This window comes from Podarcis tiliguerta (assembly GCF_965153285.1).
Source record: "Podarcis tiliguerta genome assembly, chromosome: 4".
Taxonomy (NCBI): domain Eukaryota; kingdom Metazoa; phylum Chordata; class Lepidosauria; order Squamata; family Lacertidae; genus Podarcis; species Podarcis tiliguerta.
Window position 1 is genome coordinate 9,108,118 of NC_139537.1, and position 272,404 is coordinate 9,380,521.

The 272,404-nt window shown below is 46.7% G+C and overlaps 12 protein-coding genes and 3 long non-coding RNA genes across 32 annotated transcripts in view; 5 read left to right on the forward strand and 10 right to left on the reverse strand.

Annotated features, from left to right (window-relative positions):
- Nucleotides 1-12,901, reverse strand: part of PAK1 (p21 (RAC1) activated kinase 1) — a 103,144-nt gene extending 90,243 nt beyond the window's left edge. For both annotated transcript variants that reach the window (XM_083436543.1, XM_083436544.1), the window contains exon 1: nt 12,215-12,901. The gene's annotated coding sequence lies outside the window, so the exon portion shown is untranslated. The remainder of the gene's footprint in view (nt 1-12,214) is intronic.
- Nucleotides 12,902-44,080: 31,179 nt separating this feature from the next.
- AQP11 (aquaporin 11) lies at nt 44,081-58,466 on the forward strand. Of its 2 annotated transcripts, none has more exons than XM_083436853.1 (3): nt 44,081-45,830; nt 55,451-55,573; nt 56,504-58,466. In XM_083436853.1, the coding sequence occupies exons 1-3, from the start codon at nt 45,239-45,241 to the stop codon at nt 56,563-56,565; spliced, it is 777 nt and encodes a 258-aa protein (XP_083292979.1). In that variant the 5' UTR covers nt 44,081-45,238; the 3' UTR covers nt 56,566-58,466. The 2 variants fall into 2 exon arrangements, with proteins under 2 accessions (XP_083292979.1, XP_083292980.1); XM_083436854.1 differs by lacking the exon at nt 44,081-45,830 and adding an exon at nt 47,909-51,893.
- Nucleotides 58,467-60,443: 1,977 nt separating this feature from the next.
- Nucleotides 60,444-69,938, reverse strand: CLNS1A (chloride nucleotide-sensitive channel 1A). Of its 4 annotated transcripts, none has more exons than XM_083436865.1 (7): nt 69,689-69,938; nt 67,081-67,217; nt 66,091-66,219; nt 64,987-65,097; nt 64,174-64,347; nt 62,599-62,683; nt 60,444-61,042 (listed from the first exon to the last, which is right to left on the reverse strand). In XM_083436865.1, the coding sequence occupies exons 1-6, from the start codon at nt 69,805-69,807 to the stop codon at nt 62,616-62,618; spliced, it is 738 nt and encodes a 245-aa protein (XP_083292991.1). In that variant the 5' UTR covers nt 69,808-69,938; the 3' UTR covers nt 60,444-61,042; nt 62,599-62,615. The 4 variants fall into 4 exon arrangements, with proteins under 4 accessions (XP_083292991.1, XP_083292992.1, XP_083292993.1 ...); XM_083436866.1 differs by having other exon boundaries at nt 62,594-62,683; nt 69,689-69,933; XM_083436867.1 differs by having other exon boundaries at nt 66,091-66,216; nt 69,689-69,903.
- A 9,495-nt stretch (nt 69,939-79,433) lies between these two features.
- Nucleotides 79,434-123,956, reverse strand: RSF1 (remodeling and spacing factor 1). Of its 2 annotated transcripts, XM_083436098.1 has the most exons (16): nt 123,704-123,956; nt 107,435-107,526; nt 105,818-105,910; nt 105,014-105,219; nt 103,220-103,371; nt 100,855-102,551; nt 98,073-98,276; nt 96,298-96,402; nt 94,493-94,572; nt 94,060-94,114; nt 93,272-93,381; nt 90,394-90,461; nt 89,212-89,419; nt 87,432-87,661; nt 83,354-83,545; nt 79,434-82,073 (listed from the first exon to the last, which is right to left on the reverse strand). In XM_083436098.1, exons 1-16 carry the CDS (start codon nt 123,921-123,923, stop codon nt 81,505-81,507), a joined length of 4,281 nt encoding a protein of 1,426 aa, XP_083292224.1. In that variant the 5' UTR covers nt 123,924-123,956; the 3' UTR covers nt 79,434-81,504. The 2 variants fall into 2 exon arrangements, with proteins under 2 accessions (XP_083292224.1, XP_083292225.1); XM_083436099.1 differs by lacking the exons at nt 79,434-82,073; nt 83,354-83,545 and adding an exon at nt 86,017-87,284.
- A 240-nt stretch (nt 123,957-124,196) lies between these two features.
- AAMDC (adipogenesis associated Mth938 domain containing) lies at nt 124,197-140,989 on the forward strand. Of its 5 annotated transcripts, none has more exons than XM_083436942.1 (4): nt 124,197-124,281; nt 133,807-133,959; nt 138,043-138,138; nt 140,674-140,989. In XM_083436942.1, exons 2-4 carry the CDS (start codon nt 133,828-133,830, stop codon nt 140,812-140,814), a joined length of 369 nt encoding a protein of 122 aa, XP_083293068.1. In that variant the 5' UTR covers nt 124,197-124,281; nt 133,807-133,827; the 3' UTR covers nt 140,815-140,989. The 5 variants fall into 5 exon arrangements, with proteins under 5 accessions (XP_083293068.1, XP_083293065.1, XP_083293067.1 ...); XM_083436939.1 differs by lacking the exon at nt 124,197-124,281 and adding an exon at nt 124,332-124,466; XM_083436941.1 differs by lacking the exon at nt 124,197-124,281 and adding an exon at nt 124,386-124,510.
- Nucleotides 140,990-143,205: 2,216 nt separating this feature from the next.
- On the reverse strand, nt 143,206-188,834 carry INTS4 (integrator complex subunit 4). The gene is made up of 23 exons (XM_083436249.1): nt 188,682-188,834; nt 185,720-185,917; nt 184,740-184,857; nt 183,276-183,382; nt 181,691-181,876; nt 180,115-180,165; nt 175,970-176,058; nt 174,297-174,417; nt 171,428-171,499; nt 169,382-169,556; nt 168,979-169,184; nt 166,613-166,755; nt 165,175-165,290; nt 163,827-163,960; nt 160,317-160,474; nt 158,182-158,275; nt 154,275-154,355; nt 153,340-153,470; nt 151,956-152,015; nt 150,890-151,049; nt 148,706-148,849; nt 145,592-145,712; nt 143,206-143,968 (listed from the first exon to the last, which is right to left on the reverse strand). Exons 1-23 carry the CDS (start codon nt 188,736-188,738, stop codon nt 143,775-143,777), a joined length of 2,916 nt encoding a protein of 971 aa, XP_083292375.1. The 5' UTR covers nt 188,739-188,834; the 3' UTR covers nt 143,206-143,774.
- On the forward strand, nt 143,968-147,186 carry LOC310675864. Its single transcript, XR_014510256.1, has 3 exons — nt 143,968-144,182; nt 144,552-145,801; nt 146,152-147,186. It is a non-coding gene; the product is annotated as an uncharacterized lncRNA (long non-coding RNA).
- On the forward strand, nt 147,864-148,508 carry LOC310676886. The gene is made up of 2 exons (XR_014510769.1): nt 147,864-148,022; nt 148,410-148,508. It is a non-coding gene; the product is annotated as an uncharacterized lncRNA (long non-coding RNA).
- KCTD14 (potassium channel tetramerization domain containing 14) lies at nt 168,359-202,420 on the reverse strand. 6 transcript variants are annotated; one of them, XR_014510201.1, is made up of 3 exons: nt 202,277-202,420; nt 196,911-197,912; nt 168,359-168,412 (listed from the first exon to the last, which is right to left on the reverse strand). XR_014510201.1 is itself a non-coding variant. In XM_083436871.1 (2 exons), the coding sequence occupies exons 1-2, from the start codon at nt 202,334-202,336 to the stop codon at nt 197,238-197,240; spliced, it is 732 nt and encodes a 243-aa protein (XP_083292997.1). In that variant the 5' UTR covers nt 202,337-202,420; the 3' UTR covers nt 194,870-197,237. The 6 variants fall into 6 exon arrangements, 2 of the variants coding, with proteins under 2 accessions (XP_083292997.1, XP_083292996.1); XR_014510202.1 differs by lacking the exon at nt 168,359-168,412 and adding an exon at nt 172,891-173,380; XR_014510203.1 differs by lacking the exon at nt 168,359-168,412 and adding an exon at nt 178,353-178,418.
- An 8,251-nt stretch (nt 202,421-210,671) lies between these two features.
- LOC310675808 (thyroid hormone-inducible hepatic protein-like) lies at nt 210,672-211,324 on the reverse strand. Its single transcript, XM_083436921.1, has one exon. It carries the CDS (start codon nt 211,307-211,309, stop codon nt 210,752-210,754), a length of 558 nt encoding a protein of 185 aa, XP_083293047.1. The 5' UTR covers nt 211,310-211,324; the 3' UTR covers nt 210,672-210,751.
- Nucleotides 211,325-215,975: 4,651 nt separating this feature from the next.
- LOC310676567 (mid1-interacting protein 1-B-like) lies at nt 215,976-217,625 on the reverse strand. Its single transcript, XM_083438553.1, has 2 exons — nt 217,054-217,625; nt 215,976-216,315 (listed from the first exon to the last, which is right to left on the reverse strand). Exon 1 carries the CDS (start codon nt 217,470-217,472, stop codon nt 217,077-217,079), a length of 396 nt encoding a protein of 131 aa, XP_083294679.1. The 5' UTR covers nt 217,473-217,625; the 3' UTR covers nt 215,976-216,315; nt 217,054-217,076.
- Nucleotides 217,626-227,647: 10,022 nt separating this feature from the next.
- Nucleotides 227,648-229,254, forward strand: LOC310676761 (mid1-interacting protein 1-B-like). Its single transcript, XM_083438878.1, has 2 exons — nt 227,648-228,165; nt 228,911-229,254. The coding sequence occupies exon 1, from the start codon at nt 227,747-227,749 to the stop codon at nt 228,140-228,142; it is 396 nt and encodes a 131-aa protein (XP_083295004.1). The 5' UTR covers nt 227,648-227,746; the 3' UTR covers nt 228,143-228,165; nt 228,911-229,254.
- An 8,248-nt stretch (nt 229,255-237,502) lies between these two features.
- On the reverse strand, nt 237,503-242,111 carry NDUFC2 (NADH:ubiquinone oxidoreductase subunit C2). Its single transcript, XM_083436953.1, has 3 exons — nt 241,750-242,111; nt 240,432-240,575; nt 237,503-237,713 (listed from the first exon to the last, which is right to left on the reverse strand). The coding sequence occupies exons 1-3, from the start codon at nt 241,901-241,903 to the stop codon at nt 237,664-237,666; spliced, it is 348 nt and encodes a 115-aa protein (XP_083293079.1). The 5' UTR covers nt 241,904-242,111; the 3' UTR covers nt 237,503-237,663.
- A 1,255-nt stretch (nt 242,112-243,366) lies between these two features.
- LOC310676722 lies at nt 243,367-244,413 on the reverse strand. Its single transcript, XR_014510699.1, has 2 exons — nt 243,973-244,413; nt 243,367-243,491 (listed from the first exon to the last, which is right to left on the reverse strand). It is a non-coding gene; the product is annotated as an uncharacterized lncRNA (long non-coding RNA).
- Nucleotides 244,414-250,246: 5,833 nt separating this feature from the next.
- On the reverse strand, nt 250,247-265,601 carry ALG8 (ALG8 alpha-1,3-glucosyltransferase). Of its 3 annotated transcripts, none has more exons than XM_083436545.1 (13): nt 265,387-265,601; nt 260,463-260,530; nt 259,828-260,021; nt 258,965-259,074; nt 258,652-258,719; nt 258,371-258,497; nt 257,998-258,101; nt 256,608-256,728; nt 254,822-254,961; nt 253,665-253,804; nt 252,974-253,071; nt 251,591-251,663; nt 250,247-251,045 (listed from the first exon to the last, which is right to left on the reverse strand). In XM_083436545.1, the coding sequence occupies exons 1-13, from the start codon at nt 265,532-265,534 to the stop codon at nt 250,814-250,816; spliced, it is 1,623 nt and encodes a 540-aa protein (XP_083292671.1). In that variant the 5' UTR covers nt 265,535-265,601; the 3' UTR covers nt 250,247-250,813. The 3 variants fall into 3 exon arrangements, with proteins under 3 accessions (XP_083292671.1, XP_083292673.1, XP_083292672.1); XM_083436547.1 differs by having other exon boundaries at nt 260,463-260,541; nt 265,387-265,543; XM_083436546.1 differs by having other exon boundaries at nt 257,998-258,079; nt 258,367-258,497; nt 265,387-265,459.
- Nucleotides 265,602-272,404: the final 6,803 nt, after the last annotated feature.

The following is a 272,404-nucleotide window of genomic DNA, read 5'->3' on the forward strand; positions in this document are numbered from 1 at the left end:
AGCGTACAGCTTCCGGGTCATGTGGCCAGCATGATTAAGACACTTCTGGCAAACCAAAGCAGCGCACGGAAACGCCGTTTACCTTCCCGCCGGAGAGGTACCTATTTATCTACTTGCACTTCGTGCTTTTGAACTGCTAGGTTGTCAGGAGCAGGGACCGAGCAATGGGAGCTCACCCCGTCGCGGGGATTCAAACCGCCGACCTTCTGATCAGCAAGTCCTAGGCTCCGTGGTTTAACCCACAGCGCCACCTGCGTCCCCAATGGGGGAATAGGTGAAGGCTTTTTAGATTGTAAGGTCCTGTGGGCAAGTTCCTACCCCCACTCCGCCCTCCACCTCCTAAAGTTTTGTGAGCACTGACAGAGGAGCGTCGCTAGAGGAGGAGCCTCAGAATTCATCTAGCTCAACTCCCCGCAGATGCAGAAAAAATCAGCTGCCAGGAAAACCGGACCTCAAAGTCACTCTGTAAAAGTAAAGAGCAATCCTAATTAAGGCTATCGATAGGAAGCAGCAAGCCAAAGCTGCAGTCTTTGATCCACACTGAGCATCCCGCCAGTGGCGTAGCGTGGGTTGTCAGCACCCGGGGCAAGGCAAGTAATTTGCGCCCCCCCCCCTGCACTGTCCCTCCCCCAGATAGTCCCTCGCTCTCTCTCCGCACCCCACCACACGCCTGGCACCCTCCCCTCCACAGTGGGCGGCGACCCGGCGGCTCGGATCGGATTCGCACAGCCAGCACTGCAGTGAGAGAGAGTGAGTGAGCCAGGTAGGGGCAGAGAGCTGCGAGTGCGAGCGCGCCCCCCCCCCAGATGTTGCGGCCGGTGCGGCCGGCCCCCCCTGCACCCCCCACGCTACGCCACTGCATCCCGCATGAACTGATCTTGCAGAACCAGAGTGAAGCATCTTTGATGGAAACGGGCACATTTGCTACAGCGCTGAGAAGGGGAAGGAATGTCACAAAGAGCCACTCAAGTGGGTGATATCCAAGGCTCCCTAGTGCGGCCTGCTCCCACCAGAGTGCTTCTGTCTACAGCCTTAAGAGTTGGACAATCCTCTTTTCGCAGTGGAATTGCAACTCACAGGCACCGGGGAAGAAGAGGGGCTCAGACCACCCACAGGGAAGCTGCTGCAACTTATGTCAAGCGCTCCAGCAGTCTTGACTTGCAAGGGATACCCCCTGTTTAGTCTGCGCCCCTACTCCCCTTCCTTTCGAAAAATTGTTTCGCTTATACAAACTTACCCTAGAATTCTTCAGATTTCTACAGGAGCCCTTGCCAGGTATGTACAGAATGTGTGGGTAGGCAAACTAAGGCCCGGGGGCCGGATCCGGCCAAATCGCGTTCTAAATCTGGCCCGCGTACAATCAGCGTATTTTTACATGAGTAGAATGTGTCCTTTTATTTAAAATGCATCTCTGGGTAATTTCTGCGGCCTGCCTGGTGTTTCTACATGAATAGAATGTGTGCTTTTATTTAAAATGCATCTATGGGTTATTTGTGGGCCTAGGAATTCAGTCATATTTCCCCCCCCCCCAAAATACAGTCCGGTCCCCCACAAGTTCTGAGGGACAGTGGACCGGCCCCCTGCTGAAAACGTTTGCTGACCCCTGGCTTACAGAAAACAGAAAGTGGGGCAGGGCAGGCGGGAAACATGTTGGTTGGGGCATCTGTAGGGAGCCCCTACTGCAGTGTTCCTGGCCATGTACAGAGTGCTTTCCACACACATACATTATAATGACCATGCGTACATTGAGAGTTAAGTCAGCTGCTCAACCTCCCCATGCATACTTAGAATCTGGACATCTAAAAAGGATATATAAATGTATCTGGGCGGTGGATTGGATCAGGACATTGTATACAGCCTTTGCTAAGAAATCAGGTCTGATCTCTGGAAAGAATACTCTGTCCGTTCCATGGCAGCTGGGGGGGGCAGGGGGGCAGAAAATGAGACACCCCCCCCTTTGGCTTCTGGCCAACCCAATGCCAACATGTGGGAATTCAGCCAACGGAATCAGTCTATCCGTGAATTAGATTCATCTTGGCTGCACAACATATACACAAGCAAATACACATGGAGTCATAGAATCATAGAGTTGGAAGAGACCACAAGGGCCATCGAGTCCAACCCCCTGCCAAGCAGGAAACACCATCAGAGCACTCCTGACATATGGTTGTCAAGCCTCTGCTTAAAGACCTCCAAAGAAGGAGACTCCACCACACTCCTTGGCAGCAAATTCCACTGTCGAACAGCTCTTACTGTCAGGAAGTTCTTCCTAATGTTTAGGTGGAATCTTCTTTCTTGTAGTTTGGATCCATTGCTCCATGTCCGCTTCACTGGAGCAGCAGAAAACAACCTTTCTCCCTCCTCTATGTGACATCCTTTTATATATTTGAACATGGCTATCATATCACCCCTTAACCTCCTCTTCTCCAGGCTAAACATGCCCAGCTCCCTTAGCCGTTCCTCATAAGGCATCGTTTCCAGGCCTTTGACCATTTTGGTTGCCCTCCTCTGGACACGTTCTTGAAACACATGCATGAAACCCAAATGCTACTGTGCTTATTTTGCACCGATGGCCCTCCAAAAACTGCCAGCCCAAATCTACTAGTTGTTATGCATTTGGACACCTCTGAGGGTGTCGTAACCAAATTTTGCAAGACAGTTCATGAGATCCGCTGTTGCCCACGTCTGGATAAAACTGGACATCATTTTGAATCAAGATGGTGGGACGGACTTTTCAAAGCTGATATGGGTGTTCATAAGAATCCCTGAGCAACGGCAGATATGAAAGAAGAAGACTTTGGATTTGATATCCCGCTTTATCACTACCCGAAGGAGTCTCAAAGCGGCTAACATTCTCCTTTCCCTTCCTCCCCCACAACAAACACTCTGTGAGGTGAGTGAGGCTGAGAGACTTCAGAGAAGTGTGACTGGCCCAAGGTCACCCAGCAGCTGCATGTGGAGGAGCGGGGAAACGAACCCGGTTCACCAGATTACGAATCTGCTGCTCTTAACCACTACACCACACTGGCTGATATTTCCACAGAACTTTCCTTCTAGATCTCAGCCTTGCCTCACATGAACACATGAACACAGCACTGCAGGAAAGGTTTGGCAGCAGCAGTAGACAGACTTTGTCCATCATTACTGGTCTTAGCATTTCAAGAATTTAATAAAACAATAATATCCCTAGGTGGCTCACAACAAAATCAAGCAGATCAAACAATGGTTGTTGCTGGCATCCCTCTGTCTCAGGAGACAATGAAGGAGGGCACCTTTTGGGGGTGAAGTCATACTGTCGGGAGACAGCTGTGCTTGCTGTGACTAGCCCAAGGTCACCCAGCAGCTGCATGTGGAGGAGCGGGGACGCGAACCCGGTTCACCAGATTACGAGTCTACCGCTCTTAACCACTACACCACACTGGTCATATGAAACCAGCCAATGCCTCTGCTTATTTCAGACATCGTGATATATTGGTATATCCCAAAGTTTAGGCGGTGGTATATCTAGATGTTGAAAACCAGATGTTGCCCAGCCTAGCAGGGAATCTCTCCTAACTCTTCCTGGAGAAGCTGGGGATTGAACCTGGGAACTTCGGTTTGCAAAGCAGATGTTGTGCCATTGAGCTGTGGCCTTTCCCCCAAAGAACCTTGGAAAGTACCTTGGACGTCACCCAGTCCAACCACATGCAGATTGCAGGATCTGCAGCTCAAGAAGCAAACTCCAGAATCCCTGGCAGATGGCCACCTGGCTTTCACCTTAAGTACTTACCGCGAAGAAGAGCTCACCCACTCCTGGGACAACCTGTTCCACTATCAAGAAGCTCCTAATATCAATAATACTAATACTAATACTTTATTATTTATACCCAGCCCATCTGGCTGGGTTTCCCCAGCCACTCTGGCAGCTTCCAACAAAACACTAAAATACAATAACCTATAAACATTAAAAGCTTCCCTAAACAGGGCTGCCTTCAGATGTCTTCTAAAAGTCTGGTAGTTGTTGTTCTCTTTGACATCTGATGGGAGGGCGTTCCACAGGGCGGGCGCCACCACCGAGAAGGCCCTCTGCCTGGTTCCCTGTAGCTTTGCTTCTCGCAGTGAGGGAACCACCAGAAGGCCCTCGGCGCTGAACCTCAGCAGAACGATGGGGGTGGAGACGCTCCTTCAGGTCTACTGGACCGAGGCCATTTAGGGCTTTCAAGGTCAGCACCAACACTTTGAATTGTGCTCAGAAACGTACTTGGAGCCAGTGTAGGTCTTTCAAGACCGGTGTTATATGGTCTTGGCGGCCGCTCTCAATCACCATTCTACCTGCCGCATTCTGGAAAGACCTTCCAACGTTTTGCCAAAATCCGCTTGGCAGCAATTTCCACGCACTGGATCTTGTGCTGCTCGCTTGGAGCAAGAGGACAGGCCTGCTTCATCTTCTGAGCGGCAGCCCTTCAAAAATTTGAGGGCAGCCAATCAGGTCCGCCTTAATCTCCCACTCCTCCCAGGAGCATTTTTGCACCTGGCTACCAGCCACTTGCAACCAAGCGAAGATGCCTGGGTGCCAGGATGGCGCCTGATGTCTCCACCATCTGGAGGTACATGCCTGAAGAGCCTCCTACCCAGCTCTTTCAGTTGCTCCTCTTAGGACTTAGTGCTTTAAATGTATTGTATGGATGTGACTATCATGGCTTCTGGGAAGAGAAATGGAATGCTAAACCAGTATGGGGATTCTAGCTGTGGGAGGCAAATACAGCGGTACCTCTGGTTAAGAACTTAATTCATTCTGGAGGTCCGTTCTTAACCTGAAACTTTTCTTAACCTGAAGCACCACTTTAGCTAATGGGGCCACCCGCTGCCGCTGCACGATTTCTGTTCTCATCCTGAAGCAAAGTTCTTAACCCAAGGTACTATTTCTGGGTTAGCGGAGTCTGTAACCTGAAGCATCTGTAACCCAAGGTACCACTGTAGAGGTCTCCTAATAACTCTCAGCCTGATGCAGGTGGCGCTGTGGGTTAAACCACAGAGCCTAGGGCTTGCCGATCAGAAAATCAGCGGTTTGAATCCCCGCGATGGGATGAGCTCCCGTTGCTCGGTCCCTGCTCCTGCCAACCTAGCAGTTTGAAAGCCCGTCAAGGTGCAGGTAGATAAATAGGTAGGTACCGCTCCAGCGGGAAGGTAAACGGCGTTTCCATGTGCTGCTCTGGTTCGCTGAAGCGGCTTAGTCATGCTGGCCACGTGACCCGGAAACTGTACGCCGGCTCCCTCGGCCAGTAAAGCAAGATGAGCGCCGCAACCCCAGAGTCGTCCACGACTGGACCTAATGGTCAGGGGTCCCTTTACCTTTACCTAATAACTCTCAGCACCCATAACAAACTACACAGTGTTCAAAATTTGCACCTGCCTATCTGCCACTTGCAACCAAGTGAATATGCCCGGGTGCCAGAATGGCGCCTGATGTCTACCTGGGGATCCTTGGATCGGGACTGTTTTCACACATGAGTAAAACATCCTGTAGAATTCTATTCATCATCATCATCATCATCATCATTTATTATTTGTACCCCACCCATCTGGCTGCGTTTCCCCAGCCACTCTGGGCGGCTTCCAACAAAGACAAAAATACACGAAAATGTCAAACATTAATAACTTCCCTGAACAGGGCTGCCTTCAGATGTCTTCTGAATGTCAGGTAATTGTTTATCTCTTTGACATCTGATGGGAGGGCGTTTCACCAGGCGGGTGCCACCACCGAGAAGGCCCTCTGCCTGGTTCCCTGTAACCTCACTTCTCGCAATGAGGGAACCCCCAGAAGGCCCTCGGCGCTGGACCTCAGTGTCCGGGCAGAACAATGGGGGTGGAGACGCTCCTTCTGGTATACTGGGCCGAGGCCGTTTATATTATATTATATTCATTTAATCAGAAGGAATTTCAAGAACCAAGAAGTCGTATTGGCATATCAGCTAGAAGGGCAGTAGCCTAGCTTTCTCCCAGACAAGCTACTTTTCTCTGTGTGGGGAAAACCTCTGCGAGGAGACGCAGTCAGTCTTGTGATATCCCACCCACAGCCTGAAGCTGCACAGCCCAGGCGCTGATCTACTGATACCAGATCTCCAGCTGGGTTTCAGACTGCAGTGCACAAACACAGGTGTGCAAGAGGCCTGGATCCCGAACCCACAGGGGCCTATCACATCTCGCCTTTCAGTTGCTCAAAGCTGCAAAAAAGGGCTTTTGCTTTCCTTAAGCATCGATAGTCTGTCATTCTGGCCCGGGTCATTGGGCAGGGTGGGGCAAGTTAAACGTTAACCCCTGCTGTATACAGGTTCCTCAGGGAAGCAAAACAGCCTGCGCAGTGAGTTTGTGTACTTCCAACCCTAGCCGTTGTGTAATCCATTTCAGACAAAGGAGGTGTTGCAAAGAAGAAGAAGAGTTTGGATTTGATATCCCGCCTTTCACTCCCTTTAAGGAGTCTCAAAGCAGCTAACATTCTCCTTTCCCTTCCTCCCCCACAACAAACACTCTGTGAGGTGAGTGGAGCTGAGAGACTTCAGAGAAGTGTGACTGGCCCAAGGTCACCCAGCAGCTGCATGTGGAGGAGCGGAGACGCGAACCCGGTTCCCCAGATTACGAGACTACCGCTCTTAACCACTACACCACACTGGCTCTCGGTTGCAGCATCACTTTTTTAAAAAAAATCCTGCAAAGTAAGGAGGAAGCAAAAGGCTTCCCAAAATGGACCAGTCTCAAATATTTAGGTGTTTGGAATCATGCGAGACCTTCATTTGGCACACGGGTTTTCGAGATGGTGTGTGGGCCGGCATTAGTCAGGGGGTGGCGGCATGAGGAGCGGGCGGACGAAAAAGAACAGAGGAGCGTGGCTCGTTTGGGGTTATTCTGGCATGTTTTCAAATCACACATGGTTCTTGTTAAAACACATCATTAGAAATCGTACACTCACAATCGGGATCCTTGTGTCCAACAGAGCAACCGGCTAGCCTCCCATTAGGTCTTTAAGGGCTTTCAGAATAAAGGCCGTTTATTTCATTCACGGCTTTAACAACCTACCAGGCACCCCTGTGATTAACTCCCTTTCGCTGAAAAGGAAGTAGCTTGAAGCTTTTTTTTAAAAAAAAAAAGTGCCCTGTATAGCATAGAGACTCATTTCTGGAACGAGGCGAGATTTGAACTCGGGGTATGACACACGAGGTGAGGTTTAAAGCAGCGTAAGAAGCTGAAGATATATTAGCTAGGTACCAAATGGCCCCTTAAACCAAAGTTGCAGTCGCCGGAACGGAATGTCTAGTTGCCATTTTTGATAAGATGGCTCTGAAATCTTGTTTTTCAAATGATGGTCTGGCTGTGATAGCCTACAGGAAACTCAGGCCATGTGCTGAAACGGCCTTCTGCTCCTTTTTATCTTAGTGCAAACCAATTCCCCATAAAAGCTCAGTTGAACCCAGAGGAAATGCGTGGGCTGCAGCTCTGTTTTGCCAGCACCGAAGACGCTGGCATTATCGGACGGTTGCAGGGGCCATTAACGGGAGCAAAGATCACGTCCCGACACTTTGCATTGACGGATGGCGAACAATGCCTTCAATAGAGAAGGAGCCTCTTGGTGAGGCTCCCTTTCTGAAAGTGAATGCCCTCTATAGAGTTCTGCCCGGCAGAAAGGGCACGATCCATCTCTGCACTCCCAACCCCCCCATCCTTCTCCGCAGCAGCAGTGGGGGAAACTGACCCAGGGCATTTAGGCAAGATGACCCCAACCGGATAAAACAATGCACACACAAACCCTTCCCAGGAATCATGCGCTGCCACAGACGGTTGGTCACAAGCCACCCGCAAAGGCTGAGCTACTGAAATTTGAAGAGAATCCAGGGCTTCTCCTGAAAGTATTTCCACTAACTAAGTACAGAGAGAGAGAGAGAGAGAGAGAGAGAGAGAGGGGGGGGGGAGAGAGAGAGAGAGAGAGAGAGAGAGAGAGAGAGATGAAGAGGAATGCTGGGGGAAATCATTACTGATCTGATGCTCAGAAATTATCCATTTCTTGCCTTTCCTAACGGAAGCTGTTCAACTTCCAAAACGTTTGGAAACCAAGGCGCGGCTTCCGATTGGCTGCAAGAAGCTCCTGCAGCCAATCGGAAGCCATGGAAGCAGTGCCGGAATTTTGGGTTCCAAAGAACGTTCACAAAGCGGAACACTTTGCGGCATTCGGGAGCCAAAGTGTTCAACTCTCAAGACATTCGTCAACCAAGGTACGGCAATATAGTCACACCTCAGGTTACAGAGGCTTCAAGTTGCGTTTTTTCGGGTTACAGACCCGCCAAAACCCAGAAGTACTGGAACGGGTTACTTCTAGGTTTTGGCGGTCGTGCATGTGCAGAAGCGCTAAATCACACTTTGCACATGCGCAGAAGCACCCAATCGTTTGCAACCAGAGCGTCCACTGTATCCTGTTCATAGCAGAGGCAGGAGGGAGTAGTCCTCTAACAGAGCAAGAGCAGGGAACATTTTTCACCCCGAGATCCATTTTTCCTTCTAAGCAACCTTCAGAGGGCCACATGCTAGCGACGAGCAGGGTTAGGAGGTGCAGCAAATGCTAATCTACTGGTGCACCCTCTCTATTCCCCATCTAGACAAGCAAGAACCACCAGCAGAATTCAAAGACACGTTCTAGCCAGGCAAAAAACACTCATGGAAGATGAAGAGCCAGTGAAGGATGTGGCCTGCAAGAAAGGAGAGTGGCCTGGTTGAAAGTTCCCAACAGCCAGAGAGAGAGTCCTGGGGGGACACATTTGGCCCCAGGGTCTGACGTGCCCCGTTCCTTCAGGCTTACTTCCTGCATTCACAGCAAGAGCCCAAGAAAACATATACAGAATTGAAGAGTTGGAAGGGGCCACGAGGGTCATCTAGTCCCACTCCCTGCAATGCATGAATCTTTTGTCCAACGTGGGGCTCGAACCCACAACCCTTTAAGCCACCTTAAACTGGGTCAGGGCAGATGGGGCTCGTCCACTTGAGAAGGCAGCCCATCTAGCAGAAGGAAAACTCTGCTGCTTTGCGGCTATACAGTGGTACCTCGGAAGTTGAATGGAATCCATTCCGCAAGTCCGTTCGACTTCCAAAACGTTCAGAAACCAAGGCACGGCTTCCGATTTTGCTTCAGGAAGCTCCTGCAGCCAACTGGAAGCCGCGTCGGACGTTCAGGTTCCAAAGAATGTTCGCAAACCGGAACATTCCCTTCCAGGTTTGCGGCGTCCGGGAGCCAAAATGTTTGACTCGCAAGGCTTTCGGGATCCAAGGTACTTATTCCTGTAAAAGGCTTTTTCTGGCTAATTAAAGGCTATGCTAATCCAGTGCAGTCCCTAAGACAGTTGGATGGCACCTTCTATGCCTCCTCCTGGCACTTCCTGCAGCGAAACTGGTGCCAAACATCTTGCCTGGCTTTTCTTTGGACCATATCAATGAGACCGAAAGAGGGGTCTTGTTGTCTGGGCCGCCGTACACACTGCCCCAGGGAGATCATTTCTGTGCTGAAAAGGCAGTGGTTTGGCTTCAACCCCGGAGACGTCTCGAGACATACGGTGCCAACGAGAACGACAAAAAGTGGGTCAGGCCACTGCCCCATCTAACCCAGGCTCAGTTTATTCTAACTGGCAGCAGCTCTTCAAAGTCTCAACAGTCTTTCGCACCACCTACCTGATTCTTCTGCCTCTACCTGGGGATACCAGGAAATGAGCAGGAGACCTTCTGAATGCAAAGAACCTCCTCTACCACTCAGCTATGGAAGTGGAAGCACCAGCCTACATAGTGTTGTGTTGGCGCATCCTATTCAATTTGGGAGGGGACACGGGTGGCGCTGTGGTCTAAACCACAGAGCCTAGGGCTTGCAGATCAGGAGGTCGGTGGTTCAAATCCCCGCGACGGGGTGAGCTCCCGTTGCTCAGTCCCTGCTCCTGCCAACCTAGCAGTTCGAAAGCACCTCAAAGTGCAAGTAAAGAAATAGGTACCGCTCCGGCGGGAAGGTAAACGGTGTTTCCGTGTGTTGCTCTGGTTCGCCAGAAGCGGCTTAGTCATGCTGGCCACATGACCCAGAAGCTGTACGCCGGCTCCCTCGGGCAATAAAGCGAGATGAGCGCCGCAACCCCAGAGTCGGCCATGACTGGACCTAATGGTCAGGGGTCCCTTTACTTTACCTTTTATTCAATATAGGCTTTCATTCTCCACAACTAGCAAAGATCTGTGCCTCCAGTCTCATGTGCTGCAGGTGAACACTCAATGCCGTTGTGCTCCCCTCCCATGTCACATACATCAAGTCTAGTTCACATGTGAAATGTACATCGCTCAGATGTGTGAACTGTCTCCACTGAGAAACACAACGGTTGGCCAGTACAGTATAAAAGTCTGCTCTGTGATGCCTCATTCCCCCATGCGAGTCATCATGTTGCAGTCATCAAGCGATCTGCAGGCAGATCTGAATCAATACCTCCAAAGGGCAAAGCAATGCATTAAAAAAAACCAACCCACCATACCAGTGATTTTGTGGTCAACAAAAAGATTAAGGCATACTAAAGGTAAAGGACCATTAGGTCCAGTCGTGGCCGACTCTGGGATTGCAGCGCTCATCTCGCTTTGTTGGCCAAGGGAGCCGGCGTACAGCTTCCGGGTCACGTGGCCAGCATGACTAAGCCACTTCTGGCGAACCAGAGCAGCGCACGGAAATGCCGTTTACCTTCCCGCTGGAGCGGTACCTATTTCTTTACTTGCACTTTGACGTGCTTTCGAACTGCTACGTTGGCAGGAGCAGGGACAGAGCAACGGGAGCTCACCCCGTCACGGCAAGCCCTAGGCTCTGTGGTTTAACTCACAGCGCCACCCGCGTCCCTTAAGGCATACTAAGTCGCAATTAATTTGCATTAAGCAATATTGAGTATGCAATCCCACCAGAACCAGAAATACCCCAGGGTACACAGGGGCAATTAGAAAATAAGAGCCTTGGTTTGTTATTTGGAAAAGATTCCCCCCCCCCAAAAAAAGGCTAGGCTGGGAAATTTCACACACACCTACCCACCCCCCTAATACTTTAGAGGTTTGGATCAACTTTTGTTTCATCTTGTTCCCTGAGATGCTAGGGAAATTTAACTCTGACCCTCTTCTTCCAGTGTCCAAAGCACATTGCAATTATACCAAAGCAAAGCAAAACTGATTTTTTTTTTTAAGGGGGAACTAAACATTTCAGCAGTTCTGCAAAAATTGCATTTACGTCACACACGGACCTTTGCTGAGCACGCCACCCCAAAGACACTTCCCAGGGACTAAGTCCCAATGAACCTAATTGTGTTGGGAGCGGTGGACATACTTCTGAGAATTGTACTGTTAAGCCTCCCAAACAATTTTAAAAGCCTTTGTTGGGAAGGGGGCCTGTTAAATTCCTCAAGCGGGTGGCGGATAAAAGGAGCCAGGTGCTTCACACCCGGCGGCCCCCATCCTCCCACCGGAGGCAAGGAGTCCTCAACTCAGCCTGGGAAAAGAGGAGGGGCGCCGGCAGACTGGGTCGAGTCCATTTGTTAAATGGCCCGTCGAAGGAGCGGAGATTCTTTTGAATGAAAGGGACACGGAGGCGGCCCATCACCATCCACTTGGGGGGCGGGCGATCTTCTTCTTCTTTGCTTATTTGGGGAAGGGGGCGTGGAGAGAGGTGGGCAAACAAAACCTGCAGCTTTGCATTCTGACAACGAAGCATCTGCCGAGTGGCTTTTCTAATTCCATAGGTGCCTTTTTCGCGTGGGGGCGTGTGTGAAAATCAATTTCATGCGCGCACACACCCCCACACCTGGGGGGGCGGGGAAACCTGGGATTCTATGAAATGAAGAACGAGAACCGGGCGGCCCTTTCAGGAAGGGCGATACAGTCGTGTCCTTCTTGTTTTGGTGCGGCAGATGCACCACGCAACGGCCCCCCCCCCAAAAAAAATAATCGGACCCCCCCCCCCCCAAAAAAAATAAAACTTCACCAGGAGGATCCCTTTCGTCCTCGCCCTTCCAGCTGCGAAAAAGAGCGAGCGAGAGAGAAAGAACTCTTGCCGGCGAAGGCGCAAACTTGGCAGCGCCCGGAGCGCAGCGCCGGCGCGCGCCTGGGAATTTGGAGACGCGGCTGGTCGGAGCAGCGCTGGCTCTGCGGCTGCTTCCGCGTGTGCGGCCGGTGGCATCGCGCTAAGGGGACTTACCGGCTTCTCCCCGCCTCCTCCTCCTCCTGCTGCTGCTGCTACTGCAAGCCGGCCAGGCAGGCGCGCAGCCGGGATGGCTTTCCTCTCCTCCGCCTTCCTCTCCGCGGCTCCTCCGGCTGGCGATCCTTCGGCCGGCGCTCCACAGCGAGGCGAGGCCGCCCGCCCAGCCGCGTCGTGCCCTCGGCCCGCCCCTATTGTCAGAGCGGCCGGCCAGCCTCCGCCTGCTCCTACCTTGCCCACCCGAGGACTGCGGCAGCGCCCGCCCCCGTGGCCACCTACCCCCGCCTCGCCCATTGGCTCGCCTCCCTCGGCCCCGCCTCTCTCCGATGGCTGCGGGGGGTGTCCTGCTCGGCGCCGTCGCCTTTTTTCAGGAGGTAGGGAGGCTGGACGGGGAGGTGGGGTCGGAAGCGGGCAGAGAAGGAGGGGAGCTCGTAGCCAAAAGGGCTGCGCCGGCCGGCAGAGCGCCGGGGAAAGTTTGGAGAGGAGAAACGCACCGTCATGATCTCCCGGTGGAAGCGGCAGCGTCAGCGATGGCGAAGCGTAATTACGCACGGCGGGGGATTTCGCTGGGAGAGAGCTTCGGGGATCGATCGGCGGAAATGGGAATCAATTGGAATATGAGAAAGAGAAAGAGAGGGACCATCACTCATAGGCATAGATTTGTAGGGTTGGAAGGGACCCTGCGGTCATCTAGTCCAACCCCCTGAAATGCAGGAATCTCAACATACAACGCCTCCAATTCTCAGCAAGATTAACGCTGCCTCCTTATAGGCACGCGAACACGACTGGGGAAGGTCACACGGTCATTCTACTATCATGCAGGCACAAGCGTTCACTAAGGAATTAAACAGGGGAAAGGGAAATGCCCAGTTTCATTCAGAACCCTTTAAACAGGTCTTAAGATCTAGGGCGGGCAGTTCATCTCTCAGGCTACAAAGTCTATGTGCTCATACAGGAAGGGGGGGGGATCGTTACTCAGCCACCAGAAGAACAAATACATGGGTAGCTCAAGAACTTAAACAGCCAAACACAGGGGAAAATAAGAAGTGAGTACCTTTCACACAAAATGCAGTTCCTAAGAAATACTGACCAGCCAGGTTGCGCTTTTCTTATTAAAGAAAGTTTACTTGAGAGTAAAAAAAGAGAGCTTAGGACTCTGCCTGTTGGATCAGCCAGTACCCCATCTAGTCCAGCAGTGTGCATGCACACGAAAGCTTATACAGTACCCAGAACATACCGGTATTTAGTTGGTCTCTAAGGTGCTACTATAGGGACACGGGTGGCGCTGTGGGTTAAACCACAGAGCCTAGGACTTGCCGATCAGAAGGTCGGTGGTTCAAATCCCCGCGACAGGGTGAGCTCCAGTTGCTCGGTCCCTGCTCCTGCCAACCTAGCTGTTCGAAAGTATGTCAAAGTGCAAGTAGATAAATAGGTGCCGCTCTGGCAGGAAGGTAAATGGCGTTTCCATGTGCTGCTCTTGTTTGCCAGAAGCGGCTTAGTCATGCTGGCCACATGACCCAGAAGCTGTATGCCGGCTCCCTCGGCCAATAAAGCGAGATGAGCACCGCAACCCCAGAGTCAGTCACGACATGACCTAATGGTCAGGGGTCCCTTTACCTTTTTAAGGTGCTACTGGACAATTTTTTAATTTAGTCCAGCATCTGTTTTCACAAGCGCCAAGCAGAGGCCTACATGAGTCCAGCCTAATGTGTGTGATCTGTCAGGACCGGTCCACCCATGAAGAGAAAGCGCCTCAGGCGGCAGGATTCCCAGGATCCTGCTGTCCATCTTTCTTACACCCTTGTTCCTGATACAGCTCTTCACTTGCTACATACGTTGCCTCGCCCAGCAATGGAGAGGGCCTGGGGCCGACCGATGTCAGCACCCATGGCATGCGCACCTGACATCAGCACTCCCCTGCAGCATGCACACATGACATTAGCATGTCTCGCGGCATGCTGGTGTCACTTGGCCACAACGGAACTGTTACAGCTTAGTCCTCGACTTCTTTTCCCACTATTCCTACCCACCCCAGCAGAGCAAGCCCCAATACCTGACATGGGATCCAGAGAGGTTTGGGGTTCACTCAGCTGGGGGGCCCAAGCAGTTTAAAGCTCAGCTGGGGGGGCAGAAGCTTTCCCGCCCCCCAGCTGAGAAGAAGAGTTTGGATTTGATATCCCGCTTTATCACTCCTCTATGGAGCCTCAAAGGGACGCAGATGATGCTGTGGGTTAAAGCACAGAGCCTAGAACTTGTCAATCAGAAGGTCGGCGGTTCGAATCCCCGCGACGGTATGAGCTCCCGTTGCTCGGTCCCTGCTCCTGCCAACCTAGCAGTTCGAAAGCACGTCAAAGTGCAAGTAGATAAATAGGTACCGCCCCGGCGGGAAGGTAAGCGGCGTTTCCATGCGCTGCTCTGCTTCACCAGAAGTGGCTTAGTCATGCTGGCCACATGACCCAGAAGCTGTACACCGGCTCCCTCGGCCAATAAAGCAAGATGAGTGCCGCAACCCCAGAGTCAGTCACGACTGAACCTAATGGTCAGGGGTCCCTTTACCTTACCTTTAAGGAGTCTCAAAGTGGCTAACATTCTCCTTTCCCTTCCTCCCCCACAACAGACACTCTGTGAGGTGAGTGAGGCTGAGAGACTTCAGAGAAGTGTGACTGGCCCAAGGTCACCCAGCAGCTGCATGTGGAGGAGCGGAGACGCGAACCTGGTTCACCAGATTATAAGTCTACTACTCCTAACCGCTACACCACAGGGGCTGCACAAAGGAGCCCCAATGCTTCTACGCGCAAGCATGGTGGGAGCACCGGGGCTGGCTCAGCTGGGGATCGAGAGCCCTCCTGCGCCCAGTTGAGCCATGCAAACAAGCTGCATTGTTCCAGCCCATGAGGCGCTAAGGTGAAACCACATCAGCTCCCATGGTGAGAGCTGTGGCAATTTCACCTAGCACCTTGTGGGGTGAGGCCAACACAGCTTGTTTTTTCAACATTGTGGTATATCGCCAGACCACAATGTTTGGCTGGTGATACTTCTTCTTCTTCTTTAGCAATCACTCATAGCCGAGTCAGATTGTCTTCCATAAACACGGTCTTAACAGTGAGTCCCTAAGTGACTGTGGAGGCCAATTCTGGATCCACACGTCCTTCCGCAGTGGCGACATAGGTTTCTGGGCGGGAGATGATCATGGTGAGTGTCAAATGTGCCTTCGTAATGCCCTGTGGACTGTCCTTCTGAAAACTGGCTGCCCAGGTAAATTTGTGAACACCATTCGGCTCCTCCATGATAATATGACAGCTACAATCGCAGATAACAATGGCTCTCAAAGTGAACCATTCACAGTGGGATCAGGTGTTAAATAGGGTTGCGTTATCGCCCCAACTCTATTCATTATTTTCATTGCTATGATCCTACACTTTGTCTAAGGGAAACTCCCCTCCGAAGTAGAAATCATATATTGAACAGATGGAAAGCTCTTTTATCTGAGCAGGCTGAAAGCAAAGAGTAAGGTTACCGTAACCTCCATAACACATCCATTCTGAAGGAAATCAGCCCTGAGTGCTCATTGGAAGGACAGATTGTGAAGCTGAGACTCCAAGACTTTGGCCACCTCATGAGAAGAGAAGACTCCCTGGAAAAGACCCTGATGTTGGGAAAGATGGAGGGCACAAGGAGAAGGGGACGACAGAGGACGAGATGGTTAGACAGTGTTCTCGAAGCTACAAACATGAGTCTGACCAAACTGCGGGTGGCAGTGGAAGACAGGAGTGCCTGGTGTGCTCTGGTCCATGGGGTCACGAAGAGTCAGACACGACTGAACGACTAAACAACAACAACCTCCATCATAGAGCTTCAGTACGCTAATGACAACATAGTGTGTGCACACTCAGAGGATGACCGCCAAACCATGCTAAATATCTCACTCGCAGGCCAGTGTTCCCCGTTGTCAGTGTTTATACTACATTTTTTTAGATTTCTCTTGAGAGAGTCTTTAAACCTCTTTTGTTGACCACCAGCATTATGCTTTCCATTTTTAAGTTCGGAATAGAGTAGTTGCTTTGGAAGATGATGATCAGGCATCCGCACAACGTGACCAGTCCAACGAAGTTGATGTTGAATAATCATTGCTTCAACACTGGTGATCTTTGCTTCTTCCAGTACACTGGCATTCGTTCACCTGTCTTCCCCAGTGATGTGTAAACATTTTGGAGACACTGTTGATGGAATCTTTCGAGGAGCTGGAGATGGCATATATAAGTGGTCCATGTTTCACAGGCATACAGTAAGATTGGTAGTACTATAGCTTTGTAAAAAAGCATTTTGGTTTCCCTGCGAATGTCCCGGTCCTCAAACACTCCACACTTCAATTGGGGAAAAGCCACACTCACAGAGCTCAGGCGATGCTGGATTTTGGCATCAATATTGGCCCTTGTGGAAAGATAACTGCCTAGGTAGGAGAAGTGATCGATCTCTAAGGTACTGCTAGCCTCACAAGTGTGTGTGTGTGTTGCTGCAACAGCAGGTTATCACGCCACCGCTCCCTCTGAAATTGTCCTCCCTTTCTATAGCTTTTGCTTTCTGCACATCAGCAAAGTGGCCTTCTGGAAAAGTACAAGAGTTTGTCTCTTTTCTAAAGTGGAAGGGAGAGAGGACTTCCTTTGTGATGTGGGGGGCTTCAGTGCGGCATGTGGTTCCCTGCTGCTGCTTACTGACCCTGTATATCCCCCCCCCCCCATCCTCTTCTTCAGCTACTACTTGGAAGCAAACCTTTTGTGACAACCTCTAAATCACCCCCCAGGCTTGAGGAAGGTGGAGGCCACAGCCCTGCTGAGAATGTTGATTCATCACCTAAGCACAGCAGTCCACGGCTTCTGACAGCTTCCCTTGCTAATACGCCTCCAGGGGTCATTGCATTATTTCCTAAACAGCTGTTTTTCTCCTTGGCTGGGGTTATGCAAGAAACCGGCTGGCTTCCTTGGAATGCTTGCCCATTTGCGATTCCGAAGGAGTGCTTGGGATTTCATTGCCAGCTTTTTGTCTTGGGTGGAACACCTGGAGATCCGCTCCAAAGGCTGTCTTAGAGAAGCAGGGGGCAGCAAGCATGCCACATAGAGACAGAACGCCCCTCCCCTTGTTTGCAATTCCTTTGTTGCTTTCCAAGTCATAAAGCAGGCACTGGGATCCGCAGCTGCATCAGCTGGTTTTCAGAAATTCTCTTCTAGTAAACTGTATGCATGGCTTATTCATTCTGCAAGTGAACAGAGGGCTGGCCCAGGCATTAGGCAGAGTATGACAGCTGCCTCAGGCAGCAGAGTTGCATTAGTTGATTAATGAAATAGTGCGTGTTTAATAATATAATTTTTATTTTTATTTTTATGTTTATTATGTTTATCTCCCGCCCATCTGGCTGGGTTTCCCCAGTCTTCTGGGTGGCTGACAGCATACATAAAAACATAATAAAACACCAGACATTAAGAAACAGAATACAGTCATACCTCGGGTTGCGAACGCTGCAGGTTGCGTGTTTTCAGGTTGCAGACCCGGAATGGGTTACTTCCAGGTTTCGGCACTCGCACATGCGTAGAATCACAAAATGATGTCATGCGCATGTGCAGAAGCACCGAATCGCATCACGCATGTGCGCAGACGCAGCACTGCAGGTTGCAATTGTGCCTCTCACAGGGATCATGTTCGCAACCCGAGGTATGACTGTATCTTTTACAGACATTAAATAAATGAATGAATGAAGAAGAAGAAGTTTAAAGTTATGGCCAAATTAAAATAAACACCAGCCCCAACTAAACATTTATCCAACCCCAACCAACCAAAAATATAACAGAGGAACCAAAATTAAAACCATTTAAAACATTTTAGTCAGTTGCCCAACCCAAGAGTTGTTCCAGCAACGTTTATTGCCAAGGAGGCAGAGAAGTGCTTCTGAGATGTTTTAAACAGCCTTGGGTTTTATGTGTTGCTGTTGTTTAGTCGTTCAGTCGTGTCCGACTCTTCGTGACCCCATGGACCAGAGCACACCAGGCATTCCTGTCTTCCACTGCCTCCTGCAGTTTGGTCAGATTCATGTTTGTAGCTTCGAGAACACTGTCTAACCATCTTGTCCTCTGTCGTCCCCTTCTCCTTGTGCCCTCCATCTTTCCCAACATCAGGGTCTTTTCCAGTGAGTCTTCTCTTCTCATGAGGTGGCCAAAGTATTGGAGCCTCAGCTTCACGATCTGTCCTTCCAGTGAGCACTCAGATTTCCTTCAGAATGGATGCGTTTGATCTTCTTGCAGTCCATGGGACTCTCAAGAGTCTCCTCCAGCACCATAATTCAAAAGCATCAATTCTTCAGCGATCAGCCTTCTTTATAGTCCAGCTCTCACTTCCATGCATCACTACTGGGAAAACCATAGCTTTTACTATACGGACCTTTGTTGGCAAGGTGATGTCTCTACTTTTTAAAATGCTGTCTAGGTTTGTCATTGCTTTCCTCCCAAGAAGCAGGCGTCTCTTAATTTCGTGGCTGCTGTCACCATCTGCAGTGATCGGGTTTTATGTACCTTGACCTTTTAGCAGTGGCAAGAGGGTAAGCTGATGGTGCCCATGGAAAACCTTAAGAAGGAAAATCTTAAGTGCTACAGGGAATAGGTACTGGCTCATAATTTTTGACACTAATGTGTTTGAGGGAAGCACCTTTATAAGGCCTACCTGGAAATGCCAAGGATTGAACCAAAGACCTCCTACGTGTTAGCTAATCCCCTACCACTAAGCTGCAATCCTTTCAAATATACACCGATATACCTCTTTCTAATTAATTAGAAGACAGCTATGATGGGGTTAGACTTCCTTTGGATTCTAAAATGGCACCGGTGCCCATCATCTGCCAACCGTGTCCTTTGGAATATTATGTTAACCACTCGGGGTGTTCACATTCTGAATAACAGAACACACAGGCATAAATCTGATATTTAAAAGTGGGGCATGTATGTAGGCAGGTTTTGCTCTCCAAACTGGACCCACCCCTACCTTTCGCTTTATACTTGCTAGGAGTGGACTGGGAGTGTCTCAGAGGCCAGGTAAAGAGAACTAGAAGGCCGCATTTGGACCCTGAGCAGCACCTTCGTAAAGAGACTTAGCAGGTGATGTTTTCCTCGCAAGGAGAAAATTGCTGGCAGAAGTGTCACCTGCTCCCTTCCTTCTTTTGAAACTGTTGCTCAAAGTTCAGGAATTGAACTGGGGGGGGGGGGAGTGGCAAGCCTATGTGGGGTGGGTGTTCATTTCACAGGACAAAATGAGCATGTGGGACACACTGTGATGGCCTGGGATTCGGACTCGGAGGCTGAACCTGAGGAATCTCAGCCTGCACAGGATTCCCCGCCTCCAGAACCAGCTGAGCCGGGGCTGGGGCATGAGCCTGAAGGGTCCTCACCTGTGCTGGACCCTCAGGTGCAGGCACCAGCTGAGTCTGCTCTGGCTCCTGAGGTGATGGAGGACCCACTGCCTGCAGGTGCTCCACTCTCAGCCCCGTCAGGGGAAGCTGAGGTTGCCTCTGGGTCCGGTAACCCTCCAGCCTCTCCTGAGCTGCAGAGGCTCAGGGCAGAGAGGCAGAGGGAACTAAGTTCCTGCAGGAGGAGTGCTCGCCTCCAGGCCAGGAGAGACGAGTCACCTGTGGACCGGGGTCGCCCTATGCCTCGGGACAGATAAAAGCCAGCCAGCCCCAGTCCCAAGTTGCAGGAGCAACATTGTTGGTTGTCGGTTCCAGCCTGATCCCTGACCTGCTTCCCTGCCGGAGCTCCTGACCTCATCCAACACCCTGCCTTGCACCCAGCTTCGACTTCTACGGACTGCCTTCATATTGCACCATCAACCTTGGACTGGACTTGGACCTCACCTCTCGGTTAGCCCCCGGGACCAGCACACACACACAAGTGGCTGGTGGCTCAGCTGGTTTGTTAAACTCTTGCACAATAGCTCTAGTAAGTGTTTCCCCCTTATACAGTGGTACCTTGGTTTACGAACTTAATCCATTCCAGAAGTCCGTTCTTAAGCCAAAGCGTTCATAAACCAAGGCATGCTTTCCCATAGCACCGGGGGCCTCAATTTACACTCAACAGGAAGCGGAACATGTTCTGCTTCCAAGGCAAAGTTCACAAACCAAAACAACTGCTTCCGGGTTTGCAGCGTTCTTCATCCAAGTTGTTCATATACTAAGCTGTTATTAAACCAAGGTTCCACTGTACTGTGCAGAACAAGCTTCCTGATAAGATGGTGTTTGCAAGAGGCCCTCCCCTACAGACCTGAGAGGTGCCGGAACTGAGTTCCGGCGAATTGTGGCTGAAAAGAAGCCCTGTGAATGTCTATATACAAACCTGGATTTACCAAGTCTAGTGGGCAATATTTTGTTCCAAGCAGGGGTGCCAACTGGAATAAAATATTGTGAAGGCCCAGGTAAGCCCCGCCCTACATAATTGGTCACATGATGTAATGCACACACAAATGCCCATCAACTTTGTGGGGGCCCAGCCCCCTCAAATACCGTATTTTTCGCTCTATAAGACGCACCAGACCACAAGACGCACCTAGTTTTTGGAGGAGGGAAACAAGAAAAAAAATATTCTGAATCTCAGAAGCCAGAACAGGAAGAGGGATCGCTGCGCAGTGAAAGCAGCAATCCCTCTTGCTGTTCTGGCTTCTGGGATAGCTGTGCAGCCTGCATTCGCTCCATAAGACGCACACACATTTCCCCTTACTTTTTAGGAGGGAAAAAGTGAGTCTTATAGAGCAAAAAATACGGTATTTTATTTTATTGCTGAGGCCCCCACAGCCCCTAGGAGTTCGCGCCTATGATTCCAAGGAAGTTTAAAAAAATGAAAACGATAAGGTATTCATTCTCCTAATATCGCTGATATTTGCAGATGTTCACAGACAGATATTCCTGTGCTGTTCCAGCACCTGTTGCTGTTTTTAAGCTGGCAAACATATATTTGTGCCATAAAAACAAATCATATTATGCAGACATTTCTCAACTCCCTTGTCCCTGGGAGAGCTAATCGTGAGATACTTGGAAGAATAACTTAACAACGGCACATTAGTGACAAGAGGAAGAACACCTAACAACACCCGGGACTCGCACATATACAGATCTGCCTCACAAGAAAAGCTCAAATATAGCACATCGCCTCCAAACCTATCTCGGTTTTCACCCTTGGTGAGGTCAACCAAAGATATGGCACCCAGTGGAAAAGCAACTGGTTCGAACTGTTCCAAACTAAGACAATGGAACTGGTGCTGAAGGGGAGCTTGTAGTCCTCTGTCTCTACCCCTTGCACCATAAAGGGAATCCAGAACTAGAGCTTGCCAAAGAGATAGCTATCTGCTTGGCCTCTGGTTGAAGGCCTCCAACAAGGGAGAAGCTACCCCTCTCCCAAGTCCCATTGCTTGATCTGCTCTTGGGATCAAGATAAGAGAGGAGAGGAGGTCATGTCAAAATGACCCAGCTGTTTGGGAGGAGACCAAACATATGGCTTTTGGAGAGAGACCATCATGGTTCATTGAGAAACCTGGTGGTTTCCAAGTGGCCACGCTTTGTGTGACTGGTGGGGCTTGTAGCTCAACACAGCAGCCGGCTGGGGAAGGTTGATCAAGGCATTTCTCCCAATGGTCAACCAAAATCTGCCAGTGTGGTGTAGTGGTTAAGAGCGGTGGACTCGTAATCTGGTGAACCGGGTTCGCTTCCCCGCTCCTCCACATGCTGCTGCTGGGTGACCTTGGGCTAGTCACACTTCTCTGAAGTCTCTCAGCCCCACTCACCTCACAGAGTGTTTGTTGTGGGAGAGGAAGGGAAAGGAGAATGTTAGCCGCTTTGAGACTCCTTCGGGTAGTGATAAAGTGGGATATCAAATCCAAACTCTTCTTCTTCTTCTTCTCTAAGTCCATAGGTGATTGCTTTTCCTCCAGAGAGTCAGAATTAAGACAGGCACATTGTATGGTGCTCATGCTCATTCTGCCATCACCACTGGGTTTTCTAACCCTTCTAAATCTGCAAAGCCTGTTTGATGAGAGAATTTGTGACAATAACTTTTGTCACAACACCTTCCTCTCTCTCTCTCTCTCTCTCTCACTCACAGAAAAAAATATTGTCTCCAGCCTCCGGCAATTTTACCTGATGACCTCTGGAGAGGTATCGCTTTTCCGTCAACAAGATTCTGTTGTGCTTGTATCTGTTTGGAGCTCGTGGCTAAAGTATAGATTGCGTCATAGAACTAAAATGCAGGCAAATTAATGTCTGGTTTCGGCAAGGTACAAAGGAACTCCCCTTCGCCTTCAAGGGAACAAAACACCCCTGAAGCATTCAGATTTCTACAGCACACTGAGCTACTTAGTCCCCCTCCCTTCAGCTCCTCTGTTCTCAGGGGTATCCAGTTGCAAAGCTGTTGCGTTAAACAGAATCTTCCTGGTGGGAAAGGTAGCTGCCTCAAACAGGACTCTTCTGTTTTTAAAACGCTGCGCCAGAAGCTTCTAAGTGCCAGCAGAACCGCGTGAGGTTTGCTGTTAAGAATCCACAAACAACACTCTCAGGGAAGAGATGTACCAAATGCCTGGAGGTACCTAACTGGCCGAAGGTATCCTTGTTAAACAGAAGGGACCTGAAAATCTGAACACCTAGGATTCGTAGTGCATCTCTAATTAGCAAAACAATTAGTGTTTCTAATCCTCATAGATATACAGTCATGCCCCAGAAGTCAAACAGAATCCGTTCGACTTCTGAAACATTCAACTCCCAAAGCACAGCTTCCAATTGGCTGCAGGAAGCTTCTGCAGCCAATCAGAAGCCGCAGAAGCCCCGTCGAATGTTCGGCTTCCAAAAAAAGTTCGAAAACTGGAACACTCACTTCTGGTTTTCGATCGTTCGGGAGTCGGAACGTTCAACTCCCAAGGTGTTTGTGAGCTAAGGTATGACTTTATAGATAAAGCTGAATGATATTTTTCTCAGGCTTAATCCATCTAGCCTAGTACCATCTACTCAGAAGAACAGCAGCTCTCCAGACCCAGAGTGGCAGGGAAGCGTTTTCCATCACCTGCTTTCTCAATGAACCATGATGGTCTCCCTCCAAAAGCCATATGTTTGGTCTCCTCCCAAACAGCTGGGTCATTTTGACCTCCTTTCCTCTCTTATCTTGATCCCAAGAGCAGATCAAGCAATGGGACTTGGGAGAGGGGTAGCTTCTCCATTGTTGGAGGCCTTCAAGCAGAGGCCAAGCAGATAGCCATCTCTTTGGCAAGCTCTAGTTCTGGATTCCCTCTATAGTGCAAGGGGTAGAGACAGAGGACTACAAGCTCCCCTTCAGCACCAGTTCCATTGTCTTAGTTTGGAACAGTTCGAACCAGTTGCTTTCCCACTGGGTGCCATATCTTTGGTTGACCTCACCAAGGGTGAAAACCGAGATGGGTTTGGGAGGCCATGTGCTATATTTGAGCTTTTCTTGTGAGGCAGTTCTGTATATGTGTGTGTCCCAGGTGTTGTTAGTGTTAGGATATTTCCGTTCCACCTTAAAAGCAAGCAGGATGTTTGTGTCACAGTCTGCGTATTTCCTGTTTCTCAGGATGTTTATGTTGTGTCTTTGCCTTCGTTTCTCTCTCTCTGCCAGAACTCTGAAGCAGGCAGTCATGTTTTTCTATGTTCTGATCAACGCAGAAATAAACTTGTAAATAATGCTCTCCTGGGTGCATCTTTCGCTGTGTGCTTTATCTGCTGATAGAGCGTGCACGGCTCTGGAATGTGGCAAGCTATTTCTGGAGCTCGTGTTGCTAATTGCTGATACTGCGTGTCTACGGGAGATCGATGGACGTCCGGAGACGACATGGAGTCATGATGGACTTTGTCTCCCTGGCAGTATCCCAACAGTTAGGTGTTCTTCTTCTTGTCACTAATGTGCCGTTGTTAAGTTATTCTTCCAAGTATCTCACGACTAGCTCTCCCAGGGACAAGGGAGTTGAGACGTCACTGGTGGAAAAGACCTTCCAGGTGGCTATGGTAACATCATCCTTGAGAATTGACAGTGCTGGCTGATGGGACTGATGGGAGTTTATGTCCAGCAACAGCATCTGGCAGCAGTTTGCTGGCTATCCTTGTCCAAAGGGGTTCTTAGCCATGGTGTGAGTGTCTGAAGAAGTTATCCTTCCACATTCTCAGTGCTAGGCATTTTGCCAAATATTATAGGAGAAAAGAAAATGGAGGGCGGCGGGGTGAGAAACCCCACGGTTGTTGTTGGGTTGCTGTTGTCTCTTTTTTTGCATCTAACAAAGGGCAGGCTGAAATTCCAGGACAATGCAGTTATAATCCTTAAAGTGGCAAAATGGATTCCCATAAAGGCATCAGACAGCCAGAGGAAAGGCTTTTCAGGGGATCAGCCACTATGAATAGCGAAGTCCAGACAAGCAGAATATTAAGAGATGCAAATAGATGCTTCTTTCGTTTTTGCCAAGCAGCCTGGAAGCCTTGTGGGGAACAGGGTGGGGGTTGGGGATATAATTAATAGGCTGCATTTCAAATTAAGTAATACACTTCCTCAATCAAACCTACAGGGGGTCAGTGGGGAAAAGAGAGCAGAGGGGAAACTGAGACTGCAGTTCTGCGCATGCACTTACCTGAGAGTAAGCCTCATTGAAATCATTGGAGGTTTTATGCAATGAAATACAGAGATGATTAAGGCCTGAGAAATCTACAGAGAGCACTGCCTGTGGCCCATGCGCTCATTTTTCTTCATTGATATAGGCGCTATTTTCATGCGGTTTCTTCCCGTGCCGATCCAGTAATGTCAGATTTGGGATGATCAGGTGGATGTGGCTAGCATGCTTTCTTCCACACCATTGCCATTCCTCTAGGGCATTCTGAATTATGGGCACCACCACTGAGAAGACCCTGCACTGCCCCTTCCCCTAGCACAAGGGTGGGAGATGTCGGTCAGCTTGAAGGCCACATGGCGGGGTTATAGGATAAAGTAGGTGGGATACTGGTCATGCTTAACTTCACATACCGTATTTTTCGCTCTATAACACGCAGCAGACCATAACACGCACGTAGTTTTTAGAGGAGGAAAACAAGAAAAAAAATATTCTAAACGAAATAGTGGATATATGATTTTTGTGGTTCATGCTGTGGCCACAGACATGTGATCTGACAGTGAGTTTGGAGTAGCCCAATGCAAAAATCTTGAGGATTCATGTGGATCCATGCTTTGTAACCACGGAGGAGGGAAGGAAGGGGAACCATGGATCCTCTGCTCACGACTGCAGCAGATCCCCCCCCGCCACCCGCAGGCATTCGCTCCATAACACGCACAGACATTTCCCCTTACTTTCTAGGAGGAAAAAAGTGAGTGTTATGGTGCAAAAAATACGGTAGTTATCTGGAAACCCTTTGTCTGATAGACTCTCGTTAAAAGCAAAGCCACAAAATTCCCAGCAAGTAGAAGTTTACAAATGATGTTCAAGGGCAGCCTTCAAATTCTTAACCTTCACTCCCTGAGAACAATGGCTGAGGTGAAGGTCTCTCTCAGACACCCTCTGCAGAAAAGACCAGTGCGAATAATTTCTTTATCTTTCTCGTCTGAGTTTTTAGGGATATGTGTAATTCCAAATTGGGCCCAAGTTGTCACTTGCTGCTTTAGAGTCCTTATAGAATAACAGTGTCTCTGAAAAATTTGACATGTCGCTTCGAAAGACAGGCGAACTAATGCCAGTGTACTGGAAGAAGCAAAGATCACCAGTGTCAAAGCAATGATTATTCAACATCAGCTTCGATGAACTGGTCGTGTTGTGCGGATGCCTGCTTATTGTCTTCCAGAGCAACTACTCTATTCCGAACTTTAAAATGGAAAGCATAATGCTGGTGGTCAAGAAAAGAGGTTTAAAGATTCTCTCAAGGCAAATCTTTAAAAAATGTAGTATAACACTGACAATTGGGAAACACTGGCCTGTGAGCGCTCCAGTTGGAGAACAGTCTTTACCAAAGGTGTCATGGGCTTTGAAGACCCTCAAACTCAGGACACAAGGGAGAAATGTGCTAAGAGGAAGGCACGCTTGGCAAACCTTCACCGTGATCAACTCCTACCCAGGAACCTATGTCCCCACTGTGGAAGGACGTGTGGATCCAGAATTGGCCTCCACAGTCACTTATGGACTCAATGTTAAAACCATGCTTATGGAAAACAATCTTACTCGGTTATGAGTGATCACCAAAGAAGACAACTTGAAGGTTGTGAGAATCACTGGTTCTTCCCAATGGGGTGTGGCTCAATTACCTTTTCTCTTAGTCCCCAAAATCTGCAGCCTCTGTGCTTGCATCCATTAGCACTTCTCCAAATGCTCCTAAAAATACCATGGTAACAGCTGCCTAGAGAAAGATAAAATTGATGCCACCTTCTGCTTTAGCTCTTTTCCTATCCTGCAGAAAAACTCCAGCTCAAGGAAATCCAAAAGTAGGCCAACCATTTAATGTATGGTTCTTGGCACTGTGCTGGATTCAGTAAATCGTACAGGTTTCCAAGAGTTCCAACTTTGCTTGATGTCCTTGTTGTTGCGAAGATAAGCATTAAAAATGAAGGCCAAGCCTACCTAAAGCTGACTCTAACAGAGGACAATGGGTCCTTGACACCTTGAAGACCAATGGGTTTATTGCAGAATGAGCTTCTAGTAGGCAGGAGTCCATTGCAGGAGTCTTCTGGGATCTGGGGGTGAGACAAACAGCCAAAGGCTAGAAGTAGGGTAGCAGAATTCCTGCCTGCAGAAAGGAAAGCAATGCCATTGAGAGTTCCTAGCATGAGAACTGTAGGATGCAGACCAGGAGTAATATGGATGTCAATATATTAAGGATCAACATGGGGTAACCAAAAGGATTTGATGTAACTGAACACTAAAGGGCTCTGGCAAATGGACTCCCCAGTTAAATCTGTTTCTGAGTCTGTCTTCAGACAAAATATGTTCTCAATGGTGTGTTTTCCTGGCCTGAGCATAGCACAGAATCATAGAATTATAAAGTTGGAAGGGACCCTGTGTCATCTAGTCCAACCCCCCACAATGCAGGAATCTCGTTTTTATAAGATATTTATTAAAGTTTTCAATATATTACAAAAATTAGAGAAGAAAAAGAAAAATAAAAAAGAGAAAAAAGAAGAAGAAAAACCAAAATAAAAACCTTTAAAAACAAATCAGTCTTTCCGTTTCATATTTTTCATTTACTTGTTTCCCCGACCTCCCCACACCTCCCATTCTTGCATTCCAATTCAATTGGTTAATTCAGCAAATCCTTTCCCTCTTTAATTTTGTCTTAATCTTTTATCTTAATATATTATAGCTTTAAATTATCACCGTTAACAGTCCATTTTTACATATTCCTTAACATTGTTGCTAAAAAATCCCGCTTAACTTCAATCCAGCGTCATTCTAGCATTCATTAATTTTACAATGTTTCTGTAAGTAGTTTTTAAATTTCTTCCAATCTTCTTCCACTGACTCTTCTCCCTGGTCTCGGATTCTGCCGGTCATTTCCGCCAATTCCATATAGTCCATCACCTTCATCTGCCATCCACAATGCAGGAATCTCAACTAGATCCTACATGACAGATCATCCAATCTCTGCTTAAAATCCTCCAAGGAAGAAGAGTCCACCACTTGACAACCATATGTCAGAGGCTTGACAACCATATGTCAGGAGTGCTCTGATGGTGTTTCCTGCTTGGCAGGGGGTTGGACTCGATGGCCCTTGTGGTCTCTTCCAACTCTATGATTCTATGATTCTATGAAGGAGACCATTCCACTGTCGGACAGCTCTTACCACCAGAAAGTTCTTCCTGATGTTTAGTCGGAATCTCCTTTCTTGTAGCTGCTAGCCATTGGTTCAGGTCGTAGCCTCCGGAGTAGCAGAAAAGAATCTTGCTCCATCTTCCCTGTGACAGCCCTTTAGATATATTTGAACAATAGTCTCTGGGAAACCAGCACGCAGGATAAGAGGGCACAAGAGCCCTCTTAACTCCTGCAGTTTTCAGCAACTAGCATTTGGAAGCATTGCTGGTATTTAAGAGCATAGGCATCATGGCTGGTTAAAGCAAGTTAGTCACAGGAATTGGCGTGTGTGTTTGTGTGTGTGTGTGTGTTCCTGGAAACACACATGTCAGTTGTCTAAAGCCAGGGCAAGGAGGTGCATAGATGGGTAGGAATAGGGTGTTCATGGATAAAAAGGTTAAAAAGGTAAAGGAGCCCTGGACTGTTAAGTCCAGTCAAAGCCGACTATGGGGTTGCGCCGCTCATCTCGCTTTCAGGCCGAGGGAGCAAGCCTTTGTTCACAGACAGCTTTCTGGGTCATGTGGCCAGCATGACTAAACCGCTTTAGGCGCGTCGGAAAACCATTATGGAAACCAGAGCGCACGGAAACGGCGTTTACCTTCCCACCGCAGCGGTACCTATTTATCTACTTGCCCTGGCATGCTTTTGAACTGCTAGGTTGGCAGGAGCTGGGACAGAGCAACGGGAGCTCACCCCATCACGGGGATCGAACCACGACCTTCTGTTCGGCAAGCCCAAGAGGCTCAGTGGTCTTGGGCATGGACCCTACTGATTGCTGACATGTCTCCACCCTCACATGGTTTCCCACAGAGGAATGCAGCACTTCAGGGCTGAAAAGGGCACCCCAACCCCGACATGTAAGTCGTTTTGCTACCTTGCTGGGTGAGGCAAGAGACCCAACAAGTCCAGCATCCTGCTGTCACAGTGGCCAGACATATACCAGTGGGCAGCGTTCTCCCCAACTGAGATTCCCAGCAACTCAGACTTGTTGGCACACTGCCTCCAACAGTGGAGGTAAAACTTAGCCGCCCTGGTCAGTAGTCATTGTTAGCCTTATCTTCCATGGATTTGTCTAATCCTCTTTTAAAGCCACTCTGTAGTTTAACTATGAGATGTTGTGTCATCGAATGCCTTCTGAATCTTCTTCATAGAATCATAGAATCATAGAGTTGGAAGAGACCACAAGGGCCATCGAGTCCAACCCCCCTGCCAAGCAGGAAGCACCATCAGAGCACTCCTGACATATGGTTGTCAAGCCTCTGCTTAAAGACCTCCAAAGAAGGAGACTCCACCACACTCCTTGGCAGCAAATTCCACTGTCGAACAGCTCTTACTGTCAGGAAGTTCTTCCTAATGTTTAGGTGGAATCTTTTTTCTTGTAGTTTGGATCCATTGCTCCGTGTCTGCTTCTCTGGAGCAGCAGAAAACAACCTTTCTCCCTCCTCTATGTGACATCCTTTTATATATTTGAACATGGCTATCATATCACCCCTTAACCTCCTCTTCTCCAGGCTAAACATGCCCAGCTCCCTTAGCCGTTCCTCATAAGGCATCGTTTCCAGGCCTTTGACCATTTTGGTTGCCCTCCTCTGGACACGTTCCAGTTTGTCAGTGTCCTTCTTGAACTGTGGTGCCCAGAACTGGACACAGTACTCCAGGTGAGGTCTGACCAGAGCAGAATACAGTGGCACTATTACTTCCCTTGATCTAGATGCTATACTCCTATTGATGCAGCCCAGAATTGCATTGGCTTTTTTAGCTGCCGCGTCACACTGTTGGCTCATGTCAAGTTTGTGGTCAACCAAGACTCCTAGATCCTTTTCACATGTACTGCTCTCAAGCCAGGTGTCACCCATCTTGTATTTGTGCCTCTCATTTTTTTTGCCCAAGTGCAATACTTTACATTTCTCCCTGTTAAAGTTCATCTTGTTTGTTTTGGCCCAGTTCTCTAATCTGTCTAATCTTCCATCACAGGGGTAGGCAACCTAAGGCCTGTGGGCCGGATGCGGCCCAATCACCTTCTCAATCCGGCCCATGGACGGTCTGGGAATCAGCATGTTTTCACATTAGTAGAATGCATCCTTTTATTTAAAATGCATCTCTGGGTTATTTGTGGGGCATAGGAATTCATTCAGTTCACACACACACCCACCCAAAAAATATAGTCCAGTCCACCACATGGTCTGAGGGACGGTGGACCGGCCCACGGCTGAAAAAGGTTGCTGACTCCTGTTCCATCATTCAGCTTCATTAAATAGTCCTGATTGAGTGGCAGTGTACCAGGGCCGGATTTAGGTTTGATGAGGCCCTAAGCTACTGAAGGTAATGGGGCCCTTCATATATCCAGCTGCCCTTTGTCAACAACAAATTGCCACTGTTTTTTGTGTTGAATATATGCTATATGGTAAGTTATGGACCTAACAGGTATTTAATGCCATTTGCACATGCGGAATGTAGGCACCCTATATATAGAAATGAGCAAACCAGTGATATTTTACGGAGCAGGATAGCAGGCAGAGCCCATGACTTACAGGATAGGAGCCTACACAACACAAAACACTGTTGCTGTATGTAGGTTTTGTTTTATTTGTTTTTATCTTATATTTTGGAAATTTACATTTTAAAAAAAAATCATTAAATTTTTTGGGGGGCCACCAAGAGAGTGGGGCCCTAAGCTATAGCTTGTTTAAAGGTAAAGGGACCCATTAGGGCCATTAGGTCCAGTCGTGACCGAGTCTGGGGTTGCAGCGCTCATCTCGCTTTATTGGCCGAGGGAGCCGGCGTACAGCTTCCGGGTCATGTGGCCAGCATGACTAAGCCGCTTCTGGCGAACTAGAGCAGCACATAGAAATGCCGTTTACCTTCCCGCCGGAGTGGTACCTATTTATCTACTTGCACTTTGACGTGCTTTCAAACTGCTAGATGGGCAGGAGCAGGGACCGAGCAACGGGAGCTCACCCCGTCGCGGGGATTTGAACCGCCGGCCTTCTGATCGGCAAGTACTAGGCTCTGTAGTTTAACCCACAGCGCCACCCGCGTCCCTATAGCTTGTTTAGTTTATACGTAAATCCAGCACTGCAGTGTACCCTCCCACTTTCAGGATTATGCAAGTATAGGATTCCTCCATCCATCCGTATCTATGCTGTTTTTTTAAATGGGGGTGGGTGGGTTCCCCCCCCCCGCCGCCGCCGCCCATTTACCTTTGTTGCAGCTTTGTTCCTGACCAAGCCAGCCTCTTTGTTTGCCAAGCTCTCCTTGCCGGAGCTTGACTCAGCAGTGAGTCATCCAAAGTGTGATTTAACACTGTGGTTGTGAAAGGAGCACTTTGTTTGCTCAGCCCGCTATTTTTACATGAGGTGGAAGAATTTCTCATGGCCTTCCTCCCTTCAGAAATTGTCAGCTGCTCACACGGGGCCTTACATAACAAAGCTGTGATGTGAAGTGTTATATGAAGTGCAGAGCGAGTGGGCAGACTGGGGGGAATAAGTTTGTCTGCGAGTGAGAGGGAACGTGATTTGTCTCTTCATTTGCAGCAAAAAAGTTTCTCTCCCAGCAATTGATAGGTCTCAGGCGTGTGACTCTTGCTTGGCTGCAGCAATAATGTTGTTGATCTGCAGGTGCTTTCTTTTTTAAAATTAAACAACTGCAAGAAGGGTTTACGTGACCAGTTGCCACAGCCATTGGTTAAGGTCACAGTGGAAAATATTCCTTCTTCTTTGCTTTGCTTTTTTTGGGTCACTTCTGGTCTCCATGGAGTGGTCACCAGTGACCGGAGAATATTGCTTTGGGACCAGGCTGGCGGCTGGCCATGTCAGCAATAAGTCCTGGCGGTTGTCTTTAATAACACATCCCCTAAAATATTAAAAATACAGGGTGTGTTTTTTTAAAAAAAAGATGGGTTTTTTGGGGAGAAATGTGTAAGTTCAAAAGATCCCTTTTAAAAATGTACTTAAAAGACGTCTGTATCACTTTTTAGGACACAATAAATAATATCAATTTTTGTTGTTGTTGTTTAGTCGTTTAGTCATGTCCGGCTCTTCGTGACCCCCTGGACCAGAGCACGCCAGGCACCCCTGTCTTCCACTGCTTCTCGCAGTTTGGTCAAACTCATGCTGGTAGCTTCAAGAACACTGTCCAGCCATCTCATCCTCTGTTGTCCCCTTATCCTTGTGCCCTCCATCTTTCCCAACATCAGGGTCTTTTCCAGGGAGTCTTCTCTTCTCATGAGGTGGCCAAAGTATTGGAGCCTCAGCTTCACGATCTGTCCTTCCAGTGGGCACTCAGGTCTGATTTCCTTCAGAATGGATAGGTTTGATCTTCTTGCAGTTCATGGGACTCTCAAGAGTCTCCTCCAGCACCATAATTCAAAAGCATCCATTCTTTGGCGATCAGCCTTCCTTATGGTCCAGCTCTCACTTCCATACATCACTACTGGGAAAACCATAGCTGTAACTATATAGACCTTTGTTGGCAAGGTGATGTCTCTGCTTTTTAAGATGCTGTCTAGGTTTGTCATTGCTTTTCTCCCAAGAAGCAGGCGTATTTCTTTTACGGGATTCTTGCCCACAGTAGTAGATATGATGGTCACCCGAACTGAATTCGCCCATTCCCGTCCATTTTAGTTCACTGATGCCCAGGATGTCAATATTTATTCTTGCCATCTCATTTTTGACCACATCCAACTTACCCAGGTTCATGGTTCTTACATTCCAGGTTTCTATGCAATATTTTTCTTTACAGCATTGGACTTTCCTTTCGCTTCACAGATTTTAGAACTGGGGGTGATGTCATGAGCCCTGCAGCCTCATCAGGTCTGGGCATGGCTTGACAGAAGGCTTAGGAGGTAGCAGAAGAGGGAACGGGGGGGGGTGAGAATGTAGCTTCCCCCCTGAATTCAAGGCACCACCTCCGTAGATGGGAACAGACTCGCCCACCCATATGGAGTATGTGTCTACAAACCCGACATTCCTGCAAGGCAAGAGGTAGTATCACAAGTAAGCTCACCACACCTTGTATTCAAAAATTTGGTATGCCATACTTCTGGGAACCCTGAATTTTCTCTCGCAACCCAGGACTCAGCTATACAGCTGCAAATAAAATGTTTGAAGTGTGTTTTAAGTGCAATATACAATGTGACACTAGATGGCGATGCTGAGCCTTATGGAAAAGTCAATGTTTTTAAAAAAAGGATTTTCAAAATGGTTTTTATATGTGTGTAGATTCCACCTCAATTACGGTTATGTTGCTGTGTTGCCCTTGATGGAACTGGGTGAATAAGCTGGTTATTTAATGCCAGTGTTGTTTTTTTAATACCTCAGAATTTGCTTTGCAACAAATGGTTAGCTGATTTGGTTGGTGGGAAAGTTTGAGACTGAGGTTTGTACACAGATTATTAAGGATGAGTTTGGGAGATGCTAGTGTGGTGGTGGAGGAGTGTGGGTGAAGCTTCTGTCAGTTCTTTTTTCAGTTGCTAATGATGCTTTGTATGTGGAACTTTTTTTTTTGCTATATATATGTAGGGAGAGAGAGAATATTTTGTTTTTCTGTTAATTACGCTTCCTTAAATATGGGTCCTTGTTGTACTTTATATTGGAGTTCCATCTGTAATGTTTTATTTTGCTGTTTTGTAATGTTCTATTTTATGTTTTAAGGAAGGTTGTAAATAGCTTAAAGCTTTTTCTGGAAATGCAAAGAAGTACAGAAAGCAACAAATAAATAAACAACCCTTTGACCAACTAAGGGAGAAATCCTAAGGTGAGATCTGCTGGGGTGAGCAGTAGGATACAACAGATTTTCAGCTGATTCCTGGCGCAGCCAGGTTGGCAGGAGCAGGGACCGAGCAACGGGAGCTCACCCCATCATGGGGATTCGAACCACCAACCTTCTGATCAGCAAGTCCTAGGCTAGGCTCTGTGGTTTAACCCACAGCGCCACCCGCGTCCCTTGTGGTGTAACATTACAGCAGCTTAATTTACAGGAGCTTGCTTTATGTGCATAGGGTTTCTCCCTAAATTATTCTGGAAGAGTCAAGTCCTGCTTCACTGTTGTTTATTACACAGAGTTTAAGGGAAATGTAATTTCTATTCCAGAGCCCAAGTCCAATTCATATGCTCCATTCTTCCTGAGAAAGTACAAGACCATTTTTTTTCTCTTCCGCTTTGACATGTTGCTTGTCATTTTCTATCAGCCAGAAACCCCACAGGCACAGAAAAGAGCAATGAATATGATTTTCTACTGAACCATGGGGGAATATTGCTGGAACCAAAACCATTGTGTGATGTAGACCTCTGTTACTTAAATAGTCTGAAGTGATGGATATTCTGGAGGCTGGTACATTGACATGTTCAGAGTTTTAAAAGTGTTTTCAGATATTTTGCCCACAGATGCCTTTGCACAAAATTTTTATCATGTATATATATTTTTCAATTTACAGTGCAAGTAGGAGGAAAGACACATGGGCTGGTTCACACAGAACTGTTCATTGCTTCATGGCTGCATCAGTAAGTGGTTATGTCAGCGTGTGACTCAGACATCTCAAATCCCACACCGAGTCAGTTTCTCAGTGGTGCTGCCGGGGCAAATCTTGAAGTCCAGGGTCCCAATTCAGCAGAATAAGGGGGGCAGGAGCATGGGGTGTGGGGGGTGCGGTCCACCCCAGGTGTCATCCCTGAGGGGTCAAAAAATGGCACACCGCGGGGGGCGGCACTTACCATGGGGCCTGGCCTGCAGCACACCAGAGCCACACGTATCTCCTGGGAGTGACGCAGTGGCTCGGGGCCCCGCGTTGCCCGACATGGCAGCATGGGGCTTGCGTCTGCCAGGACTTGCACCCTCCGTGGTGCGGGGTAATGCTTACCCCACATTGAAGAGAAAGAAAACATGTTAGCATGCAAAGCGGGTTCCCATAAAACCATTAACTCCACAATCTAGAATTACCTGGCTGTGTCACTGCAGTCTTTCCACATCTATCTGTGAGTTATCAAGCGGCAAGAATTGACTCCCACATTGACACACGTGCGTGAACAGCGCTTAGACACACACAGTTGCCACCTTTGAACCTACCAAATGATGGACAGGCCAGCCAATGACCACCTCCATGGGATAAAAGAACAAAACAAGAGCCCTTCCGAATCAGGCCAATGGCCCGCCATCTTGCCCTGCATCCTGATCTCCTTATCATAGAATCATAGAGTTGGAAGAGACCACAAGGGCCATCGAGTCCAACCCCCTGCCAAGCAGGAAACACCATCAGAGCACTCCTGACATATGGTTGTCAAGCCTCTGCTTAAAGACCTCCAAAGAAGGAGACTTCACCACACTTCTTGGCAGCAAATTCCACTGTGGGCAACCAAGTGAGGTACCTGTGGGAAGCTCAGAAGCAGAATCTGAGCAAATGACTCCACTTCCTCTCCTGCAATTTCCAGACCTTCAGCATGCAGAGAAGATGCTCTACCACTGAGCTGTAGTCCTGCCATAGCGTGGGCTTTTACTTGCTGGAGATCTTCAAACAGAGTTGCTTGATAGCCATATGCCAGGAGATGTCTAACTCTGGATTTCCTGCATCGAACAGCAGGTTAGACCAGATGGCTTTCCAGGCCTGTTCCAGCTCTATGATTATGTAAGGAGCATATTTCTCCTAGCATGCTACTTTCCCATGTCCAGGATTTTGGGGTTGGGTTTTTTGTTTTTTTGTTTTGGTATGGCAAAGCATTCAAATGTGCAAAAACCAACCCAGCAGCTTGAAGTCTTAGAAGACTTTTACCACTTGATTCTGCTGAAAACATAAAGTCGTTATTTCTCATGCTGACATATTCACATCTTTGAAATGACTGTTGTTTCTGCTGTGATTCTATCCTTAGCAGGCAGAAAAGGTTATTCTTCAGGTTTGGACAAGGCAGTCAAAAACATAGAGAAACATCCATCAACATTCTTGAATCTTTAGCACCCTCTTGTGGAAAAGTATTTGCATGACATTAGCTAGCAATGAACATGTGTAGAATTACGTATATATTGCAAGCTCCTTGGAGCTTGTCCATCTCCTTCTGTGTGAGTGATGGCATCATCTAAACCAGGGTTTCCCAAAGTTGGGTCTACAGCTCGGGGTTTTTTTATACTACAAATCCCATCATCCCTAGCTAGCAGGACCAGAGATGATGCAAATTGTAGTCCAAAGTTTCTCCTTCCTTTGGTCTTCTTTGTGGGTGGAAAGAAAACGCTTTTCCTGCTAAGCATGCTAAGTGTTCCTCCAGACTGTCAGTATTTTGCAGGAGGGGGCCTTCAAAATACAGGAACTTTAGGTTTATGCCATTAAAAGTGGGTTAAAGCATTCTGTGTTCTTAGCACAACACATCCACTTTGTTTTTCCCCCTTATGGTTTGCATTCAGAAGTGTGGGCTGATTAACACGAAGAAACACCCTGCAAGTAAATCAGGATTAATGATAGATGTTGTATTAATTCATAGAATCATAGAATCATAGAGTTGGAATAGACCACAAGGGCCATCGAGTCCAACCCCCTGCCAAGCAGGAAACACCATCAGAGCACTCCTGACATATGGTTGTCAAGCCTCTGCTTAAAGACCTCCAAAGAAGGAGACTCCACCACACTCCTTGGCAGCAAATTCCACTGTCAAACAGCTCTTACTGTCAGGAAGTTCTTCCTAATGTTTAGGTGGAATCTTCTTTCTTGTAGTTTGGATCCATTGCTCCGTGTCCGCTTCTCTGGAGCAGCAGAAAACAACCTTTCTCCCTCCTCTATGTGACATCCTTTTATATATTTGAACATGGCTATCATATCACCCCTTAACCTCCTCTTCTCCAGGCTAAACATGCCCAGCTCCCTTAGCCGTTCCTCATAAGGCATCGTTTCCAGGCCTTTGACCATTTTGGTTGCCCTCCTCTGGACACCTTCCAGTTTGTCAGTGTCCTTCTTGAACTGTGGTGCCCAGAACTGGACACAGTACTCCAGGTGAGGTCTGACTGAAGGGGTACAGTTAGGGTTACCCCAGAAAGCCCTAAAAAACTGTTTGCGAATTCCCCCCCCCCCAGCCAGGCCTCGGCGTACGCATTTTAAAAACTGCAATTTCCTCTAAGACAAAAAGCACAAGCTAAGCAGTCCTCTTTGTAACAAAAACGCTGTAACAAACCCAGAGCTGAGAACAGAAAACCTTTCGCTTCCCAGATAGAAGCAACCTTGTCCTGGTACATTGATTTGCAACATACTTCCGGGAACAGAACCAGGGAACGAAAAAGCAACATTCTATGTAAGAATGTGTGAAGGGGGAGAGGGGAAAAGGGGTTTGAAAAAAGGATAAAACCTGCTTGTAAAATGTTTTCGGCGCGGCCTGTCTTTTGTGAACTGAATCACACAGGTGCCTCTGCCCCTCCGGATGGCAGAATAAAACACTCTTTCTCTGGATTAACCCCTTGGTGTCGTTTGGCTCCTTTTGTCTCTGCTCGGGTGCAACAATTATTCCTACCCGTGGATTAAAAAGGCTACATATTTCTGGTGCATCGGCCGGGAAAAAGCACGTTCCCCGAGATCGAGGGACAAAGAGGTCCAGGGCGTCACTGCAAGGCGAGCAGCTCAGGATCCTGGGTCAACAGTTCCAGCGCGCATCCTGCCAACTTCGTGGGAGGGACTGGCCACCCGTTCCTGAGTGGACACGCGACAAGTGACGGAGAGAAAGAGCAACGGCCGTGCAGAAAGAAGGTACCTCGAGGAACAAGGTAAGCTCCACAGGGATAGGTGGGAGCAATAAGAGAGTCTGATCAACTCCGCCAGCAGGGTAGAAGAAGTGCCACTGGTTTTGGTATTGCCCAGAAAAGCAGCAAAAAGGGTGCTGCAGGGCGCCGGTCGAAGTCTAAGCGCTGCTGGTTATGGTTGGTTTTGTGCCCAAAAGAGCAGTAGAGTGCTCTTGGGCCCCGGTCGAAGTCTAAGCGCTGCCGGTTATGGTTCTTTTTTGTGTCCAAAAGAAGCAGTAGAGTGCTCTTGGGCCCCGGTCGAAGTCTAAGCGCTGCCGGTTATGGTTCTTTTTTGTGTCCAAAAGAAGCAGTAGAGTGCTCTTGGGCCCCGGTCGAAGTCTAAGCGCTGCCGGTTATGGTTCTTTTTTGTGTCCAAAAGAAGCAGTAGAGTGCTCTTGGGCCCCGGTCGAAGTCTAAGCGCTGCCGGTTATGGTTCTTTTTTGTGTCCAAAAGAAGCAGTAGAGTGCTCTTGGGCCCCGGTCGAAGTCTAAGCGCTGCCGGTTATGGTTCTTTTTGTGTCCAAAAGAAGCAGTAGAGTGCTCTTGGGCCCCGGTCGAAGTCTAAACGCTGCTGGTTGTGGTTATTTTTTGGGGGAAAGGGATTGGGGGAGGTGCATGGGTTTTTTGTTTTTTTCTGAATGTGCGTGTGGGGACACTCCAGTGAATGTTTTGAGTGTGTGAGACGTTGAAAGCAACGTCTGGCCTGTGACTGAGTGAGAGAAAATAACGTTAGGAGGGCTGAGTGTCCCAGTGTCCCCAGGATCCCAGAGTCATGGGAAATAAAAAGCAGTAAAACAATTCTTGAGACACCACTACAGAGCTTTCTGGAAAACTGGAAAAGTGCCATGAAAGCAGAAGAGTGGGGATGTAAACTCAAACAAAACAGACTCCAACATTTATGTGAAGTTGACTGGCCTTCGTATTTACCATAATGGCCTCCTGGAGGATCCTTTGATCCAAACTTGGTCAACATTTTATGGAGTAACATTTTCAAGGCCCACACAGATCAGATTCCCTATATTTCTATCTGGAAAGCCAATGTGGATCAAAATCCCTCATGGCTTCGGAAAAATAGAATTGTGACTGCCCAAGTCAAACTGTGTTCAGTACAATTACAAGTTAAAAAGCTGCCAGTTTTGCCAGTCCTGGAAGAGGTGATAATTACCCCACCACCACCATATGCAGCAACTGCACCAGGGCTAAATGAGGTTTCCCCTACCCAACCCCCTTTTGATGCAAGCAAGGAAGGTGAAGAGGAAGGTGATGATGATGGTGGTGATGATGACTTCAGAAGAACTCTAGATAAAGAGATAAGATGGACTAGTAAGCAGTCTGACAGAGTGTTCCAGTATGTAGAACCGTTTAAAACAGTGAGCTGGATGTGGCTTCTTGGTTCTAGAAGCAGCACAATGCAAGGATGTGAATTGGCAGACAGAAAGAAACAGAGCAGAAGGCTTTGAGAGCCGCATAGGACAGAACTGTTAAAAAAGAGACAATTAAACCCAAGGGATTGAAAACCCTAGGATTACAATATTGACCATTGAGGAAATCCGCAAGATATATGCCCTCAGGGCAGCAGACAATACTGATGTTGCAATTGAAGCAGCTAAAACTCCACTTTGATGGCCCCACCCCACCGAGTGTACGACCCCCTGGAGTCATCCGACGCCCAGGACCACAGACTTCCACAGACCTTAAATCAGAATCCTTCTTTCGAAGAGGACCCAGCCAAAATAATTAGGGGTTTGTCTTCAAGCAGCCAGAAAGCCAAAAATGCAAGAAGGTGTCCACGGGAGGGAAAGAAGACGCCTAGGGAAGAAGCCAGTGCGCTATCTGCAGGCAAGAGGGTCATTGGGAAATGGAATGCCCATAGCCCCACGCCCGACACACCCCACCCCCACAGGCTGGGAACAATAAGATTTCTAAAAAAAAAATATGATTTCTTCTCATCTCTGTTCTTGCTAAAAGACTGTTGCAGCTAGAAGCGAGTGAACTAACTGTTTCTAACATTCATTCATGCAAGTAACAGGACATCAGCTTATTTTTTCCCCCCTTGTGCCAGGCGCTTGGAGGTAGCTTCAGAGCGTTATCTCTTGGCTGCTATCCCAAGAGGAAAATGCTGCATTTTCACCAACCAGCTACCCTGAGCCCCACACTGTCTGGATTTACGGTTCAGCCACAAAAAACCCAGAAGGCCAAGGGTTACCCACCCCCCTTGCCCCAAGCACTAACCTGAGGAAAGTGACTTTCTTAAAAGCAAGTGAATGCTTTCTGTGAACTTTGTCAAGTTTTACTTTTTAAGGTGCAATTTTATTCTGAAAAACAAGCTGCAGCATAACATAGGAATTTTGAAACTTTGATATTTTGCCAGAAGCAAGGGAACACATTGGACACTAGCAAACTTGGCAGATGAAAACTGAAATTTGCAACATGGCTTACAGGCCACGAGAGCTCTGAAATTTAGAGCACATGAATGAGACTTTAAAAAAAAAAAAAATCTCAGCTGGCAAAACTAAACCCAAGGAACAGAACTGTTAACCCCTTGCGAAGTTTCCTGCCAAGCATACCCTTTTGAATTAATGTTTGCTAGGCCTATACCTTAGGTGCAAATGCTATCTGTCAATGTACAGTCGTTCTGCCGTGTGTTTCTTTTTCTCTTCTCTTGACAGGTAAACCGGCCAGAGGCTGTCCTGTTTCTCTACAGCTGTTAAAGTCACCAGCATCTGTGACACTGCACTGGCCCCTTCGACTCACCCCAGACGCCCAGACATCGCTCCAGCCTTGTTGGAAGGGATCCAAGACGTCCAACGCCCACAAGACGCCCCGACGCCCCCAGACTACAGCCCTGCTCACGTCACTCTGGAAGCTGACGTTTTGCACGGCTCAAGAATCCAGCATGGATTGAAAGAGGACATTTTCACATTTTCTTTCCTTTCCTTTTGCATAACTGAACTTTATTGAAGGTACCTGGGCCTGCTTTGCTTTACGCCACCCCTGCAGAGGAGGGTGTCTAGTGGGTCTCTTCTTTCAGCGTAATTACACCCCAGCCCACTCTCTAGCACTTACCTAAACCCCTCCACGTGCATACAATGGCTCAAATACGACTGTGGGTCCCCGTGCTGGTATTTCTGCTGCCTTTGACCTTTGATATGCCAATACCACTCACAGTGACCAGACAACTGCTGCAATCGTGGGGGGCCCACCACACATATAATAAGTGGATTCAGGTTGCTGAGATGGTTGCGTTCTCTGCAAATCGGACCAATTGTGCCGTTTGCACTCTGGCCCCTGTAGATGCTCTGGGAGGAATGCCACTCCTCCCTGTGCCTTGGAATGAATCCTTGGTTACAGCTCCACTTGTTGCCTTCCAGCCTCTGGGCAACCATTCTTCTTTATGGAATCATTCCGTCCCTTTCCAGGTTCACAGGATCACTGGCTGCCTTTGTGTCAACAAATCAAATGACGCCAGTGACGCTCAGACCTATGTGGGCACTTCCCACTGTGATCGTACCTTCCCAGCCCCAACTAACATGCCTGAGTCCAAGACAGGAACTTTTTCTGGTTCCAAATTGACTGCATGCCCGGCCCGCTTGCTGACAGGCACCATATCTGCCCATGGTCAGGACGTTTACTGGGTGTGTGGCAGATACCCCCCATGTGGATTCCTGACCAAATACCCTCTGTACCCCCTAGAAGGAGGCGTTCGGCTGACCTGGCAACACTTGCAGGTGGCAGCTCCCAGGATTGGGGCCAAAATCAGTGGCCTCCGGAAAGGATATTGGCCCATTATGCTCCAGCCTCTTGGAATCGGGGAGAGAAAATCTCTGGGGCAAGGGGGCCAATCTATAACTTGAACCGCATAATCAGACTCCAGGCAGTGGTAGAGATTGTTGCTAACACGACAGCCACGGCCCTTAGACTAATTGCCACGCAATTGGATGAGACACGCAATGCGTTTCTCTCAGTCCGATTAGCGTTGGACTTTCTCCTGGCGCAACATGGCGGCTTTTGTGCAGCGTTAAATCTCACCGGTGGGGCCTGTTGCTTTAACATCTCTGATCATGGTGAGGCCATTCGCAATTTGGCAGCAGGACTTGAAACAGTGGCCCATATTCCTACCCAAACCTGGGAGGGATGGGACATGTCATGGCTTGACTGGTTGCCAAAACTAGGATGGGTAAAAGGCCTGTTTTTGCTGCTGCTTGGCCCACTTTTCATTTTGCTAATTTTTTGCTTTTCTGTACCTTGCTTGCTGCAATGCTTGCATACAATGACACGCAATATGATTTCTCGCATGCTTCGCCCCCAGATTATAGCTCTGACCCGAGAATATCAGCCTGTGCCTTCCTGGGACGAGCCTTTTGAGAAAAAGGCTGTCCAAAATTGAGAGGTATGGAATGAAGGGGTACAGTTAGGGTTACCCCAGAAAGCCCTAAAAAACTGTTTGCGAATTCCCCCCCCCCCCAGCCAGGCCTCGGCGTACGCATTTTAAAAACTGCAATTTCCTCTAAGACAAAAAGCACAAGCTAAGCAGTCCTCTTTGTAACAAAAACGCTGTAACAAACCCAGAGCTGAGAACAGAAAACCTTTCGCTTCCCAGATAGAAGCAACCTTGTCCTGGTACATTGATTTGCAACATACTTCCGGGAACAGAACCAGGGAACGAAAAAGCAACATTCTATGTAAGAATGTGTGAAGGGGGAGAGGGGAAAAGGGGTTTGAAAAAAGGATAAAACCTGCTTGTAAAATGTTTTCGGCGCGGCCTGTCTTTTGTGAACTGAATCACACAGGTGCCTCTGCCCCTCCGGATGGCAGAATAAAACACTCTTTCTCTGGATTAACCCCTTGGTGTCGTTTGGCTCCTTTTGTCTCTGCTCGGGTGCAACAATTATTCCTACCCGTGGATTAAAAAGGCTACATGACCAGAGCAGAATACAGTGGCACTATTACTTCCCTTGATCTAGAGTTGGAAGAGACCACAAGGGCCATCGAGTCCAACCCCTTGCCAAGCAGGAAACACCATCAGAGCACTCCTGACATATGGTTGTCAAGCCTGTCAACAGATCAAAAAGAATGTTCAGCGAAGACTGGATCTAACCTCTGCATAAGGCTTGTGAAAGCAAATCAGGATGATCCGTTTGTCGTTTTTACCTCTGCATTATGCTTTTAGGAAGCTGGGCAGAAAGAAGGTGTTCAGCAAATGTAGCTTTCTCCAACAGGGCAATTCTGTTGGATTTCCACTCCTCCTGATGCTATTAAGGTTTCATTAGGAGCCTTGCCAGAAATTACACTAACCAAGGGCCAGACCAAGGCATTGTGGCGCCTGAGGTCAGTGGCGTAGCGTGGGTTGTCAGCACCCGGGGCAAGGCAAGTAATTTGCGCCCCCTAACCCGTGGATTTGCGCCCCTAACCTGTGGATTTGCGCCCCCTAACCCTAACCCCCAGATGTTGCGCCCGGTGCGGCCGGCCCCCCCTGCACCCCCCACGCTACGCCACTGCCTGAGGTGAAACACAAAATGGTGCCCCCAACCCGGTCACCCGCCTGGGAAGATCTACATCAGGAGGAAAGGCGGAATAGAAATCTGGATTGGGATCTACATCTCCGTGTGGATCCTGCTGGCGGAGCCATTTGCCTCATGGACCCTGGTCTGGGACTAATGCATTTGAGCAACTGCCACCTCATGACAGGCCGCTCACTGGGCCTTTACTAGCCCATAGGACAGGCAGAAATGCAACAGGTGAAGCTTGCTCCACCACAGAATTTTCTCCACGCTAGAAAAAAAAAATCCCTGCCAAACTGCTGCATATCAGGCAAATTTTAAAAAGCACAGCGGCGTCTATTTCATTTATTTCATAAAATTTATATACTGCTTGATTGTAGATGGGGGGGGGAAGCTCTAAGCAGCTTCTATTTATCTTATGATTTGCTTTCTTTTCTTTTTAAAAATGCTGTGTTTTGTACTAAAATGTTTCCATACAGTATTTTTTTTAGGGGGAACTACTGGCAAGTTCAAGTGTGGTAAAAAAAAAAAGAGGGGGGATGCCAAACAGCGACGATACTTCCCCCCTATTTTTCTAATGGTAACGTCTTTGCTCTGAGAAGGACACATCAGTGGACGCTTCCATGAGAATGCTGAACGGGGGGGAGGGAGAAAGAGATGCCGGCAACTTCTCCCTATTTGAAAAGGGCATCGGCGGCGCCGCTCAGCTCCCTACCACGTGACTTGGCTTTCCAACGGTCTTCGGCTGGCGGCGTGCGCGTGCGCGCGCGCTCGGAACGCTCGGGAAGAAACCGTCCCCCTTTTAAATGTTTGAACTCGGGGCGCGAGGACAGAGCTGGGCTGCGCCTGCGCGTCCTTGGCTTTGCCTCAGTCCCCATCAGAAACTGCTTTTTTCACAGCCTCCTTTATTTGGGCGGCTTTGTTTTGTGGTTTGGGTCTGAGGCGGGGAAAGTGCGTGGAGGAATTTTCGGGCGAGGGGCAGCCAGAGCAGGGCTTGGTACCCTCGTAGAGACCTGAGGAAGTTGGGGGGTCGACTTCTGAGAGAAAAGGGGTGCTTTAGGTCCCCCTTCAAAATACATGGGGTGCTTTTGACCCCTTCCTAACACAAAAAGCAGCTTTTTTTGTTTTACTGACAATGAGAAGAAGAAATTAACCAACCTGCTTATCCCATCAAGAGAAGGAGAGGGATGCTTAAACTCTCTGTTTAAGAAGCGACTCGTTGACACAAAGGGATGTGGGTGGGTTGTGCTAGAATAATTTGCTGAGCCCTTCTGAAAATAAAAAGACCCACAAAAAAGAAGGAAGGAAGGAAAGAAGGAAAAGAAAGAAAAAGAAAGAAAGAAAGAAAGAAAGAAAGAAAGAAAGAAGCCTGAGGGAAAGGATACTTCATTTTCTACTCTGGTCACATCCCCAAAGGAAGAGGGGCCCTGGGCAGAAGTTTGGATGGTAATATCCAGAAGATAAGAGCAAGAGTTAAAGCGGAGAGCCATTGCTCACACACCCCACACAAGAAGTACTCTGACCCCCATATCAGGAGGGGAATAAAAATTGTGATCCGTTTATTAGAATAGGACAGAGTTTTCTGTGAGGAGAGGGCGAGCACAGATTATGGGTCCCATGACATGAAGATGCAGCTGTGGTCCTTTTATAAGAGTGGAGTTCATAGGGGAAAGTTTGGCCACGGACACACATGACCAAGAACAGCACAAAACAGGCCTCCTGATGAAAGAAAGCCACAGATACAGATGGATAGGCCATTTGACCCAACCCATGCCAAGAGGGAGAGAGCTGTAAAAAAACCCATGATAACTGGGACTAATATGACTACATGAGAAGCAAAGGATAATAAAGAGGGAATCTGGCCACAAGAGAAGCCCAGCGTTAAAAGAGGGCCTCAGTGAATATACAATACTCCCTGGAGACAGTGGTGTTTCATCATGGAGTATGACCACACCACCATGCTGTTTTTGATTATGGGAGGTGGCACCTTGTTGCTGGCAACGGAGGTCAGGGCAGTGACTCGCAGCCTTGTGGGCCATCTAGAGCTGCAGCTCTTCCTGCTGGAGATGTTGGCCACTTTCCAGTTGTGTGCTTGCTTTGGTATGCTGCATCCTCTGGCTCAGATGGAGAACCATGCCCAGCTCTATCTTGGCCACCTTTATTCTTTCCTCACTATGCATTTCCTCTTGACCTTAAGTGAGAGCGTAAGCAATCCCACCTGCATCCTGCTAGACATCTTGCAGAAGGGCATCTCAATGAAGCAAGGCGGGCTGAAGATTGTGGCCCAGTTCATTGGGGCCTTTCTAGCCAAACTGTACCAAAATGCTGTCTGGTTTGTAGGGATCAGCAATTTATTCCCTCATCCCCAGGAATGTAGCAATCCTCTCAAGACATATTTTTTAAAGGCCCTTTGCACAGAACTTGTAACCTCCATCACATTCCAGTTTACTGTGCTGGAGTCGCAATCGCAAGAGATCCGTGTCAGAGCTAATGTGCTTTCCCTCGCCATCACCTCGCTGGTGTATGCAGGTCTGTTGCTCCTTCTGTCTCTTGTCTGCAAGAACAGCTGGCAAGGTTATATGTGTGAAACATATACAATGTTGTTGTTGTTGTTTAGTCGTGTCCGACTCCCTGGACCAGAGCACGCCAGGCACTCCTGTCTTCTACTGCCTCCCGCAGTTTGGTCAAACTCATGCTGGTAGCTTCGAGAACACTATCCAACCATCTCGTCCTCTGTCATCCCCTTCTCCTTGTGCCCTCCATCTTTCCCAACATCAGGGTCTTTTCCAGGGAGTTTTCTCTTCTCATGAGGTGGCCAAAGTATTGGAGTCTCAGCTTCAGGATCTGTCCTTCCAGCGAGCACTCAGGGCTGATTTCCTTCAGAATGGTGAGGTTTGATCTTCTTGCAGTCCAAACCTCATCATTCTTAAGGAAATCAGCCCTTAGTGCTCACTGGAAGGACAGATCGTGAAGCTGAGACTCCAATACTTTGGCCACTTACCAACTAATGAGTTGTCAAGGTGGGAATATGTCTGAACAATCACCATAAAAAGTTGGCCTGTGGCAAGTGCTACCCCTAATCTTCCTTCACATGTCCCCTGCTGATTGTCTCTGTCCCTGCTTCCTCAAACCATATAATCTTAGAGTTGGAAGGGACCAAGAGTCATCTAGTCCAACCCTAGTCCCATACAGCCACTCTGTTGTGTGTTTGTTGTTCTCCTCTATATGCTCACATGATCATGGGGTTGAAGCAATTGCCCTATGGAGAAAAGTTACAACATTTAGGGGCCTGGGGGAAGCAATTAAGGGCAGACATGATAGACATGTAAATAATGAGGCAAGGTGTGGAAAAAGTGGACAGAGATGCTTTTCTCCCTCTCATAATATTGGAACCTGTGGTCATCTGAGAAAACTGAATCCCACTTTAAAGTTACCCACCCATCACTACATCTTATGGTAGTGAATTTCATAGTTTGTGCTGTATGAAGAAGTATTCCTTTCTCCCGAATCTTCCAGCATTCAGCTTGATTGGATGTTCCTGAGTTCTAGCATTATGAGAGCATGAGAAACACTTTTTATATCCACTTTCTCCATGCCATGTATAATTTTATACACCTCTTATCAAGGGACCATTTAGTCATTTTTTTCTAAACTAAAAAGACCCAAGCGTTGTAACCTTTTATCACAAGTGAGCTGTTCCAGCAGCCTCCTGATAATTTGAGAGGCTCTCTCCTACATGTTTTTCCGTGTTCTCCTGTTTCCATAGTGGTTTGCACATGTCTCTGGGAAAGTGTCATAGATTGAATCTAGCTAGGCATGGAAAATCATATATAGAGATGGGAAACCCCACACACTTTCAAAGTGGCTTGGCTTCATTTAGCTTTTATATTTTGAATGTTGAAAAAACTGACATATTGTATCTTTTTGCAATTTTGGCAGCAAGAGCTACAGATGTTTTTATCATGGTTCTTGAAGAATCTGATTTCTTTTAACAGGTCAGAAGGCTGATAGAAACATACTGGTATTAGATTAAATGAAGGGACCAATTCATACAACATATTTTCTGTTGGTGTGAACAATCCTAATTGTCTTCAAGATCATGACACAATTTAATGAATGAACTGGGGAAGCATTAATATGTTCAGAAAAATTGTCACTGAGACATTTCTCCTAGCCACTATAATTAAGGGAATTGTCCATATCTGTGATTGCTAGTTCATACATGGTCTAAACCACTGAGCCTCTTGGGCTTGCCGATGAGAAGGTCGGCGGTTCGAATCCCCACGATAGGGTGAGCACCCATTGCTCAGTCCCAGCTCCTGCCAACCTAGCAGTTCAAAAGCACACCAAAAAAAGAAAAGAAAAAAGTGCAAGTAGATAAATAGTTACTGCTCTGGCGGGAAGGTAAACAACGTTTCCGTGTGCTGCTCTGGTTTCAGAAGCGGCTTAGTCATGCTGACCACATGACCCAGAAAAACTGTCTGCGGACAAACTCCGGCTCCCTCAGCCAGTAAGCAAGATGAGTGCCGCAACCCCAGAGTCATTCGTGACTGAACTTAACTGTCAGGGGTCCGTTACCTTTTTTATGATGTATGAATTGAATACCTAGTGATGGTGGAGACCTCTCGTCATCAAAAATGTATCATGAAAACATGAAGTCTCTGTCACTTTGATGGAAAATCCTGTAAATGGTGAAATGGGTAAATCTCAAAAGGTCAGAAATTGTATGAAAAAACTTACGTCACAATTATTGTTAATTTTACTGGGGCAGGGAAGGAAATACAAAGCTGATTGATTTATTAGGGACTGAGGCCGCAATCTTATACTGTATCTGCTTAATGGGGAGTAAGCTCCATTTAACTCAATGGGATGAAACCCTATGCCAGCAGCCAGCCAGTTCAGGCACTGGCCGAGTGCCCCAGGGACTTGGAAGGGTCTCTCATTGTCCTGAACCAACCACAATGCCATTCACCACCTTTCACCAGGCATCCAATGCTTTTCAGTGGTGCCACTTTTGAATGGGAGCCAAGTGCAATTTCATTTCATTTATTTTCATTTACTAGACCCATTAGTCACTTATCACCCAAAAGTGGTCTCCAAGCACCTTACAGCATAAAAAACATATGCAGTACATAAGAACATAGGGAAAAACCAGGGGTGGGGATCATATAATACCTTAGTATTTCATATAACATCGGGGGGGGGGGGGACACCACCAGCTGCATAAATAGAGGTGAACAACATTACCAATACTCAAATAATAAAGCAATACTCTAACCCACTGATTAGCAAATAAATAAAATCTTAACCTCCCCCTTCTCCAAAAAGCATTCACATTGAAGCAACATTCCCTGCCCCATTTAACCTCCAGCTGTTACATATCCATGGTGAGTGGGTCCATTGTCCCCCAAGAATGGTCCAGCATCTCTCCCCTCCCTCTAGGGGAGAGGAGCAGCAAAGCAAGAAGATGGTAACAAAAGTTTTGCCTGCTTTGCAGTTGACCCTCTGCTGTTGGTGGGGATGCTGTTTCCATCTGCAGTGGCTGTCCACCAATTTAAGTTATCCAAAATGCCATGCCCAGGCTTCGTGGGCGTAGCTTTGGGGAGGCAGGAGAGGCAGCTGCTCCCCCAATCAAGTAAATAAATAAAAATACCTAACTAAGTGACCAATTGCATTGCAGATAACTCAGTTCTGCCCCTCCCCAAAAGCTTTCCCCGCTAAAATAAATCCTGGCTACGCCCATGCCTGGTTCTCAGTAAGATGGCAGGTGATCAGTGGTCACTGACCACCATGGAAAGGAGCCAGGCATGATCTGCACTGGCTACCAATTAGTTTCCGGGCCCAATTCAAAGTGCTGGTTTTGACCTATAACGCCTTAAACGGCTCAGGACCACAGTACTTCAAGGACTGTCTCTTTTAACATGAACCTCTCCAGACCCTGAGATCATCTTCTGAGGCCCTTCTTCATGTGCCTCCTCTTTGAGAGGTCCAGAGGGTGGCAACACAAGAACGGGCCTTCTCTCCAGTGGCTCCCCGTCCATGGAATGCTCTCCTCAGGAAAGCTCACCTGGAGCCTTCATTATACACTTTTGGGTACCAGGCAAAAACATTCCTTTTTAACTTGGCCTTTGGTTGACCTGATTGGCATCCTATGCCCTTTTAAAATGTGGGGTTTCTTGGGGGGGTGTTATTGAGTTGTTGTTTTGATTATATATTTTGTAGTTTTATATTTTGATTTTGTTATGTGAACTGCCGTGAGATCTCCGGGTATAGAAATTCTATTATTATTATTATTATTATTATTATTATTATTATTATTATTAAACCTCCCATTCAAAAGCGCCACGGCTGAAGCCTATCCAGCGACCAGGTGGCAGAGGAAGAATGCCAGTGCTACCACTCTGTGGCCCAACCAGGGCAAAGAACCAGCCCTCCTTGTGGGGCTGGAAGGCCCATCACTGGCACTATGCCCAGGAATGCAAAACTAGCCCTGAGCGTTTGCTCAGAACATAGAACACCTCTGAGGTCATCTAGCCTAGTCATATGTAATATCTGGATAGAAGGAAACATAATAATGACAGAAATTTCGTTTTGCTATCTGAAAAAGGGACATATTCTAGGATTTATAGGGCAGTGCTGTTCTGAAGTGAGGAGGAGCAGGAAAGGCAAATAAGAGATGGGATTTTAACGCCCGATCCACAGAGGCGCATTTCCGATGTTTCTAAAACAAGCGCCGCAATACACTCTCGTGTTTCTGCTGCAACCGACTAACAAGGCTTCCCCTCTGGGATTTATGTACTAAACTGAGCTTCTAGTCGGCCTTGCTTGTTTCTATGTTAGCCCATGCAGGTTAATTGTATTAGATCGCGCAAGGTGTTCACCCCGAGGGGTCAGAGGAAGCCCAGCCCGGCTCCTCCGCCCGGAGGATCCCGCGACGCGTCGTCCCTATATGGGGAAGGCTACGAGCGCGGACGGGCCCGGGCCACCTGTTGCCCCTCCTTCTCGGGGAGACGGGTCCACCTCCTCCCCCAGCCTTCCCGCGACCCTATAGGGGACCAGAGTCTCACGCACGCCTGGCCTGACCCTGCCCATCCCGCCAGGAGGCGGCGGCTAGGCTTCGAGCGAGCCGCTTTGCAGACACAATCCGGCCTTCTCAGCAGCGGCTGCTGCTGCTCTTGCAAAGCTGGAAGCTGCTGTTTCACTCGGCTGGTGCTGACTGCGGAGCGGCGTCGGCGGTGCTCCATCTGTCGCCCCAGCTGCGGCGACCCGGGAGAAGCTTGTGGGCAGGTAGCAGCAGAACGCAGCCCTCTGGCAGCGGGCTGGGGAAAAGCTGAGCGGAGTGCCACGGCATGAGAGGTGCTACGGAGAAGTGGCATGGGACTAACGTGCCCTTGGACCAGTTCAGTTGCCTGGGGATCATGAGCACAAAAGAGAAGAATTGGGGGAAATAGAGCTGGGAGCTCTGAGATTCATAGAGAAGGAATGTGATTTAGAATATGTTATCAGCATTGAAGGAGCTGTGGGGCCCGTCCCTGTCCATTTAGGACTCCAGCAAAGCAGGACAAGGAGCCAAATTCTCCCCTACCCCTGCAATCAAACTTGGAATCACAACGATTTTTGCCTAGAGTCAGAGAGAGTGGGAAAATGAAGCACTGGAAATGAAACCAGTGATGGTGGCAGAAGAATTGGGTTGGCAACAGCAAGACTGGGCAGTCAATGGAGAAATCTTGGCAAGGCTAGGAGAAAGTTGACCCTGCTGTGGGGACAGGCAAAGGGGAGCACTGGTATCTGCTGACATTTTATGGATATCTGCAGGGGAACTGAAATCCCCTAACAGGGCTGAGGAGGCAGGAGGCACTGGCAAGTCCTCAGAGAGCAAAAGGGAGTTGAAGTGAGGAGAGTTGAGTGGGACAGAAAGCTGTGGCTGTCCCTAAGGAGGTGGAACAGAACAGGGAGAAGTGAGATTATTGATTTCTGCTGCAGGAACTTCAGATCTTTTTATCATGGATGTCAGTGAAGCCTGCATCTCACTGTTTGTGATGGCAGTTACAATGATGGTCACGGCTGGCTGCAGGCGACTGGTCAGGCAGTCTCATAAGTCAAATATCCTCTGCTTCTTCCTTGAGTTAACCGGCATCTTCCAGATCTGTGCCTGTACCCATGAGGTTTGTCTACTGGCTGATTTGCCACCCAAACCTCATGTGGCACTTGCCCTCACTTACGTTATCACTGCTCTTCATGGTTTGACTTTGCCTGGCAGCGTCAACAACCCCTCCAGCAGCTTTCAACTTTTCTGCAAGGGTAGGATCACGGCCAAGACTTGGTGGCTACAGACTTCAGCTCAGTTCACTGGAGCAGTATTGGCTCATCTTTACATCAAATTAATCTGGATGTTGGGGATGACATCAGTGCACTTAAAGACAGCAGCGGAGAATTGTAGTACCCCGATTCAAACTACCTTAGCAAAAGCTTTTGTCCTAGAACTCCTATTCTCTTTATTGCTGCATCTGACCTTACAGACCTTTGAATCAATGAATCCCAACACAAAGGTCCATCTAATCGCCATGCTGATTACCATTATGGTATATGAAGGTTTGTTATCCTCTTCCCTCTTTTGTTATTATCTCAGGCTGTAAATAGACTTTGAATGTTAAGTATTGCCTTACACAATTGGTTTTATACTGCTTATCTACATTAGACTTTATTGCCTCTAATAATCTCTACTAAGGCTTTGTGCCCACCTAAAGTAGTTCTATATCTAATTTAAAAACTTTTGTCTCCCTTGTGGGAATGTTGTCTAAATTGAACCACAGAATGTCTGCACATTGCATAGAACCAGAAGGATATTCTTGGAATACATTCTTACTATATACCAGGGTGCTAGTTAAGCCTGTTGGGCTTCATGGGTGCTAAGTGTGAACTGAGCTTATGATGCAAAACACATATAGGACTTTCCTGAACAGTGCATGGAAGGTTCAGTAGTGGTGCACAAGCTGTCTTTCTGGTCAGTTTGCCTGCCATTACTAATACTGTCATTTAATATGTTTAAATCACAGCCTAGGACCCTCGTACCTACGGGACCGCCTCTCCTGGTATGCCCCACGGAGAGCCTCAAGGTCCATAAATAACAACACCCTAGTGGTCCCAGGCCCTAAGGAAGTGAGATTGGCTTCAACCAGAGCCAGGGCCTTTTCAACACTGGCTCCGGCCTGATGAAACGCTCTGCCTCTTGAGACCAGGGCCCTGCAGGATCTGATTTCTTTCCGCAGGGCCTGTAAGACAGAGTTGTTCCGCCTGGCCTTTGGCTTGGAGCCAATTTGATTCCCTCCCTCCCTCTGTTTCTTTTTTCTTTTCCTTCTCCTCCTGCGATGAGGCTACATTTTAATATTTTAATGTTCCATTATTTTCATGTTGTATTTTACTTTTGTTTTTAAGTTGTAATCATTCATCTTGTTTTTATTATTGCTTGTAAGCCGCTCTGAGCCCGGCCTTGGCTGGGGAGGGCGGGGTATAAATAAAAAATTATTATTATTATTATTAAAGCACATTCTTTTCCTTGAAGAATTCTGAGCACTGTAGTTTTACCCTTCAGAGTTACAACTCCCAGCAACCCTTAAACTACGGTGCCCACAATTCTTGGGAAGAGAAATGTGCTTCAAATGTGTTTTAAAGGTATAGTGTGCACGTAGACTTTTATATTTTGTATGAATCCGGAGTTGCTAGGAATGTGCTTCAAAATCTACAGTGTGCACTTGGAAGACTGATGGGCTACTAACTAGACAGTCACAGGAGCGAACTCCTAGGAACCAATGACTCTTGCCCCCCCCCCATAAAATATTTGAGGCCTCCCAAAGTTGATGGGCATTGCTATTCAAATGGTGTGTTGTGCTGAGTCATGTGATTATGTGGGGCAGGTAAGCCCCACATATTTTATTCAAGTGGACAGTTGTATGCCGAGAGGCCAGGTGTTTTGCTGCATTGCTTCCTGTGTGCTTGCACATTTCCCCTAAAATAAGGACAGAGATCTCTTACCTCAGGAGAATGGAGTTTAGCCTATGACTGTAATGCTTCCAAGTTAACTGTACATTTTTCTCCTTCTCCTTGCTTTCATGCTATTATTTCCTTGCATGAAGCAGACAGTACATTCTCTTTGGTTGCTTTAGCATTATTATTTGGTTTCAGGTTCTGTTCTTGGCTAGCAGCCTCTTCCCTAACAGGAGAATGGAGTTTTGGCTTTGGTTGTGACTTTCCCGTTAAAGTTACTTCAATGGGAATCTAAATTTAATCTATTTCACCAAGATTCCAATTTTATTTATAAATACAACACTTCATTAAGAATAGTTTATAGTATTGGAGTACAATGTGTTTCATCTAGTCCAGCATTGTCTACTGAATAGACTGACTGGCAGTAACCTTACAGTCTGAATTGTAGGTTGGGGTTCTGACCCAAGCCTTTCGGGAAACAGGCATACAAAAAAGAGCCGAGGCAAAACACATCAGCAACACATTCAGGTGCATGGTCCTGTGAAAGACCCAAGAACAATACAAATTACAGTGACATTCTCAAGGAATTGATCCAAACTCCTTATTTATACCCTGGGAGACTGCCACTGCTCTGTGCAGCACATGCATTTTAATGTGACAAAGCATTAATTGAAGACTGTCATCTCTCACAACAGACACAAAGCTGTTTTCTTTCTGGCAGCCACTTTTGCTGAATCGTTCAGTTTGCCAGAGCCTTTTTCTCTCTGTTATGCAATGAATATGGCAAAATGATAGAAGTAATGATCTATGCACTACACAGCTGACTCAGGAGCAGCTGGAAACAATTTTGTGATGTACTAGAGATCAGAAATAAAGGTGGCTCCAGATTTTATATAACAAAAATGACTCCAGATCTTCCCTGGATTGGGGCCAATATCATGAGAGAGCAATATTCTAGTTTCAATACCGGCTTTGAAATTTTCTTACTGAGCACTTACAAGTGTTTAACATCCATTATTTCAGTAGCTCTTGCAACCGTCTTGCGAGAAAGGCCAGTATATCAGTCTCATGTTGCATGCATGTATATTAGCAGCATGGAGTGGGTTAAAGCTGAGTCTGAGCAATAGAGGTTTGCCTTAGGCATTCCCAACCAAAACAAAGTTTGGACCGGTAACTGTCTAGCTTCATTCTTTGGAGTGTTGGCTTTGGACCTGGGAAACCATAGGTCAAATCCCATATTAACTGAGTGGTCTTTATTAAGGTAGTTTCTAAGGTCAATTTCCCATTTATAATACAGCGGTACCTCGGGTTACATACGCGTCATGTTACATACGCTTCAGGTTACAGACTCCGCTAACCCAGAAATATTACCTCGGGTTAAGAACTTTGCTTCAGGATGAGAACAGAAATTGTGCAGCAGCGGCGCAGCGGCAGCAGGAGGCCCCATTAGCTAAAGTGGTGCTTCAGGTTAAGAACAGTTTCAGGTTAAGAACAGACCTCCAGAATGAATTAAGTACTTAACCCGAGGTACCACTGTACAGGTAAAGCAACTCCATATCTCACACAGATACTAAGGGTTAATGAGAGGATTTGTACAGCATAGAAGTATTCTCATTTATTATTAACCTTCCCCATACAAAGTTCAGAAGTCAAAAAAAAGCAAACGTTACTGAGGATATTGTTAGCAAAACAAAAAGCCAACCTTTGGAATTTCAGAGGCTCTGCTTCTTTCAGGAGATGGTTCAGAAACCTCATGGTAGCTAATGTATGCAAGAACTACTGTCCTGATCTTGAGGTACTGATCTGGTTTTGCAGCATCAGTTTAGTTTAGGCTACTGAACATTGAAATACTTTTACCACCCATGGAAGGTCCTAGGTTCAACTCACAGTTCATCCAGTTAAGATAAACAAGGCTGGAGAGACCACATAATACTGGGCTGGAATGAATAAATAAATAAATAAATGATTGTTTGGACCAGATATTGAGTAATGAGGAATATTAGTGTGATCAGCTACTGTTAATAGTACTATCAGGAATTTAATTTTATCTGACATATCATGAGTAGAAAGATATCCCTTACTCTCAATTCTAACACTAGACACTAAAAGTTACAGGAAACAAATCTTTACAGGAAGGAAATAACTTTCTGCTTTTTCTTTCACAGGAGGACATCTCACAGGAGCCATATTTAACCCAGCTCTGGCTTTTTCTTTGCACATAAGTTGTTTCGCTGAGCCTGAGAAATTTTGGAATTATTTATTGGTATACTGGGTTGCACCGTGCATAGGTAAGTATCTTTATCTTTTATTTTATTAGGATGAACTAGTACTCCTAACTAAGGATATAGAGCAGGCATACTCACACTCGGCCCTCCAGATGTTTTCGGACTACAATTCCCATCATCCCTGACCACTGGTCCTGTTAGCTAGGGATCATGGGAGTTGTAGTCCCAAAACATCTGGAGGGCTGAGTTTGCCTATGCCTGATATGGCCTTCACTAGAATACAGCTTTGGTCAAGTATGGCAGCCTCTTAAGTATGGCATACTTTTTCTGTCTGCTGCCTGAAAAAACAGCTTCCCAAACCTTGCTTTAGGAAGTCCTATATGCACGTCAGTGATCTGTTGTTAATAAATGATTAACAGCATGTTTGGTGTTAGAGAAAGGCTGGTCAATGATCCTACTCTTCCCCGGGAGCCCTTGGAAATAGCAGGCCATATGTATTGTTTGGGGCTACCATCTTTTAAATTAGGGCACAGTGGAAGTTTGCCTTTAAGAGTGCAATGAGCTATTTAATCAGCTCTGTTGCTGCCAAGACAGTTGTGAATTGTGTACATAAGTGGTGAACTGTGTTCACATAAGACTATTTAAACAACACACAATTCCCCTCATGAACAGACATATGCGAGTAGATTAGCTTGGTTTCCAGCATGTGAGTTCATGTAAAAAATTAAACATAACCACCAGCTATTTCCAACACACCCTTCAAACTGTTATGCAAGCGCTCCAAAATGCCAGCAACATTTTACTTCCAGAAATGCTATTGTCGTCATGGCCGTATGCACAGACACTTCCGAGGTTCAATAATATATTTTTACGCAAAAGAGGAAGGTTGCTAGCCTGACACCACTCTCCACTGCATGTTTTCCAGTTTGCCTTCTTCCCTCATGCAGCCTTCAGACACTACCTTAAAGCATGTTTATGTTTTCATCATTTCAGGGTCCGTGTTGGTGTTTTTGGTGTGGGATGAAGTCCTTCCTTTGCTACACAGACAACGGTAAAATGGTAAAGCAAGGTGATGTTCAAAAGATTCTGTTAAAAATGGATGTGAAGAGACTGGACATTAGAATCACTTTGGCAACTTTCACGTGATTCTTTGGGGAGTATCATTACAGGACTCTACAACACAGTATTTATCTGACTTGTCAAAAGCAGAGCCATGTATTTCAAAACTGGAAGAATTTGTTAACGTAATGTTGTTGTTTTTTGAAAAAATGTCTTCTGCATCAAAATAGTTATAAGAAAAATAGAGAACACTTCTGGTAACCGGATGCCTGCTTCACTTCTACTCGTGTAATTTAGGCAAGCTTCTTTTACAAAAATTCACCTCACTTGAACCTGCCTCAAGTGACTTACCCTGCACCTTTTATTATCCAGCCTCCATTCCAATTCAAGCCTGCATCTACAGCCACAGAAGTGCACTTTAAGGGAAGGAGGGGGAAAACAGTATCCAAAACTTGACACACTTTCAATATTAAGGCAAGGTAAGGATGAAAAAGGGAGAGGTGGACACAGTACAAAATGTTTTACTAAGGCTCATGCCAAGTAGTTGTGGATCTGTAACAGGGAAACTCCTCTGTATGCCAGACAAATAATTTAAGTTGCTACAATTTTAAGATGTCTGTTAGGAAGCAAGCAATGCCTAGCCAACATTCACTGATACCTGTTTACAAAAGCCATTTAGAGCACCATACGTTTAAGGCATCTCGTGTGCCACGGTAACAGAATTAATTGTTCGAATGGCACAGACTCAGCAGGCAAGGACCAAAAACGCAGAAAGCAGGCCGAGGACAGAAAGTTTACGTCTCTTGGTGATCTCTTTATATTTCCATTTTTAAAAAATGAAGTTATTTGGAAATTAATGTAGTGCATCTCTGAAGGTGGCTATGCATCACAAAAGACATCCAGACATTTTATCAGTTAATTGGTTTCACAAATGTAGCCAGGATTTTGCGCTTCAGTAAAAACCTTTAATGAGGAATTTGCATAAAATTCTGGAACAGAACTGAAGGTAGCGAACACTAGGTTTTTGATTAGCCACACAAATCTGCTATATTAATTCACATCCAACGTTTAAAAAAAAAAATCATTTCAGCAGCCAACTTTTGCTGTATGCTGCTGTTTTGCCTACAATCAAGATCCATGTTTCCCCTTACCCATGACAGCCTTTCCCCACCATCCGGTTCTTAAGTCGGTGCTCACATTTAGGAATCTTGAAAGACTTATGTCAATAAACACTAAAGTTCTGACCTATTCTCAGGTCACAGAAGCATGCTCTAAAAATCTAACTCATCTGAAATGACAGCTGTGAGGAATACCTGTTAAAAAAATTAAGTCTAACAATGTTTGGTGGGAGGGACTGTTATTCTCAAGGGTCCACTTTTATGTTGCAATGAGCTTTGTTCTTAGCTGATTTCTAATCTCAAACGAAAGCTTTGCGATGATGTGAGGTGAAGCCTTAGGAAGAATGGCAGAGTTCACGTGTCAAACCTTTACACATTTGGTATTTATCAGTTTTTCCTGTAAAGTATTAAACCTCCCTGTTCTGCAAAAACTTGTGAAACTGACACTGTTTGACAGCTGTGCTGTAGAAACAAACTGTGGAAATAAGGTACCAAGTTGCCTCTATGGCAAAAGAAATACAAAAGATCTCTGTGTCTTCAAGTTCTAAGCCCTACATTAGTTGGCTCAGAACCTGTGACCCTGAATCTCAGTCCACTGAACTCAACTGAGTTACACAACCGTATTGAATGGAATTTGGGCACCGTGGAAATGCTGCCTGGAAAATAACTGGAGCCTAATTAAGTAGCTGCTACTTAAGGACAAAATGTTGACGTCTTTTTGAAATTTTAGGAAATGGGTATATTTTCTTCACAATAAAAGAAAAGCCTTTTATTCTTTCGCCTGTTGTATGTTTCTTTTTCAGAGCCTTTAAACATCACAGTATTAATTCCATAATTTAGAGCAAACTTCATAATCCTGTTTTCCTTGTTTCCAAGTCAAAAGCGAATCTTATTTAGAAGGCATTTCTAACTACTGCTCCAGGAGAAACAGAGTTAAGAAACATTTTCTATGCAGTTCAAAAAGGACTGCTCTGAAGTTGGGGAGCTCAACCATCATTATAGCGAAGTGAAACCTTTTTTAAAAAAATGAAGAAACTGTTCTAGTTCTTGAAACTCAGCGTCAAATCATGAGGAGAGACAGAGCCAATATGAAATGCAAGTAAGCTGTCAGAAACCAAGAGGACACTAATAACCAAAAGCCCTGTGCTGACATTAAAATTCTCATGCAGGTATTTTCAGCTTTTTCACTTTTAACCCAAACATGCATTTGGGAACCCAGTTCTTAATCTCTTACCGTATATATGCCTGGTGGTGGTGCTCCTGTTGCTATCCACTTGGGATCAGGTTGTGATGTTTCTCAACCAGTGGGTCCCCAGATGTTGTTGAACTACAACTCCCATCATCCCTAGCTACCAAGGCCAGAGCTCAGGGATGATGGGAGTTGTAGTCCAACAACATCTGGGGACCCACAGGTTGAGAACCGCTGCTAGTGGATCCCGATCCTCCAATTGAAGACTAGTGTGTTAGGAAATTAAAATTGCCCCTCCCCATGCCTGCCTGTCATTCAGTATGAGGAACTTCACATTTGCATATAGGCTAACTAGGATAGAGTCCAATATGTGTGGTGAGAGAGCCAGTGTGGTGTAGTGGTTAAGAGCGGTGGACTCGTAATCTGCGGAACCGGGTTCGCGTCTCCGCTCCTCCACATGCAGCTGCTGGGTGACTTTGGGCCAGTCACACTTCTTTGAAGTCTCTCAGCCCCACTCACCTCACAGAGTGTTTGTTGTGGGGGAGGAAGGGAAAGGAGAATGTGAGCCGCTTTGAGACTCCTGAAGGGGAGTGAAAGGTGGGATATCAAATCCAAACTCTTCTTCTTCTTCAACAACTGTAAGGTTGACAGACTCTAGGGTTGTGCGCCCATCTCACTCAAGAGGCCGGGGGCCAGCGCTGTCCGAAGACACTTCCGGGTCACGTGGCCAGCATGACAAGCTGCATCTGGCGAGCCAGAGCTGCACATGGAAGCGCCGTTTACCTTCCCGCTGGTAAGCGGTCCCTATTTATCTACTTGCACCCAGGGGTGCTTTCGAACTGCTAGGTTGGCAGGCGCTGGGACCGAACAACAGGAGCGCACCCCGCCGCGGGGATTCGAACCACTGACCTTTCGATCGGCAAGCCCTAGGCGCTGAGGCTTTTACCCACAGCGCCACCCGTGTCCCTTCAACTGTACACCACACAATTCAAGAAGTATAAATTAGGCAAATAGAGCTCCACGTCTGCAAGCCCCCAGGCAGATGTGTTAATCAGGAGGGCTAGGCACAACGTAAGAGGAGCCTTGCTAGATCAGTGCAAAGGCCCATCTAGTCCAGCATCCTGTTCTCACAGTGGCCAACCAGATGCCCCAATGGGAAACCCGTATTCAGGATCTGAGTACAATAACACTCCTTATTTGTGATTTGCAGCAGCTGGCATTTAGAGCCACAGTGACTCTGCCAATGGAAGCAGAACCAAGTGCCATCTTCTAGGAATTAGTCTAATCTACCACTACACCTTGTGGAAGCAAGTTCAGCTATGTCCTGTGTGAAGTAGTACTTCCTTTTGTCTGTGCTGCGTCTTCAAACATTCAGCTTCATTGGCTGGCCCCACACTGTGCATCGTTTTATATACCTATATTGCGTCTGCTTGTCTTCTTCTGGAACAGCACGGAACCCTTGAGCCCAGGAAGACACATGTAGCACTAGAAAGGAGAACTAGCCAAACTTTGAATATGAAAAAAGAGTTTCCTGTGACACAGAAAGAATGTACAAAAAGGTAGTCTGTAAGATACAAAAATTATATTTATTGAACCATTTTATTTATAACAAAAACGTAAGAAGTTTACCATCTGGGGGCAATACAGATGCCATCCCGACGCCAAACCGGGCCACTAAAACCATGAGAAAGCAAGAGCGTCCAATGGAATGAGCCAATCCCTTGAAGGGTTTTTACAATTTGTTTGTCTCTGCGGCCCCACCGTACCTCTTGCCTCTTTGGCTAAACCAAAGTTAACGCTCATGTCAGACATTGTCAGCTGTGGATAAACAGGCACAAAAATATGGGGGAAATTCTAGGACAATCTAGAATTCTGTTCTAAGTACAACTTTATTCTTTAATCTCTATCATTTCTGTAAAGGCTTTCCAGTAATAATCCATGATTAATCCCTCCTTTCAAACCCAAGGTATTACACTTTTCTCAAGTTCTTATGTTTTTTTTAAAAAGCCAGCCCCACAGTGTCAAATCCTGTTTTATATCAGCACATCTATAAAAGCATTTACAGACCTAAATACCCATACTTAGGTCAATAATACCGAAAGGGCAATTCCTGATATAACATCTTCAAGCTTGGAGAGTCTGTTCTGAAAATGCTGAGAGAAGAATCTGGAAAACAGACAAGACATGGATGGGTTCAACAGTGGGGACTTCGTTTTGGTTTACAAAAAGAAGCAAGCATAGGGCAGAGAGAAAAGCTGCTACAACGGACCAGGGACCTCTTGGCATGGTTTTGAGCCAGAGCTGTTCTGGTGAGCGCCGGAAAACCCACAATTATGTACAAAGAGAACTTAAATACTAGGCTATGTGATGGCCAGTGTTTATTTTAACTGGCTTTATAGACTTGGCAGGGAGTAGCAGGAGGACAAAAAGCAGTAACAAAGGTATATGGGCGTAGCACAGGGTGGGGAAGACAATGGAACACAGCCGGAGTGGGAGAAACAATGCCATAAATGATATTTTATGAGTTGGTGTTAACGTCTTTCACCACACAATCATCGCCATCGCATAGTAGTCGCACCCCAAAATTATCTTTCATCGCGTAATTGTCACATGGAACACTTTGAGGCTCTGCTAGGACACAGCCCCCCCCCCTTCCTTTCCTCTTCCAGTCACAGGCACTCCTGCTCCCCTCGCAAACTTGGCCATGAGCTCCCAGGCTGTCTTGGCCTCTTCCCTGGGCTTGGCCAACTCGCGGCGAACGGTCCGCCATTGCCAACAGGCACGGAGCAGTGCCAAGGCTGCCTGATGCTGCTGCCGAGCCCAGTGCTGCCAACCCCACTTTGCAAAGCGCTTATGGGGTGGCTTGCACTGTGCACCTTGTGGACCTGCGTCTGCCTGATGTTGCTGCCGGATGCTGGAAGCAGAAGAAGTCAGTCCCTCCACTCAGTGCTTGGCGGCAGCAACAGGCAGCCCTGGCTCAGCCAAGTTCCTCCATCTCCGCCCCAGCAGAACCTTTGTGCGCCTCCAAAGGACGCAGAGGGCACAAGGTCTGGGGCAGGACAAGAGGCTGAGTTGTTTGTGCAGCCCCCAAACCCCTCTTGGGAAAGCTGGTGCTCTGGCACGGGCTTCACATAATGGTGACACCCCACTTTTTGGAAAAGTGCACTTGGCATAAAATCTGTGACGGTTACGTGGTGAAATACGGTACTGTATATAAAGGTTTAACCTTCCTTGTTTTGTCCTCATACATTTGTTGTGAACCTCCCCATGAGATAAGCAGGGCAGAGAGTCAACAACCAGCCCAAGGTCACCTGGTGAGCTTCATGGCACATTTTTGCTTTATTGTGGTTTTTACTTTTGCACTGTAACCTGTGATAGTTTTGTGATAATGTGGGGTAGACATCACCTAGATAAAACCAACAAACCATCCTCAGGGATCTAAATTCTGAGACCGGATATCTCAGATATTGCACAGAGAGAATTAGCTCAAAAGTCACCATGCCCTTATGATGTAGCATTTAACACATGAAAACTTTTATTAGTTAAAAGGAGGTTTTTAAAAAAATTAAGTCTGCTTTATATGCTGTTTGAGCATAGGGTGAACTGGTGGGGCGAAATCTAAGCAAGCTGGGCATTTTTCAGCAAGTTAATGAATTAGAAGGATCAGGAAAACCAAACTGCCTTATATGGAAGGGAGAGGAAATTAAGATGGCAAACCTTACAGCAGCCCACACCCTCCTCAGTGATCAACATCTGCGTCTTCAAACTGCCCAGCAACTGCTGGAGATGCATCCACCTCCATTCCATCTAGAAGCAAAGGAAGAAACAGACTGAAACCTTTGGAGACACGAAGGGAGACTACAAAGAAACTAGTGTCCTCTGCTGCAAAGACAAGGCTGGCTTGAGCATCATAAAATCGAAGGAAGAACCAGAAAGGATATTGTCCAAGCCTGCCCTCCACCACCTTGGCACAGCATCTGACCACAGATCAAAACAATCAATAAAAGCAAGGGAGAGGAGAAGCTATAAAGTACCTACATAAGAGACTTCACTCCTCTAAAGCATGATCGGATGCAGTCCCTGGGAGCTCAAAGTAACCATTTCTTTATTTTAAAAACTTACAAAAATACTACAAACAAGCGACCATACCCAATCGGATAAAGAAAGTGCTTCATGTCATTAAAAAAAGGAGATTCTTTGTAATACACCAGAAATCTCACACACTATTGTCATGTCCAGTCTTGACAGGATTACCTAAGAGTGTTTTTCCAAATAAGTCTGTGTGCGGGAGAATGAAGGATGAACAGGTGGGATTCAGACTCTGTGCTTTTAAAAATGCTAGCAGAGGCAGCCTGGGATGCAGCAAAACCTAAAGGCAGCCAATCCTTTAACTGGAGCAGATACAGACAACAGCCCCTCTACATAGCCATGGTGCACCGACAGCTTAGCCAACTCTGAGCTCAAGCCTCAACAAGCTCCTTTCAAATAAATAATAGTAATAATTATGATGATGATTATGTATTATTTATACCCCACTCATCGATTACGATTACGATTACGATATCTTTATTGTCATTGTCCCTTGTGGAACAATGAAATTGCGGAACAATGAAATGGGCAGCTTCCAATCGAATATTAAAAACACAATACAGCATTAAGCATTAAAAAAACTTCCCTAAACAGAGCTGCCTTCAGATGTCTTCTAAAAGTCAGATAGTTGTTTATTTCCTTGACATCTGTTGGGAGGGCATTCCACAGGACAGGCGCCACTACTGAGAAAGCCCTCTGCCTGGTTCCCTGTAACCTCATTGTGAGGGAACCGCCAGAAGGCCCTCAGAGCTGGACCTCAGTGTCCAGGCTGAATGATGGGGGTGGAGACACTCCTTCAGGTATACTGGGCTGAGGCCATTTAGGGCTTTAAAGGTCAGCACTAACACTTTGAGTTGTGCTCGGAAACGTACTGGGAGCTGATGTAGGTCTTTCAGGACTGGAGTTATATGATCTCGACGGCCACTCCCAGTCGCCAGTCTAGCTGCCGCATTCTGGATTAGTTGCAGTTTCTGGGTCACCTTCAAAGGTAGCCCCACGGAGAGCGCACTGCAGTAGTCCAAGCGGGAGATAACTTCTCACAGTGAGGGAACCACCAGAAGGCCCTCGGCACTGGACTGAGGCAAAATATGGCAAAATCCAACCCATTGGCTCCAATGTGGCTATAAGAAGCTTACTTTACCTTGTAATAATACCAGGCTGCAGGGAGAGGAATAAGCTTCACACAGCAGTGGACAATTAAAACTCACCTTCGAAGTCTCTGATGGAGTCTTCTGTTCGTACCCCAGCCATGTGGTACTGAGTGCTTATAGACTGTGCCAACATGCCCTCCAGCCTCTCCAGGGTAGCCTGACCCTCAGCAGTTAAACGCGACAGACCTTCTTCGTAAGTGTAGAAGGATGGGATGTCACCTTGGCCAATTTCTGAAACAAACAAATAAAACCCAAAATGCTAGCTAACACTAGAGCAGATAGGTGCATAAGAAGCGGACACGGAGCAATGGATCCAAACTACAAGAAAGAAGATTCCACCTAAACATTAGGAAGAACTTCCTGACAGTAAGAGCTGTTTGACAGTGGAATTTGCTGCCAAGGAGTGTGGTGGAGTCTCCTTCTTTGGAGGTCTTTAAGCAGAGGCTTGACAACCATATGTCAGGAGTGCTCTGATGGTGTTTCCTCCTTGGCAGGGGGTTGGACTCGATGGCCCTTGTGGTCTCTTCCAACTCTATGATTCTAAGATATAGCTGCCATTAATTTATCTTGGAGAAAAAAATCTTTCGAACAGCTACTTCAGTAATATAATTAAGTATCAAATGTCCAACTGTTTGCATTATGTATGCGTATTTACTGAAATTCCCATTCCTCATGCTAAATTATTTCTGCAATTGTTATAAACCACTTTGTGTTGTAGGGAGTCCAGCAGCATGTAAGGCTACTGGTTCAAAGCTAGTTTTGCCTAATTTTTCATCTTTGGAAGCACACAAAGCTGACCAAAATTGTGGCCTATTCTATGCCATATGGACTTTCTCTGAAAATTAAAGGAACCCACCACAGCCCTCTTACCGTGGGCTTCCACGTCGTATTCCTCACCCTCGTAATCGTTGTCAGAGTCTTCGTCTTCGGGATCAGGGTGCAGGGCTTGGCATTCACACATGGCAGAGAACATGGCTTCCACTGGGGGAAAACACACACAGAGAAATGCACAATTTGTTCACTGGCAATCAAATAAAATGGACATGGACGAATAAGAACATAAGAGCCCTGCTGGATCAGACCAATGGCCCACCTTTAAAGCCCTTCACGGCCTAGGACCCTCGTACCTACGGGACCGCCTCTCCCGGTATGCCCCATGGAGGACCTTAAGGTCCATAAATAGCAACACCCTAGAGGTCCCGGGCCCTAAGGAAGTCAGATTAGCCTCAACCAGAGCCAGGGCCCTTTCAGCACTGGCTCCGGCCTGGTGGAAGGCTCTGTCTCATGAGACCAGGGCCCTGCGGGATCTGATTTCTTTCCACAGGGCCTGTAAGACAGTGTTGTTCCACCTGGCCAGTTTGATTCCCTCCCCCTCTTTTTTTCCCTTTCTCCTCCTGTGAAGAGGCTGCATCCTAATGTTTTAATGTTGTATTTTAATCAACATGCTTTTATTATTGGTTGTTAGCCACCCTGAGCCCGGTCTTGGCTGGGGAGGACGGGGTATAATTATTTATTATTATTATTATTATTATTATTATTATTATTATTTTGTCCCGCATTCTGCTCTCACAGTGGCCAACCACATGCCTCAGTGGGAAGCTCGTAAGCAGAACCTTGCAAGCACAAACAAAACAGAACAGCTAGCAAACAATCTGAAGGAACTACTTGAGATTTGTTCAGCTGGCCGCAGCCACAAGTCAATGACGGATGTTATACGTAGGCTTCTGGTTCTGGATTAAGCTTCTGTTGAGATACTCCTGATAGGAGCAAGTTATGCTGGCATGAGGGATGGTGCTCACATCCACAGGTGCCACATTCCAACACTTGCTGTGCAGAGCAAGGTTGCCTCTGGAAGTAAGTTGGTAATCCCAGGCCCTGCTCCACCATCTTGAGTGCAGAGGCAATCCCACTTCACAACAGCAACCTGGTCACCATTATTCTAGCCATGGAAGCTGTGCTGTTCTTCCTACTTACAGGCTGATTTGTCGCTGGGTACAAATCTGAATTCTGAAATGGGCTCAAGATCATCGTTGCTGCCATCCTCCTCCTCCTCTTCCTCCTCCTCCTCTTTTTCTCCCATGCCATCTTCTTTTGATTCTTCTGCTAAGGAATTCAAACACAGTTGTGTTATCAAGTTATCTGAAATAATGCTAACTGAAGAATGATCAATATCATTTTAAACATTTGAAAGCAGTTCATCAGAGTCTAAAGATCAGCTGCACAGGCATGGAAATTTGCACAGCCTACTTCTTTCTACTGGTTAACATGAAGAACGTGGAACTATGAAATTCTTGACCAAGAACACTGGAAACATGATTTAGCAGCCCTGGGCTTGTGAGATTTCACAAGGCACTGCGAACATCACAAGAACCATGAGGTCTAGAAACTTGTTTTTTTAAAAAATAGAAACTAATTCACCCCAGGAAACTGAATTCTGAAGCAAATACCACACTCCATGCTAAGCATCCTCTACTTCTGAGCTGCAGAATGGGAAGTGAGTGAATTTTCTAAGAGTTGTCATAAGCACCGGAGGAGATACTACTGAACACTCACAAGGGGGGGGGGGTGTTGTCTTTCATGGGTTATTTCCTCAAGTGTCCAGTGCTGCTTTAAAAAAAGATGAAGACCTTTTAACACTAAGCCAAGAAAAGCCTGGAATAGCTGGATGCCTGTAAACAGCTTAGCGGTTTTACCACAATCAAGTGGTATATAGATTTTGCTAATAAACTAATAAATGTTAAGGCCTATGCTACTTACTTTCCTTCCTTTTAGTCATATTTATCTGCCATCAAGCTGGTTGCTTCAAAGGAAGACATGGTGCCATTTTACTCTCACAGCAACCTTGCAAGGTAAGCTAGGCTGAAACCTCATGGCTTGCCCGCGGCCACCCAGCGAACTTCATGATGCAGCAGAGATTTGAACCCAATGCCTCGGCCACTTCACCAGACCGTCTCTCTTCCGTACCTTCAAACTTTGCATTTACCATGACGTACAAATGCTCCCACGGATAGGCATTCAGATCCCTGGAGATGGCATGCAGGCTTATGATGGGATAGTCCAAGGAGAACCCGAGGCCTGAAGTCTCTATCCATGACAGGCGGCTGGTGGGGGAGGAAACCCAAAGAAAACAAAAGTAATATTAGTTATGTCATAGAGGAGCTCCATCCTTCGTCCAAGCCAGGTCCCTACTATGGACCACCAGTGTCCTAGGAGAATGAGGAATTAAGCAGGGTTATGAAACCTCAGCCACGAGGGCCAAATCACCTCTCTCTCTGGCCCTTGGAGTTCTCCCCAGGCCACACCCCACACTGCCTGCGCTTTGTCACCCAAGTCTTGTTGCCGTCAGGACTGAGTCCTTGAACACTGATAAGTTCTATTCCTTGTCAGGGTGGAGGACAAAGGGATGCGTAAGATATCACTGCGTAAGATATCACTGCTGTTCTAAAATCCTGTATTTCTCCATTTCTCCTGTAAGACAGAGTTGTTCCGCCTGGCCTTTGGCTTGGAGCCAATTTGATTCCCTCCCTCCCTCTCTTTCTTTTTTCTTTTCCTTCTCCTCCTGCGATGAGGCTACATTTTAATATTTTAATGTTCCATTATTTTAATGTTGTATTTTACTTTTGTTTTTAAGTTGTAATCATTCATCTTGTTTTTATTATTGCTTGTAAGCCGCTCTGAGCCCGGCCTTGGCTGGGGAGGGCGCGGTATAATTAAAAAATCATTATTATTATTATTGTTGTTGTTGTTGTCCTATACGAGCAACTCCCACCCGGGTGCAGAAGGGAAGGCTTAAACTTAAGGAATCAGTAGACAGGCAGATGGTCAAAGTCAAGAAATTCAGTCTGGGAGCAGCCGAACTATAAAATGTTGAAAGTGTTAGTGAAGAAAAAAAGGTCACAGCATGTGTCTGACAGTTTATGGTATCTTGGTTAATAAACCTACCCCATACTATTCCCTCTCCCATACACTAGCAATGAACACTCGGGTTCAGAGATGATGCCCGCAGCCATCCCAGAACAGCACAACAGGTAAAGATTTAAGGAGAATAGGATGGAGAAGACATTCTGTTGCACACCCCCAGCTGCTGTCTCTAACGCTGATAATATCTCAGCTGCACTGGCTGGGTTGATGGGAGCTGCAGTTCAAGACTTCTGAAGGGACACCAGGTTGGTTAACGTGAAAATAATAATAATAAAAATCAAATTTATTTATCTCTCGCCCTCCCCAGCTGAAGCTGGGCTCAGGGCGGCTAACAACAATAAAATAGTACAACCTTCTAAAAGCATTTCATTCTAAAAGTAATTCAAATCAAATTGATGGCAACCATTGGGCCAAAGTTCTGTGAAGATTGGCAAAGGAAGGAGCAGTATTCATTAGGTTCCAAAGCTATTGCCCACCCAAACCCCAACAGGAACACACTACGGTAATTTTGTGTCAGCCAAGGATGCTGCATCAAGTACCCCAGACCATGTACGCCCTGCGATCTAGCATCCAAAATTCCCCTACCAGCCTCCTTGGACCTGCCAAATCCTAGGCATGGGTATCAGCATATTTTTAACTCTGCACCATTATTGAAGGATGAGCCCTACTGGACCAAACCAAAAGTCTAGGTGGGGAACTAAGAGATTCAAAACCGGGGCGTGAAGGGCACTCATCTTTTATTGTTTGTGTCTCATTTTCTGGTATATATTGTCCAGCTATTTTGAACCTCCCCCCACCCCAATACAGTGTGTTTCCAAAACCCATTTTGGTTGTAATAAATATTTTGTATTTATATATACCGTATTTTTCGCCCTATAAGACACACTTTTCCCCCTCCAAAAATGAAGGGGAAATGTGTGTGCGTCCCATGGGGCGAATTCAGGCTCTCGCTCTCCAGGCTTCAGGAAGCTATCCGCAAGCCTTTGGAGTTCCCACCGGGCTCCCTAGGCTTGCGGATAGCAGGCTGTTAGGGGGCTGGGGTCGGGGGAAGCTCGGGCTTCCCCCGCGCTAGGGGGGGAAATATTTTTTTCCCCTTTATTCCCCCCCCCAAAAAAAGCTAGGTGTGCCCTATGGGGCGAAAAATACGGTAATTCTATTTCTATTAACGTCTAACTGCTTGTGGCATTATTACTGTTGTTCCCCCACTCCCCACTTTTTTTTAGCTGTTCTTATTTCCGTCTGTAAGCAGCACTGACTCCCCGTCAGGGGAAAAGGCGGGGTATAAAGAACCACATGCATTAATCGCAATGATATTCCTACATGTAAGCAAACGCCCTAGGCGTAATAAAGAGCCCCAAGAGTGCATTTGGTCCACGTTCCCTGGTCAGCTAAATCCAGGAAGGCTCCCCCGCCAAAAAAACCAACCCCAGAGCATGAAAGCTCTCCCATGGCTTGCCCGTCACAGCGGGACCTCGAAGGTAGACTGTTTCTGAGCGGGGAGGCTCCGTCCAGAATAACGGGCCTCTCTCGTCCGCCCCCGTGAATTTCTCCAGCCGCCTTTCTCTGTTACCCCCGCGCCATGTGGCAGGGAGTTCCGCAGGCGAAGCCCCTGAAGCCTCCTCGCAGAGGCCGGCAGGCCTCTCTCTCTCACCTCTCGGCGATGTAGAGGCTCCCGGTGCCCAGGCCTCGTCCCCCCAGCACGGCCTCCGTGTCGGGCTGCCGAAGCCGGACCCCCTCGGTAGGCGCCGCGAGAGGCTGCAGGAAGCTCATGGCAACGGCGGCGGCGGCGTCAGGGCGGAGATCCTCCCGGCGCCTCTTCGCGCTTACCGCGCCTGGACTGCGAAGGGGGAGGGGGGTGGAAAGCAACGAAACCGGCAGCGCGCGCGCGCGCAGCTGCCCCCTAGTCGACCCGGAAGCGCTCTCAATCGCCCGTCACCATAGAGACGCGAAGCACCGCCTCCGCGTCTCTATGGTTGCCGTCACGTGACCGTCCCCACTCGCCTCACGCGGGGAGGAGGCGGCGGGCGCCATGTTGGAATCCGATAAACACCTCAGAAAATATATTTTAAAAAAGGCGCGACGGCGGTGGGGAAGGAGGATAAATAAACCACACGGTGACGAAGGGGAGGGGGAAAGGCCCGTCCCCATTTGCCTCCCGTCAATACTTAAGGAACTTGCTGCTCTTGAGAACTGAGGGAAGGCCGCACCTGGGCGGGGCCTCCCGGGAGCGACGTTGGACTCTGACTCCCATCATCCTCAGCGAGTGCGGCTGGCCGCCAGGGATGACGGGAACTGTAGTCCCGCCGCGCCTGAAGCAGGCATCCCCAAACGGCCCTCCAGATGGTTTGGGACTACAGCTCCCATCATCCCTAGCTAAGAGGACCAGTGGTCGATGATGATGGGACTTGTAGTCTCAAAACATCTGGAGGGCTGAGTTTGGGGATGCCTGGCCTGAAGGGTTATGGCCACTGGGAATCGTGGAGGCCGATTGTGTGGCGTTGAAAGTTATTTCGCTGGAAGGGCGCATGTGCTGCCTGCTGCAAACCGATCTTGCGGTGTAGGGCAGTTTGAGGTGCCAGGTAACATAGGGGCTCAAGGAAGCTGGGCTTTTCGAAAGCCAATTCAAAGCACAGGACATCCCAGTATAAGTTGCAACAAAACAAAATAGAAAATAGAAAATTAATAAGTGAAAAACGAAATAGACATTCCTGCCAACACTCCTCGGGACCTAATCTAGACCTCTCCTACATTACCAGTTCTCTCTCTTTTTAAAGAAAATAGCATTCATTTCAGGTTCTCACACCTCCTACTGCAGCTAAATTAAAATTGGGTAAAACTGCAGCACCTCCATCTGGCTTACAAATGGCCAATGATGATGATAATAAAAAATATATTAAAACATAATAAAACATTTAAAAAAACTTCCCTCTGCAGGGTTGCCTTCAATAAACGAACACTGGTTTATATAACTTTAAAATGCCCCCCAACCTGTATCTCTCCACATTTTAGTTCTTACCTACACATTACTTCCTTTTACATTTCCTTTTTTTGACGTCTTTCTGTTGATCTCTGTTCAGCTCTCTTGATTTTGATTTTCAAAAGCCATTTATCAATCTGTCCGTCTGGAGTAAAATTACTGATTTAACAGTTATTCTCGTGGTACCTGAATGCCATGACAAAGGAATTCGCGGCTTCTCTCACACTTTATCTGTACGTCAACTTATTTAAATGGGTTTTTTTTTATTATGACAATTTACATGTCATATTTATATGAAAGAAATGACAGTAGATATTATAAACAAAACAAAAACATTATGAAAGAAAAAAAAAGTTACACAATTAGGCCTCCGAGCTAGAAAAAAGGCTGCAGGCCCGGCTTATACACAAAGAGCTCTGACCAGACCGTAGTGAGACGACATTGAACATTTCAATAACAAAAATATTGGCACCAGCCGTAACATTTTTTTTTTTAAACTTCATTTACAAGGAATACAGTATTTAAACAGTCATGTACTGCAAAGCTAAAAACACCAGCTGTTAGTCAACTGCAGTTAACCACTTTTGAGCGTTGAGGGCACGGGGGACTCTCCATTTCAAGTTAAGTTTTCCATGCAAGTGAGTTTACTGGGGGTTTTTTTTGGGGGGGGGGAGTTGGAAACGGAAAGAGGAAAGAGAGAAAGCAACCCAGGATTTATGTACAACAATGAAGACACTTCCAGTTCTTTCCCCAAGGTATTCACTTCCCCCTCTAAATGGCCACTTCAAATGCAACATTCTTTAAAGGAACAAAAAGCATGGGAATGATTTTCGCAAGGGAAAATACATGGGCACCATCACTTCTCAAGCGCAATGCAGATTCTGCCAATAATGCACTGGGTTGGAAAATGTGCTTCCTGATCTGTCTTCTCAGACCAAACAAAGAGGCGACAACTTCTGCAGCAACTATGCAAGCTTGTCATGAAGCAGCCTTAAAATGAACAGGCCACACATAAAAACCCTGGTGTCCTTTCAAAATGCAAGCAATTCATGATTTCTCTTTTTTTACTAAACACCGTGTACAATAATTTGTTTTAGCACAGACTGGCCAAAGCAGGTCCCTCCCTCCCTCCCTCCCTCCCACCACCACAAATTTACCAAAATTATTTTTATTGTGAATGGGGTGTGGGAAGGAAAAAGGTTAAAGGTGAGAAAATTCTGGCCATGCTCTCTGCTCCCAAAGGATGCCGTCTCCATCGCTCAGCTTCAGTGCAGCTCTGCTAAATTAAGGGAGACATCAGAGAGGAGCCTTGGCAGATTGCATTTAACCCAAGATGTAAGCATTTGGGCTGGGCGGCTGCAAAGAAGACAGAGGCTCCGATTCAATGGCGAAGGTCAAGATTGAGAAAGCTCCAATTATAAAACACAATGAAACGGCCCTGCGCTGGAAAATTACTTTGCCGGGCTGATCAGTGCACACATGGCTCCAAGCCAGACCTGTGAGCTGCACCGCCACACACACCTTGTAACATTTGCAGATGTGCAATCGGTACAAGTCCTTAAGAGAAGGGGCTGCATAAATTGAACCTCCTCCACTGTACAAAAGCGCACACACCTTTCTCCACAAGGAAAAGGTGCAGGCATGGGAAGTATGATACACCATCCCCTGGGGTACAGACAGAGCAGAAATAATATAGAGCAGTTTGCAAGACTTGTCTGAAAAACGTCACCTAGTTTTTAATTTTATTTCCCCCCCAAAAATAAAGAGTATTGAAACAACAGTTCACTAGCGCAATAATGGGGAACTGGTGGCCCTGCAGAGACAGCTAGACTACAGCTCCTATAATCCTTGACCACTGGCCATGCTGGCTGAAAAACAAAGATGGGAATTTGTGTCCAACAAGATGTTCTCCACCCCTGGCCTAGCAGATATCTGCACAAGACCTACTGAACCGTGTAGAAGACAATGAGCAGCAGGCAAAAGCTATGCCACCAACCAGCCATCTTTTGACTGACATGGCTTTTCCTTGTGGAACAAAGCAGAACATTTCTGTAGAGCAGAGCTAAGAAACTGGCTGACGGCTCGCTACCCGCCCCCTGAAACGAAAGTCGTATCTATGCGAGGGAAAGATGCAACGCTTTAATTGACGTTGCATCACATGCCGGACAAGATTTGCAAAGTTTGTGTATCGTAGCAAAAGAGGAAACAAAAAAAGACAGAGCATTTCGATGGGGGCTTGGGCTTTGCTGTCATGTCAAAACTTTAGTCCTGATTAGGAAGACAAGTATCAGCCTCTCACTGCTACACCACAAGCCAACAGCAAAGGCTCACTGTCCCCTGTCTAAGGGAGAAACTTCGCTCCCTTAGAACACATTGGTGGTGAACTTAAGTCTGCTAAAGTGTGCCAGAGTGAGGCCCCACCAATGCTGCCTCACTGCCCTTTCGGCCGGAATATGTACCCAATAATCTTGCTGGGGCGGGGAGATGATCCACAAAAATGCATGCAATTGTCTTATGGTAACAGAGAATGAAATGTTAAGCTACAGACGGGGGTGCTGCCATTTGAGAACTAAAATCAGTCTGCAAGATGCAATCCCTTTCTCTCCTAGGTGAAACTTGACAATGCAGGAAGCGCAATCAAGTACAAGCAAACGCATACACAAGTGGCAAAGGCATGCAGGCAGAACCCAGCTCACGGTATATACCTGAATTCACCATGGGAGCTAAGAACCTGCTATTCTGTGCAGGGTATCCTTGCAAGTGCGTGTCACCTTTGTTCCTAGCTTGATCTCTCTTGGGAATTTCGCATTGCATCACCATTGCTGAAGTCCCTGGCGGAGCTGACAAAACAGCACAGGCTCCCCTACCCTGACTGGGCACTGACTTAAATGAAATGGCTCACTAGTTGATTAAACTGGGCTGGCTGAGGAGAGGAGAGAAGGAAAGGGAGATTGAGCGCTGGAGGAGTGCAAGATCACGAAACTTGATGTATGGGTTACGGACTGACCCAATAATATTTCAGCAGATCTTGACTGTCAAGATAGAACGTAATTCCAGACAAGATGATTTCATTTTGGTAAAAAGTGAACTTAAATTCTAGGAACAGGAGGAAGAATGGGAACACTGGGCAAGTGCACAAATCTGGGCGAGACCTATACAAGCATGGGGTAATATTTCTCTGGCTGTAACTAGAAGGGGTATGAAAATTAACTCCTGCTCACAATGCCGGGCAGTACGGGTGGGAGAGAGAGAGACAGACAATTAAATGCTTGACTGTTTCTGTTCTGGCTGCATCAACAACAGGCACAAATATACAGCAGACAAAACAAGAAGTTTCTGGCTAGGAAATGCAGGTTTGCTGTTTAATATAGGGCAATGGTAGTGTTGCTGAAGGCCCTCTCGCCACAGCACATGAACAAAACCCGTTATCCCAACAGCAGTTGCTCAAAAGAGAGAAATTTCCATCTAACGAGTAAGAAAACCCATGCAGAATTCCCCCAGAATTGCTAACTTGGATTTTGTAAATCAAGGAACTGCTAAGATCTTCTCTTGTTGCACAGCTTTAATTAGGCCTTTAAATTTTTCACATACACACAAAGCATTGCAGAAATCCCAATCCTCGTCATCTGCTCTGCTTCTCTCCACCCAAAGCCCTGTTTCAATTGTATGCAATTTATGAAACATTCCAAACAGTGCTATTTTAAGTTTAGGCTAAAGGCAGCTGTTTACTGGCTATTTTGTTTGGAGGGCTAACATAATCAAGCCAAGCGAAAGTTCAATGTGATAGTTACATCCGTCCTGAACACACTCCTGTTGAAATCGAAAGAGGATAGAGTACGCCATTTATGCTGGATAGGTCCCAAAGTTTTAAGGTGGGAGAAGAAAGAAAGAAAGAAAGAAAGAAAGAAAGAAAGAAAGAAAGAGAAAATTACTCCTATAGAGGCAGACATATTCCCACCACGCAATACTAAATTAGTTTATTAAAGGCATCCAATTGTCAGGATGCCTTTAACACATGGAGGACTGGTGGAGGGGAGACTCAGATCCTTTAAAAGGTTTTTTAACCGACTGCGTAGATTTGTAAGAAGTCAAGAGATGTTCTGAAACTATGCAGAATGAAGCTGGCAGAATTCTGGACTGCACCACTTCAGACTGCATGCGATGGGTAAGAGTTCTGAGTGTTCCTTCATCCTAAAAACAAAAACGTGCAGGTACGCACATTTACTTTGCAGAGGGTGCTTGTTATGTAGGAAAACCTTTAAAAATCATCTCGCTTGCATGCCGTCTCTCAAGTGGTCCAAGTCCAGGTTTCTGTCACCTCCTTCTGCATCACTTTAGGGGCGGACCCAAGCCACAATTCCTTTGGGTAGCTTCCCTTAAACTTGCACATGTTTAAAGATGACTTATTAAACTCTGCTTGCTTCATAGTAGCAGAGCTGCACCCCAGACATGATTTTTAGGGGGGGGGGGTAGATCAAAACATCCATTTCTAGTTTTTCCAAGAAACCATGGCTAAGCATTGAAACCTCACTGACACCTGAACATGTATTCAGTCAAATTTGCCCACACACAGATATTAAAACTGTGACACAGGCGTACAACCATTTAAAAGACACACGTATAGTACCTGAGAAATCACACACACTACAGATTTCTCATGTTCAGTTTAACAATACGGTTTGCAGGGCAACACGTTACGCAGGGTAGCAATATGACATGCCTATTGTTTGGTAATATTCCTATTTTTAGCTGGGAGGCAGGGAAAAGCCCTTTAACATCTGGATCAGTGACTTCTGTTTAATCGGGGCTGTGTGTCTGCTGCCCTTTCTTTGTGTGTGCGCGCACATCTGTATGGGTAGATATATCTATATAAGCGCGCGCGCGCGCACACACACACACACACACACCCAAGCATAGAGCCATCCCCATTTTAAAGTCTCAGAAGCATTTCCCAAGCCGAAAACCTGCCCACCATGTATTTGAATGCACAGGGCCTTGCAACAAGTCTGCCACCATAACAAGGCTAGAATATTATTTCTGCCAGGCATCCCCAATCAAATCCCAGTCAATGGATATAGCAGCATTCAATGGGCCAGCATTCAATTGGCAGCGATTCAAAGCTGAGACACACACACCAAGTTCCCTGGCCTTTGCAAACCTCTGCTTCCTCCTTCCGCTGCCTTGCTTACGTTTGCAAAAACAAAACGTATTTATGGTTCCATGATTACAAGTGGGAATGTCTCCATCATTTACATTGTGCATTAGATCAAACGGGACTTGGGATACCGGTTCAGCAAGCAATGATCTGGGGGCAACAGGTTTAAGGGGCTGGAATTGGGGCTCCCTACCATTCTCTATTCCCCCCCCCCCCCCCGGTACTTATGTACTACAGGTTCAGTCTATTCAAGGAGAAGGGATAAAACTGGGATGGAAACTGCGAGTGCAGAATAGAGCGAGCTTGTGGTGCTGAATATCCCCCCTGCATGTCTCCACGGAGGAAGTGAGATTGCACACTAATTTGGGAGGGAGGTACGTCCACCCAAACGTAAAAATGAGCCCACAAACGGCCGGACGAAAAGGCAAACCTTAAAGGGAGACCATCAAAATCTGCTCAACAAGCTACAGAACATAATGCCTCAGCTGTGAGGTGCGGCATAATGTAAACTCTGAAGAGCTTTCCAGACATTTTGAATCCTCTGGTGTCTTCCCAAAGGGAAGCATAAATTTAGGAGTTTAAGAAGGGTTTCAAATCAATATACTGGGAGAAAAGTTCCCATTCTTGCTTTGCAGGTCCCGTTGGAAAGGTAAATGAAACAGATCTTAAATCGATAATGATTATTTACCAGTAAGTTATTCTGCAATCCTATGCACACTGATTTGTGATTAAGTCCCACTGTAACTCAGTGGGATTTGCTTCCAAGAAAACATGCACACGTACGGGATATGTGCATCCCTGTCAATTCAAAGTGAATTTATTTGTGAGGAAATATTTCTGATCTTCAGATTGGACTAGGACTGCCTTTTCCAAATTCAACTAGAATGAACCACTTCCTAAAGAATTAGCAAAACATACGAAGGGTGTTTCACGTATAACATTACTGTTAACACAGTAAGACACACATCTGTGCCTAGTGAATAGTGTTAATGCAACGGAGTAACACAAAATATCTCCTTTAAAAAGTAGCAGGACTTGCTTTTCAAATTACTGGCCTTCCAGTGACCACTGTTACTTGAATGATTAATTCTTTAAAAAAAATAATGAACCAGATTTTGGACAAATATGCCTTTAAGATCTGTATTTCAGCTTTTCACACTAAGTTGGAGAGATAAATTAGATAACCGTTTGTCCACCAATGGCAGTCCGAGAAACAAAACTTAGCCGAGATAAAATTACAAAAAGCATAACAAGGTGGCCTTCCTAGCATCTTAGGGAACTCAATCCTGCAGCCAAGCACCATTGCCTGCCACATTAGTCACTATAAAAATGTTTACTGTGGAAACTTTAGTTGGCGTGGAAGTCAAATGAGTATTTTACTGTACTCTCTCTGCTACACAAAGCTGCGTGGAGCTTGCTCTCTCACCTTCTTACTAAAAACTCACGATGCTGCAGAACAGTGGAATCTACGGTTCAATCTATGTCCATTGGGGCATCTTTCATTCTCAATTCACTGCTTGCCTCATGAGGGCTGCTCAAGTCTTCCAACAGCGCAGATGCGTGGAAAGAGAGAGGCCGTCTTCTACTTAAAAGCCATGAGTACGTTCTGACAACCGGACAAGGCCAGGCAACAGAAAGACTATGGATGGCATTCAACCAGCAGACCTATCGAAACTGACGGGCCCAAGTTAGTCATGTTCACTCATTTCAACGGGTCTACTCCAAGTAAAACTCAACTGACTGCCATCCTATGACTCCAGCCAAAAGCTGTTCCCTAAAACGAGACAGATGGGGAGGGGAGTTGTCACTTTGCTTTTGGCAAGAATCTGAAAAATGGAAACAGAAGAGGGAACAAGCCCATGCTCTGATTGGCTCAAAGAAGACCAAGTCGACTTGGTCCTGATTTTCACTGGAGGGCATCAGACCCAAGTCAATGCGATCACCAAGATTAGCTCTAACACTTTATGCTAGAATAACTTCCTAAATTAATAGCCAACAAGCAGAAGTCCTTTTCAAGAGACTCTACCAGAATTTATTTGCATCAAATGTGCCTTATACAACACAAACGGTACATATCCAACAATCTCCTTTCTTCCAGGGCAATTCTACTGTCCTACTTGCAAGCCTTCTGCATGCCTTTCTAGTTTGACACCTCCAACTATTGCCAACATCAGAAGCACTAAGGCTGCAAACTTAAATCAATAACCGATGCTCTTGCTTCCAGGGGTTCCTGGTGGAGTTCTGAACAATTCTCTCAAACGCAACTCCTGAAGTCCATTCGGCAAAGCCATCACAAGCCAAGCTTTCAGCTAGTTCCCTTCGTCCTGTTTGACTGCTAAACAGCTCAAAGTTGCTTCTATGCCACAAATGTCCGCTCCACGTTACTGGCCAAGCCCCACCAGGGCTGGAGAGGTGATGGTGCCAAACACCCAAATGATTGGTTAGACGAGAACTAGAGCACCACAGTGCAAGTATAAGATGAAGGAGCTCCTTGAGGAGGCTTCTGTTTTCAAGAAGTTGCAGGTACACACACGGCACTCTTCAAGGTCAGTGAAAATCGCAAGGTAGGAAGGAAGGCAGGCGTCCTTTTCTGAGAAAAGACGCATGTGCAATTGGGAATGGGTAGGCCAGGGCTTCATCCTGCCCCCACAGACTTCTGAGATGGCCCCGGGGTCAAGTACCCTTGCGCACCTCAGAAGTTTTATCCTGCAAAAAAAGGGGATCCAATATTCTCTTCCCCACTCCCCAGTGTGAACAGTTAAAAATGCTCTTCCAGAGACGTCTCCTTACGTAACTCCTAATAGCAAGGCAAACGTCAGGCCATCAGGAGTGAGGAGAGGAGATCTCACACAGCACGCCAGGTCACACTAGTGAAAAAGGAGGTTCAAGCTACCCTCTTCCTGCATCTTGAGTCATGTGTGAGCCAGTCAACGGGCAGTTAAACGCTGGTGATCTTCCCAGCCTCATCCAGAGTTCCAAGATATGGCACCTAAAAATTTAATTGCCAACCAGAACTGGGAATGTACATTTTGCTTTTTCTGAGCTCAGGTGCAGACTATTTGCTTGCTTCTTGGGAAAGAGAAGACGTTTTCAAGGTCCTGCATCTTCCAAAATTATTTTTAAAAAAAATAATACATGAAATTGCATTAGCTGAGGAATTTTAACGACCGTGGGCTGCTCTGCTGCAAAACCAGAGAGCGAAAAGGTGCTGTTGCTCAAGCAGAAGGAAACGACGACGGACCAGTTTAAAGAACAATTTCAGCGTTTGTGCGGCTTTTTAACTTTATTCTCTTATTCAAATAGATGGCTGCTAACAAAGTAACGCGATACAACCTGGGAGGCTTTGCTTTGTTAACAACATAAAACACTGCTTGGGGAAGCTAGTATTTTTCTTAAGGTTCGAGGGCTCTAGAATTCTAAAGGTGGAAGATACACGTTGCTAGAATACAATTGGTGGAGTGGCTATCATGTACAGAGAGCGGCTATTGGGGGCGGGGGGGGGGGGAGAGACAAGAGGGAACCAAGGATGAATTAAAGGCCATAAAAAAAAAAATTGGGGAAGCCAAGATTTTCGTGCGAGGTATTTTACACAGGCCTAATGCCACGGTTAAAATCACAATGGAACAGACAAACAAACAACACAGAAGTGCTCATCTACAGACGAACGCCTAAAAAATAAAATCCAAGACAGGCAAGGGGAGCTGTCAACTCAATGCCCACAGCAAGACTGGTGCAGCCATTGCCAGCAATGGACCCAGCACCAGAATAAAGTACAAAACCCTGTTTTGAGGGGGAGGAGGGGGAAAAAAAACCAGAGTAAAATGGCCATTTTGGATTTCAAAGCTTTGCAGAGTATTCTTCCAAACATCTGTGTGAAAAATCGTGTCAAAGAAAAAGAAACACAAGACGAGAGAACGTAACAGAGGCTGACACACACCTGAAAGAATGAAGCGGCAAACACCATGGCCAGTCGTATTCTTGTTTGGCTGGCTATAAAATGGGCAGAGAAACCTCTTCTTGAAGTAGAGAGCAGGCACTCACACCCAGAGTTATGCTGCCCAAGTTCCAACAGCAGGAGTTTCTTGCAGGGAAGGGGGGGTCCATGCTTTCCCCCCAGAAATGTCCTGCTTTAGAAATCAGTTGGTCACGCGGCAACTATTAAAATGCATATTAAAAACACGAGGGAGCCTATAGGCCAGTTAACTACTGTCAAAATCTGCTAGAACATCCAGACTGATAAGTAAAATTAATCTTACACACACACACACACACACAGCCTCCCAGAAGAAAAACTGCTTCATTTGCGTACTTCAATTTGAAGTAGATACTAAGAGCACAGAAAGGGTTTTTAAAAGCGGCCAGTTATCTCTTTACAGGAGCCCCGTCATCTGTTCAGAGCAAAAACTGCATCTCCTCCCAAGGTTATCCTACGCGGAGACCATCAGGCAGATTTAACGCATTAAAAAGAAGAGCCTCTTTATCAACTCACTGCTAGCATGGCTCCAAATTGTCAAAAGTCTCATTATATAGCTTTACACTTTTTACTGTACAAAACACTTTAAAAAGTTAAATTATGATGGGTTGGGGAAGCTTTGAATCAAATGATTATGTGAGAGCTTTTTCTTCCTCGACCTCTCTCTCTCTAACCAAGGTTGTTTTTCGGGATAGTGATTTACTAAAAGGAACTATGGCAAGTTAACCCACAAGTCACAAAATGCAACAGTAAAGATTCCCCCCCCCCCTTTAAAACTGCATGTTAAATTGTAATCTAAGTTGTGAACATTTAAATAGAATATATATCTCCTATGAAAAAGTTTGAGTACAAGTGCTTCTGTACCCCCCGAAACCCCCCCCGGCTCCCACCCCCTCCATCCCACCACAGTTCAGATTTTGGGCCCTGACCAAACTTGGAATGCTTTCTTTCAGCCTCCCCGTCCACCCCAATCTGTGTGCACTCAGTAAATATAAAGTCAAAAATATACAAATCTCTCATTTACTACAAGGTTTGCATGTGGGTGAAGTTAACCTGGACTGCGGTAGTGGGTGTAAGGTGGAGGAGGCAGAAAATCAGAATAGGGAAATTATAGTAATTATTTCCACCACAAAAAAAGGGGGAGAGAGAGTTCCGAGAAAACGACGACTGGTCACTTCACCGGGGGTTGAAAGGGGGGGAGGAGAGAGAAAAAATAACCCCAAACTGCAGGACTGGTGAAATTTCTGACTGCTAAAAAGTGATACTGTAGTGGAGAGTTTTCTAGGAAAAATAAAACACCTTTTAATAACCGGCCCACTGGTATGAGCTACCGTGGAATAAATTAGCACAAAAATGGAAGTCTTATAACTGTTCACTGTTACAGACGTAATCAACAAGGTCAGTCACTCGCAAAAGCTCGTCCTCCTCTTCTTCTGGTCCTCCTGCCTCCTGGCCGCCACTCGTCCCGTTGGGTGCCAAGCTGGCATTGGCTGTGCTGTCCTTGGGGGCGGGAGCTTTCTCGCTGGGCTTGCCAATCAAGTTCTCAATGGTTTTCCCAGGACTCTGTCCGTTGGTGGACGGCAAGTCCACCAGGCTGTAGTCCAACGGGCTTTCGACCTTCCCAACGTTATCAAAGTCATCCTCGTCGTCGCTTTCTATCCGGTAGGGCTTCTTGGTGACGTCTTGCGGGCCGTGGGTTGCCGAAGGCCTGGCGGCAGGCACGGGCTTGCTCGCCTCCTCGCTGGCGCTGCTGCAGTTGTCGTCGTCGTCGTCTGTCTCGATGCGATTCAGCCGCTTCCGGACGGGCCGCTCCTCCTTGTCCCCGTCCTCGTCCTCCGAGTACTCGTCCGTGCTGTGGCTGCGCTTCCGAAGGGATCTCTTTGACACCTGGGTGGGTTTATCGTCTTCAGAGTTCTTAGACACGTAGCTCTCTGGAACAAGCATCAGACTTAAAGCCGTTAGCAAAATCTGAAGGCATGCAACAGCTATCATCGCTCTCCTGTGGTTACACAGAACGCTCCGCATGCAAGCTGCTTGAACCGGAAGGAAGCGGGCTTCCACCAGAAAATAAAAACTGCAAAACAGAAGACTGGTGGGCTCCTATCAATGGTGCAGTTTAATAGTTAAACCACCCTCCATGTGTTTCTATGGCATCCATTTGATGGGGGAGCACTGGTACTTTTAACATACACCCCATGCCATTTTCCCTTAAAGGACCCCTGACCATTAGGTCCAGTCGTGACCGACTCTGGGGTTGCGGTGCTCATCTCGCTTTATTGGTCGAGGGAGCTGGCGTACAGCTTCCGGGTCATGTGGCCAGCATAACTAAGCCGCTTCTGGCGAACCAGAGCAGCGCACGGAAACGCCGTTTACCTTCCCGCCAGAGCGGTACCTATTTATCTACTTGCACTTTGACGTGCTTTCAAACTGCTAGGTTGGCAGGAGCAGGGACCGAGCAACGGGAGCTCATTCCGTCATGGGGATTCGAACCGCTGACCTTCTGATCAGCAAGTCTTAAGCTCTGTGGTTTAACCCACAGGGCCACCCGTGTCCCTTTTCCCTTAAAACCTGCCCCCAAATCTCCCTTCTGTAGCTCTCTCAAATCTCCTTTAAAAATGAAACTCAATACATTCGTTATTTACAAAGGCGGTAGGATCAATCATTGCATGGTTTCAGTGCTGGCTGTAGTGGATGGGAGTTGTAGCCCCAAACATCGGCTAGAGACTTTACTAGTTCTGAATCTTTGCTATACTCAGAAGTTCAAAACTCTTAAGCTCTCCCTCACCTTTACACTTCTGAAGGGCCCGCATCAAACACCTGGATCAATATTTTGGCTACTAAGGCCACATAAAACCACGATGCTAAGCTTGCTTGTTCAGAAGGAAGCCCTTCTGAAGAATACCTCAAGCACAGCCTCTTTCCATAGGAACCTAACCAGACCCTGAGATCACCTACTGAGGCCCTTCTTTCTGTGCCTCCTCCACGAGAGGTCCAGAGGGTGGCAACACAAGAACGGGGCCTTCTCTGCAGTGGCTCCACGTCTCTGGAATGCGCTCCCCAGGGATGTTCACCTGACGCCTTCCTTATATACCTTTAGGCACCCAGCGAAAACGTGCCTCTTCAACCTGGCCTTTGGGCTCAGCTCTCTCCCTCTCTGTGGGGGTAAAAAGCTCTGCTAAATTTGTACTGCAAGGCAACCCTTTTATTTTACCTTCGCTGTCCGAGCTGGAAAGCCTCCGCTTGTGGATCCTTCTGAGCTCTTTCCCGTATCGGAAAGTCTTCTGAGAGCCGTCGCTTTCAGAGTCCTCTTTGTAGTTGACTTGCCTCTTCTGATTGCGCCGAGATCTCCTCCGCCGCGTTTCCAGGTAGTCTTCGTCGCTGTATTCTGAAGAAGCCTCTGTTTCTGTGCAAGGGAGAGGGGGTGGGGATGAAGGAGAGAAGGAACCGTGCAAATTTAGTCTGCGAACCGCAACATCCTGTCATGTTCACAACACGTCTGGTTTTCCCAGTGAAATGCTCCAGCCTTCCCATTTGATTCCCATCTTAAAACGCTCTTTAAGAAACTTTCCAATAGGCAACAGCTACTGGCAGGCATGTGACTCAATTTGGCTGCATTCCAAGATTATTATTATTATTATTATTCCCAGGGAAATTTAGTTTCTGCATCCTTCCCATGGAAGTCAGAAGGGCTTGTTGAGGGCAACCTTCTTCAGATTGACAGGTTGACATTTGGGGAGTCATGCTGGGAAACAGGGTAAAAGGTAAAGGGCCCCCTGACCATTAGGTCCAGTCATGGACGACTCTGGGGCTGCGGTGCTCATCTCGCTTTATTGGCCGAGGGAGCTGGCGTACAGCTTCCGGGTCATGTGGCCAGCATGACTAAGCCGCTTCTGGCGAACCAGAGCAGCGCACGGAAACACCGTTTACCTTCCCGCCGGAGCGGTATCTATTTATCTACTTGTACTCCGAAGTGCTTTCGAACTGCTAGGTTGGCAGGAGGGGAAACAGGGTATGAATCCATATATATTATATGTTGCTTTGTCTCTAGTGGTACCCACCTAACAGGTCTCTCCTTTGCAATCTGATTTTATGACTCCAAGTGTAACACCAAACAGAGAGGATGGAATGTCCATTTGAAACAGGTAGGGTTGCAAGAGTGTTCTGGATGGTTGCAGAACAAGCCTCGTGCTGCATCCCACCCAGAGGTTCAACAGGTCCAAAGTAAATGATCCACAAGGCATTTCCAGCCTCTTACAGAGTGTTGCATGCTCTAGTTATCTCCTGCTTGGACTACTGCAATGCGCTCTACGTGGGGCTACCTTTGAAGGTGCCCTGGAAACTACAACTAATCCAGAATGCGGCAGCTAGACTGGCGACTGGGACTGGCTGCTGAGACCATATAACAACGGTCCTGAAAGACCTACATTGGCTCCCAGTAACATTTCCGAGCACAATTCAAAGTGTTGGTGCTGACCTTGAAAGCCCTAAACGGCCTCGGCCCAGTATACCTGAAGGAGCGTCTCCACCCTCATTGTTCTGCCCGGACACTGAGGTCCAGCTCCAAGGACCTTCTGGTGGTTCCCTCCCTGCGAGAAGCCAAGTTACAGGGAACCAGGCAGAGGGCCTTATCGTGGTGGCGCCCACCCTGTGGAATGCCCTCCCACCAGATGTCAAGGAAAGAAACAACTATCTGACGTTGAGAAGACATCTGAAGGCAGCTCTGTTGAGGGAAGGTTTTATGTCTGATGTTTTATTGAGTTTTTAATATTTTGTTGGAAGCTGCCCAGAGTGGCTGGGGAAACCCAGCCAGATGGGCGGGGTATTAAAAAAATAATAATCTTGTGCAGATGTGGTAAGTGCACATGAGACGTGGACGGTGGAAGGGCAGGGAGCCAAACAGCAGGTGGCGCCAAAGCAATGGCAGGCAGAGCCAGCTCATCCTAGTTTCCTCCCTTGTTGAGTTCTTTGAAAGCAACCAGGAGGAAGAGGAGGTAGGCGACAGCAACCGCCACTCCCTTGTAAGTAAAGAGGCATGCAGGTGGGGGCTGAGGGCAGACTGAAATTGCAGACTCTAACAAACCAGACCCAAACCCTCACTGTTCCACTAGAGCAGTCCAGTCTAGTCTGAGCAGTCCTGTTCTGATGTACACCTTTTCATGAGGCATGTGAACAACATGCTAGATTTCTCAAAGGAATAAAGAGATATTGGGGTTGGAGGGTGGGTGTGCTGTCTTAAAGGGGCACTCGCCCCCTTGCCCTTGTGCCACCTATGGTAGCTGGTGCCAAGCACACCTTAGAAGAAAGTTATGAAAGAATGTGAACCTTTGGGAGTCCAGATCTGTTTATTCATTTATTATGATTTATGTTCCTCCTTTCGGTGGAATTATCTTCAAGGCCGTTTACAGCAGACTGCAATAATGCAAACAAATAATACACACACACAGGCACAAAACCCAGCAGCCTCCCTTGGACCAAGGGATATCTCAAGGCAGCCAGAGCTGAGAGTTCTTTCTAGCAGGGAAGAGAGAAGTGAACTCTCTCTGCTTCTGTTGCTCCTTCGCGGGCTGATGGATGGGGCCAGAAAGGTCTTCTCCTTGCCTTGCCACGTTGTCGTTCCAAGAAGGCAGGGGATGCAACCTCCAAGCGGCTCTTTGCTTCCCGGCACAGGCCAGAGCATGCTTGCCTTCACCTTAGGGCAACCAGTGGTTGGGAGTTGTTTGTTCTTTCTGGTGGCAAAGCAAGTTTCCCTGCAGCTGCTCCTTCTTGGCTGATAGATGGGACTAGGCCGGTCCTCACTCTGTTGCAAAGTTCTTCTTGGGCAGCAGGGGGCATGCTCTTTCCACACTGTTCTCATTCTTGCATAAATAAAAACTCAAGGTTTGGGGATTATAATTCGGTTTTAGTAAGTGTGGACTTTGGTCCATATGTCTGCATTAAACTCAGATTTCCTTTTAAAACAGTTCAATTTTATTTGCTCGTTTATTTCTTAAGAGAGGCTTACCATAATTTAAATTTAGTTGCAAAGCAGTACATTTTAACTGCTACAGCAACTGGTTGTTGCTCATCTTTGTTCAGGAAATATATGTGTGTGTGTGTGTGTGTATTGTAATGACAGACATTAGCTTTGTTTTATTGCAGACACAAAAACTGAATGTATATTTAATTAACATGCACCCTCCCCTTTCAGCCCCAAAGGGTTCTCTTAACAATTAAAAAGATAGTCATCAATATTAATATATAAAACAATGGAAGATTTAAAGCAGAGAAAGTCCTTAACAAGACACATAAAGCAAGAGGCAGGAGAGTAAAACACAAAACAGGCAAAAGGCAATATCCAACTTAGCTGGATCCGACTAGCGCAAGGATTCCCACTTGCAACAATGGAATTTCTCCTCCCTCTCCTCTCCCTGCACACAGCTCCCCCTGCTGAGCGATGGGGGACAGATTTAGGGGTCGCACAAGCAAACGAGGCTGTGGGGAAGTTCCACTGCGCAGCCCAAAGCTCTTGCGCAAGTAGAAGCACTTTGTTGCAATACCACACCATTTAACAAGCCTGGGGAGAATAGAAAGGACAGCGCTAACATGACAACAAACCCAGGGCTGTGCAAGTCTCACTGGTAAGCAAATTCCAACGACGGGGTACTGCCAAAGAGAATGCCGTCTCTCTGGCCACCAAAGACAGTGGGTGGTGGGTGGAGAAAGGCCTCTTAAGATCCAATGGTCTGGGAGCCCCTGGCTGTTGAGGTGCATTGGTCCCAAGCCATTTAGCGCATAGATATCAAAAGCAGCACTTTGAATTGTACTCAGAAGTGGACAAGAAGCCAGTGTATTATATTCAAGATATAGCCTGGGTGCCCAATCTCAGTCCACAATCCAGCTGTGGCATTTCCGTAGCAGCCGAAGCTTCCAAACAGTTGTTGGTGGCAAAGCCGTTTACGTGTAACGCAATCCAAAAGGAAACGCCAAATGAGGAGGTCGTCGTTGGATCGGCGTTCAATTCAGATCGGAGGCGAAGCGGCTGGATGTGTCTGTGTGTGTGTGTCATAGGGCAAATCCAGCCCGGAGGAGTGCCGCTGGCTCTTCATCTGCCAGCTAAGAAGAAAATGATGGCTTCCGTGGCAACGGGACTTCCTGGCAGGCCACTACAGGAGGCCAAGGTGAGGAAAGCCAGCTCATCCAGTTCTCAAGAAGGTCGACCCTCCAGGAAAACCAGCTGCGGGCCTAGTTTCCCAACACTCAGTCCTTTGAGCCAACCGCCAAGCTACGAAGAGTGAAAGAGTCCAACTTACCAGATTCGCCGCTTACGTTCTCCTCAGAGTCCTCATCTTCGTCTTCGTCCTCTTCAGAGTATCTTTTCTTGGCTGTTTTTCTCCGTAGCCGCCTGCTTTGCCTCATCGGCCTGGAGTGATGCCGCCTGGGCCTGCGCCTTGAAAACTCTGCATCGCTGTCGTCGTTCGATGGTTGATCCTCTTCGCTTTCGTCTAAGTTCTCATCCGAGACAACGAACTCATCCTGAGATCTAAGGGGGGGCAGGGGAGAGAGATTAGCTGGAAAGATCTTCGAAACGATGCCAAAGGAATAAAGCCCGCTCGACTTTGAGACCTGCATTTTAACTGAGAGACTGTAGACGTAAGAAAGGTTTAGCTAAGGGTGGTTTTCTTTGCTCCAGTGGAAAACGATTCAATCTCTCTGCTCAAATGGTTGTGCGTTCAAGCGACAGGCCCTTGAGGTCAGTTCAAAAATGCTATTTCTGATGCAGTAAGTCCTCACACAACTCTAACCTCAAAAATTCATCTGGGGCCTGGCCTGATTGAAAGTTTCTGTGCAAGAAGCTCGCACCTCACAGGCAGAGCTAACCCACCAGAAAAGCTTCTGGCAGCATCCTTTAAAAGCCAGAGGTGGGGAACCTGTGGCCCTCCAGATGTCGTTGGACTACTAATCCCATTGTCCATCACCATCAGCTATGCTGGCTGGGACTGATGGAAGTCTTAGCAGCATCTTGAGATGCTGTTATGGTTCCCCACCACCTGCATTTCACGGGACCGAAACAGTACAAACATACACTCTAGCTCCAGGTCCCAAAAGAGAGGGCCCAGATCTACCAGGTACTACAGTGCTCCTGGCAGAGCTCCACTTCAGAATCCAGGTATGAGATGGCATATTTCCTACAATGCCATGTAAGAGGAACAGACTAGAGCATTTTCCTCCAACATTTTAATGTATTTTTAATCTTTTGTTAGAAGCCGCCCAGAGTGGCTGGGGAAACCCAGCCAGATGGGCGGGGTAGAAAGAAAGAAAGAAAGAAAGAAAGAAAGAAAGAAAGAAAGAAAGAAAGAAAGAAAGAAAGAAAGAATAATAACAACTACCACTACTGTACTACTACCAGGGGCGTGATATACCTAACAAACGGTGTCAGAAGAAACCCTGCAAAAGGGTTTCTTGCTTGCACAATGGGGCTTTCCATTCTCTTCCCAAATTGGTTTGGTGGGTCAGGAGAACCCCTAGAAGGAGGGAATTGTTCCACTTGGCAAGCTGATATGCTTGTGCAGATGGAAGATTCACCGTAGAGCGACACCCACCCTAGATTTCCAAAGGCAAAAGCAGGGCAAGCGTTCAAACCAGTGATCTTCCACCCGCAATCAGAAGCGCAGGGAGGGTCGTTCCAAGTGGTAGTTCTGAGTATCAGTGTTTGGCAAGACTGCATCTCAAGAGTGCTTCTGGGATCCAAAGCTAAACACGTTTTACTGCCCCCCACTTTCAATCTGAGGCTAGTACAGTGGTACCTCAGGTTACATACACTTCACGTTACAGACTCCGCTAACCCAGAAATAGTACCTCAGGTTAAGACCTTTGCTTCAGGATGAGAACAGAAATTGTGCAGTGGCAGGCCCCATTAGCTAAAGTGATGTTTCAGGTTAAGAATAGTTTCAGGTTAAGAGCGGACCCCCGGAATGAATTAAGTACGTAACCAGAGGTACCGCTGTAAGTGCTTAGTTCAAACTGAAATCTGCTGAAATAAGAACGCTCAACTTGGGACAGAGCCCACCCGAAATTTGGAGCAGGCCTTACCCGTCACTGATTCTGAACTCATCCTCGCTTTCTTCCTCATCCAGGTTGCTGTCGCTGTCCAGGTCGTTCAGTCGCCGCCGTTTCTTCCGGCGAACTGCAACAGCCCTCGGGGGTCGCTTGGTTTCCTTCCTTTCTTCCTCCAGGATGGTGGAAATATCCTTGCCACGATGCCCCGTGATGTTAGACATGTCTTTCCCTCTTCCACCACCTACAGTCGGGAGACCAGGACCACGGTGACTGTGAATCCACTTATTCACTTGCTGCTAGCATCAACCTTCCCTCCATAAAAAGCACCCAAACCAGGACTGAAAATCCCCATGTTTGCAGACAGATGAGGTGAGGGAGGATCATGGCTTATCTCCCCTGTGGAAAAGCTGAAAGCTTAAACAAGGCTGGGGATACAAGAATGAGACATTTACAGTGGTGCCTCGCAAGACGAAAAGAATCCGTTCTGCGAGTCTCTTCGTCTTGCGGTTTTTTTTGTCTTGCGAAGCAAGCCCATTAGCGGATTAGCGCTATTAGCGGTTTAGCGGCTATTAAAGGCTTAAGGGATTAGCGGATTAGCTGCTAAAAGGCTATTAGTGGCTTAGATCAGCTGTTAAGCGGCTTAGCGATCAGCTGTTAAGCGGCTTAGGGGCTTGGGAAAAAGGGGGGGGGGGAGGAAAAACAACAACCAGGAATCGCAAGGCATTTTCGTCTTGCGAAGCAAGCCCATAGCCAATTCGTCCTGCGAAGCACCTCCAAAACGGAAAACCCTTTCGTCTAGCGGGTTTTCCGTCTTGCGAGGCATTCGTCTTGCGGGGCACCACTGTATTTATTTTACCTTCCCCCTCCAAGAGCATACATGGGCCCCTCCACCACCACCTTTATCCACAACCACCCTGTGAGGAAGGTCAGGCTGAGTGATAGTGAATAGCACAAGCAACGAACTTAGCAGAGCAGGGATCTATGTCCAAATAATCTTTGGGCACATCCCGGCCAGCTGAGAAGTCTGACAAGAGGGAGAAAGGTTTCTGTTCTTTGTAGCAGATGTGGTTTTCATGCATTTGCAGGAAGTGCCAGGAGAGCACCCAAGTCCCTCAGTATAAATTTAGTGCTTGCTGTACCAAAAACCAGGATTGCCATCCACTACTGAAGTCATCCATATGTTCCTCCCCGTTAACATTGTCCAATAAGACACACCTCCTCCGTCAGCCTCCTTTATGTCATCCTCTATGGCTTCGTCAATGGCTTCGTCAAACTCATCAAACCTAGAGAAGACAAAACGTGCTGATTTCAGAGCGGAGCTCAATTATGTTTTAAGGAATAAACTGGCAAGTTTGTAGTAACTGAAGAGTCCAAATATGTGAGGGGGAAAGGAGATCAATTTGTACGTCTCTCGCTCTCTTGAAGAGGCTGCCCACAGAACGGACAAATAAATCCCTAATTAAAGTCCTTAGACTTACTTCAAACACTCAACCCTACATATTTAACAGAGAGTGAGATACCCTGTAGTGGTCCTTCCTGAAATTCAATATCAGGCTCCAAATGTCTGAACAGTTTATAATACACACAAGCATTCTGACCTTCTTCATAGAAAGTTAAGCATAACACCAGGAACTCTTGTTTTCCTCTTAATTTTGCACGACAGTTTTTGTAAGTGGTTTTATGCAAAAGTATCTGAAATGTTACCACATAGTTAAACTAAGATGTTCCCTCCTCCCTTTACCATTTGCAAAAGGAAAACCAGCTGTTACTGCTCTTTGGATGCTACAGCAACAATCTGCAGTCTCTAAAGCAATGCATAGTTGAGCGGGCGGAGGGAAAGATCAAGGTCTCGCAAGTTTTATAGCTCAATCTTCTTCACTTAGAAGCGGCTGAAACCAACTAGGCAGGAGCACAAAGGCAAGAAGCTGCAAAGGCAGTGCATTTCACAGTCCTGCTGTTGAGCATAATACATTTCGAGTGCAATTTCCACTGACGAGCGATGACCCGCTCAAACTGCTATGCTTGCAGAACGGCTTAATCCCCCTGGAGGACAGTCGGATAACCTGGGGCGAGGGAGGGGGGATTCTGCTGGGTCATCAGTTTGCCTCATCTGTCAGGGATGTGACAATTCCATCTAGGAAGCCCAGAGTACAGCCTGCCTCCTTCTTACCAACCACACGAGGTGGGGCTTTCTAGCTCAATGCGGTGTCTGGAGTTAACAACGGTCCCGTGTAGCATCACAGAAACAGTCTGGGTTTGCTTTGACTTGGATTTGATGTGTGAGGCACTGGCATACACATCACCAGTATGATGTTTGCATGTGCTCTCAAGACGCAATTATTAAAGCAGCCCAGGAGATTGAGAGGCACACCGCAGTATCATGCAGTTGGGCCAGATTTTTATCGATTGTAGACAACAGCCACTGCAACGGTGCATACAAATGTATGAGAGGAAAGCCCACGGCTCCCTTTTTAATGAAAGGCAGCCTAAGGAGCCAGTGATTCTGCGTGAAAGAGAAGCAAGCACACTTAACCCTTTTGCCAATGACGGCTTTTTACAATCAGAGCTGCAACCACAAGCACCCTTGACCCCACCCAGGGTTCTAGATGGCGCAACTTATGAGGGTGAGCACTGTGCCTCTTCTGCTAGGAATCACGGCCCCAGGAACCTGTTTTTTAATATCATAAGATGACCCTTCAGGATGCAACCTAAGGCTCATCTAGTCCAGTCATCTAGCTCATCTAGGATCTAGATGCCTATGGGGCACCAACAAGGAGGACACGAGCCCAAAAGCACTCTCCCCACTTGTGATTCCCAGCATGCTGTCTACAACATAGAAATAGCACACAAGAGGTTTAAACACTCTCTCAAGGCAAATCTAAAAAAATGTAGTATAAACATCGACAACTGGGAAATGCTGGCCTGCAAGCGCTCCAGTTGGAGAACAGCCTTTACCAAAGGTATCATGGGCTTTGAAGACACTTGAACTCAGGATGCAAGGGAGAAACGTGCTAAGAGGAAGCCACACTTGGCACATCCACACCGTGATCAACTCCCACTCGGAAATCAATGTCCCCACTGTGGAAGGACGTGTGGATCCAGAATTGGCCTCCACAGTCACTTACAGACTTACAGTTAATAACATGTTTATGGAAGACAATCTTACTCGGCTACAAGTAATCGCCAAAGAAGAAGTACATAGCCAACATGGCCAGTAGCCACTGACAGCCTTGCCCTCCATGATTTTGTCCACCCTCCATTTAAAGCCTTCCATTCCAAGTGGGTTGCCCACCACCAATCCTGTAGTAGAGAACTAAGCCATTATTGAAGAGACAACCCTGGAGCTTTGTTCTGTGTTTTGGCATGTAATGTGCAGCCACTCAATGTAAGACAAAATTTAAATGCTCACTTGCTATGTTGCTGTTGTTGTTGACGTCATTATCATTATCATTATTTTACAAGAACAGTTGAATTGAACGAAATAAAATGAAAATAAAAGGTATACTATCAAAACTGGGCCTAATCCCGGTTTAGGGTCTACACAATCAGTTTCCTCCTAGAGCACCTGGATCTGGTCTGCAACTGGTCTGCCCAAGAAGGAAAGATTGGCAACTGGGTGGTTAGTTACTTAAAATTTTCAGAATCCAGGGAGGGTTTCTTGAGGAGTGGTTTTACCACTGCTTCCCTCAAGCAGGCATTGACCACCTCCCTGGCCCAGCCAGCTGCCCCCCTCACTGCTCATTTTTATCAGCCAAGAGGGTCCAGGTAATTGCCCTGACCGATCCAAGCACTTTGTCTACATCCTCAAACCTTACTAGTTGAAACTCATCCAACGCAACAGGATTAAGACAGTGCTCTAGACACCCCTTGAGAGTCATCTGCTGTAACAGCAGAGTCAAGATCCCAGTGGGTGCAAGCTATTTTGCCCTCAAAACGAATTGGCTCTAAAAAACCCTTTCCCCATTGCTCAGACAGCCCTCCCTTCTTTTTCTTTTTCTTCTTCTTCTTTTTTTTTTTGCATTTTTCCACTGTGAACTGGAAACACAGCTTCTTTTATTACATCCATTCAAAAAGGAGCAAAGCAGTTGCTTGCCTATAGCTGATGCACTTCCGTTGCCTAGTCGACCTCCTTTCAAGCAGCTTCGCCTTTGATTTTTTGGAATCTTTCTTCTTTTCATCGACAACTTCAGGTATTTCAGGCTCCTGGTTTAAAAGCAGACAATCATTAAGCACAGAAATAGCTGCAGCCAATCGTACGAGGCTGTACAAACGCAGCATTAATTTGTCGCCTTTTTCATGAGAAACAATCTGCTGCCCGAACAGCCACACAGTTGTTCAGGGTACCTAGGGTTGTTTCCAACTAAGTTCTACTCTGAGAGGATTAATAAACACATGTCAGCCATGTTCATTAACTAAAATGAGTCAACTCGGAATAACACCAGCATTGGCTACAACCCGTAGCAATTATTAAACCATGCATACCTCCGAAGTTTTCAAATGACAGGATGGGATTGATCTAACAGTACGTGCCAAGATGGAGATTCAAACAATGGCAAGTTTCTAGACCACATGGCTGTAATATGCATGTGTCACAGGCAGTAGAGAGGGAAGACACAGGGAGTGCACTGGGTTTCTAGTGGTCAGGGATCCATGGTTTAGTGCCCTGCATAGCTCCTTGACTCTTATCAGCAGCAGGAGCCGAATTTATCAGGCAAAATGAGCAGATGCATGCAAATTTGCTTGATTAAGGCAATCTATGGTTACTGCACACTCAGCTTTTCTTAAGGCAGAATTTTTAGTGTTTACAGCGCAAAGAACACACAGGTCTGACTCTATGCCAAAAGAAAGAAAAGGAGATATCAAGGGGTTCATTTCACTTACTCGTGGAGGAATGATATTCTCAATACTAATGCCCACATACACAAGGCGCTCTTTCCTTAGGGAGAAAAAACAAAACAAAAAGCTGACATTTCTTCACAGCAACTGCTTAAATTTGTCCTATACTGTATTTCACTTGCTTGCATTAATGCCAGACCTTTACCTAGCTGCACCCACAGCCAGCTCCAAACTAGAATTTGCAGTCAAAGTCATGTGGTTTTGCAGGCTGGCGTGGTACTAAACCTGGTTAATAAAAATACCAGAACATGTGATGGCTACTGGGGATTGTACTGGCTGAGGCTGATGGGGGCACTGTAGTCAAGCTAGAGGGTACGAGGTTGTGGAAGGCTAGAGTAAAGTACTGACCCACTCGCTGTGTGTGATTTGTTATGTGGGGTTACAGGGGTTGCTAAGCCATTGGCCAGTGTTTTGATACCTTCGTTCTGCACGCTCTTTCTTTTTCAAGACAACATCCAGGTCCTGCAGTTGTTCTTCCAGCTTCTCACAGAGCAATTTCTATGGGAATAAACAAAAAAAACAAAGCGTTACCCTGCTCCACAAACATCTCCATGCAGCTGATTTCTTAACAGGCCCCTTCCCAAGCATTCCATGTCGGTGTGAAAGCCGTCACCGCCAGCGAGTACCTAACAGTGGTCCAAACATCAGGCGGTAAGAGAAGGATTTCCAGACAGAATAAGGAAAAGCAAATTACTTTGGAAACGGTGGGTGACAATGTCAAGACTACATTTCAGTCTTTCCACTGAATGGAGTTCAAATTTATTCCTAAATCTGCTCTTGCAGTTGAAGCACACAGAAACGCCACCTAGTCCATGGGCAAGGCAAAGTAGACAGGCAGAACCAAACAATTCACAATACATGGATGAGAATGTCACTAAGTCACAGGGGATTGGGATTTTTGGGGGGAGGGGTGGAAGAAGCCCGCATCAAGGGAACTGATTCCATCTGAACTATACTGCAACTTACCTGCTAATGCTTAACAATATATAGGCTTTAATTCATCTTCCCCTTCTCCCAAAACATTTTCAGCAGAGCAAATTCCTCATACTCTTAACTATGATGAAGTGTTTTCAGCAACAATGGACTTTAAACCAGACTGGACCTCTGGTTTAGAAGGGAATTAAGTACAGTGGTGCCCCGCAAGACGAATGCCTCGCAAGACGGAAAACCCGCTAGACGAAAGGGTTTTCCGTTTTTCAATGCGCTTCGCAGGACGAATTTCCCTATGGGCTTGCTTCGCAAGACGAAAATGTCTTGCGAGTCTTGAGATTTTTTTTTGCTCCCCACCCCCTTTTTCTAAGCCGCTAAACCACTAATAGCCTTTTAGCAGCTAATCCGCTAATCCCTTAAGCCTTTAATAGCCGCTAAACCGCTAATAGCGCTAATCCGCTAATAGGGTTGCTTCGCAAGACGAAAAAACCGCTAGACGAAGAGACTCGCAGAACGAATTAATTTCGTCTTGCGAGGCACCACTGTATATCTTGAGCAACAATCAGTGCTTCTGTGGAGGAAACTTGCACTCCAGAATGGAGGGGTGCTGAGAAAATGCCTGCAATTTCCCCCCATTTGCTTCACGACGAGTAAGCAATCGGGAATATTACATCTGCACAGGGCCTATATGATGTGAAAATGGCAAATGCCACACAAAAAGAGACAAATGTAGGTATAGTACAGAAAACTTTAAGTCCCTTATAAATGTTGAATTGTGTGCACAGAAGAAGCACGTGCATTGTTTTTTGTGCAAATGCTAGAATACCCAAACCCCAAACAGTACTAGGAGAATATATAGCTGAGCAGAATAGAAACGTTAAAAGGAATTGTGGAAAATAAGAACGATGTTACCTCAAGTATATTATCAGATGATGGAAACAAACAATGGGCGGTTTGCATTTCATTTACAGTTATGAACTAATTTGTTCATTTACGGCAAGTTGCAGAAAGTAAATTACACGTGACTGCAAACAAATATCTTTATGGTGCAATTTGTTTGCAGTGCACTGAATGTTATTCTCATGGGACAACGTAATGCCCTTGTTACACATTCACACCCACCTATTACTACATCTTACAGTTCTCGTTACAATAATGGGTACCAAAGGCAAAGTGAACAGTCCCAAAGGGATGGAGGAAACATTGAGGGACGGCTCCTTTCCATAGCCACACCGTAACCCAGGATTTGCATGCGAGGAAGCACAAAACAAAGGCAAAGAAGACAAAGCCTACATGTTGGCAAGGTGGGCAGAACCATTCTCCATCAGGAATGATCATCAGTGGGGGTCGAAGGCAGGCCGTATGGTAGCCGCTGTCACAGGAGTCGCACAAGAGAATCTGTGAAAATGAACCAAGGAATCAGTCGGACCTTGCGCTTGCACTGTGAAGCACATCAAGGCGCACCTTGCTTTCCTATGTTTGCATAAATCAGCCTTCGCCAACCGGCGCAACTCCAGACGTTGTGGACCACAACTCCCATCGGTTCCAGCCAGCATGACCAATGGTCAGGGATGATGTGAGCTGTTGTCCGACGGTATTCGGAGGGGGGCCAGATTGACGAAGGCTGGCATGAATATTCTGAAATCGAAATGGCCAATAGATCCATAAGCAGATAAACTGTTGCTTTTGCTGGAAAGCCCAGGGGCAATATTCATTAAACTCTTTTAAGTCCCACTGACTTCAATGGAAGGTATTAATTCTCTCACTGACATGGATAGGATTTTAAAGGGGTTAACCAGATCAGGCTCCAGGTACACCAACATTCCTGGATTAAACCTGAATTCGCTGTTGTCATAGAGGCAAAAACATGCTCCGTCTCTTCTCTTCTGGTGCAGCTGTAGACTCAAATGGGAAGTTGTTATTCTCTTTAAACACAATATAGGCAATTCTTAAGGGAACTGGCTATGTCAGGGCTACACTGCAAGACAGCCTATTTTGATATGAAGGCATTCCAGTTCATAAATGTATATGATCCTCAGAGAAGAGAGGAGAATTTTTCTGTTAAATCCTACTAGGGAGAGAAGATAGAAAAGACCAAATGGGCCTTTGGTTGTCACTGTTTCTCCAAACAGCCCTGTGGTTTTGCAAGGACTCCAAGGTTTCTGTTGAGTACCCAGCCTTCCCGCCAAACTACAGATTGCAAGGGTTCCTGGGGCAAAAGCCACCGCGATTAAACCAACTGAATTTTGCCGCAAAGCTATGATCCCAGATGCAACTACTGCATGGAGTGCCACTGTGATTGGAATTTTGATCTCATCCACAGAAAATGGACAATGCAAGCAGAGTGATTTTTAAAAGAAGACACATACATGCACAAGAATAATTTAAGGTACAGTGGTACCTCACAAGACGAATGCCTTGGAAGACGAAAAACTCGCAAGACGAAAGAGTTTTTCGTTTTCTGAGTTGCTTCGCAAGACGGATTTCCCTATGGGCTTGCTTCGCAAGACGAAACGTCTTGCGCCTTTTTTTTTTTAAACCGCCAATGCATTCCTATGGGAAACCGTCAATACACATTGGTGCTTCGCAAGACGAAAAAACTCGTAGAACGAAAAAACTCGCAGAACGAATTAATTTCGTCTTGCGAGGCACCACTGTACCTATTTTTTGTCAGTGTTATTGCCCCATATTTATGTAACACGTAATAGTTTAGAATCTGCTCCCAGGTCTGAACTTCCAAATGCACAACGTGACTTAGAATTGCTTGTCTGTTTTCGTTTCCCATCTTCGAAGCACCCCACCACTTAAATTCATTCTGCCTTCAAGGTGCAGCAGCCTGCAGAGGTGGCTGGTCAATTCAGACATCACACTAAAACATGATTTGCGCACCCAAACCTGCTTTACTGGCGAAACACAAACCATGCATTGCCAATTCAGACAACATGCCAAGCCATACCTAAACTTCCTTTAACCACAGGATTGGTATGATGTCTGAACTGAGCCAGTATCTGCAGAATGCTTAAGAATGGCTTTTCTAAGTTTCATTGCTCTTGAAGACAAGAACCTACTAGCTCTGGGTGATTGGGGAGGCCGCATTTCTTGCACGGCTCATCGTCATCAGCGGGCGCAGGTTCTTCCTCTTCCTCCTCCTCTTCCTCCTGATCCTCAGAGTCTTCTTCACTCTCTGAATCATCGCTCTCATCATTGCTTGAGTATCTCCACCTGCCACGAGTTCGAGTACCAGCCCACCGAACTTTGCTTCGCTGTGAGGCCTAGAAACCCAGTGACAAGGGAAACCTCATTGTCTCGGCACCTTGTTACAGTTCCATGCTGAATCATACATTCCCCCCGTTTACATTGCATCAAATAAAAAATAGCCACACGCAGATTATACAATGCCTTCTGGACATGACAACAGTTGTACTGGGATTCAGTGCTAAATGGTTTAGCAGTATAAGAACAAGCCGCAGGGAGCCTCAGGTTCAAATGCCCCCTCTCCTCCAGCGCAGCTGCAAGGAAACTGTTGCTTCTATTTTAGATTAGTCACTGTTTACCATGCCCTCATAACCCTAAAGAGTGCTTGATCTTAACTATGTTCTTTTTTTAAAGAAACAAACCATAGTTAAGATTAACCATAGTTAAGATCAGGGGTCACCAACCTAAGGCCCAGGGGCCAAAAGCGGCCCACGGAGGTCGTTTGACCGGCCCACGAGCCACCCCCGAACTGAGGTGCCTGCTCTCGCGCTGCTCCAAACTGGCACATCTGCACAGACACCAAAAATTGTGAACGCGCGTGCTCACACGTGCGCACGATCCGGCCCACGGAGGGATCTCCGTGGGACCGATCCGGCCCAGGCAAGATAAGCCTTGCTGACCCCTTGTTAAGCTTATCCAATTTGTCTAGATGTAGATGTCACAACAAGCTGCATTTAATCTAAAATTGTAGGGGAAACTTCCAAACTTCTCCTTAAGCCTATACCGGAGGACAAAGAGGAGCACATGAGTCCAAGGCTCACCAACACTTGTTGTCATAATGTCAACCAATGATTTAGTGTTATTTCTGAACAAGGCCAATATCACTCTTAAAAAAAAGAAACCCAACTCATTTATTTCCTTCCCTTCTGAAGTTACACTACTTTATACCAGCACCCATCATCTGTTCCACACACAAATGAGCTGCAATCTGATCATATGGCCTGCTGCTGTAAATTAGGATCTAATGATACAAACACTACGTTTGAAGAGAAAGAGAACAAGTTCTGTCCTTGCACATGAAATCTTTCTTTTTCAGTCTGGCCTTCAAACAAGGGGAAACCTTCCCTCAGCTGGATTGACGCAGCTGATGAGACCAAACTGGGAATTCTCGCGACAGTTCACTGTGGAGACAGGAGAAAGACTTGGCTTTCACAATGAGAGATACCTCAGATTTAGCTGGAGGCTGGGCTCTCTTCTGAAAACAATTTTGCACCTTGTGGACAGATTGCTCACACAGGACTGGACCACTAAATTGTGCAGAGGACAGTATCTCTCTGGCACAATCCTAAAACCACACATAGGGAAACATCAAAGTAGAAAGCAGTACCTCTGTCTGACTCTTTTCTTTCAAATCAAATGGGGATAATGAGGCAAGTAAGGGCACCACCACCAGGAATCTACGGAGAGTGCCCAGTCAGAGGACATGTAACCCAACCAAGTCTTAGCTGAAGGAGGAGGAAGACACTGCCTGTCTCAAAATATTCCTCTTTCCCTGAAGCTTCCAGCCCTCACCAGGTATTCCCCACTCACAGTAAACCACTGGGATCATGATGAATTTTACTCTCTTGGCCATAGATTTTGACCTTGTGATGATGTAGCAGCCAGAACATTATTCTTGCCATTCTCAAACTGAAGTGCTCCTTCCAGTTGTCTTACTGGCATCCCTAACAACTCTTATATTAACTCTGCAACTTCCTATTCCATTTCTTTCACACACAAAAATATATTCTAGACTCATTTTCTGTACCGTTTCCAGGTATCATCAAATATGTGACCCTCAACTACTCCAACTTTGCAGAAGGGCAAACGTTTCCCATGCAATAATCACAGTAACTAAATGCACACCGTATAGCCAGTGTAGAAAACACTAGCTAGTAATAACTGCTAAGGCACGAGATATCGTTTTAGCCTAGCAAAATTTTTTCAACTGATTCACTGAATCGATTAAACATCTAAATGCTGAAGCTTTACATCAAGCTTTCTGCTACATCAGTGTAACATAACATAAACAGTTTCCTGCATCATTTTATTTTTTGCAAAGCTATTGAACTATCTACACCCAACTTCTGAGCCAGCTAGTAACTGTGTGGATCACATGATCACATCTTCTCTGCGGCCATCATTTTTCAGGAGATAGGGAGCTCTATCCAATGTTCACACAGTTGGGACTCCCGCTTCCTCTCCTCTTGTGTGCCCCCAAAAATCTACTCCAGAGAATCCCTCAAATCTCTGGTGCAGATTTTGAGGGTGCACAGGGGAGAAGGGGAAAGGGAGCAGTTCCACTGCTTTAGTGGGACCCTGACAGGCAAGCAGAAGCTCTCTATACTGTGTTCTATCACTCCTGCTTCCAGGCATAATGCCTTGTGCTAAAAATGTCAAAACAGAGTAAAAATTAGAATACTGGGTGCAGAGCAAGGCCTGCCAATTGAGCAAAACTGTTCCAAACTTTACAGATTAGTATAATGGGGGTGGGGTGGGGGGGTGGATGGGCAGAAACCAAAATGTCTTAGCATAGGTTTGGGTTTCTAAACAACATTAGTGGCCAGCGAAATTCAGAAGACTCAAGGCACACAGCTCTAATTGTGAATATTTTACCTTGCTAGCCTTAGAATTTATTTCCTTCTCTTGCTTTTTCGAGTCCTCTTTCTTCTCCGGCTTTTGCACCGCAGCTGGTTTTTCTTCCTCCTCCTCACTCCGTTTTTTCTCGGGCTTCTGATCTCGGGTCTCCGCTATTTTGGGAGTGGGCTTAGATATCCGGGGAGACCTTCTTAAAATGCGACCGACGCCAACAGCCGCCTCCTCCTCCTTTTCAGCGGCTGCATTCTGAGACTTGGGAGGAGGGTCGGTTTTCTTTCTACTCGAGATCCTGATTGTGAGCTTGATCCCGTCTTTCTGCCTCTCAGAGGTGATTTCCCTACTCTCCGTTAGAGAACTTTCCTCTTCAGAAATCAGCTTGTATTTACACTTGCTTTTCACAGGCTCTTTTTTAGCCTCAGGAGGTTCCTCGGCAGAACTTTGGGCATTGCCTAATTTGGGCGTTTCTTTCCCTTCAGCTTCAGAGTCCTTCTGCGGCTTAGAATCCTGCCCTGCCTGTCCTTTGCATTTATCAGGAAGTGTGCTTTTAGAGAACGATTCCTCCTTCTCAGCAACCGATTTCTCCGAGGGAAGGGCTGGAGCAGGCGGTGGAGTCACAGCCACTCTTAGCGACTCCGCCTTCTCCCCGGGTTGACCCTTACTTTTCAGATCCTCTTCAACTGTTGGAGTAACCTGCTCCTTTGGGGAAGATGCAGTTAAGGATTTATCCGGACATTCCTTGGGAGGTGCCAAGCCGTCTTTTGCTTTCACAGGTTCCACCGACTTCTTGAGACAATCATCCGTTTTTGAAGGTGCTTCTACGACAGACTCTGAAGTCTTACTGTCAAGCAAGTTTTCTTTTCCTTTTGGGCTGGTCTCCTCCTTTAAAGGCACTTTCTGAGAAGAAACCTCAGCTACCACACTAGCTACCTCCTTCCCTGTATGCAAAATACTTCTTTCGACATCAGCTGTTCTTACTATTGTGCTAACGGTCTCCGGTATTTTCTCGCCGCTTACACCATTTTCCTCCTTAGGCAGGCTGGAGGCGTCTTCCTTTGTGCCTGGGGAACGTTCCAGCTTGTTATTTGGCATGATTTTCTCGCTACTAACCTCCCCGTTAACAAGACATTTCCCATCGGTGATTGTAGGGACTCTCTTAAACGTCTCTTCCTCTTGTTTCCCTTCCTCCTTCAAAACATCCTTCGTTGGGGTAATACATTTTCGCAAGGGCCCTTTTAAGGGACTGTCGTAATCATCAGTCAGCTTAATCTCTCGCTTTTTCAGTGGAATCTTTGCCTGCTGGTCATTTTTCAGCTTCTCGCTTTCTTCCACACTTCGCTCCACCACTTCCTGGGGAGCTTTGACATTGACACAGAACTCTATCCTCTCGGGCTCGTGAGCAGTTGCCTCTGCATTGCTATTTACATCTTTCAAGTCTTTTGGCTCTAGCTTATTTTCCTTCACCTCCACTTTAACGGGCTTAACGTTTTCTTTAAAAGAGTCCCTTTCTTCTTTGGTAATCTGCATTTCCCCATTGTTTTCCAAAGGTTTATCTAACTTCACTATAACTGGCAGCTTTATGATTTCTCTCTCTTGCACTTTTTCTAATTTTATCTTGTTTTCCTCTTCCGAAACTGCTGGAGGTGGAAGGCTTCCCAACTGTTTTGGCAGCTCCTCTTTCATCTCTTCTTTTTCTTCTTTGACCTTCAAGTCACTTTCTGTTTCATTTAAAAGAAAAAAGAGCAAAGGAAAGCAATTTTACAATCATCACCAAATGATTCTCCCCACCCTCAGTACGACACAACTTTTGAAGCATTTCGTTTTTCCAGGCACTGAACACATAAATGCTAAATATCAGCTCACGTCCAAAGAAAAACAGTTCCAATGGTACTTTACTCTGAGTGAACGTTTCCGTACAGCAAAAATCACCGGGCAAATCGATGTAACAAATATATGCTGGTTTCATTCCAATTCAACTGCCCTGGCTATTCCCTCAAGAAAACCCTGAAAACTATGGTTTTGTGCTATTCTGAGAAATCTCTATTACTAGCTCACTTCCCCTGCATGGAATTACAATTCTCAAGGCCCTCCAGGAAGAGCTTTACTATTTGAAGTCTGCAGAAGCGAGCTAGGAAGGGCCAAAAGGCATGCAAGTCAGCACCTCCTTAGAGGAAAGCTCTCTCCAGAGAGGCTCGCCTGGTACCCATCCTAATGTCACTTTAATAGCAGCAATACTTTAAAGCAAAATCTTCTCAAGCTTTTTTAGGTTAAATGGCTTCCAATTTTGAATCACGCCCACATTTGCAGTGCATAAATCCCTCGAAATAGTCAACACTGAGAATGATTAATGCAAAATATCCCTTGCAAGGTAAGAATAGCAGCAAACCTTGGGTTGATGTTTCTTCGCCCTTTTTGGCCTCTTCACCTTCAATACTAGGGCTCTCCCGTGACGAATTATCCTGCTGCTGTTTTTTTAATAGCTCAGGATCAATTTGTGCTTTGAGGAGTTCCAGAGTTTCAGCCAGCTCATTTCGGCTTCTGGATAAACAAAAAACAAAAAACGCATCAAGCCCCATAACCTTGCCAGCCTTGTGTAGTATCCCACACTTGTGCAAACCAGACTGCGTGCATTCTGCTTTGCCAGCACTCACAGGAAAATGAAGAGTAAGTAAACGGTAAAGACTATGTCTGGAAAACCCCCACAACTACCCCTTCCCCCTAAGGAATTTCACAGACACCTATCACTGCTATAGGGAACCATTTGCACTTTCGTACTCTCAGAAGTCAGTACACCAGTTCCCACCCTCCTCTCACACCTACCTGCATGCATAGCAGAACCAAGGAATAGCCACACATAGCAAGCCTGGAACAAAAGGAACATAGGCATACAAAAAGGAGCAATGGCCAGCACTCCAGCACATATTCACCACAGCCCATATTCGGGGCCAGATCTCCAGACCTGAGAATAGTCTGCTAGATCAGGCCAAAGGCCCACTTAGCTAGTCCAGCATCCTGTTCTCACAGTGGCTAACCAGGGAGCAGAACAAGAGCACAAGAGCCCTCTCCCCTCTAGTAGTTTCCAGCAACTTGTATTAGCATTACTGCCTGTGGAAGTAGAGCGTAGCCATCTTGGCTGGCAGCCGTCAATTTCCTAAACCTTTTATTAAAGTCTCCCAAGTTGGTAGCCATCGCTGCCTCCTGGGGGAGCAGTTCCATGGTTTGACATCGTGCTGCGTGAAGAAGTACTTTCTCTTATCTGTCCTAACGTTCATCTTCACTGGGTGCCCATGAGTTCCAATGTTATTAGAGAGCTCTAATTTTATGTTATGTTATGCCATGCATAATTTTATAAACTTCTATAATGTTACATTAGGGACACAGGTGGTGCTGTGGGTTAAACCACAGAGCCAAGGACTTGCTGATCAGAAGGTTGGCGGTTCGAATCCCCACAACGGGGTGAGCTCCCGTTGCTCGGCCCCTGCTCCTGCCAACCTAGCAGGTCAAAAGCACATCAAAGTGCAAGTAGATAAGTAGGTACCACTCCAGCGGGAAGGTAAACAGCGTTTCCATGTGCTGCTCTGGTTCGCCAGAAGCGGCTTAGTCATGCTGGCCACATGACCCGGAAGCTGTACGCCGGCTCCCTCGGCCAGTAAAGCAAGATGGGCGCTGCAACCCCAGAGTCGGTCATGACTGGACCTAATGGTCAGGAGTCCCTTTACCTTTATAATGTTACATCTTACTCACCTCTTCTCCCCCCCCCCCTTTTTATTAATTAAAACAAGTCATAGCAATATATTTCAAACAGAATATTTAAAAAATCATACAACTCTGTCCGCTGCCAAAATGTTATAATATGATCATAATAAGCTCCAGCTTTTTCCTCTAAACTAAAAGTCCCAAGCACTGCAACTTTTCTTCATAGGGAAATTGCTCCAATCTCTTGGATCATTTTGGCGGCCCTTTTCTGAACCACCACTTTGTAAGCGTTTGGCTTTGTTTCAGGTGCAGCACTAAACCATTGCAAAGATGTACATGTAGCTGTAAATATTTCCTTATGCGCAGCACGTCAGAAACAACATTTTAAAAATCCTATCGAATAAATGAACCTAAGAGGGGCGTTTCTTCTAAAGTCAACGTAACGGCGTTGTGTCTGGAAAACCGAGGGTTAAAAGAACAATACCTGACAATGCACTTCCATGAAGACCCGTCTTGATCATCTTGCTCTTCAACATACACCCTAACATTATGATCTTGATCCAGCTGGTACCAGTAGGTCAGCCCATCTTTGTCTCTGCCAATCGGCTGAAGGCGCATAGCATCTGCATCTTCCTCATTAATGATATTCTTAAATTTTAGATTGTCATCAAACTGGCACTCACAAAGGTACTAAAGAAAAAGGGGGGGGGGAGAGAGAAAGAACGCATCAAACTAATGTTGGAAAAACCAAATGAACACTCTCTGCTGATGCACCAGCAAGAGACTAATTTGCAAAAACAGTAATTGAAGGGCTTGATTTAAGAAATTGTTGGGGAGGAGCCATAGCTCAGATGGCAGGGCCCTTGCTCTGTATTCAGAAGGACTCAGATTTAATCTCTAGCATTGCTATCAATGAGAGAGGGCTGAGAAAGGCTTGTGCTTGAGACTTTGGAGACCTGCTACGAAGTAGGTACTGAAGCAAGCAGTCTTCAGTGGTTCCGCCTCACCATCTCTTTTTAAAAGGGACATTTTGAATCCCCCACTGCATTTTCTATAGGTCTGGAGTAGCGTATAAAGGTAGCTTTTTAAATGAATGACACTCACCCACCATGTAGCCATGGTTTGGAGTTAGGTCAACCCAGAAACAGTGCAGGAAATTGGAAAATGCAAGGGAATTAGGAAGGTGGAGGATGCATAAGCCCATGATAAACTCATGATGCTATAAATGGTGTTTGGAGGATTATCAGGTATTCCAGAAAACTATCACATGAGTTGAAGACAATAGTACCTTCAATATTCCCAACTTGCATTCCATGCTCATTTCAAAGTATCCTTTTTTCTCCATTTCCCATGCCCAGGTGCTGTTGAATTCTTGACACATCTGAAAGGAAAATAGTTTAAATTAAGTACGAAGTGATCTCCCATCATGGCACACATACTCAATGAAGTGTTACCTAAAGTTTCATTTTTTGTAGGAATAAAACAGGAACTGGAAAAAGCAGAGGGATGTGGATTGCTGTTAAACTAACAATATGGGGACCTAGGATGGGTATTTAGTTATTTATTTATTTGACTTATAGTCTGCTTTTTGAGAACACGCACTACAAAGCAGTTCACAGCATATATAAAAATACAAATTCAAACACAAAAAAACCACTTTAGAATCCATTCAGAAACAATACTAAAATCTAAACGCCAATACAGAGATGAAAAAGAAACAATAAAATTCAGCCGGATACAGACAGCAAGAGCCCTATTAATCAGAGGAAATAACAATCATAGAATCATAGTACTGTAAAGCTGGAAGGGACCCCAAGGGTCACCTAGCCCAACCCGCTGCAATGCCGGAATCACAACTAAAGAATCCCTGACAGATGGTCATCCAACCTGTGCTTAGTCCCATTTAAAGGATGTGATGGATGAGACCTGCCCAACCATAGAAAGAACTGACTACCATAATTGCGGGGCCGCCACCAAGAAGACCCTATTAAAGGTTCCCACCTGCCTGCTAGGCTTTACCACCAGGCACTGGCAGGGGTGGGAACATAAACACGCTGCCCCAGAGACCAAATATGAAAAACTGGAAGACCCAGAAGTCTTTCATAACAATCATTTAAATGAATTGTATTACAGGGACGTTGATTTTTGTGTGCCCTGGAAATTCCTTTAAATTATTTCTGGATGGTAGTGATTACATCTGCACACTATGTTGTTGTTTAGTTGTTTAGTCGTGTCCGACTCTTCGTGACACCATGGACCAGAGCATGGCAGGCACCCCTGTCTTCCACTGCCTCCCGCAGCTTGGTCAGACTCATGTTTGTAGCTTCGAGAACACTGTCTGACCATCTCGTCCTCTGTCGTCCCCTTCTCCTTGTGCCCTCCATCTTTCCCAGCATCAAGGTCTTTTCCAGGGAGCCTTCTCTTCTCATGAGGTGGCCAAAGTATTGGAGCCTCAGCTTCAGGATCTGTCCTTCCAGTGTGCACTCAGGGCTGATTTCCTTAAGAATGGATAGGCTTGATCTTCTTGCAGTCCATGGGACTCTCAAGAGTCTCCTCCAGCACCAGAATTCAAAAGCATCCATTCTTCGGCGATCAGCCTTCTTTATGGTCCAGCTCTCACTTCCATACATCACTACTGGGAAAACCATGGCTTTAACTATATGGACCTTTGTTGGTAAGGTGATGTCTCTGCTTTTTAAGATGCTGTCTAGGTTTGCCATCGCCTTTCTCCCAAGGAGCAGGCGTCTTTTAATTTCGTGACTGCACACTATATCTAATATTAAACAATACAAAACCCAAAATTGGCACAGACCCCTCCTATTTCTGGCCATGGTATTGGGGATTCTCAACATCGTATCTCACCCAGTAGTAGAGTTTCAAAGCATCCAATGTAAGAACAACTTACCTTGATCAAGTATTTTTCCCAGCGATCTGCTGTGACGGATTTCCCGATCTTCCTCATCAGTTTCAGGTGAAGTTCTACCAGCTCTCTGGGAACTACAAACAAGGAGGGGAGAGAGTTTAAAAACAAATAAGCAACTAGGTTCTAAATGCTAGACGTAAGTGCAAATTCAAGAGAAAGACGAACTTTAAGTGTTAACTAATCCACAGAACGCCAAAATATTAAAATAGGTTGCTCACGCTCATACACACAGGAAAAACTGCATGGTCTGAACATCGTAATAGATCAAGGTGTAACAAAAGGCATACTATAATCCCAACAGTGGACTGTCAACCACCTTGCACCTGCAAGGTGCCAGTATGGTGTAGTGGTTAAGAGCGGTAGTCACGTAATCTGGGGAACCGGGTTCGCGTCTCCGCTCCTCCACATGCAGCTGCTGGGTGACCTTGGGCCAGTCACACTTCTCTGAAGTCTCTCAGCCCCACTCACCTCACAGAGTGTTTGTTGTGGGGGAGGAAGGGAAAGGAGAATGTTAGCCGCTTTGAGGCTCCTTAAAGGGAGTGAAAGGCGGGATATCAAATCCAAACTCTTCTTCTTCTTCTTCAGGGTGGCTAGGATTCTTACAAAGAATGTGAAACAAGGTGAGCTGTTGCACCAGCGCACTTCTTATCAAGGCGCTTGTTATATTCTTACTTGGAAAAGCTTAACAAAGATTACTTATGCCTTAACTATTAAGAGGCAATCTTACTATTTCTCCATTAGCACTACTGGACCAGGTAGATTATAGAAAAAGAAGGCCGCGCAGGTTCTCATCTACCTTAGAATCTAGGTAGCTCAGCCTTCCAGCACTAAAACCAGACATATGCTAAAATGTGATTTTACACCTTAGGTGGGGTTAATTAGTAAGGATTTATAAAAGAAATTAACATCTTTTCCTTTGTTCATAGAGTCTCTCTCTTTCTCTCAATTCACATATGAACCAGGAGCAAACTACAGCGGCACCTAGTGGCAGAACGGAGCAATACCCACGCAGGCAGATCTGAAAAGGTGCTGAGAGATGGACAGCCTGATAAAGACCTGGAAAAATATCACAGCTGCCCTATCCTTTGGAAAGTCAGCCTTGCAAGGAGCTATTTATCCCTCATGTTTTAATTTTCAAAAAACGACATAAGCATTTTAATAACGTTTTAGAACTGCTTTCAAACTAGAATGCTACACGCTTGTTTTCTCCCACCCTGGAGGGTAGGACTCGAGGCAATGGCTTCAAGTTACGACTAAAAACACTTGGTAAAACTTTCTGATAACAAGAGCTGTCTGGCAGTAGAACAGACTGCCAAGAGAGGCGGTGGGCTCTCCTTCCTTGGAGTTTTTAAGCAGAGGTTGGATGGCCATCTGTCATGGATGCTTTAGCTGGAATTCCTTCATTGCAGGGTGCTGGACTCCCTCGGGTCCCTTCCAGCTCTAAGATTCTATCATCTTAAAGAGGTTCACACACTGCTCCATGAAATTTGTGCTGGAGCAACCAAAATTCTTTGGACTACTGCAATGCTCTCAACGTGGGGCTACCTTTGAAGGTGACTCGGAAACTGCAATTAATCCAGAATGCGGCAGCTAGACTGGTGACTGGGAGTGGCCCCCAAGACCATATAACACTGGTCCTGAAAGATCTTTATTGGCTCCCAGTACGTTTCCGAGCACAATTCAGAGTGTTGGTGCTGACCTTTAAATCCCTAAACGGCCTGGGTCCTGTATACCTGAAGGAGCGTCTCCACCCCCATCATCCAGCCCAGACACTGAGGTCCAGCCCCAGGGGCCTTCTGGCGGTTCCCTCGCTGCGAGAAGTGAGGTTACAGGGAACCAGGCAGAGGGCCTTCTCAGTAGCGGTGCCTGCCCTGTGGAACGCCCTCCCAGCAGATGTCAAGGCAATAAACAACTATTTTACTTTTAAAAGACAACTGAAGGCGGCCCTGTTTAGGAAGGTATTTAAGGTCTGACACTGTACTGTTTTTAATATTTTGTTGGAAGCCGCCCAGAGTGGCTGGGGAAACCCAGCCAGATGGGTGGGGTATAAATTATTATTATTATTATTATTATTATTATTTGCTTGGAAGTCTTTGCTTAGAAAGTCAACCAAAGAACAGCCTGGAACGCTGCACACTAGTCAAAATACATTCTTTGCTGGTGTTTCAGTAAGCTAGTGGTTTAGTTGATCTTGTATTTACTTGTCAGAGAGGGTGGGAATGCAGGTAACAACAGCCAGTTAGACAATTGGGAGGAGGGAAGAAAGGGAGGCATTCGGGGAAAGTGGTCAAATAGCTGGCTTCAGAGAATAATAAGAGCAAGAAAAATGGAGGGGGGAGAGAGACCAAATAGGTGAGGAAGGGGGGATATTGGGTCCACTATGTTTAGTGAGCCCTATTTAAGAGGATAATTGGAAGGAATTAAAAAGAAAGGAAACAAGACTAGAAGAGACAGTACAAGTGCCTGGCACAGATCCCAAAGAAGGAAAGCCAGGGAGGAGAAATGAGGGGTAAATAGCAACAAAGCAGCAGAGGCAACATTCAAAGCTTGCTCATCCATTATTATTATTTTTCCAAGGCACACCAACACTGAAGGGCAATGCCCACATCGAAAAGTAGCAAGAAAGTTACAGAATTTCCCAGAACTGTTCTTCAGGTGATATGTTCAGCAAAACAGAAAAGGGGGCAGGTGAGAAAATGGAGACTGGAAGGAAAGTCCCAAAGTTAGCAATTTATCACAGTCTTAAAATGGAGAGAAGGAAGAATTAAGGGAAGCTCTGGTCCATGGGGTCACGAAGAGTCGGACACGACTAAACGACAACAACAATAGTCTGGTCTGCTAGGTGCAAAACAGATTTCAGGTTGCAACAAAACCAACTGGGACAAATAATCAGCAGTGGCTGTCCAGATAAGATAGAATCATTTTAAATATGCAACCTCAGTGGCTTCAAAATAAGAAGCACAAGGCAGGCTCAAACACCCCTTCTGAACAAATTCTCTTTTCCTTTTTCAGTGTTCAACACACCCAAGGTTAACACCATGGTTGTCTTTATCTTCAATTTTCAACCAACTGGTGCTGGCAGAATTAATGCTGAAAACGGGGGGGGGGGGGGGATTTTATGCCGGTAAAAGAGAGCAAAGCAAAAGTAGGGAAACTTTTCGGCCCGTGGGCTGGATCTTCATCTCCCCTCAACATCTGACAGGCCAATTGGACAAGCTGGCAAAGCAGGATTAAACACTCTGCTCACCAGCTGATGAGTGGAGGACTGAATTTTGGTCTCTGCGGGGATCTACTTCATCGGTGCACCCCACATGGGAACACTGGTAAGGCAAATCCCAGCAGGACTGGACCTTCCCCTGCCCATCAACTGACATCAGTCGGTGGCAGCAGCTGACTGACAATTGGGTGTGGTTTTGGAGAAATGGCCTTGTGGGCAAAATTGGACTAGCCGGCAGGTGAAGACTTGTCTGCGGGCCAGAGGTCCCCTACCCCTAGAGTAAAGGGAGGAAACAAGTGTGCTCACCACAAACTCCTTATCTCTTGTACGTAGTGAAGAGAGTGGGAAATGATAGCTCTTTAGCGGGCCTGAGTTTCTATATTTAAAATGACTTGAGAGCAACATACAATAGGTAATGTTCTCTGAAGTGTTACAGTCTGTTTTCCAAAGATGAAACTACTGGTAAAATCAGAGCACAGAAGAAGTGAAGTGGAATACTACAAATCAAAGAGTTGTCAAGTGCTGGTGATGGTTACACGGAAGCCGAGCCGGCATCTGCTAAGAAAGTCAGAATTGTGCTGGCGCTTCAGAAGCAGGTGAAAGGCATAACACAGTAAGCTCAGAACGCAAATATACGGCAAAATTTATTGCAAATATACACTCATCCAAATGAAACGAGGTAAGGTAGAATGATGTAATTCTCACCGATTACTATTGTAAACACACAACTCAATTCTATACTTCTGTGCTCTGCATAAGAAACATCAACTACATCTTGAATTTCACAGCCTTTTCAAACCACTGTTTACAATTGTTTATGGGTGTACATATGTGTGTTTCTTATGACTCTTGGTCATTTTGGTTGCCTTTCATGGCCTCTTTTCCAGTTCTAAAATATCCTACAACGGGTTACTGACCAAATCACTGAGGCTCTTAAAATTCCCCACAACCGTCTCAGTTTCCCCTAGACAGATGGAAAATATTTGTTTTATTTAAATGTATTGTCATGCCACTTACCACTGCAATAATTATCAGGTAGTTTACAAAACAGAAATAAAACATCAACACTGCTCATCTACAAATGAAAAGAGAGAAACCAAATGAAAAACAGCACAGCTGCACTAAAAAGGGCTTACATGGCTGGTATACATAAGGAGAAGGAACTTCCATGCTCCTTACAATTTGCTTCAGAATTACTTTCAGCCCATTCAGCCTGGCACACAAGTGGGTCATTTACAGAGTCATGTGCAAAATTGGATCACACTACTAATATCTTCATTCAGGAGGGAGAGTCGGCACTTAACATTAATAGCAACTGGGAAGCTACTGGCAAAACAGAAGAGAGACAGTGTTTGTTTGGTTGTGCTGTCTTCCAAAAAACATGATACTTTAGGTAGAGATTACATGCGAGTCCTTCCTTACAGTGTGCTGCCCCCATGCTGCAAATGGAGGACCTGCTGGGAGGCAGTACACATGCGATGCATGCAATCACAAGCTCAAACTCTGCACAGTATTACTTTTGCAAATTACCCACAGTCCCTCACTTTGTGCCTGATATTTTTCTATAAAGCCTGCACAGTGAATGAATATAGTTTTCTAGGAAATTTTAAACCCAAGACATAATGACTGTTGGGGAACCCAAAATACTGAAAACCTTTTAACAGCCTGCTCAAAAATCTCCTTTGTCCACGGGGCTACCAAGGTACTAACTAAGGGGGATGGGCAAATCTCTCAATGTTGGTTTCTCATTTTACCAATCTTAATTAAGTTTTAATTTACCCTATTCTGACATCTGTTCATACAGTTCATCTGTCCTCATGAAAATGTATCACCATTTTGGTGTGCATTTCCCTAATATACACAGTTTTAAATCTCTAAGCAATTTACAATACATTTCCACACATAGTTTCCCCTAACATACTGTATTTCACTGAGTAGTCATCAACACTGCTTAATAGCCGCACTCCCATTTTTTGACCCCTAAAATCGGTCCCAAAGCACTCATCACATAATATGAAAATGCAACAATTAACAATCCAATCTACTCTTTTCACCTTAGATATCAGTAACTAATTAATCATCTGTGAGAGGTAAAGATTTTTAAATTTAAATTTAACTTTTAAGAATTAAATTTATTGATTGATTGATTGAATTCCTATGCCGCCCCTTCATTCAAGGATCACAGGGTGGTTTACAATATAAAACCAGAAAAATGCATGACATAGTAACATCACTAAATCATCTACCTTCATTACAGCTGGAGTAAAAAATAAATAAACCCTACTAAACATTATATGCTTCATTCTCACCATGGTGTGAAAAATTATAAGGGGCTTCCCTAACTGAATTTGTGCCTGTACAAATCCTCCACAAAATTTGAGGACCAGAAAAAGAACATTAGTCTGTGCTTTTTACCAGCATACTATTCTCCAAAAGGACTACACTTTGAGGTATGGAAAAGCAAATAATCCAACAAGACTTCACCTGCAGCCTGAAGCAGCTCAGTGCAAGTCATCAGTTTACTACTACAGCAAGTTGAGCCAAACTCTACTTAACACAGAACTATAGAGCTAGAAGGAACCTTAGACGCTCCTCTGTATTCCTGCAGGATTTCCCCTCCCCTCCTCCTTTGCTAAAGGGCAAAGCAAAGAAAGATCAGCACCATGACCCAATGGGTAGTGGTTTCTTTCCTTTCCTCCTTGCAGCAGATGCCCCACCCACAACATCACAAAGAGTTGGCAAAGGCAAAAAAGTGAGGCTGCTGTTTGGAAGAGGGTGTGTGTGTGTGTGTGTGTGTGTGTGTGTGTTTGAGAGAGAGAGAGAGAGAGAGAGAGAGAGAGAGAGAGAGAGAGAGATGAATATCCAACCAGTTCAATCTGCACATCTTGGCTGAATTCCCCCAGCTTTCCACACTGTGAGTGCACCACACTAAAATACTAAACAAATGGAGACAGTGTTAGAAATTAGCCAGGCGCGTTTTGCTACTGGCGCAGGTCCAATTGCGACCACATGGAGATCTCTGGATGCCAGGTTGGCAATGGACATCTCCACCTTAAGCTTTCTTAAGCAGGTCAGCAGAAGAGCTTATTTATTGCATTTATATCTCACATACATGCATTTATATCTCACATACATGGTTCTCCCTCCGCCTCAGTTAATCCCTATAATGATCCTGTTAAGAGGCTATGACTGTTCCAAGGTCACCCAATGAGCTTCTTTACAGAGTGGGGACTTGAACCCTGTTCTCCCAGGTCCTAGTCCAACACTCTAACCACTACACCACACGGGCTTCCTAGAATGCCTCTGCTATGGGGCAGGTATATAAATTAAGCAGGTAAATAAATACCGGAAAAGCAAAATGTCGCTTAAGAGAAGGATCTAAAACATTTTCCTTGGAGCTTGAATTTGTTCTATTCTGGATTGTTTTACAGTGGTACCTCGGGTTAAGTACTTAATTCATTCTGGAGGTCCGTACTTAACCTGAAACTGTTCTTAACCTGAAGCACCACTTTAGCTAATGGGGCCTCCTGCTGCCACCACGCCGCCGGAACACGATTTCTGTTCTCAACCTGAAGCAAAGTTCTTAACCTGAAGCACTATTTCAGGGTTAGCGGAGTCTGTACCTGAAGCGTATGTAACCTGAAGCGTATGTAACCCAAGGTACCACTGTATTTGATGTATCAATGTGCTTTAAACCCATGAGACATCCCCCCCCTTAAAATATAAAGCGGTATAGTAAGGAAATAATTATGATAATGATAATAAATTCCACCGCAAAAAGGTGCCTAGACATTGTTGTGGCGACTGTAACCCAGGTATAAGGAGTCATTTGGCGATTAGCTTATATATCTGAGTTTCTAACACTGAATGGAGAGACAGGCTGGCCATGCAGCAGGATGAAGCAATCTACTTCAGATGACACCACAAACAGGGGATAAAGTATCTGAATGGGGCTGCAAGGCTTTTTAAAGTGTTGGTGCTTGCTGTAAGGGGGAAACACATCATTTATTCTTGACCTCAAGCAGCAAAATATATTGGGCTGCTAGTGAATGAAGGTTACATTCTCCAGCTGAAAAGAGATATTTGTGGAAATAGGTCTCCTAGTAGCAGCAACAGGAGCGCCTTGGTTTGTTCAAATCAGAAAACGATACAGTAAGATTAAACAATTGTCAAATGATGTGAATCAAGAATACAATAGTAAAATACTAAAAATCCAGCTGAGCCTACAATATGCCCATTGTGAAAATTTCCACAGCATTCCACTACTCGCAACACAAATGTATCATTATTAAAATTGTGAGCTGCCTTTACCAGCACTCAAGGTGCCAGATAGTAACAAATCTGAAGGAGTGTCTCTTCCCGTTCAAGCCCGTCCATGTCCTAAGATCTTCTGTCAAGGCCCTGCATCAAGTGCCTTCCACATAAGAAGAATCGCATGTAAGAACGTTAAGAACAGCCTGCTAGGTCAGGCCAATGGGCCCACCTAGTCCAGCTTTCTATTCTCACAGTGGCTGAACAGTTGCCTCTGGGAAACCAGCAAGCAGGATTCGAGCGCAAGAGCTACTCTCCCCTCCTGCGGCTTCCGGCACCCCACTCCTCCATGAATTTGGCTAATACTCTTTTAAAGCCATCCAAGCTGGTGACCACCGCTGCTTTCGGTGGGAGCAAATTCCATAGTATAACTGTGCAGCTACAAAGGAGAGGGCTTTTTCAAAGGTGGGGACCTGGCTTTGAAACACCCTCCCTAAGGTGTTGTGGTTGGAACAGGGGTTGGCCTCGGTCCAGTATACCTGAAGGAGCGTCTCCACCCCCATCGCTCTACCCGGACACTGAGGTCCAGCACCGAGAGCCTTCTGGCGGTTCCCTCACTGCGAGAAGCCAAGTTACAGGGAACCAGGCAGAGGGCCTTCTCGGTGGTGGCGCCCTCCCTGTGGAACGCCCTCCCACCAGATGTCAAAGAGAACAACAACTACCAGACTTTTAGAAGACATCTGAAGGCAGCCCTGTTTAGGGAAGCTTTTAATGTTTGATGTATCACAGTATTTTAATATTCTTTTGGAAGCCGCCCAGAGTGGCTGGGGAAACCCAGCCAGATGGGCGGGGTATAAATAATAAATTATTATTATTATTATTATAACAAACTTTTTCAGCAGGGAGCCGGACCACTGTCCCTCAGGCCTTGTGGGGGGAGAATGAATTCCTATGCCCCACAAATAACCCAGAGATGCATTTTAAATAGTCATACCTCATGTTACTTCCGCTTCATGTTACGTTCTTTCAGGTTACGTCCCACGGCAACCCAGAAGTACCGGAAAGGGTTACTTCTGGGTTTTGCCGCTCGCGCATGCACAGAAGCACAAAAATGACATCACGCGCATGCGCAGAAGCGGCGAATCGCCACCTGCACGTGGGCAGACGCGCAGCTGCGGGTTGCGTTCTTTTCATGTTGTGAATGGGCCTCCGGAACTGATTCCGTTTGCAACCAGAGGTACCACTGTAACACATTCTACTCATGTAAAAACACGCTGATTCCCAGACTGTCCATAGGCTGGATTTAGAAGGCGATTGGGCCGGATCTGGCCTCCAGGCCTTAGTTTGCCTACCCATGGCCTAGGGAGTGGTTCTCAATCTGTGGGTCCCCAGATGTTGTTGGACTACAATCCCCATCATCCCTGAGCTCTGGCCTTGCTAGCTAGGGGTGATGGGAGTTGTTGTCCAACAACATCTGGGGACCCACAGGTTGAGAAAGACTGGCCTAGAGCCTATACACTCAACAACCAACACAGACAGACAGACAGCACCAAGAACAAACAAACAGAACCACCCCTTTCAGCAAGAGGTCAGTATAAAGAGAAGCACTTCTGAGGCTATGTTCTGTGTGAGCTCCACTTCTATACAATCTGGGCCCACCACCACGCAACAAGGCCTGATCTCACAGGCCTGATCACCTTTTGGGAGGGATGGAGGAATAGGTCTATACACACTGTAACAGATTACCAGTATTATCACAACACACACTTTCTATTCAGCAAGGGATTGGGGCCCATAGGGTTTTACTTCACAGCTTCAACTTTTGTATGTGAACACCGAAAAAGACAATGGAATTGCATTCATCATTTATATTAATCTCACAAAAGCGAGCGTTTTCATATTTTTAGGTTTGCTTATTTATTTATTATTAAAAAGATTTTAAACAGCTTTTTAGTTACGAAAAGAAATGCCACACAATTTCAAAAAAGCCATAACAATACCCTATCCAATGTAAACAATCAATAATAATATAAGGGTAAAATATCACCAAGTGACCAAGAAAAATCGGAACTAGCAGCAATGGTGCATTCAACTGCTGGTGCAAATACCCCATAGTTCATTCCAGCCTGATCTCAGCAGAAAGAACAATCCACATGGTTGGTACCACTAGAGAAGGTCACAGCCCAATCAGGATTGCCTTATCCACAGACTGCAGAAACAAATATTTACTACAGTTATACCTTGGGTTACGAACTCTGCGGGTTGCATGTTTTCGGGTTGCGGACCGCTCCAAACCCATAAGTACCGGAACGGATTACTTCTGGGATTTGGCACTCACGCATGTGCTGAAGCAGAAAATAACATCACACGCATGCACAGAAGCGCAGACGCGGTGCTTCAGGCTGCAAATGCTGCGGGTTGCGAACGTGCCTCCTGCACGGATCACGTTCGCAACCCGAGGTATGACTGTACAGTGGTGCCCCGCAAGACGAATGCCTCGCAAGACGGAAAACCCGCAAGACGAAAGGGTTTTCCGTTTGCAGAGGCGCTTCGCAAGACGAATTTCCCTATGGGCTTGCTTCGCAAGACGAAAAATGACGAAAATTTTCGGGTGTTGTTTTTTTTTTGCTCCAAAACCCCTTATTTTGAATCGCTAAGCTGCTAAAAGCCTTTTAGCAGCAAAACCGCTAATCCCCCACCCCTAAAAAAGCCGTTTTTAGCCCTTAAAATGTCAATAGCGCTAATAGCGCTACTCCGTCAATGGGCTTGCTTCGCAAGACGAAAAAACCGCAAGACGAAAAGACCCGCGGAACGGATTCTTTTCGTCTTGCGAGGCACCACTGTATTATGCATAGTTTGCAAACGAAATCACATAAGCAACAATTACAAAACTGCCACGGTACAAAAAATGCCACTTAGACACTTTTGCTTCTCAGAGCTTTTTAAAAAAATACTTTTATTAATTTAAAATTATGTATATGCCACCATTTATAAAATGTACTTAGCCTAGGCCTGAACAGTGTAAGGACTGCAGGTTAACTGTGGTCCAATCCCTGCCTATTTGTAATCATCTGGGTAAATAGCCAATAACCATTTGCAACCCCTTCTTGGTGGGAACAATTAAAGGCATGTCAGATGATGAGCTAAAAGGCCTGAGTTCAATGCTCACTCAGTCATAAACTTCCCGGGGCAACAAAACCATTGTTTTGAACCACTTCACTGGATTGTTGTGAAGATCAAAATGGGGGAGATTCACATATGCCCCAGGGCTCATAGGAGAGAGGGTGGGATAAGCAATTTAATAAGATAAAAGCGAGTGTGTAACTGCAGCTTCTCTTTGGGTTTTGAGGCATATGGCAAAGTTGGCACCAGTGTTTCCAGTCTGCTGCAACTATCCATCCACTCAGCATGGACCACTTGCAGCAAATACTGTTTGTGTGTGTGTAAACCTTGTATGCTGTTAGCAAAAACAGTGAAAAGTAGGCAGCCATGAAGAAAGGATAGCCAAAGTGGTGCACTTCAGGAGGTGTGCATGTGTTAATGGGCTAGAAAACAGAACATAGAAAGCTGTCCTATACAGAGCCTGACCACTGATCCATCTAGCTCAGTGTTGTCTATGCAAGCTGTCGCCAACCTAGCACCACCCAGATGTTCTGAACTACAACTCTCAACAGCCTCAGGCAACATGGCCAATGGTCAGGGATAATAGGAGCTGTGGTCAAAAACAGTATATTGGCTATCCCCGGCACAAAAGGAGTGCAGCGGCTAATAGATAATGTGCTTATCACCCTTGACTTAGTAAAAGCAAGGCGTATACAGTGATTTGCATTCTGGATTCCTGGCTTAGCTAGTTCTTTTAAAAAAAAGTTATTGAGGGGGAGGGGGGAGAGAACACCCGCTAGATTTCTTCCTGCTCAGGGGAGCACATCAGAATTACCACAAGCAGTGGAACGAAAGGCTTGGGGAAATTGCAACACTTCCTCCATTGGTGAAGAGCTTAGAAAGCCATCCTACAAAATAATCAAGGCATAGGCAAACTCGGCCCTCCAGATGTTTTGGGACTACAACTCCCATCATCCCTGACCACTGGTCCTGTTTGCGAGTGATGATGGGAGTTGTAGTCCCAAAACATCTGGAGGGCCGAGTTTGCCTATGCCTGGAATAAATCCTACTACACAAGTGCAATAAATTTGACTATCAAGGAATTTTTTACACATAGAGAGAGAGACAATATGCCTTGGAACAACACCATAAAGACAAAGTATTACAGCATATGCTTTCATGAAGTAAAGTCCACATCATCAGATGTGTACATACTGGCTACAAATGGTATAGTTTTAGAAACACACAGCTGTCAAGAAACACATGTCCAAAAGGCCTTGAAGTGCAATATGTATATCTTTGGCCTTTCAATATAAAACATGGCAGGTCCAGTGGCCATTCACAACTGCAATAACTGGCAATCATTTTTAATACGTTCTCACACACTTCTGCAGTTTCCAGTGTGTTGTTATGTAGATCAGTGTTCTTCGATCCTGGACCCCAGATGTGGTTGGACTACAACTCCCATAATCCATCACCACTGGCAAAGTTGGGTATAGATGAGAAAGGTGCTTTTCAACTTATCCATAAATGATCTAGAACATGGGTGGGCAAACTAAGGCCTGGGGGCTGGATCTGGTCCAATCGCCTTCTAAATCCGGCCCGCAGATGGTCCAGTAGAATGTGTCCCTTTATTTTAAATGCATCTCTGGGTTATTTGTGGGGCCTGTTTGGTGTTTTTACATGAGTAGAATGTGTGCTTTTATTTAAAAAGCATCTCAGGGTTATTTGTGGGGCATAGGAATTCATTCATTTCTCCCCCCCCAAAAAAATATTGTCCGGCCCCCCACAAGGCCCGAGGGACAGTTGACCAGCCCTCTGCTGAAAAAGTTTGCTGACCCCGATCTAGAGTTATGAGTGAGCAATGAGGTACTGTTCAGGGTTGTTAAAACAAAATGAGATTGTGGAGAGGTCTAAAGGGATATTTCCAAACTGAGTGAATGGGTGGTAAATGGTAAATGCAATTCAATGTAAACAAATATAAAGTGATGCATGGCTGTGCAAAAAAAGAAAAAGAAAAACACCCACTCATAATTTCACCCTATAATTGCTCATGGGGTCTGGACTGGTGGTGACTGACTAGAAAAGAGACCTTGGGGTCATAGGGTGTAGCTTGATGAGTATGTTGATGCAGTGTGCGACAGCTGTGAAATAAGACAAATTCCATGCCATGGCTCATTAGGAAAGGAATTGAAAATAAATCTGCTATTATAATAATGCTGTTTTACAAATCTATAGTGAAACCACACTGGGAATACTGTCTACAGTTCTGTTCACATCACCTCAAAAAAGTTATTGTAGGATTGGGAATGGTTCAGAAAAGGGCAGCTAAAATGATCACAGGGATGGAACAATTCTAAAAATCTATGAGGAAAGACTGGAGCATTGGGGGCTTTTTAGAGAAAAGGTAAGAGAAACTTATAAAGTTCTGCACAGCATGGACAAAGTAGACAGAGAAAAGCTTTTCTCCCTCTGCCATTACACTAGAACTTGTGAATATTCAACGAAGCTGAATGTTAGAAGATTCAGAAAAGATAAAAGAAAGTACTTCTTTGTGCAGCGCATTGTTAGACTGTGGAACTTGCTCCCACAGAAGGCAGCGATGGTCACTGGCTTGGATGGCTTTAAAAGAGGATTAGACAAATTCATGGAGAAGAGGGCTATCAGTGGCAACTAGGCATGGAGGCTGTGCTCTGCCTCCACAATCGGAGGCAGCAATACTTCTGAATGCCAGCTTCTGGAAACCACAGGAGGGGAGAGTTGCTCTTGTGCTTGTATCCTACTTGCTGGTTCCACACAGGCATCTCATTGTGAGAACAGGATGCTGGACTAGATGGGCCATTGACCTGATCCAGCAGGCTCTTCTTATGATGAGAGTTGTAGTCCAACCACATCTGGAGACTCAACACTGAAGCACATCCATCCTTTGTAAAACATATCTACCTCGGAGGTAAGGAATCACGCACACCCCTTCCAGATGTTTCTGGTGAATCAATTTTGCTTACTACTGGCCAAGACTGATGGGGATGAAGGAAACTGGACTCCAACATTTGAAGGACCAGTTTGACTAACCCTGATCTATAGAAGCAACCTGCTTTTCATTACAGAATAATCAATCCATTTCTAATTCCGTAAAGGGTAATAAACTAGACTAAACTGCATACTTTCAGATTAGATAGGCTGAAATCTCTAAATGAAAGCTCCGAGTGGACATCTACTTAAGAGTTCATTGTTAAAATGAGATTTGAACTGGAAAGCACCTAGGTCCCATTCTAGAACGTAATCCCTTCCAGCACCCTAACCCTTCACTAAATGAAGATCCCACTATGCTTCTTGAAAGATATTCCACTTCAGATTTTGGCGCACCACTGGAAGACAGAATATAGATAGCACTTCTACTCCCAAAAGTAAAACTGAGTTCAGTTTAACATGCTAATACACCACAAAATTTTATAGCCTTATTATTTTTTAGAATTTTTTGTATAAAGGAATGAATAAATGATATGATATTGTCACAAAAATGCCTGCAAGAAGGTTATATATAGTCCCATCAGCATTTAGATGAACTCAGTCCAACATATTCCCATAGGACTTTTTTAGAAGTGTGCATAGGGCTGCAGCCTGAGTGACAAGTTAATATTTCTTTATATAACTGCAATGACTTCCTCCAAAGAGTCCTGGGAACTGTAGTTTGGTGAGGTACTCATAGTTCTGTATTACACATGTCTGTCTACTCTAGCCTCTCTCACAAAACTACAATTTTCAGAATTCTCTAGAGGAAGGAGTGGACTATTAAATCAATGAAAGTCTGTACTGTAAATACATCCTTAGCATACTGGAGAAAAATCACTTATGTCCTCTTGGGCAGAGACAGCAGGGTAACATAATCATTTGTTCCTGACACCTGACAAAAATGGAACAAACATTACTTTTAACACCACAACAAAGTGCAAATGGAAGAAGAGAAAGAAAATAGGACCCTTTCCAAAATAAAGGTTCAGGTAAACAGCAAAGATGCTATACAATTAACACAAAACTGCATGTACAATTTTCAAAAAAATCAGCTACTAAATAGAAATCTAATGGACAACACATACACAGCCCATCATGTAAACCCATTTTGTGTTCACTGTTTAAACAAACGTTTTAAAAATATACATAACCACATAAGAAAATACTAGTAATGAAGACTATAGAAGCAATGAAAAGCTATTTACACTGCTACTGGAAATTAGAACTGTGTGCCAGACAACTTATTCAGGGGGAAAAAGAGCTGCTTTAAGATTTGAATTGTTTTGATTACCCATTCCAAAAGCACTATCGACAAAGAAACTGGCCACTAAGAATTTTCAACCTTGCAGAACGTATCTGCAAAATCTTGGCTGAGAATAGCAGTGCCCTGCAAATCAGCCTATAAACAAGTCCACAAACTTACTAGCCAGCAAGACTTTTTAGTAGACCACTGAAGGCTGGCTGATAAAGGGTGGAGCTGATGGCAAAGAAACCAGGAAGAAATATTGAGGACAGGAAATGGGGGTGGGGGGGGGCCACAGTTCCCCACATGCCACATCCAGTATCTCTCTAAAAACACCTCTCCGTTTGAAAGACTTGCCCCTTCCTGTATTGGTCATTTTTCTCTCTCACTTAACACACAATAAGTTCTCCTGGACAGCTTCACCCGTAGTGATGTGTGACTTCCATTTCAGGACTAGTTTGTCCCTAGCCTTGTCACTATCAAGTTATTCAGAGGTGGTTATTCTGCAAATTATCTAGGGTCAGCACAGAACATGCAAGGCTCCCGTTAAGATCAGACAACACACTTCCCAGATCCAAAGGAAAATTGGCCTTTATTCTCTTTTCCCAAACCAAACGAACCCTATCCCACATCTCTCATGCACACACATATCATCACTACTACTACCACTACTATGTATACCGCCCTTCACCTGCAGATCTCTGGGCAACATAAAAATACGAAATAAAAAAGGTAACAAAAACAAGATTAAATCCAATAACGCCCCCCTCTTTTTCATTTCCTCACCGTCCCACCCCCTTCCATCCCACCCACCCCCCTCTCCTCTATCCCGCCCCACATTCCCTCTGCATTAATCTTAACTGCAAGCCCCTCGCGGGCAGAGACCTCCCCCTTTTTTTTTTTGCTTCTGCTTATGCACGGCGCTGCACAAACGACTCTCGCGCGAGGTGAGGAAAGAGAAGGGGCAGGAATAAGAAGGGCGGCCGCCGCCCCCCGCCAACCCACACATGACGCAAAACCTGGGAACTGGGGTGGGGGGTCGTATCCCTCCTACCCCCCTTCCCCTCCAAATAACATCCCAAATTGGGGGAGGAGGAGAGGGAGATTCCCATTGCGAGTGGGAGGGGCCTGATTAGGAATAGGAGTGGGGGGGTTAATGGAGAAGAGAGATGCCGCCTCTCCCACCCAAGATAGGGGGCCGCCCCCTCCCTAAGAAAAGGGAGAAGCCTCCCCCTGTTGTGGGGATGGACGGGGTCGGGCCCTGCTTTGTGGTGGAAGGGGAGGGGGCGGAAAATAAAGGCCTCCCGGGGCAGTTTGTTGAGGGGGGGGGACAGGGACCCGAAGCCCCCCACCACCGAGGTTCCTTGCGAGCGCTCCGCCCCCCCCCCCCGCGACGCGGCCCTGAGGAGAAAGGGGAGGCCCTCACCCTGCTCGCCGGGCTCCTGCGGCGCCTGCAGGACCCGCTCCAGCTCCGGGAAGGGCAGCTCGGGCAAGTCGAGGAGGGCTCCGTATCTCTCCAGGAAGGAGCACACGACGGCGAAGTTGGGCCACGAGCCGGGGCAGGACGGGCCCTCCGTTGGCGCGGCGGCAGGGGGAGGAGGTGGCGGAGGAGGAGGGGATGGGGGAGCCGCCGCCGCCGCCGCCATCTTGGAACCTGAGAGGATGGATGGAGAAGGAGAAGGGAGGGGGGACAGAGAGAGGGGAGGAGCGAAGGAGGCCGGCAGGGGGCACTGCGGGCGGAGCGCGCCATCCCGGCATGCGCCGCGCGGAGGAGACGAGACGGTGCGCTCCAAGAGGAGGAGGACGCTGGGGGAAAGAGCGGCCCGGGCCCCTTCTAGGAAACCCCGCGCTTGTTGTTTTCCCTGTGGCTGAGGGAACGCAGGAACCAAAACGAGGCTGCGGAGGGGGCGGGCTGCCGGGGTTGGAGAAGGAGGGCGGGCGAGAGAGGAGCGGGGGCGGGGATAGAACGCCGCCCCGGCCAATCGCGGCGGAGGCTTGGGAAAGGTGTGTGGCGGCCATAATAATAATAATAAAAGGAGGGGGGGAGGAAAGCGGCTGTAGCGCCTCAGAAAAGGAGGGCGTGGCCGAAGGGGAGAAGTGGGCGTGAGGAAGCTTGTCAGTGGGCGCGGGCTGTGTCTGTATAGCGGCTGCGTCCAATGACTTGGCAGCAAGGGACGCGTCCCGCCAGGGTAAGGCGGGGAGGGGAGGAAAGGCAGGTTGTTGGTCAGCGCAGGTAAGGTTTGGAGGGGAGCGGACTGGACCACTGTGTGCGGGGGGTGAAATTACCGCTGGCGCTGCAGTGAGAGTGGTTCTGCGGGAGGATAAATGGGACGGCTCATTTCCATGCACCCCTGTGGTGTTCGGAGGGAGGATTTAATGGGATATTTACCTGAGATCTCGCGGGGGGCGGGGCGTGGAGAAACCTCTCGATTCATAACTTCGCTTAATTCTTTGTAAAGTGCTTTGTGGCACCTCAGAGACAAACATGAATAAGACTTAGAGAGTTAGTCTATAGTGCTGCTGCTATTATTATTATTATTATTATTATTTTTCTTGAATTTTTCTGCGAGTTTTTCCTTGATTTTGTCTGTTTTCTCTTTCGTAAACCACTCTGAAGTGTTGTTTTTTTAAGGTGGCGTATACATTTTGTGAATGAACAAATAAATATTTGTTTAAATTTAAATCTAGAAAAATAAATATTTATACACTGCCTTTCCCCGCCCCCCACAACAGGGAACCAAGGCAGCTTAGAGAGAGAAAAGAAATGCTACGAATGTAGGCAAAAAATGATCTTAACATTGATAGGACTAGCGATGTTAAATTCTCGACAATATTCTCGGTTAATGAGGTGTGTACATTTAAAGCTGCTGTGTAGACGACACAGAATTTACAGTTTGTGGAGAATATTCTCTGGAGACTTCTAGCAGAATATTCTCACCTCACATCACTAGATAGGACTAAAACCATAAATACACATAAAACCTATCAAAACCATACAAACAGTCACAGCAAAAACAGCCTGGCACAAGCCCTTTCTTTAAAAGCATTCAGTTTCCCAAAGCCTTTTGGGGCAAGAGATTCTCCATCTGCCAGCAGAAGTCTAGCAAGGAGGGAGCCAGTCTTATCATCTCTAAGGAAGAAGCTCCAAAGTCTGGGAGCAGCCACAGAGAAGGCCCTTTCCCCCCTTCCACAACTGCTGGAACCCATCTTTGGTCCCTTACCTTTCCCGCCCCGACCTGGCCACAGTGATCCATGCGACAGTCACCTCCAGGCTTGACTACTGTAATTCGCTCTATGCGGGGCTGCCCTTGAAGCTGTCCCAGAAACTCCAGCGGGTACAGAATGCTGCAGCGAGGCTCCTCACGGGGTCTCTGCCATGGGAGCATATTCACCCAGTGCTTTTCAAGCTGCACTGGCTCCCGGTGGAGTACAGGGTCAGATTTAAGGTGCTGGTTTTAACCTTTAAAGCCCTTCACGGCCTAGGACCCTCTTACCTACGGGACCGCCTCTCCCGGTATGCCCCACGGAGAGCCTCAAGGTCCATAAATAGCAACACCCTTGTGGTCCCGGGCCCTAAGGAAGTTAGATTGGCTTCAACCAGAGCCAGGGCCTTTTCAACTCTGGCTCCGACCTGGTGAAACGCTCTGCCTCATGAGACCAGGGCCCTGCAGGATCTGATTTCTTTCCGCAGGGCCTGTAAGACGGAGTTGTTCTGCCTGGCCTTTGGCTTGGAGCCAATTTGATTCCCTCCCTCCCTCTCTTTCTTTTTTCTTTTCCTTTCTCCTCCTGCGATGAGACTACATTTTAATATTTTAATGTTCCATTATTTTAATGTTGTATTTTACTTTTGTTTTTAAGTTGTAATCATTCATCTTGTTTTTATTATTGCTTGTAAGCCGCTCTGAGCCCAGCCTTGGCTGGGGAGGGCAGGGTATAAATAAAAAATTATTATTATTATTATTATTATTATTATCATCATCATCTTTCTTTTATACATGGAAAAGAAAATGGCAAAAGAGGCTTGCATCACTAACAAACTTCAAAATAAAATACAGATTATCTGAAGAAGTGTGCATGCACACGAAAGCTCATACCAATAACAAACTTAGTTGGTCTCTAAGGTGCTACTGGAAGGATTTTTTTTATTTTGTTTCGACTACGGCAGACCAACACAGCTACCCACCTGTAACAAACTTCAAGCTACGCTTCAGGAAATAGATAACCATGGAGTAAGTCTTGCTGAACTTCTGAGTAAACACATTCAGGGTTACGCTATGTGTCTTCATAGTAAGCTTTGTGGCACCTCTTAAAGGTTAACACATTTTATTGTGGGGTATAAGCTTTCACCGGCCAGAGTCCACTTCAATAGAAGCGTTATCCTCGATAGGTGCATATAGGTAAACTGCACTCTGTGCATCCGAAGCTTCTACCACCATAATGGTTAATCTGTAAAAGCTTTTCACATCTCAGCGGCCCATAGAACTGGACTACCTGAAAAAAGGTGAGCTTTCATTCATTTCATTTTAAAACTCTAATTTGAGTCCGGCAATTTCATCTGTTTAAATATAATAATTTATTATTTCTAACCCGCCCATCTGGCTGGGTTTCCCCAGCCACTGGGTGGCTTCCAACAGGTTAAAAATACATTAAAACATTAGTCATTAAAAAGTTCCCTAAACAGGGCTGCCTTCCCTAAACCTCGCAGAAACCTCAGTTGGTCCAAAATGCAGCAGCCAGATCTCTGGCTGGGGTTCCGTTTAGATCTTATGTAACCTCAGTTTTAAAACAGCTATACTGGTTGCTAATTCATTTCCGGGCCCAATTTAAGGTGCTCAGGTTTGTGTTTAAAGCCCCAAATGACTCAAGCCCTAAATCATTAAAAGGCCACCTGCTTCCCTACAGTCCCTCATGGGTGCTAAAATCGGCAGAGGGGTCCCTCTTGGTAGTCCCTCTACCCTCGGAGGCATTGGGGGATAGTGCTCTGAGTGAGGGCCTTCTCTGTGGTGGCCCCTAAGCTGTGGAACTCCCCATTGAGGTGTGTCTGGCACCCTCATAATGCAGATTCCAGAGAATGCTGAGATGCACCTCTTTACCCTGTTTTTTGACACTTGAGGTGTATATTTTTAAGACCCGCCTTATTCTACGGGTTATAGGGCGGCATATAAATTTAATAAATAAATAAAATAAAAAATAAATTCTTATGATTGTAAGAACCTGGAACCTTAGGGTGAAGGATGGGTAATTATTGATGATAATAGGGATATTGGCGTTCTAATATTCATATTTTGTGTACCAATTGTACTACGAAACGTGTATGTTCTAATTGCATTTGGTGGTTTTATCCGTGTAGTTGTGTTTATGCATGTTTCAGGGGTGCCATCTCACCCTCAGGGTTGTGGGTGCCTGCTGCCACAATGCAGACATGCAACATCACACACACACACGCCTACACGTAAAGAGACTGCCTCTGCATGTGAACCACACACCCCAGAAAAGGGTGCTTCGCTGGCTGGCTGCAGAGGGTGGAACTGAATTGCTTCTTTCTCAGCGGCAGTGCTGTTGCCACCTGTCTGCTTTTCTTATTGACTCTGTGGGTGCCCGGCCCCCACAATTACCATATTTTTTGCTCTATAAGACTCACTTTTTCCCTCCTAAAAAGTAAGGGGAAATGTGTGTACGTCTTATGGAGCGAATGCAGGCTGCGCAGCTATCCCAGAAGCCAGAACAGCAAGAGGGATTGCTGCTTTCACTGCACAGCGATCCCTCTTGCTGTTCTGGCTTCTGAGATTCAAATTTTTTTCCCCTTGTTTTCCTCTTCCAAAAACTAGGTGCGTCTTGTGGTCTGGTGCGTCTTATAGAGCAAAAAATACGGTATATTATTTTGGGTGCCCAAGCATCCGCAGACCCCTGGAGTTGGCTCATATGGCATGTTTGTGTATGATACTCAAGTTGCAAAGGCCTAGGTCTGATGTAAATAAATATCTTATCTATCTAGAACTGGTCCTTAAGAAAGGCCCCTTCAGTCTGTTTGATTAAAAGGAGGGTAGAATGCTCTTGCACTGCTTTTGATACTCTGTGCAAAGGGCGTGCAGCAGTGATGCCAAAGGTGTGGACTATTTGCCAGCCTTACTTATTTTAATCTATATCCTATCTCTTGGTTATGGACATGGTTTTCCCGTTCTCAGTCTACAGGAAATGACAGTTTGTTACTTTGTGAGTGACCTGCAATGAACCTTGGGCGGGTGGCGCTGTGGGTTAAACCACAGAGCCTAGGGCTTGCCGATCAGAAGGTCGGCGGTTTGAATCCCCGCGGCGGGGTGAGCTCCCATTGCTCGGTTCCTGCTCCTGCCAACCTAGCAGTTCAAAAGCACGTAAAAGTGCAAGTAGATAAATAGGTACCGCTCTGGTGGGAAATGGCGTTTCCATGCGCTGCTCTGGTTCGCCAGAAGTGGCTTAGTCATGCTGGCCACATGACCCGGAAACTGTACGCCGGCTCCCTCAGCCAATAAAGCGAGATGAGCGCCGCAACCCAAGAGTCCGCCACGACTGGATCTAACGGTCAGGGGTCCCTTTACCTTTATTCTCCTTGTCTTCTTTCGCACATCGGATGTGAGAGACCAGAAATGCCCTATTCTGGTTTTAATCAAATCACAGTTGCCCATGACAAGGCAGCTCAGCCCAGCGGTTCCATGGACCAAAGCATTGCTTGGATCCCCTAATCGCTTCCATAGGTTTGAGACCTGCGGGCGCTGCCTGACTTTTTTAAAAAAAAAACCACACACAATAATTGCCCATGACACCCAAACACAGGAAACTTTGCTTTGTATAAAGCTGATTTGGTTAGAACAAATCACATTTGATTGGTGCTTTCAGGTCTTGGTTTGTAAACAACCCAGAGTTTCCTGAGTTTGGATGTCACAGGAAACTGTGGTTAGTTTGACATTGCAAGCAGAAACCTTCAATCTCTTTCTTGCTGCTGTGCAGTGGGGAACACATGATCCTAGGCTTGAAACGACTTGTTCACAGAGCAGGAAACTACTACACTAAACCACAACAGAATGTTAAAACAGCAACTAAAAACCCTGCGTGAATTTAAAAGTCTTTACCTGGCTCCAGAAAGGTGATAAAAGAGTGAACCAACGGAGCTGGAACCCAAAAGCTCCCTTCCTCATAGCAGCACACTTCATTATACAGGAGCAACATTTGGAACAGTTCCTCCAAGGAGGATCTTAAGGTTCAGGTAGACATAAGCAGAAAGAGGAACCATTTCAGATAACTTGGTCCTGAGCCGTTTAAGGCCTTCCAGGGTGAATAGGAAGCCTTCAGCAATGAGGGCTGCATTTCTTTCTGAGCAGCCTTGCAGAGGCTAAAGTGAGGTTAAAGTGGGTGGTGCAATGAATGTAAATTTTGCTTTGCTTCTGAAATGGATGGTTGAGAAGCAGGCCTTTCAACTGGGTCAAGAAATGGACTTTAAATACTCTTCCAGTCCTAGTTTGAACCAGCAGCAGTTTCCGGACCTTTTCCAATACTAAACCATCGTTTCCAGTTGCACCTCTACTAAAAAAGTGTGTTGTCATTGTTTTAAATTAAAGCTTAGCTGTAATCCGTGCTCTTTTGCCACCAAACATGTGTCTTTTTTAAAAAATTATTGTTACATACTGCTTTTGTGTCCACAGGATTAAGCATGCCGTACACCCTAATGGGGGCACCGATGGTTCTTGCTCATTAATTTGGCAGCATGGGGGGAAGAGAGAGCGAAAATAGACTTTTCTCATGCTGGGTGGGCAGACAATCTTTGATGCGACCAGACCCTTAGCGCTGATTCGTCTTGGCTTGGCATTTTGAAGCAGCGTGTTGGAGTCTTCTCTTGGCGATAAGGCGGGGAGCGAGGTTAAAAGGTTAGCCTTGCGTTATTTGATCCTTTGTGCCCCTGTCAGCAGGCATTCCTGCTGGGGGGAAAAATATCTGTTAATCCAAGACTTCACTTATATATGAAGGAAGAGAGGGAGGTGAGTTGTTGTTTTTTTTAACGGTGGCAGTGATCTCCTTGAAAAGGATTTATCGGGAGAAAAACCTGAACAATTTAAAGAACCGTAGGGGTGTGTAGTAAGACGAATCTTGGATTGAGACTCCGGATTTAGCTAAAGCAAGAGCACTGAGCTGCTTTGAGCAGTGGGGTTTGGCTGCTTGTCCTGTCGCTGGGCGTGGAATAGAAATCGCTTTTATTTACCGTATTTTTTGCTCTATAAGACTCACTTTTTCCCTCCTAAAAAGTAAGGGGAAATGTGTGTGCGTCTTGTGGAGCGAATGCAGGCTGCACAGCTATCCCAGAAGCCAGAACAGCAAGAGGGATTGCTGCTTTCACTGCGCAGCGATCCCTCTTGCTGTTCTGGCTTGTGAGATTCCGAATATATTTTTTTCTTGTTTTCCTCCTCCAAAAACTAGGTGCTTCTTGTGGTCTGGTGCGTCTTATAGAGCAAAAAATACGGTATGTCAGCATTGCGGAAGAGCAAGTAGCAATCGTTCAAGCAACTACTAACATTCAGCGGAAGTCGGTTCCAGAGAAATTGGCAAGGTCCTAGAAATACAGTTATGCCGCGCTTGGAAGAGTTGGGCCCCATCTGCACTTAAAGCAGTATCGTACCACTTTAAAAGTAATGGCTTCCCCTCAAAGAATCCTGGGAACTGTACTTTGTTAAGGATGCTGAGAGTTCCAAGGTGACCCTATTCCCCTCACAGGGCTACAGTTCCCCAAGTGGTTTAACAATCAATCTGTTTTCCCAAACTACTCTGGAAATTGTAGCTCTTGTTGTTGTTGTTTAGTCGTTTAGTCGTGTCCGACTCTTTGTGACCCCCTGGACCAGAGTACGCCAGGCACTCCTGTCTTCCACTGCCTCCCGCAGTTTGGTCAAACTCATGCTGGTAGCTTCGAGAACACTGTCCAACCATCTCGTCCTCTGTTGCCCCCTTCTCCTTGTGCCCTCCATCTTTCCCAACATCAGCTATGTGGCTTAAGGAGAGCCACCGAGTTCAGAGAGAGAGAACTGGCGAGGCTGCATTTTGTCCTTGAGCCAGAGGCTTCCCATCCCAGCTTTAGCGTAATAAGAACACCCACGTCTTCACAGGTCTGGATTGATTAGACCAGGCACGTCCAACAGTAGATCATGATCTATCAGTAGATCATTGGACGTCTGTGGTAGATCACTGATAGATCACTGGCTCCCCCCAAAGAAGCTCAACATTTACAGCCTGCACCCTCAAAAAATGGGGCTTTCCTCTTCCCTAAAAAAAGCTTAATGGCAAGAGCAGTTAGACAATGGAATATGGAGGGTACATAGGAAGTGGAGGGATACGAGATTAGACAATTGGTTCAACCATATCATAGGGACACGGGTGGCACAGTGGTCTAAACCACTGAGCCTTGTGGGCTTGCCGATCGGAAGGTTGAGGGTTCGAATCCCTGCAGCGGGGTGAGGTCCTGTTGCTCTGTCCCAGCTCCTGCCAACCAAGCAGTTCAAAAGCACAACAGCGCAAGTAGATAAATAGGTACTGCTGTGGCAGGAAGGTAAACAGCATTTCCATGCACTCTGGTTTCTGTCAAAGGTGTTCCATTGCGCCAGAAGCAATTTAGTCCTGCTGGCCACACAACCCAGAAAGCTGTCTGTGGACAAACGCCGGCTCCCTCGTCCTGAAAGCGAGTTGAGCGCCACACCCCATAGACACCTTTGACTGGACATAACCATCCAGGGGCCCTTTACCTATACCCAGTGCTTTTTTTCTGGGCAGACGCTTACCCCTAAACATTTTGTGGATCTAAGATCTACTGTTAGATCCCCGGGAGGTTTTGGTAGATTGTGGTTGATAGCTGGGTCCCTTTCCATTATTGAATTAGAATCCTGTCCCGCCCCCATGGCCCACCCTCCACGATCTGCAGAATGGAAGGCAGAGTATACTGATCTGTTGGTGAGTGCCTATTCCCCTTCTTCCCTAAAAAAAAGATCAACAACTTTGCCTTTAACTCACAAAAAACGGGGCTTTCCTCCTTCCTAAAACATGCTCAACAACTTTGACCTGAACCCCCCAAAAGGGGGTCGACCACTGCCAGTTTATAACACTGTGTGTAAATCGCAGTCTCTTGGTAGTTGGCCACTCCTGGATTAGACTATATGCCATAATGATTTTGGGGTGAAACCCTTTACCCGAAAATAGGGACGCTCCAATAGGGAATGGCTCCTTCGCTCAGACACCCTCAGAAGAGTCTACAGTGGTGCCCTGCAAGACGAATGCCTCGCAAAACGGAAAACCCGCTAGATGGTTTTTCAATGCGCTTCGCAGGACGAATTTCTCTATGGGCTTGCTTCGCAAGACAAAAATGTCTTGCGATTCTTGAGATTTTTTTCCGCTCCCCACCCCCTTTTTCTAAGGCGCTAAACTGCTAATAGCCTTTTAGCAGCTAATCTGCTAATCCCTTAAGCCTTTAATAGCCGCTAAACCGCTAATAGCGCTAATCCGCTAAACCGCTAATGGGCTTGCTCCGCAAGACGAAAAAACTGCTAGACGAAGAGACTCGCGGAACGGATTCTTTTCGTCTTGCGAGGCACAAGTGTACTACCTTTTCTTGATGGTTTTTAAAACCACAGTTAGGTTGGGAAGTGATCCGTAATGAATTGGGGAAAAAAATGTTAAAGTACTTTCTCCCTCTCAAAGCAGAGTCCTTTCTGATCAGGGATAATTCAGACGGAAATTCCCAGGTGTCGAAAAAGGTTATTTATGTATGCTGCTACTGCAGCCCGTGTTTTGTTAGCCCCAAAATGGAAAACTAACGAGGTCCCAGCCAAAGAAGAATGGCAGCTGAAGCTGACAGAATATGCCCAACTCGCAGACTTAAAATGCAGAATAAGAGAACAAGAAGAACATATGTGCAGAGAAGATTGGGAAACGTTTATTGAATATATGGGAAATAATTGTGTACAGCTGAAAACGCTGGCAGCATTGAGATAAATTCAACGGTGTAAATACGTTTTGATGGATGCAATAATGGAATACTGAATGGTATAGTTTTTGTAAAATATGCAGGGATTTATTATATGTAAAATGAACCATGGAACGAGAAGGGAAGATATCCTTAAGATATCTATATCTTAAGTATGCAAAATGAATACTTTAAATTGTAAAGCAGAAATATATATACACACACACACAGTGGTACCCCGGGTTAAGTACTTAATTCGTTCCAGAGGTCCGTACTTAACCTGAAACTGTTCTTAACCTGAAGCACCACTTTAGCTAATGGGGCCTCCCGCTGCCCCGCCACTGCAAGATTTCCGTTCTCATCCTGAAACAAAGTTCTTAACCTGAAGCACTATTTCTGGGTTAGCGGAGTCTGTAACCTGAAGCGTACGTAACCCGAGGTACCACTGCGTGTATATATATATATATATATATATACACACACACACACACACACACACACCTAAAACCACTGTTAGAGCACTAGGCTGTTCTCATGTTCACTCTCTTATCTTTCAGACAGTCAAAATCCATCTGAAGATGTCCTCTCCTGAAATCGCTTCTCTCTCTTGGGGCCGGATGACTGTCAAAGGCTGTTCCACGACTTACAAGGACTGTAAAGTCTGGCCTGGGGGCAGTCGGACTTGGGACTGGAGAGAGACGGGAACTGACGTACGTGCCTTTGCTCACCCTCTTCTTAGTTATCTGGGGGCCACTTGAGTATTGTAGACTTGGGCTGCAGCTACACAGCTATAAAAAACCCTCTGAAAACGCTCTGAAAAAACCCTGTTTTCATAGAGTTCCAATTTCAGCTCTACAGCGCCATCTGGTGTCGCAGTGTTGTAACACGTTTATAACGCTTTATTTTTGCTAATGTAGCCAAGTCTTTGGAAGAGGTTCAGAAAAGGGCAGCCAAAGCAATCGAAGCGGGTGGAGTGACTCCCCACTGAGAAAAGGTTGAGGCATTTGGGCCTTTGAGTTTAGAGAAAAGGCAGGTATTTGTCAACCTGGCTGGAATTTATGAAATTGCAACATGGTATGGAGAAAGTGGGAAGAGAAGGTTTTCCCCCTCTTTGTGCTAGAAATTGTGAATATCCAATGAAGCTGAATGCTGGAAGATTCAGGATAGAGGAAAAAAATTCTTCTTTGTGCAGCACCTTGTTAGACTGCGGAACTCTCTTCCACAGGAGGCAGCGGTGGCCACAAACTTGGATGGTTTCAAAAGGGGATTAGACAGATTCATGGCTTTCAGGCATTAAGAGCTGTTTGGTGGTGGGGGGCGGTCTCACTTGGAGTGGGGGGCTCTACTTCATTCCATTTCCCGCCTCCCGTGCCTCAGTTTCCTTCCTCCCAAAAATCTCCCTTTCTAATTCTCAGGGCCTACATAGCTATTGAATATTGCATGCTGGGAGCGAATAAATCTGCTCTATGTGCTGTAGGGTGTTTCATACACCCCCCCCCCCCCGAAAATGCCTGCTCCAAAAGTCTTATCTTACAACACTATGGATTATATAGCTATATCTGAAATTCCATGCGTATCAGTTAATATCTTGACCCTCCTCCACGAAAATAATGATAATATAATAAAAAAACATGTTATACCCCGCCCTTCTGGGTTCAGAAAACTGGGCTCAGGGCGGCTAACAACAAATTTAAAGCAATTGATGCAACAAAAACAGCTTAAATTACAGTATAAAACATGAATAACAATAAATTCAGAATTCAAAAATCAATTTAGGGGGGAAATCCATCCAATAAGCATTAGATGATCACCAGGGCTAGCTGGCTAAATTAGTCCTATTTGGGCCAGCAAGGAGACCAGGGGTGAATTAGCTGTGGGATCCCAGAGCGGGTAATCTTCATAAAAAGAGGAGAGGGAGGGAAGGAAGGGGAATAAAAGATCAGGCTAAGTTCAAATTGAAAGCCAGGCGAAAATAGCTGTTTACTTGGGCGTTTTCCTATGTCGTGAAGGCTGAAATTTCCATTCAGTGGAGCAGGGTCAAGATATTAACTGATATGCATGAAATTTCAGATATAGCTATATATTCTCTAGTTTAGTAAGATAAGATCTTTGGAGCAGGCATTTTTTTTAAAAAAAAAGTTTTTTATGAACCGCCCTAATGTGCTGTGGGTTTCATCTAAAACAATAGACCTTTGCAGCAGTGGGGGTGAAGGATAGAGGAAGGGAATTTTCTCCCTGTTTTCACAGCAGCTACTATTTTTACTTTAAATGATTTTTTAAAAAAGAAGCCTCAGCTGCCGCAGCTCTCATAAACCCAATTATCTTCTTCTGCCCCTTCACTCTACACTAATCAGTTCCAACTTGAGGTGCCCACTCCAGCTCTCCTCGAGGTCCTATTTTCTAAAAGACTTTGGATGATAACCCCTTTCTCCCTGTAAAAGAAAATAAAAATACTGTTTTGCTAAAACATCACACACACACACACCCCACATACACACCCCACATACACACATCAGATCTTTTGTGCTGCATGGAAATAAAATCCTCTTTTTCTTCCTCTTTCACGGCACCGCTGTTTCCAGAGCGCTCCTTGCTGGCAGCAGAACCTTTCAACCAGCCAATTATTGTAATTACAGTAAACCCAGACCTCCTTTTTCTTTTGTTGAGGTTGTCATGTGACCAACCATTAAAAGTGTTCCAGAGTGTTTGGGGCTGGCCTTTTTTTTTTTTTTAAGCTACGGGGAAGCAAAACCTCTCTCTCCCTCCTCCCGTCTGCCAGGCAAATCACAATCTGAATTATCCTGCATGCCTGTCTTCTTCCATGTTGCCCGTTGCCAAGATAATCTGTCCCCAGCTGGGTTAAACCAAGTGAATTTACCGCTTTCACAACTGCGGTCCAGCCTTAGCAGGTTAGGGGGAAATACTTGACCGCAAAAGGGCCTTATATGGGAGGCGGATAAATTGTCAATGATGCCTACCTGGACCTTGAATGAAACTGCACATTTGGACTGAAGCCAGAGGTTCTTAGGCTGCGGGGCAGTTACGAAACAAAAAACGCTGCGAAGCTTCTGTCGGAAGCTAAAAATAGTCTGGAAATGCTCGGAAGTCTATTTGGAACAGCTGTGCATTGTGTGCAAACGTCTTGTCTGCAAACTTCACAGACCGTGGATGGCTGCCAGCCGTCCACTTATTATGCAGATTTAAGTTACGAATTGCAACTTCAAGTTTAGCAGAAGTAACAACTGAAATGAAAAGGACATGTCTGTCTGCCTTTGTTGCTTTCGTTTAGTCGTGTCCGACTCTTTGTGACCCCATGGACCAGAGCACGCCAGGCACTCCTGTCTTCCACTGCCTCCCGCAGTTTGGTCAAACTCATGCTGGTAGCTTCGAGAACACTGTCCAACCATCTCGTCTTCTGTCGTCCCCTTCTCCTTCTGCCCTCCATCTTTCCCAACATCAGGGTCTTTTCCAGGGAGTCTTCTCTTCTCATGAGGTGGCCAAAGTCTTGGAGCCTCAGCTTCAGGATCTGTCCTTCCAGTGAGCACTCAGGGCTGATTTCCTTCAGAATGGAGAGGTTTGATCTTCTTGCAGTCCATGGGACTCTCAAGAGTCTCCTCCAGCACCAGAATTCAAAAGCATCAATTCTTCGGCGATCAGCCTTCTTTAGGGTCCAGCTCTCACTTCCATACATCGCTACTGGGAAAACCAGAGCTTTAACTATGTGAACCTTTGTCGGCAAGCGGATGTCTCTGCTTTTTAAGATGATGTCTAGGTTTGTCATCGCTTCTCCCAAGAACCAGGCATCTTGTAATTTTGTGACTGCTGTCAATATCTGCAGTGATCAGATGTCTGCCTTCGTATACCAAAACATCTTTTACCCTCATAAAGTTCTTAATGTTGAGTAAAAAATCTCCTTTCTTATAACTTCCCTCCAGGGCAGAAAATAAGCTTGCTCCATCTTCCACGTGACAGTTCTTCAGATATTTGAAGAAGGCTAATAATAATAATAATAATAATAATAATATATTTATACCCTGCCCATCTGGCTGGGTTTCCCCAGTCATTCTGGGCGGCTTTCAACAGAATATTAAAATACAATAATCTATTAAACATTAAAGCTTCCCTAAACAGGGCTGCCTTCAGATATCTTCTAACAGTCTGGTAGTTGTTTTTCTCTTTGACATCTGGTGGGAGGGTGTTCCACAGGGCGGGCACCACCACCGAGAAGGCCCTCTGCCTGGTTCCCTGTAACTTGGATTCTCACAGGGAGGAAACTGCCAGAAGGCCCTTGGCACTGGACCTCAGTGTCTGGGCTGAACGATGGGGGTGGAGACGCTCCTTCAGGTATACTGGACTGAGGCCGTTTGGGGCTTTCAAGGTCAGCACCAACACTTTGAATTGTGCTTGGAAAAGTACTGGGTGCCAGGGCTTTCAAGACCGGTGTTATTGGTCTCGGCGGCTGCTCCCAATCACCAGTCTAGCTGCTGCATTCTGGATTAGTTGTAGTTTCTGGGTCAAAGGTAGCCCCACGTAGAGCGCATTGCAGTAGTCCAAGCGAGAGATAACCAGAGTATGCGCCACTCTTCATACCCAACTCCTCCAACCGTTCCTCCCAAGACTTAGTTTCCAGACCCTTGATCATCTTGATTGCCCTCCTCTGCACACGTTCCAGCTTGTCAACATCCTTCTTAAATTCTGGCGCCCAGAACTGGACACAGGGCTCCAGGTGGGGTGTAACCAAGGCGGAACAGAGCCTTATTATTTAACGCCTTTCCCTTTACTTCCAAATGCAGCATGTTCCAGGCGTGCAGCCCGCAGATGTGGAAGAAGTTGTTCGGAAGGGTGCCGAGACGTTAGTGATTGGCCGTGGCATGAGCGAAGCCTTGCAGGTACTTTTGCTAGGCTTGGTGGGACTGGGAGTCTGGTTGCAAAATTCAGAATCCAGTGGGGGGTGTGGTGTGGTGGCATTCCAGGTCCTGCATAGCATTCTATTGCCAGGCAATTGACACTAGCTGGGTATTATTCTAGGGACGCGGGTGGTGCTGTGGTCTAAACCACAGAGTCTAGGACTTGCCGATCACAAAGTTGGCGGTTCGAATCCCTGTGACGGGGTGAGCTCCCGTTGCTCGGTCCCTGCTCCTGCCAACCTAGCAGTTCGAAAGCACGTCAAAGTGCAAGTAGATAAATAGGTACCACTCCAGCGGGAAAGTAAACGGCATTTCCGTGCGCTGCTCTGGTTCCCCAGAAGCGGCTTAGTCATGCTGGCCACATGACCCGGAAGCTGTACGCCGGCTCCCTCGGCCAATAAAACGAGATGAGCGCCGCAACCCCAGAGTCAGCCACGACTGGACCTAATGGTCAGGGGTCCCTTTACCTTTACGTATTATTCTAGATTTATTCATGAATAATACAGGGAACCCCTGATTATGTTCCAGGTCTCCCTGTGTGTAACTGAAATTGCATATATTGAGAGCACCCTGGAGGGGCAGCAGGACTTGCATAGCTGACTTGCATACCTGAACACCAGCTAAGATGGTCAACGAAGACCAGGCAGCAGGATTTATGATTTTATTGTTTGGTCTTATGCTTTAGTATTGTTGTAAATCACTGCAATATATTTTTATGATACAGTGGTATATAAAAATTTATAGGTAAATAAAACTAAGAGTTTTCAGGAGGTGTTTAATACCGGTGCAGGGACGCGGGTGGAGCTGTGGGTTAAACCACAGAGCCTAGGGCTTGCTGATCAGAAGGTCAGTGGTTCGAATCCCCGCAATGGGGTGAGCTCCCGTTGCTCGGTCCCTGCTCCTGCCAACCTAGCAGTTCGAAAGCACATCAAGTGCAAGTAGATAAATAGGTACCGCTCCGTCGGGAAGGTAAACGGCGTTTCCATGTGCTGTTCTGGCTCGCCAGAAGCGGCTTAGTCATGCTGGCCAGATGACCCGGAAGCTGTACGCCGGCTCCATCGGCCAATAAAGTGAGATGAGCGCCGCAACCCCAGAGTCAGCCACGACTGGACCTAATGGTCAGGGGTCCCTTTACCTTTATCTTAATACTGATGCAGCTAACTCTGACAGCTAGCCTGGGTTCAAAACGATGCCCAGGTTCCAGCTATGTGGGAATGGCTACGGGAATGTCTTGAACTAGCTGAAACTGACAAGAGACTGGACAGATTTGATTCCTAAGAGGAACGGCATGTTTTATGGTACAAAGTATGTTGAAAGTAATGTGGTTGGTTTTTTACAAATTTTGGAAACATTAGACTTGAAAGTCATTTATTTATGTGAAGTGTGATTTATGCATACATGTGGCAACCATTTCGGTCGACAGGGGTTCTGTCCCACTCCAGGTGCAAAGGGACTAGGGGATGGGCGCTATCTGGTTTTCAGCATCGCAATATATCATCAGCTAAACATCGCAGTATACTGATACAACCCAAAAGTGTTTCTCCGCGCAGGCATGCGCAGAAGCGGTCTACTGCTTCTCCTCCGGTTGCAAAAACCTCGGGATCCAGCCAGACCTCTGGAAAGGATCCCATTCACAACTGGAGGTACCACTGTACGTACAGTCGTGCCTTGGCTCCTGAACGCCTTGGGAGTCGAAAGTTCCAGCTCCCGGACGATCGAAACCCAGGAGTGTTCCAGTTTTTGAATGTTCTTTTGGAAGCCGAACATCCAACGGGGCTTCCGATTGGCTGCAGGGGCTTCCTGCAGCCAATCAGAAGCCGCGTTTTGGTTTTTTTAACATTTCGGAAGTCAAACGGACTTCCGGAACAGATTCTGTTTGACTTCCAAGGTACGACTGTATATCACGATGTCTGAAATAAGAATGGCACTATGCAGAGGCATTGGCTGGCTTCATGGTTTTTCCCACATTGTGATTTTTGCATAGCACACACACACATCATGATACACGATACAGTGGTACCTCGGATTACATACGCTTCAGGTTATAGACTCCGCTGACCTAGAAATATTACCTCAGGTTAAGAACTTTGCCAGCGCTGTCCGGAGACACTTCCGGGTCACGTGGCCAGCGTGACATCGCTGCTCTGGCGAGCCAGAGCCGCTCACGGAAACGCCGTTTACCTCCCGCTAGTAAGCGGTCCCTATTTATCTACTTGCACCCGGGGGTGCTTTCAAACTGCTAGGTTGGCAGGCGCTGGGACCGAACAACGGGAGCGCACCCCGCCGCAGGGATTCGAACCGCCGACCTTTCGATCGGCAAGCCCTAGGCACTGAGGCTTTTACCCACAGCGCCACCTGCGTCCCATCAAATCCAAACTCTTCTTATAAAAAAGAGAAAGGGAGCCGCTAACTGGGTTTTATGTATGTTAGCAATGAAGTGATTCTATGATTCTAAGTTACAGCTTGTGTGCAAGAAGAGACTCCTCTCTGACTCTTTTCTCTTCCCGATTTCTCAAGGTGCCGTCATCCACCGTGGACTACCTGAAGAGCCATGGGATCGATGTGCTGGTCCTGCAGACAGAAAAAGCTGTGAAAGAGTACAACGCTTTGGCTAGCAAAGGGGCCAAAGTGGGTGGGGTCTTCCATTCCACCTGCTAGAGCAAACATCCCTAACTTGGTGTCCCCCAGATTATCTGGGTTCCAGCTCCCATGAGCCCCTGTGAGGCTGTCTGCGGGCACCAGGTTGGCAAAGCCTGCTTAGAGAGATGAAGCCACCTCTCCCTTTCAACCGTCTCGTGCCTTCATGTGAATAAAAGAGAGCACTTTGGGGTCAGCAGGCAGTCTGTGTGCATCGCTGTGTGCCAAGTCTTGAAAGCTTTCAGAACGAAACCACGAATGCTGAGTTTCACTAGCCTAGGAGTCAAAAGGTTTAAAAGCGGGCAGCAGTCGTGAAGCCACACGGCCAAGAGTGCCTTGCAATTTCAGTTCAGGATTCCTGAACATTAAAGAGTCCTGCAGGATCAGGCCAACGGCCTGTCTAGAAACCCGCAAACATGGCATCGCCACCTTTGATTGGGCAAAATAAGGGACAGGATGGGGGGGGGCTAAAATTGGGGGGTGGGCTAAATTGGGGGGGGCGGGCTAAAATTTGCTTTACCTGGTGCAGAAATGACTTCAAAGCAATCCATTACCATGGGCTGTTTCCAATGCCGGTCATAACTCATAGAGGACACCCAATGAAGTTTGTGGATCTAAGTTCATAGAATCATAGAGTTGGAAGAGACCACAAGGGCCATTGAGTCCAACCCCCTGCCAAGCAGAAAACACCATCAGAGCACTCCTGACATATGGTTGTCAAGCCTCTGCTTAAAGACCTCCAAAGAAGGAGACTCCACCACACTCCTTGGCAGCAAATTCCACTGTTGAACAGCTCTTACTGTCAGGAAGTTCTTCCTAATGTTGAGGTGGAATCTTCTTTCTTGTAGTTTGGATCCATTGCTCCGCGTCCGCTTCTCTGGAGCAGCAGAAAACAACCTTTCTCCCTCCTCTATGTGACATCCTTTTATATATTTGAACATGGCTATCATATCACCCCTTAACCTCCTCTTCTCCAGCTCCAGCTCCCTTAGCCATTCCTCATAAGGCATCGTTTCCAGGCCTTTGACCATTTTGGTTGCCCTCCTCTGGACACGTTCCAGTTTGTCAGTGTCCTTCTTGAACTGTGGTGCCCAGAACTGGACAGTTAGCAATGGACATTAATTTCAACGACTCGCATCCTCCCCACCTGCTGAATTTCCGCCAGTTAGACAAATGGTCTAGAGTCTTGCAGCTCTGGGCAGACAGGCAAGATCAGGAGGCTAATCAAGCCATAAGGCAAGATGCCTTTGCCCGCCCATTGTGAGGTTTCTTTAATGCAAAGCTGTGCAGGACTGCAGTATTGGGGATATTTGGCTTCAGGCAACATCACACATTTGCTCCAAGTTTTTTAAGGACATGTTTTTTGTCGCAGTGTAGTCGCACATGCAGTTGACCAGCAGGTGAAGTTTTAAGTCTGTCTGTCTCAAATTTGTAGTCCAACTACAGCTGGGGACCCAACTCCCATCATCCCTAGCTGGCAAGACCAGTGGTCAGGGATGATGGGAGCTGTAGTCCAACAGCCTCTGGGGACCCAAGTTTGAGAAACACTGTTTTAAGTTAATTGTAGAGTGGGAGTCTGTTCTGGGGATGTGGGAATAACATGTCCATTTATGCCTTCAGATGTTGGGGTCCACCTGCATGACCAGAGGCCCCCACTATTTAAACTGCTAGTCCGTTCCATACCTGGATAACTGGGTGCAGATGTTTATTATTACTTAAATGCATTTATAAAATAACCAAAATTGCACAGCTAACCAAAGGGATGTGGGTTGCAGCAGGCACCAGCTACCGTATTTTTCGCTCTATAGGGCGCACTTTTCCCCCTCCAAAAATTAAGGGGAAATGTGTGTGCGTCCTATGGAGCGAATGCAGGCTCCTTGGCTTCAGCGATAGCAACGCGAAGCCTCCGAAGCGCAGAGGGAGCACTCCTGGAGTGCCTGGAGAGCGCACCGACCCCTCTTGCTCTCCAGGCTTCAGGGATAGCTGCCTGAAGCCTTTGGAGCGCAGCAGGAACTTGCGCTGCGCTCCGAAGGCTTCGGGTTCCTTTTGCTGAAGCCGGGAGAGCAAGACTCTTGGCTTCAGCAGAGAGGGAGAGCTGCGCAGCGCCCCTTCAGCCAAGCGAGAGGAGAAATGGAAGGGGCTCCATTTCTCCTGCCGCTTTGCTGAAGGGGTGATGAGCAGAGATGGGGAGATTTTGTTTTTCTTGTTCTCCCCCTCTAAAACAAGGTGCGTCCTATGGTCCGGTGGGTCCTATAGAGCGAAAAATACAGTACATTGCGAGGCACAGTGGCATATGTTAAAAAATCGGAAAGCCTTCAATAAATTAATGGTGCTCCCAATGGCAAGAGAGACTATGAACCACACTTTTAAGATAAGGGAGTTGTTCTCAAGGACGACTGCTGTAGACAGTTATCAGCTCATAGGAAAAGAAATGCCCCGTCCAATTATATATATATATATATATATATATATATATATATATATACAGCAGGCACAGAGAAATAATCGGCTCCAGGACTTTTCTCAATGCAGGATTCCAGGAGCCCTTGGCTGTTTCTGAGCCCCTGCCCACCACATCCTGACAGCCATGTGTTTCCTCCTCAATCGGAGGCCAGCCTGTGGCTTCTGTGAGTTTTGGAAAGTGTGGAAGAGCCATGTCCTTGGCATGGCTGAGGACGCTTCTCACGAACCCCTTAGCAGCACCGGGGCACCCAGAAAGCCTTCTGTGTATTCGCAGCAGCTCTGACGAACAGTCAGATGGGAAGCCGGCTTGGTGGTCGATTCAATCCAGGGGCGTCTCAATTTCTGCCAGCCAGGAAACATTTCGAAGACAAAACCGCTCGATTTGAAGGGTGATTTCCAGCCCTTGCACTGCAGTCCCACCTTGATCTTCCGTGTGCATGTGCCAACCGAGCTAGAAAGGTCTCAGATCTCCCGCAGGAATCGTATCAATAAAAAAAAGGGTCCTTGAAAGGCAGCCATCACCGCCTGGCTGGCTTGGGCATGATGTAAACTTTGACAGGCTTGCTGAAAGGGATGGTTCCTTCGATGCCATTCTCGGCCTGGGGGGGCAGATCCAGACTGTCTCCCCAGGTGGTGCGCGAGAGCCTCGCGGATGTTTTGTTTCGATCCGAACCATACGCCAGCAGCAGCCGCACTTCGATCTGACAGGGCTCTGGGGGTGTAAAAAGGGACCGAGTTATAAGAAGCTAAGTAAAGCCCTGCCAGGTTAGACTACCTGGTCCGGCATCCTGCTTTCGCAGTGGCCAACTAGGTGCTCGAGGAAAGCCCGCAAGCAGGGCCTGAGAGCAACAGCGCTCTCCCCCTCCTGTGGTTTCCGGCAGCTGATCTCCAGTGCAGACAGACTTAAGGTCAAAAGCAAAAGTTAGGTAAAGGTAAAGGTACCCCTGCCCGTACGGGCCAGTCTTGACAGACTCTAGGGTTGTGGGCCCATCTCACTCAAGAGGCCGGGGGCCAGCGCTGTCCGCAGACACTTCTGGGTCACGTGGCCAGTGTGACATCACTGCTCTGGCGAGCCAGAGCCGCACACGGAAACGCCGTTTACCTTCCCGCTAGTAAGCGGACCCTATTTATCCACTTGCACCCAGGGGTGCTTTCGAACTGCTAGGTTGGCAGGCGCTGGGACTGAACAACGGGAGCGCACCCCACTGCGGGGATTCGAACCGCCGACCTTTCGATCAGCAAGCCCCAGGCGCTGAGGCTTTTACCCACAGCGCCACCCGCGTCCTAAAAGTTAGGTGCCCCGGCCTTAAACTACAGATTGTCTTTGGGTGCAACAAGCAGTATGGCAGGGGTGGGGGAAGCTGTGGGACCTGAAGGAGCGTCTCCATCCCCATCGATCAGTTCCACTGAGGTCCAGCTCCAAAGGCCTTCTGGCGGTTCCCTCACTGCGAGAAGTGAGGTTACAGGGAACCAGGCAGAGGGCCTTCTCGGTGGTGGGGCCTGCCCTATGGAACGCCCGCCCTTCAGATGTCAAGGAAATAAACAACTACAGTGATACCTCTGGTTACGTACTTAATTCGTTCCAGAGGTCCGTTCTTAACCTGAAACTGTTCTTAACCTGAAGCACCACTTTAGCTAATGGGGCCTCCAGCTGCCGCCACGCCACCGCCACGCGATTTCTGTTCTCATCCTGAAGCAAAGTTCTTAACCTGAGGTACTATTTCTGGGTTAGTGGAGTCTTTAACCTGAAGCGTATGTAATCCGAGGCATCACTATACCTGACTTTTAGAAGACATCTGAAGGCAGCCCTGTTTAGGGAAGTTTTTCATATTTGATCTTTTATCATGTTTTTAATATTCTGTTGGGAGCTGCCCAGAGTGGCGGGGGAAACCCAGACAGATGGGCAGGGTATAAATTGTTGTTGTTATCCACCTCCCATCATTTCTGTTTAGGCCATGCTGTATGAGGCTTCTGGGAATTGGGAGTGCAATAATATCTGAAAGACTGTAGCTTCTCCATATATGAAGTACTGCATCACAAACTTTAAATTATGCTAGTCTGGTTTGTTTTTTAACAAGCATTGTTCTATATAACCTGTTGAGCCAACAAGAGCGAGTTCCTATAGCTTGAACCACGTTGAAATGTTTCTCTAGCACTGAATGCATGGCATTTTCTGGGAGACGGGCGGTTGATTCAACCAATCACATATCATGTGCTTTTTCTGGCGACTTGCTGCATTGGTTTCCTCCCAATGCCAGCAGTAGAAAGAAGCCACAGAACCCCTAAGGAAAAGACTTCCCCATGCAGAATCCACTGGATCCAGCATCCTCCTTACCTGTCCAGGCAGTGTGAGAGAGGTAAACCTGAGTAATTAACCGGTGCCTTCCGGGAGCGGGGTTTCGAAAGTCTGCTGGTTTAGGATGGATGAGCTGTGCCTGCCCGTCAGGGTATACAACCTATAAGGGAAGAGTGGGATGTGTCAGTGCTGAGGCACAGGGAGTCAGGAACACAGAAACCCTATGCAAACATTACTCGCATTGTTGTTGTTTAGTCGTGTCCGACTCTTTGTGACCCCATGGACCAGAGCACGCCAGGCACTCCTGTCTTCCACTGCCTTGGTCAAACACATGCTGGTAACTTCGAGAACACCATCCAACCATCTCGTCCTCTGTTGTCCCCTTCTCCTTGTGCCCTCCATCTTTCCCAACATCAGGGTCTTTTCCAGGGAGTCTTCTCTTCTCATGAGGTGGCCAAAGTATTGGAGTCTCAGCTTCAGGATCTGTCCTTCCAGTGAGCACTCAGGGCTGGTTTCCTTCAGAATGGAGAGGTTTGATCTTCTTGCAGTCCACGGGACTCTCAAGAGTCTCCTCCAGCACCAATACTCACATTATGTAGGTCATGACTGTGTGCACACTGAAAGGGGGACGACGGCACAGTTTCAGCCCAGTCTCCCCAAGGTCAGGGACTCTTCCTTCAACAATGCATCATGAGCTTCTTTGTGGCTGCCTGGAGTTTTTGCATTGGGTTTTCTTTGCAGATAAAAGGTAAAGGTAAAGGTACCCCTGCCCGTACAGGCCAGTCGTGTCCGACTCTAGGGTTGTGCGCCCATCTCACTTAAGAGGCCGGGGGCCAGCGCTGTCCGAAGACACTTCCGGGTCACGTGGCCAGCGTGACAAGCTGCATCTGGCGAGCCAGCACAGCACACGGAAACGCCGTTTACCTTCCCACTAGTAAGCGGTCCCTATTTATCTACTTGCACCTGGGGGTGCTTTCAAACTGCTAGGTTGGCAGGCGCTGGGACCGAGCAACGGGAGTGCACCCCGCCGCAGGGATTTGAACCGCCGACCTGACGATCGGCAAGTCCTAGGCGCTGAGGTTTTACCCACAGCGCCACCCGCGTCCCTTTTTTGCAGATAACAATGTGCAAAAGAGGAGTTGCTGAAGCGAGAAGACCCCTGCCTCAAACATACATCTAGCGATGGGCAAATCTGTCCATTTCAGTTTCTCTTGTTTCCTTGTTTTTCCTGTCTTAAGTACACTCCTCCACATTTCTACATCAGTTTGCCATTATTGTTTTTAAAGTCCTCGTGAAAATGAATCAGCATTTCAGGGTGCATTTCTGCTAATGAATACATTTCTGTGTGCAATTTTGCCCAAGATACACATTTTTCCAAAGCTGTATACCTGAATGAGCGTCTCCACCCCCATCGTTCTGCCCGGACACTGAGGTCCAGCGCCGAGAGCCTTCTGGTGGTTCCCTCCCTGCAAGAAGCCAAGTTACAGGGAACCAGGCAGAGGGCCTTCTCGGTAGTGGCACCCACCCTATGGAACGCATTCCCACCAGATGTCAAAGAGAAAAACAACTACCAGACTTTTAGAAGACATCTGAAGGCAGCCCTGTTTAGGGAAGCTTCTAATGTTTAATAGACTATTGTATTTTAATATTCTGTTGGAAGCCACCCAGAGTGGCTGGGGAAACCCAGCCAGATGGGCGGGGTATAAATAATAAATTATTATTATTGCTTTCTCCATTATACTGAATTTGCGTATGTTATTTTTCATTAGCATTTGAATTTTTAAGGCATGCTTTATCCCAGTACACGGAACTGCACTGCAAAATCTGGAGAAATACAAATGTTTCGGTCCCTTTATTGTTTCAGAAAAAGCAAATTAAACAGGTTTGCCTTTAAATGCAGACAGAAGCAGTTTTTCCCCCTATTCCCACCCACCTAAAAGCGTGGCGCTGCTTCAGTCTCATACTCCATGCGCAGGCATAGGACTAAGGCGGCCTTCCCCAATCTGCTGCCTTCCAGATGTTTCAGACTACAGTTCCCATCATCCCTGACCAAAGGCCATGATGGCTGGGGCTGATGGGAGTTGGAGTCCTAAACAGTTGGAGTGCGCCCAGTTGATAAAAGCTGGTTCTGACCATTGGGGTGATCCTCAATGCTTTTTTTATATATAATAATTTTTATTAAGTCTTCCATTTAACAATCCAATCATATCACATTAATTATTCCAAATTATACCAATACATATTATGTAGTCCAAATGTTTTGCCAAATTTTCAATTTTGTTGGGGGTTCCCATGTTCCGAGCTCAGTGAGGGTCCAATCATCTCATATGATTTGATATATGCTTTGATATTCACAAATCCCATCTTCCAGTCTTCTTCTTGTTATCATTTTTCTTCTTAATAACCTGTGAGTTGTTTCCGCAGGCGAGTTAAACCAAACATTGTTATTTTTCTGTGTGAACTTTGTAAGGTAAAGGTAAAGAAGGTAAAGGTACCCCTGCCCGTACGGGCCAGTCTTGACAGACTCTAGGGTTGTGCGCCCATCTCACTCAAAGAGGCCGAGGGCCAGCGCTGTCCGGAGACACTTCCGGGTCACGTGGCCAGCGTGACATCGCTGCTCTGGCGAGCCAGAGCCGCACACGGAAACGCCGTTTACCTTCCCGCTAGTAAGCGGTCCCTATTTATCTACTTGCACCCAGGGGTGCTTTCGAACTGCTAGGTTGGCAGGCGCTGGGACCGAACGACGGGAGCGCACCCCGCCGCGGGGATTCGAACCGCTGACCTTTCGATCGGCAAGCCCTAGGCGCTGAGGCTTTTACCCACAGCGCCACCCGCGTCCCTCCGTGAACTTTGTAAGGCTCTCCTTAAATCACAACACACTGATCCAACAGTCCTCTTCGAACGGCAGGCGCCAGTTTATTTGGTTCCGATGTAATAAAGTCTAAGCGTCTGTTCATTAATCTTCCCAGACCAGTTGCACCATAAATCAGTCTTTCCAGGGGAGGGTTTGCTAACTCAAACATACAATCCAAACATGATAACAAAGCAATGGCTCACCTCCCCCTCTGACTATCAATCTCACAACTTAGTCTGTCTCATAATGGCGGATCCCAGTTAACAAGGAGCGATCCTTAATGCTTTTATTCCCCTTACCTGAACTTTAACAGTGCCTTGAGGATCCTGCACGTGTTCCAGAGTTGCATCGACGTCAAGCGCAACCACTAATCCCGACGTGAAGCGCAAGGGGTTGTCCGATTCTCCTGCCGGCTCAATGATGGTGGCGGTCGCCCGGTGGATCTGCAGAAGGAAAATGCCAAATCACATATACACACTGCCACACATACCGTATTTTTCGCCCTATAGGACGCACCATCCCATAAGGCGCACCTAGTTTTTTTGGGGAGAAATAAAGGGGGGAAATTATTTTTTTTCCCCCAGGCGCGGGGTTGGGGAAGCCCGAGCTTCCCCCGACCCCAGCCCCCAAACAGGCAGCTCTCTGCAAGTCGTGGGAGCCCAGCGCTGGCTCCCGCTGCTTGCGGAGAGGTCCGCGAAGCCTGGACGCGCTGAGCTCAGGGTGCGCAGGCTTCAGCATGCAGGCAACTCTCCGCAAGCAGCGGGAGCGCTCCCGCTGCTTACGGAGAGGTCCGCGAAGCCTGCATTCGCCCCATAGGACGCACACACACTTCCCCTTCATTTTTGGAGGGGAAAAAGTGCGTCCTATAGGGCGAAAAATACGGTACTTCTCAAAATTCCTGTTTGTTCCCCCTCCCCTTTTTTATTTGGGCTTGGAAAAATGTATTCGGCAGTTTGTCAATTTACAGAGGCGGCAACGAAGGAGCCGCAGTGTGCATGCAGTTGGCCAAAGCAAAACAGCTGCAGGAGCCTAGGACCCTAAACGACTCCTACGTCTTCAACGGACTCTAAAAATGTAGTACAATGTAGTTCAAATGATCGTTATCGCTGCTTAGTATACTGAGATATGAGCAAGCCTTCCTCCATAAACGATACTCTTTGCAACTTCAAAGCACATCTTAATATCCTGCTTTGCTTTGTAGCTGGGAACCATGGTTTCCCGGTTTGGATGAAGTAGGAAACCATGGTTAGAACCTTCCTAGTTTTGATTGCTCAGGAAGTGAGGAGGAAAGAGGTGTTCTGCACAGGCAACCCCCCCCCCCCTTTCATATTTTGGCTTACAGTGGCACCTTGGTTCTCAAACGCCTTGGTACTCAAACTTGGAACCCAAACACTGCAAACCCGGAAGGAAGTGTTCTGGTTTGTAAACTTTTTTCAGAAGCCGAACATGCTCTGTTTTGAGTGCCACACTTCCGTTTTGAGTGTCACACTGAGGTCTGTCTGTTTTTGCTATTTATTTTGCTGTTTTGTTTTTGTGACTGTGGAACCCAGTTCAGCTACTGATTGACTGATTGATTGTGTGACTGCAGTACATTGCTTATTGCTTTCATTTTATGGATCAATGGTCTCGTTAGAGAGTAAAATTCATGTTAAATTGCTGTTTTACAGGTTGTTTTTAAAAGCCTGGAACGGATTAATCCATTTTGCATTACTTTCTATGTGAAAGGGCGTCTTGGTTTTGGAACGCTTTGGTTTTGGAACAGACTTCTGGAATGGATTAAGTTTGAGAACCAAGGTACCACTGTATTAGGAATACATATGATCATCCATTGTTAAAACAATGCTCAAGGCAGCTGACACTATGAAAAGATTTATATAATTACCAGCATAACAAAGCAGTCATAAAAATAAATAAGACACATCAGAAAGTACATAACCGAGGGTCATTCCATCGCATCCATTATGAATAAATTTATAAAGTTCGCTTATATGGTGATTCATATAAGAAACATTCAAATACCATTAAACAGCTGCTTTTAAAATTACCGTATTTTTTGCTCTAGAAGACTCACTTTTTCCCTCCTAAAAAGTAAGGGGAAATGTGTGTGCGTCTTATGGAGCGAATGCAGGCTGTGTAGCTATCCCAGAAGCCAGAACAGCAAGAGGGATTGCTGCTTTCACTGCACAGCGATCCCTCTTGCTGTTCTGGCTTCTGAGATTCAGAAATTTTTTTTCTTGTTTTCCTCCTCCAAAAACTAGGTGCGTCTTGTGGTCTGGTGCATCTTATAGAGCGAAAAATACGGTACTTCAAGTAGTTGTTTAGGGAAGCTTTTAATGTTTAACAGGTTATTGTATTTTAGTGTTTTGTTGGAAGCCGCCCAGAGTGGCTGGGGAAACCCAGCCAGATGAGCAGGGTATAAATAATAAATTATTATTATTATTATTATTATTAGTCGGCTGCCCAGCTGCCAACCAGATACTCACCTTCTCAGGGAGAGGAAGGCAAAGGAAGCAACTCTGCCGCAATGTTGCCTGCAGGATCTTGACGACTTCGGAAGGCTTCGACGTCACTAGTCTGGGCATCAGATCCAGGAGTTTGTCCACAAAACTGTCTTGCATATGAGGGAGCTCAGAAATGAAGCATCTGTGAAAAAGGGAGAGCGTGGGGAAAGGTTTGGGAGTGCAGGGAAATCAGATCCTGATCTACCCTCTGCTCAGAGAGGATACCCACCCAAGGAATCCCTAGACTCCTATCTGGGGCAACCTTAGTCTCACCCACAAGAAAATCCGATGCGGTTTGCCTGGGCCTTTCAAAGTAAAAACTTGAAAAGAACCCATCAAGAAGAAGAAGAAGAAGAGTTTGGATTTGATATCCCGCCTTTCACTCCCTTTAAGGAGTCTCAAAGCGGCTAACATTCTCCTTTCCCTTCCTCCCCCACAACAAACACTCTGTGAGGTGAGTGGGGCTGAGAGACTTCGGAGAAGTGTGACTGGCCCAAGGTCACCCAGCAGCTGCATGTGGAGGAGCGGAGACGCGAACCAGGTTCGCCAGATTACGAGTCCACCGCTCTTAACCACTACACCACACTGGCTCTCATGGTGAAAAGGATTGGCCTTTGATTGCTTGCTGCGCAGCTACAGGAAAAAAGCAACCATGCTTGTTTGGATGAAGGCTCTGCAGTTGCCAATAAGGAGCTGAAAGGGGGCTTTAACTCTGTTTTTTATAGAGGAGCCTTTTTGAGTTCCCACCTGCAGTCTGGCATGATAGAGCCTAGGTATACAGTGGTACCTTGGGTTACATACGCTTCAGGTTACATACGCTTCAGGTTACAGACTCTGCTAACCCAGAAATAGTACCTCGGGTTAAGAACTTTGCTTCAGGATGAGAACAGAAATGGTGCTCCGGCAGCGGCAGCAGGAGGCCCCTTTAGCTAAAGTGGTGCTTCAGGTTAAGAACAGTTTCAGGTTAAGAACGGACCTCCAGAACGAATTAAGTACTTAACTCGAGGTACCACTGTAGAGCCTGAGTCCCCTAAACAAGAAAACATACCTCTGAAAAGAGTCCACCTCCTGCAAAAACTTCTCGCACATTCCAAAGAGAGGTTCCACTCTGGAAATGAACAACAACAATTTTATTATTTATATGCCGCCCATCTGATTGGGTTGCCCCAGCCACTGTGGGCAGCTTCCAACAAAATATTAAAAACACAAAAAAAGATAAATAGGTTGGCAGAAGCTGAGACGGAGCAACGGGAGCTCACCCTGTCGCAGGGATTCGAACTGCTGACCTTCCGATTGGCAAGCCCAAGAGGCTCAGTGGTTTAGACCACAGAGCCACCCGCATCCCTATGCCATTCAGATAGCATAGCAGACATCCTAGAATCATGCCATCATAGAACTGTAGCGTTGGAAGGGCTCCAAGGGTCATCTTGCCCCTTGCAATGAAGGGCATCTCAACTAAAGCATCTACAGTTCTACTGTTAGAACAGCTCTTACTATCAGAGAGCTCTTCGTGAATTTGAGTCATGCTAGGGACGCGGGTGGCACTCTGGGTTAAACCACAGAGCCTAGGGCTTGCCGATCAGAAGGTGGGCGGTTCAACGGGGTGAGCTCCCGTTGCTCAGTCCCAGCTCCTGCCAGCCTAGTGGTTCGAAAGCATGTCAAAGTGCAAGTAGATAAATAGGTACCACTCCGGTGGGAAGGTAAACGGCATTTCCCTGCGCTGCTCTGGTTCACCAGAAGCGGCTTAGTCATGCCGGCCACATGACCCAGAAGCTGTACGCCGGCTCCCTCGGCCAGTAAAGCAAGATGAGCACCGCAACCCCAGAGTTGTCCACGACTGGACCTAACGGTCAGAGGTCCCTTTACCTTTGCACTAGGATCTAATCCCAACATCACTGCTATTTTACCCCACTAGCTGCTCAGTATTCAACATTTTCTGGACCTTCCACGGCCAACCACATCATTTGCCTCCAGCTACAGTGGTGCCCCGCAAGACGAATGCCTCGCAAGACGGAAAACCCACTAGACGAAAGGGTTTTCCGTTTTGGAGGTGCTTCGCAAAACGAATTTGCTATGGGCTTGCTTCCCAAGACGAAAATGTCTTGCGATTCTTGGGGTTTTTTCCCCCTCCCCCCTTTTTCCCAAGCCCCTAAGCCGCTTAACAGCTGTTCGCTAAGCCACTTATCAGCTGATCTAAGCCGCTAATAGCCTTTTAGCAGCTAATCCGCTAATCCCTTAAGCCTTTAATAGCCGCTAATAGCCGCTAAACCGCTAATAGCGCTAATCCGCTAATGGGCTTGCTTCGCAAGACGAAAAAAAACGCAAGGCGAAGAGACTCGCGGAACGGATTCTTTTCGTCTTGCGAGGCACCACTGTATTTAAATCTTGCAGTTCAAGTCCTGAATATCCCAAAGCTCAGAGATTTCCCTTACCCTCTCGTAGTCCGCACCGTGACTATCAGCTGCAAGGCTTTCGCCTGCAGCCGCATGTGGTGGATGATGACCACTTGCTTGTGTTCAACGCCGCTGTACATGAACTCCATCTTGTACGTTTCTTCCATAATCTAGACAAGGAAACAGCACTTTTCTCAATTCTGGACAGATTTACCACCGGGGTGCTGGCACAGACAGATGGGAATCTGCAGAGCTAGTTCAAGACAGACTGAGGCAAAAATACTAGCATTTCTGTGCTACTACAGTGGTACCTCGGGTTACATACGCTTCAGGTTACAAACTCCACTAACCAAGAAATAGTGCTTCAGGTTAAGAACTTTGCTTCTGGATGAGAAGAAAAATCGTGCTACAGTGGCACGGCGGCAGGAGGAGGCCCCATTAGCTAAAGTGGTGCTTCAGGTTAAGAGCAGTTTCAGGTTCAGAACGGACCTACGGAATGAATTAAGTACTTAACCCGAGGTACAGTGGTGCCTCGCAAGACGAAATTAATTCGTTCTGCGAGTTTTTTCATCATGTGAATTTTTCATCCCATAGGAAATGCATTGACGGTTTCCCATAGGAATGCATTGACAGTTTTAAGAAAAAGGCGCAAGACGTTTTCGTCTTGCAAAGCAAGCCCATAGGGAAATTCGTCTTGCGAAGCAACTCAAAAAACAAAAAACTCTTTCGTCTTGCGAGGCCTTCGTCTTGCGAGGCATTCGTCTTGCGAGGTACCACTGTACCGCTGTATAAGCATTAGATTTTTATTTTTATTTTTTAAAAATAAGCTCTCAACAGGGCCGCTCGCTTTCCTGGAATCTGCAAGCCAATAGTACATAATTAAGTAAAAAAAAACACACACACAAGGAGCCTACAAATGCTCAGCGATTTCTGCCTCTGTGAAATGTGTGTTTGTTTTTTCCACCCTGCCTTACCTGTTTTGCAGCGGTTGCTGCCAGGGCGTTCTGCTTCACGTACAGTGGGGCTGCGACATTCCACAGTCTCTCCTGGAGAGCCTGAAAGAGACATCCAGGAATTAACTGCGATATGGCCTGTGCAACCCAGGAGTTGAAACCTAAGCTGGGCTCTTTGGGCTGGAGGGCGAACGGAGGAAAGGATGCGATTTCGCCTTCCTTCTCGGGACGTTGTGAGGGCATCCCCCTGCTGGAAGTTGAAAGGCCTTTCAAGGGAGAGCAAGCCGCTTCCCACAGGTGCCTGAAGGAAGCTCCCAAGCAAGAAAGGAACGCCGGCGGCCCTCTCTCGTGGTTGGCTGGTCCAGCAAGTGGCATTGAGCGGTACACTGCCCCGAACATGGAGGCCCTTGCAAGTTATCAGACCCTTCCCTAGCCCTGCTTTGCATCCTCCCGAGCTACAGTGGTGCCTCGCAAGACGAAAAGAATCCGTTCCGTGAGTCTTTTCGTCTTGCGGTTTTTTCGTCTTGCGAAGCAAGCCCATTAGCGGGTTAGCGCTATTAGCGCTATTGGCAGTTTAAGGGCTATTAACGGCTTTTTAAGGCTTAAGGGATTAGCGGATTAGCTGCTAAAAAAGGCTATTAGCAGCTTAGCACTTTAGAAAAAGGGGTTGGGGAGCGGAAAAAAACCTCAAAAATCGCAATACATTTTCGTCTTGCGAAGCAAGCCCATAGGGAAATTCGTCTTGCGAAGCGCCTCTGAAAACGGAAAACCCTTTCGTCTTGCGGGTTTCCCGTCTTGCGAGGCATTCGTCTTGCGGGGCACCACTGTATTTCAAAGATGGACTGCATCTTTGAGCTCTGACAACGCTTCTTGCTTGCCTGGAGGAAGGATAGACAAGGGGCGTGAGAGTGTGCATAGAAAATCTACTGCTCAAAAGGCTAAATGGATATTCTTTGCTCCAGCCACTTTTTCCTCTGTCTCTACCCAACACTGGCACATGCCCCCCCCCCCAAAAGAGGTTGTCACTAAGGGGATGTGGGCCCTGGGGTGAAAAAAGTGTTCTTGCTCCTGCTCTAGAGCACGGTAACTTCCGTCTGCTGCTGGCTATAAATCTTGGCCGCTGTTTCATTAAATTTTATTTTAACGCTGACCACTTCGTGTTAAATGCTTGCTTCTAAAATCTCTTGCCACCCACCCTGTGATCCTCTGAATGGTGTAAAGGTTTAACGAAGAAGTAAACACAGAAAATGACATTCAGCTAAGCCCAAAACTCAGCTTACAGCCTGGTAAGCTTCTAGCTTCCCATGGGGCTTGTCTCGTGCTTAATGAACAGAAGAGAGTTCACCTACACTCTCTTCCAGTCAAAGTCCTGGAAACGATGCCTTATGAGGAACGGCTAAGGGAGCTGGGCATGTTTAGCCTGGAGAAGAGGAGGTTAAGGGGTGATATGATAGCCATGTTCAAATATATAAAAGGATGTCACATAGAGGAGGGAGAAAGGTTGTTTTCTGCTGCTATAGAGAAGCGGACACGGAGCAATGGATCCAAACTACAAGAAAGAAGATTCCACCTAAACATTAGGAAGAACTTCCTGACAGTAAGAGCTGTTCGACAGTGGAATTTGCTGCCAAGGAGTGTGGTGGAGTCTCCTTCTTTGGAGGTCTTTAAGCAGAGGCTTGACAACCATATGTCAGGAGTGCTCTGATTGTGTTTTCTGCTTGGCAGGGGGTTGGACTCAATGGCCCTTGTGGTCTCTTCCAACTCTACGATTCTATGATACACTAAACAGCTGCAAACAACTCACTGGCTATAGCAGCTTTTGCTGGACGCAGACCCTCCAAGTGTCCCTATTTTCCAGGGACAGTCCTGAATTTACAAGAGCCATCCTGGTTTCTGATTTAATCCTGGAATGTCCCACTTTTCCTTAGGACATCCCTATTTCCACTGTAGAAATGCTAGAAGGTATGGAGTTCTGCGACCTGCCCCTCCCCCCGCCCCCGAGCCAAAGATATAACTAACATCTGAAGGCAGTCCTGTATAGGGAAGTTTTAAATGTTCAATTGCTTAATGTCTTATAATGGTTTTTATGTATGTTGGAAGCTGCCCTGAGTGGCTGGGGCAACCCAGTCAGATGGGCAGGGAATGAATGAATAAAACAAAAATAAAATAAAATATCATTATTATGCAGTAAGGTAAAGGTAAAGGGACCCCTGAGCATTAGGTCCAGTTGTGGCCGACTCTGGGGTTGCAGCGCTCATCTCGCTTTATTGGCTGAGGGAGCCGGCGTACAGCTTCCGGGTCATGTGGCCAGCATGACTAAGCCGCTTCTGACGAACCAGAGCAGCGCACGGAAATGCCATTTAGCCTTGCCCGCCGGAACGGTACCTTTTTATCTACTTGCACTTTGATGTGCTTTCGAACTGCTAGGTTGGCAGGAGCAGGAACCAAGCAACGGGAGCTCACCCCGTGGCGGGGATTCGAACCGCCGACCTTCTGATCGGCAAGTCCTAGGCTCTGTGGTTTAACCCACAGCACCACCCACATCCCCTATTATGCAGTAGGATGTTCCTATTTTCATCATGGAATGTTGGAGGGCATGTTGACCGTCTCACACCAAGCAGTCTCCATCCACTTGCCAACTATTTCTGCATCTTAACAGATCGTGTACCCAGTTTACAGGATTGGGGGTTGGGGAGTGCTGAAGGAAGCTAGAATTTTTTTTGCTGCAAAGCAAGCAAATGCCATAGCTCCAAAGGCTGCCGAGTCAGCTCCTAGCTAATGTGCTGAATCCCAGTTCTGTTTACCTAATACATCTTCCGTGATTTCCCGGACTTCCTCTGCTGTCGTTTGGAGGTACAGTGGTGCCTCGCAAGACGAAATTAATTCGTTCCGCGAGTTTTTCCGTTGTACGAGTTTTTTCGTCTTGGGAAGCACCACTGCATTTAAACACTGACAACGGCGGGGAGGGGCGGGGAGAAGCAGGACAACTGCCGCAGCTGGTACCTCAGACTCACCCGCGCGTTGTGGCCACCGTGCGACGCGGCTGCTGGAGGGCGGCGGGGCTCAGGAGCGCGACTCCAGGGAGAGAGTGGCGCTGGCGGCAACGGCTCTCTGAGGGGAGCGCGCGAGGGGGGTGGGCAGCGGCGCGAGGCGCTAACCGTCAGCCGGAAGGTGGGAGGGAGCCAGAGGAGCGGGGAAGCGAGCGTGCGTGCGTGCAGTGACCGTCGCCATGACAGGAGAGGCAGGGCCGTTTCGTCTAGGGAAGCAAGCCCTTAGGAAAATCCGTCTTGCGAAGCACCTCAGAAAACAAAAAACCTTTTCGTCTAGCGAGTTTTTCGTCTTCCGAGGCATTCGTCTTGCGGGGTACCACTGTTAAAGGTAAAGGTACCCCTGCCCGTACGGGCCAGTCGTGTCCGACTCTGGGGTTGCGCGCTCATCTCGCTTAAGGGGCAGGGAGCCGGCGCCGTCCGAAGACACTTCCGGGTCACGTGGCCAGCGTGACGAAGCTGCTCTGGTGAGCCAGCACCAGCGCCGCACATGGAAACACCGTTTACCTTCCCGCTAGAAAGCGGTACCTATTTATCTACTTGCACTTAGTTAGGGGTGCTTTCGAACTGCTAGGTGGGCAGGAGCTGGGACCGAATGGCGGGAGCTCACCCCGCTGCGGGGATTCGAACCGCCGACCTTACGATCAGCAAGTCCTAGGCCTTGAGGTTTTACCCACAGCGCCACCCGCGTCCAAGCGTACAAATTGGCAATTTCACACTGAGCAAAGCAGGGGGTCTCTGCGCTTTGGGCAGGAAATAACACATGAAAACACACACACCGGGTTTGACTGGCTTTGAACTGCCAGCGTGTTGTTCGCTGTCTGCTAGATTCTTAAGCGACATGGGCATCACCCCAGGTGTTGCTCCAGAGGAAGGCCTACCTTAATGAGAAGCAGCTGGCACCGAAGATAAGTGGCCGAGAAGTCAGCCACCCCAGCCAAGTCAGACTGCAGCTCTCCAAACCTCTGAAGGTCCCTAGAGCAAAGAGGAAGACATGCTTGGTTTAATGGGGTGGCGAGGAGCCCGTTTTGTTTACTGAGAGGTGGTTAACACAATGTGCTTTTGTGAGTTAACGACCTCCGACATCTCTTTTGCTTACAGGCTCCCAGGAATAAATGGAGGAGAATAAAAAGCGAGTCAACAAGGGCTGCAAGGATGTCACGGGGCGTGGCCAATATTGCAGACTTGTAGAGTTGGGACCCCGAGGGTCATCTAGCCCAACCTGCGGCAATGCAGGAATCTCCACTAGATCATCCACAACAGATGACCACCCAACCTCAGCTTAAAAACCTCCAAGGAAGGAGAGTCCACTGCCTCTTGTGGCAGTCTGTTCCACTGTCAAACACAGTGGTTTTTGCTTACTTCTGAAACACACCTGTGGGCAGCTGGATAATATTGTTTAATTTTTAAAAAGATTTAAAACAAGCACCTGCAATTGCCTCTTGAGCTCAGTGTGGGTTTTACTGCAGCATGATTTTACCGTCACAAGCTTGTATCTGCATGCTGTGCCCGAAGAATTTATTTGACGAGGCAGCCCATAAACACAACAACCAAATAAATAAGTCTGAAGAAGTCAGGTCTGCATCTGCATTGGAATTGTTTTTAAGAGGCTTCGATGCTTTTACTGCTTGCTGTTTGCTGCCCTGGGCTCTGTTGCGAGGATAGGCAGGATATAAATTTAAATACAGTGGTACCTCAGGTTACATACGCTTCAGGTTACATATGCTTCAGGTTACAGACTCCGCTAACCCAGAAATAGTGCTTCAGGTTAAGAACTTTGCTTCAGGATGAGAACAGAAATTGTGCTCCGGCGGCACGGCGGCAGCAGGAGGCCCATTAGCTAAAGTGGTGCTTCAGGTTAAGAACAGTTTCAGTTTAAGAACGGACCTCCGGAACGAATTAAGTACTTAACCTGAGGTACCACTGTACAGTTATACCTCATGTTACGTCCGCTTCATGTTACGTTCTTTCAGGTTACATCCCGTGGCGACCCGGAAGTACTGGAAAGATACTTCCGGGTTTCGCTGCTCACGCATGCGCAGAAGTGCAAAATGACATCATGCGCAGAAGCGACGAATCGCATCCCACCTGTGCGCATACGCGCCGCTGCGGGTTGCGCTCTTTTCACGAGCGGGCCTCCGGAACAGATCCCGTTCGCAACCAGAGGTACCACTGTAGAATAAATAATAGATACCACAACCCATATTGGGGAAACAGAGCCCTCGATGACCCAGGAGAATCGAGGGCTCCCTGCCGCCAAAATTTCCTTCCACTCTCAGGCCCTGCGCCAGAGTTAACATTTCATAGAATCATAGAATCATAGAGTTGGAAGAGACCACAAGGGCCATCGAGTCCAACCCCCTGCCAAGCAGGAAACACCATCAGAGCACTCCTGACATATGGTTGTCAAGCCTCTGCTTAAAGACCTCCAAAGAAGGAGACTCCACCACACTCCTTGGCAGCAAATTCCACTGTCAAACAGCTCTTACTGTCAGGAAGTTCTTCCTCATGTTTAGGTGGAATCTTCTTTCTTGTAGTTTGGATCCATTGCTCCGTGTCCGCTTCTCTGGAGCAGCAGAAAACAACCTTTCTCCCTCCTCTATGTGACATCCTTTTATATATTTGAACATGGCTATCAGATCACCCCTTAACCTCCTCTTCTCCAGGCTAAACGTGACCAGCTCAGCCGTTCCTCATAAGGCATCGTTTCCAGCCCTTTGACCATTTTGGTTGCCCTCCTCTGGACACCTTCCAGTTTGTCAGTGTCCTTCTTGAACTGTGGTGCCCAGAACTGGACACAGTACTCCAGGTGAGGTCTGACCAGAGCAGAATACATTTATGCAATGCAAAGAGAAAGAGGACTAAGGAGATCTGCACAGGTTTGCTGTTCAACAGGTGCATAATTTTAAGGAACCCATGGAACCCCGAAACTGAAAAGCACACACACAGAATTGACAAAGGCTCCTGAAATCGGCAAAGGGTCAACGCAGCCTCCTAGTTTTTCGGAAACTATTACCGAATTGTGAATTCAAGCAGCTCCTGGGTGCCCTGTGGGTCTAGGTGCTGAAGGTTGAAAACTCTTTCAAGGCTCTGCTGTAGGAATTCCTGGGAAGGGTCTTCCTGAAGGGCGAGGCCAGCGGACACAGGTGGGGACGCCAGCTTTTTCCCAGGCAACTAAGCAAAGAGAGAAAGAGGAGCCAAGTTCAGCGGATCACGTTCCACTTTGGAATTTTCTGTCTCCCCTCTGCACTTTTTTTTTATTTTTATGATATTTATTCAAATTTTAGCAGATACAGAAAAAGTAGAGAAAGACAAAATACAGTAAAAAAGAAAGAAAGAAGAATAGAGAAAAATTAAAAAATACATAAAAACCACACCTCCGCCCCACCAGCAGTAAAAAACAAAAACATTTTTTAAAAAAACCTTCCATTTTTCACAATTCCATCCTTCAATAACTTGTTTCCTCGACCTCCTCCCACCTCCCTTTTTGTATTCCAGTTAATAATCAAGTCAGCAAATTCTTTCCATCTTTCACTGCTTACTATCACTTATCTATCCTAATCCATTTAAACCTTATCCTCCCATCGACATCTTAAAAATTATCTATACTCCAATCTTGTAAAGATTGCCCTCTGCACTTTAGCTATCCATCTTCAGTGACAGCATTTCAGTGACTGCTCCCCAAGGAGCAATCAGAGATGGGGACCACCTTCAAGACATGCCATTGTTTTTCCGAAAGGACTGCTGCAGAGCAAGAGCCAGAAGACCTATGAAAATGAGTGCCTGAAGTAGAATTTGCCCCTTCAAGCAGGCCCTGACATGCGGAAGCTCACTGATAGAAAGCGGATGGCACCCAGTCACTGGCCAATCTGGAAACAGTAGCTCGTGTTCTCCTGTCCTGTCCCCTTTATAAAGATCTGAGGAATGAGATCATCACCCCACTCTTACTTACCATCCCAGGCCGCCCATCTGAGGCCACGTGGTTCTTTCTTTTATCAGATCAAAATGATCAGACAACAGCAAAGGTTGCTAGGTTTATCAAGAGTGCAATGAGATTAAGCGCCACTATCTGAATGATAATCTTGGTCATTTGAATGCCGTTTTTACCCATTGTTGTCTTTTTATTTGTATATATTGCTTGTTTTATGTTGCCATGGCCGTTGGCTAATGCGAATAATAATAATAATAATAATAATAATAATAATAATAATTATTATTATTATTATTGTTATTATTATTATTGTTATTATTATTATTATTATTTATACCCCGCCCTCCCCAGCCAAGGCCAGGCTCAGGGCAGCTAACAAGCAATAATAAAAATGTTGAATAAATACTTAAAAACAGGGAAGGGATTTGCTGAATTAGCTAATTTGAACTAGAATACAAAAAAGGGAGGTGTGAGGAAGTCGAGGAAACAAGTAAATGAAAGACAATGATACGGAATTTGGATGTGTTTTCTTTTTTCTTTTTATTATGCTGTTTTGATGTATTGTTCTTTTTTCTTTTTCTTTTTTCTTATTTTTGATGTATTGTTTGTTAAATTTTTCATTGTTTCTGTTTTCTTTTATACTTTTTTCTTAACTAAAAAACTTTTAATAAATATCTTATATATATATAAAAGAATACTTAAAAACAAAATTAATACACAACATTAAAATAAAGTTTATCTATCTATCTACCCAATCACTGGCAGAAGGATGATGCAGACCGGTGCGCTTACCAAACTCACCAGGAAAGCAAAAGCCCTCTCTCATGACTGCTCTAGGGATTCAGCTACATTTTACTCAGACACACTGAAATCAATGGGCCTAACGTAGTCATGTTCATTCACTTCAACAGGTCTCCTCTGAGTAAAACACAGCTGAATGCCGCTCTATGAGTGCAGCCTCCAGTGGTACAGTCCACTCCCCATCTCAGGACTCTACCATCTCACAGTTGTACAGCTGCATTTTACAATTCACCCATGGCGGCGTCGGAGGGGAGCCAGCAGCAAACCACACCGAGCTAGAAATCATAGAATCATAGAGTTGGAAGAGACCACAAGGGTCATTGAGTCCAACCCCCTGCCAAGCAGGAAACACCATCAGAGCACTCCTGACATATGGTTGTCAAGCCTCTGCTTAAAGACCTCCAAAGGAGGAGACTCCACCACACTCCTTGGCAGCAAATTCCACCGTCAAACAGCTCTTACTGTCAGGAAGTTCTTCCTAATGTTTAGGTGGAATCTTCTTTCTTGTAGTTTGGATCCATTGCTCCGTGTCCGCTTCTCTGGAGCAGCAGAAAACAACCTTTCTCCCTCCTCTATGTGACATCCTTTTATATATTTGAACATGGCTATCATATCCCCCCTTAACCTCCTCTTCCCCAGGCTAAACATGCCCAGCTCCCTTAGCCGTTCCTCATAAGGCATCGTTTCCAGGCCTTTGACCATTTTGGTTGCCCTCCTCTGGACACGTTCCAGTTTGTCAGTGTCCTTCTTGAACTGTGGTGCCCAGAAGTGGACACAGTACTCCAGGTGAGGTCTGACCAGAGCAGAATACAGTGGCACTATTACTTCCCTTGATCTAGATGCTATACTCCTATTGATGCAGCCCAGAATTGCATTGGCTTTTTTAGCTGCTGCGTCATCATAAAGAGTTAGCTAGTCGGAGCTAACTCTTTATTAGCAAAAACATGACCTGCCTGGCAGTGTCAGGCCAAATGAGCTCAGCAACTCATCTCTGATAGGTCTTGCTGAGACTGAAGGTCCCTGCTTCCCCACAAAAGTCCCTGTCTCTCCAGGGTGGCCAATGCTCTGTGAACCCAGAGCAAGGCCTAACCGCGAGCTCAAAGCATGGCTGCTGGTGGGAGTTGTAGTTCAAAACATTTGAAGGGCATAAGGCAATGGAAGGCGTTCTACTAGGACCCTCGTACCTACGGGACCGCCTCTCCCGGTATGCCCCACGGAGAGCCTCAAGGTCCATAAACAGCAACACCCTAGTGGTCCCGGGCTCTAAGGAAGTCAGATTAGCCTCAACCAGAGCCAGGGCCTTTTCAACACTGGCCCCAGTCTGGTGGAACGCTCTGCCTCATGAGACCAGGGCCCTGCAGGATCTGATTTCTTTCCGCAGGGCCCGTAAGACAGAGTTGTTCCGCCTGGCCTTTGGCTTGGAGCCAATTTGATTCCCTCCCTCCCTCTCTTTCTTCTTTCTTTTTTCTTTTCCTTTCTCCTCCTGAAATGAGGCTACATTTTAATATTTTAACGTTTCCATATTTTAATGTTGTATTCTAATTTTGTTTTTAGGTTGTATTCATTCAACTTATTTTTATTATTGCTTGTTAGCCGCCCTGAGCCCGGCTTTGGCTGGGGAGGGCGGGGTATAAATAAAAATTATTATTATTATTACTACACAGTGTATTGTAGCTGTCTGGACCCGGAGTGGCAGCCTGCTTTGTCTTCCTATGAGCGTTAATTCTCCAAAAGCGGAACAGAAACAAAAAACAAAACAAAACAGGAGACACATTAAACCATTGACTGGCTTACCCGCAAGGGAGGGACGAGGTGAGAGAGACTGTCCCGAAGGTAAGCGTAGTGCCTAAAGGTGTGATCCGAAAACAGCGCCGGCATGGTTGGGCACGATTTGGCAGCGTTGAAAATGAGAACCAAGACCGCAATGTCTGTTTGCGCCACAGGTTAAGGGAAAAGCAGGATTCCAAAGCAACTGGAGGCACAGGGAGGAACTTTGGAGAGAAGCTGCAAAGAGAACGCTCACGGGTAATGAAGCAAGGGCTGAGGAGCACAGGGCCCAGAGCCACCAATCCATTGTTAGGATATTGATGTTCCGTTTCAGCTAAGAGGAACATATATGTGGATTGTTGCATGTCACATGCCTGTTTACATTCCAGCACAGCTTGCTGGGAACTTCTGTTTGTGTATAGCTTTTGCTTGCTGCTTACTGCTCTTAGACATGAAGGAGAGCAGACATGTTTTCTTTGTCTTGATCTATGCTGAATAAGGGACGCGGGTGGCGCTGTGGGTTAAACCACAGAGCCTAGGACTTGCAGAACAGAAGGTCGGCGGTTTGAATCCCTGCAACGGGGTGAGCTCCCGTTGCTCGGTCTCAGCTCCTGCCAACCTAGCAGTTTGAAAGCACGTCAAAGTGCAAGTAGATAAACAGGTACCGCTCCAACGGGAAGGTAAACAACATTTCCGTGCGCTGCTCTGGTTCACCAGAAGCGGCTTAGTCATGCTGGCCACATGACCCGGAAGATGTACGCCAGCTCCCTCGGCCAATAAAGCGAAATGAGCGCCACAACCCCAGAGTCGGTCACGACTGGACCTAATGGTCAGGGGTCCCTTTACCTTTACCTATGCTGAATAAACTGCTTGTAAATATGCTTTACACATGCCTCTGTCTGCCCTTCCGTCACAAAGAGTTAATTACTCTGCTGATTAGAGCGTGCTCCAGCTTCTGAAGAGTTCTGAAGCTACAGGTCGCTGTTTGACGCAGTTTATAAAACCCAATCAAAAGTTATTCAAATTCTGATCTCATGGCTAACCATGGTTTGCCATTGTGAGAATGAGCAGTATCAAATCTTGGACTTTCACGCTCCTTCCTTTCTCTGTGAAGACAGCAGACAACAAGTTTCTGTTTCTTGTTTGCAGCAAACCATACCGTGCCCCAAAATCAAGATCCCAAACTATACTTTAAGATTTCAGACCAAAGCATAGCACAAACCATGGTTTACAAGCCTATTTTTCAAGCCACGGTTTTCAGTTCTGGTTTGTCAGTCAAGTGACAACCATGGTTTTTAACAACAGCTCGGTGTGGTCTGGTCAGCCAAGCATTATTCAGAGGGAAGGAGAGGGGGTAGCAAAAAAAAGAGGATACAAGCTGGGTCATCCATGTCAGGCTCCGGGGTGTCGAAGAAAGGATGTGTCCCTAAAAGTTCAGGAACAAGTGGAAGCACCAAAGTAGGATGTCTACCTCCCAGGAACTTCAAGCACCTATAACACAGAGATTCAGACTGGTGAACATCTAAAAGATACAGAGGTTCCCTTTCATAATAACCCCAACACAAAGATGGTTGAGAATTTTAAGGAAACTTACTAGTCACTTGTCACCAGAAGGTGCCTGTGATATTTGCCCTCCTAGGGCAAGAGCGTCTCCACCCCCATTGTTCTGCCCGGACGCTGAGGTCCAGCGCCAAGGACCTTCTGGCGGTTCCCTCACTGCGAGAAGCCAAGTTACAGGGAACCAGGCAGAGGGCCTTCTTGGTGGTGGCGCCCGCCCTGTGGAACGCCCTCCCATCAGATGTCAAAGAGATAAAGAATTACCTAACATTCAGAAGACATCTTAAGGCAGCCCTGTTTAGGGAAGTTTTTAATGTGTGACATCTTAGTGTATTTTTGATCTTTGTGGAAGCCGCCCAGAGTGGCTGGGGGATGGGCGGGGTACAAATAAATTATTATTATTATTATTATTATTATTATTATTATTATTATTATTATTGCTGTGTGACATCATACTGAGACAGAGAAGATAAGTCTGTGGGTTGGGCTAGTCTGGTGTGAGAGAGTGACAGAATTTGTTAAGAGGAGTCAGTCAAACAGTTGAGATAATCAGTCAGAAAGTATTAGGAAGGTATAGGCCGGTCAAGAAAATCAAGTTAAGATACTGACAGGAAAATTATTTGAGAAACTATAAACTTGTTAATGCTTGTAAAATAAACTTGTTTATTTGGTTCAACTTTTAACAACTGACTGGACTCAGTGTTTTACCAGAGAGTAACAGGTTGGTGGCAGCGGGGAAGCGAGCACAGTGGTGGCACAGGGATCAATAGACCGTTAAACGTCCGGAGACCCTGTGTGATTGCCACAGTGCCCAAGTGATTTTGAGCGCCACACACACACACACACACAATATCATAAGGGAAGAAAAAAAGGGGAGATCATGCGATCGATATATCGTCTAACATAACATTTATGGGAGGGAACCAAAAGCAGCACACCCGCCATATAAATAATAACGAACAGCATTAACTATACTCAAAGCACAAAGAAGTAAGGAAGTGGGCAAACTCTAGCTGTTTGGATATCTGAATCAGTTGCGCATGTAGTGAGCTTTGGGTATAATTCTTTGTGTTTGGATAAGTGAATTTTTGGGTAACGAGCAGGACCGGCGTGCAGGTGCAGTTTTTTCTAAGTTGCTTTGAGCTCCTTTTTGTAAAGAAAAAAGAACAAAGTGGCTAGCAAGTTCAATGAATGAATGAATGTGGACACCAGAAGGGGACTTCACTGGTTCACTGGCCTAAGCAAGAGGCACTTACTTCCAGATGGAATCCCTATCGGTAGGATACTTGGTGAGGTTTTTCAGGAGCTCCACCAGGGCAAGATGGATGCCTTCTTTCGTCGAGACGTTGGTGCAACACAGCAGCTCGTGGAGAGCCTCCCGGATGTCTCGGGAAGAATCCTGAAAGCAGCACAAAAAGGCTCAGAATATTACAGATGGTCTTGGGGGCACTTGCTTGCGGGTTCTGTGCGTAACACCCAGAGTGGTGTTGAGAGAGTATAAGGCAGCATCTTAGGTGCCAAAACCCTGGAGAGCTACTGCGTGTCAGGGCAGACAATGCTGAGCCTAGGTGGACCAGAAGCCTGATTTGTTTATTTATTACAGTGGTACCTCGGGTTACGGACGCAGGTGGCGCTGTGGGTTAAACCACAGAGCCTAGGACTTGCCAATCAGATGGTCAGCGGTTCAAATCCCCGTGACGGGGTGAGCTCCCGTTGCTCAGTCCCGGCTCCTGCCAACCTAGCAGTTTGAAAGCACCTCAAAGTGCAAGTAGATAAATAGGTACTGCTACAGCGGGAAGGTAAACGGCATTTCCGTGCACTGCTCTGGTTCGCCAGAAGCGGCTTAGTCATGCTGGCCACATGACCCGGAAGCTGTACGCTGGCTCCATTGGCCAATAAAGCGAGAAGAGCGCCGCAACCCCAGAGTCGGTCACGACTGCACCTAATGGTCCTTTACCTTTACCTTTTTACCTCGGGTTACAGACACTTCAGGTTACAGACGCTTCAGGTTACAGACTCCGCTAACCCAGAAATAGTACCTCAGATTAAGAACTTTGCTTCAGGATGAGAACAGAAATCGCGCGGCAGCGGGAGGCCCCATTAGCTAAAGTGGTACCTCAGGTTAATAACAGTTTCAGCTTAAGAACGGACCTCCAGAACAAATTAAGTTCTTAACCAGAGGTACCACTGTATTTTGTTTATTAACTTTATATACCGCCCTTCATTCAAGATCTCAGGGCGGTTCACAGAATAAAACAAAAGATTAAAACACAAGCAATAATTAAAACCAAAACAAACAATTCCCACCCCCCAACACATTTAAAAGGCTGTAAACAATGAATCAGCCAAAGGCCTGGTTGAAGAGGAATGTTTTGCCTGGCGCCTAAAAGAGTATAATGAAGGCACCAGGCAAACCTCCCTGGGGAAAGCATTCTACAAACAGGGAGCTGCCACAGAAAAGGCCCGTTCTTGTATTGCGACCCTCCGGACCTCACACGGAGGAGGCACATGAAGAAGGGCCTTAGATGATGTGAGGTTTGGCCACCGAAACCATATAACAACGGTCCTGAAAGACCTACGCTGGCTCCCAGTACGTTTCCAAGCACAATTCAAAGTGTTGGTGCTGACATTTAAAGCCCTAAACGGCCTCGGCCCAGTATACCTGAAGGAGTGTCTCCATTCCCATCGTTCTGCCCGGACACTGAGGTCCAGCTCCGAGGGCCTTCTGGCGGTTCCCTCGCTGCGAGAAGCCAAGTTACAGGGAACCAGGCAGAGGGCCTTCTCGGTAGTGGCACCCGCCCTGTGGAACGCCCTCCCACCAGATGTCAAAGAGAAAAACAACTACAGTGGTACCTCGGGTTAAGTACTTAATTCGTTCCGGAGGTCCGTTCTTAACCTGAAACTGTTCTTAACCTAACGCACCACTTTAGCTAATGGGGCCGCCTGCTGCCGCCGCGCCACTGGAGCACGATTTCTGTTCTTATCCTAAAGCAAATTTCTTAACCTGAAGCACTATTTCTGGGTTAGCGGAGTCTGTAACCTGAAGCGTATGTAACCTGAAGCATATGTAACCCGAGGTACCACTGTACCAGACTTTTAGAAGACATCTGAAGGCAGCCTTGTTTAGGGAAGCTTTTAATGCTTAATAGGTTAGTTATTGTATTTTAATATTGTGTTGGAAGCCACCCAGATAATTTATTATTATTATTATTATTATTAGAGAAAGCCTGAGCCATTTCAGGCTTTATAGGTCAAAACCAACCGTTTGAATTGGGCCCGGAAGCTAATTTGCAGCTTTCTACGTCGCTGGGAATCATGCACTTAGAAGTTAGGGTTGGCCGCAATTTGGCAGGACAGCAAAATCAGACAACCCATAAGTGGGGGGGGGGGGGAGAACTGACGCATGAGAAGAGCGAAGGGTGAGCACAAGCCCATGGCTAGCTCCCAATTCATCCCACAGTTATGGGAAAGATAGCTGCCCCTCTGTGAACCTATCAGCAAGTGATGGGAAAAACATGAACCAGGAGCAACCGAGGGAGGAAAAAACCCCACAGCTAGGTAGCGAACAACTCGAAAAGTGGACCAAAGAAAGCTCTGTCGGTAAGGGAGGGGGAACACTTGCCTCCAAGACCCCGAGGACGGTGTCCAGCTGGTCCTCCCGGAGAGTGATGTTGTTGGAGATCTTCCTCATGGTATGAATCGACTGGAGCCTCACCTCCTCGATCTCGTCGTTGAACATGTCAACCAGGAAATCGAGGCACTTCTCTGCAAAAGAGGGCGAGGACTGGGCCAGCATGCAGAGGGCCTCGACCGCGGCAATGCGGACCTCTGAGAAACGCAGAGCGAGAGAAAGAAAAGGTTAGAGCAGTCGGTGAAGGCTGCCCCTATGTATTTTTGCTGGGGATGGAGGACATAAAGAGAAACCAGGTCCTCTTTAAGGAGTCCACACACACACACACACTCTTCTGTTTGATTCAGCAAGGATCTTTTTAAGGGGAGATATTGGCGGCAGAGCCTTCACGCACCGTACATCTCGTCTTCCAGCCCATGGACAAACGCCCCGCAGGCACCCGACTCAATTAGGTTCACGGCTCCGGTGTCTACTTCTTCTTTGGGAGCGTCGTCACCCCATTTTCTGCCGCTTGAGAACTCCCCGGAACTGAACAGCTCTTTGGCTCGTTCGTGGGCTGTGCGTTTCCGCTGCAGATGCAAGAACATTTCAGTTTTTGAACACCGAAAACACAGAAGTAAATGCTTCCGTTTTCAAACGTGCTTCGGAAGCCGAATGGCTTTCACTGCGTGTTTTTCAATTTTCGCAACTGAACTTGCAGCCAGCCCCTTGCGCCTCGGTTGTTGAACATTTTGGAAGGCGAACAATCTTCCAGAATGGATTACGTTTGACAATAACGTAAAGGTAAAGGACCCCTGTTGCTCTTCATGTATAAAATTATGGCATTCACCCCCATAAGACGAAGTGTGATGGCAACCAACTCAGAAAGCTTTTAAAAGATTAGACACATTAGAAGGCTAGCAACAGCTAAGGTAAGGCAAAGGTAAAGGACCCCTGGATGGTTAAGTCCAGTCAAAGGCGACTATGGGGTTGCGGCTCTCATCTCACTTTCACGCTGAGGGAGCCGGCGTTTGTCCGCAGACAGCTTTCTGGGTCGTGTGGCCAGCAGGACTAAACTGCTTCTGGCACAACAGGACACCGTGACGGATGCCATTTACCTTCTCACTGCAGCAGTAGCAATTTATCCACTTGCACTGGTGTGCTTTCGAACTGCTAGGTTGGCAGGAGCTGGGACAAAGCAATGGGAGCTCACTCTGTTGTGGGGATTTGAACTGCCAACCTTCTGATCAGCAAGCCCAAGAGGCTCGGTGGTTTAGACCACAGCGCCACTCCCTGTTTAGGGAAGCTTTTAATGTTTAATAGACTATTGTATTTTAATATTCTGTTGGAAGTCGCCCAGAGTGGCTGGGGAAACCCAGCTAGATGGACAGGGTATAAATAAAAAATTATTATTATTATAATAATGTTATTATTATATATAATATGCATTAACTGTCTTGATGCCCGACTAGAGCCAGCACATTCAAATGCCAAGCTGTCAGGAAGCTTTTAATGTGTTGTGTTCTGTTGTGTTTTTGTATATTCTGTTGGAAGCTGCCCAGAGTGGCAGGGCAACCCAATCAGAGGGCAGGGAACAAAAAAATTAAATTTGTTGTTGTTGGTTATATGAATGGTAACATAAAGTGCACACCCAAGGCCATTAACACAACTCCATAGCAGAAGCAAGGGACGCGGGTGGCGCTGTGGGTAAAAGCCTCAGTGCCTAGGACTTGCCGATCGAAAGGTCGGCGGTTCGAATCCCCGTGGCGGGGTGCGCTCCCGTTGTTCGGTCCCAGCGCCTGCCAACCTAGCAGTTCGAAAGCACTCTCGGGTGCAAGTAGATAAATAGGGACCGCTTACTAGCGGGAAGGTAAACGGCGTTTCCGTGTGCGGCTCTGGCTCGCCAGAGCAGCGATGTCACGCTGGCCACGTGACCCGGAAGTGTCTTCGGACAGCGCTGGCCCCCGGCCTCTTGAGTGAGATGGGCGCACAACCCTAGAGTCTGTCAAGACTGGCCCATACGGGCAGGGGTACCTTTACCTTTTTATAGCAGAAGCAAGAGTAACACACAAGGCACCCAGAATCTTCAGTGCCTTCTTGTGGCGCTCATTTGAAACAGCTGCCAAAGTTCTGCAAATATCCAAAGCCATTAGTTCAGCGTTCAGTTTCTGCATGCCAAATTGCTGTGACTTAAGATGTGCGGGGAACCCTTCACCAAAGAAACCAGAATGGCCTGGGGGAGATTTACTGCAAGCTGACAAAGGCTGAGCAAATGCAGCCGAGGCTCAAATTTCACTGGCTTCCACCTGCCAGAAAGCCAGCTTCTGATCTCCTGCAGACACAGAAAGGATCCGAGGACTATCAAAAAGGAACCTGTCGTGCAACTTTCTGGCATGCTGAGGTTAGGACACGGGATGCACAGCAGAAAGGATTAAAAATAAAATAAAAGAAGTTTCTGTACCCTCAGGTCTGACATCAGCTTCTTGTCCAGGGTCTGTTCTAAGAAGTGAGAACTAACTTGCTGCATAGAGCCCTGGGACAAAGGAGGGGAAAGAGGCAGGTTAGCAACAGGGTGATTTTGAACAAAGAACTGGTAAAATAAAAATCCTGGCTCTTAGTCCTCAGCATAAGAGATACACTGCTTCCGAACAAGGAGGGTCTATTTATCATATTTTTTGCTCTATAAGACTCACTTTTTCCCTCCTAAAAAGTCAGGGGAAATGTGTGTGCGTCTTATGGAGCGAATGCAGGCTGCGTATCTATCACAGAAGCCAGAACATTAAGAGGGATTGCTGCTTTCACTGCACAGCGATCCCTCTTGCTGTTCTGGCTTCTGAAATTCAGAATATTTTTTTTCTCGTTTTCCTCCTCCAAAAACTAGGTGCGTCTTGTGGTCTGGTGCGTCTTATAGTGCAAAAAATACGGTAGCTATCGGGCTAATGGCTGTTAAATGACCTCTCCTTCTCCAATCTGTTTTGTCACCTTCCAAGCCAGTGGCTGTCACTACATCTCGTGGCAAAGAAATTTTTTACGTCTGTTCCACTTTGTTCTGCCTGTCCATCCCAAGTCGACTGGCAATCAGGTTCACTTTTTAGCCATGGCACGGAGGAAAGACCGTGTGACACACAGACCCACTTTCTTATTCCCTGTTGCCATTTGATTGGCAGCCTTGTTTCGGAAAGCTTTTAAGGTTTCATATTTCTTTTCTTTCTCTCTGCATTTTGTTGGAAGCCACCCAGAGCGGCTGGGGTAACCCAGTTATACTGGCAGGGTATAAGAAATACAGTGGTGCCTCGCAAGATGAAAAGAATCCGTTCCACCAGTCTCTTCGTCTTGCGGTTTTTTTCGCCTTGCGAAGAAAGCCCATTAGCGGATTAGCACTATTAGCGCTATTAGCGGCTATTAAAGCCTTAAGGGATTAGCGGATTAGCTGCTAAAAGGCTATTAGCGGCTTAGATAAGCTGATAAGCGGCTTAGATCAGCTGTTAGGCTGCTTAGCCATCAGCTGTCAAGCGGCTTAGGGGCTTGGGAAAAAGGGGGTGAGGAGCGGGGAAAAAAACCCCAGGAATCGCAAGACATTTTCGTCTTGCGAAGCAAGCCCATAGCAAATTCGTTTTGCGAAGCACCTCCAAAACGGAAAACCCTTTCGTCTAGCGGGTTTTCCGTCTTGCGAGACATTTGTCTTGCGGGGCACCACTGTAGATGGTTGTTATTGTTTTGGGAAGGGGAACTCTCTGCTTCCCATCTCTATGTTCTTTTCCCTTTTTTGAATTTTTCTTTTTTACTCCAATATATTTCCTGGCATTAGCCACCCCTCAAAATGACCCAAAAGGTCATCAAGGCAGGTTTGGGTAGGGGAGTGTTGTAGCCAATGCAGACTCCGCCCAACTGAGTTTTAGGGAGAGGCTAGATCAATCCATTTACAGGAGGAGGTCCAAGCTAAATCTAGAGCAGCCTTTCCCAACCTGATGCCCTCCAGATGTTTCGGACTCCCACCAGCCCCAAGCAGCACAGCCTTAAAACAGCAGTGCGCAGCCATGCTGCCTCTTCAGGCTGATGGGAGTTGTAGTCCCAAAAGTCTGGAGGGCACCGTGTTGGCAATGGCTGCTACCACAGGGTGGCAGTATGCCTCTGAAGGCCTGATCCTGCAGGCTCTCCTTATTCTCTTAAAGGCATTCAGACAAATTCGCGGAAGATTACTACAGCGGTACCTCAGGTTAAGAACTTAATTCATTCTGGAAGTCCGTTCTTAAACTGAAACTGTTCTTAACCTGAAGCACCACTTTAGCTAATGGGGCCTCCCGCTGCCGCTGCGCCACGAGAGCACGATTTCTGTTCTCATCCTGAAGCAAAGTTCTTAACCCGAGGTACTATTTCTGGGTTAGCGGAGTCTGTAACCTGAAGCATCTGTAACCTGAAGCGTCTGTAACCCGAGGTACCACTGTACTACAGTGGTACCTCAGGTTAAGAACTTAATTTGTTCTAGAGGTCCGTTCTTAACTTGAGGTACCACTTTTGCTAATGGGGCCTCCCACTGCTGCCACGTCGCTGGCGCGTGATTTCTGTTCTCATCCTGAGTTAAAGTTCTTAACCTGAGGTACTATTTCTGGGTTAGCAGAGTCTGTAACCTGAAGCGTCTGTAACCCGAGGTACCACTGTACAGTGGTACCTTGGGTTAAGTACTTAATTCGTTCCGGAGCTCCGTACTTAACCTGAAACTGTTCTTAACCTGAAGACCACTTTAGCTATTGGGGCCTGCTGCTGCTGCCGTGCCACCGGAGCACAATTTCTGTTCTCATCCTGAAGCAAAGTTCTTAACCCGAGGTAATATTTCTGGGTTAGCGGAGTCTGTAACCTGAAGCACATGTAACCCGAGGTACCACTATAGTAATGTCTAGTAGTCACGATGGCTATGCTCTACACCAGTGTTTCCCAAGCTTGGGTCTCCAGCTGTTTTTGGACTACAGTTCCCATCATCCCTGACCACTGTCCCTACTAGCTAGGGATGATGGGAGTTGTAGTCCAAAAACAGCTGGAGACCCAAGCTTGGGAAACCCTGCTACACAGAGACAGAATGCCTCTGAATACCAGTGGCTAGGAATTTCATGAGCACAGTGTCTGTTGTGGTGAGGTTTTGCTTGTGGGCTTCCCTAACTGGTTGGTCACTGTGAGAATAGGATGCTAGACCAGGCAGGCCTTTGGCCTGATCCGGAAGCCAGGCTCTTCTTATGTTCCAGAGGTTTCACAAACCACTAGCAGTTAATGTTTTGACGGACAGCTTGCTCTCTTTTCCAACAGCGTAAGGAGATGACAGGGGCAAAGGCACTTACCAAGAGTTTAGCAGCTTGTACTCTCACCACCCAGGAGCCGTCACTGACCATGTGACAAATCTTCCCAAATGCATCATCCACTAGGCGGATTTCTTCGTTGGAGGAAGGGATTGGGACAATGCTGAAGGGGTGGGGAGGAAGAGAAAGAGAGACAAGGTGCTCTATCAATGTATCATACCTAGGTCTGTTCTCACGTGTTGAACCAGGGTTGGCTGAGAGTTAAATCTTCTATACCTTTCCCTACAAATGTTGTGAATGGAGAGAGGGATGGGGAATCCTACCCAACACACTTGCCCAATTTAGCTTACATAAATAAAAGGCATATTTTATTAAGTGAACACCAAGTAACCAGGGCTCCAAGCTGGGGGAAAACCCACAGCCGATGTACTTTTAAATAAAGCTTTTGAACAAACCATGGTTTCCATAACATTTAGTTAAGCTTCATATACCATACGCCTGGTTTATACATTATGCTTGGCCACAGTTTATAAAACCATCATTTGAGCGTCCTCATTCTGCCCAGTGGTTTAACTATGGTTTGTTTACTGCCAACAAACCACAACCTGACGCTATGGTTTGGTGCCGGATTACAAACCTTGGTTTCTTTCAACTGTGGTTTGACATCACACGCAACCCCAGAACACTCCATTAACCATGGTTTGTTTCGCTACCTTACTCAAGAGATGCCAACTGAAAAAGCTGAAAATGGAGTGAGCGCCCGTTGCTCGGTCCCTGCTCCTGCCAACCTAGCAGTTTGAAAGCACGTCAAAGTGCAAGTAGATAAATAGGTACCGCTCCGGCGGGAAGGTAAACGGCGTTTCCGTGCACTGCTCTGGTTTGCCAGAAGCGGCTTAGTCATGCTGGCCACATGACCCAGAAGCTGTACGCCAGCTCCCTCGGCCAGTAAAGCGAGGAAAACAAGACAGATCTTGGAGAAATAAGTCACAGTTTGTTGATTACCGTATTTTTCGCTCTATTGGACGCAGTTTTTCCCCTCCAAAAATTGAGGGGAAATGTGTGTGCGTCCTATGGAGCGAATGCAGGCTTGGGAGAGGATTGGAATCCGGCAGGGAGAGGCTGCACGGGGCTATGGCTTCTTTAGCCCCACGGAGCCTCTCCCTGGAGGGAGAGGCTGCACAGGGCTGACGGGGAAGGCAAAACAGTGAGCAGGATCCATCCCGCTCGCTGCCTTGCCTTCTTCCATAGCTGCGCGCAGCCCCTCCGGCAAGGAGAGGCTGCACGGGGCTATGGCTTCTTTAGCCCCACGGAGCCTCTCCCAGGAGGTAGAGGCTGCACGGGGCTAAGGGGGAAGGCAAAACAGCGAGCGGGATCCATCCCGCTCGCTGCTTTGGCTTGTTCCATAGCTGCGCGCAACCCCTCTGGCAGGGAGAGGTTGTGTACAGCCTGTACGCTGCTCTTTGGGGCTGGGGGGGGGGAAATATTTTTTTCTTGATTTCCCCCCCCCCCTTAAAACTGGGTGCGCCCTATGGTCCGGTGCGCCCAATGGTGCGAAAAATACGGTAACTGCAGAACAACTCTCTCTCTCGCTCTCTGACCCATGCCCACACAGCATGGAAACTCAAAAGAAAACTTTGCAGCCTTTTAACTTTACAAGACTGGTCATTACTGAACCCCACTCCTTCATTTAGGACTGCCAGGCATTCCACGCATACCTTTCTGGATAAAGCTGACTGAGGACCCAAGTAAGCTGAACCGCAGCACTGCGGACCTGTTCGTAGTCGTCGGTTAAGAGTTTGCATGCCTGAAAAGGAAGATCTCCAGTCAGCTAGCATCAGCCCGAAGTCCTTCCGCCAATATTTATATTGCATGCTTTATAAGAAGTTTAGTAATCTGCAGAGGTATAATCTTCTTGCAGTCCCATGGACTGCAAGAAGATCAAACCGATCCATTCTGAAGGAAATCAGCCCTGAGTGCTCACTGGAAGGACAGATCATGAAGCGGAGGCTCCAATACTTTGGCCACCTCATGAGAAGAGAAGACTCCCTGGAAAAGACCCTGATGTTGGGAAAGATGGAGGGCACAAGGAGAAGGGGACAACAGAGGATGAGATGGTGGGACAGTGTTCTCGAAGCTACCAGCATGAGTTTGACCAAACTGCGGGAGGCAGTGGAAGACAGGAGTGCCTGGCGTGCTCTGGTCCAGGGGGTCACGAAGAGTCGGACACGACTAAACAACAACAACAATCTGCAGGATACGAACTGGAGGAACTAGCCAATTAAAAAATACAGTGGTACCTTGGTTCTCAAACGCCTTGGTACTCAAAAACTTAGAACCCAAGCACGGCAAACCCAGAATTAAGCGTTCCGGTTTGCGAACTTTTTTCAGAAGCCAAACGTGCTCCATTTCGAGTGTTACGCTTCCGATTTGAGTACCACACTTCCGGTTTGAGTGTTACGCTGAGGTCTGGCTGTTTTTGCTATTTATTTTGCATTTTTGTATTTGTGACTGTGTGGAACCCAGTTCAGCTACTGATGGATGGATTGTATGACTGTAGTACATTCTTTATTGCTTTCCTTTTATGGATCAGTGGTCTTGTTAGATAGTAAAATTTATGTTAAATTGCTGTTTGAGGGGTTGTTTATAAAAGTCTGGAACGGATTAATCCATTGTGCATTACAGTCATACCTCGGGTTACAGACACTTCAGGTTGTGTTTTTTTGGGTTACGGACTGCCAAAACCCAGAAGAACCAGAACGGGTTACTTCCGGGTTTCGGCAGTAACACATGCACAGAAACGCTAAATCGCATTTTGCACATGCGCAGAAGCGCCGAATCGCAACCCTCGAGCGCGCAGACGTGCTGCTGCGCTTTGTGAACGTGCATCCTGCACGGATCACGTTCGCAACCCGAGCATCCACTGTACTTTCTATGGGAAAGTGTGCCTTGGTTTGGGAACACTTTTGGTTTTGGAACGGACTTCTGGAACAGATTAAGTTTGAGAACCAAGGTACTACTGTAAAAAGAAACATGAGTCCCTGATGAACACAGGACTATCAGAAGAGACTGATGGATCAGGCCAAAGGACCATCTAGTCCAGCGTCCTGCTCTCACAGTGGCCAACAAGATTCCTGTGGGAAACAAGGGATCAGGATTTGAACACAAGACCACTGTCCCCTCCTTTGTTTCCCATTAACTGGTAATCAGAAGCATTGCTGCCTCCACAGCTGGACGCAGCAATAGCCCTTTCCTCCATGAATTTGTCTGATCCTCTTTAAAGCCATCCAAGGTGATGACCATCACTGCCTTCTATGGGAGTGAGTTCCATAATTTAACTATGTGTAGCGTGAATAAGGGGGACGCGGGGGACGCTGTGGGTTAAACCACAGAGCCTAGGACTTGCCAATCAGAAAGTTGGTGGTTCGAATCTCCGCGACGAGGTGAGCTCCTGTTGCTGGGTCCCTGCTTCTGCCAACCTAGCAGTTTGAAAGCACGTCAAAGTGCAAGTAGATAAATAGGTACCGCTCCAACGGGAAGGTAAACGGCGTTTCCATGCGCTGCTCTGGGAAGCTGTACGCCGGCTCCCTCAACCAATAAAGCGAGATGAGCGCCGCAACCCCAGAGTCGGCCACGACTGGACCTAATGGTCAAGGGTCCCTTTACCTTTAACGTGAATAAGTACTCTATTCAACTACAAACCAGTATAGCAGGGACTGGGAGCCTAAAGACCGTAGAGGATTTTTTTCAGCCTCCACACACTACTCTGGAAACTCCCCCCACCACCACCACCACCAATTTTGGCGCTCTTCAGAGTGGAAGCTCTTGAGAGTCCTGCCACTTTTAGGGACCATGGCATCATTACACACATACACAATCCAGTAGCATAAAAGGAGAATGGCCACTCACTTTGTAGGTGGGAAGTCGGAAAGGAGGTTAAAATCTTTTCCGCTTACAGTGGTACCTCGGGTTAAGTACTTAATTCGTTCCAGAGGTCCGTTCTTAAGCTGAAACTGTTCTTAACCTGAAGCACCACTTTAGCTAATGGGGCCTCCTGCTGCCACCAAGCTGCCGCAGCCCAATTTCTGTTCTTATCCTGAAGCAAAGTTCTTAACCTGAAGCACTATTTCTGGGTTAGCGGAGTCTGTAACCTGAAGCGCATGTAACCTGAAGCATATGTAACCCGAGGTACCACTGAGTGGTACCTCAGGTTAAGAACTTAATTCGTTCCGGAGGTCCGTTCTTAACCTGAAACTGTTCTTAACCTGAAGCACCACTTTAGCTAATGGGGCCTCTTGCTGCCGCTGTGCGATTTGTGTTCTCACCCTGAAGCAAAGTTCTGAACCCGAGGGACTATTTCTGGGTTAGCGGAGTCTGTAACCTGAAGTGTATGTAACCCGAGGTACCACTGTACTTTTAAACCAAATTATAATGCCAGGGCCTTGCATACAGGGTTGTTGGGAGTAAAAACGTAAGAGATGCTGAGCTAAACTCCGATGAGGGAAAGAGGGACGGAAGGATCATGCAATGATCGTTATTAATGGTTGCCCTCCCTGCACTGCTTAAAACTTAAGATTCTTGTTTGTCACCAGGGGGAAGACAAACTTCTCATCATCTGGGTAATAATGCTGGCTAGCTTGCTATTTTGGGCTTGATGTCCCAAGATGATCAATTTGCTCACACCCAGCAGCTCTCCTGTTTCAAAACAAACAAGCACTAAGCCAGCAGACGCTGCGTTTCACAATATTTTTTTCAACTGCTTGGTGGCAGGGAGAGGATCGCAAATCTGATGCAGTCATTAGAGAGCACAGATTGCGTAATTTTTGCAAAGGGTCAGCAGTCGACTTTAATTTTAGAAAATGTGCAAATGGGGATACCCAAGCGCTGGATAAGGAATCCTGTAGGAGCTTCCTTATTATTAGTATAACAAGGAAGTCACACAGGGGTTGAGGGAAAACACAGGGCAAGAAATAAGAAATGGATGAAGTTGGTACATAATGAAATGTGAATTTACAAATACAGTGGTACCTCGGGTTAAGTACGTAATTCGTTCCGGAGGTCCGTACTTAACCTGAAACTGTTCTTCACCTGAAGCACCACTTTAGCTAATGCGGCCTCCTGCTGCTGCCGCACCCCCGGAGCACGATTTCTGTTCTCATCCTGAAGCAAAGTTCTTAACCCGAGGTATTATTTCTGGATTAGCAGAGTCTGTAACCTGAAGCGTATGTAACCTGAAGCATATGTAACCTGAGATACCTCTCTATAATGTACAGTGGTACTTCGGGTTACAGACAATTTGGGTTACGTGATTTCGGGTTACAACCTGCGCCAACCCCAGAAGTACTGGAACAGGTTACTTCCGGGTTTCGACGCTCGAACATGTGCAAAAGCACTAAATTGCGCTTTGCGCATGCGCAGAAGCACTGAATCGTGACCCGTGCATATGCAGACGGGTTGCGAACGTGCTTCCAGCATGGATCACGTTCGCAACCCGAGGTTCCACTGTATAAGTATCATAAATGTATATGTAAAGATTTCATATATTTATTGCAACATAAACAAATAAATAAGAAAGAATCCTGGAGGAGAACACATGGCACCCAGGCCGAAGGCTTGTTACTCCTGATTTTTAGTGGTGGGCTATTAAAAGAATGGGAACAGTTTAAAAATAAAGGAAGAAGAAGAAGCAGCTAACTTCAAATGCAGTGGGCGCAATTGGGTGCTCATGCAGGGCCTGCACTGGTCACAATTTAAAAATTTAAGAAACGAAAATATCCTGAAGCGAGACTTGCGACACAGCCATCCTCCACAGCCCAGCTTAATGGTAGGGCCCCTCACTAAGCACACAGAACACAGTAATTACCTGGCTATAAATGGTTTGCTGCAACTTTAATCCCCTTTCGTGCAGCTGCAACTGTAGGAAAAAACAAAAAAAAAGTGATTATAGTACCCAAAACAAAACATTTTTTTTTATATAATGGAGGGGTGGGAAAGATCACAAGAGGGGCAGGTCCTTAAAGGATTTGCTACTGGAGTTTAGCTATTAAGGGTATCAGCATTGGAGACTGATAATAAATAAATAGAGTCGCAGAGATAACCTTACAAGATTATTTTCCACCTTTGCTACGAGCTCCGTCTCAAACATCCAAATCCTGCAACTGAGTCCATTATGTGCTTAAGGCTACACTCCTATGTCCACTTTTTCCCGGGACTCAGACCCATTAAACACTGCGGGACTCGAACTCAGGCCACATGTGAAAGCTTGCTGCTTGGTCATCCTTTCCTATGATGACTGGATGAGCGGTAACAGTCGAGACTCCATCACCAGGATTCGGCCACACCTTCTTATCACCCAAAGAGAACCAATTTAATATTATAATCCAGGGGTCAGCAAGGTTTATCTCGCCTGGGCCGGTTCACTTCCGCGGAGAATGCTCCGTGGGCTGGATTGCGTCTGAACAGATGCGATTTTCGGCGCCGCAGAAGCGAGTCCCCGCTCTGCCGGTTTAATGCAGCATGCAGGGACTCGCCGAGCGAGCGGCTCGGTTCGGGGGCGGCTTGTGGGCCGTTTAAAAAATGACCCCCGTGTGCCGCTTGTGGCCCATGGGAAGCAGGTTGCCGACCCGTTATACCGTATTTTTCGCTCTATAAGACGCACTCAACCATGACACAGCTAGTTTTTAAGCGGGGGAAAGCAAGAAAAAAAAAAATTCTGCGCAGAGCATGTAAGCGGCTCTCGCTTTTCTTGCTTTAAACCCTTCCGTCCCTCCTCCCGCTTCGCTGAGAAGCCAGGAGAGCAAGAGCGATGGCTGTGCAGCCCCTCTTCTGCTGGCTTCCCAGCAAAGCGGAATGAGGGACGGAAGGGAGCCCTTACAAGGGAGCGCTGAGCAGAGGCTCTTGCTGGCTTTTCCGGGAGGTGTGGGAAGGGACAGAGGGCAGCCCGTCAGTCCCTTCCCCCACCTCCCGGAACAGCCCCAAAGAGCAGCGCTCCGTTTAAAGACCCGCGTGGAGCATGTGTGCGGCTCTTGGGGGCTTTTCCGCGAGGTGGGAGAAAGGACTGGCGCTCCACACGGCTCTTTAAAAGGAGCGCTGAGCAGAGCCTCCCGCCTGCATTCTCTCCATAAGACGCACACACATTTCCCCTTAGGAGGGGAAAAGTGCATCTTATGGAGCGAAAAATACGGTAATCCCCCTGACAACTTCCTGGTCAGCACCTTCTTTTCATGGAAGGCTACCCAAGAAGGGAGTAAGAGATAGGAAGGCAGGCCAGTTCCTCAAAGGGGGACGGCTGCCATCCCATGGCTATGCCTGCTGGCCTCTCGCAGTCCCCATGGTGGCTAAATTCACCCCAGAAACACCTGGTAGACTCCAATGCGCACCCCACACTCTAGGAGGATTTTGATTTAAGGGAAGCTGAGCTCAACACTCCCGACCCTTACCATTGCTTTTATAGCCGCAGTTCTAACCCGAGGATCCTGGTCACTGAAGTGATCCCCGATGATCTTCTGGACGTCTTTGGGAGGCTGGCCTTCGACTTCTTTCGAGGTGCCTTTTTCCACAGTCCCAAGATAGCCAATCAGGAGGAGGCATTTGGTCCTTACCCCGTGGGAGGAATCAGTCAGATGCTGAGGAGTAAGGAAGAAGTAAATGAATGAACGGATTAGCCCAGAGGTCGGCACCCTAAGGCCCATGGGCCGGAAGCGGCCCATGAGGGTCGCTTAACTGGCCCATGAGCTGCCCCCGAACCAAGTCGCCCGCTTGGCTAGTCCCCACGCGCTGCGCTAAACTGGCGCAGCGCAGGGACTCTCTTCTGCAGCTCTGGAAATCGCTTCTGTGCATGACCAGACTCCGAAAATCGCTTCTGCGCAGGCATGGTTTTTGGTGTCTGGGCATGCGCAGAAGTGATTTCCGGCGCCGCAGACATGCACAGACGCGATATCCGGTGTCGTGGTGCACCGGCCCGGTCCACAAAGGATCTCTGCTGGAGTGATCCAGCCCATGCCTGATAAGCCTTGCTGACCCCTGGATTAGCCCCAACTTCTCCCAACTGAGTTCTTGTTTTTTTGTTTTTTAAAATGGACCGGTTTGTTTGGGGATTCAACACTCTTGGGGACGTTGGGTCTTATATGCAGTGGGATTTTAAGCACGTTGCCAAATTTGGGGAAGAGGGTTTTTAACGAAATCTCAGCAATAATTGGGGGCGGTGGGTCAAAAAAACACCTGGATTGGGTTTATTAAATCTCCATACCCACCCAGCAGAAAACCAGGACATCTTACATTAAAAAATAAATAAATCTCAGCAGCAATATACTGACAAAAATCTTACAAGGGTTAAGCATAATAAAATGTCACATTAACTGAGTAACTGACACAAAGTTTATGTTCTGTGGGGGGAGAGATATTTTTGGCAGATTTCATAATGTAGACCAATTTTAAAAATACTGTTAAATCTGTTCCAATGGTCTTTAAAAATATCTGGATTATGCAACGTTTAAGTTATATTTGTTCAAAGGGGACATAGCCTCGGGAGAATAACGATGCAGACTTGTGAATCTGTATATACAATGTCTGGTTTATTGTTTGTAGGTTGGCTTTACTTGGATTTTGTTATCTTTGGAACATTTTTGGTGCCAGAGGTTGTATGGCTGTGCAAGAAAATGAATAAAAAACTATTATTATTATTTTTAAAAATAAAAAAACTCTCCCCAAGCCTCTTTTCCATCTCAGGTCATGCTCCCTCCCTACATTGCTCTAGGCCCTATTTTTTGCCTGGCTGCAAATTGTCCTTGAACTGTTATAATGCCTCTTGGCTGCATGGACGGAAAGGGGTGTTGGGTGGGTGCTATGTAGAGCCTTTGACTTTTGCCTGGCTGGAATGTAGCCGACTGTAAGAGCTGCATCCAGTGCCCTGCGCAGCTTTTGCCTCTAGCCTGCTCACCACCCCCGAAGGGGAAATGCAGCTCTCAGGCTGAAGGAAGCTTCGCTCCACCTAAAAATATTTCGATATTTAATAGTTCAAATTACCTTGCAGGCAACATCCACCAGGCGCATCCTCACCGCAGGGCTTTCTGGGAGCTTCTTTCCAATCACCAACAAGGTATCCAGCAGCTGAGCAAGAACTTGGTGGGACTCTTAAAGGCAACAGGTTTTTTAAAAAGCCATTATTTCATCTTGCATTCACTCATGTCCTGGGTCTGGAGGCACATGGCACAGCAACTACGCTGAATCTAAGCAGGTAACCATTTGATTTAATCATTTTAACTCTTCACTTGAATTTCCAAACACCATTCTGAAATACCGCACAGGCTTTTTATTAATATGGAGACCGGCCTTCTAGTCTTTCCATCTGCTCTGCCAAAAGGAGAAACACCAGTGATTCTGTTTCGTACACTTTTATGGGACAGTCATACCTCGGGTTGCAAACGTGATCCGTGCAGGAGGCACGTTTGCAACCCGCAGCGCTGCGTCTGCACATGATGTGATTTAGTGCTTCTGCGCATGCGCCGAAACCCAGAAGTACCGTATTTTTCGCTCTATAGGACACACTTTTTCCCCTCCAAAAATGAAGGGGAAATGTGTGTGTGTCCTATGGGGGGAATGCAGGCTTTCGCTGAAGCCTGGAGAGCAAGAGGGGTCGGTGCGCACCGACCCCTCTCACTCTCCCGGCTTCCCGCAGCTCTGCGCAACCCTAGGGAGCCCGGCGCAAAGCCGCGCTGGGCTCCCAAAGGTTGTGCAGAGCTGCCTGCATTCTGAAGCCTGGGGCGTGCTGAAGAGCGCGCCCGGGCTTCGCGCAGCTCTCCGCAAGCCTGGGGAGACCAGCGCGGCTCCCTAGGCTTGTGGATAGCAGGCTGTTCTGGGGGCTGGGGAAGCTCGGGCTTCCCCCACGCCAGCCCCATGCCTCTGGGGGAAATAATTTTTTTTTCTTTATTTCCCCCCCAAAAAACTGCCACTTTTCTGAACTGGCCGGCCAGTTTCATAAGAAACAGGGCAAACCTTGGTTGCAAGCTTGCTGCAAGCCTGGAGAGAGCTAAACCACGAGCCCAGGTTCAGCCAAACACTATGCCAAGCCATGACTTAGCTCAGCACAGTAGCAGCAGGACTAGGGAGCAGCCCGGCATCTGCAATCTCCTCTCCTGAAGCCCACATCCTCACCCATTCACACTAAACCTTGGTAATGATGTGCAAACCAAACCATTTTTCAAACAAGATTCAGGGCTAATCAATGAGGTGCCCTCCAAATGCTTTTGTCTAAAACTCTCCCCATTCCTGGGTGGAGAGAGCCTGGAAGGTTGTCCAATTAATATGGTGAGGTCATAACCACCGGTTATCCCTGGTCTAGGCAGATACCTATAATGTGACTCAATCTAAAGCAGTTTCATGCAACGATATGAAAGCAGTGTGTATGTACAACAACCCCCACCCCCAACAAAGTGAAATCTGGAAGGATTTGTATACCTCACCAGATTCCATTTGGAAAATATCACCTACTCTCATTTTGGAGTGTGTTGATGGCATCATCCAGAATGCAGTCAGGAGAAAAGCCTGGAGTCTTTGTCAGCAAACCCAGCAAGGAAGCAACCTTCAACCTCACAGAAGGATCGTTCTCCTAGGATGACAATAAGAGAAAAAGGAGGACTAAAGCCTTCACAAGCCAACCCTATCTGGGTGTGCAGTATCCATTGCAGAATTTACATAAAAGTAGACTTTCATAGAATCATAGAATCATAGAGTTGGAAGAGACCACAAGGGCCATCGAGTCCAACCCCCTGCCAAGCAGGAAACACCACCAGAGCACTCCTGACATATGGTTGTCAAGCCTCTGCTTATAGACCTCCAAAGAAGGAGACTCCACTACACTCCTTGGCAGCAAAATCCACTGTCGAACAGCTCTTACTCTCAGGAAGTTCTTCCTAATGTTTAGGTGGAATCTTCTTTCTTGTAGTTTGGATCCATTGCTCCGTGTCCGCTTCTCTGGAGCAGCAGAAAACAACCTTTCTCCCTCCTCTATGTGACATCCTTTTATATATTTGAACATGGCTATCATATCACCCCTTAACCTCCTCTTCTCCAGGCTAAACATGCCCAGCTCCCTTAGCCGTTTCTCATAAGGCATCGTTTCCAGGCCTTTGACCATTTTGGTTGCCCTCCTCTGGACACGTTCCAGTTTGTCAGTGTCCTTCTTGAACTGTGGTGCCCAGAACTGGACACAGTACTCCAGGTGAGGTCTGACCAGAGCAGAATACAGTGGCACTATAACTTCCCTTGATCTAGATGCTATACTCCTATTGATGCAGCCCAATACTTTCAATACGGTACTCCTCAACCACTGTCACCTGTGAAGTAGCAAACAATACTCCCAAATTTCAACTACTTACCATTTAATTTTCGTTCCTAAAATCCAATAAATCGATTGATTTTTGCTCCCAAGACACCTTGCGATACCGTGAGATACCGCCCCTTGGCCCTACCTTGTAATAATGCTCCAGCAAGATTCTGACCACTCCTTCCACACTTTCGGCTTCCACTGGCTTCCGAGCAAACTGAAGGAGGTACTGCAAAGCGTCCGCTGGCGAAGTTGCCTTGCACAGATCCACATGGAGTGCGGCCGACTTACTTGGTTTGGTCAGTCGGAGTTTCTTCGCTGAAATTTCCTCATGCTGCTGTTGCTGAAATATGAATGCTGTGTTAGGCTCCATTCACACACAAACAAACAAGAGCGGCAGTATTAACTTGTTCTCCACAAGTTGTTCCAGAGTAACTTCCTTGTTGCTATTATTATATGAATGAATGAATGAATGAATTTATTAATACGGTCACAGACCAACTTCAACACACACAATATCACAAATCATAAAAAAATATCAGAAATGCAAGGGACAGTATGACAATGACAAGGATTTAAATATAAATATTAAAATTAATTGTTAACGTGCCCCCTGTAATTAACATTTAGGGGATTGGGCGTTATGGGATACCACTTGCTTTCTGCGATTGATTGCAGACGCACAGAATTTAGCTACATTTAATGTAGTCTTGGGCTTCTTGTCCTCTAGCAGTAGTTTTAGACTATGGTATTCCGATTCTTTCCTAAACTTTTGCAAAACAGGTGTAATAAAAGTCAAACGTATATCCTCATAAAGACGACAACGTAACAGTACATGTGAAGCAGTTTCAACTTCCAACGAGCCACAAGGACAGACCCGTGTTGTGTATGGTTTACCCTCAAATCTGCCCTGAAGTAAGGCCGAAGGGAGAACGTTAAATCTGGCGAGGGTAAAAGACCGTCTGTATTTGGGTATCTGTAGACCTGACAAATAGTTAGCTGGAGAGAAACCTCTCCCATGGTCCCTTATTGCTGGATGTTTGATCATTTTGCTCATGTGGCATTGTAATTCTACGTCCCAGATACGCTGGCGGATTGTAGTCCTAGCTTTCTCAAAGCCTATCGCTATCAGGGTTTGCTGTGGGATCCCCAGGCCTTTAAGCTTTTCCAGCAGTGTAGCTTTCCATCTGGATTGGTAGGTATCCAGTAAGGTTAAAGGTGCCAGCCCGACCGGGAAGAAAATAAGCTTTAGCCAATAATGGATCTTCAGTATCCATATCCGAGTACTAATAGGAATTTGCCCAACCTCCAAACGGACCGCTAATTGTTATTATAGCTTCACGCTATTTCACTTGTCTACAACATCCTAGGAGCCTTTAGGAGCTCACCAAATTGGGGGAACTGTGGAAAAGGGTTATATTCATTAGATTTGTACTTTACTGCCCACTAAGAAAGTCTCAAAGTGGGTTACGATAAAAATACAACACATCTGTCTGAATTTTCACCTTTCACTAACCCTACCTTTGCCTGGTACTGAAACAATGACAAGGCTGGCATCAGGTGAGCCCCTCTGGTAAGAACATTAAATAAATTGGGGAATGGGGAGCTGCCACAGAGAAGGGCTGCTGCCTTTCAAAGGTAGCTCTCAAAACAAGAGGTTTTTTTTAAAAACCCTGAATGCCAAATGTTAAAGCGCCACATTCCAAGACTTGAAGGAGGGATCCAATTTCACTTCTTAATGAGCAGCTTCTGAGCTCTCAAATCATTCGCCAGGCAGAAATCCAACAGATAAAGCTTTCCCAACATGCAGACAGAGGTGATTACCAGAAATGCAACATTTCGCCTGCAGGTTTTCCGCTCATCACACAACTCCCAAGAAATCAGCTGGCAAATTGTAAGCAAGCCTAACAAACCTGCAACCTACCCAGAGTGCCTCTTTCTGCATATTAGCTTCTCAATCGTTGCCCCTTAATATTATTTAATTACTGACTGCATTTACGCCTCGCCTTTCTCCTCCAAGGAGCTCCAAGTGGCATGCACAGTTCTCTATCACCCTCATTTAATTATTATTATTAGGCCAAATTCTGTGCGACTGCCATAAAACTTAGTGAACAAGCTATGGACCATAATGACTAAGGCCTTAAATGACAATTTTGGGTTAGTGATTAAGATTTAATTTATATATTTTTAACTGCTGCTATATCTGTATTGCCCCTGTTATAAAAAGGTAAAGGTAAAGGTACCCCTGCCCGTATGGGCCAGTCTTGACAGACTCTAGGGTTGTGGGCCCATCTCACTCAAGAGGCCGGGGGCCAGCGCTGTCCGGAGACACTTCCGGGTCACGTGGCCAGCGTGACATCGCTGCTCTGGCGAGCCAGAGCCGCACACGGAAACGCCGTTTACCTTCCCGCTAGTAAGTGGTCCCTATTTATCTACTTGCACCCGAGAGTGCTTTCGAACTGCTAGGTTGGCAGGCGCTGGGACCGAACGACGGGAGCGCACCCCGCCGCGGGGATTCGAACCACCGACCTTTTGATCGGCAAGTCCTAGGCACTGAGGTTTTACCCACAGCGCCACCCGCGTGCCCGTTATACCCAATTGTAAACTCAAATGTATCCCTATCATGTTTTATGACTTCCCTGATATTGTATGTGAGCTGGAACTGGTCTATGACCAAAATTAATAAATTCTATTATTATCATTATCATCATTATGAATTTGCTAGCCACTTTTCATACTTCCCAGGGTAACCCAAATCGACTTACAACCAAATAAACAACAGGCCCCGCGTAGAAACATTAAGGCCAAGAGGAAAAACAATTGCACTGAAAACATCCCTCCCACTTCTAGGAGGCCACAGTTTAATCCTTACAACAACCCTGTGAGGCAGGGTCAGGATGAGAGGCGAGAGCAGCTACCTCCCCCCCCCCGACCCGCACCGAGGTCACACCCGGTGAGCTTCGAGTGGGAGGATTTGAACCCAGGACCCTAAGCCCGCCACTCTAACCACTGCGCCACGTTGCCCTTGCCGTGGATGGGAGACGAAGAAGCTTTACAGGTTTCGCCCCCTCCCCACCCCACCCCACTTCCAAGGCCTCGCCGGTTACCTGGACGACCACTTTGCTGAACTCTTCGTACACCCGTTTCTTCAGGTGCGCCGCCATGATGGTCTTGCGATTTCGCTTTCCGGCGCCGGCTGAGCCCCGCCGGCCACCGTCCTCTCCCTTTTTCCTTCCCTCTCTCCCTCCCGCGCCGAGTATAAGTCAAAGAGATGAGGTTCTTAAGCCTTCCGCCCTTCTACTTCGGGCTTCCAATCGCAGCCATCAGACTCCTCCGCGTGCGGAGGCGAAGAGCGGAGGAAGTAAATGGGGAATATTCTTATATATCCATGTTAAGAATTCGAGAAAAGCCGGAGAAGGTTGCGGCGCCTTGAAAGCTCTCAGGGGTCGTTGCACTAAGGAAAGACGTGAAGGTCTCAGTTAATCTGCCTCTGCCCAAACTCACGCACCTTTTTTTGTTTTAAAGCGAAGGGCATGTTTATTGGAAAATCATTTGCAAAGAAGCGCTCTAAGCTCCTTCTGGATGACTGGCTATTTGTCTTTTTATATGCTTAGTGGCTCCTATTTAACAGCCACCACGCTTGCCCCGCAAGGGATTTAATGCATGCGATGAGGACCCGGAAGTCTCTATAAACAAAATGTCACCTGAGACTGTAGCCCCTTGTTGGGCAAACAGACTGTAGGCTCGGAAGCCGCAAAAAGGGGCGGGGCGGACGGAGAGGGGCGGGGCCAGCCTTTACAGGAATACTGTACTGGCTTATGCGTGGGTAGAAATGGAGGTTGTTGTGATGTAAGGGCGCTCTGCACATGCTCAAAGGCACTGATTTTTTTATTTGCTTGCTTGCTTGCTTTTAGATCCTGCTACGTAAGGGATCAAATTTTTAAAGGGAGACAGAAATAAGAACATCAGAACGGCCCCTGCCTAATAATAATGATGATGGTAATAAATAATAATAATAATAATAATAATAATAATAATAATAATTATTATTATTTTATTATTATTTATACCCTGCCCATCTGGCTGGGTTTTCCTTCATCAAGTCAGACCAGCATCCTGTTATCACGGTGGCCCAACTAGAGGCCTGTAAGCAGGACCTAAATGGAGGAAGAACATTAACAAATTACTTTTATAAAATAAGAAAAAATGCTGTTATGAAATGCCAGCATGTTTTGGTAAAGGCATTCTTCAGCAACACAAGAGAGCTGTTTTTTTCCCCTCCAGGGAAAAAATCTCTCCACGGCTTCTGATAACAGCATTTTACTATTTTATTAAAAAAAAAATCAGTCCCATTTTGAGGTTTTGCCTCTATATTTTATTTTGTTTTTGTTTCCTTGCATGTAGTGCTTTCTAGCCCCCCCCCCAAAAAAAATTTGGAGTGACATTTAAGGTCAGGCTGCCATGATCTGAATCCAGCACCTAGGTAAAGGTAAAGGTACCCCTGCCCGTACGGGCCAGTCTTGCCAGACTCTAGGGTTGTGCGCCCATCTCACTCAAGAGGCCGGGACCCAGCGCTGTCCGCAGACACTTCCGGGTCACGTGGCCAGCGTGACATCGCTGCTCTGGCGAGCCAGAGCCGCACACGGAAACGCCGTTTACCTTCCCGCCAGTAAGCGGTCCCTATTTATCTACTTGCACCTGGGAGTGCTTTTGAACTGCTAGGTTGGCAGGCGCTGGGACCGAACAACGGGAGTGCACCCCGCCGCGGGGATTCGAACCGCCGACCTTTCGATCGGCAAGCCCTAGGCGCTGAGGCTTTTACCCACAGCGCCACCCGCGTCCCCCCCCTTTTACAGTACTTAGCATAAAAAGGACCCCACATGCAGAAAACAAGGGTATGGCAGAGGGAAATTGAGAACAGGCATCTCCCTGATGTGTTAGTCTTCTACATGCAGAAAGTTGTGTGTGTTTTTAAAATGTGTCTAAGCACTGAAAAATGCACCTCCACCTGTCTGCAATGATAAACTCTGTCTTCTTCCACTATCCCATAATTCTATATAACTTGCAGAGCGGCTCAAACTTGGACCCAAATTAAATGTGACACCAGGTGAGCAGGAACAGATCTTGCTCAGTGTCCAGCACAGAAGGCTTCACATTTAATTAGAGCTATTGGGTGTAACCAGCACTGTGCAAGAGGAATTACACAGTCATGCAACAGGACCTCACCTTCCTCTCGTCTCTCTGCCCTCCCCCAGGTTTCGAGGATACTGTGATAGGAATTTTATGGTCCTAGTAATGTTTATGGTCTTAGTAATGCTCATAAGTGGAAGACAGGAGTGCCTGGCATGCTCTGGTCCATGGGGTCACGAAGAGTCGGACACGACTAAACAACAACAACAATGTTCATAACCGCACGTACATAGATCAGCACAGGAAGACCGACCTGAAGCCATTTTGATTCCTAAACTGAGCAAATGTTTTCTCTGCAAGGTCAAAATGGAACAGCCTCCCCATTGTCTTTTCCTTCACAAATCCTGTCTTAAGGGTATGTCTGTGTTTGAATAGGGTGTGAGCCTGTGACCTGGCCCAGGAACTAAGTATTTATCACTACAAAAGAATGGCCAGGCTACCCAGGAAATCCAATCAAGTAACCTGCCAGACAGGAGATAAACAAAGACAGGAGAAAACCAATATTCAAAATTCTGTTTTAGACCGCCTTTTCTGTGATGTATCTGAGGGGTGGTCTTAGGTTACACCCCTTCTGTGATGTATGTATGATGTTTCTGGGGGTGGTCTTGATCTACAGGGTGGCAATTTCAAAAGTCTTTATAAAGCCTTGCATGTCATTTTTCTGGGTCCTCCTCCTCTCCTGCGTGTGAGGGGAGCACCCTGTTGCAACAGATCAATAAAGATCAAGCTTACTAGCTGCTTTGCTTCTCAATATTCTCTGGTTGGCCTCTGTTATTCTCTCCTACCAATAGGGAACCTATGTAAGGACTCTATATGGGCTCTTTCCATAAGGGAAAGGGGCAATTTTTATTTTCAACAATACATTGGGGGGGGGGGAGCTGCAGAGAAAAGGAGGGGCACGTTTCGTTGCGCAAGTATAAGTCTGTGGTGCAAACAGAACAGCAAACACATATTCCTGGTTGGGGCAGGCCTTGGGCAAATTGTCAACCGTGAACACAGAAGAAATTGCCATGCAGATTAAGTATGAACGGTGGTCATCATGAATTTAATAGTGGTCATTCACACACACGTGCAAAAAAAAAAAAAAAAAAAGCCAGCTTATTTATTTATTTATTTATTTGCACTTATATACCACTTAATATTCCAAAAATCTCAGTTGCGACAGTAACATAGACATCCTAGCACCAGTGAATTCAATCCGCAAGTGATAGCATGGAACCTCTTGATGTGTTGTAAACTTCAAGTTGCAATCTCCGTTTCAAGTTCCTTCATGCAAGAATAGCCACCTTAAGGACAGTTACAAAGTTTCCTGGGAAATTATAAAAATGCTCCCCGCACTGTTTTTTCAATACGTATTTGTGTCTTCGCTCATCTCTGAGCCTGACAGATATTATTGCATGCTAACCCATATTCAAGTTTCAGAAGTTCCTAAACACCTGATTCCACCCTCTCACCTGCTAGATATATTATTGCCCTTATGCGTTCTATTCTGCAGTATTTTTGCTCTTATATCTGCAGAAACCTGCATGCTGCAGAGCCTTTGCATAGACATTTATGTAAAGCGCTCCCCCTGCCCACCCAGGAATTCTGGGAACTTTAACTAAAGGGTGCTGGGACTCATAGCTTTGTGAGGGGTGTGATAGGAATTTTGTGGTCTTAGATATATGGCAATATTCATAACCGCACGTACATAGATCAGCACAGGAAGACCAACCTGGAACCATTTTGATCCTAAACTGAGCAAATGTTTTCTCTGCAAGGTCAAACTGGAAAAGCCTCCCCATTGTCTTTTCCTTCACAAATCCTGTCTTAAGGGTATGTCTGTGTTTGAATAAGTATTTATCACTACAAAAGACTGGCCAGGCTCCCCAAGAAATCCAAAAAAACATTCAAATTTCTGTTTTAAGACCACCTATTTTGTGATGTATGCATGATGTATCTGAGGGGTGGTCTTAGGTTATACCCCTTCTGTAATGTATGCACAATGTTTCTGGGGGTGGTCTTGATCTACAGGATGGGAATTTCAAAAGTCTATATAAGGCCTTGCGCTCCATTTTTCTGGGTCCTCCTCTTTTCCTGCATGTAAGGGGAACACCCTGTTGCAACAGATCAATAAAGATCAAGCTTACTAGCTGTTTTGCTTCTCAATATTCTCTGGTTGGCCTCTGTTATTCTCTCCTACCAATAGGGAACCTATGTAAGGACTCTATATGGGCTCTTGGATACCCCATAAGGGAAAAGGGCATATTTTTATTTACAACAGGGGCAAACTACAGTTTCCAGGCATCTTTGGGAGGACAAAACACTCTTCAAATGCACTCTAAATGTACTGTGTATACGCAGCCTTTTGAAGAACAAATAAATGTCAATTAAGCGAAACAGACATGCAGTGCTATGACGGAAGACAGCACTCGAGTTTAAAAGTAAACATGAAGTAATCCAAGGCATGTGATTTGTTCAAATATCCCTAAAGAACAAGGATACTAAATCAAGAAGCTGCCTTGAATCTCAATAATAAATGCAAAGGGTGTTTATGAGGGCTAATATAGCAGAAGTGCTGGTGGCAGATCGGGGGGGGGGGGGGGGCAATAGACCACAAAGAGAATTTCCAAACTATTACTATTTTAGGGTAGGGTTCAATCACATACTGGCAGCTGCCCCCCCCCCCATCAAGTAAAACCATAGGAATACTGAACTAACTGACTAATGTTTGTTTTCCTTCCCCCGCCCCATCAACAATTTTCTGTCATTGTTTCTGGGTTTCACTAGTGGGGCCACTAGTGAAAGTGATGGCTGGTTCAGGCAACCAGAAAGAAGTGCTATTCACACAATCACTCACTCTTCGGAACTCATTGCCACAAGAGTCACCCACTAGCTGGGACAAACCAGAAGATGGTGTTGCAGGAATTTATGTATAGGTTGGAGGGGGGTTGCCCCTCCAGCAGATATCATGCATATGCAGCCCACTACCAAAATCAGCACAATCACTTTTGTGATTTGTCCCCACAAAACACTTGGTCACAGTTTCTTCCTATCTATTCAAAGGGCCTTTGCTGCATGATACCAAATGTAAGAATTCACTGATAAATGTATTTGTTTACTGGCTCACTGGAAAACTTCAGAAATTCATATAGACATGTGAGCTCAGCTACTCAGCAGCCCCTCTGCCTGAGTGGTAATCCCTGGCATCCTGATACCTGGGTACCAGACAGGTAGCCATTCCAGAAATAACAAACCCAGATGAAGACAAAAGGGTGTGATTAACTTGGCTGGGAAACAGGGAAATGTAAATATCTCTTTTGTTACACTTTATGGGTGTTTGGTGGAGGGCAAGGGGAACCATGGGACGCGGGTGGCGCTATGGGTAAAAGCCTCAGCGCCTAGGGCTTGCCGATCGAAAGGTCGGCGGTTCGAATCCCCGCAGCGGGGTGCGCTCCCGTCGTTCGGTCCCAGCGCCTGCCAACCTAGCAGTTCGAAAGCACTCCCGGGTGCAAGTAGATAAATAGGGACCGCTTACTAGCGGGAAGGTAAACGGCGTTTCCGTGTGCAGCTCTGGCTCGCCAGAGCAGTGATGTCACGCTGGCCATGTGACCCGGAAGTGTCTCCGGACAGCGCTGGCCCCCGGCCTCTTGAGTGAGATGGGCGCACAACCCTAGAGTCTGTCAAGACTGGCCCGTACGGGCAGGGGTACCTTTACCTTTACCTTTAAGGGGAACCATGGGGCAGGGTCCAGGATGCTCAGATTACTGCCACCAGACCTCCCCTTTCATGATGTAACCATGATGTATGAGTGATGTAGTTGGGGGGGTTGTAACATGGGGATTAGCAGCTAATAAAAATTTGGGTGCTCTTTTGTTCGGGGCTTCCATCTTGTTCCACCTTGTGGCAGGTGAGAGTCCTGTCACGACAGTCTTCAATAAAGACCAAGCCTACTGGCTGCTGTTTTGCTCTGGTATTCCTGGCTGGTGTCCTTGTTTTTTGTCCAAGGGAGCCCTCAGATTTCTTCATTAACAATGGAAATACGTTCCCAGTTCCTAATTTGACATTCTTCAAAAGCTGCCCCTAGGCATGTTTACGAAGAGGGATGTGCTTCTTACCTACCGAGTTTGCATATGATTACAGCTTTATTACCTTGTTTAATCCAGAGGTGCAGATGCAGCCAATATGAGGGCTCTGTGGAGCTCTCCAGTCTTGAAATAAATGTTCAGACTGCCCCTGAAGAATACATTCCTCAAACAACCAGAAAGCTGTTCCCCTGTGTCAGGTGCTATATGCTGATGCACACAGCCACAAAGTCTATTTGTACACCATGGGCTCTTGTCCTCTCCCTGGTACAATACAGTCAAAGAGCTGGGAGTCTATCAGCTCTGAGCCCCACAAAAAAATAACCTTCGGGCCACGGCACACCATAAATCCAGACCACAGGCAATCTGTCCCCTGTGAACTGAGAATCCACTGGAAAAACAATCTCTCAAAGGACCTGTTGATGGCATTTTACCATTGTACTGTGGAGAGTGTATTAACTTATGGTCTGAGTGTGTGGTTTGGGAGCTGCACAGTCAGGGAAAAAACAATGCTGTCCAGGGTTGTAAAGACTGCAGAGAGAATAACTGGGTGCACCCTTCCCACCTTGGATCAAATCTGTGCTTCCGAGTGCCATAAGAAAGCTGCAGAGATAGCGCAGGATAGTGCGCACCCCGGAAATGATCTCTTTCAGCTTCTGCCTTCTGGAAGAAGGTACAGGGTTATTATAAAGACTAGGACTAGCCACCTGAGAAACAGTTTCTATCCAAATGCGATTTTGGTTTTAAATGCAGTGTAAGAAGTCTCCACGGGAGTGTACTGTATTTTAAAAATGGGGTATCAGAGCTTTTAGGGGGCTAACTAGGTTGGGATAGCTGGGATAGCAGGCTTGTTGGTTTTGAATGTCTGATGTAGATTTTTTCCCCCAATTTCGTTGTTCTGTATGGAACAATGACAATAAAGATTATTGTATCATATATTGAACTGTAGTACAGGCAACTCCCCATATACACGTGTTCAATATGTGTGTGACCACACAAATATGCATTGCACCAAAAAGGGGGCAGGGTGGTGGCAGAACAAGGTGTTTACAGGCTTTTTCAACGGTGTTTCAAATACAGTGAAACCTTGGTTCCCAAACGGCTTAGTTGCTGAACAAATTGGCTCCCGAATGCTGCAAACTCGGAAGTAAGCGTTCCGGTTTGCGAACGTTTTTCAGAAGCCGAACATCCGACGCAGCTTCCGCTTGAGTGCAGGAAGCTCCTGCAGCCAATCGGAAGCCACGCCTTGGTTTTTGAACCGTTTTGGGAGTCGAACGGCCTCCCGGAACGGATTAAGTTCAAGAACCACTGTATATGCCGTTTCAGTGCCTGTAAACTGGGAGTTGCCTGTATTTTCCTTGCAACAGTACGAATCCAGGTGGAAATTGCAGGAGAAGCAGGTGAGATAGATCTAGCCAAGATGCATGACTCTGAATCAAGACAAATTAACTCCAGTCGGACTTGGGAACGAGGAAATCCACCCTTGCCCCAAATGTGTTGGGGATCTGTCGGGCTGCCAACAGGAGCAAAGCTCTCAGGTCATTCCAGCAGGAAATATTATCAGCAGCTGAGGTCCACTTACTTTGAAGCACCAACCCATTGGATATAAGAACATAGGAACCTGCCTTATGCCAAATCAGACCATTAGCCCCTCTAGCTCAATATTTGTCTAAACTGACCTGCAGCAGCTTTGTGGAGATTCAGGCAGGGGGAATTCCCAGTCTTGCCCAGAGATGCCACCGAGGACTGGATTTTGCAGGTGAGGCGTGGGACCTACCACTGAGCTATGATAATAACAATTATAATAACATTAAAATTATTATTTATACCCCACCCATCTGGCTGGGTTTCCCCAGCCACCCTGGGGCGGCTCCTAACAGAATACAGTGGTACCTCGGGGGTTAAGTACGTAATTCATTCCGGAGGTCCGTTCTTAACCTGAAACTGTTCTTAACCTGAGGCACCACTTTAGCTAATGGGGCCTCCTGCTGCCGCCGCGCCACCGGAACACGATTTCTGTTCTCATCCTGAAGCAAAGTTCTTAACCCGAGGTACTATTTCTGGGTTAGTGGAGTCTGTAACCTGAAGTGTATGTAACCTGAGGTACCACTGTATTAAAAACACGATGAAAGATCAAACATTAAAAACTTCCCTAAACAGAGCTGCCTTCAGATGTCTTCTAAAAGTCAGGTAGTTGTTTATTTCCTTGACATCTGATGGGAGGGCGTTCCACAGGGCGGGCGCCACCACCGAGAAGGCCCTCTTCCTGGTTCCCTGTAATCTCGCTTCTCGCAGTGAGGGAACCGCCAGAAGGCCCTCGGAGCTGGACCTCAGTGTCTGGGCTGAATGATGGGGGTGGAGACGCTCCATCAGGTATACTGCGCCGAGGCTCTTCCCACTGGCTTTCCGCTACCACCAAGTGAAGAGAAATTTGTAGAAGTAGTCATTGGATTTGAAGCGGAAGCTCTTTTCCGGAACGTAGCCCTGGAGAGAGATCTTGTACCCTTTGGCCTCCACATCAATCTTGATGCAGTCGAGTAGGTCAGAAATGCCCGGCGAGGCTTTCCAGGGTCCAAACTTGACCACCGATTTCTTGTAGGAGTCCAAGCCGTTGAGGGTGTCGTGGCACTTGACGACATCCTCATCGGTCTTCATCACGCACACCATGACGCTAGACTGCCGGGCCGCCACCGCCTCTGCCCTCGCGATGCGGATCATCAGCTCGATGTTCTCATTGTAGCTGGGCACGCGGGCGAGGAACTGTTTCCTGGCCACCAGCTCCCCAAAGATCTGGGGAGAGTCCTCCAGCTGCTTGACCAAAGGCTCGATGTCGTAAAAGAGGGCTTCCTTGTACACCTCCTGGACGCAGTTCGTGGGCACCTGGTTGTTGCGCAGGTATTCCAAGATGTACTTGAAGTAAGTCCCGGGCCGGTCTATGAAATATCTTCCCTCGGGGTCCGTGCGGGGCTTGGTCTGCCCACTGGCAAACATCTCAGCCAGCTTGGAACCAGGGTGCTTCTTCAAGGTGCTTAGGGTGGTGGTGAATATCTCCCCGCCAACGTTGAGCTCTATGATTTGAGACTGCTGGAAACAAAGAAAAGGAAAGCAGGGTGATATCCAGGGAAGGAAGGGTGGATCTGTCCACTCTGATTTCTCACTGTTTATCGTTTTCCCAATCTTTAAGTTCACTAACACAGACTTTTGGCCCTTATTTTGGAGGGTAACCAAGTACCGTATTTTTCGCACCAAAGGACGCACCGGACAATAGGACGCACCTTGTTTTAGAGGGGGGAGAACAAGGGAAAAAAAATCTCCCCCTCTCTGCCCAGCGCCCCTTCAGCGAAGCGGCAGGAGGCGCTGCGCAGAGAGAGGGAGAATTTTCCCCCTCTTGTTTTCCCGCTCTAAAACAAGGTGCCGTTTAGGGTGCGTTCAGGCGGCTACCTTGGAAGCCTGGAGAGCGAGAGGGGTCGGTGCACACCGAGCCCTCTTGCTCTCCAGGCTTCAGGTTCCTTTCAACCTGCTCTATGGGGCTGGCAGGGGGAAGCCCACCACCAGCCCCAAAGAGCAGGTCAGAGAGCAGTGGAAAGGCGCAGCGGAGAGGCTGCTGCCATAGTCGCACGTCACTTCTCCAGCTGGGAGAGGGTCGCGGGGGGCTGCTTTAGCCCCGCGCACGCTCTCCCGGCTGGAGAGGTGACGGGCGGCAATAGAGGTTCTTGCTATAGCCGCCCGTCACCTCTCCAGCCAGGCGAGGGTCACGGGGCTATGGCGTCTTCGCTCCATAGGACGCACACACATTTCCCCTTCATTTTTGAAGGGGGAAAAGTGCGTCCTATGGTGCGAAAAATACGGTATGTCTGGGGTCTCTTTTTGCACACCTGCTTTTGCAAACCCTCCAACATTTCTCCGATGAAAATAGGGATGTCCTAATCCATAATAATAATAATTTTATTATTTATCTTTCCCCAGGGCTACAACAGTTGAACAAGAAGGTACAGCAACTCGGGCTGTCAGTGGAACTTTTGCGATCAATGTCCCTACTATCTGCAAAGGCTATAATAAAAACTAGGTTGTGGGATATTGAACTAACAGTAGCAGCAGAGAAAATATGTCCCCCTCTTTATTTTCAACTTTCTTGGGCACATGAAACTAACCACAATTACCTTGAATTTCTGCTTAACCCCCAAGAAAGAAAGAAGGGCATTTTCGCTGGCCAGATTTAATTCAAATCCATCCAACCTCCTTTGGGGAAGGTTCTCAGGCAGGGTGGAAGGAGAAAGAACTTGCCCATGTGAAGACCACCTGGTGGAAACCCTTACACACATGGTTCTTAATTGTAAACTATATGCTGATCTCCGCCAGCAATTTCTAGATCAACTCTGTATCCCCAAATGGAAACCAGAGTCAGAGGTCATACAATTTCTATTCCTGGGGAATGATCAGGAGCTCACCAAGTTAGTGGCTAAATATCTCTATGTGGTTTTTTGTCGCCGAAATACACTGCAGACGTCTTGATCTCCCTGGAGACCTAGAGATGTGACAACAGACTTCTCTGCCTCCTTTCTTTTAGCAAATGTTTTGTGCCACTGGGGAAGTGGTAATTCTGTATTGATTCGTTTTGCTTTGGATGTTGTATGTGATGCCAATAAAAGGTTTTGCAAATTTATACTCCACTGGCATTGCCCCAGCTACTCTGGGTGGCTTCTAACATATATAAAAACATAATAAAACATTAACCATTTAAAAAACTGCCTTCAGATGCCTTCTAAAGGTTGTATAGTTACTTATCTCCTTGGCTCGGGGGTCGCATGACTCTATAGCCTCCATCATTTCTCCGATGAAAATAGGGACGTCCTAAGGAAATGTGGGACATTCTGGGATCAAACCAGAAACCAGGACAGCTTCTGTAAATCCAGGACTGTCCCTGGAAAACAGAGACACTTGGAGGGTCTGCTTTTGGTGGGGTGGACCTGTCTTTTTCTAAATATTTGTGGATGAGCATTTTGCGTTCTTGGGTTGTTGCTTTTTAAAAATATCTTATTAATAAACAAAATAAATCAAGGATGAAGAGCATGAAGTAATACTGTTACCGCAGGTTGAAAGCATTAACGTTGAAACGTTCCAAAGCATTTTAAAGAAATACTCTACTCATTTCCCCATAAACCTGTTAGGCTGGTTAATAGGTATATTTTTGTAATACGTTTAGCTTCATAGTTACTATGAAGCCAAGGTTCTTGCTTTATTCATGTTCTTATACTTGCTTTTTATGGTTTGCTTGTTTTTTGCTATTTCTGTTCTTACATTGCTACTTGCTTTGAGACACTTTCATATGAAAAGCAATGAATAAATACAATATAATAATAAGAAGAAAAATGCCGGCAGAATAAGGGCTCATACAGACTTCCATTTGTGCCACAATTCTTGTCCCGCCGTTTTCCCTGGGAAAATTGCTCTGCTGAATGGGAACAAACGTAAATTTGTGGAAACCCCATTGATATTTGTTCCAATTCAGGGTTTCCCCAGGGAAAGTGGCAGGACAAAAAAAACAAAAACCCACCCTCTTGGACCTGAGCTTGGAAGTCCCAAACCTGAGCCTGCAAATCACAGCATAAACAGAAATCTGTTTATAAATGAAATAAATAAATAAAACAGAACCAGATGGGCCATGAGACACAACAGTGTCACATTGAGGGCTCACCCAGTTACCTCTGCTCTGCATTTCTAGATGCAGGAAAACCTGCTTTTTACCGCTGAACCAGAGCAAACGGCAATCGGGGTCACAGGAGATTGCTTTTTGCTCAGATTCAGTGGGAAACTGCGGGTTACCCCAGGGAAAGCACCAGAACAATTGGGGAGGAAACACTCCCAGAAAGCCCTGGAAAGCCCATACCTGTGGAGCAAAGGTTGGTGTGGATGATGGTCCCTGACAGGGCCGGATTTAGGTTTGATGAGGCCCTCAGCTACTGAAGGTAATGGGGCCCTTTATATGTCCAGCTGTCCTTTGTCAACAACAAATTTCTGCTGCTTTTTTGTGTTGAATATATGCTATATGGTAATTTATGGGACTGACCCAGAAACTCCAGCGGGTGCAGAATGCCACAGCGAGACTCCTTACGGGGTCCTCGCTCCGAGATCACGTTCACCCGGTGCTATACCAGCTGCACTGGCTCCCGGTGGAGTACAGGATCAGGTTTAAGGTGCTGGTTTTAACCTTCAAAGCCCTATACGGCCTAGGACCCTCGTACCTACGGGACCGCCTCTCCTGGTATGCCCCACAGAGGAACTTACGGTCTGCAAATAAAAACATCTTGAAGGTCCCAGGCCACAGAGAAGTTAGGCTGGCCTCAACCAGAGCCAGGGCTTTTTCGGCTGTGGCTCCGATCTGGTGGAACGTTCTGTCACAAGAGACCAGGGCCCTGCAAGACTTGACATCTTTCCGCAGGGCCTGCAAGCAGAGCTGTTCCACCAGGCCTTTGGTCAGGGCACAGACTGACTCCCTCCCTCGGCAATCTTCGCAGAGCTCTGGCCCAATGGTTGCCAGTGGCTTGAATTAATTAATTTTATAATGAATGATTTTAGAGTGTTGTTTGTGCTGTACTTTTGTACTGTTTTATTGTTGTTAGCCGCCCTGAGCCCAGCTTCGGCCGGGGAGGGCGGGATATAAATAAAATTTATTATTATTATTATTAATAGGTATCTCAAGGCATTTGCACATGTTTCCATGCAATCAGTCCATGCAGAATGGCGGCACCCTATATATAGAAAGGAGCAAAACAGTGATATTTTAGGGAGCAGGCTAGCAGGCGGGGCCCATGACTTACATTAGGGACGTCCAACTCCCAATAGTCTGTGATCTACTCACAGTATAGAAAAACTGCCAGTGATCTACCCACTGTCGTAAAAAGATTGGCAGTGATCTAGCCAAAGTTGTGGAGCTTTTTTTGCTTTTTTTAGGAAGCCAAAGTTGGTTTTTTTGTAAGGAGATCGCTGAGGGGACAGAGATCAACCAGGATCTACCAGGAACACCCCGTGATCTACCTATTGGACATGCCTGACTTACATCATAGGACCCTGCACAACACAAAGCACTGTTGCTATATGTAGGTTTTATTTTATTTGTTTTTTTATCTTATATTTTGGAAATGTACATCCAGGTGTTTTTTTCCTTTAATTTTTTTGGGGGGCCCCCAAGAGAGTGGGGTCCAAAGCTATAGCTTGTTTAGCTTATATGTAAATCTGGCACTGGTCCCTGAGACCAGTACTATTAACTTTGATTAAGAGGAGCTCTCCAGGGGCTCCGGCAGAAAGCAAGAAGTCACCAACTTACCTGGGCCTTTCTGTTACCTTGAGATGCTGGGAATTGAACCCACGACCTTCTGCAAAGCTCGGAGCTGCACAGCCCCTCCCCAGCTAGCTGTTCCAGGAAGTCCTGGGCCCCGTGATTCACTCACCGTTTGCAGGTTGCTCCCAATTTGTTTCCGGAGGGAATTCGATTCCGACGAAATGCTCATCTTTCCCCTTCAACTCACACCTGCAAGCTTCAGATTTGGCAGCCAGCCCCAAAAGACCCCAATGTGATTTTTCTGATTTTTCTCTCTTTCTGATTTTTCTCTCTTTCTCTCCCACTGCAGGTTTCCCCCTCGCAGCTGACTCCGGCACATCCGCCTGCCTGCCACTTGGCGGCCACAGCTCCCTGGAGAACTTCCCAGGTGAGTTACAGGTGCAAAGCAGGTAACCCGCAGGTGGAAATATTTTTCCGGGCCGGCCTGTCTTCTGGCAGCCAACTTTTGCTGAGCAGCCCAGAGAGAGAAGCACTGCCTATATATATTCCTCCCTGTGACACCTGCGTAAGAAGCCCTGGCTAACACACCCAGCCGGGCAAACCAGACCCTCCCACTTTCTTCAGGTCTCACGTCCAGGTTAGTGTAGCCTGAAACACTCCCTTCTTATGAGCTGGTAACACCCTGCTCCCATAGCTTATCCTGAGCGACTGCTCTGTCTTTTAAAGGCGCAGGAAGCTCATTCAGAGCCTAGCCGCTCTTTTGGGAGACCAGTCAATTGCCTGTTCTAGGCAGGGCTGCCCTCTCTCTGAACCGGTTTGCAGCTCAGTTTGCAACTCCTAGACTCACCTTTGTCCCTTGAAGCGCAAGTGACTGCTGTGGCCAGGAATCATAGAGTTGGAAGGGACCCAAGAGTCATCTAGTCCAACCCTATGCAATTTCAGGGATCTCAGCTAAAGTATCCGGTGTTGGTTAATATGCCGGGAAAGTGTGCATAGCTGTCAACTTTCCCCTTTTCTCACAAGGAGTCCTATTCGGAATAAGGGGATTTCTCTTTAATAAAAGGAAAATGTTGACAGCTATGTAAATGAGGCACCGAAAAAGTCAGGAATGAATGAATGATTAACAGTGTTATAAGAATTTTATGGTCCCAAGTGTAGAATAAATATTCGCATATGCACACATACAGTGGTACCTCAGGTTAAGTACTTAATTTGTTCTGGAGGTCTGTACTTAACCTGAAACTGTTCTTAACCTGAAGCACCACTTTAGCTAATGGGGCCTCCCGCTGCCACCGCTTCACCGGAGCACGATTTCTGTTCTCATCCTGAAGCAAAGGTCTTAACCTGAAGCACTATTTCTGGGTTAGCGGAGTCTGTAACCTGAAGCGTATGTAACCTGAGGCACCACTGTATCTAAAATATATGAGCCATGTGTCTGAAATAGTACAGGAGAGCAATCCTTAAGCCATTTTGACTCTCCCAAGGAGCTCAAATATTCCTCTGCAGTAAGGGAGGCAAATGGGGAAAGCCTTCCCATTGTCTTTTTGCTTGCAAATCCTGTCTTAAGGGCATATTTGTGTATGAATAGGGTGAGCCTGTGACCTGGATTCAGGAACTAAAGTATTAACCATCACCAAAGAATGGCCAGGCTGCCAAGGTAATGCAATCAGGGACCATTGTCAGGTATCCTGCCAGACAGGATTTCTGCTGTAGACCACCTCAAAAGTCTATATAAGGGCTTGCACACCATTGTTCAGGGTTCTTCTCCCTCCTGCATGTGGTGTGTGGGGACCCTGTTGCAACAGTTCCTTGAAAAAAGATCAGGCTTACTAGCCACTTTGCTTCTCAATATACTCTGGTTGGCCTCTGTTGTTTTCTCCTACCAATAGGGAACCCACTCAAGGACTCTATATGGGCTCCAGAATACCCCATAAGGGAAGGGGAGCAGTTTTTCTTATAAAAATGGGAAGATGTATAAACATCCCACAAGCAAATCAAGATGAATGCCTGAAGGATTCTCACTGTTGTAGACCCTCCTTTATTGAACAACAAACATTCAATACAGACTGGACACAGGCCGCATCATAACAATGTATTCAAAGCAGTATCGCACCACTTTAAACAAAAAATTCTCCCAAGAATCCTGGGAATTGTAGGTTGTTAAGGGCGCTGAGAGTTGCTATTCCCCTCGCAGAGCTACAATTCCCAGAGTTCTGTGGGGAAAGGGATTGGTCGTTGGACCACTCTAGGATCTGTAGTTCTGTGAGGTCTCTCTAATAGGGTCTCAGCACCCTCAACGGACTACAGCTCCCATGATTCCTTGTGCAAAGGCACGACTGTTTAAATTGGCGTGATTCTGCTTCAAATGTATACAGGTACCAACCATTTTGCGTGCGTTCAATGGGGCCATCATCTGACCACTGCGTCAGCTTTGTGTAAGGTTCACCCAGCAAGCGTCATGGTTAAATGGGGATTTGAACCCAGGTCTTTGTGGTCCCAGTCCAGGGGTCTGCAACCCGCGGCTCCGGAGCTGCATGTGGCTCTTTTACACCTTTGCCGCGGCTCTGGGGCGGATACTAGCGAGGGGAGGAGGCGCATTGTGCGCCCCAACACTCCCCACTGTGGCGGGCGCTGTACTGGCTGTGACGTCGCATGGGGGCGGTGTGTGCGTTAGTCATGCACCGTCCCAACGTCACCTTCCCGCCCGCCCGCTACATTGTAAGGGGCATGTACGCTGGTCACTGCATTGAAAGGGGGCATGTACGCTGGTCACTGTTTTGAAGGGGAGTGAAGAACACACACACACAAAAAGGTAACTTGTTAATTTAACGTTTATTTCTATGAGGAGGAGTAATTCTGAGGGGTCAAACAAAGAAATAATAAAAAAAGTGGCAAAAAAGTTATTTTTATAATGACGAGTTTTGCGGCTCCCAGTTTTTTTTCTTCTTCAGAAACGGGTCCAAGTGGCTCATTTTGTCTTAAAGGTTGCAGACCCCTGTCCCAGTCCAATACTCTTAACGGCTTACACCACATGGCTTTCATGTACAGTCATACCTCAGGTTACAGATGCTTCAGGTTACGTTTCTTTGGGTTACGGACTGCCAAAATCTGGAAGTACCGGAACGGGTTACTTCCAGTTTTCGGCGGTCGCACATGCGCAGAAGCACTAAGTCGCGCTTTGCGCATGCGCAGAAGGCCAAATTGCAACCCACTCATGTGCAGACGCGCCGCTGCAGGTTGCCAATGTGCATCCCACATGGATCACGTACGCAACCTGAGCGTCCACTGTATATAAAAGTCCTATTGCTGTTTTCAGTTTGTGAATGCAAACATGGGCTTGGCTCCGATGATGACTGTGGCACATTCCTTTCCCTTGACTCTGGGACGGGGCATGGCGTGGCTGTGATTTTTCCTTGTCCTACGGCAGTCCATCCCAGGGTTCCAGGGCAAACCCAAGGACCAGCCCCAGAATGCTGGCAGCCTTGGCACACACCTCATTCCTCCCCTATATCAAACAGAGGTTTCTTCCCAACTCTGCAAACTTGGCAGCCCTCCTGCCGCACCCTTAAGGCGGTGTGCGTTTCTCTCCATTTACGTTTCCCATGCATAACTTGACCTCTCCTCCAGCTGTTGCTCTTCATGTATAAAATCATAGAATTCACCCCCCATAAGAGGAAGGGTGATGGCAACCAACTCAGGCGGCTTTATAAAGAGAAATTAGAAGGCTAGCAACAGCTAAGGTAAGGCAAAAGTAAAGGTAAAGGACCCCTGGACGGTTAAGACCAGTCAAATGCACTCCTCTCGCTTTCAGGCCAAGGGAACCGGCGTTTGTCCACAGACAGCTTTCCGGGTCATGTGGCCAGCAGGACTAAACTGCTTCTGGCGCAATGGGACACTGAGACGGAAACCAGAGAGCACGGAAATGGCGTTTACCTTCCCGCCTCAGCAGTACCTATTTATCTACTTGCGCTGGTGTGCTTTCGAACTGCTAGGAGCTGGGACAGAGCAACGGGAGCTCACTCCGTCGTGGGGATTCGAACCGCCAACCTTCCGATCAGCAAGCCCAAGAGGCTCCGTGGTTTAGCCCACAGCGCCACCCGTGTCCCAGCAACAGCTATTAGCTCCAATGACTAGGTTGGTTGGTTTGTTGCACCAACTTTTTTCCCAAGGAGCTCAAGGTAGTGGACACAGTTCTTCCCCTCCTCAATTAATCCCCACAACGACCTTGCAGAGTAGGTTATGCTGAGTGGCAGGGAGCGTCCCCAAGTGAGCTTTGTGGAGCAGGGTGAGGGTTGAACCCTGGTCTCCCAGGTCCTAGCCTGACACTCTAACCACTATGGCGCACTGGCTTGGCCTTCACTGATGGAGGCCATTGTTGTGGTCGGCATCCGTCTGCCTCGAAAGACAACGGAGTGTGCCTCCAGGGGTGAGGTCACACTGCTCCGTTCGCAGTAGCAAAGCACCTCTCTAGGGCACAAGCCTGGGCAGTGGGCCTGGAGGTCCTGGACTGTCCAGATGACAAGACCTCTTGGCCTCACAGATGTGCTCCAAAGGAAAGCAGAGCAAGATGTTTGGCACCAGCTGGGCTGCAGGAGTTGCCAGAAGGAGGCACACAAGGCACCATCGAACTGCCTTAGGGATTTGTGTCGGGTTTACTCCTTAGCCTTTTCTTCTCCTGATGATATCCCACAAGGCAGCAGAGGTTTAGGATCAGAGTTTTCCTTCTCCTAGATGGGCTCCCTTCCCAGCCAATGAGCCCCATCTGCCACTCACTTCCCTCTACAGATGTGCAGAAACCACCTTTTTGACCACAGAGCCCACTACAGTGGTACCTCGCGTTACATACGCTTCAGGTTACAGTCTCCGCTAACCCAGAAATAGTGCTTCAGGTTAAGAACTTTGCTTCAGCATGAGAACAGATATCGTGCTCTGGTGGTGCAGCAGCAGCTTGAGGCCCCATTAGCTAAAGTGGTGCTTCAGGTTAAGAACAGTTTCAGGTTAAGTACGGACCTCCGGAATGAATTAAGTACTTAACCTGAGGTACCACTGTATTGGTTTCATCTGCTCAATCCACCAGAGCCTGTATTTGTACAGGTCAGTGACCTTTAAAGCCCTAAACGGCCTTGGTCCTGTATACCTGAAGGAGCGTCTCCATCCCCATCGTTCAGCCTGGACACTGAGATCCAGCGCCAAGGGCCTTCTGGCGGTTCCCTCATTACAAGAAGTGAGGTTACAGGGAACCAGACGGTGGGCCTTGTCGGTAGTGACGCCCGCCCTGTGGAACGCCCTCCCTTCAGATGTGAAGGAAATAAGCTATCTTATCTTTAGAAGACATCTGAAGGCATCCCTGTTTAGGGACGTTTTTAATATTTAATACTGTATTGTTTATAACAGTCAATTGGGAGCCGCCCAGAGTGGCTGGGGAAACTCAGCAAGGTGGGCGGGGTATAAACAAATTATTATTACTATATTATTATTATTACACAGGGGAAGTTCCTAACTCACTGAGGGTTTGAGACCCTCACCTGGTTGAGCCAGAATTATGGGAGCTGGAGTCTGAAAACATCTGTAGGGCCACACATTTCAGGCCCGCCTAGGTATACTGATGAATCTAAGATGCTCACCATCCTCTTTAAATTGAATGCTTTTAAGGGGGCTGGGAACAACCCCAAAACTAACACCACTGAATAATATTAAGGGAGTTACATCGTGCAATTGATTTTTCTTCTCTCTACAATTAGGTAAGGCTGATTGCCGAAGAATGGATGCTTTTGAATTATGGTGCTGGAGGAGACTCTTGAGAGTCCCATGGACTGCAAGAAGATCAAACCGATCCATTCTGAAGGAAATCAGCCCTGAGTGCTCACTGGAAGGACAGATCCTGAAGCCGAGGCTCCAATACTTTGGCCACCTCATGAGAAGAGAAGACTCCCTGGAAAAGACCCTGATGTTGGGAAAGATGGAGGGCACAAGGAGAAGGGGACAAGAGAGGACGAGATGGCATGACAGTGTTCTCAAAGCTACAAACATGAGTTTGACCAAACTGCGGGAGGCAGTGGAAGACAGAAGTGCCTGGCGTGCTCTGGTCCAGGGGGTCACGAAGAGTCGGACACGACTAAACAACAACAAGAAGCATCAGTGCTTTTTTTCTAGAAAAAGAAGTGCCAGAACTCACCATGAACTTCTCCCTTCTTCTCTTATAATGGCAATGGTGCCGGAACTGAATTCCGGTGAGTTCCGTCTGAAAAAAATCCCTGGTAAGCATATATATAAGGTCCACTGGACATCTGAATTTTTTAAAAAATACATATTTATACATATGTGCACACACACAAACAAAGTATTGAGAAGTTTCAGCCTAACTTCTCAATACTACAAACAGAACAGTGTGTGAATTGAAAGAAAATGAGGCGCTATTCAGAATTAGTATTTTTATTGACAGTGAGCCCATCGGCTCAAAATTCACTTACGTACAAAACAGTAGAATAAAGTTTACCTTTACAGAAGTGAATTGCAAGGATGAGTCAGCAGAGACAATGCAATCAGTAGGATGTGAGCCGATTTCAAAACATCCTCTTTGAATCATATAGGGCCATAGACATGTTTGGCATTTAGTTTACTTTGTAAGATTTATAAGCCACTCAATCATCAAACCCTCTAAGTGGGTTACATAAAAAATTAAATATTCATTAAAATAATTTAAGCTTCCCTCCCACTCTATATACCCTATCAATTCAGGTATCAGGAATTGAAATTGTCAAGTATTTTCCGTATCACAGAGCTCGTTGCACCAGGAAGTCTTCTGGAAGAACGTACAGCAAGACATGTCTGCTTCGAGAATTTGGACTCTGGGAGACAGTGCCAGAATAACCTGTGGAATTAATTGGAGAGTAATTCTGAATGCTTTCTCATCAGAATGCCTTACCACTGTATTGCACTACTGCAATGCGCTCTACGTGAGGCTACCTTTGAAGGTGACCCGGAAACCACAACTACCCCAGAATGTGGCAGCTAGACTGGTGACTGGGTGTAGCTGCTATTACACCGGTCCTGAAAGACCTACGTTGGCTCCCAGTACATTTCCGAGCACAATTCAAAGTGTTGGTGCTGACCTTCAAAGCCCTAAACGGCCTCGGCCCAGTATACCTGAAGGAGCGTCTCCACCCCCATCGTTCTGCCCGGACGCTGAGGTCCAGCTCCGAGGGCCTTCTGGCGGTTCCCTCCCTGCGAGAAGCGAAGTTACAGGGAACCAGGCAGAGGGCCTTCTCAGTGGTGGCACCCGCCCTGCGGAACGCCCTCCCACCAGATGTCAAGGAGATAAACAACTATCTGACTTTTAGAAGACATCTGAAGGCAAACCTGTTTAGGGAAGTTTTTAATGTTTGATCTTTCATCATGTTTTTAATATCCTGTTGGGAGCCGCCCAGAGTGGTATAAATGGGCAGTGTATGTATGTATGTATGTATGTATGTATAACTAAATAATATTCAATCTCCTTTTATAAAACAGCAAATCTAAACAATGCTCTTTCGATACCCTTTGAACAATTTCCCTTGGGACTAACTGCCCTTGGACTAATTGCAATTGCACTTGGAACTAATTAGGGTTACCATGTGCCTGGGAAAACCCTGGACATGTCCTCTTTTGTGGGAGCCAACATGCCCAGTCAGGTGGATTTTTACATTTTAAAGGAAATGTCTGGGTTGGCGGGGGTGGGGTTCAGACTCGGGCTGCTCTGCATGCTGCAGCCGCTGCCAGCCTGGGCTGGGGAAATAGGTACGCTGGCACAGTTTGGCTGTCCTCTTTTTTGCTCTTCAAAATATGGCAACCCTAAACTGGGCATTCAAACATTTTTGCACCTAGAAGCCCCAAGTGGAATCATATAACCATCTAATCCAACCGTTACCCCCTGCAATGCAGGAATCTCAACTAATGCCTCTATGAGAGGTGGCCATCCAAACACTGCTTAAAAACCTCCAAGGAAGATAAAGGTAAAGGGACCCCTGACCGTTAGGTCCAGTCGTGGCCGACTCTGGGGTTGCGGCGCTCATCTTGCTTTATTGGCTGAGGGAGCCGGCGTACAGCTTCCGGGTCATGTGGCCAGCAGGACTAAGCCGCTTCTGGCGAACCAGAGCAGCGCACGGAAACGCCATTTACCTTCCCGCCAGAGCGGTACCTATTTATCTACTTGCACTGGTGTTCTTTCGAACTGCTAGGTTGGCAGGAGCTGGGACCGAGCAACAGGCGCTCACCCCGTCGCGGGGATTCGAACCGCCAACCTTCTGATCGGCAAGTCCTAGGCTCTGTGGTTTAACCCACAGCACCACCCATGTCCCCTATTATGCAGTAGGATGTTCCTATTTTCATCATGGAATGTTGGAGGGTATGTTGACCGTCCCACACCAAGCAGTCTCCATCCACTTACCAACCATTTCTGCATCTTAACAGATCGTGTACCCAGTTTACAGCATTGGGTGTTGGGGAGTGCTGAAGGAAGCTAGATAGGTTCACCTAAAGAAAAATGTTTTAAGCCGGCACCAGAAAGGGTACTGCAAATCTGCCTACCTGGTGTCAGTAGGCTGGGAATTCCCATTTGAGCAATGAAGGACACCTTACCTTTGCTCTTTGCACCATGCATTTCTCATCAGCTGAGATGAATTTCGCCCTGGTTAATCTGCCCCATAATTTCATTGTATTTGGAGGTGACGGCGTTGGCTCTGCTTGTCAGCTGTGCGAGGACACGATACAAGCTGGACACGTGGTAATAGAAATAGCCTTCAGGGTTCTGCCTCTCTTTCTCTTCCTGTTCTTTCAGACGGCTGGCGACATCAGGGTTCTGGTTATTGAGAGGCATCAGGCCACCTTCCGCCACCAGCTTGATGGATTTCAGCAGCGTGTAATAATCATACAGATCTTTGCCGCCCGAGTCAGCCTCAGGCGTGTTGTCCTGCCATTCCAAGGGGACGCCCTGGAGAACGCTGGGGAACATCACTGTTTGCTCCATCTTGCGGACCGCAGAGAAGTAATCTTCCATGGTTGCGAGAGGAGAGACTTCTTCGAGCCTAAAGCCTCGGGGGATCTCAGCTGAATTGCAAAGAGGACCGTTAGATGTGAGCGTTCCTTGCTTCCAGTTGGTGTGGCAATTTATGAGCAAGCCTGGGTGGAAACCAGCCGTGGAACGTGTGATCAGGAAGAGGTCCATTGGAGCGGTGGACAACACCCCTCTGTCCTCAGCCAATCACATTTCTCCTCCTCTGGCATCTCATCAGTTGTCTCCTATGTGGTTAGCAATGTGACTTTATTTACAGGTTGGAATGAACCCAAATTAGAGGTGGACTGATTGACCTCAGTTGAAGCCAGGACTTGCTGATCAATAACTGACAAGTCATGATGTGCAGGGGCTGAGTGGAAAACGCCAAGCCAAATCAAGCAATATTTATTCCCAGGGTTTCAGAATCATTGGAGGACAAAAAAACAGGCTTGCAATAACTACATGGAGAGCCACTGCTACTCCTGAAGGCAGAGTGTGCTGGGCCCAGGGGTAACCCGTGAAACGCGGTCCAGGACCGGTCCAGAATCTGAAGGTTCTGCTAGGAGTCAGTCTGACAGGGCCAAGGCACGAGGCAAGGACAGGTACAGGATCTCAGGCAGGATCTAGCATACAGCAGTGTAGCTCCTGCAACCTGGGGCAAGGTCCGACAGCCTTTTATCTTTGTCGGGGTAGCATCCGGTCCTGATCCCCTGGCGACTCACCTCCCTGTTTTGCCCAAAGGCGAGCACTCCTCCTGCGAGTACTCAGGTCTCTCCTTCTCTCAGACCTCAGTCTCTGCAGCTCGGGAGACGTCGGTGGGTTACTAGACCCAGGGGCCGCCTCAGCCTCCCCTAATCCAACCGGTAGTGGAGCAGCTGTAAGTGATGGCCCAGCTGAAGGCAACGAGGTCATCCCCGCATCTGGAGCCAGGGCAGGCTCAGGCCCCCGACTGGGCCCAGCTGGTGTTTGTTGCAGGGGAACCTGTGCAGACTGGGGCTCTTCAGAATCAGGCCCCAGACTTGGTTCAGATGATGCCTGAGGCAAAGGAACCGGTGCAGACTGAGACTCCTCTGGTTCCAAGTCTGAGTCCCAGGCCATCACACAGAGAAGTCTTGGATGCTCTTAATGCAGGCATCCCCAAACTCGGCCCACCAGATGTTTTGGGAGTCCAACTCCCACCTTTCCTAGCTAACAGGACCAGTGGTCAGGGATGATGGGAACTGTAGTCCCAAAAAATCTGGAGGGCCAAGTTTGGGGGTGCCTGGCTTAACCCATGCTTGATCTTTCACCAAATCATAGAACCTTAGAGTTGGAAGGGGCCCTGAGGGTCATGTAGTCCAACCCCCTGCAATGCAGGAATCTCAGCTAAAGCATCCACGACAAATGGCCATCCAACCTCTGTTTAAAAACCTCCAAGGAAGGACAGTCCACCACCTCTTGTGAAACAGCTCCTCTGTTCCACTGCTGAACAGCTCTTACTGTCAGAATGTTTTTCTCCTTTCTTGCAGCTTGAAACCATTGGTTCTATCACGGTCCGGTTCATGGGCAATCGAAGTCCTGGCAGGGGACGTCAGGACCGGGGGCAAGATGGCGGGGTGGGAGCAGGAACGGGGGTCCAGAAGCCAGGAGTCAGGAAGCCAAGAATCTGAGGGTCAGAGAGCTGGGAGTCAAGAAGCCAAGGGTCCAAGAGTCAGGAAGCAAGGAGGCATGAAATCAGGGGTCCAAGGATTAGGAAGCCGAGGTTCAAGGATCAGGAAGCAAGAAGCCCAAGGCAGCAAGCATGTTGCTGTGGCAAAGAGCAGAAGGGAAATGCTGACCTTATACCCCTTCCAGGCTCTTGCCACCAGGTGCAGTGAGTTACCAAGTGGCCTCACCTGTGCGGCCACGCCTTGCCTCTCCAGAACAAACTTAGGAAGGCCCCAGTCCTGCGAAGCCCTACTGGTCACAGGGCCTGGCTCCTGCACGCACACCAGACAGGTTCGAATCTTACCCTCCAGAGCGGAAGAAAACAAGCTTGCTCCCTCCTCCATGTGACAGCCCTTCAGATATTTGAAAATGGCTACCCTATCTCTGCAGATGGTGACAGCAGTCACGAAATTAAAACACGCCTGCTTCTTGGGAGAAAAGCAATGGCAGACCTAGACAGCATCTTAAAAAGCAGAGACATCACCTTGCCAACAAAGTTCTGTATAGTTAAAGCTATGGTTTCCCCAGGAGTGATGTATGGAAGTGAGAGCTGGACCATAAAGAAGGCTGATCGCCAAAGAATTGATGCTTTTGAATTATGGTGCTGGAGGAGACTCTTGAGAGTCCCGTGGACTGCAAGAAGATCAAACCTATCCATTCTGAAGGAAACCAGCCCTGAGTGCTCACTGGAAGGACAGATCCTGAAGCTGAGGCTCCAATACTTTGGCCACCTCATGAGAAGAGAAGACTCCCTGGAAAAGACCCTGATGTTGGGAAAGATGGAGGGCACAAGGAGAAGGGGACGACAGAGGACGAGATGGTTGGACAGTGTTCTCCAAGCTACAAATATGAGTCTGACCAAACTACGGGAGGCAGTGGAAGACAGGAGTGCCTGGCGTGCTCTGGTCCATGGGGTCACGAAGAGTCGGACACGACTAAACGACAACAACAACATCCTATCTCCTCTCAGTCTCCTCTTTTCCAGGCTCTTTCAAGCGCTCCTTGGAAGCAGTGCTGTAGCCTCTGAATATCAGCATACCAATTTCTACCTCCTCTCTTTCAAAAGACTGTGATTATTATTTTTGTTGTGGAATGGGAAGGAAGGGAATAGAGAACACGGTTGCATGCTAGCTTGCAAACATGCCCACATTGTTATGTGCAAAAGTGCACTGGGAGATTAAGGACCCCTGTTTATTTCAAATGATATGTGTGCGCACAGCCTAAACTGGTGGTGAGAGGGCGATCTGGCTGCGAGATCTGTCACCCCATTGATCGCCAGGGTTCATCTGGCTATGCCATAGTCAATGGGCATAGCCCACGAAGCAGGGAGCCTTCAGAAATTAGTGAGAGCATATCAGGGCATTGCACAGTGCTTATTGTTCAAACAGGGGTGTTACAAGCTATTTCGGACTGTGAAATGTTGGAAGAGGCAGAGACAACGACATGGCTAAGGCAGTAATCCTTGAATCGGGGACATGAGCAGTGCTGGAATTACATATAAACTAAACAAGCTATAGCTTAGGGCCCCACTCTCTTGGTGGCCCCCCAAAAAAATTTAAAGAAAATAAAGCACTGGATGTACATTTCCAAAATATAAGATAAAAAACAAATAAAATAAAACCTACATACAGCAACAGTGTTTTGTGTTGTGTAGGCTCCTACGATGTAAGTCATGGGCCCCGCCTGCTAGCCTGCTCCCTAAAATATCACTGGTTTGCTCATTTCTATATATAGGGTGCCTCCATTCTGCATGTGCAAATGGCTTTAGATAGCTATTAGGTCCATAAATTACCATATAGCATATATTCAGCACAAAAAACAGTGACCATTTTTTGTTGACAAAGGACAGCTGGACATATAAAGGGCCCCATTACTTTCAATAGCTTAGGGCCTCATCAAACCTAAATCCAGCCCTGGACGTGAGTCTTGAACAGGGACAGACTCAACAAAAATCTTGGCTTGATGTTACGGATGACACACAGCTCTGTGGTATCACATGTGTTTTCCATGCAGGAGGTCCCAGGATTGATGCCCAGTACAGTGGTACCTCGGGTTACAGACGCTTCAGGTTACAGACTCTGCTAACCCATAAATAGTACCTCGGGTTAAGAACTTTGCTTCAGGATGAGAACAGAAATTGTGCTCCAGCAGCGCAGCGGCAGCGGGAACCCCCATTAGCTAAAGTGGTGCTTCAGGTTAAGAACAGTTTTAGGTTAAGAACAGACCTCCAGAACGAATTAAGTACTTAACCTGAGGTACCACGGTATCCCAGGCAAGGCTGGGAAGAACTCCCTGTCTGAAATCCTGGAGAGCACCTTGGCAAAATACCCTCTTGGGGGACCTTTCCTGACAGGCAAGGAGCAGTCCTCCTGTGAGGGAGCCATTTTGATTTATGCCCCTAACATGAAGTTGCTCCATGGAAAATTAAAAGGGCTGCCTCTAACTTAGGGCTCATTCACTCTTTGCCTTGTCCTGGGATTTTTCTAGTCACAGGTCTGAGAGGTTTTTTTCCCTTCACTTAAGCAGGGAAAACCCATTTAATGTTTGTTCCAATTCAGCAGTAAACAGCAGATTTTTCCATTAAAAACTGCACCGGGGGAGAAATCGCTCAGACCCATGACAAGAAACCAGTTAGGGTTGCAATATTTCAAAAAGTGAAAATCTGGACACAAAAGTCCCTTTTTTTTTTTTTTTTTTTTGCAAAGTTGGCAAGCTTTTTTTTGTGTTTTGTTTTCTATTGGGCAAAGTTGTTGAGTTTCATTGACAAATCCTTTAAAAAAAAGAAGTTTTTGAGGTATTTTTTTAAGGAAATTTGCCCAAAAACCCCACGTCCGATACAGGCTGCAATATGCCTGGATTTTCCAGGACATCTTAAAGGATTTCTGAAAATTGTGCCCAGACGCTGTTTTCAGTGGAAAGTGTGGATGTGCCCTTAAACACACAGCAACACACACACAAAAAGGCTGAATTGTGGGCAGGGCACTGATGTCCTTCATTTCCTGACAGGTGCCATGTTGTGGCACGGAGCTTGTCTCCAGTGAAAATGATTTCAGATAGCAAGCATAACAGGCAAAGACTCCGGATGAGAGCCATTACCTGTCAGGGTAGTCAACAACTACAGGACTAGATGAAACAGGTCTAGGCAGCTTCAAACGATGCAAAGTGCTTTATTAGTCTGAACTAAAAGCAATATTTAAACACCAGAAAGCAATGGAAACCCAAGGCGTACGTTTGCCATGGAGTTTATAGATATCAATTTTGTCCATAAATACCATACAGATAGCCATTTTGTTCACAAATATAATATAGATAGCAATTACGTTCACAAATATCAGTGCTTGACTTATTCAAGTAAAGTCCATGCTACACAACGTTGTGGGGTAGGTGCTGCAGTCAAGGTCTCTAGATTGTCCATTGAGAGCCTTCTTTGCACAGCCTCAGACAGAGGACCCAAGTTGTATACATGTGCAGGTTCAGAAAGGCAGGTTGTCCTGTAAAACGGAAAATGGAAAAGGTGTTAACAAGGTGGGTTGTGTCATAATTTAAAACAAGGGTCCCTGCGACTCAGCCCCAGAACTTTACTGATAGCCAACATGGGGTTCTCCTGATGTTCTTGGGGTACTACAACTCCCATATTCCCAGTCAACATGACCAATGGTCAAGGATGATGGGAGTTCTAGTTCAGCAACATTGGAAAGCCTGGGTGTCTGGAGCCTAAAGAAAGATATGTGAGCTCTCAGTGCTATAACATTGTTAACAGTGCCTGGATATGACCCCACTGAGAGCCCTACTCTAAGCTTTCCATAGAATAGTCTGTATTCCAAAGCTAAGCCATGCAAGATGAGTGAAGCAATAGAAGAAAGAGTACCTCTGAGAATATGCAGAGGTCCCAACCCTCACCTCTGGGCCTACCCAGTCAGAAAATGCCATTCCATTGGCCAGCCTATCCTAAACTGGTGGCCGCCAAATGTTCAGGACTACAACTCCCATCAGTTACAGTCAAGGTGGCCAAGAAATCTCTTCTGTGCAAATGAACCAGGAAGGGAGGAAGGAAGAGTTTGCAAGCATATTTTTAAAAGCTCGTTGACTCTGTTAACAGGCAGTGCAGCAACAGGAGACTACAAACATAGAAGGAAATGAGAATGTTGTAGAAAACCAAGCTGTGCCCACCAGATTTTATGGACCATGGCTCCCATAGTCATGGTGGCTCGGCTGAGCCAATAACTCACCTTTGGTGTCCTTGGCGTGTGTCTCACCAGCGGAGAGAGATTTCGTTCTGGTTGATCTGCCCCATGATCTCATTGTATTTGGAAGTCACGGCGTTGGCCTTCCTCGTCAGCTGGGTGAGGACTCGGTGCAAGCCAGACACGTGGTAATGGAAGAGATCTTCCAGATCAGCCTTCTCTTTGCTCTCTTCTTCCTTGAGGCTGGGATTCTGGAAGTCAAGAGGTGCTAAGCCACACTCTGCCCTCCCCTTGATGGATTTTAGCAGAGTGTAGTCTTCATACAGGTCTCTCTCGCTGGAGTCTCCGTTGCTCGAGTTGGTCTCAAATGTTTCAGCCTGGTCTTCCAAGGAGACTCCGAGGAGGAGGCTGGGAAACATAATTGTTTGCTCCATCTTGCGGACGGCAGAGACGTATCTTTCCATGGCGATGGGTCGAGAGGGCTTCTCCGGATCTGAATTTGACTTCTTTTGCAGAGTCCCAATCTGTGCTGTGCAGGAAAGGTGAGCTGTGTTAGGTTTCAGCCTTGCTGGTGGCAATTTATATAGCAATCTTGGTCACTTTCAGAAAGCCTGAGTGGGACAGTTCCACGCCAGTTTCAGACCCTCCTTTCCCAGGGAGCCAATCCCAGCTTCCCGTGAATTGCAAGAATTTGGCAGTGACTCCTCCGTGGTTTGCAATGTGATTTTATTTACAATCTGGATTCTTTCCCAAACTCTTTTGCCCATATCAGCGACTCGGCATAAAGTTGGACGCTTGCGGGTTCAGGTTGTCTTTTTTCTCTCCCCCCGCCCATAATGAAAGAGAGAGAGACTTAAATTAAGCAAGACTGGTACTAAATTTGTTAAATAGTGGATATTAAACAGCTTTTGGCAAGCCACGCTGCTGGGAAACCACAGAAAGACTGCCTTGGATGGTATTGCATAATTTGCACTGAGTTTGCGATAGCTGGTTCACGCCACCATCTTGCTGCGGAGCACGTGAAGCAGAGATGTTGCAGACTGTCTTCAAACCACAGGGCCAGAAAAAGATGTTTGGCAAGCATCCTAAGTCTGGGAATCCATGTCCCGTCTGAACATCTATACAGGGTCAAGGGCTGGACACGAGTCTCTAGCCCAGTCTCCTCTCTGTTTCGACTTCTAATTTCAGGGACTTGGGCAGAGGTCTGTCTTGCCACCCGCAACATGAAGATGTCAGATGGAAGTAATATTTACTGGCCAATCCCAGTAGTGATGTTCAGAAGTGAGAGCTGGATCATAAAGAAGGCTGATCGCCGAATAATTGATGCTTTTGAAGTATGGTGCTGGAGGAAACTCTTGAGAGTCCCACGGACTGCAAGAAGATCCAACCTATCCATTCTGAAGGAAATCAGCCCTGAGTGCTCACTGGAAGGACAGATCCTGAAGCTGAGGCTCCAAGACTTTGGCCACCTCATGAGAAGAGAAGACTCCCTGGAAAAGACCCTGATGTTGGGAAAGATGGAGGGCACATGGAGAAGGGGATGACAGAGGACGAGATGGTTGGACAGTGTTCTTGAAGCTACCAGCATGAGTCTGACCAAACTGTGGGAGGCAGTGGAAGACAGGAGTGCCTGGTGTGCTCTGTTCCATGGGGTCACGAAGAGTCGGACACGACTACAACTAAACAATAACAATAATTTATTATTTGTACCCCGCCCATCTGGCTGGGTTTCCCCAGCCACTCTGGGCAGCATCCAACAAAGGTTAAAAATACATCAAAATGTCACACATTAAAAACTTCCCTGAACAGGGCTGCCTTCAGATGTCTTCTAAATGTCAGGTAGTTGTTTATCTCTTTGACATCTGATGGGAGGACGTTCCGCAGGGCAGGATCCACTACCGAGAAGGCCCTCTGCCTGGTTCCCTGTAGCTTTGCTTCTTGCAGGGAGGGAACCGCCAGAACTTGGCCAAAGGGTTTGTGCCACCTGCCCCAGACTGAGTGAGCATGTGTTTGCTGGATGATCATCACCCAACCAGACACCCATTGTCAAAGGGAACGCACAAGGTTTGGGAAAAGTTCAGGGATCTTTGCAGCATTTCTAACACCAGACAAACACCAGCCTTTTGGGAACTGGAACTCAGGGTTGTCTAGTGAATGGATTGGTAGCAGATTCAGGGGTCGAATATTGACTTGATAGGTAAAGGTAATAATAATAATAATAATAATAATAATAATAATAATAATTTCCAAGAAAGATTAAAAATACATTAAAATGTCACACATTAAAAACTTCCCTGAGCAGGGCTGCCTTCAGATGTCTTCTGAATGTCAGGTAGTTGTTTATCGCTTTGACATCTGATGGGAGGGCGTTCCACAGGGCGGGCGCCACTACCAAGAAGGCCCTCTGCCTGGTTCCCTGTAACTTGGCCTCTCGCAGTGAGGGAACCGCCAGAAGGCCCTCGGAGCTGGACCTCAGTGTCCGGGCAGAATGATGGAGGTGGAGACGCTCCTTCAGATATACTGGACCGAGGTCGTTTAGGGCTTTAAAGGTCAGCACCAACACTTTGAATTGTGCTCGGAAACGTACCGGGAGCCAATGTAGGTCTTTTAAGACTGGTGTTATGTGGTCTCAGCAGCCGCTCCCAGTCATCAGTCTAGCTGCCGCATTCTGGATTAGTTGTAGTTTCTGGGTCACCTTCTTTTTTTTTTAAATAAAAGTTTTTATTAATTTTCAATACAATATAGATATAATACCATATCAAAGGTTTATCACAAATTATATATTATGGAGTTCCTTCAGCTTATCTGCCAATCATCTGTAATTAAATTTTAGTTACGCATTTCCTAAATTTAATATTGCCTTTTTATATGCCTTCCTAATCTTATTTTCTTTTTTACAATACTCCTCAACCTTTCACAGAGCTTCTTGAAATCCCACAAACGTTGTTTGTTCATCACATATATTTTTCAGATATTCTACAAATTTTCCCCAGTCCTCAATGAACTTATGGTCTTGTTGATATCTGATCTTCCCAGTTAATTTGTCCAGTTCTGCATAGTCCATCATTTTCATTCTCCATTCTTCCAGGGTCGATAGTTCCTCCTGTTTCCATCTTTGGGCCATTAATATTCTCGCCGCATGTTTCTGGGTCACCTTCAAAGGTAGCCCCACGGAGAGCGCATTGCAGTAGTCCAAGTGGGAGATAACCAGAGCATGCACCACTCTGGCAAGACAGTCTGCGGACAGGTAGGGTCTCAGCCTGCGTACCAGATGGAGCTGGTAAAGGACCCCTGGATGGTTAAGTCCAGTCAAAGGCGACTACGGGGTTGCAACGCTCATCTTGCTTTCAGGCCGAGAGAGACTGTGTAATTAAGGACTACACTGCCTTGTAGTGGTTTTATTAGGGAGTTAGAGAAATTCATGTAGGGAAGTCAATAGAACCTCGCCTGTAATGACCAGTGGGATGATACTTGTCAGACATGTCTCTGGTGGCAGGTAATTGAGCCAGCCAGCTCCAGAAGGGGAACTGTGTCCATTTATTGCAGCAAGGAACAGCATTGTGCTGCATGGGGTAGTTGACGAGATGTCATGGACTGGCTGGATTGCAGAGGGTTAGGCGAAAGCCAGATGGCCAGTACCAATTTGCCAAATGGGAAAATTCCTACCCGGCCCCAAATACGGCCGTAGAAAAGTCAATAGAAAAGTCAAAAGGCCAGTAAACGCAATCGAATTCAGGGTGGGTAGGTGGGAGATCTGATGAAAGAGCAGGGAAGACTGCTGGGCAGGCCACAATTTAACAACCCATGGAGTGGGCCCATGCGTCCTCATTGGCTGGTTGTGCCCGCCGTCAGAGAAAAGCCCATTCAAGGTCTGCTGGCATTGGCCAATAGCCGGCAGCCAGGTGATCCCAGCTACCATTTGCTGGATCACTTGCGTGGCCCGAGGCCTGGACGTGACACCGCCCACCGCAGAAGGTGAGCGGACGTCCTCTAACTCTCCACTTTTCCAGACTAAACCTGCCCAGCTCCTTCAACCGTTCCTCATCAGTCCTGGTTTCCAGACCCTTGATCATCTTGGTTGCCCTCCTCTGCACACCTTCCAGCTTCTCAATATCCGTCTTAAATTCATCCTTATTATTTAAATGTTTGCCGCTTTGTTTCCTTCAGGAGGAAGGGTGGGATATAAATTAAAATAATACAATAATAATAATAATAATAATAATAGGCCCGGCTACAGGAAGAAGGAACCCTCTAGTTTTCCCATTATGAACGCAGGACTTGCTTGTCTCTTTCAGCTTTAGGAACAAAAACCCTGCAGAGGGACATCCCGAATGCCTTTAGGGAGGTATTTTTATATACAGTAGCTGCAGCTCGGATTTTGGTGGCAAAGGGGTGGAAGGAAGAAGAAGCCGACAATAACAGACTGGCATAACAAGCTGCAAGAATTTGCTGAAATGGCGCAGTTGACAAATAGCCGGAGAGGCAATTCAAAGCAAAAGTTTATGGAAAAGTGGGATAGATATATAAGATACATGTTCAAAAAATACAGTAAAGGTTCGCTATCTATGCTAGCATTCAATTGACGTTGGAGAGAGACAGTCGAGAAATAAGACCAAGCGTACATATGGATATAGGAATGTATTAGATAAAATGTAAAGAAATATACAATGATAAGAGTACAGTGGTACCTCGGGTTAAGTACTTAATTCGTTCTGGAGGTCCGTTCTTAACCTGAAACTGTTCTTAACCTGAAGCACCACTTTAGCTAATGGGGCCTTCCGCTGCCACCGCAGCACAATTTCTGTTCTCATCCTGAAGCAAAGTTCTTAACCCGAGGTACTATTTCTGGGTTAGCGGAGTCTGTAACCTGAAGCGTATGTAACCCGAGGTACCACTGTACATTCATTTGTAAAAAAGGAATATACAACGGGATAGGCAGGAAGTCCAAAGTGTTGGTACAAAAATGATTTTGGAATAGTTTTTTGTCTCTGTTTCTTTTTCTTTAAGTATATAAACTTTGTATACATGTTGAAAATTATAGGATAATAAGCCTTGTGGTGTAATATGAGAATGTTTACCAAGGTGACATAAGAACTTTAATTAAAAAAAATTTAAAAAATTGACCTCACCGGGAGAATCCGCGACCAGAAAGAAGAGGAACACCAAGAAGACTGGAAGAAATTTAAAGACTATTTGAATAAATATTGTAATATTAAAGATATGTAACCATTTGAAAGAAACAATTAGGCCTAGGATTAAAATGGAATTAAATTTGTAAATAAGAAAATGTGTGATAAGGAAAGCTATGTAAAATGATTAGGACTGTGATATGGTCTTCTGAAACTCTGAAATTGGGAACTGCTACATATAATCACTAAGAAATTCGGATGGAAGAGATTCGAGGAAGTCAAATACTATGTTTATGAAGATGGATGGAATTTAATTTTCATTAATTAAGTGGTAGTATGTTGTATGTATCTTTTTTCTTTTTTTGCTTTTTCTCCTATTTTTTGTTTGTCTTTATTGTTAACCTTTTCTTTTTTATGTTTATCTACTGAAAATAATAAATATTATTTGGGGAAAAAAAGAAAATAATTTTTTTTAAAAGGAACAAAAACCCTGCAGAGATGAAATCTCCCTTCACCTTATTTTGCTGGCCTTGCATCAGCCCTATGGTCTGTTGGCAATGAAGAAATGCAGACACAGCTGAACATTTCGTGTTCTGGCAGAAGGGTTTGGGCTGCTTGGGCCAAAACGAATGGGTCAAAAGGAAATGGGTGCCATTCAACTTTTCACTCGTCGAGACAAATTTCTCCATCTCTGGAGATGGGTCTTGCTCCAAAGTGGCCGAAGATTTCGCCAGCGCTCATCCTAACGCCCAGCACAGCTCTTGTCTATTATCGAGCATTTGCAAAATTGTATGGCCTTGCTGAGTCCCAGCGAAAGGGTCAAAGCAGTAGGCACAGTTCAGTACTATTTTGGGGAGATCTGTAAATAAAGCCACATTGTTAGCTGCCAAGAAAGGAAACCGTTGCCTCATATGTTCAAGGATAAAGGTTGCGATTGCCTAAAACGGTGCTAGACTAGTGTCTTGGCACTGAGCCCGTCCTGGTCACTCGTTGGGTGACTGAGCTCCATGCAGTCTTCTTTTCTTTTTTGAAAATATTTTTTATTTGGTTCTACAGATTTAAGATTATAATCATACCACATCAAATCCACAGTTAAAAGATTCCTCCAAATCTCTGGACTTCCCACCTTCCACTCCTTGGGTTCTGTTGTTACACCTTTTCTGCTGCTTCTTTTCCTCATAAACCAAGTTTTTAGTAACTCCATTATATCCCTAGTTTTCATTACAGTGGTACCTCGGGTTACAGATGCTTCAGGTTACAGACACTTCAGGTTTCAGAAATAGTACCTCGGGTTAAGAACTTTACCTCAGGATGTGAACAGAAATCACTCAGCGGCAGGAGGCCCCATTAGCTAAAGTGGTGCTTCAGGTTAAGAACAGTTTCAGGTTAAGAACGGACCTCCAGAACAAATTAAGTTCTTAACCCAAGGCACTTAAGTTCTTAACCCAAGGTACCACTGTACATGACAAGTGTTATTGCGACCCTGCTAGTATTTTCAGCTGCTTACAGTGGTCTTCCAAGTAAATTATAATTTTCCCCCATTCCTTATTAAAGTTTGGGCCTTCCTGGTTTCTGAGCTTCCCTTTTTTCCCCTTTTTTAAAAATAATATTTATTGCTTTTGAACAATTTACACACTACAAAACCAAATAAAAACAGAAAAAAGAAAGAAAAAAGACAATACAATACAATATAAAAACACTACATAACACTAGACACATTAAACTAACAAAACCAAACAAAAACAATTTAAAACACTCAAACAATTTCAGTATCTTATCTTTCATTCACTTATTTCACCGACCTCCTCTCACCTCCCTTTTTGTATTCCACTTCTGTCAAATGTTTCAGCAATTCCTTTCCATCTTCCTCTGTTATCTATCCTATAATTATCCTAACACATTCTAACCTTATTTTACCTTTAAAATTCCATTAATCTATTTATACTTAAATCCTTATAACATTTCTACTAAAGCCATATAAGTTCATTCCAAAAATCTTTTAACATTCATTAATTTTACAATATTTCTGTAAATAATCTTTAAACTTTTCCCAGTCTTCTTCCAGTCTTCTTCCACCAACTCCTCTCCCTGGTCTCAGATTCTGGTTTCTGAGCTTCCCAATCAATTTTGTCATAATCCATCAACATGGTGCCATTATCCATCCGCATGATCTGCCATTCTTCTCTGCTAGGGACTTTATCTTCTTTCCATCTCTGAGCTAACAGCATCCATGCAGTTGTTGTTGCATACATAAAAAGTCTTTTTTGCTCCCTTGGAATTTCAGCACCTACAATTCCTAATAGAAAAGCCTCTGGGTTTTTTAAATAAAAGTTATTTTGAACATTTTTTTCAATTCATTATGTATCATTTCCCAGAATGCTTTTATTACCTTACACGTCCACCACAAAGGATAAAAGGTGCATTTTTTCTCTTTACATTTCCAGCAGATATTTGTACCTGTCTTGTACATTTTTGCTAACTTACTAGGGTTAAATATCAATGGTACATCATTTTCATGTACAGTGGTACCTCGGGTTAAGAACTTAATTCGTTCTGGAGGTCTGTTCTTAACCTGAAACTGTTCTTAACCTGAGGTACCACTTTAACTAATGGGGCCTCCAGCTGCCACCACACGATTTCTGTTCTTATCCTGAAGCAAAGTTCTTAACCCGAGGTACTATTTCTGGGTTAGTGGAGTCTGTAACCTGAAGCATCTGTAACCTGAGGTGTCTGTAACCTGAGGTAACACTGTAATTTTCTTTCAACATACAGCATGCCGAGAATGTCAAATTTGTATTCTTTAACCTCTCCCAAGATGAGAGTTGGATATTATGTCCCAAATCCCTCACCCAGTGTATCATTACAGATTTAACCTGTTCAACCTCTGTGTGCCATTCCAAAATATCTCTTCCATCCAGTCTTGCTGCATACATTGTTGTTATGTACTGAGTTGAATAGGATCCAAACTGCAGCAGTCTGATTGGTCCTAGAACAATAGGATCCAAATTGCAGCAGTCTGATTGGTCCTAGAACAATAGGATTCAGAATGCAGCAATCTGATTGGTCCTAGAACAATGCAGCAGTATGATTGGTTGGAGGAACCACCCAATCATGCTCCAGATATAAGTGAATCCACAACCTGTTTGGCTTACAGTAGAATTCCAGAATTAGCCAATCATGTGCAGCCCATTGTGTAAATAATGTATATAAAGCAGATACTATGAGCTGAATAAAGAGCCTGAAATCACTTTGCGACTCTGAGTATATTTCAATTGTCCTCAATAAGACTGGAAGATTTAACTACTCTCACCACTTACAGCCCACCTTGAATTGCATTTGGCACCTCAAGATACCTGTAAACTGTAGACCAGGGGTCTCCAACCTAAGGCCCACGGGCTGGAAGCGACCCACGGAGGCTGTTTAACAGGCCCACAAACCACCCCCGAACAGAGTCGCCCGCTCGGCAAGTCCCCGCACAATGCGCTAAACCACCGCAGCGCGGGGACTCTCTTCCATGGCTCCGGAAATTGCTTCTGTGCATGCCCAGACGCGGAAAATCGCTTCTGCGCAGGCACAATTTTCGGTGTCTGGGCATGTGCAGAAGCGATTTCCAGCACTTCGGACATATGCAGACACGATTTTCGGCGTCACGCTGTGCCAGCCTGGCCCACATAGGATCTCCAAAGGAATGATCCGGCCCATGCCCAGTAAGCCTTGCTGACCCCTGCTGTAGACCCAGGGAAAACCTCGCCTCCTAGCTATGGGAGGTTCCTTCTCTGCTGTGCAGAAGATGGAGTGGCTTCCTGAAATATACTCGGAGTCGAGAGTGGATTTCATGCTCTTTATTCAGCTCATAGTGGTGAGGAGGAATGGAAGTTCCCCCAGAATGTCTGCTTTATATACATTATTTACACAATGGGCCCCACGTGATTGGCTAATTCCAGGATTCTCCTGTAGGCCAGTCAGGTTGCAGATTCACTTCCACCTGGAGCTAGATTGGGTGGCTCCTGTGGACCAATCAGACTGCTGCATTCTGAATCCTATTGTGCTAGGACCAATCAGACTGCTGCATTCTGAATCCTATTGTTCTAGGGCCAATCAGACTGCTGCATTTTGGATCCTATTCAACTCAGTACATAACACTTCAAAAGAACCAGACGACACATTTGAAGCTGATTCTGATGGTGGCCAAGAGCTGTATGAATATTACACGCAGGTGAAATCCACGAAGCAGTCAGCAGAAGACATTCACGAGGGGTTCAAAAACCAGGAAGCGGTTTTGTGCTGCTGTGAGGTCTTCCATCCTATACTCAGGTTGCATATAGGTGTTTCTTTCTGCTGTTGGTTTCCATGGCATCTTTGGGGAGGGGCAAGATGTTGCAGGTGACCTCTGCCCCAGGCCCTGAAGAGGCCATGGACGTGCCACTAAGAATAGATGGAACCAGGCTAGATGAACACGTTGCTTGATCTGGGGCTAAGGCATCTTCCATTGCATCTTCCAACCCTTGCCCTGACCCTGACCATGAATCAGTGTTCAGAGGGGAGCTGGATTTCCAGACTGAAGCCATTGCCAAACATCTTTGCCCACAAAATCTCTGCTTCTCATGACCCCCGCAGAATGGTAGCATGAACCAGCTATCACAAACGAAGCCCAAATTATGCAATCATTCTCCTGGCACCCTTCCTGTGGTTGCTGCGGGCCATGAAAGTGCTCTTGCCAAACGTTGTTAGGAAATTTCCATTCAGTGCAAAGCCGCACGATAGCTTAATTTAGATTTCTCTGCCTCTCTCTGATTATTGGTCAGTCTAAAGACAATCTGAGCTCTCAAAAGCCCTAATACAGTCGTACCTCAGGATAAGTACTTAATTAGTTCCGGAGATCCATTCTTAACCTGAAACTGTTCTTAACCTGAAGCACCACTTCAGGGGCCTCCTGAAGGAACAGCTAATGGGGCCTCCTGCTGCTGCCGTGCCACTGGAGCATGATTTCCGTTCTCATCCTGAAGCAAAGTTCTTAACCTGAAGCACTATTTCTGGGTTAGTGGAGTCTGTAACCTGAAGCGTATGTAAACTGAAGCGTATGTAACTCAAGTTACCACTGTACATTATGTCCACTGTGTCCCCCTGACCCACCAAGTTTGTAACTCTATCAAAGAAAAAAGTGAGATTTGTCTGACATGACTTGTTTTTGAAAAACCCGTGCTGGGTCTTGGTAATCACAGCATCCATTTTGAAGTGCGCTCAGACTGACTGTTTAATTATCTGTTCAAGGACCCTGGTGGCAAGTAGCTGATAGAGGCAAAAGGGTTTGGGAAAGAATCTGGGAAAGAATCCAAACTGTAAATAAAATCACATTGCAACCCACAGACGAGTCACTGCCAAATTCTTGCAATTCACGGGAAGCTGGGATTGGCTCCCTGGGAAAGGAGGGTCTGGAACTGGCGTGGAACTATCCCACTCAGGCTTTCAGAAAGTGACCAAGATTGCTATATAAGTTGCCACCAGCAAGGCTGAAACCTAACACAGCTCAGCTTTCCTGCACAGTGCAGATTGGGACTCTGCAAAAGAAGTCAAATTCAGATCCGGAGAAGCCCTCTCGACCCATCGCCATGGAAAGATACGTCTCTGCCGTCCGCAAGATGGAACAAACGGTGATGTTTCCCAGCCTCCTCCTCGGAGTCTCCTTGGAAGACCAGGCTGAAACATTTGAGACCAACTCGAGCAACGGAGACTCCAGCGAGAGAGACCTGTATGAAGACTACACTCTGCTAAAATCCATCAAGGGGAGGGCAGAGTGTGGCTTAGCACCTCTTGACTTCCAGAATCCCAGCCTCAAGGAAGAGGAGAGCAAGGAGAAGGCTGATCTGGAAGATCTCTTCCATTACCACGTGTCTGGCTTGCACCGCGTCCTCACGCAGCTGACGAGGAGGGCCAACGCCGTGACTTCCAAATACAATGAGATCATGGGGCAGATCAACCAGAACGAAATCTCTCTCCGCTGGTGAGACACACGCCAAGGACACCAAAGGTGAGTTATTGGCTCAGCCGAGCCACCATGACTATGGGAGCCATGGTCCAAAAGATCTGGTGGGAACACCTTGGTTTTCTACAACATTCTCCTTTCCTTCTATGTCTGTAGTCTCCTGTTGCTGCACTGCCTGTTAACAGAGTCAACGAGCTTTTAAAAATATGCTTGCAAACTCTTCCTTCCTTCCTTCCTGGTTCATTTGCACAGAAGAGATTTCTTGGCCAGCTTGACTGTAACTGATGGGAGCTGTAGTCCTGAACATTGGGCGGCCACCAGCTTAGGATAGGCTGGCCAATGGAATGGCATTTTCTGACTTGGTAGGCCCTGAGGTGAGGGTTGGGACCTCTGCATATTCTCAGAGGTACTCTTTCTTCTGTTGCTTCACCCATCTTGCATGGCTTAGCTTTGGAATACAGACTATTCTATGGAAAGCTTAGTGTAGGGCTCTCAGTGGGGTCATATCCAGGCACTGTTAACAATGTTATAGCACTGAGGGCTCACATATCTTTCTTTAGGCTCCAGGTACCCAACGTGATGTCTTTCCAATGTTGCTGAACTAGAACTCCCATCATCCTTGACCATTGGTCATGTTGACGGGGAATATGGGAGTTGTAGTACCCCAAGAACATCAGGAGAACCCCATGTTGGCTATCAGTAAAGTTCTGGGGCTGAGTCACAGGGACCCTTGGTTTAAATTATGACACAACCCACCTTGTTAACACCTTTTCCATTTTCCGTTTTACAGGACAACCTGCCTTTCTGAACCTGCACATGTCTACAACTTGGGTCCTCTGTCTGAGGCTGTACAAAGAAGGCTCTCAATGGACAATCTAGAGACCTTGACTGCAGCATCTACCCCACAACGTTGTGTAGCATGGACTTTACTTGAATAAGCCAAGCACTGATATTTGTGAACGTAATTGCTATCTATATTATATTTGTGAACAAAATGGCTATCTGTATGGTATTTATGGACAAAATTGATATCTATAAACTCCATGGCAAACGTATGCCTTGGGTTTCCATTGCTTTCTGGTGTTTAAATATTGCTTTTAGTTCAGACTAATAAAGCACTTTGCATCGTTTGAAGCTGCCTAGACCTGTTTCATCTAGTCCTGTAGTTGTTGACTACCCTGACAAGTAATGGCTCTCATCTAGAGTCTTTGCCTATTATGCTTGCTATCTGAAATAATTTTCACTGGAGACAAGCTCTGTGCCACAACAAGGCACCTGTCAGGAAATGAAGGACATTAGTGCCCTGCCCACAATTCAGCCTTTTTGTGTGTTTGTTGCTGTGTGATTAAAGGCACATCCACACTTTCCACTGAAAACAGCGTCTGGGCACAATTTTCAGAAATCCTTTAAGATGTCCTGGAAAATCCAGGCGTATGGGCAACCCATATCGGAAGTGGGGGTTTTTTGGTGAAATGAAGGGCACCAGTGCCCTGGCAGGACCCACAATTCAACTTTCTCTCTTTTCCTCTGTGTTGGTTGACTGAGTCTAGGTGCCGCCATTTTCCATGGAGTGATAGGGGTATACATTAGAATGGCAGCTGCAAGAGAGAGCTGCTATTGGCTGTCTCCGCTAGGAGGCCCCACCCCCCAGTATAGTATTTTGCTACGGGATTCTTCCACCCTGGAGCTGGCCAGGTTTTCAGATAGGGATCCCTTCCCAGCCCTGGGGATACTGGGGATTGAACATGGGACTCACACACAGCGTACCACAGAACTGTCTTTCATCAGAAGCTGGGATAGCTCAGTCAGTAGAGCATGAGGCTCCTATCCTGAGGGTTGTGGGTTTGAGGCCCATGTTGGGCAAAAGATTTCTGCATCTAAAGGGGCTTGAACCAGATGTCCCTTGTGGTTCTATGATTCAGAAATTTTGGCATTCCTTCCCATAACATCAAACTGAGATTTTAGCTGAGTCCAAGAAGGAATTCTCAATCCCTCTTAGGGACTTTGCTCGCCCACTAATTCTAGGATTGCCACCTAGGCTTGGGTTCCTGCTCTTTTAAGAACACCCTTTCCAACCTTTTACAAACGTAAATGACTTGTGACGTACCTGCTCTTCTAGCGGGAAGAACCTAAGATGTGTATAATCATTGCTGAAGTCTCCTCTGCTCCATGGGCTCAGTGGCGTAGCGTGGGGGGTAGGGGGGGCCGGCCGCACCGGGCGCAACATCTGGGGGGGGGGCGCTAGCACTCGCAGCTCTCTGCCCCCTGCTAAAATCCACGGGTTAGGGGGCGCAAATTACTTGCCTTGCCCCGGGTGCTGACAACCCACGCTATACCACTGCATGGGCTACATTTGTTAATGCTGACAGGCTGTTCTCCACTGCTTTAAGCTGTTGCACCAACATGTCCTCTGCAATGCACTAAGGTCTTTTTCCCCCAGTGTGCTTTTGTACATACTTTGCAGTTGCACACACCGTTACATCATCCAAAGCTCTTGTTCTAAGAAAAACTGCTCCCTTTCCCTTATGGAGTATTCCAGAGCCCATATAGAGTCCTTAAGTGGGTTCCCTATCTGTAGGCGAAAACAAAAGAGGCCAACCAGAGTATATTGAGAAGCAAAGCGGCTAGTAAGCCTGATCTTTTTTCAAAGAACTGTTGCAACAGGGTCCCCACTCACCACACACAGGAGGGAGGAGAACCCTGAACAATGGTGTGCAAGCAATTGAAATTGCCCACCCTGTAGCCCAAGACCACTCCCCAAAACATCATACATACAACACAGAAGGAGGTGGTCTACCGCAGAAATCCTGTCTGGCAGGATACCTGACAATGGTCCCTGATTGCATTACCCGGGCAGCTTGGCCATTCTTTGGTAATGGTTAATACTTCAGTTCTTGAATCCAGCTCACAGGCTCACCCTATTCATAGACAAATACACCCTTAATACAGGATTTGCAAGCAAAAAGACAATCCCATTTGCCTCCCTTACTGCAGAGGAATATTTGAGCTCATTGGGAGAATCAAAATGGCTTCTGGATTGCTCCCCCGTACTATTTCAGACACGTGGTTCATATATTTAGATATGTGTGCATTTAAGAATAATGGAAGTATTTAAAAAGTGACCAGCACTCTGAAACACATTCCAGGTTGAGCCACCTGGGCTCCTTCCAGGAGACACGAGAATTTATGGGACTCTGGAGCATGATGCGAAACCAGTAAAAGTCGATGTTATACAGTTATGGACAATATCGTGGCTAAGCCAAAGAAACCCAAGGACCAGTGTGGCGCAGAAGTTAAAAGTGTCACACTAGAACCTGAGAAACCAAGGTTTGCTTGGCCACAAAGCTCACTGGGTGACCTTGGGCCAGTAGGGCGTGTTCACAATTTTCAGCTTTCAAATTCCCAAAATGAGGGGTGGAATTCAAACTACTGTACTTTTTGCTCTATAAGACTCACTTTTTCCCTCTTGAAAAGTAAGGGGAAATGTGTGTGCGTCTTATGGAGTGAATGCAGGCTGCGCAGCTATCCCAGAAGCCAGAACAGCAAGAGGGATTGCTGCTTTCACTGCGCAGCGATCCCTCTTGCTCTTCTGGCTTCTGAGATTCAGAATATTTTTTTCCTTGTTTTCCTCCTCCAAAAACTAGGTGCGTCTTGTGGTCTGGTGCATCTTATAGAGCGAAAAATACGGTACCTTTTCAATTCAAAAGACATTTTGGTTAAGTTAATGTAATTTTATTTTGCTCAGTAAGTGAAACATGTGTAAAGTTCCATAGAAATGGTTAAAAACGATTGACAAGTATTTCCAGTTATGTTACATATTAATATTCTTTTCATCTATTAGCATTATTATTATTTAGCATGACCTGCTATTTTCAGAAGGTAAAATTAAAATTCTTTGGTTCCCCCCCCCCCAAAGCAGTTTATGTGCTTCTTTGCCAAATGTAGACTTACTAAGCTAAATGTTGTCCAATCACAAGAGTAGGAGCAGATTTGAATTCTGCTCACCCAAAAACGTATTTTGAAGATCCCTCGCTGAATAAATTTGCAAAAATTAAGTTTCACCCCCTCTGAAATGACACACTTTATTGGTCCAGTAACTCACGCTCAACCAAACCTCCTTTGCTGCGTTGCTGTGAGGATAAAATGGGGAGTTGTTCTACGTATGCCTTGTCCGTGGGATATAAACATAATTAATTAGTTAAATGCTGGTATACAGAGGTATGGGACGCAGGTGGCGCTGTGGGTAAAAGCCTCAGTGCCTAGGGCTTGCCGATCGAAAGGTCGGTGGTTCGAATCCCCGCGGTGGGGTGCGCTCCCGTTGTTCGGTCCCAGCACCTGCCAACCTAGCAATTCGAAAGCACCCCCGGGTGCAAACAGATAAATAGGAACTGCTTACTAGCGGAAAGGTAAACGGCGTTTCCGTGTGCTGCGCTGGCTCGCCAGAGCAGCGATGTCATGCTGGCCACGTGACCCGGAAGTGTCTCCGGACAGCGCTGGGCCCCGGCCTCTTGAGTGAGATGGGCGCACAACCCTAGAGTCTGGCAAGACTGGCCCGTACGGGCAGGGGTACCTTTACCTTTATACAGAGGTACACTTCACTTGAACATGGATGCTCGCTTTAGCTGCCAAAGACACCCATGGGCCTAATCTGCAGGAATTTGTTTTTAATAGCCATGCCTTGTGGTGGCGAATCCCATGCATCAGTTACACGTTCTGGGAAATAACATTCTTCCCTATCGCCTCCTTGAATCTGCTGCCAAACAGCTCCATCCAGCAATGTCAAATTCTGCTGTTATCCTGCCGCAAACTGCTCCAACCTTATGCCCCCCTTGGTTTTTAATAAATCTGCAGCTGGCTGAGAGATGATCAACCTTCAGTCACATGCTTGGACTCAGCCAGGAGCTCCCAGGGCAGGTGACACCAACCCATGTCCCGAAACAAGAACGGATGGTACCAAAATATGTTTGTTTGCTTTGAAAGAAGCTCATGATTCCCCAGGCTTGTCCTGTAGCCAGGAAATAGCTACCATAACTGGTAGCAGGTCCCAGGGCCGGATTTAGGTTTGATGAGACCCTAAGCTACTGAAAGTAATGGGGCCCTTTATATGTCCAGCTGTCCTTGGTCAACAACAAATTGTTGTTGTTTTTTGTGTTGAATATATGCTATATGGTACTTTATGGACCTAATAGGTATCTCAGGCCATTTGCACATGTTGCCATGCTAGCAGTCCATGCAGAATGTAGGCACCCTATATATAGAAAGGAGCAAACCAGTGATATTTTAGGGAGCAGGCTAGCAGGCGGGGCCCATGACTTACATCATAGGAGCCTACACAACACAACACAAAACAAAACAAAACACTCTTGCTGTGTGTAGGTTTTATTTTTATCTTATATTTTGGAAATGCACATGCAGTTTTTCCCCCCTTTACGTTTTTGGGGGGCCCCCAAGAGAGTGGGACCCTAAGCTATAGCTTGTTCAGCTTATATGTACAGTGGTACCTCAGGTTAAGGACTTAATTCGTTCAGGAGGTCCGTTCTTAACCTGAAACTGTTCGTTACCTGAGGTACCACTTTAGCTAATGGGACCTCCCGCTGCTGCTGCTGCTGCCGCCATGCAATATCTGTTCTCATCCTGAAGCAAAGTTCTTAACCCAAGGTACTGTTACTGGGTTAGCGGAGTCTGTAACCTGAAGCATCTGTTACATGAAGCATCTGTAACCCGAGGTACCACTGTAAATCCGGCACTGGCAGGTATGTCTGAGCAAGGAACAGAGTTAGAGGCGGAGAGAGGAAAAATGCAGTATTCTGGAGCCATGCAGCTGAGCCAGGTGCATCAATGGTTCGACTCTGCATGCGGCACATTCCTGGGATCCTAAAGTTTCTTAGTCTGCTGGTTTTGTTTTTGTACTAACCTTGTTGTTGTTTAGTCATGTCTGACTCTTCGTGACCCCCTGACCAGAGCACGCCAGGCACTCCTGTCTTCCACTGCCTCCCACAGTTTGGTCAGACTCATGTTTGTAGCTTCGAGAACACTGTCCAACCATCTCGTCCTCTGTTGTCCCCTTCTCCTTGTGCCCTCAATCTTTCCCAACATCAGGGTCTTTTCCAGGGAGTCTTCTCTTCTCATGAGGTGGCCAAAGTACTGGAGCCTCAGCTTCAGGATCTGTCCTTCCAGTGTGCACTCAGGGCTGATTTCCTTAAGAATGAATAGGTTTGATCTTCTTGCAGTCCATGGGACTCTCAAGAGTCTCCTCCAGCACCATAATTCAAAAGCATCAATTCTTCAGTGATCAGCCTTCTTTATGGTCCAGCTCTCACTTCCATACATGACTACTGGGAAAACCATAGCTTTAACTATACGGACCTTTGTTGGCAGGGTCATGTCTCTGCTTTTTAAGACCTTGCTGACATCTTCTAACCTTAGAAGATGAAATAGATTGTATTGAACTTTTTTTATTTTTTAACCTTCATTATCTCATAGAAAGTAGGTAGGACAGGCTGCCGAAAAAGCTAAGCAAACAGGCTTCCAGGTCACTCTGCTCTGCTTCTTGAAAAGGCTTGTGGCACCCAAAACAAAGAGCAGTCAAAATCTGCAAATATGGGAGGTCTGTTTGAACAGGCAGCTTCAGCAGATGTGTGGTATGCAATGCTTTGTCAACATTGCATAAAACCATAAAGTTGGAGTGGGGGCTTGTGGGCCACCTAAAAACTGGGTGATTTTTATTTTCCTTGGGGTGAAAGGCTGGTACAAAATCCCTTAAATAAATAAAATCCAGTCTGTCTTGGAATGTTTGAAGAGGTTTGTGCTATTCTAGCAAAGACAAGGGGCTGAATAAAGAGCTTTCAGGATATGGATTCCCCTGAAACATCACAAACTGTCTGTGTAGACTGGTTGTGTTGGCTATATATCCAAATGCATATCACGCTGCAATGTTCATTCATGGCTTCAGGCAACTAATATGCTCCCCAGTTGCTCCAGAGGAGTCTTCCCCAACGTGGTGCCCACATGGTTCATGGTCAGGGACGATGGGAATTGTAGTGCAAAACATCTGAAGGGCATGATGCTCTGCAGGTTGTGCAATGGAGTTTGAAGATGCATCGAGGACAGAAATGAGAATATTCATCTGCAGCCCAGGTCTTTTAACTGTACTGTGCAACTATAACTGGGTCTGTGAAGCAGACACACACATTGCTTTTAGCTAGACCTGCGGGGAATTTAACCTCAGACCTTATAATACAAAAGAAACATGTTCTTCCACCTTCGTTACATCTCTTTGGGTGTGGCATGCAAACTTTCCTCTTTCCCCAGGTCTTTGGTTAATTAAACCATCTAGGCCATGGAGGGGGATATTGTTTGTAGTTGTGTTATGCATTTTTGTGTATTTATACTGTAATATTGCCCAACCTTGATGGCAGAAAGCGAGGAGGAATTAAAGAACCTTTTAATGAGGGTGAAAGAAGAGAGCGCAAAATATGGTCTGAAGCTCAACATCAAAAAAACGAAGATCATGGCCACTGGTCCCATCACCTCCTGGCAAATAGAAGGGAAAGAAATGGAGGTAGTGAGAGATTTTACCTTCTTGGGCTCCATGATCACTGCAGATGGTGACAGCAGCCACGAAATTAAAAGACGCCTGCTCCTTGGGAGAACGGCGATGGCAAACCTAGACAGCATCTTAAAAAGTAGAGACATCACCTTGCCAACAAAGGTCCGTATAGTAAAAGCTATGGTTTCCCCAGTAGTGATGTATGGAAGTGAGAGCTGGACCATAAAGAAGGCTGATCACTGAAGAATTGATGCTTTTGAATTATGGTGCTGGAGGAGACTCTTGAGAGTCCCATGGACTGCAAGAAGATCAGACTTCTCCATTCTGAAGGAAATCAGCCCCGAGTGCTCACTGGCAGGACAGATCCTGAAGCTGAGGCTCCAATACTTTGGCCACCTCATGAGAAGACTCCCTGGAAAAGACCCTGATGTTGGGAAAGATGGAGGGCACAAGGAGAAGGGGACGAAAGAGGACGAGATGGTGGGACAGTGTTCTCCAAGCTACCAGCATGAGTTTGACCAAACTTCGGGAGGCAGTGGAAGACAGGAGTGCCTGGCATGCTCTGATCCATGGGGTCATGAAGAGTCGGACACGACTAAGCAGCAAGAACATTGTGTAAAATGCATGGGGATGGGGGAATGGGATTCAAAACTAAACAACAAGTGCAAGATTGAACAAGTGCAATGAACATTATATATTAGGGTTACCATACATCTGGATTTCCCCAGACATATTTGGAATAATGCAGTTGGCAGTGGTGTCCGGGTGGGAAAATGTCTTGGAAAATCAGCTCAACAACTTTGGGCAAAACTGAGAAAACTTAACAATTATATATATGCTTTTTGGATTTAAAATGCACTTTATTTCCCTATAGCATTTTGAAGTATGTTACATTTTTTATTCCTACCCAATGTAAGAGTCCAGTTCTTCAGGTAGGGTATCTGTTCTTGTGGTTATATGAAAAAATTTACACATCACTTGGGAAGACAGACGAACTAATGCCAGTGTACTGGAATAAGCAAAGATCACCCGTGTCGAAGCAATGATTCTTCAACATCAACTCTGTTGGACTGGTCATGTTGTGTGTGGATGCCTGATTATCGTCTCCCAAAGCAACTACTCTATTCCCAGCTTAAAAATGGAAAGTGTAATGCTGGTGGCCAACGATAAAGGTTTAAAGACTGTCTCAAGGAAAATCTAAAAAAGATGTAGTATAAACACTGACAACTGGGAAACACTGGCCTGTAAGCGCTCCAGTTGGAGAACAGCCTTTACCGAAAGTGTCATGGGCTTTGAAGACACTCAAACTCAGGACGCAAGGGAGAAATGTGCTAAGAGGAAGGCACGCTTGGCAAATCTTCACCGTGATAAACTCCCGCCAGGAAACCAATGTCCCCACTGTGGAAGGATGAGTGGATCCAGAATTTGCCTCACTTGTGGACTCACGAGTTTATGGAAGACAATCTTACTCAGCTATGAGTGATCGCCAAAGAAGAAGAAGATGAAAATGAAACAACTTTTTTTTAATGCCACTGAAAGCTAGCAGGGCAGGGCAGCCTACTCACAAAAAAATGGGAAGAGGGAGAACCATGTACCCCAAATTGAGCTTCTTAAAGGAAAGATGGGATATAAAGGTATTAATAAATAATATATAGTACTGCCTCTGAGCCTGCAAATACCCCTCATGACTAGTAGCCATTGTTAGAAATAATATACGGTCACATCTTAGCTTGGCCCCAAAGCAGCAACTATTGCCATATCATTCAATCCCATTCGTTAATTAAACCTGATTCCAAACTCCCCTGTTCTCCCCCAAGACAATAAAAACACACATTACTTAGTCATAGCTTTAATGATAAGATTAAAGGTCCAAGTGTTTGAAACCAGTATTTCACCTCAACTACTGACATACGTTAATGCACATATCCCATGCTCGACAGATTACTCGTGGGATAACAAAGCAACAAGTGAGACACCAACTGCTTGCAAAGTCTTCAGCGAATTGGATGGAAATTCTCCAGAACTTCTGCCATGCGTTTCTTTTCTATAAAAAGAAGGAGAAGAAACACTGTTTAAAAAAGCCAGTTCACATTACATTTAACGAGAAAAATATGTCAGTGAAAATAAGGCAAGAACTATCCTGCCCCCAAGCAAAGGCAAACCTCAAAAATAATGCAGAATGACAAAATGGACCAGGAATTCTGTGCTAGGAACCCAAATTCTGCAATCAGGATCTACACAGGGAGAGCGCTGCTGGAGCAGACCAAAGGTTCATCTTGTCTGGCCCTTTTTGGAGACCAATCAAATGCCTCTGGGAAGAAGTTCATAGGATAGGCAGGGCATGAAGGCAATAGCTCTCCCTTATTGTTGCTTTCTCTCTAGCAACTAGCATTTAATGGCATATTCTCTCTGAACCGGGCCACCGCCTCTGACCAAAGCAATGGTCTGACGTGATCATGCGACTCAAGGGTAGGCAAACTAAGGCCGGGGGCAGGATGTGGCCCAATCGCCTTCTCAATCCGGCCTGCGGACAGTCTGGGAATCAGTGTGTTTTTACATGAGTAGAATGTGTCCTTTTATTTAAAATGCATCTCTGGGTTATTTATGGGGCCTGCCTGGTGTTTTTACATGAGTAGAATGTGTCCTTTTATTTCAAATGCATCTCTGGGTTATTTGTGGGGCCTGCCTGATGTTTTTACATGAGTAGAATGTGTCCTTTTATTTAAAATGCATCTCTGGGTTATTTGTGGGGCCTGCCTGGTGTTTTTACATGAGTAGAATGTGTCCTTTTATTTCAAATGCATCTCTGGGTTATTTGTGGGGCATAGGAATTAGTTCTCTCCCCCCCCCCCCCAATATAGTCCAGCCCACCACATGGTCTGAGGGACGGTGGACAGGTCCACAGCTGAAAAGGGTTGCTTACCCCTGATGTGATTACTTGGCAGGAGATTCAGGACAGCTTCTACACAACCAACTGCAAGTCTAGAAGTCAGGGATGCAGTTGGGACGCATAACATATAGGGTACAGTTAGAGCCCTGAGGCAAGCCATCAAATTGAAATTTGTTCTTGCTCCTTCTCCTCCAGTTGACACATTCCTCAGCCGCTCTCTCTGCTTCTTAAAGAGGGAAAGGATTCCACACAGCCTGACTCGATGCTCTGAGCTCCAAACTGGCAATGGAGATGGCTCTGCGGTATTCAGCAGCGCTAAGGCTGCATGACATCAAACATTCACATATCACAGAACTGATGGAGTGTGCATTATCTTCTCCTGGCCTTCTAAGACGAGGTGACACAGCTATTAAAACCCTGACGGAGACATATGTGCTTAAATCCTTCAATTTCACTGAGTTTAAGTATACTTTACGTTGAACTGTGGCCTGTGCTTGCAGCTGTCCCCGTGTCACTCTATTCTGCATCCCCCCATCCTTTAAAATCAAATAACGGTATGTCACAATAGTGGCAGCAGAAGTACCCGGGAAGATCTGATTACTTGTAAGCAGGAAATACAAAGAAAGCAAACCCTATGTAAATCTACCTAGTTTTCCTGGGTCTAGTTTTTTGCTCCTTTTTGTTTGATAATTTGTTGTCAATCAACTTGTCATTTTGTTCGGTAATCATTGTTGTTTCAATGCTTGCTTTTTATATTTTTAAGCCGCTATGAGCAACACCTGAAGGAGCATCTCCACCCCCATTGTTCTGCCCGGACACTGAGGTCCAGCTCCGAGGAACTTCTGGTGGTTCCCTCCCTGCGAGAAGTGAGGTTGCAGGGAACCAGGCAGAGGACCTTCTTGGTAGTGGTGCCTGCCCTGTGGAACGCCCTCCCACCAGATGTCAAGGAAATAAACAACTATCTGACTTTTAAAAGACATTTGAAGGCAGCCCTGTTTAGGGAAGTTTTTAATGCTTGATGTTTTGTCGGTTTATTTTTATTATTATTCTGTTGGGAGCCACACCGAGTGGCTGGGGAAACCCAGCCAGGTGGGCTGGGTATAAATAATAAATTGTTGTTGCTGTTGTTACTACTGTACTACTACTACTACACCATTGTGGAGAAGAAAAGCAGAGTATAATTTATTTAGCACAACTAATATAGCCCTCAACACGTATGTTGTATGAACTAGCCCTGGGTTTTTTGGGAAGATGGACAGCAGAGAACTCTCTCTCTTTCACCAAAGCTGCCTTATTTCACATATATCTGAACAGCCTCACAGAACACATTCTCTCTGAGATTTGGGGTCTTCCACTGCCACATTTACATACAGAAAACATAGGGAGGAACATTTTACTCCATACAAACCAGTGAAAAGGGCTGGAACTCTGATATATGGTTCACTCAGTGAACCATATATATGAACCATATTATATATGGTTCACTCAGAGGGGTGTTTGGTTACTTTCCAGGGAGAGGTGGATCAGCTTTGAACACTCTAGCATGGCTGTCTTTAGTACTTCCCTGGAGAGGCCTTTCCTACACTTTGAGAACCACGGGTAGGGGTGCGCATGCAACATATACAGTATGTGTGCAAGCACTGCTTTCCTACACCCCCTTGTGGCGTTTTCGTGCAGTAGAACGGTGATGTTAAAAGCCACTTGCTTAATCGTTGAACAGCAAGAAAGACTTGCTTGTAGTGGACCTGAAAAAAGTCTTACAACTGTGTGGGGACAAGGAGGTTTAAATCTCTGCTACCGTTGTTCTGACATCACATCATATATCCATGGGAGCAACGGAGGCGCATACCCAACAGCTTATCACAAATGTACCTTTTTCCTTAAAGTCCTCAGGATGGTGCCTTATGTATTCTGAAAGTTGTCGATCCTTTAAAGCATATTCGTAATTGGCTCGCTTACAGAGGTAATAACCTAGATAGAAGCCAAGAGATGTGACCAGGACTTGACGATGGACTCCTGGAACAGGACAAAGAAAAAAGAGGGGGGAAATGACGGAGAGCAGGGGTAGCAGTTTAACAGGCTGAACGGAAACCTCCATGAAGCATGCGCAGAGTTGCGTTTTCTCTCGCACCAAACCCTGAGTTGTGAGCACAAGGCAGGGCAGAGACGCCCCTGTGCACCCACCTCCACTCAGACCATAGGAACCAACTCCAAGGGGCTGAGGTGTCTTTGTCCATCCCACCCCCCCACAATTAAATATTTAAGGGTGGCCGGGGGCCGCCAAAGTTAACGGTCACTGCCATTCAAATGGGGTGTATGTGTGTGGCTCCCCCAGTGCCGTATTTATGTATACGCTAAACAAGCTGTAGCTTAGGGCCTCACTCTCTTGGGGGCCCCCAAAAAAATTAAAGGGAAAAAAACTGGATGTACATTTCCAAAAGATAAGATAAAAAACAAATAAAATAAAACCTACATACAGCAAGAGTATTTTGTGTTGTGTAGGCTCCTACGATGTAAGTAATGGGCCCCACCTGCTATCCTGCTCCCTAAAATATCACTGGTTTGCTCCTTTCTATATATAGGGTGCCTACATTCTGCATGGACTGGTTGCATGGCAGTAGGTGCAAATGGCTTGAGATACCTATTAGGTCCATAAATTACCATATAGCATATATTCAACACAAAAAAACAGCGACAATTTGTTGTTGACAAAGGAAAGCTGGACATATATTAATATACTTCTTAATTGTATGTCAGTTCAGCAATTACTTTGATAAAATACATATTTTGTTATGTGCAAATGGCTTTCGATACCTATTAGGTCCATAAATTATCATGTAGCATATATTCAGCAACAATTTGTTGTTGACAAAGGACAGCTGGACATATAAAGAGCCCCGTTACCTTCAGGAGCGTAGGGCCTCATCAAACTTAAACCCGGCCCTGGGTTCCCCCCACCCGCCCCAATATTTAAAGCAGGTTGGTCCCGCAGACTCTGACCATGCACAGAGTGATTTCCTTGGATGCCCTTTTCCACAGCCCAGGGAGACAGTTCTTCCCCTGGGGGGAATCCCCTCAAACCTGGGCATGCGCAGAGCGGTTTCCCCGGCACCAACCACCCCTCCCCTGAGCATGCACAGAGTGCATTTCCTCAGGAACCCTCCCTCCCTTCCCGCTGGCCTCGACCCACCCGTTCCCAGGACGGGCCTCTGTCTGATGGCGTTCTCCAGCAAGACGCTGATCCAGCCCAGGAAGCCCAGGTAGACCGAGCCCCTGTTGAACAGCCGCGGGGGCGGGATCGACCGAGCCTCGTCTGGCAGCCGGAGGTACAGCGGCGACGGCATGGCGCAGGCCGGGGACAAGGGCGCGCAGACCCAGCAGCAGCGCCGCTCGAGGAGGGCCCGGCTTCAAGGGCAGGGGGAGGTCCGCCCCGCAACACCGTCCCCCGCGACTCCCGGCCCGTGACGCCAAGGTTCCGCGGCTATTTGGTTCCCCCGCCCCTCGACGCGGAGCCAAGGGCAAGGGCGGTCCCTCAGCGACGTCTTCCCCCGCTCCGCATTGCACGCGGCCAGCGATGCGAGGTTCCGCAGCTCTTTGGTTCCCAGCTTCCTAGCCGCCCTCCCAGGGCCGGATTTAGGTTTGATGAGGCCCTCAGCTACTGAAGGTAATGGGGCCCTTTATATGTCCAGCTGTCCTTTGTCAACAACAAATTGTCGCTGTTTTTTGTGTGGAATATATGCTACATGGTAATTTATGGACCTCATAGGTATCTCAAGCCATTTGCACATAACAAAATATGTATTTTATCAAAGTAATTGCTGGCCTGAAATACAGAAGTATATTAATAGCAAAACACAATTAAGAAGAATATTATAGTAGGACGTGGGTGTTGCTGAGGGTTAAACCACAGAACCTAGGACTTGCCCATCAGAAGGTCGGCAGTTCGAATCCCCGTCACGGGGTGAGCTCCCTTTGCTCAGTCCCTGCTCCTGCCAACCTAGCAGCTCAAAAGCATGTTGTGGCAAGTAGATAAATAGGTACTGCTCTGGCAGGAAGGTAAACGGCATTTTCGTGCGCTGCTCTATTTCTCCAGAAGCGGCTTAGTCATGCTGGCCACATGACCCGGAAGCTGTACGCCGGTTCCCTCGGCCAATAAAGCGAGATGAGCGCCACAACCCCGGAGTCAGTCACGACTGGACCTAATGGTCAGGGGTCCCTTTACCCTTACATCTCCTCTCAGTCTCCTCTTTTCCAGGCTAAACATACCCAGCTCCTTCAACCTTTCCCCATAATGCTTGGCTTCCAGACCCTTGATCATCTTGGTTGCCCTCCTCTGCACACATTGCCAACATCCTTCTTAAATTGTGGTGCCCAGAACCAGAAACAGTATTCCAGGTGTGGTCTGACCGAGGCAGACTAGAATGGTACTATTACGTCCCTTGATCTGGACACTAGACTTCTGTTGATGCAGCCTAGAATGGCATAAGTGTTTTGCTGCTGCATCACAATGTTGTAGTTTACACCAGAGGTGGGTAGATTCCAACCTTCTACATTTTTTTTCTTTACTAGAACCTAGTGGTCTACAAACCGAAACCAGGTACCACTGAGCCTCTTGGGCTTGCCAACTGGAAGGTCGGCGCTTCGAATCCCCACAACATAGTGAGCTCTTGTTGCTCTCTCCCAGCTCCTGCCAACCTAGCAGTTCAAAAGCACGCCACTGCAAGTAGATACAGTGCGGGGGGGGGGGGGTATTTGATCCCCTGCTAAATTTGCCCATTTGCCCTCTGATGAAGAAATGACCAGTCCATAATTTTAATGGTAGGTTTATTGTAGCTGTGAGAGACAGCATAACAACCGGAAAACCCCCAGAAACCCTGAAGACAAAAGTCAGAGATTGATGTGCCACTCCTGGTTAGCTTTCTTCAGTCCAGCCTTGCAGAGTATGTATTTCTAGAGATGCTGCGTAGTCGTATCTTTCTGTACATTCCTTTCTCAACTACCCTGGCACCAGCTAGCCCGGAATGTTAAGTGATGTCATGACCTTCCTATCTATCTGCATACATCCTCTCCTTATCACCGTGGACTGAAAGAATGTTAAGTGCACTCTGTACAATCTCTGAGTACCACCCTATCAATCACAGATTGTTTACTAAGGAAGTTTCCATGCCTCTCCTAACTCTGTGTTCCCTCTACCTAATGATGATTAATGTCTTATACGCAACCCTTGTAGCCCTTGTAACGCACACCACATGTAGCCCTTGTAACGCACACCACGTGTAACCAATCAGCAGCAAGCACATATGAGGCAATTGCTGTAATATTCAATGAAAGGGACTCTCCAACACTGGGTTGAGGAGATGCCTCCCAGATGACACCCACTACTCGTCTGTCGCTTATTTCAACCCAACACAGCCTAAATTAGGTGGAAAATGTTGTTTGGTTGTTGTGAGTCAATGACCCACAACCCGCGTAGGGTAAATAAGACACAAGGACACATGTATTTTAGGTTAATGGGCTAAAGAAGGCCAATACTTTATTGGGTACATACAGCATGAGAGTGGTATTGGCTTAGGCATTGGATCAAACAACATACCGTATTTTTCGCTCTATAGAATGCACCAGACCATAGGAGGGAGAGAACAGGAAAAAAAACTTTTTTCTTGTTCTCCCCCTCTAAAACAAGGTGCATTCACCCAAAGCCTCGGGAGTGCAGCGGGAGTTCCCGCTGCACTCTGGAGCCTTCAGGTGGCTACCTTGGAAGCCTGGAGAGCAAGACTCTCCTGGCTTCAGCAAAAGGAACCCGAAGCCTTTGGAGCGCAGCACGAGGTCCCGCTGTGCTCCAAAGGCTTCAGGGATCTATTCCTCACAAGCTGCTGATGTGGGAACAGCTCCCGCTCACAACACCTCCCCTCTGGGAGGGGAGGCTTTGTGAGTCGAGGACCTACAACGGGTAAATAAGACACAAGGACACATGTATTTTAGGTTAATGGGCTAAAGGAGGCCACAACTTTATTGGTTACAGCATGTGAGTGGTATTGGCTGAGGCATTGGATCAAACAACCTATATATGACCCCACAGGACACATATTCCAATGCCTAACCACCACCTGAGCCAAAGAGGCTCACCGCCAAATACCCTCACAGCTGCAACCAATCCCTAATGCTACTGATATCGGCCAACCACACATCATTTCCTTGATCAGACAAATGAACGCCATCATCTCTAAACAGGGCCACCTCGCTGAATCTGATGTCAACATGCTTGATCACATGGCTGTTAATAAAACACAATTTGCGGGCCACCAAACGATTCAAGAGTTTCCGGGATTTGTCGATGGCAACGACTGCCACGCTAAAGTCTCCTCTTCAGAAGGGAGGACCAAAACAAGGTAGACTCTGGAAATAGAGCAGCAAGTTCGTCTAAGTCCTTTTTTATGTTCAATAACAAGTCCAAGCTCTTCCTGAAGGCCAAGTCGTTTCCCCCCCAGCTGAATGATCAGGTGGGCCAAACGCTGCTGCTTTTGCCTTTGTAACTGGCATCAACTCCTTCCATCGCATGCCACGTCTTGAAATCCAGGAAACTCTCACACTTGCAGGCAGTCCCAGGTTGTCGCCCAAGCCGCAATCTCTGGCCCAGTGGACGATACTGTGACCGCAGGTCCAAACTTGAATGTTAGAAGAGAAGAACTTGAATGTTAGAAGAAGCTGAGGGTAAGAAAACACGGACAGGTAAGTGGTTGCGTTCTAAAAATTCTTTCATATGTACCATTTCAATGCATTCCTGATTCTATCTGTTGAGCGGCCCAAAGGGGCAGCCATTGTGGCGGCCCCAATCCTGAAAGAGTCGGCAGCATATTCCTCTGCAGGGAAACCACAGGCATCAATCGCTTTGCGCAATACTTGCGTGAACTGATGCCTCTTCAAGCAGGAACCATCCTCGTGTATGAGTAAAGGGCCACAGCCAGGTGGTCTAAGATATAAGTACCGCCTAGTGTCTTTTACTGGGCAAGGGCCCTGGTTTTCAGAAGCAGAAAGTCTGATCGGGACACCCTTTCCCTGTTGGTCAGTTTTTGACCGCTGAATGCATATTATTAACTCGGAGTCGGTTAATTGTATGTCATTTAAGTGGAGGCCGCGAGAGGAACCATCGGGTTGGGCCTCAAACACAACCTCGTCAACACTCAGGGCTCCGAAGGCGGCAATGGAGAATGCCGCGGAAAACAAACGTGCTTCATATTTTGACCAACATATTGACCTAAGTTTCTGGCGTATCAGGCAGAAGAGATCAAATGTTACCGGCTTTCCTTTTGCAGCTTGGAGTCTGCCCCAGCCCTTAATTGCCATATGAACGATAAAATCGGCGCAAGGGTCAGCTGAGAATATGAATTGGCTAAAAAAGCTGATGGCAGCCGAATGAATTCTTATGGTTTCTGCTGCAAGTCCCAACATATGCAGGTGTGCTAGATAATGTAACACGTGATCAGTAGTGGGTGGGATATTGGGGGCAAGAGCTGAAACCTTGGATCTGAAATCCAGGAAATCGCACCAGGCTTCCTTATACGTCCTGAGAGTAGAAGGTTCCAGTGAGGCTAATACTCCCTTGATAGCTTTACGCTTCCAATGCTCCAGAGGTGGTCCGAGAAAGGTTCCGGCAGCTGCTGGGCCGAAGATGCTAAGTGGAAGCAGTTCATCTGACTCCTCATCTGTATCCCGCGATCTAGACTTCTCATAAACGTGTTTCTTCTTGGAGCGCCTCTTCCCTGCTGGCTTATCTGTTGTGGTGGGTTGTTGCTCGGCTGATGCCTGAAGCTGCACCTCCTCACCATCAGAGATCTCAGACTCAGGAAGCTGAACCCCTGGCTGAGAGCTCTGAAGAAGACTAGAAGAAGACTGAGACATAGACATGTTATTGGGTGGAACCGAAGCCGATCGACCTGTAGCATGTGTTGCTGCTGACAAGGCGCGGGACATTCGGGACCTCGCACGAGTCTGTGGAGGTTGATTAGCTGACAATATAGCCTGCGTACTTGAACTTGCAAATTGGGATCCGTTAAATAATGACGCAGATGTGCCAGGCAGCTCACCATCGAGCGATGGGGCATCAGGCGCCGTGCCAGGAATAAAACTAGGAGAAGGGGAGGATGTTGGCGAACGGTTAGCAATACGTTGTTCAAAATCATTCATAAAACACTTCAAAGCATTAAATAATTGAGACTTGTTTTTAGGATCAGAATCCTCCTTACGTGACTCCCGATTGCTTGAGGTGGGGCGCTTTGCCTTAGAAGTGGGATTCTTGGCAGAAGCTTTCCTCTTTGGCGCCATTGGGAAACAGTTACACAGTGCTAAACAACACTATACACAGCAAAACGCAGTAGTGTGAATTGTACTTCTTGTCTCTTTTTTTATTGATTGATTGGATTTTGTTATTTATTTTTATTTTTTATTTTTTATTTTTTAATTATATATCTTTTATTTATTATCACTTAAGGCTAGCCCTATAAGCCGGCTTTAAGGAAAAGGCAGCAAAACTATGCCAGCAACAACTTAGATAAATTAGCTGCGAAAGCAAAACCGAATTACTGAGACAAAATAAAACCCTGTAAAACTGGCAAATGGGCTGCAGCACACAACAGCCAGCTATCAGCAAAAGCCTTAATTAACCTAGTCCCAATCCCAATTTAAATACGATTAATGCAATATAATTCTAGAACCCCTAGTTAATTTAAACTCAAAACCAAGTGAAATAAATTTGCAGCTGTTACTTAGCTCTGTGTTGCTTCAAGTAAACTTGCGGCTGTTACTAGAGCTCCAAGCCGCTAGAAAATAAACTGTAGCCAAAAGATTTGTAGGTAAACCTTAAAATTAAAATGAACCAAGATCAATTGTAGCCAAATCAATTCACAATAAAGGGATCCAAAGAGAAGCAAGACGTAAGCGCCCCCCACCAAAGTTCAAGAACTCTGTCGCCTCTGATAAATAGGGCAATGGGGAAAGCAGGATAAACAATGGATAAACAGGATAAACAAACCTCCTGAAACCGGAAGTAAAGCGATTAGGACTACTGACAAGGTAACTGGAGAGCAATTAAGCAATTTTGGATAACAAAGGACAAAATGCAGGAGCAAGTCAAACAAATGCAGCCCCGATGAGATGTAGGGCAAAGGGCGCTGGAGGGAAAAGCACCCCCCGTTCAGGCAATGCTCCTTGTTAATATGACCCCCAGATGCCTCCCCACAGCAACCCGCAGACGTAGAGGATGTCTGGAGGAAGAAGCCCCTTTGCTGGGGGAGAAATGCCCTAGCAAATAAGAAACCTTGCCGGTAAGGCTGAAAAGGGGGGGAGGGGGCTGAGAAAGAAAAGAGAAGAGGGGGTTCGAAGCCCACCAGGATGAATGGAGCGAGCCAATGAAAACCCCCAGAGGAACCTAGAGAGCCCGGCGAAGTAAAAAGGAACACAGGCACTGCTCTCTCTCCTCTGAAGGGCAGGGGGAAGCCCCGGCAGGGGAAATCCCAACAAATGACGCAAGGGCTGGGTGGGTGTCCGTGTAGGGTAGGTGTGTAGGTACGTTGATATGGATAGTATAGGTAGGTATTATATAGAGTAATGTAGGTATGTTTTCTGTTGTGAAAATAAGGTAGTGGGTTGTGTACTGTGCAAATGTATATGTATGTGTTTTATATGTTAGGAAAATAAAAAAGGGGGGGAATGGACACAACGGCTAGACTGGGAGAAGCTAAAAGCAAAGCACAAAGGGGGCGCCCCGGCAGGGGAAAGCCAAACAAATCAGGTTTTTTTCCGCCCCCCACCCAAAGCAGCCTCCAAACCTCGAGGAGAAAAGAGAAGAGGGTTGCTGGTCAGAGGAGGAATGGAAGAAGGAATGGAGGAGAGCGCAGCTGGCGAGGACGACGCAGAGATCTTGATCCCACGACTCCAGGAAGCAGAAAGAGGTGCGGGTCTGCCGCGCGGCCGCTTGAATAAGGCTAGACTCCGCCCCCAAGCCAACCCTATTGGCTGGCTTGACCGGCGTGGCAAATGACGCAGGGGGCCGAATACGCTCCCGCTCACACTACCTCCCCTCTGGGAGGAGGAGAGGCTTTGCGTAACGTGGGAATCAGAAACTGCTGCAGATTAACTGCAAATCAGTCGGTAGACCTCCAGATCGTTTCTCCTTTTGCCCTAGGAGCAGTTGTCGCAGGAACCCCCCCCCCCAATCATTCAGTTTGTACAAACTTCACACACTACATACGCTACGCTTCTGTTATAAATTCATAGAAAATCAACCATACATCGGATCTGCACTGTTCCACTTTTATTTTACTCCACGAAGGAAGGGCTACAAAATGGGGGAGGTTTGATACAGGGCAGCCATAATCCCTTGAGCATACCAGCACATACGCAGGAGCCCTGCCCAGTTGCTATGCCAACCCTGATGGTCCTAGACAGAAGACAATCAAGGACACAACAAACTGCACGTGAGCGGATTCAACAGGGACTGCAACAAAGGAAGTGATTGGGTCTCCCCTCAGGGGGCAGGAAACTGCAATTTCCCTTTTGTCTTCTGGAAGTGACTCATGGGGAGGGGGAGAAGGGGAAGCAGGTGTCAAGCTACTCAGGTTACCTCCACAACCCCTCCCTTAAGCCCTCCTGTTTGTGATGTAGTCATGATGTAGTTATAATGTACTTCTAGGGGTTTGGAGGATTAGTAACTAATAAAAGTTGGGGTCTTCTTTTGTTCTGGGCTTCCATTTTGCTTCATCTTGTTGTGGGTGGGAGTCCTGTCACGACAGTATTCAATAAAGGCCAAGCCTACAGGCTGCTGTTTTGCTCCAAGTTATCCTGGTTGGTGTCTTTGTTTTTGTCCAAGGGAGCCCTCGGATTTTCCCGTTAACACAGTGAAACAGCTGAATTGTGATGAAGTTCTTGGGACCACAATAGTTTTCCCTCCATTACATTTGTTAGTTAATGGTAACATTGCAGGGTATTGAACTTCTAACTTTAAGATTCTATGATCATTGCTATTATAAAGGGTCACCATGCTTCTTTTGCACTTTCCAGCTCTAATTAAATTATCGCTCTCTGCACTTTTTGTGTTGCATTTCCCTCTCACCCAAAGCTTTCATGCCTCCCCTGCAATTATATTACCGTACATGTATGCATATGTGTCTCCGTTATCTTATATCAAATGGGACGCGGGTGGCGCTGTGGGTAAAAGCCTCAGCGCCTAGGGCTTGCCGATCGAAAGGTCGTCGGTTCGAATCCCCGCGGCGGGGTGCGCTCCCATTGTTCGGTCCCAGCGCCTGCCAACCTAGCAGTTCGAAAGCACTCCCGGGTGTAAGTAGATAAATAGGGACCGCTTACTAGCGGGAAGGTAAACGTTTCCGTGTGCGGCTCTGGCTCGCCAGAGCAGCGATGTCACGCTGGCCACGTGACCCGGAAGTGTCTCCGGACAGCGCTGGCCCCCGGCCTCTTGAGTGAGATGGGTGCACAACTCTAGAGTCTGTCAAGACTGGCCCGTACGGGCAGGGGTACCTTTACCTTTTTTATCTTATATCAGCACATGAAGGAAACTTGGGGGAGGGAAAAATCATTTTAATGCCAGGTTCAGACTTCCCTCAAAGGACCACAGGCTGAGAACCCTTAGCTTCACGGGAACCCAAATATCGTACATAAAAAAGGCAACGCTACAATTATTTTTACAAAAGCAATTATTGTATATTTTATTCACATCTTTCACCCCACGTTTGTAACTGACAGTGCAATCCTACCCATATCTACTCAGAAGCAAGTCCCACTGAATTCAGTGGAGCTTCTGCCCAGATAAGTGAGGTTAGGCATGCAGCCTGAGTTTCTTGTCTGGAGGACAGTCTCATAATACATACAAGTAACCTTACACATTACATGTAAGGATAGACCCGTTAAACATAACCAGTGATTGCTTCAGCTCAAACTGAAAGTAAAAAAAGAAAGTCCAATTCCATTTTAAAAAACCCTCTAATTAAGCATCCTTTTGTAAACGAGGCTTCTCCTGCAACGACTGTCTTCTCTTTTCACACCAGGAATTGCCCCTGCTTATTTAAGGGTATTTGATCACTAATTTCTTGCTCCCACATCCTTAAAGAAACAGCAGCGATTTCTGGAGCACCCCTGCATGAACAGCACATGGCACCATGTGTGGCAGGAGCCACCACCGTTTAGCATGATTTGGCAGCTATTCTGGAGGTATCGCCGTTGACTCAGGTATGTTGTAAGCGTCGCTAGTCTTTCTTTCGCCTGACAGCTGGTGGTCCCGCAAAGGCAGAGATGTACAGTTTGAGCCAAGCGTACATGACACCTACAGCACAATATACAGAGGTGAGCAATAAAGGGAGGAAAGGGAATTTGACTATCCAGGTGGTGAAAGGCATCACAATTTCACACAAGATTTCCAGGGGTATCAGCCCAATGAGGTAGATTGTTTCCAACCAATTAAGCAGAGGCCCTTCTTTTCTGTGGAGAGAGAAAGCAGAAAAAAGGATTTTAATATAATCACTTCACAAATTATCACTTTGAAATAGTTACTGATATCTAAAATCAACCCCTCTTTTGCAAAGCAGAGCCAGCATGTCTTATTCTGGAGGAAATATCTAAATCGGGGATTGAGAACCAGTGACCCTCCAAATATCTTTGCTCCGCAGCTCCCATCATTCCAGACCATTGGCTGATGAGCTGCGAGTTCAAAAACACAGCTAGAAGGCCACAGGTTCGCTATCCCCAATCTAAATGCAAGAGCAGGCAAAGACTCACTAGGCTGACCAGGAACCCCAGTCTAAAATGTGAGCAGGTTGTGGGCCCCACCTCTCAAAGACAACCAAAAGATGTACTAAGGCTGGTGGCAGGTTACTCATTGAGACATTTGCAAGTCCTAATGGAAGCTTGCCTTTGCAAAAACATTTAGGCTGTAATCCTAACCCCGCTTACCTGGGAGTAAGGGCCACTGAACCCAACAACTAACTTGTGGTTAGACACGGTAAGATTGCACCGTTGGTCATTACCTGAATATGGCCTTCAGCGAGGAGAAGCTATAGACCGTGAAGAGCAGCATGAGCAAGATTTTAATAGGCAGTTCTGAAACACAACAAACAGTTGGCAGATGTTGTATATGGCCAAAACAATAGGGGGAGAAATACTCTTTGTATTTGGCGTTTATTTTGTTTAACAAAGTGCATATACCACTTGATTTAAAAAAAATGGGGACGCGGGTGGCGCTGTGGGTTAAACCACAGAGCCTAGGACTTGCCGAGCAGAAGGTCGGCGGTTCGAATCCCCACAACGGGGTGAGCTCCCGTTGCTCGGTCCCAGCTCCTGCCAACCTAGCAGTCCGAAAGCACGTCAAAGTGCAAGTAGATAAATAGGTATTGCTCTGGCGGGAAGGTAAACGGGCGTTTCCGTGCGCTGCTCTGTTTAGCCAGAAGCGGCTTAGTCATGCTGGCCACATGACCCGGAAGCTGTACGCCAGCTCCCTCGGCCAATAAAGCGAGATGAGTGCCACAACCCCAGAGTCGGTCACGACTGGACCTAATGGTCAGGGGTCCCTTTACCTTTACCTAAAATAAAAATACAACTGTCTAAGCAGTGTACAAAACGGTGGCAGCAGGCACATAAGAAGCTGCCTTATACTGAGTCTGACCACTGCCCCATCTAGTTCAGTATTTCCTATAATGACTAGCAATGGCTCTTCAGGATTTCAGATGGGGTTCTTTCCCAGCCTTACCTGGAGAAGGCGAGGATTAAACCTGAGACCTTCTCTGTGCAAAGTAGGATGCTCTACCACTGAGCCACATCACCTTCTAAGAAGAGGCACCTGCTGTTTCAAAAGTACTTACATTAAAAATAAGGCACTCCCCCACTAATCGGGGAACCCTTTTATTCAATTCAAAGGAGTTTCAGTCAATGAAAGGAAGAGCCCTAAATGACGTACAGTGGTGCCTCGCAAGACGAAAAGAATCCGTTCCGCGAGTCTCTTCGTCTAGCGGTTTTTTCGTCTTGCGAAGCAGCCCTATTAGCAGATTAGCGCTATTAGCAGTTTAGCGGCTATTAGCAGCTATTAAAGGCTTAAGGGATTAGCTGCTAAAAGGCTATTAGCAGCTTAGTGCCTTAGAAAAAGGGGGTGGGGAGTGAAAAAAAATCGCAAGAATCGCAAGACATTTTCGTCTTGCGAAGCAAGCCCATAGAGAAATTCGTCCTGCAAAGCACCTCCAAAACGGAAAACCCTTTCGTCTAGCGGGTTTTCCGTCTTGCGAGGCATTCGTCTTGCGGGGCACCACTGTATATTCTCAATGTGTTGATGGCCCTTCACGTACATCAGTAATCTTTGAAAACGAATGTGTAAGCCAGGAAATATTTTAGGCAGGTGGTGAGACATAGAAGGTACTTACCTGGTGCTGTAAACAGTAGAGGGAAAAGGGAAAGATGTCCTGTAGCGGAAAGAACCAGATAGGTACCAGCATCTCTGGATCTCTCCACAGCCAGCAAGCTAAAAACGCATACCAAAAACAGGAGGTTTTGGAAAGTAGCTGTTAAGGTGTTCAAAGAGATCATTTTCTTCAAGGTCCTCCCTCACTGCTGCCACCATGCTCCCGGCACAACGCTATGCATGTTTACCCAGACGTTTCACAGAGTTCAGCTCTGGTTAACCATGTGCAACAGGGGTGAGAAACTTGTAGCCTTCCCAAGGTTGTTGAATTACAGATCCTACCATGCTGGCTGGGGCTGAAGGGAATTGGGAGTCCACCTTTGCAGCAGTACCTGGGATCTTCCTGCAGCAGCAGGGGGAACAAGGAAGTCAAGTTCCAAAGCTGCTTCCTTGTTTTGCTCTTCAACTGTAAGAAGGTGCTTTATCCCTGACTTGTTTCTAAGATATCACAGAAACAGGCCCAAGATCCACAGGGAAGTCCTATGTAGCCATGGAATTTTTAAAGAGAAAACCAAAATAAGAAAACTACACTCTTTGGGTTCCATTATGTCATTTGTGGTGTGATATTTGTGATATCTTGCCCAGAAAGGGGTCCAAGTGTGAAGACTGGAATTTATAAAAATGGAACCTGAATCCCTTTCCATCCCTCTTACCTCAGAGGGAGAATGGCGAGAAGGACTGCTTTCTCATGCACATGCCACCCAAACATGAAGGAGCTCAGCGCGCAGAGAACCAGGCATCGTAGAAAGCCTCTGGGCCCTTGGGGTTTAAACCAAAGACAGAAAACAGAGGGCTAGAAACAACAGGCAGAAAACAAAGCTTCAGTGGTGCATTTCAGCGCCAGGAACACAGGCTTATCATTCAGTGGGAGCTCAGCAGTTGCTATGCTCTACATTTTTACAGCGGTGTCTTGGTTGTTGAACTTAATCCGTTCAAACCCGGAACTGTTTGAAAACCAAGATGCAGCTTCCGATTGGCTGCAGGAGCTTCCAAAGTTCCAAGTTCAGCTTCCCAAAAACATTCGCAAAGCGGAACACCTACTTCCGGGTTTGCGGCGTCCGGGAGCCGATTTGTTCAGTAGCCAAGCCCTTCAACAAATAAGGTACCACTGCATTATTCTGCTTTGCATTGCCAGAAAGTGTTAAATTGCCTTTTTGAGCTTCTAGGTACCACCTACGTTACGTGCCAGTTTAACTGACATGGGTCCCAAACCAAGGAACTCTGGGAATTGTAGTTTTGAGGATAATGCTGAGACAATCTTGTACCCTATACTTTTCAAGTGATGGGTGCGCCAGTGGTGCCACAACCATCTTTTAAAAAGCAGGGGTGGGAGAGGTGGAGAAAGGGTGACAAGCAGTGAAATTTAAGAGAATCTGTAAAAACAAAATTCAGAGCACTGGAAGATGACCTCATGTTTCAGATTGCAATTAATGGTGGTTCTTGGGTCTGAATATTTTGCCCCACCTAAGAACATAAGAGCAATCTGCTCCTGATTCTTTAAAAGCAGCCTAACACAGGTGTGTGTAAATTTGAAGCTTTCCCCATCCACGTACTTCTAACCCAGGAAAAGCTTCAACTGCTGAATTTTCGCATGTCAGGCCACTGTTAAAGGCATAAAAGAAGTAAGCAAAACTAGTGGTCACTGTTTTTAAAGGCATAATAGACTGGCAGGGACCAGAGCGGGCTGAATATTCAATGCAAGCAAGTTGGTGCTTTAACAGGGGAGCATTCATTTTAAAAGGGGAGAAATTCCTTGTGGGCTGTGCTTGCAAGCAGATGTGCTCAGAGGGGTAGAGTGATATGGATTTACCAGCATAGAGATGGCAGTACAAGTCAAAGTTGCCAATGGAGTCACTGAAGGAAGGACGGTATGTTGAAATTCCTGGACTAGCCCTCCAGTCATGGAAGCCTTGGGCATCTTTGCAGGGTCAAGGAATTTATATTTCAGACCTGGAAGTTATAATGAAGTTTGTAAGGAGGACAGGCACGTTGTCGGCCACACCATACCCACCCTAAATATATATGGAAGCAAGTCCCACGACTTGTTTCAACACTTGTTTACATACAGAGAATTTTTAAATTTTATTTAAAGGTTTATAAGCCATTTTTTGAGCAGATGCTCCCAAGTGTCTCATAGCACAAGTAAAAACCCAAAGCGGAATATAAAATATAATTTAAAATATTATGTTCGTGCTAAAAAACAGCATTAAAACCAAAATAAAACCAGGTTTAACAGAGTCAGTTTATAATCACAACCTATATTACATAGGATTATAAAAATGTAGGGTTGTTAGGGACCCTGATGATCATCTGCTCCAATCCCCTGCAATGCAGAATATGCAGCTGTTCTCTATAGGGATCTAACCTGCAACCTGGGCGTTATGAGCACCATGCTCTAACCAACTGCACTGAATGGGTTCCGTCTCAAGGAAAAAGTGGGTCTTCTAGGCCTATTTAAGGACTAAGGGATGAGGCTCGCTTAAGTTCAACAGCACTGAATTCTACTGTTGTGGGACCACTGCCGAGTGTCCAGCAGCCTAATTGTCGTCTTGTGCAGTCATGCAAGGACGCTACACAGCCCAAATGGTGTACTAAAAATGACCTTGTAGACATAGCAAGATGTCTGAGGCACACGCACATAACCAACTCCACTTTAGTAAACAGTAAGCTTCTGAGAAGATATTTAGGATGGTTTGGAGGTCATCCTCTGAGTGTGCACACACACTCATGAACGCCATTTCCAACTCCTCGAAATATTTGATGCCTCCGAAATTTTTTACACGTCTCTTAGGAAGACAGGCAAACTAATGCCAGTGTACTGGAAGAAGCAAAGATCACCAGTGCTGAAGCAATGATTCTTCAACATCAACTTCGTTGGACTGGTCATGTTGTGTGGATGACTGATGATCGTCTTCCAAAGCAACTACTCTATTCCAAACTTAAAAATGGAAAGCTTAATGCTGGTGGTCAACAAAAGAGGTTTAAAGACTCTCTCAAGGCAAATCTATAAAAATGTAGTATAAACATCGACAACTGGAAAACACTGGCCTGCAAGCGCTCAAATTGGAGAACAGCCTTTACCAAAGGTGTCACGATTTTTGAAGATGCTTGGACTCAGGACGAAACGTGCTAAATTGAAGGCACGCTTGGCAAACCTGCACCATGATCGACTCCCACTGTGGATCCAGAATTGGACTCCACAGTCACCCACGGACACACCATTAAGACCGTGTTCATGGAAGCCAATCTTGCTCAACTACGAGTGATCACCAAAGAAGAAGATGAGTAAACACAGTGGTTTAGGAGACTATAAAGAAGAACTTGCATGGAAATCTCCCTGCTGCTGTCGTATCCGATGACTGTCAAAGGCAAGACATTGGAGTGGACATCCCACTTACCCAACCCAGTTAAACCGTCCTCAAGTTTATATATTCTTTTGCATACTTTCAAAAGATTAATAATAAAATGTAAGGAGAGGAACTGCCACTCCTTTGTGGTCAGACACAGCAGGCTTCTCCTACTGAAGATTTCAAAAGGGAACAAGAATCACCAAACAAGTATTTGCTATTAATACATGCAGGGTTAAGATACTCTACCAATAACGGAGAGCGCTTTGTCCAGGGCATTGTACAGTGCCCAGAAGTTAGGAGCCCAGTATGCATGGCAAAGGCCTCTTTTGAAAGGGAAGAGACGAGAGAGGACCTGAGGAAGCTGGCCCTAATGGAAGAAAAAGGAAGTTAGAAAGTTAGTCAAAGGTTTCTCATTTATATTAAGTGACATAACAATACAGTGGTGCCTCGCAAGACGAAATTAATTCGTTCCGCGAGTCTCTTCGTCTAGCGGTTTTTTCGTCTTGCGAAGCAACCCTATTAGCGGCTTAGCGCTATTAGCGGTTTAGCGGCTACTAGCGGCTATTAAAGGCTTAAGGGATTAGCGGATTAGCTGCTAAAAAGCTATTAGCAGTTTAGCAGCTTAGAAAAAGGGGGTGGGAAGCGGAAAAAAAATCTCAAGACTCGCAAGACAGTTTCGTCTTGCGAAGCAAGCCCATAGGGAAATTTGTCCTGCGAAGCGCATCGAAAAACGGAAAACCCTTTCGTCTAGCGGGTTTTCCATCTTGTGAGGCATTCGTCTTGCGGGGCACCACTGTACACTTATGATTGTGGCCTTATTGCTTTTACTGGTCATGTTGTTGCACTTTGTTAAAATAAAGCCTGATTTAAAGCTGCTTTCAGAGCCTTTGGATAGAAAATCATCTTATAAATCCAAGTAGAAATCACAGAGTAGCAGAGTTGGAAGGGACCACAAGGGTCAACCCCCTGCAAAGCAGGTATCTTTTTGTCCCATGTGGGGTTCAAACCCATGGTCCTGAGATTAAGAGTCTCATGCTCTACAGATTGAGCTACCCTGAGCTAACAGCCAAGTCAAGAATGTTCCCCACCCTCGATCAGCTTATAAAGCATATTATTCATACATATAGTAGCTACCCTTTGTACAGTGGTACCTGAGGTTACAAACACCTCGGGTTACAAACACTTCGGGTTACACACTCCGCTAACCTGGAAGTAGTACCTCGGGTTAAGAACTTTGCCCCAGGATGAGAGCAGAAATCATCTGGCGGCGGTGCAGCGGCAGCAGGAGGCCCCATTAGCTAAAGTGGCACCTTCAGGTTAAGAACAGTTTCAGGTTAAGAACGGACCTCCGGAATGAATTACCGTAAGTTTGTAACCAGAGGTACCACTGTACTTCCAGTTATATTACATAATAATATTCTTTTAATTTATTAGAATTATTATTATTTAGCATGACCAGACATTTTCAGAAGGTAAAATTAAAATTCTTTGGTTCCCCCCACAAAAAGCAGTTTATGTGCTTTTTCACCAAATGTAGACTTACTGAGCTAAATGGGAACAATTAGTAAAGAACGTCTTGCATACAGTCATCACTCAGGAAGCAGGTGCAAGTTTTAAAGAGGATCAGGGTCCTTACCCAAACAATAAATGGTCCCAGTGAAAGCGCAGAAACAAAGCAGACAATGAATCCCAGGGCAACTAAGCGAAGAAAACTGAAACTGCCCCATCGGAGGGATCCATCTGGAGAAAACGAAAATATTATGATTAAAACAAAAGGGTGTGTGTGAAAGAAACAAGAAATGCTTCGGCAGTGTGTTTTAATTTCCTTCCCATTATAAAACAAATCCTTCTCTGAGATAAATTAAATTATTGTCATAGATCAGTCTTTCCCAACCTGCTGCCCACCAGATACTGTGGTCTACAACACCAGCCAATATGGCAGTCTTCTTTTTCACTGGCACTGTATCCAAACCCTAGTCGTTCCCCCTATGAAATCATCAATAACTTGCCTGAATTATTTGCAGTGAAGCAGTAGGACCGGAGGAGGTACACACCATATGCTGGGGCGACATAGAGGTTGATATGCTTGAAGTGCAAGAGGACGGCAAAGAGAAAAGCCCCTTCCAAGTGCCTTTTCTGAAAGGGAGTGTGGGGCAACGGGGAAGGGAAAGGTCAGGCGGTTATTTGAAGGAACAAAGAATCCAAAGCCTACATAAACAGAATGCACACTTAAGAGCTGGTTGAGACTTCTAGAATAGGAATTGGGCATGGCCGCCTCTTAATACACTACCTGGAATAGCCGTGCAATGGAAAGCAGCATGAATCCAAACAGAAAGCCATTGTACTGAAAATGAATGTCTGTGATTGAGTTAAGGACTAACATCCACTTCAGAAAGATGCCCTAACCCAGGAAAGTTTAGTGCTTCAATTCAACTTCCATGTTGAATGACCAGTTGTAATTCTTACCAGTAGCAAATTTAGCAGTTCCAATTCTCATTAGAATTTGATAGGTATCTCCCCACTCCCCCCAAACCCATCAAATGTTGATGTTTGGTTTAGGTTATCTGGCCAGATTTCTTTTGACACCTGAGTTGGAAGGATACGGTCCACAATTAAGAGGCCAAAATTCCATAAGAGGAGAACTGAAAGGACAAGCTGAGGGTTCTCCAGAGGTTCCTTTGTACCTCGCTTCCCATTTACACATCTACAGCACCTGAGCAGAGGAGAAATAAAGAGACAAGACAAAATCCAAATCCCTTTGTTCTTCCATACGCATTTCTTAAAGATCAGGTGCAGTTTATAGGTTATGTTAATACTGTTTTCTCCTCCAAACAGGTTTTTTTGTTTTTTAAAAAATACTCCATCTATTGGGCAACCAAAATGGTCAAAGGCCTGGAAACGATGCCTTATGAGGAACGGCTAAGGGAGCTGGGCATGTTTAGCCTGGAGAAGAGGAGGTTAAGGGGTGATATGATAGCCATGTTCAAATATAGAAAAGGATGTCACATAGAGGAGGGAGAAAGGTTGTTTTCTGCTGCTCCAGAGAAGCGGACACGGAGCAATGGATCCAAACTACAAGAAAGAAGATTCCACCTAAACATTAGGAAGAACTTCCTGACAGTAAGAGCTGTTCAATGGTGGAATTTGCTGCCAAGGAGTGTGGTGGAGTCTCCTTCTTTGGAGGTCTTTAAGCAGAGGCTTGACAACCATATGTCAGGAGTGCTCTGATAGTGTTTCCTGCTTGGCAGGGGGTTGGACTCGATGGCCCTTGTGGTCTCTTCCAACTCTACGATTCTATGATTCTATTCCATCTAAAAGACTCCATCTATTCTACTCTTCAACACAATTTCAACAAGAGGCAGGCTGAGTGATTTCTTTCCAGATTCCAGTGGCTTATCTTCCCTTCTCCCGAAACACAAAACATAAAGACTTCTTATTTAAAAACAATAAAGGGGCACCAACATACTCGCGAACTGCGTAGATGAAGAGCACATCTGTGAAGATGACCGAAAGCCTTTGGAAAAGAATGGTTGGGTAGCTGGAATAGTTCAGGTTCTGGATGACCAGCATCTCTTTGTCAAAGTATTTGGCAACATGTGAAAGCCCATACTCAAACCATGCAAAGAAGGGAGGGTAGTCCAAGGTCCACTCGGAAGTTGCCTGTAAACATGGGAAAAGAACGCAAGTGAGAAGGCAGGTGTCAATCACTGGATGACCTTAAACTATAAGCTAGTTCACATATGCACATACAAAGTGTGGCAAGTGCAACATCAAGTGATCTCTCGTTTCGTGAACAGCCCATCACGAATCAAATGCTTTGCAGTCATTAGGGTGGCTTTTAAAAAAAATGTGCAAAGGGGAACGATCTGGATCAGTTGGCTGTTCTAAGCCAGACAGAGACCTTCACTTTTACTCTAGGAAGCCTGGAAAAACAGGCAAAAGACATTTCAATTGCCTGCACTGGAGGTCCATTCAGCTTCCAGTAACAAGGAAGGAATATCTGACAGCAGCCTTTAATCATCTGCAAAACTCCACAAGATGCTGCACCTCACTGTTCTAAGAACCAAGCACACTTCTGGAAAGGCAGAAAGACACACTTACCTCATAATACCACTGAGAGACTGGTAAGCTATGGGTGATGGCTAGCCAGTTCCTATGCACTTCAAAATCTGTGGAATGACTACAAGAAGTTAAATATTAGTATCTGGATCATACCACATAGCTTTCTACTTTGTAAAAGGCAAAAGATTTATATGATCTGAAGAGAAACCAGACCATTTCTACTTTGCATTTCCCAGTGCAATAGTAGGTAAATAAGAACCGATGAGGAACTCTCTGCTAGGTTTTTAACAAGAGACAAACTTTCAGCAATTGTGCTCATGCATTAACATGTACAGTGGTGCCCCGCAAGACGAATGCCTCGCAAGACGGAAAACCCGCTAGACGAAAGGGTTTTCCGTTTTGGAGGTGCTTCGCAGGACGAATTTCTCTATGGGCTTGCTTCGCAAGACGAAAATGTCTTGCGATTCCTGGGGTTTTTTTCCGCTCCCCACCCCCTTTTTCTAAGGCACTAAGCTGCTAATAGCCTTTTAGCAGCTAATCCGCTAATCCCTTAAGCCTTTAATAGCCGCTAATCCGCTAATAGCGCTAATCCGCTAATGGGCTTGCTTTGCAAGACGAAAAAATCGCTAGATGAAGAGACTCATGGAACGGATTCTTTTCGTCTTGCGAGGCACCACTGTATGTCTATGCATCTCTGTAGGTATCTGTGCACGATAGCTTTCCCTACGGTTAATTCTGTTTCCTAATTTCATGAGAAATTACTACTGCCACATTCCAGCACTTCAATTATCACCACATCTACAACTCACATTCCCATTTATATGCACGGATAAATGTACACAGCAGTGGATGACCAAAAGGTAAGGGGGATTTTCAGAGCGGCACTCGGTGGGATCACAGAGCAAACCGACAAAAAAGTGGACTGGGCTCATACACCATTAACACGGAATCACAGAAAGTTATGTAGAACAGGACATTTTGATCCCTGGATGTCAGGAGAAGCTGCAATTGCCAAAATTTGCAACATGGAGAGAGACAATGGAGTGCATCTCGGGGGGGTGAAGTCAAACTGCTGCATTGGCAGCACCGAAGTTGCCTCCCAGGGGTACAAGCTTGGCAGTATGTATTGGTCCTGAGCTGATCAGATGACAACACATACCCCTCTCGGCTGGGCTGCAAGAGTTGCCAAAAGGAGGCATACAAGGTGCCATCGAACCATCTTAGGGATTCCACTCTGGATTTGTGTCAGGATTATGCCTTAGCCCTTTCATCTCCTGAATATATCCAGCAAGGCAGCAGAGGTTTAGGATCTTTTCCTTCTCCTACTTGGGCTACCTTCCCAGGTTGATGAGCCCCATCTGCCCCTCACTTCTCTCTACAGCACATGCAGAAACTGCCTTCTGGGCCGTTGGACCCACTATTAGTATCATCTGCTCAATACATTGGAGCTAATCCTTGCATGGAGGGGAACTACACCTGTAAATATCAGCTGCTGGGAACTGCAAGTGGGGAAGAGGGCTGTTGTGCTCATGACCAGTTTTAGGGCTTTTCATCAGCATCTGTTTGACCGCTATGAGAACAAAAAGCTGGAATACAGGAGACGTTGGTCTGACCTTGTGGGGTTTTCAAACGTACTTAATGTACAATTGGGCCAAAGCAGCCAATCATAACAGCCTTCACTATGTGAGCTGATGTTTTCTTTTTCTTTCTTTTTTGTTAAACTTGCTATAAAACATAATTGCACTGATTACCAAAATATGCTCCGTGAAAATCTTGTTCTTAGTCTGACCACATCCTGCAATAGTCAACAGTAGAATTGGTGTCCATTTCCCCAGACACAGCAACATACTTTAGTGCTTTGACAAAACCTGCATCTCCTGCATTATTAAAACTAATGGGCATTTACTGGAATTGATGCAGTGCTTTTTTTCCATTTTATCACCTGGAAGCCCAGAGGGCTAACTAATATTCCTCCTCTTCAGTTAGAGCTGTATCCAATCCCTCATGTTCTTCATAAACTTGGTATTACTGCACTTCTGAGTTTGACTCCACTACTAACTAGGGTATAATTTATTGAAGATAGATAATCTGAAGGGGTCTCCAGCAGAGAATTAGAATAAAGATAGATAGATAGATACAGTAGATAGAAACAGGGAAAGAACAAAGGCCAGGGAGGAAACAAAGGCATTGAAAGAATGCTATTATTTTAATCACACATACTTTGGGTTAAGGTAGGGATACCTAACATGGTACCCACTAAATGTTTCATGAACATAAGAAAAGCCTGTTGGATCAGGCCCATCTAGTCCAGCATCTGATTCTCACAGTGCCCAAGCAGATGCCTGCAGAAAACCTATTAAGCAGGACGCAGGTACAAAAGCACCTTCCCCTCTTGTGGCGTCCAGCAATTGGTATTCGGAAGCCATTTACTGCCTCCCCAACTGTGGAGGCAGAGCATGGCCATCGTGGCTGGTAGCCACTGATAGTCATATGCTCTATGAATTTGTCTCAACCTCTATTTGTCTCAACCTCTTACCTTTCCCACCCTGACCTGGCCACAGTGATCCATGCGACGGTCATCTCCAGGCTTGACTACTGTAATTCGCTCTACGCAGGGCTGCCCTTGAAGCTGTCCCAGAAACTCCAGCGGGTACAGAATGCTGCAGCAAGGCTCCTCACGGGGTCTCTGCCATGGGAGCATATTCACCCAGTGCTTTTCAAGCTGCACTGGCTCCCGGTGGAGTATAGGGTCAGATTTAAGGTGCTGCTTTTGACCTTTAAAGCCCTTCACGGCCTAGGACCCTCGTACCTACGGGACCGCCTCTCCTGGTATGCCCCACGGAGAGCCTCAAGGTCCATAAATAACAACACCCTAGTGGTCCCAGGCCCTAAGGAAGTTAGATTGGCTTCAACCAGAGCCAGGGCCTTTTCAACTCTGGCTCCGGCCTGGTGGAACGCTCTGCCTCATGAGACCAGGGCCCTGCAGGATCTGATTTCTTTCCGCAGGGCCTGTAAGACAGAGTTGTTCTGCCTGGCCTTTGGCTTGGAGCCAATTTGATTCCCTCCCTCCCTCTCTTTCTTTTTTCTTTTCCTTCTCCTCCTGCGATGAGGCTACATTTTAATATTTTAATGTTCCATTATTTTAATGTTTTATTTTACTTTTGTTTTTAAGTTGTAATCATTCATCTTGTTTTTATTATTGCTTGTAAGCCGCTCTGAGCCCGGCCTTGGCTGGGGAGGGCGGGGTATAAATAAAAAATTATTATTATTATTATTATTGTAATCCAAGTTGGTGGCCCATCCCTGCCTTTTGGTCTATAACTCTTTGCCTTGAGGGATAGCTCAGCTGGTAGAGTATGAGACTCTGAATCTGAGGGTTGTGGGTTTGAGCCCCATGTTGGGTGAAAGATTCCTCCACTGCAGGGAACTGGGCTAGATGATCCTCATGGTCCCTTCCAACTCTATAAATCTGTGATTTTGTGAACTCTCATTTGTCCCAGACAGCATGAGGTCACCATGTTGGCCATCCCTGCAATAAGGTGTAGGGAATGGGGTGTGATCCAAAGAAAAAAAGAGAGTTTTGAGGAAAACTTTTTCCACCCAAGGGCAACATGTAAAGTAGAGCGGGTTCTCTACATGCTTGATTGCAAGGCAGCCGAAGAATACCTGATTGAAACAATTCCATATTCCTCCCGCCTACCTATGTCTCGAATTCCCTCCCCTTCCTATGTGACTGCCTGGTGTCCATTTTATATTGCAATCCCCTCAGGGCAGAGACCTGTCAAACCTGTTCTTTGTAAAGCACCGCGTTCGCATGGGACTGCACTGCTTGTTGTGCAATTCACACATATGTCTCCTAACCTTACACTTACTGGAGCTTTGCTTATGAAATGTATATTTTGTTATCATTTAAAAGCTGCAGCGTAAGTTCTACAGAGTGACTCTCAGGTTTCCCACCCTCTTTTTTTGACATTACAGGAGGGTTGGAAGAATTAGGAATAACATTAAGAATAGCCTACTGGATCTAGTCCAGCATCCTGTTCTCAAAGTGGTCAACTAGATGCCTAAGAAACCAGCAAACAGGATTTGAGCACAAGAGCGCTCTCCCTTCCTGTTGTTTCCTGCAAGTGGCATTTGGAAGCATTGCTGCCTCCAGCTGTGGAGGTACAGCACAGCTGGCTAGTTGCCCTCTCCTCTTCCTTGACTTTCTCTAACCCTCTTTTAAATCTGTCTAGGATGGTGGCCATTGCTGCCTCCTGGGGGAGCAAGTCCCATAGTTTGTCCATGTGCTGCGTGAAGAATCACTTTCTTTCCTCTGTCCTGAATAATAATAATTCATTTATATGCCGGCTGCCCATCTGACTGGGTTTACCCAGGGACTCTGGGAGGCTTCCAACAAATTAAAACACAGGTAAGACATCAAACATTAAAAACTTCCCCATACACCATATAAAAGCCCGTGAGTCCCTTAATCTCAGGGTCGTGGCTTCCAGCACCACCTCGGGCAAAAGTTCCCTACATTGCAGGGGGTTGGACTGGATGACCCCTGGGGGTCCCTTCCTACTCTGCTGTTATTCCACGATTAAGTTTCATAAGATGCCAGTTATGGAGCGAGGTTTCCCAAGCGCGTGGGTCTCCCAGCTGTTTTTTGGACTACAACTCCCATCATCCCTAGCGAGCAGAACCAGCGGTCGGGGGTGATGGGAGTTGTAGTCCAAAAACTGCCAGAGGCCCAAAGTCTGGGAAACGCTGCTGTAGAGGGAAGCCCTGCAACGGGGAACCCAAGGCAGACTCGAAGAGAGACAGAGAGAGAAAGAGAGAGAGGGACCAGGCAGCAGGAGGCCGGAGAGGCCCCTGCGAGGAACAGCCGCGTCCATCGTGGCGGCGCCGGAAGCCCCCCGCGCCCGCCCCTTCCTCGCCAGAAGAATGTGAGGGGAAATAATAACGAATTCGGGCTCCTTACTACGTGGGGATGAGGAGCAGCTTGAGCAGCGTGACCCCGAAGGCCAGAGCCGCGAACCAGCCGCCGCCACCGCCTGCGCCTCCGCTCGCCGCCATGACGGCCCGCTCGCCTCCGCCAGCGCCTCAAAGGGCCGGCGGGCACTGCGCATGCGTGGGGGGAAGGCGAGACGTTGCCGCGCCGCAACGGTTTCAACCGCCTTCGCAGCATCCAGGCGCCTGCGCGGGAGGACGGGCGGGCGGGAAAAGTACTGCGCCTGCGCGCTGGCTTTACTCGCGGCGTCCTGGCTCGCCACACCCCCTGCAGTCGAGAGTGTGTCAATGCAAGCGCCTCGACGCAAGCGGGGTTTCAATGCACACTGGTCATGCGCAGTTGGTTCCAAGGCTAGTTCTTGTAGAATTCAGTGGGGCTTATTCGTGGCAGACTGTGATAGGGTTGCAGGCTTCTAAATGTGCAGCAGTCCCAAGTCTAAATCCTGACCTTGTAGAATTTATTGGGCTGTTTTTATTTTGATTATATATATATATTTATTGTGGTTTTTATGTTGATCTATTCTGTGAGCCTATTCCGCTTCCCCATGGGGTGAGCTCCCGTTGCTCCTGCCAGCTCCTGCCAACCTAGCAGTTCGAAAGCACACTAGTGCAAGTAGATAAATAGGTGCCGCTCCGCCGGGAAGGCAAATGGCGTTTCCGTGCACTGTTCTGGTTCGCCAGAAGTGGCTTAGTCATGCTGGCCACATGGCCTGGAAGCTGTACGCCGGCTCCCTCGGCCAATAAAGCGAGATGAGCGCTGCAACCCCAGAGTCGGTCACGACTGGACCTAATGGTCAGGGGTCCCTTTACCTTTATTCTGTAAACCACCCAGGTACAGTGGTACCTCGGGTTACAAACACTTCAGGTTACAGACTCCGCTAACCCAGAAATATTACCTCGGGTTAAGAACTTTGCTTCAGGATGAGAACAGAAATCGTGCAGCGGCAGCACAGCAGCAGGAGGCCCCATTAGCTAAAGTGCTTCAGGTTAAGAACAGTTTCAGGTAAAGAATGGACATCCAGAACGAATTAAGTTCTTAACCTAAGGTACCACTGTATAGGTAAAGGTCCAGTTAAGTCCAGTCGCAGACGACTCTGGGGTTGTGGCGCTCATCTCACTTTACTGGCCAAGGGAACCGGCGTTTGTCCGCAGACAGTTTATCCGGGTCATGTGGCCAACATGACTAAGCTGCTTCTGGCACAACGGGACACTGAAACCAGAGCAGTGCATGGAAACGCCGTTTACCTTCCCGCCGCAGTGGTACCTATTTATCAACTTGCACTTTTTTGGCGTGCTTTCGAACTGTTAGGTTGGCAGGAGCTGTGACCGGGCAACGGGAGCTCACCCTGTCGCGGGGATTCGAACTGCTGAGCTTCTGATCAGCAAGCCCAAGAGGCTCGGTGTCTGGGTATAGGGCAGTACAGTTGTACCTTGTTTTGCAACCGGGATCCGTTCCAGAGCCCCGGTTGCTAGCCGAAAAGGATGCAGGAAAAAGCGCCGCGTCTGTGCACACGCGGAGCGGTTTGCGCTTTTGCGCATGCACAAAGCGCGGTTTAGCACTTCTGCACATGCGCGGGTGGCAAACCCAGAAGTAACCCGTTCTGGTATTCCGGGTTTGCCACAGACATTCGCCGGAACGGACGCTTGACAAGGTAGACGTTCGCGGAGGTACAGTGGTGCCTCGCAAGACGAAATTAATCCGTTCCGCGAGTCTCTTCGTCTAGCGGTTTTTTCGTCTTGCGAAGCAAGCCCATTAGCGGATTAGCGCTATTAGCGGCTATTAAAGGCTTAAGGGATTAGCAGATTAGCTGCTAAAAGGCTATTAGCAGCTTAGCTCCTTAGAAAAAGGGGTGGGGAGCGGAAAAACCCCTCAAGAATCGCAAGCCATTTTCGTCTTGCGAAGCAAGCCCATAGGGAAATTCGTCCTGCGAAGCGCATTGAAAAACGGAAAACCCTTTCGTCTAGCGGGTTTTCCGTCTTGCGAGGCATTCGTCTTGCAGGGCACCGCTGTATTACTGTATATAAATTCATTTAATAATAATAATAATAATTTGATGGGAGTTATTCCTGGCAGACAGTGTATCGGGTTAAACATGGGGTTGCAGGCTTTTACTATATGGATCTCACTGGTTTGGAACTGGAAGTGTTAAAGGAATTTGCAGCATGTTTACTCTTCAGTCCCACTGGACATATTCCTAAATTTAAATGAATAGTGTTGCCACCTTAATTTGTGTCGTGAAAAAGCTGTTTCTTGACTGGCAGAGCACAGCACTGGGGCACAGGAAGCTGTAATAACAGGAATGAATGAAACTTTCACACTTTGCATGCAGACCATAGAAAGGTAAAGGGATCCCTGACCGTTAGATCCAGTCGCGGGTGATCCTAGGGTTGCAGCGCTCATCTCGTTTTACTGGCCGAGGGAGCCGGCATACAGCTTCTGGATCATGTGGCCAGCATGACTAAGCCGCTTCTGGTGAACCAGAGCAGCACATGGAAACGCCGTTTACCTTCCCGCTGGAGCGGTCCCTATTTATCTACTTGCACTTTGACTTGCGTTCGAACTGCTAGGTTGGCAGGAGCAGGGACCGAGCAACGGGAGCTCACCCCGTCGTGGGGATTTGAACCGCCAACCTTCTGATCGGCAAGCCATGGCTCTGTGGTTTAGACCACAGCACCACCCGCAGACCATAGCAAGCTGTTATTGTTAGCACCTGTACAGCTCCATCCATTGAGAATGCTTGTGCTTTCATTCTTTTTTTGTATTCACGCTGAGGATTGATTGCAAGCTCATTGCATGAAGGACTGATAAATATAATAAACAAATAAATAGTAACGTGAGCTCGAAACCCCTCACAGCTTCATATGTGCTAGATAAATTATTGCTGTTATCGTTCTTCATTCTGCCAGAGCCACTTGAATTCCACGCAAACCTAGGATCTGAAAATTGGTGCGAAACTTTGCACACCAGAAATATACAAAGTTGTCTCAACTGTCTAATGGGGAAGCACCCTGACAAATTTATTGTCTGTCTGAATGAGCAAGTCAGAAAGTGATTGGAACTGACACCCCATGATTTGAAGACTTATCCTGCGGGTGTTTAGCTTGCTTTCTCTTTTAACCTCACTGGTTTCATTTCAGCCAGCTGTGGGGAATCTTTGGCTCTCCAGGTTTTTGCTGAACCAAGGTGACCAAGATGATAAAGTTTCTGGAAAGATAGAATGGGTGAAATTATAAGATGGTAGGTTTCAGTTGAATATCGGGAAATGATAATTGACGGGGGGGGGGGGGACCTGATGCCCTCCAGTTGTTTCTGGAGTACAACCTCCATCGTTTATTTTTGACTAAAGGGCCAATCTCCCTGAAGCAGATGGGAGTTGGAGTCCAACAATATCTCGCAGGCCACAGGTTCCCCACCTGTGCCCTAGCAGCTTGAAAACCAATCATCGCTTTGTTTTTTTGTACCCAGAGACTATTGCAGGCACAGGCAAACTCGGCCCTCCAGATATTTTTGGACTACAACTCCCATCATCCCTAGCTAACAGGACCAGTGGTAAGGGATGATGGGAATTGTAGTCCCCAAACATTGGGAGGGCCAAGTTTGCCTATGCCTGGACTATTGTATGCCCAGATAATATTCCTATTGTCTGATTCCACCCTTCTTCCAAAAATCACAGGGCAGTTTACGGTTAGTTATGCAGGGACTGTATTCGGAATTAACTTCAGTTTTCTGGAGACTCTCCAAAGACAGACCCATATGTACAATTTATTACAGTCATCTATCCTTGATGTCAGTTTAACGGAAAGGCAGTGTTGTTCAATGCCTCCCGCCCCTGATGCATAGAAAACCACAATTGTCTCTAAGGGGCTGCCATGCCAGTCTGTGTGTCTGAAAAATGCTCTTTAACAAATTTGATCACCCTTTTAGTCAACGAGGGCCATGCAATTTGGGGGTGGGGTGAGGACAGAGGTCATGTTCCATCTTCTACTTTTGTCATGCAATAACTACCTGTGGGATATTGCGATCCGTCATAAACCAAGCCCAGACACACATGCGGAATTCTCAGAGGCGTGTTTCTAAAGTTAACAAGCAGATTTATTATAAACATCTGTTAAACCCAATATGCTTTTAGAGAGAGTCCCAAAGACCCTGTAACTCTGCAACAAGATGTCTTTACGGGATCTGTCATGGAGTTTGGCATTTATTGCAGAACCGAACGCCATTCGTAATAATCCCCCACAGAGCATCGAGTGTCAACGTCTAAGGACACCTTTCAAAGGGTCACTTTGGCATCTCGATGAAGCACATTTCAAAGTCATCCTCTACATGGCTCTGAATTCTTTCCAAGAAGGGGTGAACTGAAATCTCAAAAGAGTTTTTACAGGACCAGTTTCTGTGCACAAAAAAGTCAGGCGTTTTTACAATGATTGCAACCAATTTCCTACAGACATCTTTGGTCCGTCCTGAGGCAAGTTCCCTCTATCCTGACTGCCCACTCTGCTGTTGTACCATTGGCCAGGGGACCAAGATCACTGTTGGACTATGACTACTGCCCCTGGAAGTATGGCTGATAGCCAGGGATGATGCGAGTTGTAGTCCAACAACAAGCGTAGGGTACCATGCTATTACAGTGGTGCCTCACAAGACGAAAAGAATCCGTTCCGCGGGTCTTTTCGTCTTGCGGTTTTTTCGTCTTGCGAAGCAAGCCCATTGACGGAGTAGTGCTATTAGCGCTATTGACATTTTAAGGGCTAAAAACGGCTTTTTAAGGCTTGGGGGATTAGCGGTTTTGCTGCTAAAATGCTTTTAGCAGCTTAGCGCTTCAGGAAAAGGGGTTTTGGAGCGAACCCCCCCCCCCCGAAAATTTTCGACAATTTTCGTCTTGCGAAACAAGCCCATAGGGAAATTTGTCTTGTGAAGCGCCTCTGCAGACGGAAAACCCTTTCGTCTTGCGGGTTTTCCGTCTTGCGAGGCATTCGTCTTGCGGGGCACCACTGTATTATTAAATGTTTTTATATATGCTGGAAGCTGCCCAGAGTGGCTGGAAGACGCCCAAGGTGGCTGGGGCAACCCAATAAGATGGATGGGGTACAAATAAATTATTATTATTATTATTATTATTATTATTATTATTATTATTATTATTGGCTACCACTGCTGGCATCAGTTGCATGCCTTCCTAGAGAGAGATGACCTGGCCATAGGCACCTATGCCCTAGAAACACTCCTGCTTTTATTAATTGCTTTCGTGCATTTTAGTCGCTATGGCTTTAAAACAATCTGCTGCTTCTACTGCTTTCCATTATGCAATATATTTATTTTTTCGTTAAGCCCTCTGGAGACTTATGCAAAAGATGGGCAGTAAATCCCTAACAGCACCCTCCTACGCACGTTTATTCGGAAGTTAAGTCCCCGCTGTGTTCAGTGGGCTCACTCCCAGATAAGTGTGAGTGGGATTGCCGCCTCAAATGAATAAATAATAGAATTGCAGAGTTGGGACACCGGGGGTCATCCAGTCCAACCCCCTGCAATGCAGGAATGCAATACACTCCAAATGAAGCACAGGGCTAGTGAGCTATGTTCTCTTTGGGGGTGAAGAAGAAGAAGAAGAGTTTGGATTTGATATCCCGCCTTTCACTCCCTTTAAGGAGTCTCAAAGCGGCTAACATTCTCCTTTCCCTTCCTCCCCCACAACAAACACTCTGTGAGGTGAGTGGGGCTGAGAGAGTGTGACTGGCCCAAGGTCACCCAGCAGCTGCATGTGGAGGAGCGGAGACGCGAACCCGGTTACCCAGATTACGTGACTACCGCTCTTAACCACTACACCACACTGGCTCTCAAGGGTGTCAGAAGTTGTGCAGGCCTGATCTAAACCTAGGCCCCTTCATGCTTTTTTCTTTTTGCTCTGAGGAGAATCCATGTCCATCTGTGTCCAACACCCCTTCTCCATCTGACTCTTGCAATGCGCTCTATGTGGGGCTACCTTTGAAGGTGACCCAGAAACTACAACTAATCCAGAATGTGGCAGCTGGACTGGTGACTGGGGGCGGCCACCGAGACCATATAACACCGGTCTTGAAAGACCTACATTGGCTCCCAGTACGTTTCCAAGCACAATTCAAAGTGTTGCTGCTGACCTTGAAAGCCCTAAATGGCCTTGGCCCAGTATACCTGAAGGAGCGTCTCCACCCCCATCATGCAGCCCGGACACTGAGGTCCAGCGCCGAGGGCCTTCTGGCGGTTCCCTCATTGCGAGAAGTTACATGGAACCAGGCAGAGGGCCTTCTCGGTAGTGACACCCGCCCTGTGAAACGCTCTCCCACCAGATGTCAAGGAAATAAACAACTGTCTGACTTTTAGGAGACATCTGAAGGCAGCCCTGTTCAGGGAAGTTTTTAATGTTTGATGTTTTATTGTGTTTTAAATATTTTGTTGGGAGCTGCCCAGAGTGTCTGGGGAAACCCAGCCAGATGGGCGGTGTATAAGTAATAAATTAATATTATTATGAGTGCTGGGGTAACCAGCTGCAAAATACTCCCTTTGCTGGCTGGTTCTGGAAAGGCCGGAAGGAGATATCATGGCCCCAAGCCATGTAGCTCAGCCCTGAGCCATGTAGCTCTTAATCTCAGGGTTATGGGTTCGAGCCCCACGGTTGGGGGTTGGCCTAGATGACCCACATGGTCCCTTCCAACTCTGCAATTCTATGATCTTGCATTTGTCTAGTGCCTGTTAGCCGCACTCTCCACATAGATGCTAAGCAGTTTTCAGATGCTTCCTTTCTCCTTTGGAACAAACAGGGTCATAGGAAGCTGGCGTTTTACCAAGACCATTTGTATCATCCACACATACCAGCAGTGGCACTTCAGTTGGGGATATTCCCCGTCCTATCTGCAGATGCTGGGGACTTATCCTGGAACCTTCTGCATGCAGAACCTTCTACCTAGCAGCCAGGTAGCAGAGACAGATACCCCCTACTAGCCTAGTACCATGA

Excerpts from the sequence above, each read along its gene's own strand:
- AQP11 (XM_083436853.1), top strand. The coding sequence starts at position 45,239 with ATGGAGTATGACCACACCACCATGCTGTTTTTGATTATGGGAGGTGGC. Across the intron at positions 45,831-55,450 it reads CACCTCGCTGGTGTATGCAG|GAGGACATCTCACAGGAGCC; the intron begins GTCTGTTGCTCC and ends TTTCTTTCACAG. Across the intron at positions 55,574-56,503 it reads CTGGGTTGCACCGTGCATAG|GGTCCGTGTTGGTGTTTTTG; the intron begins GTAAGTATCTTT and ends TCATCATTTCAG.
- CLNS1A (XM_083436865.1), bottom strand. The coding sequence starts at position 69,807 with ATGAGCTTCCTGCAGCCTCTCGCGGCGCCTACCGAGGGGGTCCGGCTT. Across the intron at positions 66,220-67,080 it reads GGTAAATGCAAAGTTTGAAG|CAGAAGAATCAAAAGAAGAT; the intron begins GTACGGAAGAGA and ends TGAATTCCTTAG. Across the intron at positions 62,684-64,173 it reads CTCCATCAGAGACTTCGAAG|ATGGAATGGAGGTGGATGCA; the intron begins GTGAGTTTTAAT and ends CTTTGCTTCTAG.
- RSF1 (XM_083436098.1), bottom strand. The coding sequence starts at position 123,923 with ATGGCGGCGGCGGCGGCGGCTCCCCCATCCCCTCCTCCTCCGCCACCT. Across the intron at positions 94,115-94,492 it reads AAAGAGCGTGCAGAACGAAG|GAAAGAGCGCCTTGTGTATG; the intron begins GTATCAAAACAC and ends TTTCTCCCTAAG. Across the intron at positions 90,462-93,271 it reads CGGAAGTGCATCAGCTATAG|GTTTGATGAGTTTGACGAAG; the intron begins GCAAGCAACTGC and ends TGTCTTCTCTAG.
- AAMDC (XM_083436939.1), top strand. The coding sequence starts at position 124,434 with ATGACTTGGCAGCAAGGGACGCGTCCCGCCAGG. Across the intron at positions 124,467-133,806 it reads AAGGGACGCGTCCCGCCAGG|ACAGTCAAAATCCATCTGAA; the intron begins GTAAGGCGGGGA and ends CTTATCTTTCAG. Across the intron at positions 133,960-138,042 it reads GGAGAGAGACGGGAACTGAC|CATGTTCCAGGCGTGCAGCC; the intron begins GTACGTGCCTTT and ends TTCCAAATGCAG.
- INTS4 (XM_083436249.1), bottom strand. The coding sequence starts at position 188,738 with ATGGCGGCGCACCTGAAGAAACGGGTGTACGAAGAGTTCAGCAAAGTG. Across the intron at positions 176,059-180,114 it reads AGCAAACCATTTATAGCCAG|GCATGCAAACTCTTAACCGA; the intron begins GTAATTACTGTG and ends CTTCCTTTTCAG. Across the intron at positions 143,969-145,591 it reads CTCTCACACTGCCTGGACAG|AGCCCTGTCAGATCGAAGTG; the intron begins GTAAGGAGGATG and ends TTACACCCCCAG.
- KCTD14 (XM_083436870.1), bottom strand. The coding sequence starts at position 202,336 with ATGAGCATTTCGTCGGAATCGAATTCCCTCCGGAAACAAATTGGGAGC. Across the intron at positions 197,913-202,276 it reads TTGGGAGCAACCTGCAAACG|CAGTCTCAAATCATAGAGCT; the intron begins GTGAGTGAATCA and ends CTTTGTTTCCAG.
- LOC310675808 (XM_083436921.1), bottom strand. The coding sequence starts at position 211,309 with ATGGACCTCTTCCTGATCACACGTTCCACGGCTGGTTTCCACCCAGGC.
- LOC310676567 (XM_083438553.1), bottom strand. The coding sequence starts at position 217,472 with ATGGAAAGATACGTCTCTGCCGTCCGCAAGATGGAGCAAACAATTATG.
- LOC310676761 (XM_083438878.1), top strand. The coding sequence starts at position 227,747 with ATGGAAAGATACGTCTCTGCCGTCCGCAAGATGGAACAAACGGTGATG.
- NDUFC2 (XM_083436953.1), bottom strand. The coding sequence starts at position 241,903 with ATGCCGTCGCCGCTGTACCTCCGGCTGCCAGACGAGGCTCGGTCGATC. Across the intron at positions 240,576-241,749 it reads GAGGCCCGTCCTGGGAACGG|GAGTCCATCGTCAAGTCCTG; the intron begins GTGGGTCGAGGC and ends GTCCTGTTCCAG. Across the intron at positions 237,714-240,431 it reads TGAGGACTTTAAGGAAAAAG|AAAAGAAACGCATGGCAGAA; the intron begins GTACATTTGTGA and ends TTCTTTTTATAG.
- ALG8 (XM_083436545.1), bottom strand. The coding sequence starts at position 265,534 with ATGCGCAGTGCCCGCCGGCCCTTTGAGGCGCTGGCGGAGGCGAGCGGG. Across the intron at positions 251,664-252,973 it reads TCTACTGTTTACAGCACCAG|AACTGCCTATTAAAATCTTG; the intron begins GTAAGTACCTTC and ends GTTGTGTTTCAG. Across the intron at positions 251,046-251,590 it reads TCGCTGAAGGCCATATTCAG|AAAAGAAGGGCCTCTGCTTA; the intron begins GTAATGACCAAC and ends CTCTCTCCACAG.